The 288,358-nt window shown below is 42.8% G+C and overlaps 2 protein-coding genes and 1 long non-coding RNA gene across 3 annotated transcripts; 2 read left to right on the forward strand and 1 right to left on the reverse strand.

Annotated features, from left to right (window-relative positions):
• Nucleotides 1–7,182: 7,182 nt before the first annotated feature.
• Nucleotides 7,183–64,503, reverse strand: EXPH5 (exophilin 5). Its single transcript, XM_072134246.1, has 6 exons — nucleotides 64,109–64,503; nucleotides 30,266–30,423; nucleotides 24,518–24,668; nucleotides 16,432–16,489; nucleotides 15,392–15,518; nucleotides 7,183–14,235 (listed from the first exon to the last, which is right to left on the reverse strand). Exons 1-6 carry the CDS (start codon nucleotides 64,228–64,230, stop codon nucleotides 9,437–9,439), a joined length of 5,415 nt encoding a protein of 1,804 aa, XP_071990347.1. The 5' UTR covers nucleotides 64,231–64,503; the 3' UTR covers nucleotides 7,183–9,436.
• Nucleotides 64,504–77,566: 13,063 nt separating this feature from the next.
• On the forward strand, nucleotides 77,567–84,001 carry LOC140116453 (uncharacterized). Its single transcript, XR_011852763.1, has 3 exons — nucleotides 77,567–77,690; nucleotides 82,884–82,937; nucleotides 83,234–84,001. It is a non-coding gene; the product is annotated as an uncharacterized lncRNA (long non-coding RNA).
• A 7,631-nt stretch (nucleotides 84,002–91,632) lies between these two features.
• Nucleotides 91,633–214,971, forward strand: DDX10 (DEAD-box helicase 10). The gene is made up of 18 exons (XM_072134247.1): nucleotides 91,633–91,939; nucleotides 93,570–93,630; nucleotides 94,251–94,381; nucleotides 95,883–96,041; nucleotides 97,568–97,688; nucleotides 98,948–99,137; nucleotides 105,211–105,337; nucleotides 105,567–105,729; nucleotides 106,631–106,715; nucleotides 118,186–118,287; nucleotides 120,646–120,733; nucleotides 121,795–121,883; nucleotides 123,964–124,345; nucleotides 156,023–156,148; nucleotides 160,939–161,100; nucleotides 168,174–168,230; nucleotides 195,884–196,044; nucleotides 214,277–214,971. Exons 1-18 carry the CDS (start codon nucleotides 91,739–91,741, stop codon nucleotides 214,455–214,457), a joined length of 2,586 nt encoding a protein of 861 aa, XP_071990348.1. The 5' UTR covers nucleotides 91,633–91,738; the 3' UTR covers nucleotides 214,458–214,971.
• Nucleotides 214,972–288,358: the final 73,387 nt, after the last annotated feature.

Here is a 288,358-nt window from a genome sequence, read left to right on the forward strand (position 1 = left end):
CTGCAGACCCCCGTGCATATAACGAGGTACTGACACTATAGTGCGATGCTCTGCACACTCCTCCTTGTGTATATGGATGTATGCTGACACTATAGTGCGATGCTCTGCACTCTCCTCCCTGCGTATATGGATGTATACTGACACTGTAGTGCGATGCTCTGCACAATCCTCCCTGTGTATATGGATGTATGCTGACACTATAGTGCGATGCTCTGCACTCTCCTCCCTGCGTATATGGGTGTATACTGACACTATAGTGCGATGCTCTGCACACTCCTCCCTGTGTATATGGGTGTATACTGACGCTACAGTGCGATATTCTGCACACTCCTCCGTGTGTGTATGAATGTATACTGACACTATAGTGCGATGCTCTGCACACTCCTCCCTGTGTATATGGGTGTATACTGACGCTACAGTGCGATATTCTGCACACTCATCCCTGTGTATATGGATGTATACTGACACTGTAGTGCGATGCTCTGCACTCTCCTCCCTGCATATATGGATGTATTCTGACACTATAGTGCGATGCTCTGCACACTCCTCCTGTATACTGACACTATAGTGCGATGTTCTGCACACTCCTCCCTGTGTATATGGATGTACACTGACACTATAGTGCGATGCTCTGCACTCTCCTCCCTGCGTATATATGGATGTATTCTGACACTATAGTGCGATGCTCTGCACACTCCTCCTGTATACTGACACTATAGTGCGATGTTCTGCACACTCCTCCCTGTGTATATGGATGTACACTGACACTATAGTGCGATGCTCTGCACACTCCTGTATACTGATACTATAGTGCGATGCTCTGCACTCTCCTCCCTGCTTATATGGATGTACATTGACACTATAGTGCGATGCTCTGCACACTCCTCCCTGTATATATGGATGTACACTGACACTATAGTGCGATGCTCTGCACTCTCCTTCTGTATACCGACACTATAGTGCGATGCTCTGCACACTCCTCCCTGTATATATGGATGTACACTGATGCTATAGTGCGATGCTCTGCACACTCCTCCCTGTGTATATGGATGTACACTGACACTATAGTGCAATGCTCTGCACACTCCTCCCTGTGTATATGGGTGTATACTGACGCTACAGTGCGATATTCTGCACACTCCTCCCTGTGTGTATGTATGTATACTGACACTATAGTGCGATGCTCTGCACACTCCTCCTGTATACTGACACTATAGTGCGATGCTCTGCACACTCCTCCTGTATACTGACACTATAGTGCGATGCTCTGCACACTCCTCCTGTATACTGACACTATAGTGCGATGCTCTGCACTCTCCTCCCTTGCGTATATGGATGTACACTGATACTATAGTGCGATGCTCTGCACACTCCTCCTGTATACTGACACTATAGTGCGATGTTCTGCACACTCCTCCCTGTGTATATGGATGTACACTGACACTATAGTGCGATGCTCTGCACACTCCTCCTTGTGTATATGGATGTACACTGACACTATAGTGCGATGCTCTGCACACTCCTCCTTGTGTATATGGATGTATACTGACACTATAGTGCGATGCTCTGCACACTCCTCCTGTATACTGACACTATAGTGCGATGCTCTGCACTCTCCTTCCTGCGTATATGGATGTACACTGACACTATAGTGCGATGCTCTGCACACTCCTCCTTGTGTATATGGATGTATTCTGACACTATAGTGCGATGCTCTGCACACTCCTCCTTGTGTATATGGATGTATTCTGACACTATAGTGCGATGCTCTGCACACTCCTCCCTGTGTATATAGATGTATGCTAACACTATAGTGCGATGCTCTGCACAATCCTCCCTGTGTATATGGATGTATACTGACACTATAGTGCGATGCTCTGCACACTCCTCCCTGTGTATATGGATGTACACTGACACTATAGTGCGATGCTCTGCACACTCCTCCCTGTGTATATGGATGTACACTGACACTATAGTGTGATGCTCTGCACACTCCTCCTGTATACTGACACTATAGTGCGATGCTCTGCACACTCCTCCCTGTGTATATGGATGTACACTGACACTATAGTGCGATGCTCTGCACACTCCTCCCTGTGTATATGGATGTACACTGACACTATAGTGCGATGTTCTGCACACTCCTTCCTGCGTATATGGATGTATGCTGACACTATAGTGCGATACTCTGCCCACTCCTCCTGTATACTGACACTATAGTGCGATGCTCTGCCCACTCCTCCTGTATACTGACACTATAGTGCGATGCTCTGCACACTGCTCCTGTATACTGACACTATAGTGCGATGTTCTGCACACTCCTCCCTGTGTATATGGATGTACACTGACACTATAGTGCGATGCTCTGCCCACTCCTCCCTGTGTATATGGATGTACACTGACACTATAGTGCGATGTTCTGCACACTCCTTCCTGCGTATATGGATGTATACTGACACTATAGTGCGATGTTCTGCACACTCCTCCCTGTGTATATGGATGTACACTGACACTATAGTGCGATGCTCTGCCCACTCCTCCTGTATACTGACACTATAGTGCGATGCTCTGCACACTCCTCCCTGTGTATATGGATGTACACTGATACTATAGTGTGATGCTCTGCACACTCCTCCTGTATACTGACACTATAGTGCGATGCTCTGCCCACTCCTCCTGTATACTGACACTATAGTGCGATGCTCTGCACACTCCTCCTGTATACTGACACTATAGTGCGATATTCTGCACACTCCTCCCTGTGTATATGGATGTACACTGACACTATAGTGCGATGCTCTGCCCACTCCTCCCTGTGTATATGGATGTACACTGACACTATAGTGCGATGTTCTGCACACTCCTTCCTGCGTATATGGATGTACACTGACACTATAGTGCGATGCTCTGCCCACTCCTCCTGTATACTGACACTATAGTGCGATGCTCTGCACACTCCTCCTGTATACTGACACTATAGTGCGATGTTCTGCACACTCCTCCCTGTGTATATGGATGTACACTGACACTATAGTGCGATGCTCTGCACACTCCTCCCTGTGTATATGGATGTACACTGACACTATAGTGCGATGCTCTGCCCACTCCTCCTGTATACTGACACTATAGTGCGATGCTCTGCACACTCCTCCTGTATACTGACACTATAGTGCGATGTTCTGCACACTCCTCCCTGTGTATATGGATGTACACTGACACTATAGTGCGATGCTCTGCACACTCCTCCCTGTGTATATGGATGTACACTGATACTATAGTGTGATGCTCTGCCCACTCCTCCCTCTGTATATGGATGTACACTGACACTATAGTGCGATGCTCTGCACACTCCTCCCTGTGTATATGGATGTACACTGACACTATAGTGCGATGTTCTGCACACTCCTCCTGTATACTGACACTATAGTGCGATGTTCTGCACTCTCCTCCCTGTGTATATGGATGTACAGATACTATAGTGTGAGGCTCTGCACAATCCTCCCTGTGTATATGGATGTATGCTGACACAATAGTGCGATGCTCTGCACACTCCTCCCTGTGTATATGGATGTATGCTGAGACTATAGTGCGATGTTCTGCACACTCCTCCCTGTGTATATGGATGTACACTGATACTATAGTGTGATGCTCTGCACACTCCTCCTGTATACTGACACTATAGTGCGATGCTCTGCACTCTCCTTCCTGGGTATATGGATGTACACTGACACTATAGTGCGATGTTCTGCACACTCCTCCCTGTGTATATGGATGTACACTGATACTATAGTGTGATGCTCTGCCCACTCCTCCCTCTGTATATGGATGTACACTGACACTATAGTGCGATGTTCTGCACACTCCTGTATACTGACACTATAGTGCGATGTTCTGCACACTCCTCCCTGTGTATATGGATGTACAGATACTATAGTGTGATGCTCTGCACACTCCTCCCTGTGTATATGGATGTACACTGACACTATAGTGCGATGTTCTGCACACTCCTCCTGTATACTGACACTATAGTGCGATGCTCTGCACACTCCTCCCTGTGTATATGGATGTACAGATACTATAGCGCGATGCTCTGCCCACTCCTCCCTCTGTATATGGATGTACACTGACACTATAGTGCGATGTTCTGCACACTCCTCCCTGTGTATATGGATGTACACTGATACTATAGTGCGATGCTCTGCCCACTCCTCCTGTATACTGACACTATAGCGCGATGCTCTGCACACTTCTCCTTGTGTATATGGATGTATGCTGACACTATAGTGCGATGCTCTGCACACTCCTCCTTGTGTATATGGATGTATGCTGACACTATAGTGCGATGCTCTGCACACTCCTCCCTGTGTATATGGATGTATGCTGACACTATAGTGCGATGCTCTGCACACTCCTCCCTGTGTATATGGATGTATGCTGACACTATAGTGCGATGCTCTGCACACTCCTCCCTGTGTATATGGATGTATGCTGACACTATAGTGCGATGCTCTGCACACTCCTCCCTGTGTATATGGATGTATGCTGACACTATAGTGCGATGCTCTGCACACTCCTCCCTGTGTATAGAGATACTGTAGCACATATACACATTATCATGAACAACCTGAGGACATTGTATCACTGAAATTGTGACCATTCCACACTGAGAGGCGTCATATCCCCTACATGAGGTCAGTGGGGGAGAACCTTTTGGAGACTGAGTGCCCAAATCACAAAGTGCTGAAACAGCAATTTAATCAGCATCTTATTTCTATGCTCCGCCACAGCTTTCAATCGTATTGGCCCCCTGAGGACACCAGTACGTTGATAGAAGGGGAACTTTTCAGCACCCCCAAGGACATCCTAGGGGACACCACCGGTCTGGCAAACGTTGTGCTGGGGTGATGACCTGGTTGCCCATAGTGACGACCCCGAGTGCCATAGGTTCGGCACCACTGATCTAGGTGATGGTATGGACACAGCAGGGTCATTTATTGGTCCCCTCATATGTCCGGAGTAATTCCATTGGCTGCTTTTGTGTCCTTAGAACAGGATAGGACAACTTCACCCCCAAAAAGAATTAACTAAAAATTTGTGTCATGGTTGGCATCGCCCGAAGCATCAGCCCCGCAAGGATATCGCTCTCACATAAATGTCATCATCCGGATATGTTAACTGGTTTCTTAAAGGACATCTACTACCAGGATGAAGGACTGTATGCAAATGAGCCTCAGTGGCTCCATAGCTGTTAATAGAGCCGGGAGCCCCTCAGGCTCATTTGCATACAGTCCTTCATCCCAGTGGTAGATGTCCTTTAAATTAGAATTAACCATAAAAATCCATCCTGATAAACCAGGGACATTACTCATTGATCCAGGCAGTGTCACTGTGGTAATCATCTTGTATGTGTTACCCACGGCCTCCTTCCTTCTAAAACCAACTTTTACAATTATGGTAATGAGCCTGAAGGGCTATGGGAGGGGGGAGGCGTTACCAAAGCCCTTTCACAGTACAGGAGCACTTCCCCCTCCCACTGTATGAGATTACAGCAGGCAATGCCATGATGCCTCAGCACATCAGATATGGGTGCACTGTGAATAACCCTCAGTATACAGTCAGTGAGGGATGGGCTGTGCACCTGACTAATAGCCGGCTCACAGGAACCCGTCTTCTTTTAGTAACTGTCCGAGACTAGATTTTTGATCATCCATCCTAAAAACTGGTCATCAAAATCAGAATGGGGTCCGCGTCTGTAACCGATCAGAAACCAATGTGGGACCCCTCCAATAGGCCATTAATGCCCATAGATTGTAAGCTCTTGTGAGCAGGGCCCTCGCTCCTATATGTTTCATATTACTATGTTATTACTCTTATGTCTAATTATGTTTGTAAATCCCCCCTGCCATTAGAGAGCATTGCCTCTATCCCTTCATTGTCCCTAAGCAATGAGGTCCTAAAGCTGTATGCAAATGACCTGTGAAATGTCCAATGAAGCATTAGCATATTCAAGCTGTCCACCTTATTCATGAGTGGGAGGCACAGCCACACCCCCAGTGCATGACTGACAGCCTGTATAATGGTGTGAGGCTGTATAATGATCTGCTTCCTGGTGCTGGCGCCTCCTGCAGCGTGTGTGTGCGTGCGTGCGTATAGGAGAGATACAACAGCTCCAGGCAGCCATGTTACAGCAGAACATGTCAGGTACTTGTGTAGCTGATGTCTGTGTCTCACATGTATGGGAGGATGCAGCATGTCAGCAGAAGCAGCCCACACACTAGCAATGCTTTACTATACATTACACACAGACATGAGCAGGGGGAGGAGAGGGGAGGGGTAACAGGGGTGACATCACTGCCCCTGACCATGTGACCAGCCTCATTTACATAATAAAGAAAAGATGATTTTACAATGAATAATGTATGAAATAACTAGATAAAGGCTGGGATGGGATCCTTGTGAGCTGCTCCAACAGGTAGAGGTGACAGGACAAGTGACACAGACCTGATGACAGGTGTCCTTTAAAGTGCAGAATATGATGTCGCTATATAAATACAGATGTATAATATTATATCTAGTAATGGACAATCCCTTTAAATTTAGCCATGTTATTCATCCAGCTCTGCAAATGTATATCGAATGAAGTACAAGGTTCATCTCTAGTCATCGGTTTTACTTTTGTCATTTTTGCAGCTTATTGAAAGGATCTCCCTGGGTAACATCTTAAAAATAATGTGGAGACATTTAACTCTTTCCCCGCCAGAGTTACAGCACGGCATTAATTATTAAACATAAAATACATGATACGGTACAAAAATACAAAATCCTTTTTATTATATATTACACTTATTTACAGCGTGAGCAAGGAAAATAAATATCTGAGAAAGTGCAGTCAGGTATGTAGGACACGTACAGTATGTACAGGACATGTATAATACTCTTCTCTGTACAGGTATATACAGGACCAATGGAAATAAATAGCTACCATCCAACAAACAAGAATCATCACAAATACTATACAAATGCAGCAGCAAAGGGAACCTCCACCTTTATACATTTGTTTTAGGGTCCCACTGTCATTGTTTAAAGGGCATCTACCACCAGAATGAAGGACTGTATGCAAATGAGCCTGTTGGGCTCCTGGCTCCACTAATGCCTAGTGGAGCCTGGAGCCCCTCAGGCTCATTTGCATACTTTACTTCATTCTGGTGGTAGATGCCCTTTAAGATATATTTATAGTGGTTAAAGTTCCACTTTTAATACTGAGCTCCAAATTCTCTCTATAGACATAGGTCAGGGGGGTCAGACTGATAATTAAAGTGATGGAAATGAAAACCTGTTACATCACTGTCTGTGCTTTACCTCTGCAATGTCCCGCTGCCTGGCAGTGCCATGGCCCTTGTAGCAGGACACTGGACGGTTATACAATATTATGGGATATAAGTCGGTGCAATAAATGTTAGTTTTCAATGCATCAGACTTTGTAATGTTTGGTCCCCGAATTCCAGGTAGTTTATTGGGCATATTGCCCGGACCAAACAGTACCTTGGGACCCAGACTCTCAGGACTCCTACCATTATCATATAGATTCGGTTCGGGCGGTAGACTGGGGCCCAAGCCTTCTGGGCCCCAAACCACCTGCAAAATTTTATACTGAGAAGGACCTTCACCCATGAAATTCTTGAACATCTGTTCCTGCTCTCAATACACATGTACACAAGAGTCATTGCAGGACCCGATTCTAGTACCATTATAGGGAATATAATATTCCTACAGCCCAAGGCTCATGAAAGTAACTCCTTCTGTTCTGCAGTGAAAACATATTTGTCCCACAGGGAGAGAGGGTCTCCATGGGCAGGGATGTCAAACTCATTTTAACTGGGGGCCACATCAGCCATGTGGTTGCCTTAAAAGGTTAAAAGCCATTATAGCCAATAGTTGCATGGCCCCAATCTGTAGCCCCCCTAGTGTATGAGAACCCCTCCATTCAAATCACCACCTGCCCTCTCTCCTTTGGGGTGGGGTGGGGGGGGGGGGGACATATACTCACCTTTCCCCATAAACCGCGTTCTCTCCTGTGTGGCGCGGTACACGGCTCGGAATCCGGCAGAAGTAATTATTTCATCAGATCGCGTCTGCAGAAACACATACTAAGAATACTGCTGTTTTGGGGGGAGCAGGGAACAGTGTTTATCAGGGTATCGGTTACAGACAATAACACAAGGCTGTGGGGGGTGTTTGACACCCGTGTCCGAGGGAGTCTGGCCCCCCCCCCCCTTGTTCTGTCTAACAAACATGGCCGACATATGGTCTATTTTTAAAGGACCAAGCACAGCCGTATAAATGTGGCCCTAAAACAACGTGTTGTCTGGTCAGACAACAACCTATTAATGATAAAACCGAGTTTCCTTCTTAAAACTCTAAGCGGAGCATTTGGAGCTCTGTATTAGGAAAAATAAATAAAGGGCCTACCCAAAGAAAGTAAAGAACTTGGAACTTTATAAAATGTGGTTGCAGAGGAGTCTGTGCCCGCAGAGTGGTCTATTTTTCTTCTCCATTCACTATAATGGATCCATGTTGCAGTAGATGTGGTGCCATTCAGGGGCCTCTTACGTTGAATTGTCCCTGTATACGAGCCATTAGCCTTTGTAGACCAAAATTCTGGTTCTGTAGACTGTTTTCAATCTACAGGGGCCCAAACCTCTCAAGGGGAACCTGTCCCATCAAACATGCAGCCGTCTTCCCTACGTGCCAAAATGTGCGCTTGGAAAAAAAAAGTAGGGAAAGTTTGTTTCTTTTTCTTTTCTAAGTAAATATTAGATATTTACCAATCAACCAGGGCACTGAACACCCGCACATCACTCCTCCCCTTGGAGCTTTCCAATGAATGAGGTGCACATCCAGGGTATTAGTGCTTAGAGCAGCTAATGTATGAGAGTACTGGGTGATGTACCCCCGACAGTCTGATATTGTTAACCTATCCATAGGATAAGTCATCAATTTTTTAGCCTGAAAACCTGACATCGGGTTAATGGGCAGCATAAAAGCCAACAGGGTTTGTTTTTTTTAAAACTTTAAAATATTTTTAAAATGATAGGTGGCCACAAAGAGACGAGTCTGCTGTGTGGCTTTATCTCTTGTTACTTGGCTTCTATGACGAGTCTCTCCCTATCCACAAACAGGGAGAGGCTTGTCAATCATGCCCAGCAGAGTGGATAGAAGCCACACACCCGACATCTCCTCATGGGCCCAGCTTATTGATACAAAACAGATTTCAGAGGACTACATACCTATGTCATGAGGAAACCCGTTAGATTGCACGCTGCCCATGGATCCTGCCCATAGATACCAGGTCGACTTTAAATAAACAAAGACTGGACATCAAAACTATCAAAACGGTGAGCCATCAATACTGTCTTGGTTACTATTTTGGAAGAGCTCACAGTTCTGACTCCTTGTAATAGTCGTCTAAGTAATATTCGTCATCTGTGGTGGTGTCAGTATCTGTATCTGAAGAATCAACAGGTTCATCCACATCAATAGTAAGAGATTCTTTCACGTTCAGTCCAGGTGGTGGGGAATCATCAGGAGTCCGACCGACTGGATTTATTTCCTGAGAAGAACAATGTTCTTCAGTTCTTAGGAAGCCCGGATTTTTCAAAAAGCTTGGGCTCCATAACCTGCCCTCGGTGAGTGACCGCTTGACATTGTTCAGAATAGCCTCTTGTTGTTCCTTCCCAAAAATCCCATAGTCAAGAGACTTGGATGTACAAACAGGTTTCCGTTCACAGGACTCTTTAGAAATCGGCCAATTATCGTTTTCATCCAAAATTTCAGCTGAACCCCTCCTGTTCCAGGCGTCTCCGGAAGGGCTTTTGCTCCTCAATGTACCGCCGTAGCTTTTCGAAGAAAAACTCCCGTCACTTTTTCTTTTGTAGTCCATGAATTTCTCTTGTCCTGCTGTGTTTAAGAACTTCATGCTCTTTGAACGATACAAGTTGGAGTACGGGTCGTTTTGACAAGCCTTGGGCATTTCCTGGCCACAGTGTTTGTTGACATAAGAAGGATAATGGTCATTTGGAGAGTAGAATACAGGTGGTGAATCCGTATCGGATAACCGAATGCTATCACCATAGGAGCTGGTATGTCTCGGGCTGACCTTATCCTTACTTGTATGATCAGAGGAGAAGCTGAATTTTTTTGCATTTATTGGTTTCATTTTCTTTTGGACAAACTCTGAACAATACGAAGGACGCCGTTGACTCGTGACGTCATTGGTTTTACCGAAATTTGGATAGTGAGAATCAGTTGGTAGACTGGTGTTATATTCCTGGTGAGGGGAGATGTCTTCTGTGTTATATGACCTGCGTTGACTTAAATCTTTGAAACTTTTGGATTTGTAGATTGAAGGCAAGTCTTCTCGTATAGACAGATCTTCTTCCAAGGAGTTTTTCTTGTACACGCCACCTTCTCTTGCAAAATTGTTATTAATGTTATAGTCTTGTTTGTTAGATTCCTGAAAATGCATAAAATCATAGCTGGGGGAATACTTGAGGTTATCATACGAGAACGCTGGTGATGCAAAAACATCTTGGGGATCTGGAGGAGACGGCTCCATGTTTCTGCTACTTGTATATACGTTGAACCTGTCCCGCACCATGGCAATGTCTCTCTCGAGAACATTTCTCTCCAGGTCATGGAAACTGGACTTCCTACTTGGTAATGTATAATAAATGTTATTTGGAGAGGATTTAGGGGAAGATCTTAAAGGACTGTAGTCATTTTTATTTTTTGGGTCTTCCTTTGATGTGTAGTCGTTTTCATTTTCATAAATGTGCAAGGAGCTAAACTTGTTCACCAAATCACCCCTTTCCTCTTCAGAATTTGGTGTGCCACCCAGATTTGTTTGTAAAGGGATGATGTGGAAATTTAAAAGATGCCTTTTGCATGGATCATCATTATCGATGGAATGTATATTTTCATTGTGAGGAGTTTGGGTCATAAAGCTGGCCGTATTTTCAAGGTTTTGTTGATTGTAATCTGGTGCTCCTTCGTGACACCTACTTATCCTATCCAGAAATGCGCTGGGTGCCTTATTTTGCTCAAGAGTCTTATCAATGTTTTTTAAATTGTGTTTCGATAGGTCAGAGATCCTCCTTGAGAATTTTCGAGGGAGGCTATAATAAATCGAGACAACCTTACGGTATTCTATTTTATCTATTTCAGGGTGTGATGCATCTGTAAGGGTTTCATAGATTTCTGTATTTTCGATGATTTGTTGAAAGGGATATGCTTTAGGGAGCTGTAAACCTTCTTGAGATACTTTATTTTCAGATTCCAGATTGTTCATCTTCTCACTTTTTTCAGGAGAGGCTGGGGCCCGGCCATCTTCAAAACTGGTAGAATTTTTCCACTCTGACTCGGGGATGACACTTACACGGACATTTCCTTTATAGGGTGCTGGTGTCATAAGTACATGCCGTCTTAGAAGGTTTGTTGACCTGTTCTCCATGGTAGGAAGGAATGTATCTTTGCTAAGGTTCCCTTCTGAAGTTTTCATGGTGGTTTGGCTGACGGGAAACCTTGGCGAGTCTCTGACTATCGGTGGCTCTTTGTATTCTTTGAGTTTGGGGTTTACTTTGTTATCTATCGGATCAATCAAACTTTGGTTTAAGTTTCTTTTCCTTTCACTTTTCTGTTCATCTTCTTCCATGTCTTGGCCAGTTGACGATAGAACATTCTGTCGGGAAAAGACTGACAATTTAGGTCTGGAAATTGTGACACGTTTGGAGTCTTTCACCTGTTCTTTTTCGAGATGATCCCGTTTATGATGAATATATCCACTTCCATTACCTAAACCATCATCTTTATTATACAGGTCATAAGTCTCTGTCTCCTTTAGTAGTGGCGTGTTGTTATTAGAGTCAGATCCACTCTGCTCATTGTATTGACCTCTGTTGAAGTTAACAGACTTAAACTCTGCCCGTACGCGAGAAAATGGAGTAGTCTCTGTTAAGTTTAACCAGTTCTTCACTTTATTATTTACATTAATTGCTTCTTCCTCGGCTATCAGTTGCTCAGCTGTTAACGCTGACCTATCAGATACTGAACCATAGTGAAGCGTAGATAGTGTTTGGAGCGACCTCCAAGTGCTTAAATTTGATCTTGTAAGTGGTTTAATGCTACCACCTTGTACACACCACTGTCCATATCTCATACTGCTCCACATTTCTTTACTTACATCTGGAATACTTGAAAAGTTACTTTCTAGCACAGAGGACATATGGTTATTCTGATCATGTTTATAACTATTTTTGGGTGACATAGTTTCAGGATCATGGTCAAAAATGTCACTTTCCTGTTCAAGTAAATCTGGTAGAGAGGATGCATTCCTTTTCTTATGCTTCAGAGTATCTACTGTGAAACTTTCTGGCTCTTTTGTCACTCTTTCTGTCCGATATGGTGCAGCTGGGCAAGTCGACTTTTGGTCTAGGTTTTGCAATGTTCCACCTATGACTGAACCATAGGACGTATAAGGGTTTTGCTGGTATTCACAAGTCCTGAAGTCGTAATATTTTGGCCGATGGATCATATTTTGAATGCAAGTTTTGTCTACAATCTCCGCAGATGGTAAAGTTTCAGGAGCAGGGGTAGCATCATGTTCAATAAAATTTTCACAACTCTTTTTGAGTGACGTAACATTAGCATCATTTGCCAAACTTTCAGTATCCTGGTCAATTACATCTGGGAGAGAGGAGGCATATCTTTTCTGAGACTTCCATGTATCAGAAGGAAACCCCCTTGAGCGATTGTCACTGGATACTCTACTCATATTCATCCAAGCAAATTTTCCCCCAATATCTGAGGTGTTGCTGTACAAATTAGGTGGCTTGTTAGCAGCTGTGTTTTCTCCATCACTTATTTTTGAAGATTTAACATCTGTAGGAGAGGGAATTTCGATTTCATATGATATTTTGGGTTCAAATGAACTGAACTTTTTGCTGCCATCAAATGTCTGATGATAACTTGTGAGTGTCATCTCAGGTCTCAACATTTGTGGTGGGGACTGGTCTTTTTGAGTAGATGAACTAGTATTTGTGGAGTGTAGGACGATATATGGAGCATCAATATCCATTGTATCTGGCTCTGGTATGTGACGAGATGATGTTGTGAGTGTATTAGGATCACAGAGAGTCTTTGTGTGTAATCTTGATGTACAGTCTACTTCATAATGGATATTACATTCTGCATTTTTGCCCCGTTCATGGTCTGGTGTGTTTTGACATTCATTAATAATTAAGTCTGATTTTCTAGAAAGTTCCTCAGTCTGCAGATTGAAGTTGTCTTGATCACTAGACACTTCTGTTTTGCACTTTATAGCGGTTTCCATACTATTTGCATTCAGTTGCATGGGCAAATCACCGTCCACTTCCATTGGTTCAGTTTCCTTATCACTGGCAATACTTAGATTCTCATCAGGAGTTTTATTCATCTCATTGTCATTGAAAGAACTCACTTTATAGTCCTCTTCCCAATACCTATCAGATGGTGTAGGACGTTTGACTTCATGACTGCAACCAGGAGAGTCTTTTATGTCATATCCAGTCGGTCTGTTGTCCAAAATATTCTGTGCATTGTTGATTTCACTTGTAATGGGTGATGGTACATTTTTGTAAAGGTCAATTACTCTGCTCTGACCAGCAGAGTTACCGATATTTATGAGATCCAAAGTGGATTCTGCCCTAAAGGGTCTAGAAGTCTCCTCTGGATGCCCAGAAGTAAATGCATTATTCCACTTGATGGAGGTGATCGGTGTCCTCCTTGACTTGTGCGGTCTTGTCCTTTCTAGGTTTATGTTTGGAGAGGACAATTGCTGCAAACTACTAGATGAAAAAGAGCCACAACCAGGAGGAGGACTTGGAGATGTGCTGCTTACAGATGAAAAGTGTGAAGTACTCTCTTTGTGGGAAACCTCTGGTTTGGAAACCGGGCGTTGTCTGTTTGAGTACATCTCATAAAACTTTCTTGGCTGGTATGTTGCATACGTTGTATGCGTCTCTGACACTGTTTGTCTTCCATCATGAGAAGGTAAACTGCTGTACGTTTTTGCAGGCTCTGATGTATTATGGGGCGAGCCATCTTTGCTGTATTGCCTTCCATAGCTTCCAAGTCTACTAGTCGGGGGTGTTTGCTTATGGCTTTGTTCTTGGGTAAGTTTTTGATCCAGGTCACCTAAAACTAAAACATAGAAGAGTTCCAATCAGATCACAGTTACTAAAAATGTCAACTTTATGCAAAAATAAATGAATAAATAAAAATAATGGAGGAAAAGGCCTTATAGAAAGGACCAAAAAAAAATCCTGCACTTTATTTATTACTTTCTGGACTGCCTCTTGGCTAGTGCTCTAAGGCAGGGCAATCCTTATTGAAATTATCTACACAAAAAGGAATGTGTGAGTCACGGCCATATAATTGCTGTTGTCCAAGTGTTTGCCAACACAAACAGATAGCTGAGCGTGCACAGATACATTGCGTGCAATATCTTGTAATGTACAGATGTTGAGCCTTGGCTTGACCGCTGCGCCACATCAAATAACATCTTATGAAAGGCTAACACCAAGTATCTTATCATTAGTATTTGTGGTGATGCGTATACAGGAAATTTACAAAGTCCACATGCGGGCCCTAATTACTAAACAAATTATCCAAGTAGTTTGATTTCTGCCAAAGGCCCCAATTCCCCCATAGAAAGTCTAGGGAATTGATCAAAACCAACATTATTGTCGGTATTTCCCAGTCCACCACTGGGACTGATGGAAACCTGGAAAATACGGCCTCATAATTTTGTCAGAAAAGATGAGCAAATTTGTCAAAAACTTGATTCAGGTTTTAATTCAATGAGTCCGAAGCCTTGACTGAACTCCTGCTTTGTGACTTGGTTGGGCACCTTAGCCCAGCAGCAAATCTGCAAAGACTAGGGGGCTCTCAAAGATTAACCACCCTTGTGCAGCTCTGAATCTGACTGGGAAAACGGTGTCCTCCTAGAACCAGAACCGATGCATACACCAGTTGACACCCTATCTGGGATAGTGGAGAGCAGCTACTTTTTGAGAGCCAACTTTGTACAGAAATTCTGCCACGAACAGGGTGCCAGGCCACGCCAAAAAAGGGCTCCAGGTGGTCAGATAGAGCTTCCACAATGCCCTGGTTACTGGACTTTGTTACCAGGAATTGCCTGGTAGTTATGACAAAGTGTTAAGAGTAATCAGTTGTCTCCGGGTCCTTCCATTATTTAACATACATCTACAACACTGCCAAATCCTGATGATGACAAATGTCCACGAGTCAAGGATTCAAATAATATTGTAAAGAGTCTTTACTTAAGTACACTAACCTTGAAACACCTCCTTCTCTAGTTGGGTGGTGGACTTTGTGGTGGCATTTTCTCTTAGTCGATTATGTTGCGCCTCGAAAAAACTGGCAATCTGCTTTACACTCCGTGCGGAATTGTAAATTTCAAACTGTGGATACAAACGAAAAGTCAACATGTATGGCAACAAAAAAAAGATTTTTTTAAATAAAAAAAAAACAAACTGAAAAAAAATAAGCTTAGTTATTATTAAAATTGTAAATATTACAGTCTAAACTATTAAAAGAAATACAGGTAATCAATTTATTTTTTTTTACATCAACAGGACTTGTTTTTTTTTGTGTGATGGGTTGTATGTTTGGCACAAGTTACCGTTACATTTTAGGCATTGGGAAACTGTACTAAACATTATTTGATAAGTGCCATGGGGCAAGAAAGTCAAACATATAGTAAGTGATGTCAACTTCACCCATTTGTTTCACTACTTTCAAAGAATGACCGTAAAATCATTTTTATGGAACTATGATTTGTTTTGCCCTTTTTAAACAATTGTCATCGTCCACTAGTTTTAGTTAAGCGTTATACAAAAGAAAAAAAAAAACAACAACATTTTGTTGCATTTTGGGAAGCACATTGTCACTTCAGTTTCACTTTGTTTCCACAGGCTGCATAAAACAATCTAAAGGAGTAAAAAAGTTGTCCAAGATTTCTTATAAAGTGCCAGCAGGTACATTTTGTGTAAAGAATAACAAACTATGGCCCCCTATCCATAGCCCCTCAGGTTCCATTGCAGGTGCTCTGGCACCAAGGGCTTTTTTTTAGCCAGCGAACACGGTTGGATTTCAGCGATTAGTTCAGCAATGAACATGATGTCAGTGTTGCAGATCAGAGCACAGGTGCTGGAACCGTGGGGCCGATGGACACAAGAAAACCTATGACATTTTATACATACAATTTGTAATGAAGCAAGAAAAAGGAAGGGGAGAACAAAAAAGGGATAAAGAAAAATTAAGGCGGTGAGAGTGGATTGAAGGTCACAAGTGAAACAAAACCATTTCTATTACCTTTTTCTTCACCTCAGTGTTTGGAGATATCTGCCCACTGACAGAAAAGATGCTCTGTCTGAAGAGAAGAGGAAAAGCAAAATTATAAAAATCCTAAGAAAAAGAAAAGTAAATGCTGCTAAAAATTCTAAGTACAGTATTTTTCGGACTATAAGGCGCTCCGGATTATAAGGCGCACCATCAATAAAAGCCTGCTAAAATGTCTAAATTCATGTATAATGCCCACCGGATTATAAGGCGTACCTGATTATAAGGATGAATGACCAGCAGGTGGCAGACCTGTGCACAGTACAAGGCAGCTGTTGTCTGTAAGTATGGTCCATATATAAGGCGCACTGGATTATAAAGTGCACCTGATTATAAGGATGAATGACCAGCAGGTGGCAGACCTGTGCACAGTACAAGGCAGCTGTTGTCTGTAAGTACGGTTCATATATAAGGCGCACTGGACTATAAGGCGCACCATTGATTTCTGAGAAAATCAAAGGATTTTTTGTGCGCCTAAGAGTCCGAAAAATACGGTAGTTAAAGAGGCAGAAACTTTAAAATATTGGCACCTTCTATGTAGCTGGTTCACTGGGTTTTGTGTGTTGCTAGGTTGAAGATATCAATAAAGGAGGGCAAGTCTTCTGTAAATCCACAAACTATTCCAAATTACTGTCATGTAATTACCAAAAGAAGACGAGGCCAAATCTCAGACATAGTATCAAAGTGCCTCGTGATGGGCGACCTACCCTGCCTTCCAGCACTCCAGAACTTTTTTTTTTATTTTCTTCAATAATTTAGAAGGTCTTGAGGGAAAGGCAGGGATGCATACAGGCTGTCACTCATCTGAGTGATCAGGTTCTTACACGCTCGAGTAGGAATTGATCGCCATGTGTGGAAATGTCAGGCACAGAATCATGGAAAGGTAATTTATTGTCACCAGGCAACGCCGTCACCCATAACAAAACAATCATTAGATCCCGGGCGAGACCTGTGTGCATGATTGTGATGGCTGATGGCCTACTTATACCCGTCATCTAGTCAGTAGGCTCCAAAGTGATCCCTGCTGCCGTTGTATTGTCTACCCATAGTACTGGCGGCCAATGTTGGTGGAGGTCCACAATTTGGAAGTCCCTGCCTGATGGTGCCCACTGTGGTCTCTTTGGGTAAGCTGCTGCTATTGTCTCTTTTTCTTTTTAGAAAAGGGGTATAAAACTTTACAAAATATAGGACTAAAACAATATATTGGTTGTAAGCCACTGAAATACAAGTACATGCAAACAATGTACAATATACAATCACACAGGGTCAGGTCACCTCCCGTGTACAGTAACGGCAGAGCAGGTTTATTATCCACCAGTAAAACCAATCTCACCAGTACAGACCTTATAGTTTCCTCTGCTCTACATTTCTAACCATTAAATGGGGTTTTCTGTAGTCAATGGCTCCAGCGGTCACAGGAGAAGCAGCAGTGGAGGTTCAGCCGTGGTCCTGCTGCGGTCCTGCTGCTGGGACCGATGAAGTCATCGACTGGGTGCAGCAGTCACGTGACCATGCTCCAATTGAAAATTAATTATGTTTTGTGTTACTCAATGAAGTAAATTAACATATTTTCAGGGGAAAACCCAGGGAGTTGACAATCTTTTTCCTATCTTTGATGTCATAATAAATTAACTATGTATTAGGTGCCTTATTCAAGAATCAGTATAGTCTCGGGGAGAATTAGTGCCGACTATCGATAAAAAAATTAAATTAAATTAAATTTAAAAAATAGGGGCTTAATATTACAATTAATTGCTACAGCTGAAATACCCGTGTGAAAACCTACTCGTCGAGGAGCGTAATGGGCAATTAAAAAGATGGTAAGGAAAGGGCAGATGGAGGCTTGGCAGGGCATGAACTATACCGTTCCTCAGCTCTTCGTGAAAAGGTCAAAACTAATTGACATCCTTATACACTAATAAGCTTGACACCCATTGATATGAAGGATTACAGGAAGCCGACCCCTTTCCCCTGGCCAGGCTGAATGCAGAGTTTGCCGATCATAAATGGTCACTGTCTATATACGGTAGAAACATTACTATCCGTGTGTACACACACTGCACCATTTCCGCCCCCCAGTGACCTAAATGGTGTGTATGTGCGGAAAACTCTCAGTTCGGCCCAGCTGTGGGAAGGGGTTCTGTGGACCCCTGTTCTTACGACAAAGGCAGGTCCATAGGTGGGTCCCACTTCTTAAATGTATTTACGACCTATCCCTAGGATATAACCTGTGAATGCCCCTATAATTCTGCAGTCAATTATTCCTCCTCTCTCTTCATTCCTCTCTCCTCTGCCGGTCCCTTTTCCGGTTACCAATATTTCACCGGGTTTTTTAAAGTATTAACCCATTACCTACAAGTCAGTCTGACCCACCATATATGTATGCCCTTCATCACGTAATAATTTCCTGCATCCTGCAAATCTCAGGTCCTGCCAGTTTCTGGCTAGAAATCACTAGTCTTTTCCTGCAGCAAATTCATCAACGTGATGATAAATTCTGGTGCAGCATAAGACTGTTGGTTCCTACTTTAGACAAAGTTTTAGTTTTTCCAAACAATTGACCAGAAATTTTGGCTGAAAGACTATTTACTGCTGGTAACGCCCCCTTTGTGTGAGGCCACACCCATTTCCAAAGGCCATACCCTCCAAGTCAGACAAGTCAGGAAAGTGCCAAAAAAAGGGAAAAGATTTAAAAGCCTTAATAAATGTGGTGGAGGGCATTTTAGAAAGTATTTTTTGGCACAAATCCACCAAAAATGTCTCACAAGAGTGTTAATCAGTTCCTCCCATAGTCTCAAAAGACTTCCTACTTCACTATTATCTTCTCACAATGGTTCGGAAGACCTTTCCGCATACTAGTACATGGAACTCCCTTCCCCAACATATGAGACTGTCCCCAAGATCGAAATCGTAACCTGAAGACCCACCTCTTCACAATCACTTACACATGGTAACTCATGTGCCGCTACATCTACAGTATGATTAACATTACCCCTCGATGTATTATCTCCACCTCTACCTTACTCATAGATTGTAAGTCCATTGTGGGCAATGTCTTTTTATAATCCCTTTAATTCAAAGACAACATCAGGGTCCAGAATCCAGCATGCACAATCCAGTACTGTATACTTGGATATTACATTCCTGTTGTGGATTATAGCCTGTCTCTAGATAGCGAGTGTGTCCATAAAACTTAATTTATGAGTTGTAGTCGTACTTTTTTCTTAGTCACACGTAGTAATAATTATAATTGCTTCCCTTTTATGAGTTACTTTGACCTGCATTTCAAACTTACGCCCTAAAAGAATTAAACAAGTATGAAGAATTGGATGGTGGTCTATGGCGCTCCCAATGTCCCAGCATTTTTATTACCTGGCTCATGTTTTGTGTTTCATCATCTGTATATATCCTGTCGGTTTACATTATCGTCCCACCAAACCAGTGATGGGCAACCTTTTGAGCTAGGTGTGTCAAAATTCGCCAAAAAAACGAGCATAACTCGGGTGGTGTGTCACCTTTAGGAAAAACCTAATTTTGTAATAACATGTCCAGCAGCGGCCTCCCCTTATTAATAACATGTCCAGCAGCGGCCTCCCTTTACTATTAAAATACCCCTAGCTGCCTCCCTTTACTACTAAAATACCCCTAGCGGCCTCCCTTTACTACTAAAATACCCCTAGCGGCCTCCCTTTACTACTAAAATACCCCTAGCGGCCTCCCTTTACTACTAAAATACCCCTAGCGGCCTCCCTTTACTACTAAAATACCCCTAGCGGCCTCCCTTTACTACTAAAATACCCCTAGCGCCCTCCCTTTAAATATAATATAATAATAAACTTATATACTTACCCAGTGATGTCTTCTTCTCTGCAGCTTTACTGCAGGTCTGACGATAATGGCGGCTCGGCTCCTCCAGGTTGCACCGCGCGCCTCGGGTCACGTGACTGACGTGACCTGACGTCAGGTCGCCTCAGTCACGTGACGAGCAGCGCGCATTGCAGCCTGGAGGAGCCGGAGGAGTTGCAGAAGGTGGGCGGACCAACGCGGCGCCGGACAGGTAAGCAGGGGGCAGAAACACAGGGACGGGGGCGGGACATTAACACAGGGGCAGCACATTACACAGGGGCAGAAACACAGGGACGGGGGCGGGACATTAACACAGGGGGAGCACATTACACTGGGGCAGCACATTACACAGGGAGGGGGGCGGACAGCGGGCGCTGGGCGGCCACGTGTCAGCAAAAATGACTACGCGTGTCAGTGCTGACACGCGTGTCATAGGTTCGCCATCACTGCACCAAACTAATAATGTCCTGGAAAAACCAGACACGTGGACTGCAGTGCCGCTACATTGCTTGATTTTACCGTATAGTTGTACTGAAATCACATCCATAGCTCTAGTATATAACAATACGTATAAGTGATTTAATACGTAACGATAAGTAATAAATGTGCCGTTAGATTGTAAGGAGCTGCTTAATTAATTAGTAGCTTAAACCTATATGGCTATATATGTCCTATTTGCACACGTTCCATGCATAAAGGATGTAAATACAAGTCATGACAACTTTAAATCTCCAGAACCTTGCCACCCAATAACACAGTTCTGGTGTCCTTTTAAAGGGGAGAATCTAATTTCCCCCTGTAATATAATATTAGGATTGTGGTTCTAGGTGACACAGAACTGGAGATAAACAGTGTTAAAGTTTCAGTATAAAATGTGATTTTTAGATCTGTTTTGCCTAAAAACACAATATTAATAAATACTATATTAATATTAAATTACACATATTATATTTAAGGACACCCAGACACCCACTGAATAAGAATAGTGGGTAGCAATACATTTTTTTTAACAGGATAGTCAATTACTGTTCTTAACGTCTATGTTGAAAGCTTATATATTACATTCAAGCTAAATGTATGCAAAAAACAGAGATGGGAATGGGCCCCAATTCTGCCCTAAACTGAGAGCGATCCAGATGTATTTGGTCTAGACAAATCTCTGCTAGTTTGCATCCATCTGGAGTCCAGACTCAAAAACCTGACCTACTTCTGTCCAAATCTGTATTTGTTCACATGTTGCATTTAAAATTGGGTTTACATTACATTAAAGGGGTATTACCACTTTGGCAAATTAATGTTATTGTTTGCATGATGAAAAATAATACAATTTTCCAATATACTTTTTGAATCAATACCTCACAGTTTTCTAGATCTCCGCTTGCTGTCATTCTATAGAAAGTTTCTATGTTTAAGGAAACCTACCACTAAGGATCTACCCATCAATGTAGATGTGGTGGCAGGTTCCTCTAACCCAGTGATGGCGAGCCTATGGCACGGGTGCCAGAGGCGGCACTCAGAGCCCTTTCTGTGGGCACCCAGGCCATCACCCAGCACACCAGACAGAACTCAAAGAATCTTCCTGCAGTTCCAAGCAACTTAAAAGAGGCTGCTTTCAGTCATATTTTGATATTTACTTTGCTACCTGGGACTGTAGGAAGAGGCAGAATGAGTAGACAGGGCCAAATTATCTATGGAGGCCCTCCTGGTGGACCACAATTTTCTCTGTACAGAGGGACACTGGAAAGAAGCAAAAATGATGAAACTTTTCCATCTTTCTATTGTGTTGCTGTCCTCAGGAGGCCAATATGATTGAAAGTTGTTGAAGAGGGAGCAATAAGTTACTGCTTTAATTTTTGGTTGGCACCTCGCGATACATAAGGGAGGTTTTGGGTTGCAGTTTGGGCACTCGGCCGCTAAAAGGTTCGCCATCACTGCTCTAACCTGTAGCAGGATTGCCCTTTTTAGGGATAATCGTTTAGTCCCCACAATCTTATTGGCCTTGATACGCCAATCTTCTAAAGAGGCTACAAAGAGGACGTGGAGTAGCCGGAGCTGAGGCTAAATGGGGCAGCGCCGGTAGCTTCTTTGAACCCTTTACCCAGACATCTTCAGCACGCAGCTAAACATACGCAGACTGCAGGGCGGCGGCTGAGGCTGCGAAGTCAGAGCTACTGCACATGAGCAGAACTTGGCTTTGAGGACAAGTGCGCACAGCTCCTCATAGCTGCGAGCTGAAGATGTCTGGGTAGGTGAATCAAAGAGGCTACTGGGGTGTGGAGTAGCCGCGCCGTGTAGCCTCAGCTCTGGCTACACCACATCCCATTAGCCTCTTTAGAAAAAATTTGCATTACAATTTCTTAAAGATTGTGGGGACTAAAGGAATAGCCCTAAAAAGGGCAATCCTGCTACAGGTTAGAGGAACCTGCCACTGGATCTACCTTAACCCCTTAACGCTCTGCGCCGTAGCTCTACGGCGCAGAGGTATAAGGGATGTATGAAGAGGGCTCACGGGCTGAGTCCTCTTCATACAAAGGTGGGGGTTTTTGCATATTGCACAAAACCCCCACCGCTAATAACCGCGGTCGGTGCTTGCACCGATCGCGGCTATTAACCCCTTCAACGCCGCCGGCAAAGTCGCCGGCGGCGTTTAAAAGACGGCGGCGCGCGGGCGCCGCCATCTTTTTTCTGATCGCCACGCCCCCGAACGTCATCGGGGGGCGGCGATCGGTTGCCATGGTAGCCTCGTGTCTTCTTTTGACACGAGGCTATCTGGCAGCTGCAGATTCGTTACAATGAGCCAGTGGCTCATTGTAATGAATGTGCTGCAAAAATGCCATATATTGCAATACAGAAGTATTGCAGTATATGGTAGGAGCGATCTGACCATCTAGGGTTAATGTACCCTAGATGGTCTAAAAGATAGTGAAAAAAAAAATTTAAAAAAAAGTTTAAAAAATAAAAAAAATTAATAAAAATATTAAAAGTTCAAATCACCCCCCTTTCCCTAGAACGGATATAAAACATAATAAACAGTAAAAATCACAAACATATTAGGTATCACCGCGTCCCAAAATGCCCGATCTATCAAAATATAAAAACGGTTACAGGCGGCAGTGACCTCCGAGGCGGGAAATGGCGCCCAAATGTCCGAAATGCGACTTTTACACCTTTTTACATAACATAAAAAATGAAATAAAAAATGATCAAAATGTCGCACAGACCTCAAAATGGTAGCAATGAAAACGTCGCCTCATTTCGCAAAAAATGACCCCTCACACATCTCTGTGCGCCAAAGTATGAAAAAGTTATTAGCGTCAGAAGATAGCAAAAAAATGTTTTTCTTTTTTGTACACATTCGTTTAATTTTTGAAAATGTATTAAAACACAATAAAACCTATATAAATTTGGTATCACCGCGATCGCACCGAACCAAAGAATAAAGTAGGCGTGTCATTTGGAGCGAAGAGTGAAAGTCGTAAAAACTGAGCCCACAAGAACGTGACGCACGTGCGTTTTTTTTTCAATTTTTCCACATTTGGAATTTTTTTTCAGCTTCGCAGTACATGGCATGTTAAAATAAATAACATTATGGGAAAGTAAAATTTGTTACGCACAAAATAAGCCCTCACACACGTCTGTACACGGAAAAATGAAAAAGTTATGGATTTTTGAAGTTGGAGAGCGAGAAATGAGCCGGAAAACCCTCCGTCCTTAAGGGGTTAATAGGTAGATCCGTGGTGGTAGGTTTCCTTTACTATCAGTGGACAGAAATCTGACCATGGTCACACAGGTGCATGGCTCATTATATCATAGAGTAATCAGAGCTATGTGATATAACGAGCCGTGCACCTGTGTGACCATGGTTAGATTTCTGTCCTCTGCAAGTAAACACAGAAGCTTTCCATAGAATGGCAGCAAGCAGAGATCTAGAAAACTGAGGAATTGATACAGAAAGTATATTGGAAATGTGAATAACTTTTCATTAAACAAACAATAACAATTACTTGTTGAAATGGGACAACCCCTTTAATGTTGCGGTAACATTGTTTACATTGCATCTATGTTAACGTGAAGTAGACACAATGTAAACACAACACAGGAACGCAGCCCTAGGTTTACAGCCTTTGCTTGCTATTCAGGTTAGTAATCACTACCATATGGACAGAATATGAGAGGACAGATTACACTCCTATATAATGATGCAAGTTGTTACCTTTCCTGCGGAGGAGGTTTTAGTATTTGCTTTGCAGATTTCCTGAAGGAGAACAACGAAGATAAAGGAGAACGAAGTCCGAGAAAAGACGATGCCGAGTTCTTTTGGGGCTGATAGTTTCGAGATGTTGTCATCCTAGAGGATTCGGTTTCTGGAAGTGGAGAAGACATGTTTACCATTTTTTTGGAGGAAGAGGCATAACGATCAGGCGCAGCTTAGGTCGGACTAGGCAGCCACTCCCGGTAATAGGGTCAAACAGATAACACCACAAGGTGATCATCCGCCGTCTCCCTAAAGACACGAAGCTCCACTTTTTTTCTTGATGAAAGGATGTTATCATAAAGTGCTATCCCGCCCCATCTCCTGTTTAATCCACCGACACATAGTGCACAACATGCACCGCAGCGCCTGGCACGTCAAATCATGATTCACAAGTTCAAAGGGCAAAGTATCTGCCTATTGTTAGCACAAACACTGCCGCTTAGATACACTGCAGTAACCAGAACACATGATGAGAAAGCGGTGTCTGGGGAATGGGGTGTGATGGTACAGATTCCTCTCTAATATTATCACGGACACCAGACCGAGTGCTAGAGTTATAGATTTACCCTAACAGGCAAGGAATAGACTATGGAATTATCACATATATGAGGCAGGAAACAGGAATATAACTGAGATCCCCTGTGAGGAGAGTTAAAGGGGTAGTCCACTTTCAGAAAATAATTGATATTGTTTGTGTAATGAAAAGTTATAGAATTTTCCAATATATTTTCTGTATCAATTCCTCAATTTTCTAGGTCTCTACTTGATGTCATTCTATGGAAAGCTTCTATGTTTACTTCCCGTGGATAAACACTGGTCCCTGGTCATGTGATGTCACACAGGTGCACGTCTCGTTATATCCCTGGTCATGGGAGGTCACACAGGTGCACGGCTTGTTATATCCTTTCTCATGTGATGTCACACAGCTGCATGGCTCGTCATATCGGTGGTCATGTGATGTCACACAGGTGCACAGCTCGTTATATCATACAACTTTGATTACTCTGACATAACGAGCTGTGCAGCTGTGAGACATCACATGACCAGGGAAAGAACGAGCCGTGCACCTGTGTGACATCACACGACCTGGGACATAATGAGCCATGCACCTGTGTGCCATCACATGACCAGGGACAAAAAGAGACGTGCACCTGTGTGACATCACATGACCAGGGACAAAAAGAGACGTGCACCTGTGTGACATCACATGACCAGGGACACAATGTGCTGCGCATCTGTGTGACATCACATGACCAGGGACACAATGAGCCGCGCACCTGTGTGACATCACATGACCAGGGGCACAATGAGCCATGCACCTGCGTGCCATCACATGACCAGGGACAAAAAGAGACGTGCAACTGTGTGACATCACATGACCAGGGACAAAAAGAGACGTGCACCTGTGTGACATCACATGACCAGGGACACAATGTGCTGCGCACCTGTGTGACATCACATGACCAGGGACACAATGAGCCGCGCACCTGTGTGACATCACATGACCAGGGGCACAATGAGCCGCGCACCTGTGTGACATCACATGACCAGGGACACAATGAGCCGCGCACCTGCGTGCCATCACATGACCGGGGATAGATTTTTATCCACTAGAAGTAAACAATGAAGCTTCCTATAGAATGAGAATGAGAAGCAGAGATCTAGAAAACACTGAGGAATTGAAACAGAAAATATATTGGAAATTGTCTATCTTTTCTTGCACAAACAATATCAATTATTTACTGAAAGTCAAGAACCTGTTTAAACACTATTTCACTAGTATATTCAACAGATTTCATAAGCATGCGGGATACTCAGATACTCATAACGTACCTCTTGGTTAGCAGAACATGACCTTTGCTATATCTTGGCCTGAGGCCCTGGTTATTATCGGTAGTAGACATGCCCAGCAGGTTCATGCCCCGGGTACTGTACTGTAGTATGTCATAATTAAAGGTTATAAAGGGGGCAAAATATACCATCATAAAATCGCCTTACATCTCTAATTAGTGCTGCTCCATCAGTTTTTTTTGGGAGAGCTCACCTAGGAAAATTCCAGATGGGACGGTATATGTGAAAGAGTGCAGCATCAACTATCAAAAAAATCATGATAAACCAGGGACATTGCTCATAGATCCAGGCACCGGGACTTATCATATATCTCTTACATCTTCTTATATTTTTCATCAATGGCCTCCTTCCTTCTAAAATAAACTTTAAAAATTATGCTAATGAGGCAAAATAATTTTATTTTTTTTTACCTTTACCAGAGCCCATCCATGCTGTAGCTCCACAGGCTATTACACTGTGCAGTAGCATCCCCCCTTCTATCTGTCTGTTATCTCAGAGGGACTCATTAGCATAATTGTAAAAGTTGAAAAATCTTCTGCTGATCCATACTGATCCATCACACAACCGTTGTTGATCCATGAAAAACGGACATGCCTGATGTCTGGATTTTACAGACCGACCACAGTGCAGAGTATGGGACTGCGTGCATCATACGATTCAAGGAATCCCTTCTATATAGAACTATTATGCAAAGAGTCCCAACCACAGTTGTGAGCTCCTGGCATAATCCTGCCCGAATCTTTCATGAACATGCATGCTCAGCTTGGATACACATGATATAAGTGACTGCCAAAGACTTCTGTCACTGCTCATCTCCAGTGGATTAAGTTGTGGTGCATTCTGTCACTTGTAGTTCTCCAGAACAATCACAACTTGTTCTGAGCAATTAAGACGATTTCTCAACGCTTGATGATTTATCTGGCTGCGTGTGCGGCATGTGGCTTTCTACACTGAACAAGTGGCCTTTATCACAGCGTCCATGACATGGTGTAAGTATTACTACTATATTTATCTGCTCCAGTCATAGCATTTTTTTTTTATTTTACCCCTGATGATCTAAGACAAATGCAGCCTTTACTAATTAGTAAAATTACTAAGGACGGGGACACAAACAAAGTTTTTGTTGCACTTATGCAGATTTTGAGATACGGCCTGACTTGGACTTAAAAAAAAAAAAAAGAAAAAGAAAAGAGGCAAAATCTTCACTTTTCCTATATAAGTGAAACCACTTTAATACAACCACCCAAAATAGCATCTCGTTTGCAGAGGTTTTAACTGTAAATTGTAAGTTAATTTCCTCATTGTTTTCACCATCTCTGCTTGCTGACATCTACACGATTTACCTCCTATAGATAACAATGTTTCCTGAATTTAAGCAGCAATAACATTGTCATGTTCTCGTCAGTGTTGTGCGAGCAGAAGACATCACTACAAGGTGAATGCATTCAAGCCACTGACTCCCTGCTTCACCATTGTGCTGGACTCTATACGTGTCCAGAGAAAACCTATAGAGATGAGCTCAGGACATAAACACCTATCATTGCGGGTAGGTGGACAGCACCTGAAATCTGGGACGGTCCCGCTAAATCCGAGCTAACTCGGAGGGTTCTAATTCCATACAATTTTAGAAAGAATGCTCAGTGGACTTCCATAGAATGTGAGACACATACAAATATTGACTTGTGCAATGGAGTGAGGAGTGGAGAAGGAAAAAGCGGTAATAAGACACTTCTCCCTTGGGTCTCCACCTTCCTTGGACAGCCGTAGACCCGGTTTTGCTCCCGCGATTAGCAGGAAAACTGCAGCAACGTCAAAAGACATCACTGCAGACTCGGGACCCGCATCCGCTGATGTCTTTTGTCAGTGGGTGGATGGGGACAAGTCAAAATCTAAAGCGCAACCCGATTTCTTTGCTCTAGGATTCAATTCCATGCTGACAAAAACCACCCCCTTACAGCTCCGGTGACATGAATGAGAGAATGAGAGAAGGAATTAGAGAATGCTCTAGCTGACTGCTACAACACACCACGATACCACTCCCTGCAACCTACAGCTGTATGCAAACGTGCAGATGATATATCGTCTCTAAATCAATGCAAAATAATTAACAATAATAATCTCAAACACAAAGACATGGTGCGCCAGGATGTGCCGATTTGTACTACACAATATGTAAGTGCCCCAGGGAAAAGAATTCACTGTACATTGAGCGACAATTACAAGACCATTGAACACCGAGTACATAAGAAACTGTATCAACAGCTGTTGAATAATACACCTGAGAGTGAAAGGGGTGACTGGCAAATCACCAAGTGCCAGTCTATAAGTCTATAACAAGGGGGGGCATTTATTATTCTTGTGTCCTGTTCTAGACCTCTCATTTTCCTAGTCATAGCTGCGAAGCTCATTAAATTGGGGGAGGGGGTACACAGCCATCTTCTTCCCCTTCAGTTTAGTCACTAGTAATGTCAGGATCTTCTAAAGGAATTCTGTACAATAGTATTCAGGGTACATCTATCCTCATGGATGGCCATGTGGTAGACAAGTAATACCCAACATCATAGTTGTCCATTCTACTAGTACCCAACATCATAGTTGTCCATTCTACTAGTACCCAACATCATAGTTGTCCATTCTACTAGTACCCAACATCATAGTTGTCCATTCTACTAGTACCCAACATCATAGTTGTCCATTCTACTAGTACCCAACATCATAGTTGTCCATTCTACTACAACCCAACATCATAGATGTCCGTTCTGCTACTACCCAACATCATAGATGTCCGTTCTGCTAGTACCAAACATCATAGTTGTCCATTCTACTAGTACCCAACATCATAGATGTCCATTCTACTAGTACCCAACATCATAGTTGTCCATTCTACTAGTACCCAACATCATAGTTGTCCATTCTACTACAACCAAACATCATAGATGTCTGTTCTGCTACTACCCAACATCATAGTTGTCCATTCTACTACTACCCAAAATCATAGATGTCTGTTCTGCTACTACCCAAAATCATAGGATGTCCATTCTGCTACTACCCAAAATCATAGGATGTCCATTCTGCTACTACCCAACATCATAGATGTCCATTCTACGACTACCCAACATCATAGTTGCCCATTCTACTAGTTTCAAACATCTTGGTTATCCACATCACAGTTGTCCATTCTACCACTACCAAACATCATAGTTGTCCATTCTACTAGTACCCAAAATCCACCATCCTAAAGTTTTCTCACTGCCAATACCGAGGATCCATAAGGTGTTCCTAATTCCAAGGAAATATCAATCTCCTAAAAATGTTGGGTTCAGGTAAAATATTGAAAAGACGAGTTTCTTTAGACGGGACTGGGTTTGAGTACAACTACAAACCCCTTCTTTTCTCCATCTCTTTATAGGCACTTTCACAGTAAGACGCCTTTAGTAAAATACTCTCATTACTACATTACTTTCATACTACTTAACCAAAGTGAAAATATTTGCAAATAGAGTTAACGATTTGAAGCCGTACAGAAGCGGTTGACAAAGCACCAGCAACATCAAATATAGACTTGCCGTGGGGCGCATGTCAGGTCCTCCAAATACAAGCCTCGCATATGACTACAGTTCAAGTTTGTTATTGATGCAGGTCTGAGACAAGCGCATAGCCTGAGGATTAGTATAGTCAATGGCTTTCACTCCATACAGTCACTTTTTGGTCAGATCAGAGGATTTCTTTCACTTTGGTGTCAGTCACTACCCAAGTGCCATGTAATTTACTGCTCTCTAAATAAGTGAAACTCATTTTGTACATTGTTGCTGACAGACATCCCACCACCTCCTGCTTTACGGTTTAGTGACTCACCGCCTTTAGGGGTTTTCTTCTTCAGACGATGGGTCAGAGGTGGCTTCACTAGGCTCCTCACATCTGTATCCTTAAACTTCTTCTTCTGGATCTCCTCGAACCACTCTCCGGACACGGCGTGAAGCCATTTCACGTCTCTTTTCCAACTCTTGAGTTTGCTGAAACACAACACCAAGAGAATGTTTCTCAATCGACCGTACACTGAGAAAATCTACCTCCCAGTGCTGCATGTGTATTAGCATAATGACACCGTCTCTAGACGCCAGAGCGAGAAACCTGTCTAACCAGATGTTTGGCGACGTCACAGGTGCAGCTCGGAGGAGACACTCCTGCTGCAGATGTGAAGTTCGCCTTTAAGGAGAGCGTAAGATGACATATCCGAGGTCATGCCGAGGAAGGGATCCAAAGGGAAACATGTACACAACTAGGATCCGGTCTGGTCTAGTACAATAATAGCGCTCCAGGTAGTGATAGCTCACCACTCTATAGGATATTCTCTGCATAAAGGCTCCTTTAGATGGCCGTGTGCTCGCCTGGGGTACGAGCACAGGACCGGGAGGAGGCGATGTGACCGCTCTTCACCCCTCCTCCATCCATAGGAAGAGGAGCAGCCCGAAGAACCAACTTGGTCATTATGTGGTGACACACTGAGTGCTCACTGCATCGTGACCGCAAATCAGACGACTAGATCACTGCACCCATAGCGGTCGTGTGAATGAGCCCTTAAACCCATTACAGTATATGTGTTAAACAAAACTACAAAAATAGACATTTGTTTCATAGAAGCTTTCTGTTCCTCAGTGGCAGCAAGAGTAATAGTGAACGGATACCTAAAGACGCTATGAAGGTGGCCAGGTCACACCGTGTAGAGGCCCCATTACACAGGAAGATTATTGGGATCAAGCAGAAAAGCTCATTGTGAGGGTGACAACACATAAAAACATCCACACGTGGCCAAAACCTGCAGTGGCCTAATAGCTTCATATAGTTTAGGGTAAAAGAGGCATCACCTGGATCATTATCTTCTGCGTCATCCAGTTACTACACACTGGCATCTTGTATCACCCAATAAGTCTCATGCACAGGACCGTTATGTGGCCACACCATAGAAGTCCTTGGCAATGGGTCATAGGGCGTTGAGCACTTTGTGCCTGGCCGTGTAAGTGATGGGACATGTCCTAAATTTTGTGGTGGCGGCTGCTTGGATTTTAATTGAGAGAAACGGGTGAGTGGTGCTCACCTCTCCACTCTCCTGCACCTGGCGGTTTTTAATGAAGTAAAAACTGCAATTTTTTTGTCATCTAAAAACATTCTCGTTGACTTTAATGGGAAATACATCTATTTATCCAATCACTGTATTTCTCACCGCACCACAACATAAAAAAAAAAAAAAATCACATATCCTATTTTTGATGTTTTTGCAGTACAGTCTATGGGAGTGTGGCCCATTTTTGTGGTGGGTTATCCAGGAGACCTGGTCACATTCGTACCTGTCCACCTGTTTTTTTTTTTTTTTTTTAACAAACCGCTTACGGTGATATATAGGTTACATATGCATGAGGCTTATAAATAAGACTATTGCAAATTGGCACATTTCATCCATTATGCAGTATAACTCTTAGGCATTACATCAGGACCTTGGGAAAGCTGGATGCAGGCTGGCTGCCGTTCATAAACACATGATTTCTACACACACATAGCTGCCAGCACTGTCCAGGCAGGACTAATAAACCTGAGCTAGATTACTCATACACAGCAGCTGGGGGACAGTGTAGCGATTGATTACTTCTGTCTGTCAGGGACATCACAGTGATGATGCATTCTATGCTTATGCTGGGCAGGACAAGGCTTGAGCAGTGCTTAATTAAGGTAAGAGGAGAAGTGCCAGGGCAGTAACAGGAGCGTCAGAGCCTCATTATCATAGTTTTATAATTGTTTTTTCCGCAAAAACACTCAATTCAGGGATTAAACAAGATATGTTTCTGCATCAGTGTCGCTAGAGCATTTTCAAGGTACGTTTGGTTCGCAATGCATAAAAACAAATGATAGATTTCCTTTAACACAGTTATATGAAAAAGTGACACTCCCAATACCCTTTGCTACTTTGTATGTATTTTGCAAAGATAAAGAAATGCACCAAAAAGTGCCTAAATCCACACCAGTGGGCACTGAATATAGACTCGGGAAGCTTCATTTGGAAAAAGGGAAGACTTGAGCCATAAAAATTTGCACTAAAGCTTCAGCAACAAATAAAAACAAAAATAGTTTTAACCCAATGTATACTTCAGATGTACCTGGGCACATTTGACAACCATAACACACCACAACAAGTCCTGCTCCCTCAAGTGAAGATAAAGATATTAGAACCAACGAGAATAAATTTTTTTGCGCAAAATAAATTTAACAAAAAAATCCTTATTATCTGTGTTTTTCAGGAAGAGCCGTGTTCAAAGCAAGCATTTACTCAGTGCAATGACTTTAGCCATAAAAGCTTCCAGCAGTGACGAATGGCTTTGTTTTGCAGTTGTTTGCGGTAGTAAATGAGGATAATAGATTGTTTACACCGCGCTCCACAGCCCCACTATCTTGCGATTTCATTTCCAGGATTAATATTTCCAAATAAAATCCTCATTGTGTCTTATACTCAATGGTCTGTGACAGTCCTAGCCAGTGTGGTATATATCTAGCTTCTGGCACTGAAGGGTTAACAAGCACCACAGCAGCCTCCTGGGTAATAGTACAGGAGGAGGCAAAGTCTGGCACCTTTGCTTGCATTCCAGTTGTAGGGCAGGAAGCTGGCAAGCGTCTCTAATTTTTCCTACTAGCTGTGGCAGAGCCTGGGACGTGACATCATTGGTTCTAGGGGAGAATATTTATCATTCATGGTTTTGAGTATGAAATAGCAGCAAATAATACTAATACTGCCATATATCGACTTGCACATGCCCCATCTGCATAGGATTCACGTTACAGGCGGAGGCGTCTAAGGAATCAACGTTACAGACTGAGGCGTCTAAGGAATCAACGTTACAGACTGAGGCGTCTAAGGAATCAACGTTACAGGCAGAGGCGTCTAAGGAATCAACGTTACAGGCAGAGGCGTCTAAGGAATCAACGTTACAGGCGGAGGCGTCTAAGGAATCAACGTTACAGACTGAGGCGTCTAAGGAATCAACGTTACAGACTGAGGCGTCTAAGGAATCAACGTTACAGGCAGAGGCGTCTAAGGAATCAACGTTACAGGCGGAGGCGTCTAAGGAATCAACGTTACAGACTGAGGCGTCTAAGGAATCAACGTTACAGACTGAGGCGTCTAAGGAATCAACGTTACAGGCAGAGGCGTCTAAGGAATCAACGTTACAGGCAGAGGCGTCTAAGGAATCAACGTTACAGACTGAGGCGTCTAAGGATGGACGTTACAGGCGGAGGCGTCGTAGGATGGACGTTACAGGCGGAGGCGTCGTAGGATGGACGTTACAGGCGGAGGCGTCGTAGGATGGACGTTACAGGCGGAGGCGTCGTAGGATGGACGTTACAGGCGGAGGCGTCGTAGGATGGACGTTACAGGCGGAGGCGTCGTAGGATGGACGTTACAGGCGGAGGCGTCGTAGGATGGACGTTACAGGCGGAGGCGTCGTAGGATGGACGTTACAGGCGGAGGCGTCGTAGGATGGACGTTACAGGCGGAGGCGTCGTAGGATGGACGTTACAGGCGGAGGCGTCGTAGGATGGACATTACAGGCGGAGGCGTCTAAGGATGGACGTTACAGGCGGAGGCGTCGTAGGATGGACGTTACAGGCGGAGGCGTCGTAGGATGGACGTTACAGGCGGAGGCGTCGTAGGATGGACGTTACAGGCGAAGGCGTCGTAGGATGGACGTTACAGGCGGAGGCGTCGTAGGATGGACGTTACAGGCGGAGGCGTCGTAGGATGGACGTTACAGGCGGAGGCGTCGTAGGATGGACGTTATAGTGTAGGCGTCGTAGGATGCATAGGATCATAGAATGCCTACACTATAACATGCATCCAACACCGCCTACATGCCGCGGGTGTGCGTCTGTATACATGCCACTGGCGCGCCATTCTGTATAAATAGTACACACAGTGTGATAAAGTCGCTGCAATTGGCTGAGCATATTATACACATTTCTTACTAGGTTAATGTACATTTACCCCAATATTTTTTCTCTCCAAACTTTACTAACCATATTTACTAGTATCCAATACTACTGCAAAGGATTGAGCTCTGCCTGGATATGTCTTTGCAGTAAAAATACAGACCCACTTCCTCTGATGATTGCGACGAGTTCTGGGGACAGGACAAATAAAATCAATTTTGGGCCAGTCAAAACTCCTTCTAGAAAAAAGCAATGTGGCCTTGGGTAAAACATTTCATATGAGCAGTGCTCCAAAACGAATATTTGTTAGGACAAAAAGTTGATACAAAGATTTACGTGAGAACAAACTCTCCTGCAGGGCACTGACTGTAGAAGAAGATGACATGTTAGCTGAGCAGTGAACCTACTTCATAAGTGAACAACATCTTGTAAAAGTATTCACCTCTCTGAAGAGTCAGCATTCTCATGCCCAACTATTATCAAAGCGATGCAAGATGCCCCAATGTCTTCCATGTACCATGTGTCCTGTAATTAACCTAGTAGGAGAAGATAAGTGTCTGACGCTGGGGGTCCCGATGATAAGCGGAACAGGGGTCCAGTTTCTTCTCCTTGAGGGTGCGTTCACATGTTGCAGTTCAACTGCCTCGCAATCAATTTTGAGGTGGTTTTAGGTGCAGTCTCTTAACACCATCGAAATCAAATTCACAAAAGTGCACCTCAGGGCGCGTTCACACGAGGTAGTAACACAAAAATTATAATAAAAAACCTAAAATTTCAAATCACCCCCCTTTCCCTAGAACTGACATAAATATAAATAAACAGTAAAAATCATAAACACATCAGGTATTGACGCGTCCGAAAATGCCCGATCTATCAAAATATGATAACGGTTTTTCAATGCGTTTAACCACGTAACGGAAAATAGCGCCCAAAGTCGAAAATGGCACTTTTTTGCCATTTTGAAAAATATAAAAAGAATCTATAAAAAGTTTTCAAAAAGGTCGTACAGTCCTAAAAATGATATCATTGAAAATATTATCAAATTTCGCAAAAAAAATGACACCACCCACAGCTCCGTACACCAAAGTATAAAAAAGTTATTAGCGCCAGAAGTTGGCAAAATCAAAAAAATAATTTTTGTACAGGAGGTTTTCATTTTTGTAAATGTATGAAAACATTATAAAACCTTTATAAATTTGGTATCCCCTTAATCGTACCGACCCAAAGAATAAAGTAGACATGTCATTTGGGGCGCTCAGTGAAATCCGTAATATCCAAGCCCACAAGAAAATGGCGGAAATGCGTTTTTTCACCATTTTCATTGCATTTGGAATTTTTTTCCCGCTTCTGAGTACATGGCATGGAATATTTAATAAAATAAAAATGTAAGGTACAGTATGGTAACATTTACAGTAAAATGGATGATGGTAATGTTGTTGTTGTATGCCTTATGTTTATGAGCGACAGTTTTTCTGCTATATACCTGCATGTCATAAGAATTTAAATGAAAAAAAGGACCATGTTAAATTCAAATCTGTTTTTTTAAAATTTTTACCGGTGTTTTGTATGCGTTGGAAAAGGGGTAGTCTTATACGGCGAATATATCTTAAACTCTATATTTTAAACAGGAAAGTAGGGGGGGGGGGGGTCGTCTTATACACCAGGTCGTCTTATACGCCGGAATATACGGTACATATATCACATATAATAATAAATATTAGCTATAGCTCCCAGGATAGTAAATTACTGCTCTTAGCTACAACAAAATAGAATGGGTTAACAAAAATATTTTATATATATCTATAGAATGTCGCGGTCCCTTTCAGCGGCTGTCTGCCCGTCGTTGGCGGTCCCTTTCAGCGGCTGTCTGCCCGTCGTTGGCGGTCCCTTTCAGCGGCTGTCTGCCCGTCGTTGGCGGTCCCTTTCAGCGGCTGTCTGCCTGTCGTTGGCGGTCTCTTTCAGCGGATGTCTGCCTGTCGTTGGCGGTCTCTTTTAGCTCTCTCTCCCTCTCTGAGCTAGTTTCATTTTTGCACAGCTCTTTATAAAATTACAACTGTTCTCTGATTGGTTTCCATGGGCAACTGGAACAGTTTTACCAGACATTTCTGATAAATCTATATTTGATGGTGAGCTTTTGACAATACTAGTTCTCTTCGCCAGACATGATGTTATGCATGAAACAGAAAATTCACAGCATTTTATACACACTAAACAGTGATCATCAAAGGATATTAAAAAAACCTCTAAAACAACAGATTGATAAAAACAGGGACATCTTATTTACAACAGGATAACATCATGTCTGACGAAGAGAACTAGTATTCTTGAAAGCTCACCTTCAAATCGCCTGATTTCTTCACTCTTCTTCTGCTCTCCATGGCTAACACGGTACAAATCTACACTACTATCCAGCTTACCACACACATAAGCATCTTGTATGCATTGCCTATTGTAACCAATCACAGCTCAGAGCTCATATTAATAACCTGTGGCAAAACAGAAACCAATCATCGCTCAGCTTCCAACTGCCACAGCAGCAGCAGATAATGGCTTCTGTATATGGTGGGTAATAAGTGGATTCTGGAAAGCATGGGGTGAAAATTTCAGCTAAAAACCTGGTCCAAATTACAGGCAACAACTGTGCAAAATTTGGCGATTATAAACGGACCGTACAGATTCCCTTAAAAACACACACATCCAGCTATAATATAAAAAAAAAAAAAAAAAAATATATATATATATATATATATATATATATATATATATATATACACACACTATTTAAAGTATTCTGGCCAAATTAATTACATTAATCAGCAATTCCATGATCCAATCAGAAACGGGCAACTTCAGTGAGAATCTATCCCATAAAGTTTTGGGGAAAAACATTTTGGTCACGTAAAGCAGGATGACTCAAATGTCACCTTAGTGACACAAGATAATATCCAAAATAAATGAAAATTATCCTAGGGGGTCTGAAAAATTGTAAAAAGTAAAAAATAAAAGAAAATAAATGTAAAAAAAGTTAAAAATAAAATTTAAAAACACCATGCAGAGAATCTGCAGAGACACCATCCTGTATAAAGCACTCACATAAACATAATAATAAACATGTACAATAGACTATTACTTACTACAATATAATGGTTGGATCCACCTTTTAGAGATAATGATTTTCCATCAAAAAAGTCACCTACATGTTCCCGTGATCAAAGTATGAAGCGTTAATCATTGTTTGTCGTCTGTTCAGTCTTAAAATGCAGAAAATAATTAAAGTACAAGGCAAACACCCAGATGATCTCTCCGCCTCAGCTTAGAACAATGAAAGCCACGTCTTGTAAAATCAGCAATTTGTAAAAACTTGTCAGATGTAAACACATTACTTGTTTCATCTTTGTTAGACCCTCTCTTTTATAAACGGTGATACATCACGGCATGGATCAGAAGAAATCTATAAGGTGTGTTTGATCCATCATGGATCATGGGGAGGGGGGCAAAAATACAAGCATAAAACATATTTCAGTAAATTCTTCCTAGAGGTTAAAGCTGCCTCCTTGTAACCCTAGAGCCATATTTAATTACAGGATAGGACACAACTACATGGAGAACTGTGTGTAGACTCAATGAGAGTCATAAAAACATACAAAAGGTCATCTAGGGCTTCCTCTTACATGAGATCTTCCCTGCAACCATGGATGCAAAGCCCGCAAAGCGGGAGAGCGCACAGACCGCAAGGCGGGAGGGCGCACACCAAGCTCCAGTGTGCCCTGCACACCAAGCCCCAGCGTGCCCTGCACACCAAGCCCCAGCGTACCAAGCCCCAGCGTACCAAGCACCAGTATGCCCTGTATACCAAGCCCCGATATGCCCTGTATACCAAGCCCTGATATGCCCTGTATACCAAGCCCCGATATGCCCTGTATACCAAGCCCCGATATGCCCTGTATACCAAGCCCCGATATGCCCTGCACACCAAGCCCCGATATGCCCTGCACACCAAGCCCCAGCGTACCAAGCCCCAGCGTACCAAGCACCAGTATGCCCTGTATACCAAGCCCCGATATGCCCTGTATACCAAGCCCTGATATGCCCTGTATACCAAGCACCAGTATGCCCTGTATACCAAGCCCCGATATGCCCTGTATACCAAGCACCAGTATGCCCTGTATACCAAGCCCCGATATGCCCTGTGTACCAAGCCCCGATATGCCCTGTATACCAAGCCCCGATATGCCCTGTATACCAAGCCCCGATATGCCCTGTATACCAAGCCCCAGCGTACCAAGCACCAGCGTACCAAGCCCCAGCGTACCATGTATACCAAGCTTGTTGTCGAGAATGCATTTGTGCCCTAAACAATTGTGAACATGGATCAATGCTCTGACATTACATGGAGGTATGTAAACCACATCTAATAATTCCCATTGTGCTGCTGTCACATGTGACTATACGTTTTACATGAGAACATCTAATTGGTAAAACTGGTTAAAGTTGCAACACATCACACCTGGAGCCGACACCCAAATTATTACTTTGTTCATACAGTAAAATCCCATTGAAAATAATGGAGATCAATAGGTGATACTACAATGCAGTCCATCATCTGCTTGAGACTGGGATTTCTATATACACCTCGTCAGAAGATATCCAATCGGTGTGTAATAGAGGAGAGAAGAAAAAGAGAAAGCGCAACCTCGTGAAGACAGTAATGCACAAGGGGAAGGATGGATGGGTAAATTGGTCACTCACCTATTTACATAGGCATAATGCATATGTAAAGTGTAATACCAGCAGCCGGTGGTCTCCTGTAGATCAGCAGCACTCGGACCAGGCTCCGAGGCAGAAGAGGATCATTGAAGAAAAACCCGAATGGAGGCAGGAGTGTTGGCGCTTAGAAAATCCTCGATAGGTAAGTATAAATGGCTCAAAAAGAGTACTTTTTTATTTTACAAAATAAAAGATATTTCTTTTAAAAGATTGTTAAAACAATAAAATAAAAATGCTACGCGTTTCTGCTCCGTACCGGAGCCTTCGTCAGTCCATCATCTGGTCACAATGGGCATGGTTCTCAAAGCATTTTCTTTGATATCGTTCCTACAGCCTCATATAAAATGATACTAAAGTTGCCCATCCTTTTTATTAGGCATAAATAGTTTTGTAATTTGTCCTGCCCATTACAATATTTTAGGTTTTAGGGCCATAATAGTATGAAATCCAGTCATGGATCCCATTCAGTTTTATAGGAAGTTTTTGTCCAAAAACGTCCTTTGTCTTTATTTACTTGTAACTGAACAAAGAATTGGGCCACGTTGTTAGAACAGACTTGTGTTTTTTTGTATTAGAATAGTCATTAGGATTGGAACAAGGGCAAACATAGAAGTGAAGGAGTTCAGACCCTACTAATCACACTTTGATGCGTCTCAATGCAGAGGAAAGGAACACATTTAGAGTTCTAGAACCTCTTTCTCTCTACTCGCCCGGGACCAGATGTTATGTGTATGGTATAGTAGATCCACAATAGTTCTTACAGAATTATAAAACGCCTAACTTGCTCTGGCCAACCGTGGTCAAACAGAGTTTCCTGGGCCCAAATTTCAAGTCAGGAGCAATAATTAGAAACTTGTGTTACTATATGGCAAAACTTTCAAAGAGGAAATATAAGACTTCCGAATGTATTGTTGCCTCTACAACAGTTTAGGAAAATCCCATTTTGCCTCGGAGCAATCTGTCCTCCTTATGAATCACGTGACTCTTCAGACGCTTAGAAATCATTAACTGTGAATCACGACCCGATTCTCGTTTTTCTCCTATTCATTTTGCTTCTATTATTTCCGAATAGAAAACCTGACACACAAGTTTATATTATCACGTGGAAAGGACAAAAAGGGAAATGTGATGAATGATCCTGACTTTTCATTGCACCCAAGTAAATAGAAAAAGAATACAATAAGTTAAACTTAATTTTTTTTTCCACTTGCACAAATAAAAACTTTGTTTAAAAATGTAACCTCTTGCCACAGATTTTTTGCTCCCCTATTCTTCTGCTTACACAGCCTGCATAACAATGTCTGCTTCCTAGTGCCGTCATTTCTTATTCCGTGAAGTGTATCGGGAAAGATTTTATATGCAGTAAAATGGTGACATTTTTTAAGGGCTTTGTTTATAAGGTTTTAATGTGCGTCCAAACTACACCTAATAGTTATTCCTCGTGTTGGTACAATCAGGTAGATACCAGATTTATCATGTTTCATTTTAGTACATCTAAAAAACGTAAATCTTTCGTACAAGAAATGTAAATGTGCTTAGAATATCAGGTTACAGGTTTATCTACACTTTCATTTAGCTTCTGAACATTCTACTAGTATATGACACATAGAAAGAGACAGATCGGAGATAAGATCCATGAGATGAATGTTTAACACAATGACACTATTAGCTCTGCTAACTCACCTAAAACACACCCAGTCAGCTCTGCTATAAAGAGCTTCTTCTGCTGTTTGCTGGCAGGAAGTGCCTGTGTCTGAGTTGGTGTTGTAATGCAGTGGAGGGGTCAGGATGCAGAGAACACTGCAGTGTGCAGACAAGAGAAGCTATTCATGAGAAGAATCCGACCATAGTCACATGATTTATGGTCGTATCCAGGGGCAACCAAAATTGTAAGCACCAGTTGATAGAGACTGGTTGGGACTATATCTGTGAAATGTTGTATTTTTGTTAATAAAAGTGAATTAAAGAATGTGTTATTTTGTTATCCTAAGTATATTTAAGAATCTTGTCTTTTTGGGAATACTCCTTTAATACTTTTTGGGGTATTGTAAAATACCATTTTGGGGATTATAAGACCTTTTGATCACTTGAAATTCCAATTTTTTTTTCCATGAAACAAATGGCAGCATGCACGATTTTTGTTTTCAACATACGCATTACAAGATACCAAGGAAAATCCAATGAATTCTGTATAGAAAAGAATAGGGTCATCTATAGCAGCCGTGATCGTATAACATTTATAGAGGCGAGACATTCCCCTGCCTGTACTGACCAGGTAGATAAGTAGAGAAGTTGCTGGGCAAGACAAGTGATGATTACAATACAAAATGTCATATTTACTATTCTGGAATGGAAGCTATTTCATTTTGCAACAAAAACCACAAAATACTGTGGACAAAAATGAATGAGAAACAATCACAAGGGCACGACGGATCGTACTGGGTGAGAGAACATATCATAGAAAGCTGCTGCTTCTCCTCTTTTTTTATACACCGCTCCTGGTTTTGGACTGCATGTGTGGAAGCAGCCTAACAGTCGAAACTTTTGTGCTCTATTCCCACTTTATAGTCCGCACAAGTCTGTGCATTTCTTAGGAGAAGTTAACACCGAATGCTTTCCATGCTATTATTTTTCTCACTGATTGTATGAATAAGATCCCAGCCCATAAAACCACATTTTTAGTTCGGCATCACAATGTAATTTTCCATAAAATATTTCTAGGAATTGCCACTCCATAAGGAAGAAAAGCCAAAAAGTGTTAACACAGATACTCTTTTTATGATGCTGGTACACTTTTTATACTCCACTGAATCACAGGCTTCATATGTTGGTCCTTGTTCTGGAGATGGTGGAAGCAAGGGACATCAAAGATAGACTCTTACTGTCACCACACAATGTATAGCCGCACATGGACGGCTATATAGTAGAGGGGGGGGGGGGATTTTGACCATGGAAGGCTGCAGACAGCGTTGAGGCTTATTCAAATGGATGTTTTTGACGTCAGCATGCAACTTAATTTTTGGAGAAAAAAATACAGACCCATTGACTTCTATGGTTCTATTCATATGTCCGTTTATTTCACGGATGTGCAGACCGCGAAAAATGAATGGCAGCATGCACGATTTGTTTCTCACATCCGGACCACTAACCCCCATAGAAGTCAATGGATCCACACAAAAAAGAAAAAAAAAAAAAAAAAACAGACGGCACACGTATAATATCTGTATGTGGTCAATTTTTTCTCAAATATTGGTAGGTAACCCACTTGGCTTGGCAGGAACTAGATCAGAAACCCCACCCCTTTTTTTTTTTTGGAGGCAAGGAAGTAAAAAAAAAAAAAAAAATGACGTAAAGCCATTAAAAAAAACGGATACTGATACAATACTGACTGCACAAGAACATAACACATCCGTCTGAATGAGCCCTTAGGTAGAATGGGGACCTTTATATTTGTTGTTAGTAGCAGTAGGACTGAGAAAAATACATTTGGATTCCAGGATTGTAGTTTGACTTTGGAGAGTGTCCTCACACTGCTGTGTTCTTACCTCTGCATTCACAGCGCCTCCCCTTTGCACGACTGCGGTTATTTGCAACCAATAGCCTCCAACAGCAGGGTTGAGGTGAGCACAGCAGTGTGAGGACACCACCAATACACACCGAGAAGCCACAATTCTAGAACTTAAATCCATTTTTACAGTCCTGCTGCTACTAACAACATACACAAAGGTATGGTTACACGTCTTTCCAGGGACAATACCGAACACTGGATGCAGTCTTGCTGATAGATTCCCTTTTAAATCCATATTACATCCTGGTTCCGACTGCAGATATAATGACCAAAGTTATAGCGTCATACAATACAGACCAAAAGTTTGGACACACCTTCTCATTCAAAGAGGTTTCTGTACTTTCATGACTATAAAAATTGTAGATTTACGCTGAAGGCATCAAAATTATGAATTAACACATTTGGCATTGTATACTTCACAAAAAAGTGTGAAACAACTGAAAATAAGTCTTATATTCTAGGTAAGTAGCCACCTTTTACTTTGATTACTGCTTTGCACACTGTTGCCTTTCTCTTGATGAGCTTTAAGAGGTAGTCACCTGAAATGGTCTTCCAACAGTCTTGAATGAGTTAATTCCTAGTTTTGATGCTTTCACTGTGAATCTACAATTTTTATGAAAATACAGAAAACTCTTTGAATGTGAAGGTGTGTCCAAACTTTTGCTCTGTACTGTATATCCCCATGATTTTACATAAAGCTAAGTCTCTTCCAGCAAGGCAAAATCAGGAAGTTATATATTTAAATTCAAATTTTATTTGGCATGTTGTAAACATGTAGACTTATAGTCACGTATAAGTGTCGCACACACCCAATTCCACTGGATGGTGACGCAACCATCACTACTGTCTGAGCAAGTTTATCCAGTTCTCAATAGCTGTATAATCAAAAATGAAAAAGCAATAAAAGGAAAAAAAACTTCGGAGACTTAGAGGCCTCACAAACAAACATACACCTACATAAAACCGAGGCTACTCTATAACCTACTGCACACAAGCAAAAGTGATCATGTAACATGTGCAGTGATGGCAATGATGATGCAATTTTACACGCAGGCCCCACTAGGGGGAGCTCCTGCACACAAAATAAAAGTTTAAAAACATCTGTATAAATCCACATGCAGCTCTCCCTCTAGTGGTGACTGCAAGCAAGCAAAATATTACCTTTGTGATCTGCTTATGTGGAGGGAAGAAGTGATGACGCCATATAGAGAACTAAAATTAGAGAACAACACGAATTTCCTAAATGCCAAGGTCATTGTGTAGTCCTGTGTGAATATATCCTAACATGAGTAAAATATCAGTGTTTTAAGCTTATTTCATAAACTTTTTATATTCTAAAGTGCAGAATAGGGTTAGAGGGGCTATTTCTAATCAATCCATAAGGGGTGAGGCTTTATATAAAATAACAATGCAGGGGCTGTTTGGGATGATAAACTAGGGTATATTTAAGGGAACAGGAAACTGTTTTAGTTTGTGAATTTTTAATGCCGCCCCGTGAGTTCACTGCAAAGAGGCCTACCGAGGCTCTGTTGCCCAGGGGCCTACTGCAACCTGGAGCCGACCCTGTGCGAACTGTAAGCTAAATCTTTCCTGCAGCTCCTTCTACAATCTGCCTTCAGCTGACAGGCCGGAGGGGGTGAACATTTCAAATTCCTATATATCCTGAACCTTGGTACCTAGAAACACAATTATGGTGCCATATTAAACAGAGAATCTCCCCTTTACTAGAATACATGGATTGTGTACAGATGCTTCACATAACCACAGATATCCACTATTAAAAATGCAATCAGAAATAAAAAAGTTATCCAAAAAAAAAGTAAACAAAAATAAATACATTTTTTCACTACAACTTTAAGAGTGGATATATCTGGTTCTGTGAAGAATCCGAAGACAATTCATAAAAAGGGGATATTCTCTGTTTAATATGACAACAGAATTGTGTTTCTAGGTGCCAGGGTTCAGGAGATAGTGGCCACTGTCATGGCGTTTATTAACATCCTTTTTGTACGGGGCATTTACAAAATGGGACATATATAGCCGTATGGCAGCCTAACTTTACAGTTTTCACTGACTTTCATCAACAATCCAGACACATTTAATGACTTTTTTTTAGCTTATGTGAATAGGGGGCTGAGAAACTTGGACACTGAAGTGTTGAGCAGTTTGATCCATAGAAGCACATGTCGTCACTGTCGGATAGGGCATGCATGTCTAACACCAGTGCTCGGGGACTGAATCCATGCATTCTTACTACATGGATCACATGGAGGAAGATAACAATTACTAGGACAATGTAATGTTACATACACCCCAGCAGGGATCATCATTACTCAATGGATGGTAGATCTACAAGATCTGAATTGTGTTTAGTGGTGGCAACTATTAAGATTATACAAATGATTTCCCTGTGACTTGTAGATTCAGCTACATGGGACAATTATTCAGCCTCATAGACAATCTTAGCAGCTCAGTAACAGAATTGCTCTGACGCGACAATTGGCCTAAAAATTATGCAAATCAGTAACCAGTTGCAATGGCTTAATGTTCACATGACTAAAAGACGTCTGCACAGGCTTCTTAAGGATAAGCCAGGACTATTAATTTTGCAGAAAATCACTTTAACCTCTTCATTAAATACAGCTATATATGGCCTAACTGTGTGTTTTACCTGTGTCATGGTAGGGGCATATATTATACGGCTATATCTTCTGAACCACACCACCTATTATCATATTAAAGAGGAGAATCTCACCTTTAATATCACACTAGGATTGCGTTTCTAGGTGCCACAGGACCAGGGATATCCAATGTTAAATTAAAAAATAAGATTTTTATATACAGTTCTCCAATCCTGCCTGTAATTTCAAAAGTGAATCTCTGGTTCTGTGGCACCTAGAAGGACAATCCTGGTGTAATATTAAAGGGGAGCTTCTCCTCTTTAATATGACACTAGCACTTATCGGGTCACATTTACTAAGAATGCCCGTGAATAAAGCAATGAGTGCAAAAGATGCATTAAGAACATGCGCTTCCTTGCATTGGCCCAACAGAGTTCAACAACCTTTTTGTGGTGCACCTTTAACATAGGGCGTGCAACACACTTTGCATGTTAAATCAGACGCACGGTCGGTCTTAATAAAAACTGCATATCAGGTTAAAATCTCTCATGTCATTAAAAAGAAACTACCGTATATACTGGAGTATAACCGACCCGAGTATAAGCGAGGTACTTAATTTTAACACAAAAAACTGGGAAAACCTATTGACTCGAGTATAAGCCAAGGGTCGGGAAAAGCATTGGTCACTGCCTACAGCCAGTATATAGCCTGCCCGCCCATTCCCATAATTATATAGCCGGCTAGCCCCTGCCCCCAAGTATATAGCCGGCTAGCCCCTGCCCCCAAGTATATAGCCAGCTAGCCCCTGCCCCCAAGTATATAGCCAGCTAGCCCCTGCCCCCAAGTATATAGCCAGCTAGCCCCTGCCCCCAAGTATATAGCCAGCTAGCCCCTACCCCCAAGTATATAGCCAGCTAGCCCCTGCCCCCAAGTATATAGCCAGCTAGCCCCTGCCCCCAAGTATATAGCCAGCTAGCCCCTGCCCCCAAGTATATAGCCAGCTAGCCCCTGCCCCCAAGTATATAGCCAGCTAGCCCCTGCCCCCAAGTATATAGCCAGCTAGCCCCTACCCCCAGTATATAGACAGCTAGCATCTGCCCCCAGTATATAGACAGCTAGCACCTGCCCCCAGTATATAGTCATCTAGCCCCTGCCCCCAAGTATATAGCCAGCTAGCCCCTGCCCCCAAGTATATAGCCAGCTAGCCCCTGCCCCCAGTATATAGCAGCTAGCCCCTTCCCCCAGTATATAGACAGCTAGCCTCTGCCCCCAGTATATAGACAGCTAGCCCCTGCCCCCAGTATTTAGCCATCTAGCCCCTGCCCCAGTTTATAGACAGCTAGCCTATGCCCCCAGTATATAGACAGCTAGCCTCTGCCCCCAGTATATAGCCAGCTAGCCCCTGCCCCCAGTATATAGCCAGCTAGCCCAACCTAAAAAAAAAAAAAATAATAATAATTCTTCTTTCTTCCGGTTCTCCGGCTCCTTCTTCAGGCCCCCTGCGCCATTCAGGTACCAATGGCCCTTTGTGATACATAGGGGTTAATGCATCTAAAATAATAAGAGAAACAAGTCGCAAGTATAAGCTGACCCAAGTATAAGCCGAGGCCCCTAATTTTACCACAAAAACCTGGTAAAATCTATATTCTTATTACTCGAGTATAAGCCGAGTTTGGGGTTTCAGCACATTTTTTTGTGCTGAAAAACTAGGCTTATACTCGAGTATATATGGTATTTCTTACACAGTGCATTAATAACAGCATATTAGTTTTTGTTGTATGGGTTTCCAGGACCTGTAACACTACCCCATTGTGCAGGAATTTCTCACCTACGCCAACAATTGATACCCTCCTGTCAGGTACATAACTTCCTTATGCTGCGGCTATAGTGCAAAGATGAAATATATCCATCATGTGATGTCTTATCGGTTACAGAAGATACAGGTAATGACTATTACATAATCAGCATACACAGACTGATCCCTATCCAGCCAATAACCACCAGCTGAACACGGACAACTGGGAGGAACCAAATGATGGGTAATGACTTATACAGTTGCCATTACGTGACCATCACTCAGCTTTCCCTGATTCCTGAATAGTGATATGAAAAAGTAGCATAACAAGGCAGATTTTGCAAAAGAAAACACAATTATGCAGGGAATAAAACACAGCAAAACGTCCTGACTCGAGTCACAGAAGAAAGTAGTGAGCGATCCACAGCTTTTAGGAGGACAAACCCTCTGCATAAATAAAGGGTCACTTCTCCTTCCCCATTACTAAGAGCGGCTCATGGCCCATCCATGTATTAGATGGTTGTAATATAATATAACATCTACCATAATCCCCAGGTAATATCAAGAAAGCCAATCCCTCTGAAAGTAGATCAGCTAGGCTAGGAGGCATTTAATTCCTTATTTAATGAATTCCAGTTTAGTGGGGGCCACTTATGACTACGGCAATACAAAGGGTAAAAGCTGCAGCTCCAAAAAATTTTTGGAAGTTTTTTTTGCATACCAGTTCTTATTAATGTAATAGAAACCTTGCTTGCAGTGAGTTTCCATGTCCGTCCTCTTCCCAGCAAAATGGCAGGCATTGCAATCACAAGGCAATCAGATTTAGTCTATACTACAGGGAAACGTGGGGAAGGGGTCCACAAGATAGAGGCTAACTTGCTGTTTGGTGGGGGGTGGGGTCCTCAATTGTGGGATCCCCACACTGATCACAAGAACAGGAGTCCAATGCGCCCCAAAAGAACGGAGCAACCTCTCCATTCAGTCTATGGGACTGACAAACAGGGCACAAGTGCAACTTGCTGCTCTGTTCATCTGGGGTACAACGGCTCTGCGGGGACCCCCATCACTGTTGTGACTGGATAACTCCTTTAAAGTAAAAATTCAATAGGTTAACATGCTGAGGACCTGGGTTCAAGTCCCAGAGTCAACATCTGCAAAGAGTTTGTATGTTCTCTCCGTGTTTGCGTGGGTTTCCCCGGGGTCCTCTGGTTTCCTCCCACACTCCAAAACATACTCATAGGTTGATTATATTGTGAGCCCCATTGGGGATAGGGAACGATTTGGCAAACTCTGTGCAGCGCTTCATAATCTGTGAGTGCTATATAAATAATAATTATTATTATGCGTAAATGCAATCCAATTAAAAAAGTAATTAGTACTTGTACTCTGTCAGTAGAGGGCGCCTGCAGATTGCCTTGTACTCAGCGTTTCTATGCCTGGATGATTCAGAAGACAGAATCTATCTGAAGTTTTATACCCATGTATGAAATACGGCTTTCTAAACAGGGGTGTGACTCCGGCCGTGCAGTAAAGTAAATATAGAGACTGACATTCCACGCCGTCTGTGAATACATGGGAAACACATCAAAGTCAGAATTACAACAACCCCAATGAGTAGAGAACCAGAAAATTATACAACGTGCAGGTACTTGATGCAGTCCCTATAACCATGACATAGACGCATGTGGACATAGGCATAAAGGACATGGATGGAACTGAGAATGTTTGATAGAGCAATAGTTCTTGGTTCAGGGATCTTTCATACAATCGTGGTCGGTCTGTGAAAATCAAACCTATAGTGACAGGATTTCATGGTCTGATTACTGTGCTGAGGACAGGACTCCAGGCATCAAATTGATATAAGATGCAAGGAGTCCCAGAACTATAATCATGATTACAGAAGGGAAGCAGCACCACATATCACTGTGGTTACTGGAATGAAGCAGAGGATCTTTCCTGCTGCTCCATTATAGTATTGGAAATTGTCAAGCACAGGGATAAATCGAGCATTCCCATTTACTGTCTAGAATAGAGACAGAGATATCCTAGTCCTGCACTTGACAATTTTCGGTGTTCCCATAGTTTTGAATGGAACAGCAGCCTACATTCTCCACCTGCTGCTTCATTCCAATGGGGCGTGTGAACTGCAGGGGGGTCCATTCTCATGATTCATGGGGGGGTCTCAGCAACCGGATCTCCACAGATCAAATTGTTCTCTCTTATCCTATATGGATAATACTTGGTAGTAGGAAAGGCAGGGCCCCAACGCAGGCTTCTGCATGGGGCCCCCCTTCTCACTTAAAAAATTATACATATTTGTTTACTCATACATGCAATTTACAATAACACATTTATACACTCATATACACACATATATAGTGCCATATACAAACCTGCAGCATATATAAGCGCAAACAGTATATACACACACAAACCATACATCACATATATGTTATATACGTATTATGATATACAATGTACATAATGCTGCACATCCTCTACTCTGTAGTGCGTTCGGTAAGATAATGGGGCCCCCTGACACTGTGGGCCCCACGGCAGCTACTATGGCTGCTACCACTTTCTGCTACCTCTTTCAAGGGAATGTGTCAGTGCAATCTGCCAATCCACAAATTATTTAAAAAGTGTTCATCAGTGAGGGATCCCAGCAGTCGGACCCCCCATCGATTAGATTGTTATTCCTTTTCCCGTGGATATGGGATAACAATAATACTTGGTAAAACCCCATTAATGCACCTTGAAATGGCTATAGAAACAGAAATATACTTATAAATCCAGACACACTCATTTCCCATCTGTGTTCTGGCAGCTGTGCTCAGTGTTTGCAGTGAATGCACAGCGGTGGCTGGATATCCACTTACTAAACAATGTTTACCAAGAATCCATGTAAATAGCACTTGAAGAATTTCCACCGTCGGAAAACTACATTACAACGTCCCAGCCCTGGGATGATAAATGACAAAATAAATTGTGCGTGTCTAAGCGAATGGCAGTGAATGTATAACTGCGGCCTCCCTAGGCAGGACATACATGGTATTGCTCTCTGTAATCCAGGGCCGATTCCTTCTGCAGCTCTTAAAGGTCACACATTACGATTACAATGGCGACTGACACAATCCTCAGAGATTAATGTCTCGGCACAGACACAACTTTCTGCTGTGTATAACTCGCAGCGACATTTACAATACAAATCAGATTTGCAGCCACTTTTAATAGTCAGATCTCATTCGATGTCTCCTGCTGATCAGAGACAGGGGACAGAGCCCTGAGAATAATATACAGGCAGTCCCCGGGTTACATACAAGATAGGGACTGTAGGTTTGTTCTTAAGTTGAATTTGTATGTAAGTCGAAACTGTATATTTTATCATTGTAGTTCCCGACAATTTTTTTTTTTGCCCCAGTGACAATTGGAGTTTCAAATTTTTTTGCTGTAATAGGACCAAGAATTATCAATAAAGCTTCATTGCAGACAATTTTAAGCTGATTATTGCAGTCTGGGACTATTTTAAAGCATCCAGAGAGCTTCACCAGAGGTCACAGTGGGCAGAGGGGTCTGTCTGTAACTATGGGTTGTCTGTAAGTCGGGTGTCCTTAAGTAGGGGACCGCCTGTACTGATACTTTGTCACAAAATATAGTCGATTTCTGTGTTTAATAATCTCTTATAAACCATTATAAACAGTGGCAGCTTGTGCTTGAGGTACCCGGTGCAAAAGTTGTTTCACATGAATGAGATTGTACATGAGTCTATATACTTTTATATAGTCAGATAGCTCCATCTAGAGTTATTCATACCTTGCACAAGTCATGATGTAACTTCTGCTATCACACAGGTAAGTGCTCTTTAACCTTGAACCCAGAGCAGCCGATATATCGGTTTTAAAAAATACTTAATTTAATAAGGAACACAAACATTTACAAGTTTAATTTTTCTCTCCTTTCCACTTGATAGGTGGTTAACACTCTGATAGGAGGGGGCTGACTGCTGGGACCACCCACTTTTCACGAGAATGGGGGTCCAGTTCCTTCAGGTTGAAGATCCAGCACTCGTACAAAAAAAAACAGGTCAATTGTCCGAAACACGTAGGTTAACTTAGCTTTTTTATAACATACAAGCTTGTCATTTTTGTTTCTCTATATGAAATAAAGGACTATGTTTTCTTATTCTACAACTGCGGGATCATCCACCTATTTTTTCCATACTGCTATACGGGACACAGTCTCACAATCCTGGGCACTGTTCACATTATTCTAAAACAGGACATTTAGGATAGGCAGAGTTGCTGCCATTTAATTATTTTCTAGTCTCATAAGCAGCAGGATAATCTTGTGTCCTGCCGCTCCATTCATTAACTAATGGATGTGACAAAAATTGTCCACTGTAATACCGTATTTTTCACACTAGAAGGCGCACAAAAAAATCCTTTGATTTTCTCAGAAATCTAAGGTACGCCGTATCGTCCAGTGCGCCGTATTATGAATTGTACTTACAGCTGCCTTGAACTGTGCACAGGTCTGCCACCTGCTGGTCATTCATCCTTATAATCAGGTGCGCTTTATATATGAACCTAGACGTTTTAGCAGGCATTTATTGATGGTGCGCCTTAAAACCCGGTGCGCCTTACAGTCCAAAAAATACGGTAGTAGATAATAGAGAGTGTCGGGGTTTGTCAAATACTGCACTTGACTATTGACAGCACTCACATCGACATGGATTAGCAGTAATCCCCATCAATAAGAGGGAACAAGGACAACATGTACTTGTGATCTTCTGTTATTGCTACTAGAAATCTCCAAACAAATTTGACAATGACAACGTCAGTATTTGGAGAGACAACACAATACCCAGTGGCTTTGGGTGTTGGTATCTTTCACTCTAGAGGTCTTCAGGTAACAACATTAGAGAACCCTAATACCTCCATTCAGCTTGCCACAAACAGCTTTTTCTTATCTTGTCTAAAATGTATACACTGTATATTGGATATACAAGTGGCAGACCCCTCTTTGAGAGTGAACTGGCCAGTCCCGGGTACATCCAAACTATGAACGCAGGCTTCCTCATTCACCAGACTTTGCATACGCACTTTGTTTGCCTTTATCACAGCACAAACATTGTATGAACCTACAGGTTATTATCCCGTTCAGTACAACCAGGGCCCTGTCTATACAAGCATTGTATTATCTTACAGTGTACATGGTATTTAAAGAAAGAAAAATCACGTAGGCAGCTGTATATACTGTATACGATATAATGCAGTCAGACGTTATGTATGGAACCTGCACGCGTCTTCCATCTAGAGACTAAAGCGTTAGAGACTGTGATGTTATACAGGAAGAAGCAGGCAGGGACTGCTGGATGCAGAAGGTCCCATAAGGTCCTCAAATGGGTTTTAAAGATTGTGGGGATTATTTATCATTGGTTATCCTGGCCTTTTTTTCGGCATTAAAAAAAAAAAAAAAAAGTCACATTTTATGTGAATTTTCACAGCTAAAAAGACTTCCAGGACTATTTACATACTCTGGCGAAAATATAGAAGTACCACTAGTGCAACACAGGCAAAGCCAGATTCATGACTTGGGACATTAGCGAAAAGTCTGTGCTGTGCTGGGACTTTTTATGCATTATGCATAAGCAGGAAAATATAACACCACATTTTGCCAAGGGCTTCAACTGAGAAGCAAAAGGAAAAATGTCAAATATGAAAGGCCGACTTGTCGTGGAGAATTTTATGCAGTAAACAAGAAAAAAAAAAAATGTAAGACCCCACAATATTCTTCAAACAAAGAACAAGACATGAGGTCTAATTGGTTAAAATGACTGGTGGCAATTATTAGTCAAGACTGTCACATACCAAATCATCCCCAGGAACATCTATTTCATTGTGACCTAATCAGTAGTGTAGGGGAAGGTGAAGATGACGAAGGAGAGGAAGGAAGGAAGGGGTGCACAAGAGGATTCCTCAGCATTTAAAATTCCCAACAACTCCTGCAACAACTGCAATCTACAACCCCTACCCTGCCGGGGTGGATAGGTCAACTAAAGGCATTACTTAACATAGATAGAACTGAAAGTGCAAGACACAAGGAGAGTGGGGCGAAGGTTTTTTTTCTGCAAATGGAAAGGGTTTATTGAGACTCATTTAAACAAGCTAGAAGTCATAAGTTTGGTAATACCCTTATCATATACTCAGTGGTAGTGTCAGAAGAACCACAGAGATAGATTGGAGGGTCTTAAAATTTAGCCCAACAGTTAGGATGCGTCCAGTAGAGGCAGGGGGAGGGTGACTGTGTGTGTGTGTGTGTGTGGGGGGGGGGGGGGGGGGGTGTTGGAGACGACACACAGGTGTGAGAGGGGAGGTTTATTTGGTTTATGTTAATTATGTTTATTGCCTAAAACTGTGACATAGGAAAAACTATAAGGTTTTAGCACTTATTCATGCACACTTCACATGTTCAGATGGAAATGGGACTGGCTGCTTCCTTTTGGGGAGAGGCCGCTATCCCAAGCGAGATACAACACGAGTCCTGATGTTCTCCAAGCCGCAGTTGGGCATAAGGTACTGGATTTGTTAAAGGGGTGTTCCCATTTTAGCATATTAATGTTATCATTTGTATCAAGAAAAATTATATTACTTTCGAACATACTTTCTGCATGGTTTTCTAGATCTCTGCTTGCTGTCATTCTATTAAAAGCATCCCTTTTTACTTCCAGTGGAAAGAAATCTGTCCGTGGTCACACAGGTGCACGGCTCGTTAGTATCAGACAGTAATCAGAGCTGTGTGATATAACGAGCCGTGCACCTGTGTGACCATTGTCAGATTTCTGTCCACTGGAAATAAATAAAAAGCTTTACTGGCGGTTTCTCTTGTATTGATGGCCTATGCTCAGGTGCCCCTCGGAGATAAGAAATTACTTATATTTGAGATATTTATGGCATAAAGTTTCTTTTGGTTGTAAATATTTGCACCCAACCAAAAGTTTGCACCCCTAGGGACCACTGTTATTAGCTTCCATCACTAAAACAATAGTAACAGGAGTCCAATGGATCCTCTAGAATGTGTATTGATATCAATGGACTTTTAATGGCTTCTGTTAGCATTGGTTGCATCACTTCCCTTTTTTGTTATTTGATTGGATGGAGCTTAACGGAAGTGTTGTTCAAGCTGCACAAACTGCAACTAACTCACAGCCCCATTACCCTCTATTGGGCACCCTGTGAACGTCAGACAGGCGGCAAGCAGCGGCACACAGACTGTTGATTGTGACACACATTGGAGTGAATGAGGCCTTCAGGCCGCAGATTTTTTGGTATATCTGCACGCAATGGGGCAGATTTACTTACCCGGCCCATTCGCGATCCAGCGCCGCGTTCTCTGCTCTGGATTCGGGTCCGGCCGGGATTTATGATGGTAGTTCCTCTGCCGTCCACCAGGTGGCGCTGCTGCGCTGAAGTCCGCTGGAATGCCTCGAAATACACCGGCCTATCCTGGATGAAGGTGAGTGAAATTTTCGCGACACAATTTTTTTAAAAAATGCGGCGGTTTTTCCGAATCCGTCGGGTTTTCGCTCGGCCACGCCAGGTACAATCGGCGCAAATCGGAAATATTTGGGTAACACGTCGGGAAAACGTGAATCGGGCCCTTAGTAAATGACCCCCAATATGTTTCACCATCAAGTTGATTTATTGATCATGGATCATTAGATATTGTGGAACCACAATGGCTCAATCAATTTAATTCTTGAAAAGTTATTTTATAACTCGGTATAATGCACTAGGGCCATCAGGTGGCCCAATGAAGAGAAAGTCTTGTTTCACATCTGCGACAGATCTATCACATGACAGACATGTGCAGAGCCCTATGGCCCCACAATGTAGTCCGTCCACCTCCATCACAGATGTAAACAAATCTATACATACCTAGTTTATTGCTTACTCTATTATTCCACGTGTGCCATTGATAAACTTGTGATTCCAATGAGAACATATTATTATGACGTCACACTAAACATACAGAAAATCAGGATTGTGTTTAGCTTTGGTACTTGGATATCTGGAACATATTTATATTTGTCACCAATGGCAAATTCTTTCAGTGCTTCAAATACCTTTCATGTAGAGGCAGCAAGGTGCGATGCTGTGATGAAGAAAAAGTAGAGTCTCAGAGGGGTCGTCAGGGGCATAAAAAGTTATTTGGATGTTTTGCAAAGAGAAATGAACACATTAACTTCAATTATAAATAAGTCCTGATTTCATACAGCCTCTTCCGGTCCATGATCTTCAACTTCTTAATAGGCACCAGAGTTATGATGCCAATAAGTGGTGGTAGAGTATGAAGACCACTTAAAGCGATATTCCAATTTCTTTTCAAACTGGTCCTCTGTCCTTAGGACAGATACATTTTAGGAATGACCCAGCCTGGGATCTGGTAGCACCACTGTGTAAAGAGACCACAGAATTTGGAGAGGAAATTTGGCTTCATCCCAGTCTACAGAGAACGTCAACACACATTAAATGTTGCTTGGCATTGCAGCTCATCCCCCTTCACTTAAGGCGATGTGACTTCAGATGAGACATTAGATCAGCAGGGGTGCGGAGATTCTGATCCAACTGATCACCTATCCTAAAGATATAGATAATCAGCAATAAAGTCCTGGAATACCCCTTTAAACTAATGTCTCAAATGAAACAGCAACAAAGAACAGGGAAGGAATTTGTTTCGGAAGTTGAGTTTCTGGGAAAGGAAGACGAGGTGTGATTAGGACATCAGTGCAAATTTGAAGAACTCGTGTTACCTGAATATTTCCGATTTGCGCCGATTTCCCCTGAATTGCCCCGGGATTTTGGCGCACTCGATCGGATTGTGGCGCATCGGCGCTGGCATGCATGCGACGGAAATCGGGGGGCGTGGCCGAACTAAAACCCGACGGATTCAGAAAAACCGCCGCATTTAAAACAAAAAATCTGTAGCAGAGCTTGCACTTAGCCCGGCCCGGTGAACTCTAGCGCGTTCCGATGCTTTTCAGCGCAGCAACGCCACCTGGTGGACGGCAGAGGAACTACTTTAATGAATCCCGGCCGAACCCGAATCCAGCGCAGAGAACGCGCCGCTGGATCGCGAATGGACCGGGTAAGTAAATCTGCCCCAATGTGTCACTAGAAAAAATCATCCGGATACGTCAAAGCATTCCGAAGTTATAACTAATTATTGTGTCAAGGGCTTTGATAAAAAATAAAAGCAGTAGATCGACAAGTCATTGTTATGTCTACTTTACGCTCATACACAATGGAGTTTTGTCACAGAGCATGGCTATGTATATGAGTTTTCGTCACAACCAACCAAATTCCTCCAGTGACTGCTATTTGTTCTTCATCCATGTGCACAGAGCCAGCATCCTGCAGAGACAAAGAGAGATAATACTATGCTTTGCTGCAAGGACCATTCATGTTATCCATAGAGAGTAACCAAAAATACCACAGATTGTGTGGGGATTACCGATTACTCAGCCCATTCCAGCAGTATGGCACCCATTCTATTTCCTCACTACTATGTCAGACTGGAAATGCAGTAGAGTTGGCTCCATCCCAGACAGATACATCTCTGCTCTCGCATATGTGACTTCTGAGAAGAGGGACTGTTCAGAGAGGCGACAGGAGCTATACTACTTCTAGTCTGGGTGGGACCAAAAGTGGAGGGAAAGGTCTGTGCCACTCAAAGCATCTAAGATAGAAGAGGATGCCTTCCTTTTTCATTATAATTCTCTCCTAGCCATAAGTGGGTTGTCCTGGTTAGCTGGGAAAAAAACCCTTAAAAGGAGGTTGCCCCTCGAAAAGTTAGAGATAGTCGGGGGTCCCCAATGGACTGTATGTTAAGTCCCTCTGTAAATTGGGCACACGCCTTACCAGTTACTCCCATCGGGGCACACGCCTTACCAGTTACTCCCATCGGGGCACACGCATTACCCGTAACTCCCATCGGGGCACACGCATTACCCGTAACTCCCATCGGGGCACACGCATTACCCGTAACTCCCATCGGGGCACACGCATTACCCGTAACTCCCATCGGGGCACACGTACTACCAGTAACTCCCATCGGGGCACACGCACTACCCGTAACTCCTATCGAGGCACACGCACTACCCGTAACTCCTATCGAGGCACACGTACTACCCGTAACTCCTATCGAGGCACACGTACTACCAGTGACTATTATTGGGACATGTTTTACCATTTATGATAACGCAAAATCGTGTCTACCCAGTGGCTATGCCCCCTGCGACCCCTTTAAAAGGAAACCAGTACCATTTCCTGTAAACTGAACTAAAACCGACCTACAGGGTACTGGAGGATTACAAGAGTCTGGTTTCTAGGATTTGTATAGACGGGGAATAGTGACACACGAGTGCTCCGTTTTATATTCCCTCCCATAATACTAGAAAATCACAGCTCTGGTTCTTCTGTTACTCCCCGCAGTTTCCTCTGTAATTACTTCCATAAATGCCTCCAGTTAAGGACCTGGTTATGTCTCATAAATGTAACTATAAAATTACAGAAATTCAGACCTTCTGTAACTAGAAATTAAAAGATTAATCGGTCTTTACACAAACAGGAAACTGAATGCATCACATTTTATAAAGCTCCTGTAGAAACAAGTTCATCTAATTGACCTGCAATGCAAGAACCTAATAATTACCAATGTGATACAGTGTGTCACTAGAACAACACCAGTCACAACCTAAACATACGGATCAAGGACCAAAATGCAGCGACATCCACCAGTTTCCAAAGCTGTTATTGTTTCTATGCAGTCAAAAAAGTTACATTTAAATCTTCTTCCATTGTTTCAGTCTATAGCTGATATATAGGGTGAAGGCTACACATAATGTGGAAACCCTTTGTAGTTTTCTCCTGCAGAGTATTATTCCATCTGTAGGTCGCTCCTCCACTATAGGAGACAACAAGAAGAGGAAACAAATGGATGGAGTGAGGTGACTGCAATTAGGTACATGGTATGGATGTTACCTCCTATCAATGGGATATATGGGAGAACTGAGGACCTGATCAGTGGAGATCAGCCTTATGTGCCCCCCACCTTACGAGAATGGGGGTCCTGCTCTAATTGATGGAGTGTTGTGTTGAACATGCATTCTGCCACCCACTTGAATAGTATAAAGTCAACCATTGCCTAGCACAGCTCAACTATCTTCGACATTTTTCTAGACTGTGAATGGGAGTGCAGGAGATAGACGAGAGCTGTGCTTCACAATTCCCGACACACTCTTCTAGTATTAAATATAGAAATAGTGGAGATATACCACACGAATAGGCTTAATACTGTGATGAGCCTCCACACAAATTACATGACATGAAGATATACAAGAGCAAGCCAGTGTGTATAGGCTAAAAATATATACATTTTATTTCACAAAAAGACAAAAATGATGACTTACATCAAATATAATAAAACCCAATTAAAACGTGCTAAAAGCACATCCAAAAATCACATGGACCAGTGAAGATAACAAAGGTCCATAAACAACCACTGGTGGGGAAGAAAATAGCTGCCCCCCCCCACACACTAAGAAATCTCTAGTACAATATGCTGGTATGATAAATGCAATGCAACAGGTCACATGCTCAACTAAAAACCTCAATGGCGTCTCCCTAAAAAGGATAACTATAGGTAAAAATGGAGATAAATGCATACGTCTATCCTAGGAAACACCAAGTGATGCAGTATAATGATTGAGAGGCATAACGCAAGATCCCATAATACAAATGCCCGCTGACCATGGGGTCCAATGCAAAAGTATGTGGTGGGGAAGACAGTATCCCACACTCGTGGTAGAAGGCACCCCACGTGTTACGTCGCAGCCATGTGACTTCCTCAGAGGTAAGTGCCTCTTCTAGTATTGAACAGAGCTGCAGTACGTATTCTCAACCTGCCGCTCCCCTCCTGTTAGGTCCAGGCCACATGACTGTTCTTATATTTATTATCCATTGCCCCCTCCTTTCTAAGATTATCCTGGTAAAATCATGCTAATTGCACAGAAGGGCTCTGGGAGGGGGGACATTTCCGGAGCCCCTCCGTGCTGAGAGAAACAGCCTGTGAAGCTGCAGCATGGAGTGGCTCTGGTAACACCTCCAGGAGCCCTTCACCATAATTTTAAGGGTGAAGACACACATGGCGTTTTTGGGCCGTTTTTACTAAGTGCGTTTTCAGATCGTAAAAAACGCATGCGTTAAAAAACGCATCAGTTTTTTTGAAAACGCATGCGTTTTTGTCAGTTTTTCAGAAACTGCGCAATGAAAACCGGACAAAAACACATGCGTTTTCAAAAAACGGATGCGTTTTTAAAAAAACGGATGCGTTTTTAACGATCTGAAAACGCACTTAGTAAAAACGGCCCCAAAACGGCCCAAAACGCCATGTGTGTCTTCACCCTAAAAGTTGAAGGAAGAGCTTCAAGGGCTGTAAATCCCCCCCCCCCTCCATCATCTTGTGTGGAAACTTCTTCTACTGCAATGCGATTACATTATGCAAGTGGAGGGGGGAATTGCAGAAGAACAGAAGAGGAGAGTGAGAAGCTGCCGCACGGAGTGGCTCTGGTAACACCTCCAGGAGCCCTTCAGCATAATTTTAAAAGTTGAAGGAAAGAAGCCATGGATGACAAATATGAAAAAGTTAACACAATCACGGTGCCTGGATCTATGAGTAATTGTCCTAATCTAATCATGATGGTAGATTTCCTATAAATGTATCCGCCTATATGCAAATAGAATGAAAGTAAAGAGGAGATGCCCGGTAGGCACCAGTCTTCAGCCAATTCTTTTTACAGCTATAAGGGCTTAAGTACTAATCCCATGTCATAGTTTAACATTGCAAATTACACAAGCAGTCAGGATGCTCCGTATTTATCATGTATCAGTCTGTAGATCGGATCCATTTGTGTGGATTCATCTTGGCCACTACACAGGGAACTGAGCCGCCTGCGAATTTGTAGGGGTAATGGGTGTTAGACCCCTAGCAATATGATATTGAGGATTTATCATTAGGATATGTGATCAATATTTTTAACCCTTTAGCTGTAGCTTAGAGCTAACCCTTTGCTCTAGAAACAACGTGCTAAATGACATGTCCCAAGATCTGTGCTGTCATTTTATTGCAAATCTGGATGTCTGCTAGAGGTCCCTTCCTCTGATAAACTTTTCAGAAATAGCAAGACACTTTTGAAGTCCTAAATAGTAATGCAAAACTTTTAGATAAAATACAGCAGACTTTTCATGAGGACTGATAAGATCTGCCCGTTTCTCTTCTTCCCAGACTCCAGTCACTGTAATACAGGCGGTCCCCTACTTAAGAACACCTGACTTACAGACGACTCCTAGTTACAAACGGACCTCTGGATGTTGGTAATTTACTGTACTTTAGCCCAGGGTTACATTGATCAGCCATAACAGTTATCACATGTGTCTGTAATGAAGCTTTATTGTTAATCCTTGTTTTTATGACAATCCAACATTTTTAAAATCCAATTGTCACATAGAACAAAAAAATTTTGTCTGGAGCTACAATTATAAAATATACAGTTCCGACTTACATACAAATTCAACTTAAGAACAAACCTACAGAACCTATCTTGTATGTAACCCTGGGACTGCCTGTATTGGGTGAGAAGCTGTTTGCAGCAGGTGAGTAATTAGGATTTGGGTCTATGATTGTACTGTAAGCCTTTAATGACCTGTCTAGGTGTTTAATAATCCCATTTCATGTGTAATATGTCAGTTATCACCTTATCATCCTCAGGGTTATGTGACATTCATTAACGCTTCCCATACTAAAGTAATAATTAAGATGGATGGAGATAGAACCCATCTGATTTTTGGATGAGATATATTACCCGTGGTATCCAGAATATCTCACAAGCTTCACCCTTGGCCTGGTTACCATTGTGGATCTCCCTATATACTGTACATTTGTCCATTGTATACACACATACACAGGACCTCATGCACAAAAGCTGTGGCTTCTGCATGGATTTTGGGAGACAGAAGCACAAAGGATGCTTAAATGGGTTGTCTGGCCACGTTTGAAAACAATGAGCTATTCCCAAAAGAGGTCAACAATATCATATGGAGTGGTGTTTTTGGAAATGGGCCTATTTTCCAAATTTCTAAGTGACCCCAAATTTTTGAGCAGTAGTGTATAACCAGACCATTTCATCTGCAAATAAATTGGCCAATTCATGGATTCAGCTGCAGGTTACCTGAAAAATCCAAAGAAGCTTTCCCAATGGAATGGTGATTACTTTATCCCTGTGATATCAACTAATGAAGGGAACCACCATCTTGACTTTAACCTTCAAGGAAATCTGCCATCAAAATCACAGCTTCACAGGATGTTACACTGTCTCCCCCTCCCCTGTACCTGATGTAAACTCTCAAAGTGGGAATGAGGGGAGTGCACCTGCACAGTGTAACATCCTGTGAAGCTACAGAACTGAAGTGATCTGTAAACAACCCATAGATCCTGTTTGGCCCATAAGCATCATTTAAAAAATTGTTTTTAGAAGGAAGGAGGCCATGGATAACAAATATAATAATATTACCACAGTCACTGTGCCGGGGTCCATGAGTAAGTGCACCTGGTTTATCGCGCTTGAATTTGATGGTAGATCGGGTTGTACCAGGTTATCAAGTTATTCCCAGCTAACAGGACAGGGGATAGCAAGATGATCGGTGACATAGTGGCTGCTGTAACCCAAAGAAATCCGGAGCATCAGGTTGAGCAATACTACCTTCCATTTCATGGGAGTGTTAGAAATTGCATAGCACAGGGCTCAGTTATCTCCAGAACTTCCATTCACTGTCTATAGGAGTGCCACAGATTGGATATTGCTGAGCACAGCGCACAGCTATCTGTGCAACTTCTATAGACAGTGAATGGAAGTTCTGGAGATAACTGAGCTCTGTGCTCAGCAATTTCCAACAGTCCCTTAATATTGAATGGAAGACAGGACGCATATTTGACTTCTTGCTCCATCCATTAGTGACAGCAGGATCACCAGATTGCATGGGGCCCAGTCCTTGTGACCGGTGGGGGGGCCTTCCCTGATTATCTTGTAATCCAATTTCCTGCGGATAGGAGAGAACTTGTTACAAGCCCTTTACTGCATCTCAGCAAGGCAACATTAGTAACCGGTTACCATCATAGATGATGATATAAACACAACTCACCCCCTCTACTCACAGGATGGTAGAAAAAGGTCAAATTTGTGGAGGTTCAAATATCGGGACTCCCACTGGCTCATAATGTGAGCCCTAATCTGTGCATTTGCTTCCAACTCTAAGGGACTGCTGGAAATAGGGTCCAATGTAGAAAATAAATAAGTAAAAAAATAAAATAAAAAAACACACACTAAAACATTTTAAAGGGAATCTACCACCAGGATGAAGGATTGTAACCCAAGTACATTGATATACTAGTGTTTGGCCCCTCAGGCAGGATCCTTTCTCCTTTTAACAAAAAAATGGTTTTAAAAATTATGTTAATAGGTTTGAAGGGCTCTGAACTCAATTAACAGATATACAAGGGTATAAAGAGCTAAAATAAGAGGGGGCACACCAGTATGTCAGTGTGCTTGGTTTTACGATCCTTCATCCTGGTGGTAGATTTCCTTTAAATATTTGTTTGCCCCTCTATAATCACTCTTGTATTGTTAGACAATACAGTTACGAGTTGTACAAGGGCTTGAATCTTGTGGGACAAAATGTACTTTAAAATGGGACCATGTCACATGGATTGTACACAGGGGCAGTACTTTGCCCCATTTGATTAAGTGCATCTAGCAGGTTTAGGGTATCTGCATAGATAACATATTACATAAGGATTACAGTGCATTTTCCCACTATAAATCTATTGTAGTGTACAGGACGTGTTATATTACATACACACATTGCGGAAACAACAGATTATTGATCCGCAGCAAATAATATCATCTGATTAATCGTTCCGGACTGTGTATTACATATGCAAACGCATGGGGTCGATTTTACCACCAGCCATTACACTACTTGTGCAGTGACCCTTACTGACAATAAGCTGCTTTCTCAATGCCAAAAGGGTCTTACACTACTTAAAGGGGCTGTCCGGTCACAACAAGTTTTTCATAATCACTGGTTAGGTCATAACTTGCTGATTGCTGGGGGTCCCGGCAGTGGAGGACGTGGGTCCCTACACCCCAAATGAATGGAGCAACAGGTTGATCATGTGGAGTGCTGCTCTATTCACTGTGGAAGTAGCCGAGTACTGCACTCCACCATCTCTATCTGTGCCACACAGATGAGTACATTAGTAGGACACAGCTTTAGGGTGCTGCTCAATTCATTTGGGGTAGACAAAGTATCCCTGCTCTAGTGATCCGTGGCGTCCCACCGATCAGCGAGTAATTACATATCATCAAAAACTTGTTGTGAGCGGCCAATCCCTTTAAGAATGGGGCAACCAAGTAATTTTGGTGAAGATCACATTGTATCTAATAATTTTCAATGTGCTACTGTTCCAGGAAATGACAATTATCACCGAATTTTTTTTTAAAAATGACAGCTTTTGGGTTGTCCTGTAAGTAAGTTGCGCCTTTGATTACTTTGCAAGTAAATGACGGCGTAGGCGGGGGAGACTGGAGGCTTTGGCCCAATTTCGTGGGGTACAGCCGTCTTGATAGCCAGTATGTATAGTCAGTGTCTCTTGGCATTATTATTATAATTATTATATTATATATAATTATTATTATATGAGTGATTATCCACCAAAATGTAACTTTAAGATACATATTTGGTTGTAAACTTGTCTAAAAGTCGCCATATACCTCTAATATAAGGATAAAAGTGTCCACAGACGCCATAACACCCACTCCTTACTCAGCACCCACATCTGTCACCCATATCTCCTACCTGAGCCGGTCTCTCTCCGTCCTCCTCAGCTGCTCGTCCCTCTCCAGCACCTCCAGGATCCGGGTGGCTTCTTCTTCCTCCAGAAAGCTGAGATCCAGCCTGTCCCCTCCGGGGTTACTCATATTTTAGGTTTGGGACACCGTAACCCCTAACTACTAGTCAGCTTGTGGTGCCACCATGATGCCAGGGCACAATCCCCCCCACACCCGCGCGCGGGTCTGAGGCTACACACTGACACCTGCAGCCGGGACGCTTCTGGTGACAGACAGGCGGAAGAGCCAATCCTGGGACAGGATGGAGGAGCTGAGGTGAGATGGCGACCAATTGGCGTCGAGGAATTGGTGGCCGCTGCGGGACGATGACTTGTAGTGTGTAACCAGGCACCTGCCTGACACAGGAGGATTAGAAAGTCAAGTGTGACTGGGGCTCACCCTGATACCTGGCCGTGTCAGGAACCTGCCCACACCCCTCACATGCTAATAAAGATCTACACATAAATATAAGCTGCCCTATGACGTACACAGCAAATGCTGCAAGGAAAATAAATATATATATATATACTTTTATATAATGTAAATCAAAGTCTTTCTAGTAAATTATACGTGGTAATTGTTGTTAAAATAAATGAAAAAATGTATCTGAAAAACCATGCGGTCGCCCACTACATGTTAGAGGTTAAGGACTTGTACGCATCATACGTAAATAAAGCCCTGTTCACACCATGTTTAATGGCCATTTCACACAAGTATTAGAGACCTTGTCAGAATTTCATCAGAGTTTTACCAGAAAGGGTGATGCCACACATGGCGTTTTAGTGCGATTGGGCAGTTTTTATGCAGTCCGTCCAAAAACGCATGCATTTTTTGAAAACGCATCCGTTTTTGACAGGTTTTCCAATTATCCTAATTAAAATGGGTCAAAAACGGATGCGTTTTCAAAAAATGCATGCGTTTTTGGACGGACTGCTTAAAAACAGACCAAAAAACTCCATGTGTGGCATCACCCGGTGATGCCACACGTCCCGTTCAAGAACGGGACGTGTGGTAGTACCCTAAAAGGCTACAGGCGCACAAACATATGGCTAGCATACAGCCCCTTATATTTCATTGGGCTCATATACACAGCTGTGGTCCGCTCACATGCCAATAACAGTGGAACACTACTGCATGTTGTGATTTTCATATAGCTATGCGAGGTGATTTGCCTATTTAAATAACTGTTTACATTTGGTAATGCTATGTTAACAAATGTGTTAACAAAACACACAATTCGGTTCCTACACATAAAGAGGTCACGTTTTGCCCAATCTAACAAATAAGAGTTTCTATACTACTAAAATCCCCAGATAACCTGATGGGACTATAGTCTTTCAGCAGCCATGTTTATTGAAAGACGCAAAAAGCATCAAGCAGCATATAGCAAATCCTACACAAGGTAAACATTTGTTTTTGAATATAGAAAAAATTATGTGTATATATATATATATATATTCAGTAGAAATTTGTTAGTTGCACCAGCTGTCAATTCTACTTCTATACAAAATCTGAAGAATAACATCTTTCCACGTGCTGCATGGAGGTGTTTTCACATAGTAACAGTTTATCCGCTTTATATGTGTGTATAAAGTTTCATTATAATTTACAGTTCCTGGGACAATCACCGGACTGAGGTGACATGGAAGCCTTTCTCATCACTATAAGAAGTTTACAGCTGACACATGCTTACTATTAAAAATGCACTACTACAATTTTTAGTGCAATGAGCACCATTCCCTACACCATATTTGTTAACACCTTGTGTGGAGGTGGCTCTCAATGGAAGAGGGGTGGGACTTATGATGCAAAAAAAAAAATGAATACAATTTTATTGCATTTTTTTGTTAAGTATTGTTAAGATGATACAAATGACTACAAAATTTCTAAATTCCAAGGGCTCATTCACACGGCTGTGTGCTCACCGGACCAGATCCAGTGCAGGCACAAGGTTGGGAGGAACCCGGGGTGGGAAGTGGGGGGAGTGCTCGTTAGCCCTCCTCCCTCCATATGCAGATGAGCGGTGACGACTTGGTGGCCATCATGTGACTAAATCACGACCCCCATAACAGCCATGTGAATGTACCCTAAGCATGTACAAGGTTAATCATCCAGAATAATCTACTGTAATAAATCTGCTGGATTTTAAGACTGTCTAGGGCTCTAGGCTAAATTGCAAAAGGAATTATAAAGTTGTGGACTGACTTTAAAGGTGTCTCACCACACCGGCCCACCACAAGTTATAGAGCATTTCCTATTCCTGTCCATATGGGGGAGCACTGTGACTTGTTACGGGGGTGGGACACTGTGACTTGTTACGGGGGTGGGACACTGTGACTTGGCTACTGGGGAGCACTGTGACTTGGCTACTGGGTTAGCTCTGTGATTTGGCTACTGGCATAGCTCTGTGATTTGGCTACTGGGGGAGCACTGTGACTTGGCTACTGGGTTAGCTCTGTGATTTGGCTACTGGGGGAGCACTGTGATTTGGCTACTGGGGAAGCAGTGTGACTTGGCTACTGGGGGAGCACTGTGATTTGGATACTGGGGGAGCACTGTGACTTGGCTACTGGGGAAGCACTGTGACTTGGCTACTGGGGGAGCACTGTGACTTGGCTACTGGGGGAGCACTGTGACTTGGCTACTGGGGGAGCACTGTGACTTGGCTACTGGGGGGGCACTGTGACTTGGCTACTTGGGGAGCACTGTGACTTGGCTACTGGGGGAGCACTGTGACTTGGCTACTGGGGGAGCACTGTGACTTGGCTACCGGGGGAGCACTGTGACTTGGCTACCGGGGGAGCACTGTGACTTGGCCACCGGGGAGCACTGTGACTTGACTACTGGGGGAGCACTGTGACTTGGCTACTGGGGGAGCACTGTGACTTGGCTACTGGGGGAGCGCTGTGACTTGGCTACTGGGGGAGCACTGTGACTTGGCTACTGGGGGAGCACTGTGACTTGGCTACTGGGGGAGCACTGTGACTTGGCTACTGGGGGAGCACTGTGACTTGGCTACCGGGGGAGCACTGTGACTTGGCTACCGGGGGAGCACTGTGACTTGGCTACCGGGGGAGCACTGTGACTTGGCTACCGGGGGAGCACTGTGACTTGGCCACCGGGGAGCACTGTGACTTGACTACTGGGGGAGCACTGTGACTTGGCTACTGGGGGAGCGCTGTGACTTGGCTACTGGGGGAGCGCTGTGACTTGGCTACTGGGGGAGCGCTGTGACTTGGCTACTGGGGGAGCACTGTGACTTGGCTACTGGGGGAGCGCTGTGACTTGGCTACTGGGGGAGCGCTGTGACTTGGCTACTGGGCGAGCGCTGTGACTTGGCTACTGGGGGAGCACTGTGACTTGGCTACTGGGGGAGCACTGTGACTTGGCTACTGGGGGAGCACTGTGACTTGGCTACTAGGGGAGCACTGTGACTTGGCTACTAGGGGAGCGCTGTGACTTGGCTACTGGGGGAGCGCTGTGACTTGGCTACTGGGCGAGCGCTGTGACTTGGCTACTGGGGGAGCACTGTGACTTGGCTACTGGGGGAGCACTGTGACTTGGCTACTGGGGGAGCACTGTGACTTGGCTACTAGGGGAGCACTGTGACTTGGCTACTAGGGGAGCACTGTGACTTGGCTACTGGGGGAGCACTGTGACTTGGCTACTGGGGGAGCGCTGTGACTTGGCTACTGGGCGAGCACTGTGACTTGACTACTGGGGGAGCACTGTGACTTGGCTACTGGGGGAGCACTGTGACTTGGCTACTGGGGGAGCGCTGTGACTTGACTACTGGGGGAGTGCTGTGACTTGACTACTGGGGGAGCACTGTGACTTGGCTACTGGGGGAGCACTGTGACTTGGCTACTGGGGGAGCGCTGTGACTTGGCTACTGGGGGAGCGCTGTGACTTGGCTACTGGGGGAGCGCTGTGACTTGGCTACTGGGCGAGCGCTGTGACTTGGCTACTGGGGGAGCACTGTGACTTGGCTACTGGGGGAGCACTGTGACTTGGCTACTGGGGGAGCACTGTGACTTGGCTACTAGGGGAGCACTGTGACTTGGCTACTGGGGGAGCACTGTGACTTGGCTACTGGGGGAGCACTGTGACTTGGCTACTGGGGGAGCGCTGTGACTTGGCTACTGGGCGAGCACTGTGACTTGACTACTGGGGGAGCACTGTGACTTGGCTACTGGGGGAGCGCTGTGACTTGACTACTGGGGGAGTGCTGTGACTTGACTACTGGGGGAGCGCTGTGACTTGGCTACTGGGGGAGCGCTGTGACTTGGCTACTGGGCGAGCGCTGTGACTTGGCTACTGGGCGAGCACTGTGACTTGGCTACTGGGGGAGCACTGTGACTTGGCTACTGGGCGAGCACTGTGACTTGGCTACTGGGGGAGCGCTGTGACTTGACTACTGGGGGAGCGCTGTGACTTGGCTACTGGGGGAGCGCTGTGACTTGGCTACTGGGCGAGCACTGTGACTTGGCTACTGAGGAGCGCTGTGACTTGGCTACTGGGCGAGCACTGTGACTTGGCTACTGGGCGAGCACTGTGACTTGACTACTGGGGGAGCACTGTGACTTGGCTACTGGGGGAGCGCTGTGACTTGGCTACTGGGGGAGCACTGTGACTTGACTACTGGGGGAGTGCTGTGACTTGGCTACTGGGGGAGCGCTGTGACTTGGCTACTGGGCGAGCACTGTGACTTGGCTACTGGGCGAGCACTGTGACTTGGCTACTGGGGGAGCGCTGTGACTTGGCTACTGGGCGAGCACTGTGACTTGGCTACTGGGGGAGCACTGTGACTTGGCTACTGGGGAGCACTGTGACTTGGCTACTGGGGGAGCACTGTGACTTGGCTACTGGGGAGCAGGGGCTGTGACTTGAGATTTCTGGTTACTCTAAAATTGCTGATTATAATGGCAATAATGTAACTACTACAGCTTGCTTAACTGCTAAGGTGTAGCTACATTTATACAGCAATAAAATTAAGCTCTGCCCTTTTAAGACAACGACACGGCTAATGTGCCCCCCTTAAAAATGAGTTTGACACTCCAGATCTATAGCATCTAAATATTGTATTATCTAAATATAATAAAATATTAAGGATTATATGAGCTGCACTAAGGAAAGAATCAATAAAACATACATTTAGTATGAGTAATAATACTGCCATATACCATCATTTTTTATTCTTCATGGGACTGGGAGTGAAATTATTAGCATGAGTCAGCTCAAATGACATGTGAAATATTTCAGGTCACAAGAAAGTGTCTAAATAGAAAAATATATTGTATAGTCCATAACTATCATGGCTGTGGAAGTAGTGCACATATAGTAGAGTATGTGTGGAGACAGTTATGAGGACCAAAATACAGCATAATTTTAGCTAGTACAAAGGGGAGCTGCGATGTAACTTGAGGGGGTACAAAGGGTGCCAGGCCAAGTAGGCTTAACATCTCTTTGGCAGGGTCAATTTAAGACTGTCTGGGCTGTATGAATATTGTATCCCCTACTGGTCCAGTGATCACTTCTTACATGTGGTACTAGAATCAGCTCCATAGGTAATGGAGGATGTGCCCTTCTACCTTCTTTCAATCTGGTTGGATTACCTTCAAAGGTCCTGAAAGGGCTCTTGTATACATATGTATTGAGAACATGAACAGATGTATGAGGATTTCATAGGTGAAAATCCTTCTTAGTATCAAATGTGGTAGGCAGTCTTGGTGGCCATGGGCTTACTAGACTTCTTGGGCCTTGGGTGACTGCCAAAACAGACTATATTACAATTCGCTACTGCTTTTTGGGATGGGGCTTTGTAAACCTCACCCTATTTTCAGACCACCACATGACCAAATTTACAGAGAGAGTCCCTGGCAAATTTTGGAACAGTTGGCAAAAATGCAAGTATTATATCCAGGGGTAAATATCTTTGTACATGCAGAACATGTGGCAGTGTATGGCAACTACTTAGTGCTTATGTGCATTACTGTATAAGCTCTATTCAAAGGTCCTCTGACTTTTTAGAAAAGTTCACATAAGATCTTTTCTTGAATAAAGTTTAAGTGGTTAAGTTAATTAATTGTTACACTGGTTACATGACAGTTTGCCACGTCATTGAAACTCTTGCCACGCAGTTGGGGGAAATAGAGTCCAGGTCCTTACGCCAGGAGTGCAGCTAGAGCAGTAATATCTGTAATATTTTAAAGCTCTGGGCTCCCTTTGCCAACCACTGATTCACAACTCCGCCATTGGCTGATGGAGGAGAGGTAAGTATCTTTTGCAGCAGAAAGAGAAGGGCCGAAGAAGTACTAGAATACCAAAATATCATTACACAAAAGTGACAAAGTCAATATGACACTATTTTATGCGTCCAAAGAGCATTCTAACCATTCTTTAGGGGGGACCTTCCTGGGACCCCCATAGATATGAGTGACTAGAACACTGGCAGAGTGTTTCTTTGTCTGCCTCTGGCAAAGTGGACTTCATATAGAAGTAGAATATGGAATAGCACATCAAACCTCCAAAAGGACCCATGTTTTCAGATAGACAGATCATCCAGTCATCCCTATAGCAGCCACCTATGGGGTGATAAATGAAGTTTGTGCTCAGGGGCTTAACTAGGAGAAGCAGGGTCCCATTGCAGACTACTGAGTGTGGCTCCCCTTCTCCTTATATTATACACATCTTGCCCTTATATACATATTTGTACTCTCACACATGTTTTGCAATCACTCATATTTATACACTCATACATTTATATACACACACAGAGATCTATGCTCATACACACATTTTTATAAATTCTTATACACATTTATACACTCATGCTCACACATTTATGCACTCATATAAACATTCATACATACAGTATATTGACATCTTATATACACCTACAGTAAATATACATCAAATTATTACACATACAGTATATACACACCATATATACACATGTATACAGTATTAACACACCATATTATGCTGTACAATGTGTAGCTAACACTGCGGGCCACATAGCCAATGCTATGGCTGCTACCCCTCTAATTAAGTGACACACTAACATTTTTCTTATTTTGATCAGAAACGAATAGTGTCACCTGCGACTCATGTCTCGGGTCGCAGGCGCACCCGTGTGCCCCCGTGTGCCCTTTTGTCTCACTTATCTCGCTGGGTTCCAGAGATAGGTCCCCATCCCCTAGGGCACTCGCCGGCTCTGTAAAATATGAAGGACCGTGCACCGATAATTGGTGCTGGCCAGCTGCTAATTCTGTTAAATAGCCAGCCTATTCCTGTGTCCCCTGACGGATCTTTGTGCCTTTGGGAAAGCTTTGTTCCTGATGCCCTCTGCCTGTGTTCTAAATTCTCGTAGTGACCCTGATTCTGTTCCTGACGACGCTCCTTTGCTGCCTGCCCTGACCTACTGCTACATCCTCGACTCTGATCCTGTGCTGCCAGTCTTAACCTCCTGCCTGTTCCCGACTACGAGTTTGCCCTACGATTCTGTACTTCTCCTTGGCTGCCACCATGGACAAAGTCACACCTGTGGAATGACCTGGTGGTACCACGCCAAACCAAGTCCAACCCTGCCACAAACTTTGTGGCAGGCTCTGGTGAAAACAGGGTGCCACTTAGACTCCGCTCCCAGATGTTGGCTGACATCACCTACTAAAGGCTGAGATTTTATCTTTCATCTTTGCAAACAAACACAGTTTATTGAGCCTGTAATGGTTGAAAAAAAATAAACCAGTTTGTAAGACCTGTAATGAAAGACCTGTAGACATTAAGTATTATGCAATACAAGCAAAAATATTTTTGTAAAAAAAACACTTAAAACTGTAATGGTTTTAGCCTGGTTATTACTTCCACTTTCTTGCTTGTGTTGTTTTCTCCTTCAATAGGTAATTTTAGTAAGAAGAATTTTTAGAATAGTTAAGCTGCTTATAATTGAAGCCTTTTGTCAGCACCTGGAATGTGTACCATCTACATTTAGTGTTTTTGAATCACTTGTGGTCACTGTCTGACATTTTTTTTCTAGACACCCTCAGGCTAGAACTATATAGTTCAACGCTGGATTCTGCTGAGTAAGACAACTGCGATGTAAAATAAGAAACATGTAAAATAAACAGGTGACTAGAATTGCCTTAAGAAAACCCGATGCATTATGAGGCAAACATACCTTGAGCATGCTGTAGCTGCACTGATGCAGGATCATATCTTGGTTAATCCCTGAGATAAGTGGATTTGCTGATAAGACAGATATAAAATTATGATAATGAAGCTCTGTCACTTCTTTGGCTCCGTGCTTCTGCTAGCACGTGAGTTATTCACTGCGGGAGAGGATGATGTGATCCCTGGGTTGTGCATGAAGGCAGAATAATCATTTGCTGCACCATCCCCCAGCTGATGAGTGTATGAGTGATCCAGGTCCTGAATGTGATAATTGTTTTTTCAGCAAAACCACTCAGCTCAGGGATTAACCAAGATATGATCTTGCATCATTGTAGCTACAGCATTCTCAAGATATGTTTATAATGCATCAAATCAAATGGGAGGTTTCCTTTAAAAAGGTTACAACCTATGTGGCTAATGTGAGCTAATCCAGAAATAAACTTTCCAGGGGAGAAGATTTTATGGTTGTTAGGGATTTTACAGTGCCATACATTATCAGGCCATAAACGCACAGCAAGGTATAATGCTCAAAGCTATAATGTGAAACAGAGAGAATTCCATAAAACGGAATTAAAAAAATCGTAAAACAATCCTATGTAAAGTGTAACTCCAATGTTTTAATACTTTTTACCAAATTGCCAAATGTGATTCCCCCTTTAAAAAATAAACAGAACAATGCCCATACAGTGCTGCATGTTCCTTTTCTTCTCATTGTTGTGGCATTTTTTGGTCTTAAGCTGAGTCAAATTGAGATTGCCAAGTCATTAAGCAATTTAGCAGTAAAATCAGTGAGATTCCTAATCTGAACACTGCATAGTGGACATACCGGATGCATAAAGTGACTAGTCTGGCTGCAGTCCTCACATGGATAAGCATGGAATAAGTAGTAGAAACCAGCAGTGAAACAGTTGCATGAAGTTTCAAATATGTGCCCTGGGGACAATAAGAGTTAACAGATGGCTACAGATGAATGTATGACACAGCAGTAGGTGCATACAGAGAAAGTTTCAGCAAAATCATAGACTAGGATGGATGGTACTAATTCTGTGTAGGAGACTTTTGCACTCAACAGCAGGCATTCAGCTACACATAGAGAGCACTAACACATGGCCTCCCATCCTCCCTAAAGAGTGAGCAGGGGGAAGCAGCCTTTCCCCTCAGTGAAACCCTATCTCTGAACAACTCTATGGAATCACAAGAGAAATAAGCACAGCCGGGAGACACAGTTAATGCAGAGTTGTGCTTTCAGGTTTTAAAATGAAGCGACAAGCAAAAATAAAAAACAGAACTACAAAAATAAAATGAAGTGACACAAAAACAATTTTTTGTGCAAAATATTTAAAAAATGATTGTCAAAGGCAGTTAAAAATACAATCACAAAACAATAAACTAACAACAGTTTTTCAATATTTTGGGGAATTTAGCAACTTTTGGGAAAAAAACATTTTTTTTCTCTTACAAGATACATTACATCACATTATTGATTTATGAAATGTCCGTAGAAATAGTTTATAGAAAAAAAATGTGAACAAAGCTAGTGTAGATACCATAAAAACTTGGTACCAGATGGTGTTGGTACCTTTAGCCCCACCTGCTAAAATCTTTCTTCCATTACACTGTACATCAACTCCTAACTAATACACTATTGTCACCTTAAAGGGGTTGGCCACTTTACCTCAATTTTTGTAATGTGTGTGTAAGTGTGGGAGCAGAACATTAAGCAATTTACTAATATACATCTATTAATAGTTCTGCTCTGCTTCCTTGATATGTAAAGTGAAGTCTGTGATGCAATCGCCCTGCCAGAACCTATATTCATGATAACTATCATAAGTTCCTGGCAGGGTGATTGTTCATGAACAGATCACATGACCCTCCATCTGCGGCCGTTAATGGACAGTAATGTCTGGCTGATGAGGTAAAAGACAGGAGGCTTCACTTTACATATGAAGAAGCCGAGCAGCTACTTTAATAGATGTACAGTATATTGGTAAATTACCCTGCCCCCCCCCCCCACACACACACATATCACAAAAAAGAGGTACAGAGGCCAACCCCTTCAGTCTGTGTTGTCTTCTGCTGGACATCTAGAGTTCAATACTGGATTAGAGTCCTGGTAAACTGGAGAAACATATGCAACTTAAGTGAGACAGTCCAACACTCATCCAAGCTGTCTTATTAGGGTCATTTATTTCTGACTATATTAAATTAAAAAAATTTAGATCACCAATTTTAGAAGGAAGGATCATCAAATGACAACGTAAATTCATGGATTAGTATTAGTTCTCACTTCAGGTCTGGGAGGAAGCAGAGAATATATTAGACAAACATTAATATTTGCACAAACACCTTCACTCTTTGCTAATACAGTTTCCCAGAACTGACCAAACTTTCTCTGGGTCACTTGATTTTGCACACAATGAATTACATCAGCACTACAACTTTTCACAGTGAAAAGTACATAGAAATCATGATGGGATGAAGAAGCCTGGAAAATTTACATCTAAATAATGGGGACACCTCCACTAATATAATGGAGTATAAACCAAGTTTTTTAGCACAAAAAAATGTGCTGAAAAACCCTAACTCGGCTTAAAATTGAGTCAAGAAAAAAAAACAAAAAGTGTACTCACCTTCGGCGCCCCCGGCAGATCCTCTTCTATCCATCGTGGGCCTGGCATTGGCTCTGTGCCAACACAGGCATCATGGTGTTAGATGCAGCTGACATTCTTATGTGTGTATTTTGGCATCGGTGTCTGCGACTGACAGTGCGGGGACACGGAACAGATGCCAGAGCATCGATGGATAAAAGACGACCTACCGGGGCATTGGAAGGTGAGTACACTTTTTGTTTTTTTCCTACAGGCATTATATTAGGCTATATACCACAAGGGTCTGGAAGGCTATATACTACAGGGGCTGGCAGGCTATATACTGGGGGAGCTGTGACCAATACATTTCCCCCCCTTGGATTATACTCGAGTCAATAGGTTTTTCCAGTTTTTTGTGTTAAATTTAGGGGTCTTGGCTTATACTCGGCTCGGCTTATACTCGAGTACATAAGGTAACAATAACCTAGTTGACTATAATTATAATTAACTATAACTAACTAATGGAAAATTTTATAAAATATTATTATGATGATAATAATAATATGATTATCTGTGCCCGATTAGGCCTCAGCCCCCTCCTCAGTTTGTAAAGTATGGCTGAGGATGGGCTGATGAGTGTGTTTTCTTCTTAGGTTACGTGTCTGTCCTTGCTAGTCAGAACACTGTTTTACTCCTTTCCTAGCCTGCTTAATTGAATTCCACCACACCCGAATGTCTGTGGATTTTCTCTGGATTGAATATGGTTAGGTTAACTAGAATAGACAGAATCTTCCTCCATTTACACTTCTCCTCTGCTGAAATTCCTTGTCTGGATGTGAGGTAACTGATCCAATCATATTATGGACCGGGACTCCAACATCTCTCATAAGTTTTGCCACTATTTTATTTGTGCTTTCTAAAAACCTTATTTAGAACTCTCTGGCAATTATCTTGACTTCTGTATCTTGGATTCCTTGACCCTTTGCCTGTTTACTGACCATGTGTTTTGCCTATCGATTCTGTATTGCATTGTCCTCTTGGTTGTGACTCATATTTATCTATCACTCTTCTGTTTGTATTGTCCAGTCTTTGTCTCTGTGTTTGCACTTTGGTGCACAAAGTGAACGTCAACCAGTTGTCACCTACCACATAGGGTAGGCTGGGCCATTAGGTAGGGACAGCTTGGAAGCTTAGAGCTCAAAATTCTTGTCTGACGTTCCAGTCCATCCATTCCCTAACTGCATTACAATTATTAAAATGTAAAAACTGAAAATATGGGCGATTTTCTGGTGACTACTCTCCTTTCAGACCTTTCATTTAATTATAGGCAAACTCTTGCTATGTGATATATATATAAATATATATAACATTCAGTGTTGTCCTTTCTCTGTCACACAAGACATCTAGTTATGACAAGACTATGCTTATTTCCTGAACATGAAACAAGTGGATTCAGAACAAGAAGAATAGTAGTGATGAAAAATGGACTGACAATAGTTACTGGAGCTGACAATTACAGAGAACGTCAAGAAGATTACAATCTGGTTGTGACAAGTGACAGCAAATCATCAGTTTTTCAGCACAAAGGACAATAACATGAATGACCACCTACTGCAAGCTCCCTGAGATATGAGGATGCTGCAGGGATAAGATGTGACTAGTATGCATCGCCTCATGTCTCTCTAGATGATATGTTTGGAAAGAGAGGCCACCAGTCAGTAAGCTGACATAAGTAGCAAAACATACCAAAGGCACTTTCTCCCCGCAGGCATGTTATGAATAGCTGGAATATTTTCAGATTCAGGTGTCCAGACAACAGTGTTTCACGTGGTTTAATTATATAAATATATATTGGCATGGTCAGGCCCTGCCCACCCTTGGCTATACTTTACCCTCCATAGTGTGCAAACAGCTACAGTGTTGACCTAGTGGTTATTAAAGCTGCAGTGCAGCTCTGGAACCCTTTGTTCAAATATGTCCAAAGGAATCAATGGGTTTAGTTTTCCCCTTTGCCCTGATCCTAGTAAGACTATCAGATGGGCGGTCCTTGGCTGGATTAGACAACCTGGCACCACCCACTTGACAGTTGAGAGCCTTTTAGAGTATTGCAGGTTGTAAATAACCAAAAATGCTCTGGAACAGTTGGGGCATCTCTGATAGAAATAGTGGAGTGGCATCTACCATACAAGGCAAAGCGTTTGAGTCGATAAAGATGGTGGAAGGGAAATCAGTCAATATACTGTACACATTACATAATATATACAACATATGATGTTCTCATGTGTTCCTGCTACTTCTCCTTTAATACAAGATAATGCACCTAATGGGAGGGTGAGTGTGTGTATTGCAGGTGTGGTTTATAGCGTCTTATGAAGCTCCTACCTCACTGATATCCGTGATCTCCACCTAACAAGCAAACAGCAAGTTTTATTACATGTTAGGTAAATAGGGAAAATAACTTCTTGTTTGCACCTGCTTGGACGTTACACATCATCACGCTGTTACAAAAGTCACGCTGCTTCCTATCTCGGCAGGTTGAAACTGGGATTTTTATCAGACTTTACCTACGATTATAGGGTGATAGGTTTTGTCTGTTATTTTCGTTCGATTTTCGTTCCATTTATATGATGATGTGTAACTACAGATAGTATAGATTCTTGCCCATTACCATTATCATTAATTTAGCATTTTATGGATATAAAGGTAGTTCCTGACTTATTGCCGACTCCTAATAACAAACCGACCTCTCTGCTCACTGTGACCTCTAGTGAAGATCTCTGGGTGCTGGTAATTTCTTATCCTCTATCTTTAACCCCACTCCGCAATTATCATCCATAAAAGTTATGAAAGGTGTCTGCAATGAACCTTAATAGTTTATCCTTATACCTATGACTAGCCAAAATTCCACATGTAACACATATACCTTTTCCCTACCTGTTTATATATACCAGTTCCGACTTAGATACAAATTCAAACTGGGAACCTATAGAGCCTATCCTCTATGAAATCCAGGTACTGCCTGTATATAGAGAGATATGGATCTACTACGATGTTATGGATGTATATATATTTATGCTTTTTTATGTGTATGTGTCTAGTAAATGTAAAGTTCATTTGCTGCACAATTGTGAGTATTTATGGATATGTACCATCTATTCTGAAACTATATAACCCAGTTAGTGTCATATTATTTCTAAATAATAATTGTCTTTTATTAATGACCGCACAGCAAATTGTCCACATGTCATATGAATTTGACTTCACATCACACTGACATCACGGTCTTCCCTCATAATAATCGGTGACTAGTAACTAAGGGGGGTACCTTCTACACACGCGGCTTCCCCCTGTTCTTGCATCTGACCTTTTGGCTCAGATGGGAGGATGGTAAAAGGTGAAGGTTACACCCGGACAGAGGAACTTTCATCCCCCTGTCAAGGTCCCAAGCAAAGAACGGGCTCTCACAATGTTGACCGTAAATTGTCTTGTAGTATTGCAAACAGCAACATAATTTATTTTGCTTGAAGGACAACTTATGCAGGAATATTAGGAACATAAGTAGAAATGTCCAGATCTTAGCCAGCAAAGAGATAAATGCGCTTAGACAAGTGTCGCGGTCTATTAACCTTCTATCAGGTACAAGACTGTACATTACAGTGGCTTTGCTGGATATGACAGCGTAACGCCATTGCCTTATATTAATGATTGAACAACAAATTGTCAGGTGACTTTTTGGACAGTCTACAATAAGTAAATCAGATGGTTATCTAAACATGTAATAACCATCCTTTCAAAAAAGAAGAATCCACATGTCATTACACTGATAATACTGTCATGGGAGTGTCAAATCCCAAATTTTGGTAGATGATGCATTTGCTACTTTATTTTTACCTGTACGTTAATGAGTTCAGGATTTACACCAACCATCTGGAGTCATGTACTTAAATAGTGACCCCTAGTGGTCAAGTTGCATCATGGGGCTTTTTTCCCTTTAAATTATTACTCTAGTCACAATGGGGCACATTTACTTACTCGGTCACCGGAGTTCACAGAAAGTGCATTGTCTGTATATAATACACTGTGCCACGATTCACTAAGATCGTGCACCCGAAATCAAGAATGTGTCGCTCAGGTCTGACATAGTTTACCATCTTTTTAGTGGTGCATTCAAGGGCTTGGGGTTGTGACACAATTTGAAAGTTAAATCCCGCAGTCAGTCCAAATCAGTCAAATCGTTCAACGACCTCCCCCCCCCCCCATTTCTGTCACATGGAAGCCAGCGCAGCTGCACCAAAAAGAGGGACGCGGGTGCAACAATCTCAGCGCAGACACTACTTAAATACCTGTGCAAGCCTTTTTCCATTAAAGATAGGGCACAGTCCGAAAAAAGTGTGTCGCAAAGCCTAAGGCCGGCGGCACACGAGGTGTTTTGAAACCGTTTTTAAGCAGTCCCATTTACTAAGGGTCCGTCGGATGTATTTCCGTCGGGTTTCCCGAATATTTCCGCCCAGAATATTTGCCCTGAATTGCACAGGAGTTTTTGGCGCACGTGATCGGATTTTGGCGCATTGTCGCCAGCTTGCATGCGACACAAATCGGGGGCGTGGCCGTCGGACAACCCGACTGATTCGGACAAACTGCAGAATTTACAATTCAAATTGTGTCGCAAGATCAGCACTCAATTGCACTGGGAAGAAGAGGGTGAATTCCGGCGGACCTCAGCGGGGAAGCGACACATTCAAGAAATCGGGCGCACAATCTTAGTGAATCGCAGCAGCTCCGAATCCTCGTCGGACATTCCGGATCGGCGGCATCAACGGGACGGGTAAGTAAATGTGCTCCATAGAGTGCATAATGATAATTATACAGCCAATGCAAATGAATGATAGCAAAGTGAAATAAATGTAACCTTAGTGGGCCAACGAATTGCCTAGATAAACCAAACATAGACAAATGGGGACAACAGGACTAAGTTGGGGTCAAGGCAAAGGGATGAGAAGGGGGGAAGGAAAGGCAGAGGGGGGAATCGGACACCTTAAGCCGCGCCGACATGGTTGGAATTGGCGCCGGCATGCACGCAATGGAAATCTGGGGGCGTGGCCGTCAGAAAACCCGACAGATTCGGAAAAACCGCGGAATTCACAAAAAAAAAATGTGTCGCTTGACACGCACTTACCTACACCCAGGATAGCTTGGTGAACTTCAGCGCAGCAGCGACACCTGTGGACATCGGGCGCACTACCTTAGTGAATCACCGGAAGACCCGAATCAGCGTCGGAGAACCCGCCGCTGGATCGCTAATGTACCGGGTAAGTAAATCTGCCCCTCTGAGCCTGATCAACTCAAGGAGTCCTGAAGTGTCTATTAATGATAATGCAGCTGCTTATTATCAATCAAATGCATAGCTCCCAACCGTCCCGGTTTTGCCCGGACAGCCCCGTTTTTCTTACCTCTGCCCCGCGTCACAGGCAGCTGTCAGATTGTCATGGATTTTCCCTCCAGGTCCCGCATGTCCCGGCTCTGTGTCCTGCATAGTAAATACTTTCAAAGCCTGAACTCATAGTACTGAATGGCTTCTACAGACATCGGGCAGGGAATCCTTTTGAGAGATGTGTCGGGTTAGCGGAGAGCAGGGACCACATCATCAGGTTCAGATCTCTAGAGGGGGGAATCAGACACCTTAAGCCACACCAACATGGTTGGAATTGGTGCCCCCAGCTCTGGAGAGGGTTTTATCCCCAGGGGACTTAAATCACAGTAGAGCTAGAACTGCCCCACTTTGTCCCACCTCCTGGATCAGCAGCCTGTCAAAGCAGTGTGTTGCAAAACTAAACTTCCCATACATTTAATAGGACTCTCTGAGCCTGATCAACTCAGGGAGACGTCAAGTGTCTATAAATGGTAATGCAACTGCTTATTATCTGCCTGAGAGTGATGTTTATTATTGTGATCAAATGCATAGCTCCCAACCGTCCCAGTTTTGCCAGGACAGTCCCGTTTTTCTTACCTCTGCCCCGCGTCATGGGCAGCTGTCAGATTGTCATGGATTTTCCCTCCAGGTCCCGCATGTCCCAGCACTGTGTCCCGCATAGTAAATACTTTCAAAGCCAGAACCGGCAATACTGAATGGCTTCTACAGACATCAGGCAGGGAATCCTTTTAAGAGAAGTTTTGGGATAGCGGAGAGCACATCATCAGGTTCAGATCTCTATCCATATATGGTGACATCTCCTAGGGTTCTCCAGAGGAGACATCAGGCAGGGAATCCTTTTGAGAGATGTGTCGGGTTAGCAGTGAGCACATCATCAGGTTTAGATCAGCATCTGTCCATATATGGTGTCCTAGGGCTTCCCCACACACAAGCTATTTATTTAAGTAAATTAAATACATTTTTGCCCAGTCTGGGATTCGAACCCCAAACCCTCTGCATTAGAGATAGGAGCCTCTTTAAGCAGTCCGTCCAAAAATGCATTTTTGGTAACTAAGAACTGTTATCTGTTACTGTTACACTGTGACACAGACTTAATGCCCTGATATATAGAGAAGGATCTTCTCAGAGATTATTATTGTAATTATTGAGACAATTATTATTATATTTTTTATTATTATTAATAATAGTAAAAATAATAATCATCATCTCCATTATAATAATAATAATTGTCTCAATAATTACAATAATAATCTCTGAGAAGATTCCTCTCTATATACCAAATCTGTGTCACGGTGTAACAGTCGCAGTTACCAGCTCTTAGTTACCAAAAATCCTCAGCTAGATAATCACTGGGCTCTATGCTCAGAGGATAGAGGTGCTGTGTCATCATGGCACATGAACTCTGCAGGTTCTAGGTTCATATCCCTATCTGGTTAAAAAAAAATTATTATTGAGAAGATGATTTTTATTATAATAATATGGGTAAAATTTTGGGCGTGGCCAGGGAGTGATCGGGGTGTGGCTTAGGGGGATCGCCGCGGCAACCTACGTGTGCCGCCATTTTGTCTCTCTTTCCCTTTCACAAATGTTGGGAGGTATGGATAGGGGTAGAAGTACAGATAGCATTATGTGTAAGATAAATAAAAATGGAAAACCAAATGTAAAGGGAAAATAAAATTAAAGAGGAGTTTTATATGTTTTAGATTTGCATTATGGGATATTATGTGGGTCCATAGGGGGGATGGCCACAGGAAGGGGCATTATACTATGTTTGGGGGTGAGGCAAGGGGTGGACCATTGGGCGTTGTTTAGAAAAAACGTGAGGGACTTTTTGACCCTCTTTCTCCAGCCCAATAGTTGGGAGGTGTATAACTGGTGATGAGAGCCAGACTGATGCCAGGGATATAGCAAATGTCTCTATTAATCACACGCCATATACATGTAAGAAGAGACTGGCAGGACTGGCTGCTGCAGCACTGAGAATACTAATATCTAGAGAAAGCTAAACTTCTCCCAGCAGATGCTTTATATATCCCATAATGTTTCATATAATATAAAAGGAAAGATCCATTAATATTACTACTGAGAAGTGTCATATCCCTTTGAATATTCTGCTGCATCTGTCACCATAGCAACAATATGAACGAGCAGCCAATAGGATTGCGTTGTTTAGTTTTGAACCAGGATAAAAAATCAGTTATCTTTAGTCTGTTACAGGTCAGTGGAGGATGGGTAATGTATTATAGGTGGGGAGTAATAGGGGGCCCCATTTTATCCTTAGACCCCAAAATACTCCTGTATAGTTCAGGGTTCCGGGCCTACTGGGAACCCCAACACCTGTATATAGTATAATCTCCAAAATGACAGGGACAGTAGACCAGACCCGTCCATCAGCGCCCCTGCTGTTATGTCAGTTTGTGTTGTGTTATGATAGATGAGTCTGGTCCTCTGCCCTAATATCAGCCGCAGGGGTCACTACACAAGACAAAGGCAAACGTCTCACATTCACTGAACCCAATATTAACAGGAGTTTTATTTTATTTTTGGAGACAAAGAGAGAAGAAAGGAAATGGACACTGGATGTTATCCCGACTATGGATCCTGTAAGTAGTCCGGCAGTTGCTTTGCTAGGATCATGATATCAGGTTGTTGAGCAGTGAACACCGAGCTCCACCAAAGATCCGCTGATAAACACAAAGCAGACAGCGCCATTCTCTGTGTAGTGGCTGAACTGAGTCACTGCGCACTACATAGAGAACGGCGCTGTCTGTTCCCTCCTCTGTATATCAGCTGATCTGTGGGGGTGCTGGGTGTAAGACCCCAACAGTCTAATATTGAAGACCTTGTCTATGGAGATGTTATCAGAATAATAACTGATATTGTTTTTCTTCCTCTTCAGTCTACGCCAGCATCCCAACGGAAGAGCTTCTGAGACGGCTGGCCTTCTGCGCTGGACTCCTTCCATCTCCGCTGTTCAAAATGGAGCGCCTGATGCGGACCAACGCTGCAGCCCAACAGCAATTCCTCCGAAAAGAAGAGGAGTAAGAACCTCCTAGAGCAAGAGCCATGGACAGTTACCTAGAGCGGCCATGGTCAGAGAGCTCTGTGCTGACTCCGATGAGGAAGAAGAGGGGCCATCCTTCATCAAACCACAGATGAAGAAGAGGAAAAGGGAGGAAGACTCTGAAGAGGAAGCAGAGCCCCCAAGAAGACGCAGGATGAGGCAACACAACACCTGCCGATTTCCACTTAGCCACCAGAGAAGATCCTGGCTGAAGATCCTGCTCCCAGGCAGCCACTACTTCATCAGAGCAAGACGGCTGCTGTAGGATGATTGGTAACTATATAATGATGAAGTAATAAAAAAGTATTGATGATATAGCCATAATAATAGTAATAATATAGTTAAAGAATAGTATACTAGTAATGTTATAGTAATGATAGTAGTAGTAGTAATAATATAGTTAAAGAATAGTATACTAGTAATGTTATAGTAATGATAGAAGTAGTAATAATATAGTATAAAAAAGTATATTCTGTTAGTAGTAATAATAATAGTAGTAATATAGTTTAAAAAAAACTGTACTAGTAATCTTATGGCAATAATAATGTAGTCAAGACATAGTAAAGAAAATAGTCATAATAATAGTAAAATAGCAAAAAAGGAAAAAAAATATAAAAAATATAGTAAGAAAAACCCCTTTGTAATAATATAGCAATATTTTTTATTGAATACAGTAATAATATGTAGTCATACATATGTCATACATGTAATATTGTAGTCATAATAATAGTGATAATATGGTAACAAAAAATGAAAAAAAAAATAGGGTCATAATAATAGTAATAATGTAGTAAAATAATATATTCTAGTAATGTTCTAGTAATAATAATAGTAGTAATATAGTTAAAATACATAGTAGTAATGTTATAGTATTAATAATGTAGTCATAGTAATAAGAAAGTTTTTTAAAAAGTGTAGGCAGCACTCTAAAAATACAAAATTCCAAAGGGTGAGGTTAATTGAAACAGTGGTGACGTTTCGGTGTGATGAAGCTTGATGAAGGTGGTGTTTCAATAAACCTCACCCTTTGGAATTTTGTATTTTTGGAGTGCTGCCTACACTTTTTTTAACTTTACTACTGAAGGATCTTTCCAGGATCCATGAAGGCTCTGCACCCCCTCTATTAAGGTTTTTCTCCACTGTGCGGACTTGGTTTTCTTTTTTGCATAGTAATAAGAAAATAGTCATAATCATAGCAAAAAGGGAAAAAATATGTTAAGAATAAATAGTAATATTATAGTAGTGATAAAAAAAAGAAAAAATATAGTAATAAAAGACACCTTAGTAACAATATAGCAATCTTTTTAATAGAATACAGTAGTCATAATACTGTAGTCATAATAATAATAGTAATAATATAGCAACAAAAAAAGAAAAAAAAAAACAAAACAAAAAATATAGTAATAATAATAGTAATACTGTAGTAATAATATATTAGTAGAAAAATAGTCATAATAATAGTAATAATATATATTATAGAAAACATAGTTATCATAAAATAGTAATATTGTAGTAGAAAATATATATAGTAAGAACTATAGTAATAATATAGTGATAACAGTCATTATTTATTAATGATAATACATTGATCCAGGGCTTCAGAACCGATCGCCTTTTCCAGGGGTCAAGAAGGAATTTTTCCCTGCGTCACATGATTGTGTCCAGATTTTTTGCCTTCTTCTGGATCAGAATGTTTAGGTTTAGGGATTTATTTTAAATTTATAACATAAATCTAGAACAATATGGAGCAGTAATAATAATTGTGTTATAGTTGTAGTAATTTTATAGTAATTATAATTGCTGTATTATAGTCGTGATCCAGGGCTTCAGAACCGATCGCCTTTTCCAGGGGTCAAGAAGGAATTTTTGCCTGAGACTGAAAATTCTGTCCAGGTTTTTTGCCTTCTTCTGGATCAATGACTTTAAAAATAGGGAACAATAAAAATGATATTAGAAATCTCACTGTGTGTCCTCTTCATTTCTTGTTTTAGTATAAGAGAAAATAGTTTCAAGGGTCTTCCCGCAGTTCTGACCATATGACGCTACAGTCAGCGTTAGACCCAGTTCACATCTCTGTGGGGTCATCAGTTATTTGGATCCAAAACCAGAAGTGGAAGAACACACAGAACTTCTGTGCATGTGACCGCTCCTGTTATCGGCTCAATAACTGATGCAAATAACTAGATCAGTGGGTTCTATCGACCCCTAGGGGTTTGGTGAGTCAGTCTCAGGGGTTGGGTGGAGCTTACGCCATGGAGGTCAGGACACACACATATTTGATAAAACACTAAAGAAGGGTTCGGTGAAGGGTTCGGTACCTCAAACAAGGTTAAGAACCACTGAACTAGAGATTGGAGCAAATAATAAAACTGGGCCTAAGGTATTATCCCTGGAGAGTGGTGTAGCCATATCCTGGTGTTTGTTGCTAGTAACAACGGGACTGCAATACATTGATTTATATTCCAGGATTGTAGCTGGACTAGGAGCACTGGAGTGCACTGGGGTGTGAGATCTCTTCACTGAACATATCACATATCACATCTGCCCTGAGTAAGAGTAGAAGTGGGATTCTGGTCAGATATTACAGCACAGGGGGCAGGCCTGGGAGCAGTCTGAATGCAGATATAACACAGCAATGTGAGGACACTCCCCTAGAGCTCCAAGTCCAGCTATAATGCAGGACTACTAATGCTTTTTTCACAGTCCTGCTGCTACTAACAAACCTATATTATCATTGTGGTGTAAAACTCACTACAATATGTATCAATACAATTGCCATGGTGACATTCACATGGACGTGTGCCCGCTCTACTGTAGCACGGCGGGCATACGTCGGCACCAGGGAGAGGAGGGGGAGTTAGCACCGCTCACCCCCGCCCCTCTCCATAGCGATATATGACGCTCGTAGCCGTGTGCCGATAAAAGACAGGACATGTCCTGTCTTTTTACAGCCATGGGACGTATTCCGTACAGCGCTGCATGCCCATTGCCGGCCTATGGGGGACGTGTATGCGACGCATATATGTCGCTGTATATATTTCTCCCATACGGCCGTGTGAATGAGGCCTTACCTGAATTTCGGCACAGCAAATCTGCAGTGTATTCCAGTAACTTTGTAGTATATAGGACTGATGATAATCCTGTACACGCAATGCCGAAAATTCCCAGCGGTTTTGTTTTTTATTTCTCACTTATTACTACAAATCCTTGTGTGGAAATCATGCTGCAGGGCAAAGGTTGGGTTCTCACCCCTCACTGATAGGGCACAGCTTGCTGCTTAAAGGGAACCTACCACCACAGATCTACCTATAAAGGTAGATCGGGTAGTAGGTGGATCTATAGGAAGTGAGGATAGCCCTTTTAAGGGCTATTCATCATGTTCCTGCAATTTTTTGATAACTTTTATTTGTCTAATATGTAAATGGAGGCTAAAGAGGCTACTGGGGCGTGGAGTAGCCGGAGCTGAGGCTACCTGGCACTGCTACTTTACGCCCCAGTAGCCTCTTTGACCCTTCTACCAGATGTCTTTGTCCACGAAACCTGCCGTCTGTGCATGCGCAGAACAGTAGGCCTGTGGCTGTGCAGCTCCAGCTTCAGAGCAGTGACCGCACATCGCGGGCCTACTGTTCTGCACATGCACAGACAGCAGGTTTCGTAGACGAGGGGCACGCAGCTACGAGGAGCTGTACGCCGAAGATTTCTGGTAGGAGGATTGAAGAGGCTACTGGAGTGTGAAGTAGGCGCGTCGTGTAGCCTCAGCTCCGGCTACTCCACGCCCCAGTAGCCTGGAGGACATGAGACCACATGAGAAAGCTGGAGAACAGGAGGCCACAGAAGGAGGATAGAGGATAGTAGGCCACAGAATGAGGCTGGAGGACAGGAGGAGGATGGAGGACAGGAGGCTACAGGAGAAGGATGGAGGACAGGGGGCTACAGGAGGAGGCTAGAGGACAGGAGGCTACAGGAGGAGGCTGGAGGACAGGAGGCTACAGGAGGAGGCTAGAGGACAGGGGGCTACAGGAGGAGGATGGAGGACAGGATGATGCTGGAGGAGGCTGGGGGACAGGAGGACGAGGCTGGGGACAGGAGGCCACAGAATGAGGCTGGAGGACAGGAGGAGGATGGAGAACTGGAGGCTACAGGAGGAGGATGGAGGACAGGAGGGGGATGGAGGAGGCTGGAGGACAGGGGGCTACAGGAGGAGGCTGGAGGACAGGGGGCTACAGGAGGAGGCTAGAGGACAGGGGGCTAAAGGAAGAGGGTGGAGGACAGGAGGCTACAGGAGGAGGCTGGAGGACAGGAGGAGGCTGGAGGACAGGAGGAGGATGGAGGACAGGAGGCTAAAGGAGGAGGATGGAGGACAGGAGGAGACTGCAGGACAGGAGGCTACAGGATTAGGCTGGAGGAAAGGAGGCTACATGAGGAGGCTGGAGGACAGGGGGCTACAGGAGGAGGCTAGAGGATAGGGGGCTAAAGGAAGAGGGTGGAGGACTGGAGGCTACAGGAGGAGACTGGAGGACACAGGGCTAGAGGAGGAGGCTAGAGGAGAGGAGGCTACAGGAGGATACAGGAGGAGGCTAGAGGACAGGGGGCTACAGGAGGAGGATGGAGGACAGGATGATGCTGGAGGAGGCTGGGGGACAGGAGGACGAGACTGGGGACAGGAGGCCACAGAATGAGGCTGGAGGACAGGAGGAGGATGGAGAGCTGGAGGCTACAGGAGGAGGATGGAGGACAGGAGGGGGATGGAGGAGGCTGGAGGACAGGGGGCTACAGGAGGAGGCTGGAGGACAGGGGGCTACAGGAGGAGGCTAGAGGACAGGGGGCTAAAGGAAGAGGGTGGAGGACAGGAGGGACAACAATATGAGGAGGGAGGACAGGCACCACAATATGAGGAATGTGGAGGACAGGATGCCACAATATGAGGAGGATGCAGGATAGGAGGCCACAATATGAGGGGGATAGAAGACAAAGGTCACAGTATGACAAGGAAGTATTCCATGTATGAGCAAGAAGGGTAGGAGGCAACAATATGCAGAAGGACTAAGGATAGAGTCGTCAACATGAGACAGATGGAGGAAAAGGGCCACAATATGAGCAGAATGGAGGGCTGTGACTCAATTCCCCCCCCCCCCCACCATTTTCCATCGATTTCTATTTTAGGGAACTTCTGTCCATCTTTTCAGCAAGACAGAATTCTGCAGCGATTTCAGAAAGAAAGTTCATTTCTTAGGAAGGGGCATAAAAATGATATATATATATGATAAAATATGTAGTCACTTGTTCTATTGATTTTGTATACATTTTTTATAAAAAGTTATTGACCAATTATTATTTGTTTCTTCTGAAATAATTTCTGTTGCCCTGCATGTAAGAGATGAGTGGATCATCAGAGATTCGATTTGTACAAACTTTGCTGTATTTTACAAATTGGGACAGAATCTATTCTATCCTAACTGATGGAAAATGGCTAAAACAGAGCTCCAATAAATAATGTAATTGTATCTCCTATTTATTAATAAGCGCACTTGGATGTAATAGTTTGTCCCTGCGGGAAGATACATTCTATTAAGATACATTTTATTATAAACGGAGCCGGGACCAGAAGCAGTGGCTGTATATTACAGCTGACACTGCAATCTAACACTTGCAATCGGAGCCAGCTCAAGCATGACCGCGGCGTGTAAGGGTCTTCCCCCTGTGGATCAAATCCCCGGTGCCACTTACCAGGGAATCCGATCCTCTTGGCCAATCCCGAGGTCTTCGGCAGTCAGATCCCTTCCAGGTCTGACTGTAAACTGTCTGCGCATGCATGAATATGCCAAACAGTTTACACTCCTCTACAATGAATTATCATTGTAGAGCAGTGTATTGGGCTTGAACAAAAAGTACGGAATAATTTCAGCTCATATTCTCATTCAATGGGGGTCATTCACTAAGGGCCCGATTCGCGTTTTCCCGACGTGTTACTCGAATATTTCCGATTTGCGCCGATTTTCCCTAATTTGCGACCGGGATTTTGGCGCACACGATCGGATTTTGGTGCATCGGCGCTGGCATGCACGCGAGGGAAATCGGGGGGCATGGCCGAACGAAAACCCGACAGATTCGGAAAAACCGCCGCATTTAAAACAAAAAATGTGTCGCGAAAATTACACTTACCTTCACTAGGTATTGGCCGGTGAATTTCAGGGCATTCCAGCGCGCCTCCGGGGAACTTCAACGCAGCAGCGCCACCTGGTGGACGGCGGAGGAACTACCTTAGTGAATCCCGGCCGGACCCGAATCCACCGCAGAGATTGCGCCGCTGGATCGCGAACGGACCGGGTAAGTAAATCTGCCCCAATGTGCTGACAGGTGTGAAAGGAAACGGCACGGTCCACCACACTGCTCAGGCACAAAGTACTTCACGGAAAAAGGTCAGGGTCCAGCCTTAGAATCCAATTTCACCATCTTTATTTAGCAGTACACCATCAGACAATTCAAAAGTGTTTACGCGTTTCAGGCGGAGCGTCCTCCCTTAATCATGACAAACATAGAGCATCGCTGGTTCAAGTTCAAGTTGGTATAAGTAAAAAAAAAGTTACAAAAAGGAAAGTTTAAAACATTAAAATAAATAAAAAATTTCGCTCGCCCACATAAACACTTACTAAAGTATTAAAAACACAAATACACAAAAAAGTCCACATATTTGGTATTGTCGTGTCCGTAACAATCTGTATAATAAAATAGAATTGTTTCAGGAAACCGCATGGTAAAAAGCCTGACCCCCCCCCAAAAAAAGCGTTCAGAAAATAGATAATTTTTAATTAATACCCATTAAAAATGTTCTAAAAAGCGATTTATAAAAGAACAAAGCTTCTTGCAGAAAATAAGTCCTTAAGCAGATTTGTCAGCCGAAAAATAAAAAAGTTATTCATCTAAAAAGACGGTGATGCTAAATCTAACATTTTCTCCAAATTACTTTTTATTCAGTAAAATTGGGAAAAAAATAAAAAAATCTATATAAATGCGGTATTTTCATAATCGTGGCGACCCATGGAATAAAAATAATATACTTTTTTTATGGTATGGTCAAAGGGCAAAAAAAAAAATATTTAGTCCTCTCCCAGTCAAGTGAAGTTTGTGCAGGTCCATCTAAAATACGGGTTTTGGTGATTTTCCCAAAAATTTAAAAAATGGCACCAAAATTCTAAGGGTCATAACATTTTAGTAAAATACATGAAATCCTAAAAAACTACGCCAACATAAAGCAGACATTTGGGAAATGTAAGTTATTTATTGGGGAGCTATGACTTTCTACTACGACTATCTGCTTCAAAAGGAGAGAATTTAGAACTCTGACAATAAAGAATTTTCCCAAATTGCTTACCAAATTTCAGTTTTTTTCCTAACTAAACACAAAAGATATCATCCAAATTTTTAAACTAATTTGAAGTACAAAGGGGTACATTTACTAAGGGTCCACGGACGGCATTTTCGTCGGGTTTCCGTTTTGCAGCACATTTAGCAGGGGTTTTTGGCGCAATTGCGCTGACTTTCATGCGACACAAATCAGGGGGCGTGGCTGTCGGACAACCCAACTGATCTGGACTAAGCGCGGGATTTAAAATTCAAATTGTGTCGTAAGACAATGCACTCACATACACCGGGAAGAAGAAGGTAAACTCCGGCGGACCTGAGCGGGGAAGCGACACATGCAGGATATCTGGCGCACGATCTTAGTGAATCGCGGCAGACTTCATCCTCGTCGGACAATGCACGGCGGGGATCGCGATGGGACCGGGTAAGTAAATGTGCCCCACTGTGTCACGAGAAAACAATCTCAAAATCCCCTGGGTATAGTACAGCGTTCCAAAGCTATAACCACTTATAGTGACACAGGGCAGATTTGAAAAACGGGGCCGCGTACTAAAGGCCAAAATAGGCTGAAGGGGTTAATGTATTATTTACGATTCTTTTTTTCCCTCCCTCCCTAAGTTCTAGGTTGAATGGCAAAAAAAGATTCAGATTTAGTGCCTGAAAAATGCAAGATTCATACCGAATCTAGGAACCAACAAGTCCATTCGCTCAGTTCTACAGATAATCATATACAATTGTCCCAGTTTTATAGACTTGGTTCTGTTCTGATTATTTCTAGCAATACATTTGGTTTTCCGCTGTAATAGCAGCACTAATGATCTCATATGTGTTAGGAAATCCTTTCTTTCTGACAGAAAGGCGATTGAGCTGTCACTGTGTTTCCGTGTAGTAAAGTTTGTTGAATGACGTCATCAATGAGCGCGCACACACGTGTGTTCCGTGTGTCTCCAGGAAGGAAGGCCGTTCTGTGTAGTAATCATGGGGGAACCAAGTGACGGAAAGAAGAGTTACAAGCCTCTCATCGACAGAGAAACTGACCCGGTGAAGAACTTCGAGCGCTGGAAGAAGAAATACAATCAGACAAAGGAGAAGTGCAAGTTACAGAGGAAGGAGGCCCATAAGCCGCTGTGGCAGATAGAGAAGGAGAGCATCAGCCGCCTGGAGCAGCGCTATAGCGAGGTAACATGAACACTGCTACACCAGCACAGCTGAGACATGTCCTCAGTCACTGCTCGTCATTGCAACTCTTTGATGCGTTTTTGACTCGTATCTGCAACGACAAGTCTATGTGTTGAATTTTTATAGAGACCTATTATAGGTCAGTGGTGGTCTGACTGGTTGGATCCCACATATAAGATCCAGGGTTCTCATGTTCATGTGTAAATTATGTTGCAGGTAACTTTTCCTACATCTGCTCCGTTTGTCTATTAGAGTCTGGGCCTGAAATTACAGGAACTTGACATTTAGCTGTGATGTCAACGTTCCAACTGCAGCCATTTGACAACAACACAAGTGAACTGGAAAAAAAAATGAACTGGATTTAGTTTTTATCGGACTGAGAGGCCAGAGCAGCATAAGTTGCTTTTCTTACACCCCTGCAACTTGCCCTGATTATCTGGAAACTCTGTGAAGGGAAGCAGTCCGGGTGATTTGGGACACTAAACCACCCACACATTCTTATAGACCAGTGATGTAGTGTCCCAAATCGCTCAAATAGGTTGCATGTTGTGCTTGTTGCTCCTGCGTGGTGGCGTCATAGATATGGTGCATGTGCAGTGAAGCTGAGATTTTATCCTACCTTCACTTGCTGCAAGGGGAACCACAGATGGGCGCCCGATTTGCCTTATCGGGCTCACATCTAGGTAAGTGTTTTAAGCTTGTAAGTTTTTTTTTTTTTTAATTGATGCCAAAAAAAAAAAAATATATACAGGTCGGTTTCTGAATCTGTCACAGGTCAATAAGGATCTTTAGTTGGTTTAGTGTCCCAAATCAACCTGACATCTTCTTTACCTTCGTATAATATTTATAATCACAATATTCAATAAATGAAAGGTTCATCAAATTTCTAATATACTTTTTATTGCGGTCTTTTTATAATTTTTGGTATTCTAATTTCTTGGTATTTTTCATACCAGAGCTGCTTTATTCATAAGTATAGAATTCTGCTCTCAGCTGAGATCTCATTACAATTGTGCCTCATCTAGATTTGTTCTATGTGCTAAATGTCCTGAGTCCTTTTACGTTCTAGCAAACAACCATAGATTTTTCTGTAGCTGCAGTTGATCACACACAAGAATCCTCTGCAGATTTTGTTACATTTTACATGTTGTGGATTGTAAAATCTGCATAGTGTGTCAGTTGCTGCACGGTTAAAGTCAACACCTTATGAATGAGGTGTCAAATACTGCATTCAATGCAGCACTACTGTATTAATTAATAATAATCTTTATATAGCGCCATCATGTTCTGTAGTGCTTTAAAGATCATAGTGGACATATACAAATATACTACATTATAGTACAAATGGTAATATGAAACAATAGGAGTGAAAACGGAGTTTCTTGGAGTTGTGAACTATATAGAAAAATCAGCTGGTTTGGCAAATCACGAGCATTAATTTTTTTTTGCAGGCTATATTCAGATGACAGCTCTTTTTCTGGACAACTCAATAGTTTCTGTTGAAATAGCATGTTCTTCATCCACATGTAGATTGGATTTAATCGCTAAGTCTAATCCTTGTTAGTTTTTTTTTTTTTTTTTATATATTTATTTTAATTGAATCTTAATTATGTATAATTTCTTTTTTCAGATAAACATCAGTGAAATAGTTAAATTTTCAGACTTCCCTTTGTCGAAAAATACTGTGAGAGGTTAGTACCTTGCTACATGTTTAACAATAGTAACTTGTGAATAGAAGTGCTGTCATTTTATGATTTTAACATATAGAATATATATTACAATACACAATGTATATTTATTTTAGATATAACTTTCAAAGCTTTAATTTATGATCACCAAGCAAACATTAAGGATTATCTGGGTTGGTAGGTTGCGACTGCTGTGACAGTGGCTGGTGAAAGATGACATTGGAGAGTGGAGGACCACAGTCCCATAGCCACTGCCGCTTTGATCTAGTGATGTAAATAGGTCATTATGGATTTAACCCAATAATCAGACATCAGCAACACAGTTTATCAATCTTCCGCCAGTATCTGTCCTTATAAGATTGTGTTCACATCTGCAAGATTGGCGATCACTTCTGGTGTAGGAACTTTGAAACTGAAATAACGTCATTGCTCTGGAGCACCTGATCATTTACTGTAATTGGGGTCTGTTGGGGTTCCGTCAGTTTCCCATTTCTTTAGATGGAAACGGATAGAGACTCTAAAGCAGATGTTAACATTGGCTATAGTGTGTTCATTTGTTGAATGATCTGGAAACGCTGGAATTGTTTGGGTATTTATTTATTTCTCTCTGTGTCTGGATGCAGGTTTGATAGACGCCCAGTACCGGTTACCCACCGAGATACAGAAGCAGACCATAGGCTTAGCTTTACAAGGGAAAGATGTTCTGGGAGCTGCGAAAACTGGATCAGGAAAGACCCTGGCATTTGTTATTCCTGTAAGTCACTGCTTTGAGATTTATTTATTTTTTTTACATTCATTTTTGCTTGTTTTATATTGTTATATAAATACTACTATTGGTTTAAAGGCAACTAGTCATTAGTTTGTACTACCAGTCGTTTGGGTATGGAATGTCCTTTCTCAAACTTTTATATTATAACTATTTATTATATGAAATTTCACATATTTACCTTTAAGAAAATCTCCTCCAAAGTCGTGTGAAAATGAGCAGAATAGAGTCATATTAGCCATTATGAGACGGGAGCTACAGAGCCAGAGATATAGGCAGTTAACGACATAGTTGGGAATGTGAACTGCAGGTAAAGATCCAATTCCTCCATCTCCAGTTCTGTAGCACAAGCCTAATGCTATCTGAAAAATTAGCTTCAGATTTTTACAATAATACCCTGTTTCGAAGTACAGGCGGTCCCCTACTTAAGAACACTCGACTTACATACGACCGCTAGTTACAAACGGACCTCTGGATATTGTTAATTTATTGTACTTTAATCCTAGGCTACAATGATCAGCTGTAACAGTTATCACAGGTGTTTGTAATGAAGCTTTATTGTTAATCCTGGTTCTTATGGCAACCCAACATTTTTATAATCCAATTGTCACAGAGACCAAAAAAAAATTTGTCTGGGATTACAATGATAAAATATACAGTTCCGACTTGCATACAAATTCAAAACAAACCTACAGAACCTATCTTGTATGTAACCCTGGGACTGCCTGTACTCTACTGTCAGAAGTCTTGCCTACCCTGCACCCTGCCTGTAAGCATGACTTGGCTTAGGTAAAATATGACTCATCCCTTTTGCATATTACTTTTAAGGGTGAGATTTCACATAAAAGAGAGAATTTTACAAAGGACATTTTATTCCCCTGTCTCTGCCACTTCCGATAGACTTCCATTATTTGAGTGGAAAATTGTATGGAAGCTACAGCGTTATTTTTTCCCATCTGAAATAACAGAAGCCTAAAAAAAGTCACCTGAATTGGATGGACATTTTAACGGAACCGTTAGACTTCCATCAATATCGTTGTGCTGACAAAAGCATGGCGCCATATTCCGGGGAAAGATAGGACATGGTACGGAACGGTACGGAGCTGCAAGTGTACTGCAATGTAACGCTCCCATATGGAGCTGTGCTCCCATTGCCATCTATGGGGTACATATATACGACATATATACGTCCCTCATACCGCAGAGTGAATGTTCCCAAAACTATTAATGACATATCTTCAGGGCAGACGGTTGGGGGTGTAGACATTGTCCCTGACGAAAGATGCTGGTCCCATGGTTGAGTACAGAATAAATGCTCTGTCTTTAGTGTAAAACTTAACCAGTTGATAGTTTTGAGGATGGGGAAAACCCTCTTAATTCTTGTATATCATCACATATACTGTTTATGGCAAGTCAGTGGCTATCCTTATCACTTTTTTTCTGGTCATATATGGACATGCTCCATAAATCGCTGTCCCCCATCTTGCAGGCTCTGGAGTGCTTGTATCGGCAGCAGTGGATGGCAGTTGATGGACTTGGAGTTCTTGTCATTTCTCCTACGAGAGAGCTGGCATATCAAACCTTCGAAGTCCTCCGGAAGGTGGGCCGCTACCACGAATTCTCTGCAGGACTTGTCATTGGAGGAAAGGTGTGTTCAGTTATGTTTATTTTATCATTTACCCCTTAGTCACCAGGCTATTTTAGGCTTAATTGCCCATACACTTATTTATGGTCTAGTTTTTTTTTTTTTTTGGAGTTATTGGTGAGAACTGGTAAGATGAGTTCTCATTCAGTGTCAATCAGATCTGGAGATATCGGAGAGCTGTGCATGGAAATTTCTGACACAATTCTACTGACACTTTACGCCCCCCATAAAAACATGTAGTGAGACGGTTATCAATTTTCATGCAGGGTCTGTGTTTTTGGCACACAGATCATGATAAAATTTTCACTGGGGTGTAAGATTGTGGTGTAAGGGGTTAATGAACCAGTGTAGAACCGAAAAGGTTTTTTTCACAAAGGTGAAATAGAACTTAGAGCTGCAAAAATCTTGTGTACTAAGTGGGCGGGAAAAATTGCACCAAAAACAATTTATAAAAAGTGTCCTAAGGTTAGACAGTGCAGAGTTAGACTGGTCCGTCTTATTCTGGACCAGATTTATGTGTCTGGTGCTGGGTGATAAATCTGTCCTAGTATAAGACTGTCTAGTCATACTATGCACCTCCTAATAGTTGGCTTACTTTACAACACAATTCTGTCAGGTCAGCAGTATTTTTGGTGCATCGACCTTGCCCCTTTTGTCGAGCTAGTCGTAGTAGAGTCAAAAAGCAGTCTAAAAAACCTTTATAAATGTGGCGCAGACAGTTTTTTTTTTTTTTTGTGCAAACTACGACAGAATTCTGTTGTGGACAGATTAAAAAATTTCCCCCAATGTCAGGAAAATAGATGTGCAGCAAAAAGTGTCCAATTCCCAAGCGGTGCCCAAATTGTGCACCCAAAAGAGTATCCAAAAATCACCAGTATTGTAGTGCTGATATAAATAAGTCGCAACAGGTGCAACAAGGGAAAAAAAAATCATGAATCATGTGTTTGGTGCCATGCCCTAGTGCCCGACCCTCATGGATCTGCAGATAATTACCGTATATACTCGTGTATAAGCTGAGTTTTTCAGCACAAAAAATGTGCTGAAAAACGTCCCCTCGGCTTATACACGAGTCAATATAAAGTAAAAAATACTTAAAAAATAATAAACTTATATACTCACCCTCCGGTGGCCTCGATGTGCAGCACTGCTCCCCCGATGTCCGCGAGGCTCGTCTTCAGGCTTCCGCACCGTCTTCTTTCTTCTGCTGGGCGCCGCCATTGATCTTTTTGTTTTAATGCTGGGCTGGCCTGTATTCTACTGGGGGCAGGCTGGGCTGGTTGGCTATATACTGGGGGGGGTCTGTGACCAATGCATTTCCCACCCTTGGCTTATACTCGAGTCAATAGGTTTTCCCAGTTTCTGGTGGTAAAATTAGGGGTCTCGGCTTATACTCGGGTCGGCTTATACTTGAGTATATACGGTAACTATCCTAGTGGAGAAGTGCTACTTGAAATTGACAGAAAGCTGAGTTTTGTAGTCTTGTAGATTAACCTTCATCTATTTCTTTTTATATCATTATTATTTTATAGGACTTGAAGCATGAGTCTGCATGTATCCATCGCACAAATATCCTCATCTGCACCCCTGGACGTCTACTGCAGCATATGGATCAGACGTCCCTTTTTGACACTTGTAACCTAAAGATGTTGAGTGAGTATTGCTGTGCCCCTTTATGTATATTGCATACAGTATGCAAAAAGCCACTACCTGCAGTTTATCTGGAAGGATTTAAATAATTTTAACATTGTTTGTGGTAAAACTTAAGAGTTTAAGATTAAAGGGGTTGTCCCATTTCAACAAGTAATTGCTATTGTTTGAATAATGAAAACTTATACAAATTTCCAATATACTTTCTGTATCAATTCCTCAGTTTTCTAGATCTCTGCTTGCTGTCATTCTATAAGAAGCTTCTATGTTTGCTTCCAGTGTTTAGAAATCTGTCCATGGTCACACAGGTGCACGGCTCGTTATTATCACAGAGAGTAATCAGAGATGTGTGATATAATGAGCTGTGCACCTGTGTGACCATGGTCAGATTTCTAAACACTGGAAGCAAACATATAAGGACAGCAAGCAGAGATCTAGAAAACTGTGTGGAATTGATACAGAAAGTATATTGGAAATTTGTATAACTTTTCATTATTTAAACAATAGCAATAACTGGTTGAGATGGGAATGCCTCTTTAATAAGAAAGTTTGCCAGTGTGAATTCAATACGCTAATAGGCCAACCCATATTGTACTTTGCCATGTGACTTGTATGTTGGTGTAGGAAATTGCCAAGCACTGTGGTCATGTATATCCGTCACTTTTCTGGTCGGAGAGGGTACCAGCAGTAAAACTCTCACTTTGTTACCCCTAATTCTGTGGGGGTATCTTAAAGCGGGGATGTACCAACTATTTAAAGGAAATCTACCACCAAAATAAAGTATGGTAAACCAGGGACTCTTACTCATAGAGGGTAATCTTATATTTGTTATGAATGACCTCCTTATGAGCCTGAAGTGCTTTGGGGGTTGTTACCGGAGCCTCTCCGTGCTGAAGCTTCGCAGGCTTTTGCATTGTCTGCCCCTACTACCACTCCATCAGCACTTCGCCTTCTTCTACCTGATATAATTTTAGAGCATCGGAGGAAGTTTCAGCACACAGTGGGAGGAGGTTGGGTAAGATATTGTAACAGCCTGTCAAGCTTCAGCACAGAGGGGCTCTGGTAACAGCTCTCCACCCCCCCTCAGTTAGTGTCCTTGGTTTATCTTGCTTGATTTTCAGGTGGCAAACACAGATGTAGACAGTAAGGGTCTTAACCCTTCTTTTGGACTGTTATGATTGTATCTTTTACATGACAGACCGGGACGGTTTGGCTATACTAGACAATCCCTTTTGTAATGTTGTTCTCGCCTCTTGTTTCAGTCCTAGATGAAGCTGACCGAATCCTGGACATGGGTTTTTCCGAAACAATGAATGCAATTCTAGAAAATCTTCCAGTGCAGCGACAAACCCTGCTCTTTTCTGCAACGCAGACCAAATCTGTAAAAGATCTTGCCCGACTGAGCCTCAAAGACCCTCAGTATGTGTGGGTGCATGATAAGGCAATGTATAGGTAGGTCACTTCAGATCTGTCATGTCATTAATATTCAGTAGTCGTCCTCTCAGGCTTTATTTGGTCCACAAGTGCATGATTGGTGGGCCCCCTAGCCTGAGCGTGTTATTCTGTATCCTGTGAAAAGGAAATAACAATTCTTGGGACAATTCCTTTATAGCCATTTACAACTTGTGATGTATTAGTACTAGTCGTATGTTGGCTGCATATTGTATTAAAAACCCACTCTCCACCTTTGTTGCTGGCGGTGGCACGTTTACAGTTCTATTGTAAATTCTCCATACACTGCAGTAAATTAGTATTGCAGTATATGGTAGGAGCATAAGTCAATCCAAGCAAAACAGATCAAAATATAAATGGTTATTCCTGACGTTGAAGATAGAAACGCAATAACATAATAAGGGCCAAGTTGTTAAGGGGTTAAGACTAGATTCAGAGTTTTTAAGGTTTGTTATACACTCATCATGAAGGCTTTTCTTTATCCAAGTTATTGTTCTTTATTACCAGCCTAAGTACAGGCAGTCCCCGGGTCACGTACAAGATAGGTTCTGTAGGTTTGTTCTTAAGTTGAATTTGTTAAGTACTTAAGTCGGAACTGTATATTTTATAATCGTAACACCAGCCAAGTTTTTTTGGTCTGTGTAAGCATTGGATTTTTTTGTTGTCGTAAGAGCCAGGTTTAACGATAAATCTTAGTTGCAGATGCATTTAGTAACCGTTACAGCTGATCATAGTTGCCTGGGACTAAAGTACAGTACAATACCAACAAACCAGAGGTCCGTTTGTAACTAGGGGTCGGGTGTTCTTAAGTCGAGGACCACCTGTACAGTTTCTGAATTTGGAAATAGAATGGGATCAATATAGAAGAGAATTCCAAAATGTTGAATTCTAGTGGCTGGTTCGGTTTACCCTGACGGGCACGTGTGTGCGCACAGCTGAACGGAGTGTTCATGTGTTTGGGGGATTTGGGGACGATTCAGGTCCACAATGGTTCACATACAGTACCTTCATGCTTAATCTGCACTCTTGAATGATTGTCATACAGAAAAAACTGCATCTAAATCTGCATAAAATGTGTTTTTGTGTCATATTTCATGCTGATTTGTGTTGCGTGTAGTGCATTTTTGAAGCGGTTGTACATGTGCTGGAAAAGAGCTGCATTATGTACATAACTTTTTTTTTTCCAAGTCACATTAACTTTAAAACTACTGTAAAATGCTGAATAACTCACATGGAAAAAAACCACCTAATACGATACACGTGCAGTCATCCTTAGGTGCTCCATATACTTTCCTTAGCAATTGGCCTCTTACCATCTATGAAGTAGGGGTCAGACCATGTATGGCATGGTTGTGACAGTGTCTGGGTTAATGGACTTTTACAAGATTTTAAAGTATCCTCTTTCCTGTAAATAGCGGATAACAAGAGGATTGTGGATCAGGGATCGAGCAAGCCAGGGATAAGGGGGTTAAATTCTCATAAATGGGTGGAGCGGCAGGACGAGTATATCTCCGGTCACTCCATTCAATGTAGGCAGAGGTCGCACTAACATTTTTCCAGAAGGGTAATAATACTCCTCTAACCATTTTTGAGGAGTATTTTTAGCCGAGGAAGAGTATGGAACTTTCAGTAATACAAATATATAACTCCTAGTCGTATACATTGTTAATAGCCAGCCCCAAACCCCCTACCTCCCCACGCTGAGCAGGCTGAGGCTGCCGCCACTAAATTTATTTAATATTCATTTTTGGGGTGTTGAGTTTATTTTTTACTAAAGTGTATTGGGCGATAGTCCTTCCCAAAAACATAAGCCTTCTGAACAATGCACTTGCGTTCAATAACTAGCAAGATGTATTTGGCCGCGATAAAGTTGCTACTTAGTAAGCACAAGTGTTTTGGTTCGGGGAGGATTTTGTTCAATAAAATGAGTTTCAATACAATGTGAACACAGCCTTAGGGTCTTTGGGGGTATTTATTTTTTTTTATACCTTACTTGAAATGCCTGGATCATTGTACAAGCCTCCTGTGTCCTCTCCTCCTCCTCATAGATTGTAAGCTCCTGTGATCATTGTACAAGTGCTGTCATCTCCTGTGTCCCCTCCTCCTTCTCATAGACTGTAAGCTCCTGTGATCATTGTACAAGTGCTGTCATCTCCTGTGTCCCCTCCTCCTTCTCATAGATTGTAAGCTCCTGTGATCATTGTACAAGTGCTGTCATCTCCTGTGTCCCCTCCTCCTTCTCATATGCTGTAAGCTCTTGTGACCATTGTACAAGCACCATCACCTCCTGTGTCCTCCTCCTCCTCATAGACTGTAAGCTCTTGTGACCATTGTACAAGGACTGTCATCTCCTGTGTCCACTCCTCCTTCTCATAGATTGTAAGCTCCTGTGACCATTGTACAAGGACTGTCATCTCCTGTGTCCACTCCTCCTTCTCATAGATTGTAAGCTCTTGTGACCATTGTACAAGCACTGTCATCTCCTGTGTCCTCCTCCTTCTCATATGCTGTAAGCTCTTGTGACCATTGTACAAGTGCTGTCATCTCCTGTGGGCCCTCCTCCTCATAGATTGTAAGCTCTTGTGACCATTGTACAAGCACTGTCATCTCCTGTGTCCTCCTCCTTCTCATATGCTGTAAGCTCTTGTGACCATTGAACAAGCACTGTCACCTCCTGTGTCCTCCTCCTTCTCATAGATTGTAAGCTCCTGTGACCATTGTGCAAGCACTGTCATCTCCTGTGTCCACTCCTCCTTCTCATAGATTGTAAGCTCTTGTGACCATTGTACAAGCACTGTCATCTCCTGTGTCCACTCCTCCTCATAGATTGTAAGCTCTTGTGACCATTGTACAAGCACCATCACCTCCTGTGTCGTCCTCCTCCTCATAGACTGTAAGCTCTTGTGACCATTGTACAAGTGCTGTCATCTCCTGTGTCCCATGCAGTCCACCCATGCATAGAACCTCAATCATAACTATTTTGTACTTTATTGAATACATGTTATGTCAGGCTCAGGTAACCACTATTAATTAATTGAACTCCCTGGGAATAGGTCAGTCACACAAACCTGTGGGACCCCCACAGCAGGCACAGGACCCCCACAGCAGGCACGGGACCCCCACAGCAGGCACAGGACCCCCACAGATGACAACAAACGCCTTTGGAATCAAGCGCTCCTCCACTCTCCTTATTTCTCGCTCTGCTAAGTCTGCTAGTGTGCATGTGCAGCTGTATCTATTAGAACTAGAGAGACGGGTCAGGGGGGGAGGAGGAGCAGAGACCCCCAGTAATGGTCACATGTCCTGTCCTCCTGCCTGTGCCTTGCCCTCAGTGTAATGTGATTCCCCTACTGCTCCCTATGTGCTAGTGACACTGGACACGGCAGCTGGGAGAAGACAGTGACTGCTCCGTGCTGAGGGGGCGTGGCCTGAGCTCGGAGCAGATACAACTCTGCAGTGTAGTGGGGCAGTGTGCAGGGCACGTGACTGCTCTGTGTCTGAGCTCCGCTGCCCGCTCTGTCCTTACACACTAGCAGGCGGCAGCTGCACATCACTACTGCTGACAGCCAGACAGCGACTACACAATTTCATAACCAAGCATATTTATACGCTTGGTGGTTTTTTTGGAGAGTAAATGCGCCTCTGCATGCGTCATAGACGCTTGTAGAGGCGTTATTGCGATCTCTGAATGTAGGAGTGTTGAAAATTAATGAATGCAGCGCTTGGATATCTCCAAAATTCACATTAATGTGAGTGACAGAGATACCTGAACGCTGTATTCAGGAATATACAACACTCCTATACTATTGAATGGTGCGACAGGATGCATGCTTTACCAATTAGTAATTTTTGTACCCCCCCCCATTGCTGGAAGTCCCGTTCTCGTGATCAGTGGGGTCCCAGCAGTCAGACCCCCAACCATCGGTTTGTTATCCCCTATTTTGAAGATGGGGATAATTTAGGGCAACCCTAAGCGTTCTCAGTCTGGTCTTTCTGGCATCCAATGATGTGCATCTGGAAAATGGCCACAGATGAAAGGTTACAAGATTATTCATATTGTGTGTGGCTTTAGATTATGTCCTAAAGGCCTCTGTGTGCCCTTGTAATGTACGCTATTTAATCAGTCTTGCAACTTGCATGCATCGTATCGATAGTCGCTCTCCTTTGTATGCTAAGTTCCGTCTGCTGAGCTCCAACCCATAGACAGCGGTCAGCATAGTTATTTCAGTAAATCTTATAGCTTTGCATGCTGGGAAATGTAGTTTCAGAGTATTGATAAAACACAATCATGTATGGAACTGAAGTATAACCTACATAAGTCCATGTATAAGTGTTTAGACTGGTGGAATCGCATTGTCCTGGGTTCTGTAGCTTCTCCTCTCTGGGCTGGATCCAGCAGCTGGAATGATTTATGGCCCTTGTATGATGTGGCTTTTTCATTAATGCGCTCATCTTTTAGCTTTTATGGAATGGCGCAGCTGTCAAGCGTCTCTCCTCTGCCGCTCTTATCTTGTCGTACACAGCTCGAGATGAAGCTCTCTGCACTGGGACTTCATTGACAGCCTAATCTGGAGTGTTATGCAGGGGCTTCTAATAAATTAACTACTGTGGTGATTAATTAAAATGAGCAATTATACCCTCCGACTAGCAATTACCAGGCATCGGCCTGAAACCACTATGTCCATCAGGCTGCATATAGATCCCTGCTGGAAACTGAGGAATATTGGGTGCGCGACCTAGAGGAACTATCCCTGGCCTTATGGAACTAGAAAGCTCTGTAATCCATGTCCATCCCTGACGGCAATAACAACCGTAGTTACTAAACAGTTGTTAGCACCTCAAAAGAGTAATACTATTTTGAAGATTTATGGTATATTAATATGGTCTTACCTTTTTATGCCCTCTTCATGGTGATGCAAGTGGTGGGACACCCTCCAATCATGGGAAATTGGCCACATGTTCTTACAAAAGGTTGGCTGATTGAGTATACCTACAGCCACTCTAGTGGATACTATGAGACTATTCACCATTTTTGTGAGTGCCAAAGATACTCGAGATTTTTGCTTTGCAAATTCTTATGCTCCCATAATATTGAATAGAGTGGCAGTATGTAACTTGACCTGTTTTAGTGAAACGTTCCCGGCAATCAGCCCCACCCCGATCAGATTGTTATCCAATATTTACAGGAATAATTACACTTTGTGCATGCCTTTTTGTTGTATTATATTCAGGGTTGGATTATAGGGAGGGATCAGGACCACCAGATTTTGCTCCCAGGGTCCTCCACCTACTTTAATCTGCCCTGATTTATATTATTGTATTATTGTTTATTACATGGTGTAATAAAATTGCATTTAAAAAGAGTCAATCTTGAAATCTATCTTAAAGGGAACCTGTCACCAGCTTTTACAACACTAAAGCACTAGTCCCTCGGATAGGATGTGGCATTTTCATTGTAGAATTCCCTCTTTTATGTGAAGTCTCCCACAAAGTAAGGCAAGTATGACTTGGAAAGTGTCAGTTCAGATCACTTATCATTGGTTCTATAATACCTAGAAACATGCTTTGTGTGTCATATTAAAGATAAGGATCTCCCCATTCATTACATTAGGCTTGTTGGTCTGTGAGATACAGAAATGGACATCCAGGCAGTTAAAAAAATAGAAACTGAATCTTTGTCCGCAGCTTGTATTTCCAACTATCGATTTAGCTGCCTATATCTCTGGTTCTGTAGCTCACAAAGCAATATGACCTTAAAAAATGAGATCCTTAACTTTCCTAGGTACTATAGAACAAAAGACGGGGGCTTCTGAATTGACACTGCAACCACTAAACTGAAAATGGGATGAGAAGAGTCAAATTTGCCTGACTTTGGAGTAGATTTATTTATAGGTAAAAGGGTGTGATTTCACATACAACTCAGGAAAGGATATTTCCTACTTTACCTGATGGCACTAGTAGTTTAGTGGGGTAAAACATGTTGACAGATCATCTTTAAGGGTTCTCAATTAATTTGACAGGCTGCCGTATGATATATCCATAGTTAAGTTTCTATGCTCTGCTTCTTTTTCAGCACCCCTGCAACTTTGGAGCAGAATTATGTAGTGTGTGATCTTACCCAGAAGATCAATCTCTTGTTCTCGTTCCTAAAGAACCATCTGAAGAAGAAGAGCATTGTCTTCTTTTCTAGTTGTAAAGAGGTAAGGCTGTTCAGAGGGGCCTGGTGTATTTTGGAGATACTTTCCCCGAAACTTACACAACCAATTCTATAGCATTACACACTGTAAACTTTTGGCACAATTTTCACTTTCTGGTCCTAAGACCAAGTTTTGTTGACATCCGTATTCATCTATGAATCCCTGTGTTCAGGTCATTAGACCTGTGGTTACTCTGAGATTTGGACTTGCTGTCATTTCTTTTCTCTATTAGGTGCAGTACATCTACAGAGTTTTCTGTAGGTTGCGTCCCGGTATCCAGGTATTGGCCCTGTATGGCAAACAGCAACAGATGAAAAGAATGGACGTGTATAATGAGTTTGTGAGGAAGAAGTTTGCGGTGCTTTTTGCCACAGACATCGCAGCGCGTGGGTTAGGTAGGTATTTTCATGACAACACTTGTATGAAATGTCAATTGTTTCCAATCTGTTGCAAAACTACAATTCCCAGCATGCCCTGACAGAGCTCTGGACAGTTATGATGTTCTGGGATTCGTAGTTTTACAGCTTTGGATAAGCCACTTACTGGAGATCATTGTCCTATCACCATACTGACAGTAACGTTATATAGAGCATCTGTTGCTTTCCTGTTCAGCATTACACTTCCATGGATATTGGGAACATTCAGGGTGTGTTCACACATGGTGTATGGGATGTGGCTTTAAACACATTTCCTTTGGAGCGGTAAGAGGCCCCATATAGGCCTGCAGTGAAAGATGGGATGAATTTACCGTATGTTAAGATTTGCTGTATCTTTTTACAGGTTTCACTGTTCAAAGATCTATTTCTGTGTAATGCTGAATCTCCTCAGATATAGGACATATTTTTGATCCTGTCCCTGTCCTGGATAACAAATTGGTGTCTGCTTTTGGGCCCCATCTCATGACAAGTGTAAAAATACAATGGGGCAGAGGTTTTATGCCTGTCCTGTGTATGGGCCTATCGGGAAATTATCTGCAGTTTGTGAGCAGCGCAGTAAAGGTTGGCAGAGCCTGCGTGTAATGATTGTATTATAGCTGAAACATGCACTATGGTGTCTCTTGTGTGCACACAATGCTGGATGCTTTGTTGTATAAAATGTAACAAGGATATCCTGAATATTGCGCTCAATATTATGTACTACCTGTATATTACTACCCTCTAATGGGTTTAAAGCTTACCCTGTCCTATAAACCTTGCGTTCATATAGGTCTGGATGACGGAATCGCTGCCTGTGCGATATCCATGGTATTATCCAGACATTGTATGTTGATATGATTTTTTTTTTTTGTCTCACTAGATTTCCCTGCTGTTAACTGGGTGCTGCAGCTGGACTGCCCTGAGGATGCCAACACCTATATACACAGAGTGGGCAGAACCGCCAGGTAGGTCTTTGCTTATTACAATATGTTAAGATGTTTGTATCACAAAACTTTACCAGTGGGAAGACCATATAGTACTTATCCTGGCAAACTTTCTGTAAAGCCGTCGGGTTCCTGTGACATCTCGTGTCCTGCTGGCTTGTGGCAGATGCAGGGCACTTGTCCTGCCGGTGGTGGTCACCTAATATCTGAATAGCTTCACAGCTGAAATCTCCCAGCAATCCTTGCCATCCCAGTGCCTGCTCTTTTTTTTTTCCCAACTAGGAAACTTAGTTTTTCTACCAAGCTTTGCATTGCCTTGTCGGATCTAACCTTAGTTTCAGCTTTTTGAAGAAGTGTAAGAATTATGATTGCATATCTGGTGTATAAAATTGATGGCAATTTATAAAAAGTTAATTGTTTAGATGATGGAATTAATTGTTTCTTTCTTTTCCTTTCTTTTCCTTTCTTTTCCTTTCTTTTCCTTTCTTTTCCTTTCTTTTCCTTTCTTTTCCTTTCTTTTCCTTTCTTTTCCTTTCTTTTCCTTTCTTTTCCTTTCTTTTCCTTTCTTTTCCTTTCTTTTCCTTTCTTTTCCTTTCTTTTCCTTTCTTTTCCTTTCTTTTCCTTTCTTTTCCTTTCTTTTCCTTTCTTTTCCTTTCTTTTCCTTTCTTTTCCTTTCTTTTCCTTTCTTTTCCTTTCTTTTCCTTTCTTTTCCTTTCTTTTCCTTTCTTTTCCTTTCTTTTCCTTTCTTTTCCTTTCTTTTCCTTTCTTTTCCTTTCTTTTCCTTTCTTTTCCTTTCTTTTCCTTTCTTTTCCTTTCTTTTCCTTTCTTTTCCTTTCTTTTCCTTTCTTTTCCTTTCTTTTCCTTTCTTTTCCTTTCTTTTCCTTTCTTTTCCTTTCCTTTCTTTTCTTTCTTTCTTTTTTCCATTAATTAAATAAAGATATTGACTTGGGTTTGGGTACATAGGGCAGCTATGGGTTTGTCTTGTATATAAGTAACAAAAGGCCTGCAACATGGCCAAAACTTGATGTAAGCCAGCAAAGTCATGTACATTCAGTCAGGTTTACACCTGGATTCTGCAGGTTTAGTTCCCTCTACCGTGATTAAAGGGGTATTCCCACAAAGACCAGATTCTTAAATATACTCAGGATAACAAAATAACACATTATCTAATTCATTGTTATTAATAAAAATACAGCATTTCACAGATATAATTCAAACTGTCTCTATCAGTCCTGATGTACACAATTTCTTTGCCTTGGGATCTGTCTGTAAATCTTCTGACTGGCAGATTCTTTTCATGAACACCTGCTCCTGACTGCAGGATTCAGTGTGCTGTGTGCATCCAGCCCCTCTCACCTGCATTGCAAGACAAGCTCACCCACTGACACTTCCTGCCGGCAAGCAACGTGCAGAGTTTACTCTACAAGCTACAGATAAGGTCTTTATCCAGGGGAGGGAGGCATGTTTTATAGCTGAGATGTAGCAGAACTGATCGTCTGTTTTTCTATGTGTCAGAAAGTAGTAGAATGTTCAGAAGGTAAATAAAAGTGTAGATAAACCCTGTACCTTGATAATCTAAGCACATTGTTAGCACACAGCATCTCGTAGCATAGAGGAGGGATCATGAAGTGTCTGCTTACATAGTCTCTGCCCATACTCTGGAATATTACACTGACCATCACTGGAGTGATAGAAGTTAAACAGCAATAAAAACTAAAATTGTAAAGTAAGGGGTTAAAAATTATATTTATTGTATAATCCTCACTAGGATTAAAATTTGAGAACTTTATTTAATGGGCAAACCCCATTAATGCGGTAAAATCTGGTGTCGGGTTTCCTGCCCTGTTGTTTTCTGGGTGGAGGGTGACTTTATGGTGTATAAATATATAATAATACATATATAATATATATAAATATATAATAATATATAAACAATTATTGTAACTCGTTGGCTCCTGAGCCACGGACCGCAGCCTCCATACTGTCGGCCATCACAGGGTAATTGAGGAGAACCCCATTTTGATTAGCGCACCTCTCCCCTCTTGCGATGTTGCTGCCGTGTCCCCATTGAAGCATATTGTATGTGAGCTGGATTACAATTTAATGGCTGCGGCTAATGGAGCTTGCTGAGACTTCAATGAAAGTTTCATGGACCACAAGAGTATTTAATTGTCCCACATAAAACCTTAATTAATGATGAGGGCTAATTAGGAACCTACATTATCTGCTTGTCATTAGAAGCGCCGGCTCCCTGGTGGAATACCGCTGGGTCTGATCGCCCGGCTGCTCCGGAATAGACGTATCAATATCCCGCAATCCGGACTGCTTGGCTTTCCCGCCAAATTTCGTGTACTGCGGATGTTTTTTACTTTGGAGCTCGTAGAATTGCATTTTGAAGAAACATTGCCCCTCTAACAGGGCTGGCAAGGGACTGGTCACAGGGAATCAGGTCTCATAAATTCATTTAATGGTGAATGTCCAGGGAAGCCGAGGATTTTTTTTTTAAACCTTTTTGTGACCGAAGGTCATTGGTGGCTGAATGTCCTGTTCAGTTTTTGCTGTTCTGTTCTTTAACGGCGCAGTGATGCGGCCTAAAAAGGCTTTAATAAGCGGGTCATTTTTAGCGAATATTCGTTCCTGGCAGTTTAAGGGCCATAACTTCTCTTTTTGTGTGCTACCTTAAAAAATTTTTGCAGCATTTTTTAAATGCTTGTTAAACTTTAATTACGGTTTAAAGTCCCCCCCCCCCCCCCCCCCCCATTTTATTTATTTTGTAATTTTTATAGTGCATATTCTTTTGTTTGTTTTCAAGTTAACTCTAAATGAACATTATTAATGAATTCATTATTTTGTGTTGGTTGTTTTGATATATAATGGGTATAGTCTTGGGCAAATGGGGCAATTGTGCTGATATTTTTCTGTAGTGTTTTGTTTTTATTACTGTACAGCATATACTGGTTTCTAGATAAGGTCCCTAGACGTGCTAATAGTAATCTATTCTTTTTACGTAGGCTAAGGGCATTTGACATCCCAAGGACTATGATGGTCGGTTTCTATAATACGGTTATGGTGAGCGCATTTGCATTTGCCCTAGTGGCTTGGGGCAACTGTATCTCTAGTAGGGATTGTCAAAAGATGGATAAAATAATTAAGAAAGCCTCCTCGATAGTGGGTTTGCAATTTGATAGATGGGAGGAACTTGTACAGTGCGGGATAATAAGGAAATTGGCAAAAATTAGAAATAATAGTGACCACCCAATGCATGGCGTAGTGGTTTTAGCTCCCGTTTTATTCTCTTGCGCTGCAGGTCGGACAGATTTAAAAAGACGTTTATACCGGCCGCTCTCGAGCTATCAAATACCGCAATTAGGGGTAAAATAAGAATGTTATAGGAAGTGAGACTATTGGAAAAATGGGTACCATTTTATTACTTTTATAATCTATTTAAGTAATTATTTATTGAATATCGGGTGAAATTTATATCTATGTGTATTGGTGTTTTTACTCTGTTTTATGGTATATGTGTTCTTTTATGTGAGTATATATGTGATGTCTTGTCAATTTGATGTACTGCGGAGGTGACACTTTAAGTTCCCGTTTGGGATAATAAAGGATTATTATTATTATTATTATTATTATTATACTAGAGTAGAAGTAACCCGAGTAACTCTCTAAAATGACATGTTATATTCTCAATATTTGATAAGTGGAGACTGATTCACAGTATCTCTTGCAGTTGGGCCTTACAGTTTTTGATTATGCCTGGTAGCTCCTCATGGAGACATAGTTAAGTAGAGCTGTAGTACCAGGGATAACCACTTGAAAATGTTGGGTGTTGTGTCTGGTAGGCAGTCAGATGCTCTGCCCCTCCAGTCCTCCAATTGATGGGGACGCAGCGAGTTGTACCCATATTGTTCTGATATTTATGACCTACACTAAGTATCAGACAACCAGCAAAAAACTATAAATCCTGGTGGTAAGAGCTTGGTTTTTGTTCTTCCAGGTTGTAAAAGTACCTGAACGAAATCTCAGATAAGAACATACTACCCGGTGTCCAGAATATCGAAGGAGATTACCGATTGAGGTTACGCAGGGCCGCCACTAGGAATTTAAGGGCCTCTGACTGGAAAAATTTAGCATATTATTTTCCAATATTATACGACTACACCATGTCCCAATCATGGATATACAGGCGGTCCCCTAATTAAGGACACCCGACTTACAGACGACCCATAGTTACAGACAGACCCCTCTGACCTCTGGTGAAGCTCTCTGGATGCTTTACTATAGTCCCAGACTGTAATGATCAGCTGTAAGGTGTCTGTAATAAAGCTTTATTGATAATCCTTGGTCCCATTACAGCAAAAAATGTTTAAACTCCAATTGTCACTGGGGCCAAATTTTTTTTTGTTTGGATCTACAATTATAAAATATACAGTTTCGACTTACATACAAATTCAACTTAAGAACAAACCTCCGGACCCTATCTTGTACGTAACCCGGGGACTGCCTGTAGATATCTTTATATAAATGGTGGGGCCCCTGACGAGAGTCACAGTAAACCCCCCCCCCTGATGGCGGCCCTGGGTAATATCATTGGACCATCACCTGTGACTATGTTATGTCACCAGAACTATGGCTCTGAATAAGCAAGGTGTGTTGTACCAAGCTTTCCTGTAGTCCTGAGCAGCAATTCTGCATCGTTGTATAGTAACACAGTGGTGGGTGTATATATCTATACAAGGCAGTCCCCGGGTTACGTACAAGGTAGGTTCTGCAGGTTTGTTCTTAAGTTGAATTTGTATGTAAGTTGGAACCGTATACTTTATTATTGTAAAATTATTGTAAATTTTTTTGGTCTCTGTGACAATTGGATTTTAAAAACGTTAGATTCTCATAAGAACCGGGATTAACAATGAAGCTTAATTACAGACACCTGTGATAACTGTTATAGCTGATCATTGTAGCCTAGGACTAAAGTACAGTAAATTACCAAAATCCAGAGGTCCGTTTGTAACTAGGGGTTGTATGTAAGTCAGGTGTTCTTAAGTAGGGGACTACCTGTATATACTTTTATATTTTGCTCCAGTGCATATTATTTATACATGATGAGTAGAGGATCTGGGTTTACTCGATGTGCTGTTATTACAGATCAGGTGTCTATCATCTCAGCCGTCATGTCGCTAGGGGGCAGTAAGAGCTAAACTTATAGGACGGTTCTTGTCATCTCATTGCAGTTGTGTGCAGGTTTCTGGTTGTAAAGTGCTGGCGTCATCACACAGTAATATCTGCGGATCTGACTGTTACCATTGTAGTGCAAGGTCCTTCCATTGTATAATATGATACAACCATTCAGACCAGAGCATGGGATTTGTAATTGGTTAGTAAAAAGAAGCTTATGCAAAGTTGTTCAGCGTTTTATTTAGACAAAAGGCTATGACTATCATTCTGAGGCTAGTCATACACATGAGAGAAATGGCTATACATTACACCTGACCCATCCATACACTTGCATTCCTGGCTTTGTAACATTTTCCCTTGACCAATCCATACACTTGCAGGCTTGGCTTTGTGCCATTCCTCTTGACCCATCCGTACACTTGCATGCTTGGCTTTGTGCCATTCCTCTTGACCCATTCATAATACACTTGCAGGCTTGGCTTTGTGCCACTCCTCTTGACCCATTCATAATACACTTGCAGGCTTGGCTTTGTGCCATTCCTCTTGACCCATTCATAATACACTTGCAGGCTTGGCTTTGTGCCATTCCTCTTGACCCATTCATAATACACTTGCATGCTTGGCTTTGTGCCATTCCTCTTGACCCATTCATAATACACTTGCATGCTTGGCTTTGTGCCATTCCTCTTGATTTATCCATACACTGTTGGGTGCTCCATATACGTTATACTGATGATCAATGTCATTAATATCGGTATGTTCCTGTTTTCGATGTGAATGTCCAGCTTTACACATCTTTAAAAGGGTTGTCCCAAAAACCCATATAATGTATTTAAAAAATCGGGCACAACATGCACATTATTGGTGGTCCAAATTCTGAAAGTCCTACCTAGAACCGGGTCCGGTTGCCCTTAATGAATGGAGTGACAGGCTGAGCATGCACCCTGCTGTCTCTGGGTCTGCTCAATGTAGTACTTGGAAAATTAAAGGGGTTGTCCGGAGGCATTCTTCCCAAAACGACTCCTCTCCTGACCACAGGAAGTGTGTGGTAATGCAACAAAGCTCTACTCCTCTCTATAGAGCCGAGCAGCAACATTGGCACAAACCATGGTCAAGGGTGGAGCTGTTTTTAGAAAGTAGCTATGTTTTTCAAGGTCTGGACAATCCCTTTAATGTAGTGGCAGGGTCATAACTGCCCCACATAAAGCTCTGTAAACCCTGCACAGAGGATTTAAATGGACCGTCTTATTCTGTAACTTTTTATAATGAGATGATGGGAGCTCCGTGTTGGTGCATGTTACTTGTCACCGCTCTCCGGCTTCATTCTGTGTGATTTATCCTCTATCGCTTCTTCTTGCCTCCGGGCTTAGCATGTTGTGTCTTGTCACACGGAGACAAGTAAATGATACTTGGGGATACTTGCAGGGAGCCTGTCATTCATCTACACACGGCGGCCGTGGTCAAGTTCCTCATTAAGCAGAGCTTGGGATCAGGTTGTCACTTCTGGGGAACGGGAAAGATAAGGAAAGCTTGGTCATACACATGATCCCGCTCGGTGGAGTAAAACTTTTCTGCTGATATAGAATATTTTTAACTTTTTTTTTAAAATTCTTATTCTTCAATTTTGATGATTGTTCGATGAGCAGAAAAAATAACTTTAAGTTTAATTGGCAATGTGTGTGATCCCCACCACTCGGAGATGTGGTCGGTGAGCTTTATGCTTCTATACCACTGAAGTACTAGCCCCCCTCAAGTAGGGTATCAAATATCCTCTCTGGAATTCCTTCTTTTATTTCCCTATATAAAAATCTCCAAATTCAAATTAATTGCAAAGAGTCACTTTTAGGGGCCTGAGGAGGGAAGAAGCTCCTGTCTTGGGCTCTATAGCTACTAGAGTCATTTTTGGTGTCAATTTAAAGAAGATTATCTCATCTTTCAAAAGGCAATCCATAATTGTTGTTTTTAGAACAATAGAACTGGGTTAAAAGTATAGATGGGAAATCCAGCTCACATTCCCAAGTATATCTTTAACCCCTTAACGCACAGTGACGATGGGGAACGTCATGGTCAGCTGATCGCAGGGGCTCAGAAGAAGAGCATGTGGGATCTGTACAGGAGACCAGCTGTATGTCAATCTAATACAGGTGGCCAGATATAGAAGGTCCATAGTACCAGGGATAGTACCTATTAGGAACTTGCGCCATGATGGTTTAGCGCCCTAATGAGGCGCCGTGGTATTATGCGAAAACATCATGGTGCTAGCTACTATCCCTGAATGGACCTGTATTAGTTTGTACATTGTCACCTGTCTCCTGTTATTGATATACATTGCCACTAGCCCGGAAGCAATTTTGACATTTTATGGTCAAAATAAAAAAAATTTCAACTCGAACCCCCATGTTGCTTTAATTTTTGTGTGATGCTTAAAGGGTTAATAAGCTTACCAAATGCTGTTTTGTGTCAGGACTGTGTTAGGGGTGCAGTCTTAAAAATGGGTCAATTTGGGGGGGGGGGTCTAATAAATTGGAATTATTGAATGATTAGCATAACATTTAGAAATCTGAAAATTACTTGTTACTAAATTATTTGTTTTCACCGAATTTCCTTTTTTTTTGTAAATAAGTGAAAAAATGTCAGCTAAAATATAGCATTAACGTGAAGTACAAAATGTCATGTAAAAACAGTCTGAAAATTAAACTCCAAAAGATAAGGCGTTCCAAAGTTATAACTGCATATCGTGACACAGGGCAGATTTGAAAAATCTCTGGTTGTCTCTGGTTTATAGCACACGCTATCATGTGTTTTCAAATAACAATCTTATCTTAACAATGGCACCTGAACCATGGTTTTAGATGTTATTGAGCCCAATTTATGGGTGTCTAAATTGAAGCTCTCCTCTAAAAGTGATTCATCAGTCACAAAATAGTGACTCTATCCAGCTTTTTTTCACATGACTTTGGAGGATATTTTTATAGGTAAACTGATATAGGTTTAACATAAGGGAGGGAATTTTAGAAGGGACATTTCCTCTCCTACCTGAGAAGGCTGGTAGTTGAATGTGGTGACGGCTTCTCTTTAAAGTGAACCTGAAATATAATTTTAAGCTGTTGACAGGTCCCAGTAGCCTATTCAATGCTGATTTTTTAAAAAAAAGCCTTTGTCAGCATTCTGAATACTGCCGATACTTTATAAAAGTTTAATTCACATTACCTGATTCCCTGCCAGCAGCATGTGGCGAGTCTGGGTTTGGGGGCAGCTGCAGCAGCCTGTGTGCCTTTGTCTCAATCCTCTCTCTCCTTCACACTCATCCTGCTTCCACCCCTCCTTTCTTCCCATCATGTGCATTGAGCGATGGTATGGAGGAGAGGAAGAATGCATGAGAAAACTGAGATACAGGCATACAGTCTACTTCAGGGAGCCTGGTAATGTGAAATAAAGTTTTATAAAGTAGTGGCAGTATTCAGAATACTGACAAAGGATTTTTTTAAAAATCTGCATAGCATCGGCTATTGGAACCTGTCACCTGCTAAAAACAACATTCCTGGTGCCAGTTTCGGTTTAAGGCTTTGATACAATGCTAAAAAAAATAGAACTGGTTTCTAAATGTTTATGATCTCTATGATTCTTTTCTTCGTTCATCGCTCCATTGTAACCTCCATGCTCCCTCACAATAAAAATTAAGTCTGTCAATAGCGAATGTGTTGGCCTGTATCCGCTGATTTTACATTTGCTGTAATGTTCTTTTTATGTAAATGTCAATAATGACCGCAGAGGATAGTTATAAAGATCAATCCACCATCGCTAAAGAGGAAAGGGAAATCTGAATGTCATCTGTAAATGATGTGCATTCTGTGTAATATATATCTTACATCTTGTCTGGCCTATCAGCAGACATTGTAGGAATCTGTAGTCTAGTGTAATCTTCATTTCCATCCTCTTTGTGCTGATGAGTAGAGACCTAGCTGCTGGGGGAGAATTTTGATGGAGTTGGAAACTTGATAAAATGGACTGACTCCAGCCACACAAACAAATTTGGATTTAGGCCAGGGGTGAGCAATATTTGTCTACATGCCATATGGCCATACTGCTTAAATGTAAAGGGCCACATCGGTAACCAACAAAATGCACCAACAACCACAGTACAGCACAAAATGCCACCCAGAATTATAATTATCACATTACAGCAATAAATGCCACCCCAGAGACCAAATACTGCACAACACAATATAACTCCAATTGACAATGCATTTCATAAGCAATTAGCAAGACGCACTCAATAAAGGAGTGGTTCTGCAGGTGGGGACCACAGACTACTTCTCAGTATCTATGCTTTCTCGTTGATGTTTTGGTCAAGTTTGAATGATGGGGGTGCTTTTACACTTGTGGTTGTATGAGACGGACTGTACAACCCACACAAGTGGTTCTGTTCTTCTAGGAAGAGAGAGAGATGGAGAACAGGAAGTGACATCTACTCCTGAGCCCTCCCTTCTCACATTTCCTCACTACACCACCTACTCTGTTCTTTTAAAGTGGATCACTATCTTGCATCAGCACCTAAAATTCAGGAGTTATAGGTCCCCCTTTACACGGCCTAGAGGCTGGAGGCACTACCAGGAGACAGGCCAGTACACCAGGAGACTTAGAGGGTGCTTTAGGAGGGCAGCACCCCATTAGCAGGACCGCTACCACCGCCTTTGTGTAAGGAGGAACAGTAGCAGCACTGCCAGAACCCTGGAAAGGGACCTCCACAAATGTGCATGTGTCTGCACCAACAGTTATAGATGGACTCTGTGAGGATGGTTTAAGGGCCCAACATCCACAGATGGGGGTTGTGCTCACAGCCCAACACCATGCAGGATGCTTGGCATATGCCAGAGTACACAGAATTGGCAAATGAGCACATGTGACGTGCCAGAGGCTGTAGACATGTTGGAGAGCCATCTGATGCCTGCAACATCCTTCATCATGACCTGTTTGTCAGTGAGTAAGTAATAATGTGGGGTGGTATTTCTTGGAGGGTCGCACAGCTCCCCATGTGTACGCCAGATATAGCCTGACTGCCATTAGGTATCGGGGACTAGGTATCCTCAGACCCCTTGTGAGACCATATGTTGCTGCGGTTGGCCCTGGGTTCTTCCTAATGTGGGACAATGCTAGACCTCATGTGGCTGGAGTGTGTCAGCAGTTCCTGCAAGACACTCCTTCCCAAGACATGAATCCGATGAAGCACATCTAGGATATAATGTCTTGCTCAATCCACTAACGTCACGTTGCACCACAGACTGTCCGGGAGTTGGATGTTTTTGTCCAGGTCTGGGAGAAGATCTCTCAGGATATCAACCGCAACCTCATCAGGAACATGCTGAGGCATGGTAGGGAGGTCATAGAGGCACTATAGGCCACACTGTATACTGAGCCTCAGTAGGAGCGTACAGGCACGTGGAGGCCACAAATAATACTAAGCCTCATCAGGAGCATGCCGAGGGTTGTAGGTAGATCATACAGGCACGTGGAGGCAACAAATAATACTAAGCCTCATCAGGAGCATGCCGAGGGTTGTAGGTAGATCATACAGGCACGTGGAGGCCGCACACAATACTGAGCCTCATCAGGAGCATGCTGAGGCATTGTAGGGAGGTCATACAGGCACAAGAGAAAACACACAACGCTGAGCCTCATTTTGTCGTGTTTTACAGAGACTACATCAAAGTTGGATAAGCCTGTAGTGTTTTTTTCCACTTTAATTTTGTGGGTGACTCCAAATCCAGGCCTCCATTGGTTAATAAATTTGATTTCCATTTGATATTTTTTTTTTTTGTGATTTTGTTGTCGGCATATTCATGTTTGTACATTTGTACAAGTATTCAATGAGAATATTTGATTCATTCCGATTTTTTTTGAGAATATCAAATTCTGTAACCCCTTTTTTTTTTTTTTTTTTTTTCATTTGGTTCCTCTCTTATCCCTCTGGGAAATTTGAAAGAGATATTGTGAACTTAGTGGGACATGCAACTTAGTCGGAACTGCCGACGTTAGATAATAAAGAGGTACATATTATCCTTATGAGATGGTATATTCATTCATGCGTTTCCAATAAGAATAATAGAGTGTCTCTAACTATATAAAATAAGCTGTAACATTGATATCTGATGGGTAATACTCATATTTCCTGAGATGTCAGCACAGCTCTTATGAATACAGAATCATTTTGAGGTTACATGTGCAGGCTCTCTCGCAGCATGACTCCGTTTAATGTGTTTTGTCTTCTTCTCTTGTTACGAAGTGTCCTCACTGTGTTTTTTGTTCTCAGGTACAAGGAAGGAGGGGAAGCTTTGCTGGTGCTGCTGCCATCTGAAGAGAAAGGGATGTTACAACAGCTGCAGGAGAAAAAAGTACCCATTAACAAAATCAAGTATGTACTCCTCTCTGCTGAGATCAATGAGAAGCTTCATTTTTATGCTTAAAGGGGAACCCGTCAGCAGATTTACACTGCCTGGTACAGACCTGCTCCTCCACAATAAAAGACCGATTTCTGAGACTGTCTTTGTTGCCCTTAGCATCCAAACACAAGTTCTATTGAATTTTGACAACTTAAGGGAGAAAAGCCTAACACTTAGGAATGTTTTTACTATAATTAAGGTTGTTTATAAGCTGACACTAACTTTTCGGCAACAAAAAGCCATAAATCGGTCAATATAATATATAATATAATACAAATTGTGTTGTCTCCTAAGAGGAAAATGCTTCTTTCTCCAATTACCTTGCCTCTTATCATACTCCATTTTTATTACCTCATGATAAAGACTTTAAAATCTCCCTGAAATGTCTACTGAATTCCTCATTGTAGGGTTAGATGACATAGAAGTCTATGGAGAGGGGAGGGGGCTAGGCTAGCTCCAGGATGATTGAAAAAAACATTCAGACTGCAGGGCTAAGAGCTGCTAGGAAATGAAAGTTATAAGTCACATAATGACCAGAAAAAGTGTATAACTGGAAGAGAAGAAGCAGGCATCTGCGTCCTCTGACGTAATACCAGGGATAACGACAACATGGGAACCACATGCAAAGGCTATAGATAAGGATTGGTGTGGCACTCCAACAAATGTCCAGTGAGTGTATACAACTCCAAAGAAGAAACGGTCCCTCGTTTCTTCTTTGGATTTCGTATATACTCACCAGAAAGGGCGTTTTTCACACACTAAACTGCTTAAAATGTATTAAAAGCGAAGATACTTATTATAGGTTATAAAGTTTTTATTGGAATTCTAAAATAATTTTTCATTCCCCTGCTTATTCACCATTTCTTACCCTGGAACATTTCTTTTTCCGTATTATTCATTCCTCCTCCTGGTGCTGCAGGCTGCAGTTCATTCTGTTCTTATAGGTAAGGGAGTCTTATTCAGAGCCATACTTCCTTTTCCCTCACTTCCCACAAGGCATTGCAGCACAACACTAATGTTCACTGCAGTGTGACTTCCCCATTGTTTTTTTAGATCCATATTGTGATCACATGTATAGCTGCATCTCTGTAAATGATAGTGAGCCAGTCATAGGTGTGAGCAGGAGAAGATTCCTTAACTGTGTTCCTACAGTACAAATTGCCTCCTATGTCAACACCACTGTAGAATTAGAAAAAGAATTAGCCTAGGGAGTAGTCAAAGCGTAACTCCTCTGGAGGGATGGCGAGGTCAAATGATGTTTCCTTGTGTGTAGCTAGCAGGAGAGCTGTTTCTGTGCAGATCTGTCCAGGCAGAAGTCTCTGGCAAATAGTGGAGTATAAGGGCTCACCTGTTTCCCATCAGTCCCTTCATCTCCCTGTGATTCTGCAGAACTTTCTCTGTGTCTCTCTGTACGTAAAGCTGTATCATAGACTCCTCTGAGGCAACCCTCCCCAGCCTCTTCTCTTTGGACACTATCTACACAGCAGGTAATTGCATACATCAATTTTGTAAAAATCATTATGAAATTGGAGTTTCACTTCATTTTGCCTTTGATTGAGCAGAAGAACCAGTCAACATCTACCCCCCCCCCCTTAATAAAAAAAATCAAGCACAAACTGTCTCAAAGTTGGTGACTATTCAAGGCCCTATACATCCATGAGCTGTGATAGGGGCTTTTTGAGGCAAAATTATGGAAACGATTGTGGAACAACCCTGGTCTATCTGTAGTTATCTGAAACGCCTATCATAATAATGGAAATATTTTAAAATTACAATCTCTTCATATAGATTGTGTAGGACGACAATATTAGGATCCGGGTTATGGTCCCCATCATTCATTATTTCAGTGATTTTCAAACTTTTTTGAGCCGCAGCACACTTTTTATACTTAGAAAATCCTGGGGCACACCACCAACCAAAATAGCACAAAATGACACTCAAACAGTCATACACTCAAAACACAGGGGGCACCATAGTTTGTGGAACTTTCCCCGCGGCACACCTGACCATGTGTCGCGGCACACTAGTGTGCCACGGCACAGTGGTTGAAAATCACTACATTATTTCACCTACTCAGTAACAGATTAAAATGGTAATTTTCCATAATGATTGCCTGAAAATTCATCATTATTAAAGCCTAATTTTTTTCCTTCAATTATTAAAATTAAAACCCTGTAATAAGCTAAAAGCTGATTACATTAATAGATACTAATTGAAAAACAAATTAAAAGGAAATTAAATTGAACAGCTGAATCGCAGCATTATTGATGCCGGCTACGAGTCCTATTTATTAAAGTATTTCTTTGTTCATCATCTTTCCCCACCCTTAGGATTAACCCCAGTAAGCTTCAAGATGTTCGAGGGCAACTAGAGTCATTTTTGGCCCAGGAGCAAGAGATGAAAGAGCGAGCGCAGAGGGTAAGTGGAGAGATTTAACTGTAAAAAAAATTGTAAAATTTGAGTATTTCAGCAATTTTTTTCATTGCATCTATAGTTAAAATATTATTTCCATAATATAATTTTATTAAACTGTTCCCTAGTTCGGTTTCTGTCCATGACTCAAAATGCATCTCTTATTAGTGTTCCACTAAGTGGTTAGAAACGCTCATTTAAGCTGAATTGTTCTCAGACTTGCTGTAGATTGTGGTTAGTCTGTGAAATCCTGTCCACTACACTGTCTGATTCATGGACCGACGAACAGACCTGACGTTCTGGATGATCCAAGCATATTACAGGATTTGCCGAACCTGACATTGGGTCCACTCATCTCTAATTGTGAGGTGGCTGGATGCCCCATCCCTAGCGCTTGACTACTAATCTATCCTAAGATTGAATTTTACGGGTCAACTAAAAATGTATAAAAAAAATAAGAATGCTGTGATTCCTGTGAAGCATGTGCATAGGCCATTTATAACAGGCCAGTAATGATATCCAAACTGAGGCCTGGACACTTACAGGACATCAACCACCAGGATGAAGGATTGTAAACCAAGCACACTGACATACTGGTGCTTGCCCTCTCTGGTAGGATCCGCTCTTATTTTAGCTTCTTGTGCCCTGGGTTTTAAAAAAATAGGGCGGTTTCTTTCAAAATTATTTAAATGAGCCTCATGGACATATTTGGAGCCTGGAGCTCCTCCTCAGGCTCATTTACATAATTTTCAACGGCTTTTTTTTTTCTTGGGCATAGAAAGTTTAGAAGAGCAGATCCTGCCAGAGGGGGCACACACCAGTATGTCAGTGTGCTTGGTTTACAATCCTTCATCCTGGTGGTAGATGTCCTTTAAACTAGGGGTGTGGCACTGGTCATAATTAAAGGGTTAGTCCATTTTGAAATTACCGGTCACTACCCCATCTTCACTTAATAACCCACATTTTTCTTACCTGATTGGTGCACTTTTTTTATTTTTTATTTATTTTTTTAACAATCAATTTTTACCTTTTTTTTTTTTTTTATTTTTTTTTTAAAATTTTGTTAGTGCTTTGTTTCCTATTTGCGATCCGTCTACCTAATGAAGAACAAGGAGGTGTTTGACGTCTTCAAGATCCCACTTGTAGAATACGCTCAGTAAGTAATCATATTCTAGTATCTATTCCTAATATGTGCACTTTTCAGCTTTTTTCCTGGAAGTTTTCAGTAGAAATCGAAAAGATGATCTTAAATTTTAGCTTTTATGACTGTTGGTTTGACTTAAACAGGGGGTATGAGGAGTCTGCTTTAAGTTCTCACTTTATCCGAGACGAGGGTAAACGGTGTGACAATTTTGTCCAGGATTAGAAAGATTTGGCTCTATGAACAGTGCCACATCTGCCCATAGGTCATGTGTGGTACCACAACTTGGTTCCATTTACTGTAATAAAGCTGAGCTGTAATACTAGACATGACCCACAGACAGAGGTGGCGCTGTTTTTGGAATACATTTGGTATTTTTGTTGCTGTGTTCCTTTTCCAATAGTTTTGTTCACGTAAAAGGACCCTCTTTAATCCTATTAGAGGTTTTTCTTTCTTTCTTTTTTGGATACACTAGCAGCGCTGTAGGAGATTAAATATTCCTTCTGTGCTCTGCCGTGTGACTCATCGGGATGTTCTGTGGCCTGGATGTTACACGGGAGTGAGTGGCACGCAGAGGCCATCTGGCTAGGGAGACGAAATGTAACTTTTTGATGAGAACAATTTATTCTTTAATTACGCAGTGAGAGGGGGGTAACCTCTCTGCACCAGGGGGATGCCCTCCAGCAGGCACACTGTGACACTATGTGTTGCCAGCTTTATGTCTCCTTCTATTTATCAAAGCTGTACTTATAGTTAGGAAATGTAGTGCTAGAAGTCTTCATGTGATTATTATATTTTTAAGAGAGGTCCTCGAGGGATTGGATGGGATCACATATCGGGCATGGTCTTCATTCATTTTCATTACAATATTAAGGACAACCTGGTACCTGCCCTGACTCCTCTTTTAGTAATTACTTACCGTAAATGTTCTTGAGTATAAGATGAACAGAATTTAAGCTGAGTTAAAATAAAAAAAAGGTGAATAACATTAATTGGAAATATAATAAAACAAAAAACTGTATCAAATCCAATTAATAGTCCAATTTTTCAAATAGGGACAAAATATAAAGATGCACCCTAAACGCAGGAAGCTAAGATATACAGGCACAGAAATGCATGGGTGGAGTTGGTCAATTAGATGGAGACTTTAGTATGAGGTCATACAGGGTAGCCTGGAATTTTACCACAAATAAAGCTAAAAAAATATGCTAAAACTCCTGTATAAGCCATTTTTGTAAGCTCATTTTTTAACCTGCAAAATTTCAGTATGTGCTTTGGTAGTGGCACTGGAGAGTTGGGTAATCTTACCTTGTGTAGTAGCTGTAAAGCTTGTGTTGTATACCAGGATTGTAGCTTCTTCAAGTGGCATGTTCTCACACTGCTGATCTCTTAGCTCTCTGCATTGAGCTACTCTTTAGCCCTTCCCCTCTGGCTGATTGATTGCTATTGTATTCAATCAGCAACCTGCTAGGCCTGTAATCAGAGCTCAAGGACACGGGTTGAAACAACGAAGGGCACAGCAGTGTGAGGATGTGCCTCAATGCACTTGGAAATGCTACAACCCTGGAATATGAATGCATTTATCACAGTCCTGCTGCTACTAACACACGCTCATTTCTTGAGAGCTAATACCTAACACTGGCCGTATTCCCTTTAAGTAGAATGCAGTTAAGAAATAGGGTCCCTACTTCTTCATCCTTGTCTGGACGCTCTTTCTAAAGATACATTGTACCGTTGGAAATGATCAAGTGCTTATTTTTGGGAGGCGTCTAAATGTTCAGTTAATAAACTCCCTTTAAAGGGTTTGAAAACATGGCCACGTTTTATGAAAACGGCTCCTCTTCTGACCATGGGTAGTGCGTGGTATTACAACTAAGCTCCAGTCATCACTAAACAGCTAAGTAGCAATACCGGCCCAAACCATGGTCAGTATAGGAGTCTTTTTTTCTATAAAGCGGCCATGATTTTCAACCACCCACATTCCCTTTAACTGGCTGTTATATTTTTTGTTCTTAACATTGAAGTTGCTGAATCTTCCTATAGATATTTCAGTATTTGTATCACCCCCTACATTAAGTTTTTGCTTTTGGTGCAGGTCTTTGGGTCTTGCGGTTCCCCCACGGGTGCGATTCCTTCAGAATGTGAAGGCTTCTGAAAATAAACCAACGGAAGTCCTGGAGCCCGGCAACGCCAGCGATGAAGAGATTGAGAACTTCAAAGCTCAACTTTCAGGGAAGAATCTGAGTAAGATGGATAAAAGGAATATAAAGAGTGATGAACAGTCAAGTGGAGATGAGGAGGAGGAGGAGGAGGAGGAAGATTCTGAGGAGGAGAAGCTCCAGACGAATAACAAACCATCCGGGTTCCAGCTCCTAGATGGAGATGATGACGATGAAGACGAGGGTAGAGACGAGGAGATTTTTACCGTTAAGCGAAGAGATATTTTTGGTATTAATGAAGACAAAAAAGAAGTGGTGGTGAGTATTATCTGCATGAACATATTATTATGTATTACGTGAACAACCATACCTTAAGTGTTTTGTAGTTTTGCATTGTCCTTTAGGAGGACCTTTCATTATGAATCCATTGGTTAAGGTTCGGCACTTAAATTCGATCCCGGGGCACAGGTTGCTTCCAATGTTTCATTCTTCTTTAATGTTTTTTTATGGCATTGAGATGTAGGCAGACTGCAAAAGTTGGCAACTTTTATGGCTACTACCACCAAAAAAATCATCCACTCGGTGTTCTGGGAATCCTGGTCTAAGGCAGTGGTAGGGAACCTATGGCACAAGTGCAAGAGATGGCACTCTGAGCTCTCTCTGTGTTGCCCCTGACCAAATACTTGGGCAGCTCAAGATGTGCATTGGAGCTCATTCTCTGGGTCCGTAATTTCTTTTCAAGGGGACCCTCGAGAATCTACAGTGATAATCCAAAATTCTCTTTCTTTCGGCGCCAATACAATTTCAAGATGTGGCCGAGCACTTGGCAACAAGTTCTAGGTGTTCTGGCACTTTGGGATAAATAAGTTGGTTTAATTGTAGTTTAGGCATCAGGCCATGGATGGTGAACTTTTTAGAGACTAAGGTATGGTTCCAGACCCACTCTATAATTGGGGAACTGAATTGAATTAATGTTATTATGGATGGTAAAGCTGTATTCAGACTGGAACCCAAGGCATCACAGATCACTATAATACAGCAAGCCCAGGACAGCCAATGCACAGTCAGTATTGGAAAATGTAGCAGTCACGTGTTTCCTGGACTTCCTTAAAAGGGGTTGTACCACGAAACAAGTTGGGCTCTATCCAGAGGATAGGTCCTAAATTGCTGATCAGTGGGGGTATCAGTGATGAGACCCCCACAGATCACAAGAACGAGGGGTCTGATGGGGCTCAGGTAACTCCATTGGACCCCCCATCGCTCCCTGAGATTAATGGAGCAGACGGCCGCGCATGACCGTTCTACTCCATTCACTCCACGCCCCAGTAGCCTCTTTAGGGAATTAGTATGTTAGGGAAATAAGTTATAAAAACATACAGGGGACAATAGAGGCTCCTACCACCCGATCTACCTTAATAGGTAGGTCCGTGATGGTAGGTTTCCTATAAAAATGCAGTAAAACCTTTTTTAGCCAACTATTTGAGAATGGCACCTTGCACTATATATACAATGACCTCGCTTTTACTTAAAAGGCATTGGTGCAGGTTTTTAGTTGGCAGGGCACAGACCCGTGGGGAGAACCTATGGAGATACCCTGCTATCTGAGCCATAGTCCTGCTTGGTAGATTTGCATTAACACATGTATTACCTGATATCGGTGTTGTCTTGGAGGTGAACAGTTATTGCAGTCGGGGTGCGCAGCGCAGTTGTATCGGCAGAAAATATTTTTCCCGTCTTGATGAGAACCTTCTCTTTTCATTCTCCTGGAACTGATAGATTTCTCCGTTTTTATCCGCCTTTAATTGGCTATGCACTCAATTAAAGTGCGTCCTCCCAGTCGTCTCGTAAACGCTTTGTGTGTGTGTTTTTGTTTTCCTTTTTAGAATCGCATTGATCCAGTCATAAACTTAGTAGGGAAAATATACAGGCTTCTGTGCAGGGTTTAGTACCGCTTCATCTTGGTATGGGGAGATCTTATGGGCATTGTTATTCTGCGGAGAAGAGCACGCCCTGGTGTAATAAAAGATAGAAGACCAGCGCTGTGTCATGTTGTCCCAGAAAAACCCGGGGCTTACAGGATTGGGTTGGTTGTTAGAACTTTTTAGTTAATGGGAACCTGTCAGGGTGATATTTGAAGCTAAGCCACCCATAGGACTGGTAGTTTTCAACAGTGTTAAAGGGGTTGTACAAAGTTCTCAAGAAGCTGAATGTTAAAGGGAACTACCACCACGATTCTACCTATAAAGGTAGAACGGGTGGTAGGTGGATGTATGGGACGTGAGGATAGCCCTTTTTAGAGCTAATCCTCACGTACCCGCTATCTTTTTGATAGCTAAACGTTATTGCCCTAATATGTAAACTTTGTAAAGCGGCTACTAGGGCATGGAGTAGCCAGACATGAGGCTACATGTAGTTGCTACTTCACGCCCCTCGTAGCTGCGCACCGAAGTTCTCAGGGTAGGAGGAGCAAAGAGGCTACTGGGGCTCTGGTAACACCCCCAATAGCACTCATGGCTCATTAACATAATTGTAAAAGTTAGTTTTGGAAGGAAGACTGCTGTGGATAACACATATAAGAAGATTACCACAGTCATGGTGCCTGGATCTGTGAATAATTGTCCCTGGTTTATCATGATGGATTTTGATGGTAAGTTTCCTTAAATGCTGTAACAAACTATTACAGCAGTGGGGGGTGGGTTATGTATAGTGTTTTCTTAAATTTCCTCCAGATTGCATTTCCTCCAAGGGATTTCCGCAAAAGCGAAAAATATTTTTAATGATAAGCATCTCAACCCCTTAAGAATGTGCAGAACTTCTAGAATTGATTTCCAGTGGACGCTCCCCGATGTCCCACAATGACCTGGAAATAAGCTGGTGAAATTCCGGAGCCGCGGACCATTCGCAGCTACCAGTTTAATATTTATGTGTTGCTACACTCTAAAGTTTTAACCTTTTTCTCTTGTCTTACAATGTTCTTCTAGAAAGTTCTTTGAGCAGTAGAGGAACTTAAGCCCTGAGTAAATGATAAGTATCTCTAGACTGTGGCGGAGCATGTTCTGGTGCGGTCCTGGGAATAAGCAGGAAAAGGTCATTTTGTTTCTTGAGACCCAGACTTGCATAAATATCATGTCACGTAGTTTCAGATAATGCCTGTGCAGCTCTGAGCAGCAACATTGGGTAAACACTGGCGGATCGAGCGGATCTTGATGTATTCAGAATTTATTTTATTAAAGGGGAATTATGGCTTACAATGTTACATCACAACAATTTTCGGCGGCTCTTCTGTCTGCAGATCTTCTTACAGTTGACAGCTTCCTCATGCCATCACTAAGTTCTCTCTAGAAGGCATCTACGCAAGTGGCATGTCAGATTTGTATAGGTTCTGGGGGGGTTTCAAGATTCCTGGAAACCCCTTTAAAGCGAACCTGTCATCAGGAGTGTCATTTTTAGCTTGTGACAGGTTCCTAAAGCTTTTGTTATTCTGATATTAAAAATGCCTTTTTCAGCATCCTGGGTCATTTCAATAGTTTATATAAGTTTATTTCACATTACTTGGCTCCCTGCCAGCAAAGTGTGGTGAGTTCCAGAGGGAGGGTGCAGGTGCAGCCTGTGTTTGCCTGTGTCTCCTCATGCATTCTTCCTCTACTCCTCACAATTCCCCTTCCTCCACTGCCTTTGCAATGCACATTACAGGAAGTGGGAAGGAGGAGGGAGCGGAATGAGTGTGCAGGAAAGGAGACTGACACAGGTTGCAGCTGCCCTCTTCCCTGGGGCTCGCCACACACTGCTGGCAGGGAGCCAGCAAATGTGAATTAAACTTTTATAAAGTATTGAAATGATTCAGAATGCTGTCAAAGGCCATTGGAGGCTATCACCAGCTAATAATGACATTCCTTGTGACAGGTTCTCTGGAACGGCCACTTTTACCATCACTTATTCCACCCATTCTAACTAATTCTTAATCAAATACGTGATATTTTTTAAACATTTAAACATATTTCACAAATTATCTTAACCATCAATTAAAGACCAGCACCAGTTGACAAACGTGCCCTCCAAATCAATAATGGGGGACGGCTAATCCCAGGAGTATACATAGGAGGATAGGATTGTTTTTAGGCCTGTACCATGGCAATGAGCATTGGCGGCCATAGTGGATCTCAGAAAATATTGTAAAAGTGTGAAAAATCAATCTATACGTCATTTTTCTTTTGGTTGAACATTATGGGTTTAACACCCTAACAATGAACTTGATATTAGTACACGGCAACTTCCCTGGTCGCTTTTCCAAATTATTATTATTATTATTATTATTATTATTATTATTATTTTATTTTTTTTTTACTACTTTTACACTTTTGTAAGACCTGACTCCAGGTGATGGGTCTGCAGCGCACAGTACAGGCAGATGCAGCCTTCAATCATATCTTCCTGCTATCAAGGGTAGAGTGAAGGTCATATACGTCTTGAGACCTTCCACAGCTCGCGGCTACTTTAGGCTCCATCTTGACGTCTTGTTTAAGCCTTGGGGAAAGCATTTCTGTCATGTCTGAACTGGAAATCTGCACGTCCATTTTTTTTAAAATTTTATTTTCATTTTAAGTATTGCTTTTTTTAAAAAATTCCTCTAGCCTCTGTTATGTCCTTTGCTAATATTTGCTGTCTTAAGGAAAAGATAAACCTTGGACCTTGTAAAAGTGCTTCATAGAAAACAAAACCACTTACATTTCCCTGGAGTCTCTTAGACCTAGAAATGCCTAATAAAGCCTTGATCATTGGGAGAGGCATTTTTATTATCACTCTATCAGTAAATTTCTCCTCATCCTTAAAGGGAACCTGTCATCAGGAGCCTTTTTTTTGGCTCTTCAGTGTCCAGTGTTTTTAGAATACTGATAAAATGCTAAAACTTTTGTCTAACTTTCTCTCTGCACAGCAGTGTCCCATGGGAGTGGCCTCGTGGGAAACTGCTCCGTAACAGCCACTCCCATGGGACACTATACACCTAACTTTGCACTTGTAACCACTTAGATGCTGTGACCATTTTTAATCAAGGCATCTAAGTGGCTGGAAGTTTGCAATGTGAGTCAGGGTCAAATAGCAGCTTATAGGCTGCCTATTATACTTACACTATATTGTTCTAGTCCTTTCATTAAAACGTCCTCTGAGTCGCACATCTTTAAATATGTTTGATTAACATAAGAAGAAAAAACTAAAAACCAATTTCCTATAAATATATTTAAAAAGCATTATATTATGAGACCTAAGTTTTTTTTTTTCTTTTATAGAAACAATTTAAAAAAAATGCTTAGGTCCCATAATATAATGCTTTTTAAATATATTTATAGGAAATTGGTTTTTAAATTGTTTCTATAAAAGAAAACAAAAGTTGTGATTGGGTTGCCATCACAATCCAGGCTCTATAACTGGCTCATTAGCATAATTATAAAAGTTGATTTTTTTTTCTTTAAGGAAAGAGGCTATGGATAACAAATATAAGATTTGTCTCTGTGCCTGGGCCTATAAGTAAGTGCCCCTGGTTTATCATTATGGATTTTGATGGTAGACATAAAAAGAATTTCAATGTTTAGTTAACTAACAATTAGACAAATTCCTGTGAGTAACGAAAACAAACCCCTCACTCCCCAATTAAAGGGTTTTAAAGCGTAGCAAACCTTTCAACAATGTAGACATGGTCATTATGTAATCATTTGTTAGCAGCTCTTGTATCGGAAGCTTGGAGGAGAATTTAGAGCTGTGATTCACTCCTCCCCCCTCCCTTCTTTGTACGTCATCTATGTAATGTGCCGCCACATTAAAGGGGTTGTCAGATTATGTTAAAAAGGATTCAGTGGGGGTGAGCTGTATAAACTTTTTCCTAATGCAGTCCCTCAGTGCTATGTCGGGCTGGCACACCCTCCTGTCTCTGATCAGTGCCTGATACAGCATTAGTTTCAATGTGTATCAAGTGCTGCGACAGGGGTCCAGTTGGCGTGCCAGGCAGGTGGAGGTTGGGGCCTAGCATGCCTGCTCCTGCAAACCAACAGGGGCACGGCATCTGCCTTCTGGTCACCTGTATATTTTTAATATACTTCGACAATCCCTTCAAACTTCTGTCTTGTTGTGAGCAAAGCAGAATTTAGCTGAGTAGGAAGAAGAGAGCAAAGCAAGAGGAGAAGGAAGCACTTTCCTCTGATTAGAAAGTTTCTTGTAGTCACTTGTACTGTTGATTTGTGCAATGTTTTCTAAAAAATGAGTGACCATTTTGCTAAATTCTTGGATAGATGGGCGGCACCCAATTTATATTTTACACTCGCCTGACAAACATAAGCGTAACTGAAGTTTGCAATGGCTAAATAAACAAAAACTCCGCCGTTTCTTATATGTAGTGGTGAATTATTGATGGAGGGTTTCTTTAGACTCTTTTTTTTTTTTTTTTTTTTTTTTTTCTTTTATAGGTTTTTATGCAGAGTCTGTTCAGTGCTCTAGTTAGGTTTTACGTGCTGTTGTATCGGGGCCTCGGTGAGATGAATCTCGTGAAGACGGGAAAGCATTTAAATCCCAATCTTGTCATTTGACAAAGGGCAACCTTCCCGTTGTGTTGTGTAAAATAATAGTTATGCTGTATTCATGTGAGAATTATCTTTTTTATGATGAAGAAGCCGGGATGATTATCTGGTCCCCGGCGTCGGTTGCCTCTGTGTTTATTGTGAATAACAGGGGACTATATTTATTGGATTGTCATGAATACAAAGTCTGTGCTTAGCTGCCCTTTAATATAAGAGGCGATTACCACCGAGTCCTTGGCGGAGCTCCCTGAGAATGAGATCTGAATATCTAATGCTCAGATCTGTTGACATTAATGCAGTAAAACAAGGTACAGTGTGTTTGGTAAAGCGTAAAAAAATCCCCCCCGGCATTGCGGCTATAATCCCGCACCAGCCTTCACTTTGGACAAAGATATATTTGAAGCGAAACGTCTAGTGTGGATCAAGCTGAGCGCGGCATCTGTGGGTCTTCACGCTTCCATCAGGAGTGCGAGTGACTAAGCATATCCCCTTGTGCTACTTTTAGGTTCTACCTAAACCTACCTGAAATGTTCATAACCCAGCTAAAGATAAAAAAAAAAAACACTTTGTTGTATATTTTTTTCACTTTTCCTTTGCTGTAGTTGTCTACACCCCCCCCCCCCGTAGACCTCACTTCATAGACTTGTGATATCCATTTTCTAATTAATTTACAGAGAGACGAGAAGAAAGTACTATCTGTGCTTCCATCGTGTACATAGAGAGCTGGGGAGGCAGCACTATCTGTGCTTTCATTTGTTCTAGAATACTGATAGACAGGACTATCATATTTGTGCTCACATTGTTTACATGACGCAGTACATCAGTGCATAGTTTGGTTTTAGGGAGATGTGCTTTGCGTGTTTATTCCATTGGTCGGGAGAGTAGGTAAGACAATCCTAATTTTGCTGGAAGAGGTTAGTCACTCTTTTACAGTTGCCCATGTTCATCGATAATGGTTTTCATTGTCTTTAGAGTGAGACGGCACTATCTGTGCTTGTAACATTCACTGTGACAAGGAGACAGTACTATCTGTGTAAATCTCATTGTAAAAAAGATCAATCAAAGCAGACACAGGAGAGGAACTAATACATGGGAATACATATATTACCTCGCATCAGAAGGTGTTCCGTTTGGCGGGCCCTTCCCATTTACTGCTCCTCATGCCTTATGACTCCTTACTATTCAGCAGTTCATGTCATGTGACCAGGGGGGATGTCATTTTAGGTTCTATAAACTTTTCACTTGGAAAATGGACCTCATGTTTGTATCTGATCACATGAAATCACAACATGCCTCCATGGACTTCTACTCCTCCTCATCCTCAACTTGGAGACAAGTTGTGATTTAATATGGTTAGATACATACATGGGGTACATTTAGCAAGTGTAAAGTTTATAGGACTTTAGATGACATTGTCCTCGCCACATGACACGAATGAAACACAAGGCACTGTGTAAAATAAATAAATAAATTGACATGGATTAGAAGACGGTCCCTGAGTACTAGGAGGCGGAGCAGGGATTTGAAGAGACAGGGCTGTCAGTCAAAATAAGGAAGAGCGGGTGGGGTTCAATTGTGTTAGAGTACCTCGCTGGCAGCTAATTCTTAGTTAATATGGGGAGGACTACTTTAACCTTTCTCCAATTTCAGGCTGTCCCCGGCTTAAGCACACCTGACTTACAGACGACCCCTAGTTACAAACGGAACTCTGGATTTTGTTAATTTACTGTACAATGATCAGCTGCAACAAAGCTTTATTGTTAATCCTGGTTCTTATGACAACCCAACATTTTTAAAACCCAATTATCAAAGAGACCAAAAACATTTTGACCTAGGTTACAATAATAAAGTATACAGTTCCGACTTGCATACAAATTCAACTTCAGAACAAACCTACAGAACCTGTCTTGTACGTAACCTGGGGACTGCCTGTATGAGAACCTGATTCACTATGAGGGTCATTATTTATTCCAGTATATTGCTGGTACATCGTGTCCGTTCACTGATTTGGCAGCTCCCCCTCCCCATTTTGTTGCCTCCTTTGTGATGAAAGCGGCTTGAAGTATACAATGTTTGCTGAACTCACTAAACCTAGAAATCTTTTTTTGAATTAACAAGAATATGAATGTTTTTGTCGGAGCCGTCGCGTGACAGCCATGTCACATTAGTCTTGCGCCTGCTGATGCTCGTGGATCTTGTTTTGGTGGAAAAGCGTAAAATGTATTAGAACAACGGAGGTGTGACATGATGTCAGAGGAAATTTGCTAACGTTGCGGGTCTCGGGTAGTTTTCTGCAGAATTTTTTTTTGTTAAGTCTCCATTTTTGCTGACTTTTACGTTTGCCCACAGTTATAAATGGTAAGATGACAATTACTTGTCGCTTTGCGACTTGTACAGGTGACACAAGGCAATTCCTCCACAATAGTCAAAATAATATCCTTCAACATCTTTCTCTTTATCCTGGTGTTAGGGCAAGACCAGCAAGTCTGCTCCCTAGTTGTTGGATATACATTCAGTGGGGGGAGATTTATCAGAAGTGTCTGAAAGCAGAACTGTTCTAGTTGCTCAGAGCAACCAATCCGAGCTGTCATTTTTCCACTACATTTTTCCACTACTGTCTATAAAATGAAAGCTAAGCTCTGATTGGTTGCCTTGTGCAGTTTTACCTCAGATACTTCTCATAAATCTCCTCCTCGTTTATACTGAATACAATGGGACAATTTTATTTTTGTACAGCAGTATCTGCGTCAGATTTAGTGGTGGGCTCCCGCGTCAAAATCCACTACTATTTTAGTAATTATAGTAAATAAGCAACAAGATAATAGAATCTTATTTAGGCCCAGTTCACACTTGCATCTTGGCTGTCCTTTACACTTTGTTTTAGTAGATGATGAATGGTAGGTCTTCTGTTTACCTTCTGTGAACCAATAGACCTTCCATTACTTTCCATTAATGATCCATTTAATAATAGCAGAAAAAAATAGCGCAAATTTTTCTAGAATAACCACAAACAGCGAAACTAAACCTGACGAACACAGGCGTGGACTTGGCATTAGTTTGGCCTTTGCCATAGCCAAGAGCCATTTTTTTTTCTTTCTGTATTAGGTTTAAAGGGCTTCTTCTGATACCAGGTCGGACATAAGGAGAAAGAAAAATAGTGCACTTGCACTACTCCAGGTCCCAGTTTAACATTCACTACCGACACCTGCGCACAGACACTCCTGGACCCTCTTCAACCACTTTTTTTTTTTTGGGTGGAGGCTAAAATAAAGCGACAATAGACCCTACTTGGTGCTCCTGGTCTCACCTGAGGGCTGAGTGGGGTGAGAGTAAGTTGCACCCTTCTCCTCCTCTCTCCTTCTCCGATATGTAAATTTGGGAGCCTGGATGACGCACTTTACATGCTGCTGCCTGCGAGGCCGGATAAATGAATCCAAGCTTATCTACATTTCATATATTCTGCATAAGCTTTTCTTCCAAGCGCTCTGGGTACACCGCTGATAATCCTGGTGTGCCCGCACTGGCATACCGCTGTTTGTGTTTATACTCTGTATACGGATGTAAAGTGCTTCTTAAGAAGAAATGGCATTTTCATTGTGATACCATTTACTGCTCATCGCTGATGCCTGGAGGCCCAAATACTGCTGTCACCTCCTTTGTCTCTGCCGCTGATGTTATGAGTAGATGCCATGGTCTGCATTACATTTACAGAAGCCCTTGGGGGGATTTAAATGTGTCTTAAAGGGGCACAAACCTTCCATTTTCATAAGTCTCAGCCCTAATAAGTGAATATAACAATCAAAGCGTCACATTTGGAAATTTCTTCATACATTGTTCCCCATACTGCTCAAGTGACTATGGATGTGACAGCAAAGAGCCCCCTATGCACAGGCACGCTTCCATACAATTATGGCTGTCACCGCTCCCTGCGGGATGCCTACTCCAGGACTGTCACAAGTTAATCCAGAAACCCAATAACATAAGTATGGTTCAAGTTCATCAGGGCGCACACGGTTTAGTGAACCATAAAAGAAAAAAAGATAACACAAAGTAGAACAGACCTCTTACTAATGAGATTGTCAAAGAAATTCCTCGGAGGAGATCCGATGAAATCCTGGATCAGCTCTGCAAATTGGATGCCTCTTTTGAGTTTGTCTCTGTCCCCTTTATTATGTGAGAGGGTGTGGCCACACCTGTACCAAGCTTTGAGGTTGGGGGACCTATTTCATAAATATGTCCAATCCTTTCATGGGTCTCCTAAGGCTACATGCACACTAACATTTTTTTTGGAGGGATTGAGCTGACTGCTCATACTGTCCCCAAAGACTTGTATTGTACATGGGAATGGTGCCAAACCGCTGTGCCGTAAATTAGAGCTGGTTCGATTCTCTCCACACAGCTGATCCTTCCTTTGAGTTAGTGGGGTGCTCACTGCTCCCATCTACACCCCACCAAAACGGGCCACAAACTGTGGCTAGGTCATGGCGTCCATATGAGATAAAACACGTGAGAGAATACAGAGGAGGACGCAAAATCTACATAAATTCACACTTGTCATTCATGGGGAAGAGGAAGAAATTTGACTTGGTTACCATGTGTGGATTAGTTTACCCATTGCATTTAGCTTGCACAACATTATTGTAAACCCAGGTTCATATTTTTGTGGGTTGTCAATGTTTTTTTGGTTTCACTCATATCTTCGAAGAACAAAAAGGTGTCAATACTTAAGAACTTTTATCCAACAACCACGTTCCACGGACTTAATTAATATGCAGTGTTTGCTATGTAGAAGGTTGGAGGTAGCGCGGACTTCATGCTGTGTCTGTATTATTTGTACTTGTGCTCTCGGTACAGCTGGATATCGTAGCGTCTCTGATGTATATTTACTTTAGACTTTTAGTGTTAATCCTCTTTTATTAAACATAAAACCCTCCGCTGTGCGTGCTCCTTCCACCAACATTTATCTTGTGTAAATGTCTTCTTTTATTATACAGATAATAGGTGGGAGGGTTTCATACCTGCAAATGTGCTGTAGCCAACAACACTCATGGCCTCCATAGACCTCCATTTATCTATGTGGTGCTGTTTGTGTGGATCATATAGAACTTCAGATATGAGGACATGTCTTCTTCTCCACGTTAGAGGTTGGGGGTAAATGAGAACATAGGTGGTGACACTTGCTATTGCCTGTGTAGAATTTTACACCAGTGCAATCGGACCCCAGAAACATCGGGCGGTTTTATCATAATATAATAAATGTCCTTCCATGGAGTCTTAAGCTTAGCAAGTGTGGAGTTGAGTATCTGTTGTAGTGGCAGAGAGCGGACAGTTGTGTTTCCAATGGAGGACTTCCTTTAAGGAGGTATTCAAGAAAACTTCCTCTGTGATGGTGACCAAAGAAAACTGAAAGTGTACTTGCCCATCTCCGCCTACAGGTTCAAGCATCACAATGGCCTTCCAGTCTTAATCACTGACGGCTTAACAATGGGATGTCACTACCTCTACATCACAAGTGACATCCCCGTGCCACCACCTGTGCCGAAGACCACCACAACCATTTTGAAGACTAAGGAAATTTTATATATTTTTTTTGAACATCCCACTCCCCCAGTAGGAGGGGTTATAAAGAATTCCTGGAAACCTCCTACATAGATACTGTGACCCATTTTGGTCATGCATGTGCCTGCAAATGTATATAAAGTAATCATAAATTATATTCCACTTATGACATCTTTAGAGATTTATTTTTCTAATCCTTTTTCAAAATTACATTTTGGTAAATTCATTGTCAGATTGGAGCAATCATTTCCCTCACGTATTTAATAATGGGCAATATCAATATCCTGGGATTGTGGGGCCTGTTTGCAGGATGGATTCAATACTTTGTTGGCCTTATTGACATAGCTGCTGGCTTGGAAGCTCCTCGTTCATATAGAGGACTGTGCTGAAATGGAAACTTTGCTTGTATTTTTTTTCCCGACATTACGCTCCAGTAAATAAAAGTGTAATTACTTGGTTTTTGCTCAATAAAGCGGGAGAAGAACTTGCGTTTGTTTATGCCGGGGCCCCATGGGTACGTTTCCATAGGGCCTGTGTGGGTTCTCTGCGGTGTAGCCGGACGGCTCCTTTGAAGTTATTGCGGGCAATGGCGGGTTGTTCGGTAAACTGCAGTATTCCCAAGACCCCACCAAATGTGAATGCAATTAACAGTGCATCCAATTACAGCAGCAATTACACTACAAGGACATAAGGGAACGGCTTCTTCTGCGTCGACCTGTTCATGTGCTGGAATCTGTTTAGCTTCTCAGCCGGGGGACGCACAAAGCTGTTTGAGCAGTCTGGGACGTAGAGATTGTGTACCGACTTCTGTTTGCCGCTTGTTGATATGATAACATTTGTAGAGATGATATTCTTTCAAGGCATATTTGCACAAGTGAGCAATGCTCAAACATTCAGTTCCTTGATCGGAGTTAAAGGGCATCTCCACCTGAATATAAACAGTTCCAGGATGTGTTTTGTGCTTTTCCTAAGTATAGAATTATGTCATGGTTGTGTAAGACTAGAAAAGACTTCCCACAGCCTAAGATTGATCTAGGTTATCGTGGATGCTCCCGAAATCGGTACAGCGGTTTGTTTATAGATTCCAAGAATATACAGTTGGGCTTCGTTTGCACTTGTTCACCATGTCTGGCACAAGCCTACTGAAGTAAATGATTTTTTTATTTTTTTTTACGCTTTGCTTATCAATGCCTTGGACTGAGCGGGTATAGCAGTGATGGCGAACCTTTTAGAGACTGAGTGCCAAACTACAACCAAGTCCCACTTATTTGTCACAAAGTGATTTATACTTCCTGCTCTGTCACAGCTTTCATTCATATCAGCACCCTGAGGACACCAATTAAGCAGAAGCTAGAAGAAATTTGGATGATCATTGTAGCTTCCCTCTAGGGTCTCATAAACGGGAAGAATCCAGATCTGTCCACACCTTCCCACTCCTCTGCTAGTCCCAGGTAGTCCTTTCACAGCAAGTCCTGGGCTGTTTGGGACTGTAGGAAGATACCTGGAGTCCTCTCTGGTGATGGCCTGGGTGCCCACAAAAAGGGCTCTGAGTGCCACCTCTGGCACCCGTGCCATAGGTTCGCCACCACTGGGGTATAGGGTTATTTGAGACACAAAGTTATTTGTCAGTTCCATGAGAAAGGTTTCCATTTATTGTCCACATATTGTTTCGAAAACATTGGTTAAGCATCCCATCAAAGTTACTGGAAGCATAGCAGGTTCCTTTGTTGATAAAATCTGATTGGGAAATGGAGAGCTTGCCATACACTAAAGGGCGTTATGGTCATCCATTGTAATATAGCATGTGATCAATGAGGCCTCAGGTTGCAGCAGCTTCCATCCAGATGGAGCACCAGAGCTTTGTACCTGGGTCAGGAGGTTTAAAAGTTGTAGGCAACGCTGGTGGTCCTTATTACTGCTTCTCTTATCCCTGACCTCTTGACATTTTTGATATTCATACTCTAAACTGACCTGTTAATCTACCATCTTGACTTATTTTTGACAATGAACTTCTGCAGTCCACCATTAGCATGATCCGTGACTGGACTTGGAACTTCTGCTTAGAACTTACACTTGGCTACTCTTTGTCTGACCCTCTACTATACTTCACCCACGACTTTTAGCCTTAGACTGACCCTCAACTACACTGGGGCTATTGAAAAATAAATATTTAGGGACCTCTGCCGCAAAGTCCAAAGAAGTTGACGTCATTTTCGAGACTTGTACAATGTAGCTTCACAACTACTGTCATTATTTTATTTTTTATTTTTTTTTCTTCTGCAACTTGAGTTTTTGGGAGGCTAAAATGGAGAACATTACAAATGAGTTTGAATAAACACCAGTGGTAGAGATCCCTCAAATAGGTAACACATTAAACTTTCTCCAAATACCATCTAAACGGAAGACTCTCTGACTAGGAGAAGACGTTTGCTGGCAGGAGAAGAAAATCCTTTAATCTTGGATTGGATCAAAAAGTTTTTTCTACTGTTTTTGCTGAATTACCAAGAATATTTCATAGGTACCTTATTGATAATTATGTTGGCACCCATTTACGGCGTTGACATTGTACCTGTGAAGCAGCAGTATTTCAGCTTTGATGATGTCTTCTTCGTGTGTTGATGTTGGTGCAGATGGTAATTTCTGATTTCTCGTTGTCCCTTGATTTTCTGGTTGCTTCGGTTACCTTACTTTGATGACTCTGCTGCTTTTTGCTGATTACAGACTGGCGCGGGGATTGGGCATGTCATGTGTCAAGCGAAGCAATTAGCAGCCTTTGATTTGCTTGGCACAGAACAGTCGTGGGCTTGAAGTCTGTGCAGTCACGTGGAAAGGACACGACCTGCCATAGATATAAAATTATCAAAGTTTGTGACCTCTATGTCGAGTGAATGCACTGTTAATATGTTCATGAATATTCATTGCAGTGTAAGTAGCAGTCATTGTTCTAGTGGTGGGGGTTGGGAGCTCCGGTGAGTGGGCTGGTGAAGGTTAATTCCCTCTCCGCTACTTAGTACACGGGGCGCCAGATTAAGAGGTCTTCATGTTTGATTGAAGCTTTACACACTTGTGGAGCCACACTTTTTTACAGTTTTACCTTATATAACCTGAAGATTAAGTGGGTGCTGAGCAGCGGATAATTCATGCAAAAATTCTCAGTGGAAATGCGAAATCTTAATAGTTTTTATAAAATTGAGATCCTGTTTTAATAAATTGTCAGCAACACCTAAAGCTTTAAACATCCCTTTATTGATCATCCTTGGTCCCATTACTGCAAAAAAGTTTAAAAATCGAATGGTTAGTGGGAAAAAAAAAAAAAAAGCAAAAAAGCGGTCTGTAGTTAGTTCTAAAATATACAGTTCCAACTTGCATACAAATTCAACTTAAGAACAAACTGAAAGAACCTATCTTGTACATAACCTGGGGACTGCCTGTAACTCCATTGTGAAGGCATTTGGGGCATAAGTTCATTACATAACTTGTGTTAATTGTATAGTAATAAAATGGGAAAAGGTTTTTGGAATGGTTTTGGTGGTGATCTTGGTGTCGCCACCACCCCCAGTGCTGTCCTCATCTAGCGGCTGTTCTGTCTTCTGCTCCAGTCCTGTGTGATTTGTATTTTGCCTGTGTAAAAATTCCACTCTCGTCCCCGTTGCTTGTCCTGCTGCTCACGTCTGAAGTTAAGGAGTACGATGGAGAGCGGCACAGATGTGCACATCTTGCATTAAACCCATGTGGTGCGAGGCGGCTGCGGATCTCTCCCTCCGCTCAATGCTCGCTGGCTAATGCCTCCGCTTCATTCAAACAGTTTACTATTGATTAGGAATTTGAGACGGGCTAATAGCTGATTAGAGCGCTGCTGTCTGACGTGAGGGTCACCGAGAGGAGACCGCTCCCCACTTATACCGTAGAAGAAAAGGCCTTCCCGGAATATGATTGATTGATATGCATGACTCGGAAATCAATCCGTAAATTGGATGGATACATAAATGTCAGATTGGACATGTTAACTGATACGTGGATCAGTCAGAAGGGGCTGGTAAAGGTGTCGCTGTCCATTTCGGTAATGTTTTATGTGATGGCCGTGACGCCTATTGCAGCGTTTATGCACTGTTAAAGGGATTAGTTCCAGTCAGAAATTAGAGCTACGTGTCATATGATTGGCGTTACTTCTAAATGTCCGGGCATACAGGTAAATGGGATCCTACTGCCCGCCATCACACACTGCTTTTGCATTGTGTCAGCTGCACACATAGATGATGGGTAACGCCAACTACCTGCCCACACACACAGGCAGTGGGGGGGAGTATTTAGACAGCCACCAATTGTGCAAGTTCTCCCACTTAAAAAGATAGGAGGCGCCTGTAATTCACATCATAGGTAGAACCTATGAAAGATACAATGTGAAAACAAATCACAATGTCAGATTTTATTTTTTTTGGAAGAATTAATTGCAAAATTATGGTAAAAAATAAATATTTGGTCACCTACAAACCAGCAAGATTGGTCTCTCACAGTTCTGTAACTTGTTCTAGAAGATGCTCCTCTGTCCTCCTCTCATTACCTGTAGTAATGGCTCCTCTGTCCTCCTCTCATTACCTGTAGTAATGGCTCCTGTGTCCTCCTCTCATTACATGTAGTAATGGCACCTCTGTCCTCCTCTCATTACCTGTAGTAATGGCTCTTGTGTCCTCCTCTCATTACCTGTAGTAATGGCTCCTCTGTCCTCCTCTCATTACCTGTAGTAATGGCTCCTCTGTCCTCCTCTCATTACCTGTAGTAATGGCTCCTCTGTCCTCCTCTCATTACCTGTAGTAATGGCTCCTCTGTCCTCCTCTCATTACCTGTAGTAATGGCTCTTGTGTCCTCCTCTCATTACCTGTAGTAATGGCTCCTCTGTCCTCCTCTCATTACCTGTAGTAATGGCTCCTGTGTCCTCCCCTCATTACCTGTAGTAATGGCTCCTCTGTCCTCCCCTCATTACCTGTAGTAATGGCTCCTCTGTCCTCCTCTCATTACCTGTAGTAATGGCTCCTCTGTCCTCCTCTCATTACCTGTAGTAATGGCTCCTGTGTCCTCCTCTCATTACCTGTAGTAATGGCTCCTCTGTCCTCCTCTCATTACCTGTAGTAATGGCTCCTCTGTCCTCCCCTCATTACCTGTAGTAATGGCTCCTCTGTCCTCCTCTCATTACCTGTAGTAATGGCTCCTCTGTCCTCCTCTCATTACCTGTAGTAATGGCTCCTGTGTCCTCCCCTCATTACCTGTAGTAATGGCTCCTGTGTCCTCCTCTCATTACCTGTAGTAATGGCTCCTCTGTCCTCCTCTCATTACCTGTAGTAATGGCTCCTGTGTCCTCCCCTCATTACCTGTAGTAATGGCTCCTCTGTCCTCATCTCATTACCTGTAGTAATGGCTCCTCTGTCCTCCCCTCATTACCTGTAGTAATGGCTCCTGTGTCCTCCTCTCATTACCTGTAGTAATGGCTCCTCTGTCCTCCTCTCATTACCTGTAGTAATGGCTCCTGTGTCCTCCCCTCATTACCTGTAGTAATGGCTCCTCTGTCCTCCTCTCATTACCTGTAGTAATGGCTCCTGTGTCCTCCCCTCATTACCTGTAGTAATGGCTCCTCTGTCCTCCTCTCATTACCTGTAGTAATGGCTCCTGTGTCCTCCTCTCATTACCTGTAGTAATGGCTCCTGTGTCCTCCCCTCATTACCTGTAGTAATGGCTCCTCTGTCCTCCCCTCATTACCTGTAGTAATGGCTCCTGTGTCCTCCCCTCATTACCTGTAGTAATGGCTCCTCTGTCCTCCTCTCATTACCTGTAGTAATGGCTCCTGTGTCCTCCCCTCATTACCTGTAGTAATGGCTCCTCTGTCCTCCTCTCATTACCTGTAGTAATGGCTCCTGTGTCCTCCCCTCATTACCTGTAGTAATGGCTCCTGTGTCCTCCTCTCATTACCTGTAGTAATGGCTCCTCTGTCCTCCTCTCATTACCTGTAGTAATGGCTCCTCTGTCCTCCTCTCATTACCTGTAGTAATGGCTCCTGTGTCCTCCTCTCATTACCTGTAGTAATGGCTCCTGTGTCCTCCCCTCATTACCTGTAGTAATGGCTCCTCTGTCCTCCTCTCGTTACCTGTAGTAATGGCTCCTCTGTCCTCCTCTCGTTACCTGTAGTAATGGCTCCTCTGTCCTCCTCTCGTTACCTGTAGTAATGGCTCCTCTGTCCTCCTCTCATTACCTGTAGTAATGGCTCCTCTGTCCTCCTCTCATTACCTGTAGTAATGGCTCCTCTGTCCTCCTCTCATTAACAGATGTGTCTCCCTGCTTTAGCATACATTTCTAGCCCATCTGATGTTTGCTCGAGAGCATTTGGATGGTCCTGAAGAGTATTTGGAGAATGTCATACGGTCAGATGAAACCAAAGTAGAAGTATTTAGTAGAAACAACTCGTTATGTGAGTGAATGCTGAGTCGCATGTGTGGTGATATTTTGAGTGCAAACCTCCTTACGTAAGCAAGGGTATTGAAGATGAAACGTGGCTGGGTCTTTCAGCATGACAATGACCCCAAGCACACCACCAGGGCAATGAAGCATTTCAAGGACCTGGAGTGGCCTAGCTTGTCTCCAGATCTCAACCCCGTAGAAAACCTTTGGAGGGAGTTGAAAGTACTTGTTGCCCAGTGACAGCCCCAAAACATCACTGCTCTAGAGGAGATCTGCTCGGAGGAATGGGCCAACATACCAGCAGCAGTGTGTACCTACCTTGTGAAGACTTACAGAAAAGTTTGACCTCTGTCATTGCCAACAAAAAAAATTGAGATTTTGTGATTGACCAAATACTTATTTTTCTCCATAATTTTCAAATAAATTCTTTAAAAATCGGACAATGTGATTTTCTGGATTTGTTTGCTCATTTTTGCCTTTTGTCGTAGTTGAGCTTCTACCTACGTAGTGGTAGTAGGTAGCAGTCAGCCCTCCTATTGTGTGCTGGAGCTTCCTCTGCTGCAGTACGATTACATCAGGCAGAGGGAGGGGGAAGAGCTGAGGGATCAGGGGGAGCGGCCTCTGTTAACACCCTCAGAGCACTTCAGACTCATTAGCATATTTTTAAAAGTTGATTTTAGAAGGAAATAGACGCTGGATAACAAGTATAAGATTATTACCATAGTCAAGGTGTCTGGATCTATGAGTAAGTGTTCCTGGTTTATCGTGATGGTAGATTTCCTTCAAGCTGAATTACACAGACCATGTGGTAGCAAGACACAAGAGACCAGATATTCATCAGTAGGGTTATATGTGGGGTTTTCATTTTTTGTGTGAGGATTAGTTGCCGTAGAGATGCTATGCAGACCTGCAGATTGGGTTTATATAGGGATTGCCTGGTTCCTGTTCTGCAGCGCTGTAAGCTTTTATCAAACAGTACAATGCAATGGGGTTAATTGAGAAAATCTTCACTGTCAGCAGGTTTCTGGCAGGCGAGGCTATTACAATCCATGTTTCCTGTAATAGCACGCTGCCAGGCTAATATTAGCTCGTATTGTGGAGCATTAAGTGTGATCTGTATTTGCGTGAATCACCTGCTGCCGTGCATTATGTGACTTACGTATGGCATATGCAATGCCTTGTGATTCGCGAATCCTAAAGTCATGCGGAAAGTGAATATAACGTAAGATGTGTGACTTTTTATTTTGTGCCTTCATTCTTCACCAGTGAGTATTGTCTTCCGTGGAACTTAAAGGGGTTGTCCACTTTCAGCATATTATTGATATTGTTTGTCTAATGAAAAGTTAGACAATTCTCCAATATACTTTCTGTATCAATCCCTTGCGTTTTTCTCGATCTCTGCTTGTTGTCCTTCTATAGAAAGCTTCTATGTTTACTTGTGGATAAAGACTTGTCCATGGTCACACAGGTGCACGAGCCGTTATTATCACAGAGCGTAGTCGCAGCCATGCACCTGCGTTTTCATTGTGGACAGATTTCTATCCACAGGAAGTAAAACCTGGAAGCTTTCTATAGCAGGACAGCAAGCAGAGATATAGAAAACCACAGGGCATTGATACAGTTCATCAGTTTTCTTAGTTTTCAAAGATTTGTCTCCTCCTATTTAAAGGCATTGGGACGCATTTAGGACCATACAAATTCCCTTTTAAAGGGGATGTCCACTTTCAGCAAACAATTTTACAAAATACTTCATCAATCCCCCACGGTTTTATAGAGCTCTGCTTGCTGTCATTTAATGATAATCTTCATGATTTTCTTTTTGTTAATATAGTCCAGTCCCTGCTCATGTGATGACACACAGGTGCACGGCTCGTTATATCTTTGATCATGTGATGTCACACATGTGCAGGGCTCATTATATCCCTGGTCATGTCATGTCACACAGGTGCATGACTTGTTATATCCCTGGTCATGTCATGTCACACAGGTGCGCTGCTCGTTATATCCCTGGTCATGTAATGTCACACATGTGCAGGGCTCATTATATCCCTGGTCATGTGATGTCACACAGGTGCACTACTCGTTATATCTTTGCTCATGTGATGTCACACAGGTGCACCACTTGTTATATCTTTGCTCATGTGATGTCACACAGGCTTCAAAAGCTACAATTTTCTAGAATACACTTTAAATGTTCTAACATTAGTTGGGGTTCTCGTCAGTTGAGGGATATCGGACAATTGCTCATAAAATTTGCCGGTTAAGAAGGCTCTATTTGCTGTGCTTTGCTCGGTAGATTACCGATCCTGAAATGTCTAAATACATTTTATGTTCATTGTAAACTTCGGCATCCTGTGGATAAGGGACGAGTATTTATAGTGGGTTGGGAAGGGATTGTTCATTGCGACCCCCACAAAGATAAGGACGATGGTCCCTATTTCTGCCCTACTTAACACTTGTATTCCCCTGAGAGTATATTTTGTTATAGCATTTTGTCATTGTTCCTGTTGGACATATAGGAATGAATTTACAATTGTGTGTTACGGTTTCCATTGTCCAATCAGTGTTGACAGTGCAAGGACACTCTGTGTGAAAACAAACCCTGTTCTTCTTAATATCTGGTTGCTCCAAAAAAAACATAAGGACATGGGTGCTTTCTTCATGAGAGCGCCCCTTTGTTATTGCAGGGATGAGTGTACTGTAGTGAAATGATGTTCTGCAGCAGTTGAGATGTCCTCCTTTTTCATCGGATCTTATAATTCTTATGATATCCAAAACCTTGAGGCATTTGATATGGAAACGCGATATGTGCAGCCATCAATCAGCATCCAGTCCTCCACGAGTCACATTTGTACAACGAAGAGCCGTACACCTCGAAATCTATTTGGGGCGGCGAGAGCGGAGATGTGTTTCTCTCTGCATAATTTATTTGAACTGACATTTCTAAATCGGCAGCGCGGATGGCGGCCCCGGCGCCGGATTTAGGCTTTGCCTAATTGCGACCCATTTTTCCCCTCCAATCAGAGAGGCGAAGCATTTGCATAGTATTTGTTGTGTAATATCTCCAGCATGATGGTAACATATGACTTCCTTCCCAGGTAGCATTTCACTTGGTAATTCTGTACAGCTGCCTCATTAATCTCCCCTCAGCGATTCTTGTCTTAACAAGGCGCGCATAAAAAGCCAAGCGGTAATGGCGTACAAGCAGATATGTAGGGGGGAGGGGGGGGGCACATAAATTAACAGAGTTTAGTATAATTCCTGGGACTGCTAAATGGTGAAATGTCTAACTTAGTTTCACTTGGCGGAGTGTTAAAGGAAATGTATCATGAAAAATCAAGCTTACTCATACATCCAGGCACTGTTGGCAACTCTGTCCTTTTAAAATCAACTTTTAAAATGATGCTAATGATCCTGGTGGGTGTTACCAGCAGCTCCTCCGTGCTGTAGTTTCTCAGGCTTTTTACACTGTTCCGGAACACTTTCTTTTGTCACTGGTATTTCCTTTCTGATGTGAGATTACATCAGGCAGAGGGAGAGGGGAAGTGCTGAGGAAGCAGGGGGGAAGCAAATGGTGTAACAATGAGCAAGCAATGTATGAAAGTATTCAGAATGTTAAAATATTAGATTTCTGCACCAGGACGCCTAAATAAATTGTGAATGGTTGGTGATATCCACTTCCTGTTTGTGGCACATTAGTATATGGGAGGGGGGGACATTTCAAGATGGGTGTTGACCTTGGCGGCCATTTTGAACTCTACAATCCGACTTCCCCCTCCCCATGGGAAGAGGGTCATGTAATATATGACATCTGAAACAAAGGATACAGGAAGCCTGTGCCAGTATTTCTTCTGTGGTGTTGCTATCAGTGTGTCATGAGTGTTACATGACCCTCTTCCCATTGGGGAAAAAAAAAAGGTTGATCCAAATGGCCGACTTCAAAATGGCCACCATGGTCAACACCCATCTTGAAAGGTTTTCGCCTTCCTATGTACTAATGTGCCACAAACAGGAAGTTGATATTGACGAACATTCCCATTTTATTAAGGTATATCCATATAAATGGCCCACCCCTTAATTTTTAAAGGGATTTTCCATGTTTTAAAAATTGATTTCGGATTAGTGATGGTCCAACACTCCCCACCCCCCATCGTTTTTTTTTTTCTGACTGTTAGGTAAACTGTCTGTGGATAGGACTGAGCTGCAATGCCAAGCCCAACCACTGCACTTTCTATGGCAGTATGCTTGTACAAAAAAATAACCCAACTTCCCGGACCCGAATAGGTAGACTTTATCCTTACTACTTGTTTTGGACTCTTATTTGCCTCCTCTCTTGTAATGATCTTATAATGTTGCCCTTAGACCTTGTGTAGTGTTGCTCATTGCTTCTACTGTACAATAAATAAGAAAGCAAGTTCTGCCTTACGAGCAAAAACAAAGGTCAGGACGTCCTGTCCGTCTTCTGCTGAGATTGATTGCCCGCGGATGACTATTGACTGCTGACGTCGGCTCCCGGTGGAGCGCCCTTTACTGCGGCGTGTTGTTCCCATATATATATTATAGTCATCACATCTATTCTATGCCAGTGAATGGGTTGAGGTAACATTTTATCCTCCCCTGCGTGTGTTTTTTTTAATTCAATATTAACAAGGGTACAATAGATTTTTTAAAAAATATTTTCCTTGAAATTTTGTGACATTGCTAAAAAGCTTTTGTACATCTTTGTGACTGGTAACTCCTTCATATTAAGTATATTCAGATGTCCTGTCAAGTCCCAGGTTCACATTGCTATTTCTCACATCTGTTGTGTCAACGTAGCCTAAGGGTGCTGTCACACGTTGCGGTTTCATTGTGTTTTGAAACGCGTTTCAACAGCTAAGGAGAGGTGATTTTCCCAATTACATTACGGTTTACATTTGTTAACACAATGTTAACACACGCATTAACCAAAATGCAACATGTGAACGCAGCCTAAAAGTTCCCATTGACCATAATGAGCCCAGCCATTCAGGTGTCCACTATTTTACCTGACGAAAAAGTCCTATGAGTGCAGTTTTGTCTTCCTGACCTGCTCTATAGTGGGGACTGAGTCCACAGAGGGGAAAACTGATGATGAATAAGGAAGACCTCCTCTAAAATGGCTAGAAGTAGTACAAGGCTCTTTACTTAAGCGAACAGTTCCTGTTGAAAATAGTGGGACGCTTACAGACCAGTTACACTGAATGCAGCCGTATCCTATTTTTGTTTGTAAGGAATAATAAATTTTTTTTTTTTTTTTAAATTTAATAATTTCATTTTTTAATCATCAGAGGTGACAGGAGTTTTTTTTACTATGAGAACGGTCAATCTGTGGAATAGCCGAGCTCAGGCGCTGGTCACAGCAGGGACAGCAGGGAGCTTCAAGAAGGGTCTGCATGTGAAATCGATGGTGGATTTGTGGGGCAACTTGGAGGAGGAGGGTCTTAGAAGGAAAAGAGGGTGGTGACATAGAAGGGAACATAGAGCTTGGGGCAACAAAATAAGAAAAACATAGAAAAAACCTTTAGTGGAAAATGGAATGGAAAATCAATTTTTTGGGGGGTGGGGGGTAATTAGCTTTTTCAAATTTACTGTGGTAGTAATTGAGAAATAACGTGACTGTGTCCTTGGAAATTTAGGTGGACAGCAACCAAAACATGTTGGTTGTGGAGAAGGATGAGGACGTGAAGACCAAAATAAAACTGATTTCTCACAAGCACAACCACCAGTATAATTTTATTAGTACAATGTATGTTATACATTATTATAATGGCTCAACTATTAACGTTTCCCACCAGTGTTTCCCTTTAAAGAAAATCTACCATCAAAATTCATGATGATAAACCGGGGTTGGAGGGGCACTTACTTATAGATCCAGATACCATTCTTATATTTGTGGTCCGTGCGTTTCCCTTGTAAAAGCAACTTTTAAAATTATGCTAATTAGCCTGGAGGGCTCTTGGGGTGTTACCAGATTCCCTCAATACTGCAGTTTAATAGGCTGTTACAATGAGCAGAACATGGCTCTTCCTCCTCCCTTTAGATGCAGTAGGAAGTATAGGGGTAGGGGAGACCTATTCTTCTCATTGTAGCAACCTTTGAAGCTGAAGCTACTGCTACTTTTAAACTTATGCAAATGATCCTGAAGGGCTCTGTTTTTTCCCCAGAGTCCTTCAGGATTACTTGCATAATTTTAAAAGTAGCTTTAACAGGAAGTTGGCCATGGATAACAAATATAAGAAGATACCACAGTCATGTTCCCTGTATCTAATGAGCAAGAGTCCCTGGTTTATCATGATGGATTTTGATGGTAGATCCCTCCAGCTTTACAATACAGCGTATATACCTCCCCCATAGATGGCAATGGGCGCACTGCGCCGTACAGGAGCGGTACGGTGCAGCACACATGTGACGTTCCTATCTGGAGAAAGATAGGTCATGTCCTATTGTTTCCCGTAATTCGGTGCCGTGCACCATACATCGCTATGGAGAGGGGCTTGGGTGAGCGGTGCTCAACCCCTTCTTCTCTCCCGGGTGCTGATTTGTGCCTGTCGTGCTACAGTATGGCAGCCACATGTTCATGTGAATGTAGCCTTAGGAGATCTGTCCAATCAGAACTTTGTGTGTGGTAGTAGTAGCATTGCAAAAATAAGAAAATGCATTAATATTTCAGGATTGTAGCTGGATTTGGTGCATTGCTATGTGAGACATCTCTATTGAACACAGCAGATCCCTTCTTGTAGTAGTCAAATAAAAGGTGACAACAGCATTGAGCAGATGGGACTGTGCTGTGTACAGTTAAGAGATCTCACACATCATTGAAGCAGAATGTTCCAAGTCCAGCTACAATCCAGGATAACAAATGCCTTTTGACAGTCCTGTTGCTACAAAATGGTTACATAGATCTCGAGGAATGATACCTGACACTGTCTGCAGCTTTGTATGGTCAGAACTTCTGGATTGGGAAGAGTAAATGTTCTTGGAACAATTCTGTGATCTGTTTTGTAGTGTGTTCCCTCGACAATACGGGTTTGGGTTGCATTGTGGCTGTGATCTGTAACGTAATCCATGCTTGGCTTTCTAAATAATATGTCTAATAATCATTCCTGATACAGCAGAAGTCATGCTCTCCTGGTTTTTAATCAGATCCCGCCGTTCCCAGTCATGAATACACAAGTAAGCGAGTGGCCTCTTTACATTGTAAATTAGGGTTGGCAAAGTTTACTCCGATAAATGAATTCTGCCATTGTGACGGAGAAGGCCTTCGTTCTCATTCTGCGCTCGTGATGTGTGGCCTGCACTAGCGGAGGACCCCCTTGTTTTATTACATGGGAGCCAGGCAGCGGCTCATAATATAATTAACTTTGATGTACATTGTACGGTTTTATGGGTCTGCTCATCATCCCCTTCCAGAAGTCTCCTGGCTAATCTTCTCTCAAAAGGCCAAAATTCTAATAGATTATATGAGTTCTAAAACTGTCTATGGTCTTGGGCCGTGTCCATCTTCCAAGTTTTTTTCGTTTTTCGTAGTACTTTTGATGGACTTGGACATTGCTTGAAATTGTGCCATATAGAGCTTCATCTGGGTTCTTGTTCCTAATTTAAAGTGACGTTCCAATATATGTATTTGATTGACTATGCTTAGAATAAGTTGCGATTATTAGATGGTTAGACAGCTAAACCCCATATCATTTGGCTAGTTAATGGGGGTTCAGGTAGGAACTGGAGACGGACTCTCCTTGGCAGGGAATGCTTGGGAATACTAAATAAAGGAATATAGGAGTTTTCCATGAATCCTGGAAAAACTGGGTTTTGAGCAGGGTTCTTCCCCACAAAAAAATTACTACACCTCATTCAATCTCCGATCCCCCCCAACTTCTCTGTTTTTAAAGTCTTTGGTACAGTTGACTTGGCCAGGAGTTCTGGAGATCTCCTGGAACCCAATCAGTGATCTCCAGGTCCATCTGGCTACGTCAGTATCCGGAGCAGGGTATGTTTTGGTGGGGGTTTTTTCTGGCACCACTGCTAGACCCCCTCTGGATTCCTGTAGAACCATTTGGGGTTGTCCCAAATTTCCTTTGTTATCTTGTAACTATCTGATCTGTGGTGGTTGAGCTGCTTGGATCTCCAATGATCTCAAGTATGAGGTGTCTGGTTCTCTCTAAGAGATGGAGTACAGGTTGGGCATGCGTCCTGCCAATCCATTCAGAGTCTATCCACGTGTCTGTTCTCGTGACCGGTGGGTGGTCCCAGCAGTCAGATTATCTCTTAACTGGTAGATGGTGGAGAACAATGAAACTGGGGACAACCCGTTCGGGTATATTTTTTTATACTGTGTATATACAGTATATATTGCCTTTCCCCTTCCTTTTGCCTGAATCCACTCTTAGAAGCCAGACAGCGCTGCAAGAGTCAAAAAAATAAATCCTATATACGTTATAAGTGCAGCATTTAGGAATATGTGTAACACTCTCAGATTTAAAACCACAAAGTGATCCCACGAAATGCTGAAGTGTAAATATCATGTAATATTCATTGACTCCCTTCAGGGACCACTTAGAGCCTGTAACCGATGAAAGAGCAGATTCTATAGTTCTCCGTGGACGATTCTGTAACATCTGGAATGTTAAAAAGTCGGACGTTAATTAATGTTAAAATGTTTTATTTAACTCCCCTATTGTTGTGTCTCACCACTGGGGACGCTTAACCTCACCTAACACAAACCAGGGGCCCAAAGTGTCGTATATAGAGAACACGTAAATCTGGAATCTATCAATCCTATCCGAAAAACATGGCTGCATTCTTTCAGAAACGCCTCCCTGGCCCATTGGTTAGGTCGAATTGTAGCGCATCCGTATTAGTTTGAATAACGCAGAGTTGCAATACCAGACATTGCCTATGGTCTAGAGTGGCGCTGTGTAAGCAAAAATCTAAAATATCTTTACTAGCTGTTACATTGTCCGGAGGGGTCAGTGTTAAAATTTCTTCTATTTCCCCCCAAATGTTGCCCTTTCAGTGGGTTTTTCGCAAAAGCCAAAATCCCCTTCCTGCTATATTTTGTCCTTGTTAAGCGGATTATCAGGGAATCTGATGGCATCAGCTTATTGTTGACAAGAAATGTTATTGTGCTTTACTGATGCCCGGCCTGTGAAGACGACTCTAACTCAAATTTCATATGGTAATGGCCCGGAGCTGTTTCTTCAATCAACTTATGTAGAAAATGTTGCGGTCTCCCGTGTCCAGCTTTTATCAAAGGAAGGAACAATGCAGTGACCTATCCTTTCACAAGTGCCTGCGGCTAAGACCGTCTCTATTATAAAGTGACAGCCGAGAGATTTTACAAGTGTTACCGAACAAAAAATGCCTTTTCTCTGATGGGAACAGCTAAGTCTAGGCTGTTTATTGGAGTAAATATTTGTGGAGGTCTGTTTTCTGGCTCTAACCTATTATAAAAGCAGCACTTTACCACCCTTACTGACGTAATGCCGGTAAATGGTTATTACAGGGTCTTTTGTCCCTATAAACTCCAGGGACTTGATGTAACCCTTGAAGTAACAAGTATCTTGTTTCCCTGCAATGCCTCCGCAGGAGAAAGGAAGTATTACATGTTGTCCAACGAAGTCACTGAGCTATTTGTGCAGTGCACAAACATGCCAAGCGCTGCCAGGATAAGCTACTTTGTAGACTACTTTGTGTGAGTGCAAGGTCGGACTCTGGAGATTAGGGTCCACCAGGGAAATTGATTTTGGGGGCCCACCTAATGCGACATGGAAATATTCTTAGGTGCATTTACAGAATGCGCTTTCATTGCATCTGAAAGACTCAACAAATGCATCGGCCAAAACGCATCCCAAACAGCATTATGGATAGTAAAAACACGGTTGTATTTTGAGGTGCGATTTCCCCCCCCCCCCCATGTGTTTGCAATGTATTTGCAATGTATTTGCAATGTATTTGCAATGTGTTTTAAAACACAATGCAAAAACATAATTTGAACCCAACCTAAGACCTTGTGCGCAAGATGCAATTGAATTGTGTTCTAAAATGCATTTTAGGCGCATCTGGAGAATCTTTCTGGAACTCAGATGTGTCTAGACCTCTCATATTGTGGACCCTCTCTTAGCCCCCCACCCCTAAAAGAAATATATATTCTGGTCACCCTCTCTCATACCCACCCATATTGTGCACCCCTCTACTTGACCTCTTTTCCTTGTTTAAAATTAATTAAAAAAATAAACTCACATACTCACCTGTCCCCATCCCCCAGCAGCTCTCCTCTTCTCATTTTCCTCTGTGGCTGCGATGCCAGCAGGTGATGATATCATCATTCCCCACCTGACGGCATTGCAGCCTCGGCAAGGGAAGGATGATGATGCAGAGAGCTAACTGTTATTCAGCTCTATCTGTGTCCTCTCCGGATACACAGTTGAAGTCCCAACATGGATTTCGGTGGTGGAGTCAGCATCGTGGGGTGGCAGGGGTTAGCAACTGGCTGGGGTGAAGTTGGTTGCAGGGCGGAACTAAAAGACGTGGGGCCTCGTAAAAAATTGCTTAAGCAAGAAATACTGCCTCCCTGTTCCTGCGCAGGTGGCCTGGTGCTGGCTTCAGAGCCTCCTGTTTGCCATGTGTGGCAGATCATTTTTGCAACCACTTACTAGCTGTAGTGGTGACTGCTATACAAATGGTACTTCATTGACCAACCTTTGCAGTGACTTAGTGTTTTGGGGGGAAAAAATGGCATCAATTGGGAGTCCCAGGAGCAGGCACCAGGCTGCCTGTGCTGGCATTGAGGGGCTAGTTTTAAAATATTTAGAGGGTGTAATAAATAGGTGGGGCGGTGGAATATTTAGCAAAATAAACATTGAGTCCAAAAACTAAAAATATAGATGTCAAATCTTTTTGGAAAATATATCCAAAAATACCCCTGCCTCCCACACGCCCAATTTTGTTACATTTTGATGGCGCTGTAATCGCCAAAAGTTGAAATGTGAGCAAAAACGTTGAAAAAGTGGATATTTCGATAAACATCAGATCCAAATCTGAAAATGGACACATGCAATATTTTTGTAATGGCTACCAAATGTTCCCAAACTCAAACACTTAATGTAGAGCATTCGATATTTTAAAACTCGAATGACTCGAATCATAGTTTGAGTCAATGTAATTTTTCATGGAGAATCCGAATCTGCAATTAAAAATGGGGCTTCCCTAATAAGATTTCAAAGTTGCCCTCCGCCCCATGGAGTTTGGAATCATTGAATAGAATTTTGAAAAATATTTGGCACATTATATAATTTTAGTTTTTTGAAGCGATGCGAATTGTGCAAGATATTTCTCAGTCCTGACCTTTTTGTTACACCCTGTATATATTATTACAGTTAAGCCGCTTTGTGTGTAAAATGTACAACCCCAGGAATTCCTCCAGGTGCAATTTTTGAAAGTGCTTAGGAGATGGCCTTTTTATGAATATAAAGGGTTTTTCCCTTATAAATCTCTTTGGAATACATTTCATTTGATTTATTTTAACCCCCCCCTTCCTTTTTGTTTCTTTTGGATTGTTTTTGAAAATGCATGTATGGAAATAATCTGCCTGAGGCGAGGTGCGCACCAGCGCTGATAACCACTGTTCTGCCGTCATTCTGCCTTTGACAGAGGAGCAAGAGAGAGCTGGAATCGCTCTCCGAAATCTTTGATCTGCATCCAGAGAGGCGGGTGTGATGTATGCGGCTCTCATGGCATGGAGGATGCTGGAAACGGAACAGAGAGAAATGTAAAATATGCTTTGCCTCCTTCCAACATCCACAGCGGGAAGACTGCTATGTGTTCTTCCGTCGCCACCGGACTATAAACTGTTTTGATGACTGATCATATGCTGGTTGGAAAGAGAAATTTTTAAGCTTGTTTTCCAAGAAGAGTCTTGCTCCTTCTTCCTCTTAAGGCCACCAGGGTTCTCTGTCTTCCAATGCCTAGTGTACACTACATGGCACTCCTAAAAAGCTCAGTGCCATAATGCGTTCCCAGCCAAATTCTCAGTGATCACCAGATATAAAACCCTTTACCTCCCTGGAAGATGCATGAGCAAATTAGGTTGACAACCTGGTGCGGTTTCTGCAAAGTTTTAACTCTGGCTTTTCCAAAAAGTCCAGCGCTAGTACAAGACAATAAGGCACATTTACTTACCCGGTCTGGAGGAGATCCCGAAAGTGCATTGTCTGACGACAATCCACTATGCCGCGATTCAAGAAGATTGTGCGCCCAATATCCTGCATGTATCGCTTCCCCGTTCAGGTCCGTCGGAGTTCACCATCTTCCTCCTCCTTCCTTGTGCTTGCGACACAATTTTTTAAGTTAAATCCCGCGCTCTGTCCAAATCCATCGGATCTTTGGACGCTAATCGCGTGCAACACAATCATCCCCTCCCTAAATCCCTGTCCCAGCGGCGCGATCCCCGAAAACATCGGAAAACCGATGGAAATGTGGCTGCGGGACCCTTAGTAAATAAGCCCCAATGTGTCTCCAACCCATCATAAGTGACCACCGGTGATATAATGCACTTTGCCTCACAGGAAGGTGCATGAGCTAATAAGGTTAACCACCTAGTGTGGTTAGGCTCCCTTCTATGGAATGTATGCTCCCTGGCACGCCCAAAAAGTCCAGAACTGTTGCAAGAAAATGTGTCCCCAACCAATGCTCGGTGACCACTGGTGATACAAGATACTTGGCTTTCATGGAAGGTGCCTGAGATAATTAGGTTAAACACTAGTTGTGGTTTCTTTGCCCGTTTTGTAAATGCAACCGTTTGCTGCCTGTCCGGAACACTTTTACCTGGATCTCTGATATTAGGCAAATTCCTTCTACCCCTGACTTTGGCCTGTGCTTGGTGCACCCTTGTTATATTCCTTGTTGCTATGCACTTCTGCCTCTCGACCCGTCCTGGTGAGAATTTGTCTTTCGCCCTCTGTCCTATGTAACTTTATATATAGTGTCTTGTTCACCCTTGAGCCTCTGTACATCAGAAGTTGGTCTTGAAGGGAAGTGCCACAGTGGAATGGAGTAGGGATTAAAGGTATCTATTATTTTGTTGTCTGCTCCGTTGTGTCTAAGTCTGAGGATAGTCGTCAGATGCAGGAGGATGGTCTTGGGTTCTATTCATGCGCTGCGTACTCCATCATTTGCTGTATGGTGTCATGGAGTTCACCATAGTTGAGCATGAAATATTGTGTTTATTGGGCCACCATACAATTTGACTATTAGTTTTTGGCTTAAGGATATTGACATTTTGAAATTTCTTGAATTCAAGGAATATTATGTTTAGATGACAATGATTACATCAACATTTTATCCATTGATCAAATGTGATATTTTATTGAATGCAATGTGACTTGTTTGTGTTTTGTCCTTGTAGAAGGAAGAAATCACCAAGACTAAGCTTAAGAAAATGGAAAAAGTATCCAAAGTGAAAGAAGCCAAAAAAGTTTTAAAGAAGAAGTTTCAGGTCAACACAAAGATAGTATTTGAGGATGACGGAAAGGTGAGTGTTTCTTTAACCTACTTTCATAAGATTAAATTTTGAATGTACCATAATTCAATATGTCTCCATGGTAACAGACTACAAAAAAAGGCCTGCGCAGTCATACTGTATTCCATATGGACCCTAATTCATTCTTTCATATATTTGGTAGCTTAGTAAGAATCCGAGAGGAACAGACTATTCGGGGTTTATAGTCTGTTACCATGGAGAGGTACTGATGGAAAACAATAGATTTTTAATAGCGAATATTTGCATCCGAACCATATAGAATCAGACAGTACACACCCTATTGACAAAGATCTTGCTAGAGGTTACAGTACCACCAAATCGCCCTCCGAAGTGAGGAAGATGTAGAAATCTGAAGCCATTGAACTAGACAGATGCTGAAGTGTGCGGACATGTCACCTGACAGCGCTGTATGTAGTAATCCTGCAGTGTCATTTTTCTGGCAACTTAGTTGGCCTGGATTTACATTTTAGGTAACATGAACATGATTTTGCTGACAACATCAAGATAGAGAAGCGCATGAAGGGGAGCACAGCAATCATCCTCACATCATCCTAACCAGGCAGGCCAGGGGAAGGCATTGTGTAATATAGATATGAGGGGGAGCCAGGCACAGGATACCGGGGGGAGACATATTAATAACACGCTCCTGCGGATTAACCCAAGCTGTGGAAAAACCTTCCTTCATGTCTGGCTCTACTAATCCTGACTACTGCTGGCTTGAAGGGGTTCTCCGGTGACGACAAATTAGTCCCTCTCTATGGAATATGGGCTAATTTGCTGATTGGTGGGGGTCTCGGTGATGTGACCTCCATGAATCCAGAAGAACGGGGGTCCACCTTTGTTGTACCCCATGCATTGCCTGCACTGTCTATGTCTATGACATTAGCTGAGATAGCCGTGCACTGTTCTTCAATGATGGCAAATGGAGCAGCCGGCACATGCATGACCAGCTGCTCTGTTTAGTGGGGGTACAACGCACCCGCGTTCTCGAGTTGTCAATGGAGAACCTCTTGAACTTTCCACCATCTATGGTGCACTATGTTATTACTAGCATCATCCCCGTCCTCAGCCAGTGCTCACCATGGTTTACTCTTATTTTGTAACTCCCCTAACTTCTCTGACCCTAATCCTAACTGTTTCACTATTTTTCATTATTTGTGCTTGCTATAAGGAACTCTTTTTGTGGTCTTATGCATGTGTATGTGTAGATAGAAGCAAAACGACCATAAAAAGAAAAAGAATTCTCAGCTTTATTAATTTTTTTAAAAACTTTTTGTAACATTTCATAATTCCCATCAGTGCTAACCCTACAATTCTAAGCACTGCTTCGCTTGTTTTATTACATTTTTAGTATTTTTCCCAAATTAAACACCAGATGGGCTGAGAAAATCAATATTTTAGAATAGCATTAGTTTCCAGTAATCATTGTTGGGCAGTTAGTGTTACTGTTCTCAGACGGATGCCACTGTATGGCGTCCATACCCAGCTTCCGCTGAATGTAGTCAGCAAAATGAAATGGCATTTTCTACTCATCTATTCTATCATGTCTTGCTGTATTCAACTTATACTGACCAGGCAAAGGCCAAAAGGGTGCTCTTATGGCCTCCGTCTGAATTTAGCGTGTATGTAGAGTACATTTTTCTGGCTTGTCCAAAAGATGACTTGTGATTCTGCATATACAGTCATTCCCATATGTTGTAGTCAAAGGGATTTACCATAATCTGAATTTTTTTTTATAACTCTGCAGCGTCTTCACCTCCTACCAAGCACACTGCTATATGTAGTGGAGCGTGCTATTACAGCTTAATCATATGCCCTTAAATCAGACTTGACTTGGCTACACCTTTTCCTGCTATCCCACGACCACTTTAGTGGCGGATTAATGGGGATGCCAGTTGTCGGACTCCCGACTATCCTAAATGAAATTTAAAAAAACAACTCAAAAGTGTATCCCCCTTTAAGCATTGTCCAGGATTAGAATAAAAATGGTCATGAGGAGTGCGGGGTTTTTTTGTTTCCCTGTCTCTTAGATATTTGACTACTAGAGTTTTTGTTCTCTTATAACATTTTTTTTTTATATTGAATGTAAAGGATTAATATTTTAGCGCACTAGCGAGTCACGCTCTACTGTAACGTGCCCTGGGCCGCACTCCTGCGAGCCAGGAGAGATAAAAACCTAATAGACTTGGCCCACACCAGCAGCGCTTTATTACTCTGTACAAAGGCAGATGGGTCTGGTAATCCAACCAAGTCTGCAGAAAGGTAATGGCTTTTCCACAGGGAATAATATTGTTTCCTCACTTTTACACCACTTCATAAAATTTGTTAAAAAACACACAGATGCCAGATTTCCTAATTATGATATTGCGCAGAGGGGACGTGGTACTAGAGATGGATCGGAGCGGTGCTCGTCTCTTATTTGTAATGCCACATGGGCTTTGCTCTTACCGCTCTGCAAGGATTTAGAATGCAGGTTTCAGCAATTCCATACATCCTCGGATTGCGCTGAGCTATTCCGTATCCTCCGGGGGAGAGGTTTTTGTGTGCTCCACAGAATGTCTCTTTTATAGGTTACATACACAAAAAAAAATATGCTCTATTAACGATTGATGATTTTTTTTACTTTGCCCAACATGTACTGCTCTATTTTGTACATCAGAAAATAGTGTACTAGGTGAGTTGGGACTCGGGACACTCTTTTATTTTAGAACCAATAGGGGAAATGACATATCTGATAACCTAAAACACTGCCCCCTGAACCATAAAATTATAGTTTATGTCCAGTACATGGCAACCCTATACACCGTATTTTTTTTAGATGTTGTTATACATGTTTACCGAAGGGTTTTATCTATTTCATCCAATCTTCTTAAAGAGACTTGTATTCATGCCTTTTGTTATGGTGGCGGGTGAGCTCCAGCATATAATCAAGCTATACTGCCTCATGACACTAATAACTTGTCCCACCTCAGGAATGAGGGAGTTAAGAGAGAAGTTATATGTTTGTGACTCACTGAAGAGAATTCCTGAGGGAGGGGGTAATGAGGGAGTTGAGAGAGACACTTGCTTTGTGTAACTCACTGAAGTGAAATCATCTCCCCCTTCATTTATGAATTCTATTCTATTCAGAGAGTCACACACAGACAACATCTTTCCATTCCCTCCTTACCCTCTTCCTGACAGGACGAAGGAGGGTCGGAGTAGCCTCAAGGGTGTAACTTGAGGGTGTGCAGAGGGTGCCCATACAGAGGTTTAGGGGGTCCTTACGGTGTCAATTTCCCATATGAGAAGACTATTACTATAAACCATAGATTATAGTCGGGGGGCCTGGCACAGACTTTGCACTGGGGCCCATCAGCTTCTAGTTACACCACTGGTTAGCTTGTTGGTATGACAAGATCATAAGTAAGAGTTCATCAGTAATGGTCTTTTTAGAAGAATAGTGGCTCTAATCCCACGGATAGAGCCATTAATAAAACCTTTCTAAAGACATTTAAAAGGTACTGTGTGGTGTTTGTGGACGTGAGGGAGCTGGGTACAATATCTACACAACAAGCACCAACAACAACAACCTGGAACATTCCCTGTGATGCACAGCTATGTGATGTGTTGTCCATTTTTGTGGATCACAGCGCTGGATCCAGTCTTTGAACCCACTTGAGAATCTCTGTGTTGAAAACTTTTGAACCACAAGAGAGATTACAAATCTATTTATAGAGACTATTCTGCTCCTTGATTTCCTACTTGACCTATTTAGTATTGGAAGAACTTGGTGGTTTTCATGATAGCAGACATGTTCCGGACTTAGCCTAAGGCTACATTCACACTGCCGCATGGGGGATGTATATACGGCGGATATAAGTTCACAGCGCCCTACGGGAGCGGTACGGTGCCTCACACGTGCGGCATCGTACCACTCCGTACACAGTGAACAGACTGGATATGTCCTATCTTTTCACGGCATACGGCGCCGTGCACCATATATCCCTATTCAAGGGGGGGGGGGGGTGAACGGCGCTCACCTCCTCCTCCTCTGCCCAAGCTCTGCCGTGTGCCGTGCTACTTAGGCTGCTTCACCTGTTACTTTAATGTGTACCAGGTATGTAATTTCTCCTTTCTTTTCGGAAATAAAATGATGTCCCAGCACTTGTAACTTGACTGGTATATCTTCAAATGGTTTCCATTTATTCAGCCAGTCAATAGGACGGAACTAGAAAGCAGCAATCGCCCTTCCAGGACCCTGATCCTCTATTACGCAAAAGAAGGTTAAGGTCCTGGCAGGGCAACTGCTCACTGACAGTTGGAGATCACATGACCTTCCATCTGCAGCCATTTTATGGACAGGAATGTCTGGCTGATGAGGTAAAAGACAGGAGGCTTCACTTTACATACCAAGAGCGCGAAGCAGAACTATTCATAGATGTATATTGGTAAATTACCTAATATCCTGCCCCCTACACTTACACACACATTAGAAAAAACATGAGGTAAAGTGGCCAATCCCTTTAATCATCTTCTGTACAAATAATAGTATCTGCGCTTGTGACTGGGCAGTCGCTTTTAATGAGCTTGTTCTTCTGCAAATATACGTATAATGGAGGCTATTATTGAGATTTTTGTGTGCTCTATTAGATAGATATTAGATAGTGTTTGCCATATAAGCTGCACCTGATCCCTCGGCCTTTCAAGGTCCATGAAGAACCTTTGCGAGGCCTGTGATGTTACCAGAACCTTGGGCTATAACTCTTTGAATGACTGAGTTTTTTTATTTCTGTTTGCAGGCAGTACAGCAGTGGCCCCCCGCACAAAAGACCATGGTGGATGCCGGTGATGATGACGTAGATCAAAATGGCATCGATCTGGCGAAAGCAAAACAACTGCTGACTAAGGAGGACCAATTTGATAAAGAAGCATACAGGAAAAGAATCAAGGAAAAACACAGGGTAAGAAACTTTTTAGTTGATAGACTGCGCCACACTTGACCACAGGTTGTGCCTGGTATTTCAGCTCAGTGAATTTTGAAGGACACCTTGGGGGAGATTTATCAGAAGTGTCTGGGAGCACAACTGTTCTAGTTGCCCATGACAACCAATGAGAGCTCAGCTTACTTTTTCTCACAGCTTTTTATAACATCAAAGCTGAGCTCTGATTGGTTGCCATGGGCAACTTGACCAGTTTTACCTCAAATACTTCTGCAATCTAGTACAGTCTTTGTGATCTGCCTTCCATGAGGACTTGGTTCTTTCTCCCGTTCTCCTGTAGCCTCTTCCCTCCTTTCTGAGTTTAGTGTTAATGGAGGAGAACAGAGAGTGCTCTTTCAATAAGAAGCAGCAAGACAGCCAGTTATGTGAAGGAATTGCGCACACTCTACAACAACAGAAAAGTAGGATGTTTTTGGTGAAGACTTTTTCTGAAAGTTGCTTCATTGGAGATGGTGGAAAGATTTCTTTAGCCTTTAAGATTTTTTTCTCTCTTGCTACATTTCGCTCTTCCGGGCCACATGACTTTGTCATTGTAACAGATGTTCAGACACCAATTATCAATTTATACATGCAACCAACATTTGGTCTCCAATTATGATAACTGTGTTAATTTGTGCCCTAAATATAGTCACAAATCGCGTAGGCTTACTGTCTAATTGCCTCACATTTATAATACATTCTTTTACGCTTTCATTAAATTTCTAATTAAAGCTTCTCTCTCTTAGCACATACACCTTAATGAGTTATATTTTTAGGTCTTTTGTGGAGAGGTGTTACATTTATTCTGGGTATTTTGAAGCCGGCTACGTTATGGCTTCTCATTAATGAATGTGAATTGCCGTTTCAGCATAATCTTTTGTGTTTTAATTACTTGTTTGCTTTTATATTTCACCTTGTATCAGAATGTAGTGTAAACACTTTAGAAATATCGCTCTTCAGTGGTCCTGTGGGGATGTTACGCAGCCACCGCTGTTCACAAAGTCCTTCATCAGAGAGCCAGATCTGGGTATATAGCTGAAAGTGAACCCGTCAGCTAATTTCTGATGATAGAGGGAGAGAAGCTGAGCTCAGATGTGTATTGGATAGCATATGATCAGAGTACAATTTGTAGGTTAAACCAGAGGAAATCCTGCCAAGTTTCGTATGCAGATCCAATGAGAATGCATAGAACATTGCTCACATGAGAATTTTAAAAACACTTCCCATTCATCAAGATTTCATAAGACTCCACCCATACACACAGGGTTGGCTCCAGGTTTCAATAGGCCCCTGGGTGACAGAGCCTCAGTGGGTCCTTTTGCAGTGAACTCAAATAGGGGTATTAAAAATTCAGAAACTAAAACAGTCTCCTGTCCTAAAATATTCCCTAGTTTATCATATCAAACAGCCCCTTATGGTTATTTTATATAAAGCCCCCTCATCCCATGTATAGCTTTATGTGGGCCCCCTCCCCAGGAGCACTGGGCCCCGACACTTGCCCAAGTATGCCCGTAGCTAGCGCTGGCCCTGCATACACAATGGGAATTGGGGCTCTTTTATATTGGCGTTGTTTTTCACGTCCGTGGTTCAGTGATTTCCACGGATGCCTCACAAATCCATTGATTTCTATGGTTGTTTTCACATTGGCTTGTGATTTCATTGATCCGTTGTCTGTGGAATAAAGTCTGAAACGTCCTATTTTTTTCACTGATGCGGATCAGGGAAGGCGATAGAAATGTATGGGTTTGCCTTTTTTCACCTCTGAGGCTGAAAAACCAGGTGTGATGTGTTCAAAGCAATGTTAAACCCTCGGTATTTATTTTGCGTACACGTGCACAAAACGGATGCGTCATGGAGACCAAACAGAACGGATGCGCAACTGGAGCTGAACATCAACGCCAATGTGAAACAGAATTACACATACATTTATTGGCCAATTTTATAAAGAAATAGTTAATAAAACAATCCTATAAAGTTAGTCTCACGTCATGAAAAACAAAGGAAAAAATGTTTTTATATGTACGGCTTTTCCAGAGATATTGTTGTTTAACGACTCACATAAGTGCCAAAGTGGGTCTGGACATTAATGACCCACGGTCACAAAGTAATATTGACCCTATGTAGACGGCCATGTATGGTCCATAACTTTATGTATGGTAAATACTTTACAGGGAGCCGTGTCCCAGCATTGGTTATTTATGATACCAGAAGCCCCTGTCTTACTGCCCTCTACTAGAAATGGGATTTTTATAGTAGTCCCACCGGTTGGAAGAGACCCAGGACCTTAGAAGTATTTCAATTACTTGAGAATATAAAACAGATTTTGCCAGGGATTTTCCTTCCAAATGGATTTTTTTTCCAATGGCCATGTTAAAGGAAATTTACCAGCCAAATCCAACTTCATAAACCAGAGACACTTCGATCCAGGCACCGTGACTGTAGTAATCATCATCATCATATATTTGTTATCCACGGCCTCCTTCATTCTAAAGTCAACTTTTACAATTTTGCTTATGAGCCAGACGAGGGTGTTACCATAACCCCTCTGAGATGTAGCTTCATAGGCTGTTAATGAGCACATCCCCCTCCCACTGTGTGCTGAAACTTCCTGTACTACAGTGAGATTACTTTGTGCTGAGGAGGACTGTGGCTCCGAGTAACAGCCTGTAAAGCTACAGCACTGAGGGGCTCTGGGAACCCCCTCCATAGCCCCTCTGGCTCATTAGAATAACTATAAGTTGGTTATAGAAGGACGGAAGCCATGGATAACAAATATAAGAAGATTACCACAGTCACTGTGCCTGGATCTATGGGTCAGTGTCCCTGAGTTATGAATGATGGATTTTGATGGTTAATTTTTCTTTAAAGCGATGAAACTCCTGCACAGAGAATCCTCCCAAACTTGTGTTTGATGCAAAGATCCGCATCCATAAGCAATCTATCTCGCCGTACTATTTAAATGTTCTAGAGATTCTGTGGATTTTTTCTAGACTTTAATTTTTTAAATTTTTATCTATATCATGCTAATTATCCGCTGGGGATTATATCCACATTTTCTTTTAACATATCTGCCTCGGTTACTGAACCTGAAAATCTGCAATAATTCTGTTCAGAAAATCCACTTATGCAGCACGGTTTTGTGTGATGGAACTCTAAGGCTGTGGTCACACGTTTTCATCCCGTTTTTGGGCCGTTTTTAAGCAGTCCGTTAAACACATGTGGTTTTTGAAAACGCATCCGTTTGTGACCAGTTTTCCCAAGTATCTTAATTAAAACTGGTCAAAAACGGATGCGTTTTGAATAATCGCATGCTTTTTTAAAAAGCGCATGCTGTTTTTAACCGAGTGCTTAAAAATGGTCCAAAAACGGATTCAAAACGCCAGGTGTGACCGCAGACTAAGGTAGTTGGCAGAATGTTAAAGGAACGCATACTTTTTTACCGTTTACCATGCGTTTAGCTGCTTTTAACCTGTTTATCTATTACGATAAACAGGTTTAAAGCAGCCAAAGCCATGGTAAACAGTTTAAAAAAAAAAAAACATATCTGCATATATTTTTAAACGGACTGAATACGCATGCTTTAAAACGTTTCAAAAACGGGACATAAGGCATCACCCAACTATCTGTTTGGTAAATGCACTTTTTATTTCCCATTACCAATGTGCCACAAGACAAAAACTGCTTGCGTGCAATTTGCCCGCATTACTCCACCTGGTTATCTTTAAGGAGCTCTCATAAATGCAAAAATAAAGCAGAGTAAAAAATGACGGCTCCTGAAGATGATGTCAGCAGGAGATGTTTGCACTTTACATCATTACCTTCTGGATAGGGATATTAACTGGAAAGCATGAGAGTTCCCTTGGGAGGGTATAGCTTAAAATGCTGATCTGGTCTCTGACTACTGAGCGGAGCCAATATCTAGAGATTTTCCCTAAACATAAAAAAAGGACGTAATGTGCTCGAAATTGAATGATTCAGACCTCGGAGACCATCACTTTTATCGTTACTTCCGAGGTGGAACCAAGATGCTTGGTCATTTAGATGTCGTCAGCTTAACTATTGGGAGTAGATGAGGTGTTCACATCTATGGAGCAATGTATTATAGATCTCCCTTAATGCATAAAGCCACCTGGGGAGTCAACTACCGACTGAGAGAGAAATGACTGGAAATGTACCTTCGTCTAGACTAGTATTTTTGCAATTTGGACAATATAAAAATTGAGAAATTGGCGTCCAAATGGCCACTTTTTCGTCCGTTCACTAGACACATAATAGTGAATAAAAAGTGGTAAAAATGTTGTAGAAAGTAAAAATAGTGCAAATGTTGTTTAAATTTTAGCGCATTCGATTTTTTTTTTTACCAGATTCCTAGCACATGACATGGGTTATTTAATACGGTCACTATAAAGTACAATGGGCCGGGGGTTTCTAATACCATCGTTCACTGTCCCTAAGGCGGAGTACTGCTTTTTTGTCCGTTTTTAAGCAGGTTTTTGACAGGTTTTACCAATTATCTTAATTAAAACTGGTCAAAAACGGATGTGTTTTTTTAACGCATGCATTTTTGGACGGACCGCTTAAAAACGGACTTAAAATGGGTTTAAAACGCCATGTCTGGCATCACCCTTAGAGCATGCTCTGGCCTCCTAGTAAATCTGATTTCCACCAGGTTTGATTGGTTTAGACCACGAACTAAATTTAGCCTCTATCCACGGGAAAGAGTCTAACCTGCTGTTAAGTGGGGGTCTCCATGCTGAGACCCCCCACAGATTGCGAAAACAAGGTGACCCGTCGGACCCCTTGTTGCTCAGTTGGACTAATTGAGCAGACGGCCGTTTGTAACTGTTCTGCTATTAATCTCTATGGAGCTGACGGAGTGACGAGGGGTCCGACGGATGTACGTAGGATCCCATCTGACCACTTGTTTTCGAGTTGGGGTCTCAGCACGGAAACCCCCACTGATCAGCAAGTTGGGCTCTATCCCGTGAATGGTGCTTAAAGGGGTTATCCGAGTTTTAAAAATTACCTAGGGCCGGGCTGGGGAGGGCTAGTTAAACATAATAAACATGTACTTACCTCGTCCGGCGCCGCTGATGTGCCGTGCCGCGGTCCCTTCGATCCGTGCCCCTGTTTGTTTACAGGGGCACGGAAGCCGCGCACAGTGAGCTTCCGGTCCGCGATGTGGCCGGCTCCTTCCATCCGTCCCTCTCTCTCAGCGTTGTAAGCGCTGGGAGATGGTGTCGCATGGGAGCATCCGGCCGGCCGGAAGCTCCCTGTGCGCACTTGTAATGAAAACGGCGCACAGAGAAAACCGGCCGCGGCGCGGGACATCTGCAGCACCGGAGGAGGTAAGTACATGTTTATTGTGTTTAAATAGCCCTCCCCAGCCCGGCCATAAGAAATTTTTTAAACCCGAATAACCCCTTTAACTTGAGTTCGTGGGAAAACCCCTTTAAGGAGAAGTCTCTCTGCTTTTAGTAAACTTACCGAGCCCCTCCCTCTACCCACTGTTCACTTTTGTTGCTAGTGTGTGCGGGCTACAAATAGGCTAAAAATCAGCAGAACTGCAGATTTTATCTAGTACCTAGTAGCCTCATTCATGTCTGTAATTGGATAGGAGTAAAAAAAACCCCTGAAACACAAAAAACAAAAAGGGCATAAAAAGCAAGGGGTTGATTATGTTTCTGAACTCCATCCAATCGTAAAGATTTTAGGCAGTTGTGAGCTCAGATTGGGGCCTGTTCTTTGTGTCTGTGAAGGATTGTGTCTTGCACTTGGGCTTCCCATCCTCGCCGACATAGGAACAGATCTCTGCCAGGGAATAGATTTGCATTTGTGAAGTTCAGACGGAGCTGCAAAAAAAATGTAGAGACAGTTTTGTCTCTCATACTTACTGCAAATTGAAGAAATAAATCATGGGATATCTCATTATATTTCTCGCTGCATACTGCCGCTGAATTTAAATTGCCTTTTGTTGCAGTAGCACCAAGCCATTCTTCCTTATCATCCCGGGCGCAGATGGCTCAAAAAACGGGAGAAGGTGATGGGGCCGCTCACTGCACTTTATAGAATGTTATGTTTTTTTGTGTCTAAACCCCCTAACCCCCTTCCATCCTCTCCTGTTGTACATACCACGTTACTTGACCAATCCTGTTTGGATGTAGAATTTTGTTATCCTCCCTAGTTGTCTACATGGGTAAATTGGGTTGCTCCAGGCCACGTTCTACTATTTGTAATTTTTTTGTCACCACAACCCCCCATGCACATGTTGCAAAAGCCCATAACATGACAAATGCATAGTTATTTTTGTCATATTTGTCAGTAGTAAAGGTTCCCTATTATCATAGTGCATTTTACCCGGCTCCCTGCCAAGCTCCCACACTGAGTCTCGGCGGGGGGGGGGGGGGATTCAAAATCAGAGAACTGCTCCTGAATCTTTTCACATGGGCGGCAGCTAGGAAGCAGGCGTCCCTCCCCGGTTTTCAAGCTGCTGCCCATCCATGATGTCGGAGGGAGGGACTGGAGTTGATCCAGGAGCAGACTTCCATTTTAATTTTGAATTCCTGCCCCCGGGACTTAGCGTGGGAGCTTGGCAGGGAGCTGGGTAAAATACACTATATGATTATAGTGAACCTATACTACTCCACAAACCTGACAAAAGCATCTATGCAGATTTCATGTTATGGGCTTTTGGAACAAGCGCATGGTGAAAAATGGGGGTTGTGGTGACAGTTTCCCTGTAAATTATATGGAGAGGGAAACATAGGTTTGGCATAGATGATAACGTTCTTGGTGTCCAACTGGCCCACCAGAGCATCAGAGGATCCCCTGGTGGACCCAGGTCCTAATCATATACTCAACCCCATAGATACAACAGAAAACGACCAAATTTGCAGTCTGGTAGGATATGTTTCTTGGGATATGGTAAAGGTTAGACACACATATGTTGGATTGGGGGTCATTAGGGACCAGCAGATAAAATTAATATAATATCTGTCTAATGTTAGGTGTAGAGTTGTGGTTTATAACACTACTCACATATCTGTATTTTACAGGAAAAAAGATTAAAGGAAAAAGCCGAAAGAAGGGGAACCAGGAGTGGACAAGAGGAGGTAAGACTTTAAATGGAGAGAAGAATTTACTGAAGATATGTGTATGTGCATTATATATGTGGAAATGCTCATCTGGAGAAGTGAGCCCCTTTGTGCCTCCATATAGAATAGGACTGCAACTAAATGAAGAGCATCTGATCTGCCTTAATCAGGTCTGACCAATACACACACAACGGAGCTCTCTGCTCAAACTGATATCGAGGACTTTTTTCTATGGATGTATTATCGGTCTTTACACCTTTAACACTTAAAACCCCTCTTAAGATCAGAAACGGCACTAGATCTTTCGATGTGTGCCCAGTTTGGCAGCCCAGCTATATTTAAAAGAAATCTACCGTCAAAATCAACCATTATAAACCAGGGACATTTCTGTGGTGATCTTCTTATAGAAGGTAGTTACCAGAGCCCCTCTGTACTCTGTCTTCACAGGCTGTTACACTGTGCAGGAGCATTTATCCCTCCCTCTGTGTGAGATTACAGCAGCCAAAGGGAGGCACTGAGACACTGTGTAACAGCCTGTGAATCTGCAGCACAGAGGGGCTCTGATAATGTCCCCCACAGCCCTTATGGCTCATTATCATTTTAAAAGTTTATTTTTAGAAGGGAGGAGGCCATAGATAACAAATATAAGAAGATTACAAGAGTCACCGTGCCTGTGTAAGTGTCCCTAGTTTATCATGATGGATTTTGATGTTGGATGACCTGCAGTACCAAATGCAGCCTGTGAATGGCTGTCGTGCCGTTTTTGGAAGAAAATATCCATTTTATTTAACCTCCTTAACAATAAAATTGTTCTCCTAATGAGGGAGAAGGTGTTATGAGAAGCCGTCATTATTGTATACATCCATGGCCGCTTGTTATGTCACGGATATCATGTCTAGGGATGACACGCGTTCATAGTACGCCCCTTGTCGCTGCCCATCATGGCATGAACAATACCCGGATAATTATCTCTACAACATTACTGAAGGGGGGAATAATTATTCTGTCATGAGAGATAATGTCTTGTTCCACTCACTATTAACAAGCACTTTGTCTTCTAACAAAGCGCTAAATGTAGAGCTGTTACAGAGCTGGCACCGCCAGGATTTATATCATCTTCCATAGTGGCAAAAGAATGAAGATTTCCCATTTTGTCTGAAAATTTAGAAAATGTGATAACGAAGAAAAACCTGTTTAACCCCTTCCCGACATTTGATGTAATAGTACTGCATGGGCGGCAGAGACTTGCGGACCTTTGCCGAACTATTACAGCCTACTTCTGATACCGGCTCCTTTCAGGGACAGGTATATCACAGCCGACACCCACCTGTAATTTGCGATTGTGGGTATTAACCCCTTACACCAGCCTGTGGGTATTACGTGCATGACTTCAGCGTGTAAGGGGCTCCGAACAAGATTCGTGCCCCCCCCCACCCCATGCTTACCAGAGGGGGTGGGGGTAAAAGAAATAAAAAGAAATAAATAGATAAATTTACTAAAAATGTCAGTCTTTCTTAAAATCACTTAGCAAAAAGAGTTCAGAATAAGTTATGTGCGGCAAAATGGTAACTCCTCACGTAAAAAATAAGCCCTCGGTCCGCTCTGTCAGCGGAAAAATACAAAAGTTGTGTCTCTGAAAAGATGGTGATGGTAAAACAAATATGATGTTTTCTATATTCATTTTTCTTCTATAAAATTGTAAAAAAAACACACCCAAAAACAATTTAAATCGGGTGTCGCCATAATCAGAGTGATTCATAGACTAAAGATAACGTATTATTTTTATGGTTTGGTGAACTGCCGGTAAAAAAAATATAAAAAAATATCCAAAACCAGATTTGATGAATTAAATTCCCTCCATATGTTCAAGAGTTAAAGGTAGAATATTATAAAGTCTCATCAATAAGCTAAAGACCCACTAAAATGAAGTACTTGTCAAGTGTATCTATTAAGCCCTTATATGTCCACATTGCCAAAAAAAAAAAAAAAAAAGATTATATAGCCCTTAAAAAGTGACGATGCAAATCTTCTCTGAATGGCGCGCCTTCAATGCCCTGGTGAGTGCCCAAACATCAGTTTACAACCACATATGGGGTATTGTTATACACAGGAGAAATTGGGTTACAAACTTTGTCAAGCATTTTGGTATTTTATCCATTGTGAATGTGTAAATTTTTAAAAAAATTAGATTAATTTAGTCAAAATAATGTCAAATTTCAGAATTGCACAAAATTTTGTTTTAACCCATGTAAAACAATTTAAAGGGTTAACAAACTTCACGCGTTGAGTAGTGTCATTTCTATAATGGGATCATTTATGGGGTTTCACTCTTCTTTAGGCCCCTCTAAGTGACTTGCATGCTGAACAGGTGCATCAAAAGTATGATTTAGCAATTTTAAACAAAAATGTGAAAAATGGAGAGCAGCTCAGTGGTTAGCATTACATCCTTGCAGCGCTGGGGTCCTGGGTTTATGTCCCAGGGTCAACATCCTGCAAAGAGTTTGTATGTTCTCTCTGTCTTTGCGTGGGTTTCCTCAGGGTCCTCCGGTTTCCTCCCACACTCCAAAACATACTGGTAGGTTGATAAGATTGTGAGCCCCATGGGGACTGGGACCGATTTGGTAATCTTTGTGCAGCGCTGCGCAATCTGTGTGCAATATATAAATAAAGAAAATATTATAAATTATTAATAAATAAAATTGCACGTAAAGTTCTAACATTCTACAAAAATGAGAGGACGCATAAAAAGACAATGTCACCATAAAGCAGACATTCAGTAAATTTTAGTTATCATGTTGTTTTGGTGTTATGACTGTGTGGAAAAAGTAGAACATTTCTAAAATCGCCAAATATGTGAGGGTTTTTTTCCATTTAATAAATGCAAAACATATCACTTAAATTTTTCAACATGAAGCAAACTATGTCACCTGGTGGTGATAAAGCGTTCTTACCACTTATAATGACACGGGGCAGATTTGAAAAAATGGGCCGTGTCAGGAAGGTATAAAATGGCCTGGTCGTTAAGGGGTTACAGAGCTACTTATCTTATAGATTAATGTCCCATCATTGTTAACCAGATCTATCTCTAAGGGTGATGCCACACATGGCTTTTTAAACCGTTTTTTTTTCCATTTTTTAAGCAGTTTGTGAAAAATGCATGCGTTTTTGGAAAACGCATCTGTTTTTGACAGGTTTGACCTATTATCTTAATTGAAACATGAAGCATGTCAAAAAACACGTGCTTAAAAACTGACCAAAAACGGGTTCAAAACGCCACGTGTGCTATCACCCTTATACTGACAGCCTCCACCCTGCCTTATAATGTGGCTGCACATTCACTCCAATGGGAGAGTCACCTTCCCATAAGAGTGAATGATCTCTTATTTGTAGCCACTACACGGAGATTAGGGACAGCAGTTTGGTGGAGGCCCTGAACATCTACTACTGATCTGATATTGATGATCTAACATAAACATCTGAAAAAAAAAAAACACTTCGTACTAAGCACTGCACCATTTATTGTATAGTGGCTGTGCTTGGTAATGCAGCTAAGCCCTATTCTCTTAAATTGGACTGTGCTGCACTCAGTCCATGTGATAAGTGAACATGGCACGTGAAAATGTGACGTTCACAGAGCGCAGCAAACACTTTCAAGAAACTAATTGATCTGGACCAGGATCGTGTTGATCAAAACTTGATCCTTCACTCTAGAGATGATCAATTTTTAGAAAGCCCCTTTAAGGCTTTGTATGCCGTCCCCTGGTCTCTGCTTGTATATCTTGCCAAAGACAGTCACTTGTGTTAAGCTGCCAGATTTTACACCCCCCCCCCCCCCCCTACATGGCCATGGTAGTTTTTAAAAACTTATTTTTAGAATGTTCTATATATTTTTTATCTTCTTTATCTTTATATTTTATCTTCTTCAGATTACATTTAATTAATGATGCTAAAGTTTAATTGGAGTTGTCCCCTTTAAGAGCAGAGTCTCGTCTGGTTATAAGGGGGACGCTACATGAGTCTTCACCCCTGGATTATGATTCATTATAATGGACTTCTCGCTAGTCATTAGCGTCAGCTTTTGCAGGTGAAGGAGAGATTTTCTGGATGAACAGATGTTGTTCTGCTTCAGAATATCCTTCAAAGACGGCAGTAAATGTTATTACACAGATGTCAGACCCGTGTCAGATCAGGTACCTGAAACCTGCCGTAGGATCACAAAATCCTGGGCTAATATCACAGCGTGACATAGATTTCTCATCTCCTCTTCTGGTGAATACCAATGAGTAGGGAATAATGGCTCCATCTGTATTTCTGAAATATTCTTTACAATTTATAGAAGACCTTTTACCATTTACCATCACATCTTCCAATCTGGTACTAATACTCAACCTAAATACAGGCAATCAAGTAAAAAAAAATAACTTTGTTACACCCTTAGAATGCAGGGGTGTGTCCCTTAGAATGCAGGGGTGTGTCCCTTAGAATGCAGGGGTGTGTCCCTTAGAATGCAGGGGTGTGCCCCTTAGAATGCAGGGGTGTGCCCCTTAGAATGCAGGGGTGTGCCCCTTAGAATGCAGGGGTGTGCCCCTTAGAATGCAGGGGTGTGCCCCTTAGAATGCAGGGGTGTGCCCCTTAGAATGCAGGGGTGTGCCCCTTAGAATGCAGGGGTGTGCCCCTTAGAATGCAGGGGTGTGCCCCTTAGAATGCAGGGGTGTGCCCCTTAGAATGCAGGGGTGTGCCCCTTAGAATGCAGGGGTGTGCCCCGAGTAGGAAAGCTCTGATCTTTCTCCTCACTATGAGGTACATGGCAAAACCTAACTGTTTTGGAATAGTATAGCATATTGTCTTCTGGTATTACAGAACGGCGTAGCAAGAGCAGGAGGGTAGGTCGCCTGCTTCTACCTCAGTGGTGACCTACACAATGAGAAGGTCACGGCCCATGAGGATCCTTTTGTGCAGCGGTCACCTCGAAGGCCTGTGATTGGTGGTAGCAGATGACTATCCCTCAGAACGCATGTCATTGGGCAACCACCTCCTAAGTCATAAGTTTCTTTTAAGTCTCCCCGTTTGACAATGTAATCCAAATTAAGTTACTGTAGAAAATAACTCCCAACCTTTCAGTCCTTGGGTAAAGTCATTTGAGGCGGACGATGTTTCGTCCTATTGATTTTTAGCACTTTTGTAGATAGTTTATATAGTTCAGCAGGGCAGGATGGGGGTGCTGACACTGACGCTATTAAGCATCTTCTCACAGTCCACAGTGTCCCCATGATGGAACCAATTTGTCATCTGAGTGTCACTCCGTGAAATAAACAGTTGATGAACTTCTCACAGACCTGACTTGTTTTCCTTGAGTCGCTGAACAGTCACCAATTTATTTTGTAATGACAGGTAGCGCAGCGATGCGTCTTATCCCTTAATGTCTTACAGAATTATCCGAAAGAATTTAATCAACTTAGTGTCTTCGTTAAACGAGACGGCAGACTTGTAGATCTGCGACTTTCTGTCCTTTACCCACACAGTGCTATGTAACAGGATGCCCCCATCAATGACCGACGAGACACCAACCATTTTGTTAAATTGTTAGTCGTTAACGGCAACTTTTTTTTTTGTGGTGGTTATGTTACCGTTTATGGGTTCCGTATCAAAGTAGGAGGAGGATACAATCTCTTGTATTATAATTTGTGTAGGCACAGAAGGAACTGTCTCCTTGTCCTTTACTGATGGCAGGTGATATGTGTGGGAATCTGACTCTCTTCTGTCCCATGAATAATACTTTTCTACTATAAATGATGAAGCTACAGTACTAACCTTCAGGCACGGAATAATCTGCCTCCTCCCATTATATAGATGCAGATAGTTGCGTATATTGGTCTCCCTTTAAATAATGTGGGCACAGTTAATACAGTTGTCTTGTATCTGGCACAGGTAGGGTTTTATCCTGGTTTCTTCCTGTGAATGATGACCACTGTGCCGCCTCCTTCCGCCTCCATAGGGGTTAATGGTAACACATTTGCATGCCGTGTTTCATCCTGATGCTAGATGCCCTTTAATAGGTAAACATTTGAGATTTCACATGAAATAGGGAATTTAGAAAGAACATTTCAAACTCTACCTGAGGGGATGAATAGTTTAGTGGGGTAATGCCTGGTGACAGGTTAAACAATATTGGCACAGATAGTACTGGTTAACTCTTCATGAGCAATTACTGCCTTTTACAGATATCACAGTATCCTTGTTTCTTATTGCAAATGATGAAGATGCAATTTTTTCGATCTTTTCCTATAAGGCTGTAGGCACAGATAACACTGCATTCTTGATTCTTTCTGAAAATTATGTAGGCTCAAGTACTTTATCTTAAACTTTCCCTGTAAATACTGGCAGTCCCTGGGTTACATACAAGATAGGTTCCGTCGGTTTGTTCTTAAGTTTAATTTGTATGCAAGTCGAAACTGTATATTTTATAATGGTAGATCCAGACAAAAATTGTGCCATGTAGTGGCATACCGTGACATAGATTTTGGCCATGCAGGCAGATAACCACAGGAGGCAGCCGGGGCATTAATTCTTTAGCAATGGGTGATTTTTCAGACTCTTTTGCTGCTTTTTTTTTTTACCTGTTGCTATATTTATTTTTATAAACTTTCCCTGTCACTATTATTGGAGATCACACATCTTTAAGTAGATCCTTTTTTTTAATGTAATAAGAGTCACTCCATGTTACCCAGGTTGTGGTAATATAAATTGCTCTCTTGAACGTGTTTTTTTTTTTTGTCTGCTGTACCCGCCACCTCCTGACACAGGTGAGAACCATTTTTTCCCTTTCAGCTGCATAAATAGCAAGCACAGTGCCAGCAAAACAAATCCCATGCCAAAAGCAATATGCTTTTATCAAGCCGCTAACAATGGCCTCCCATTCACTCCTCGGCTCTATGGTAACGGGTTTAGCGTGCTCTGGAGATGTCAGAACAGATGCGGACACTGGTGGGGTTGCCCACCTACTAAGATGTTAAAAATTTTCAATTGTAGCCCAGGCAACCTGAAAATGCCACATGTAAAAAGTGCAAATTGGACTCCGCGGGATAATAATCTTCCATTTTTTTTACTTTTTTTTTCCCTCTTGGCTTGGAAACGGTGACTAATTTTCATTACGTCAAGACCTGTTTGAAGTGTATAACCTCAGGAGGCTGTATACCTAAGTAGATGATGTGGCCGTGCGTTGTCATGGGACCTTGCGCTCTTGGCAGCTTCCCGTTGATTAGCTTGGGGACATTCGGGAAAGGTCAAGTTACCCTGTGTTTACCTGAGCCAACGTAGGTGGTAGCATGTGTCGGGAAGTGGCTGTGATAGCATGGTACATTTTTGTTTTTTGGATTTGTGTTCCTAGCTACATTCTGTTCATATATACTGAATTTGAAGCCTTTCAGTTTCCAATCTGCACGGTCATGGCATGTATTTTACAGACAACGTACCTATGAATGTCGGCTGAGCCAATTGATTTTAGCTGAATCAGTCAATCATCCAAATGTGGCCAATGTTGATGGAACAAAGTCGGTTGTCGGTTTTTAACAAGCTGGTGACAGATTCCAATAGCCTATGCTATGCCGATATTCGGGGGGGCCAGCTGCAGCCTGTGTGTGCCTTTGTCTCCTCATTTATTCCTTATATGCACCACACCACTCCCCTGCCTGCTCAACCCACATGACAGGGAGTGGGGGGGGGGGAGCTGCATGAGTGTGGAGGAGAGGAGACTAATACAGGCGCAGACAGGCGGAAGTTGCCCTTCCCTTGGGACTCACTGTATGACGCTGGCAGGGAGCCAGGACGTTATGTGAATTAAACTTGTATAAACTATTCTGAAATTATTCAGAATTCTGACAAAGGCATTTTTAAAATCTGCATAGCATAGGCTATCAGAACCTGTCACCAGCTAAACATTACTTACCTGGTGACAGGTTTGCTTTAATTGGCTGGATAGCCTTTTATGGTTGCTAGATGCTATTAAGGAAAGCAATTAAAACCAGGTCTAAATAAGATGCCCAATACTGTGGTTTTAGGGGCAGATTCATTGGTTGGGTTTTAGATACAAGATTGGTGGTGGTCCATCTCTTAGCACCCATACTAATTAGCTGTTTTGTGAGTTTCAGCAAGTGTCAAAATCTTTAAAGAGAACTTGTGTACCAGTTTTTATTCTACTAAACTAGCAGCCCCCGCATGAAGGGTGTGATATGTTCTTTCTGGAAAATTTGCCCGTTTACCCATAATAATATCTCCCCCAGAGTCATGTGAAAAGTATCAGAAAAAGAAGATATGGCTCTGTGTAGTGGCTATAAAGCTCAACTCCCAGCTCACATCACTTTAGAGGGAGTCAGGCTGCAGTAACTTTTGATGTCCATTGCATGGCGCTATCTGCTTCTTCAGACCTGAACAGCCGATCCGTGCAGGGCCTGGGTGTCATGTCCCACCTTTCAAAAATTGATGGCTTTTCCTTAAGGGTATGCCATAAATACTAAAAGAAAAAAAATTATAGACACCTACTTTGAGGATACCTCATAAATTCCAAAAACAGTCTTTCAGAATAAAACCAGATTAATATCAGTGAGCGATGCTGCATCTGTGTCTGACTCCGGGGCCCTGCAGAGATGCTCTTTGATATTTATATTTTCGTGCTGTTTGTTTCCTACAATTACCTGGAGTAGAACATCTTGTTATGTTTGTTACTTTGTTTGATATTAGACTTCATTGTTCTAATTCTCTCTCCCGTACGGAGACTTCACATGATTTTCCTCGGACTACACAAATTATGCTGCAGAATTTATTTATGGGACGATAAAAGAGCGGCATTTGGCTCTGCCGAGAGACGCTATCAGCCAAACGCACATTTCTATCAGCTGTGGATATTCTGCAGCGATTAAGGAATTACATTGTAGCCAGCAGGCTTTGGCCAACACAACGAAACCTTTTTGTGTTCCTTGTCGCTCCTTTATACCAAGGCACCTTAATTGAATAAAGTGGATTGCAGAATAGGTAGAACGACACCTGAGCTGAAGAAGTTCTGACCACTGAAACAGTTAACTAATAAATGAGAATTGTACATTTTTAAAATGGCTAGATTAAGAATTTTACGTATGTCTTGGTGGCAAAGGGAGAGCATAAACTGGCTTGTACAGGTTCATTTTACAAAGTATAGATTTGAAATTTGGAATATTGGATTCCATCAGGGAAGAACAAACCATGTCCATAGTAGTTACAGCCATGAATGTGGTGGTGAGAGTGGCAGCTGCAGCCTGTCTGTGTCTGTCTCCTCATCCCCTTCCCTCCCCACTTGATCAATGCATATGACAGGAAGTGGAGAGGGAGCTGGAGGAGAGGAGACTGATACAGGCACACACAAGCTGCAGCTGACTCCTCCCCAGGAACCTGCCACACGCTGCTGGCAGGGAGCCAGGTAACGTAAAATAAACTGATATAAACTACTGAAATGATTCAGAAACCTGTCACCAGCTAAAAATGTTACTTCTGGCAATAGGTTCACTGATATACAGCAAAAGACAAATCCTTTTAGAAGATAATGGGGCTCTTTTTATAGGTTCATTTTTAAATATTATGGATTATTATTAACTTATTGATGATAAATGCTGCATGACATATTTATGGAATGATGGGTCTCTAACCAGAGATGGTGGTCTTGAGGGCCTTTATTCCAAAAGTCCAAAACACAAGTCTAAAATGTAAGCAGGGTCGTGCGTTGTCTGTAAAGAAGGCGGACAGCTCTCATCCATGACCAGTGGACATGTGATTAGGGGCCCTAAGTGGTTTTGTGGGAACTTAAAGGGTCAATTTTTCTGTTATCATGGAGAAATTTATGGGAGAAAATTTTACCCTATGCCACTTCAAAATTATGGCAAAGAAATGTATCAGAAACCAGATGATTTTATCTGTTTTTTGGATGCTTGCGGAATTACAATGTACATTCCGCAGCGAATGTGCCGACTCATTGGAGGTGCAATGCTCCAGATTAGGCAGTGAAATGGTGACGTGCCATAAATTTGTGTAACCTGCATGTGCTGCACTGCAGTTCTCCATCATTCAAGCGAGCAGAGTCCGGACCTCCAACAGTCTGTGTTCTATGGACCCCTTTAATGATACCACCCAGAATATTGGTATGTTGTGTCTCTTCACATAAGGCATTCCCTTACCGGTCAGTCATTGTGGATGTTGTCTGGCCTCTAAGTAAGTAAATAAGTAAATTTTAGCATTTAAGAAATTGTCCTTCCTGGAAAATATCGTCTTGTCTTCCAAGAAAATTACTGGTGACAATTACTGTTCTCCCGGATCCATTGGATGAATAAGATTCCCAGCATATCGCGAGGTATGACAGATGATTTTCTCCCTGACGGATGAATTCCCCGCAGGCTCTTCCAGCTGTCACATAGCGAGCCTGGATATTGACCATCAGCGTTCATGTGGCTGTCATATCGGAGACACAACTGTCATCTCTAAGTGTGTGTATACCCAGAGATCACATCCAACATGTCGCCTTTTTCTTTTGCACTTTTTCAGTCGCTCACTGCTGGAAATAGCAATGAAAATGCCAGAAAAGCTTCAGTGTTTATTACCTTGCAGATTTTGATTTGGGGTTTGATGGGTTTAAAAGGGGAGCTAATGGAGAAACTGCATACATTTATTCTGCCACGGGATTGGAAAACTTGGGATAAATCTCATGGTTACCACTGAAGACTTTTTTTAAACAAATGAAAAACTATTTCACTAAAAATTGTTACATGTAAAATTGTTCAAGACTTGAGAATACAAAATGATCAGGTAACGAGTTTGGAAATGTGACTGTGGCATAGTTACAGGGGTGGGCAAACTATTATAGGTTCAGTATAGGCCCCCCATAGGGTCGCCCATATTACACTTGAAGTTTCCTGTTTGCTTCGTAGAGATGGTGGTCACGCAACCCCGGGGGCAGAGGGACTCAGGACTTCCCATATCTACTGGTTTCCACCAGTTGGAGTGCGCTGTGCAGTCTCCTCTGCGTCACAACTACTCTCATTCAGTGGTTGGAGGGGTAAGGCAAAGACTGTATTGTGATGGAGAGGGTACAGTGTAATCTATGCACAGCCCCCTACGGTGTCAATCAGGAAAATTTATCAGGCAAAATCTAGCATGGGTGACCGCATTAAGGTCTTATTCCTACCCTGTTAAACTCTTCTATAAGTGGCCAACCCCTTCTAAGCGGGTTGTTGAGAGTTTTATCTATTGACCTCAATCTTTAGCAACGCTACAATATTTCCCCCACTTCGGCTCATACGTGGGAGACGCCTCCTTAGACCAGGGGACAACACAGAAAGTGATATCTCCTGGTGAAAGAAAGTGATGCTACTTATTAGCTGAAGTGGATCCCGTTAACTTTGGGAGGGTCTGAATCTGGAATTGCTTGAGTGGGGTAAGTATGAAGTGTTTTTTTTTGTTTGGTTCTTCTTTCTTGCCCTGAACCCCTGTGGGGTTTCATGGAAAATGTGTAGGCTAATTCTCCCAATATACTGTAACAAGGGTCAAAAGAGAGGTAGGAGACTGTTGACCATACTTAGTTCAGATCCTCTTTGGTTAGGTTTTAAGTATCCTTATTGAACATCCTAAACCTCCATCATCCATGGGTGGGCGACTTGAGGGTTTTGTGCTTGTGTATTGGCTATAACCTACAATCTCTGAGCAGAGGAACAGTGTTATTCCCCTTCTCTGCCTTGTTGAGTTTTCGACAAGTGTAATTAAATGGTCACACAGAGATCACTGAACTTCACAGAGATACAAAGTGCTTGTGTAGTAAGGCAGTGGCAGGCTCCATGGAGTAGAGCGTTGATGAATTCAAGTCTAGTTTGCCTAAAGGACTTATCCCTGTATACCGGTCAGTGATCTCTGTGCAGTGATCCTCCATTAAAAAATTAGTTCCGAGATATAGCTGAAATATTAACATTGTACTGATCACTGACTTGGGTTCAGGAAGGGATATGATGGGTCACACTATTACAGCTCTCTTTACCCCAAAAACCTAAGTAGTTATAGCTGCCACCACTAGTCATATATCAGGCAGATGAGACACCTTGCAATTGCCCTAATACAATTACATTCACTAATTAAGCATCAGTTTAGGTTACGTCTCTTCTGAGATAATGGAATAGGTAGAACACAAGAAGGCTCTTATTAAATTGAAGTTTTAATATGATAAAGGACAGTGCTTACAAACAAGGGGCTTATTTAAGGAAACTTAAAGGGGTTTGACCAAAAGTTCCAGCTTACCCCTTATACTCCTGTGGCTGATAACGTCAAGCACAGATCCCCTTACTGCAAGGTGTAGTCCAATGAGAAAATATTCTAGTCCAGCTTTCAGATGAATAAAATCAGCCTTTATTATTTATTCAGTGTGGCTTTTAAAAGCAGGATATCCCAATACAATGCGTTTTTTGCACTTTTATTCACGACTGCCCTAGTGTAGTTTGTGTGATTTATTCTCACCGGGTGACCATGACCACATACACTGACGTCACTTGATATACAACTTACTAATGTTCTTATATTTAAAGGGGTATTCCCATCTGGCCATTCACATTTAATTAAATTCATTTACCATATGTAAACATTTCTTCAATTGGATGTTATTAAAAAAAAATGTTCCTGTATGAAGATAATTTCTCATAAATGTAGCCATGTTTACCCTTCGAATCGAGATGGCTTCTTCGGATACGGCCACCTCCCGTTTTGGCCACGGTGGCCAGACAATGGGCTATTGAGCCCAGCCTGACCGCTTGGCTTCAGCAATCATTACCATAGGACGGCTGCGGGACAGGTAGTAATTCCTGGACATATACAAAAACTTTTAGTTTCTTTGTGCAATCGCTCCAGCAGAGGTGGGAGTATCCAAGGACACAGTCTTGATGCTAAGGGACCATATGACTACATTTATGAGAAATTATCTTCACACAGGAACGTTTTTTTTAATAACATCTAATTGAATAAATGTGTCTGTGTGTGTACATACATACATACATACATACATACATACACACACTGCTCGGACAGTGGATGGGTGGTGCGCCTGGCAGCCCGTAAGCTGTCTGAGTGGACAGAAAACATGGGCACGGCACGGAGGGGCCCAACGTAGCACATTGACGGGGGGGGGATTTTGAAATGCAGCCGCCCTCCCCCACAAGTCCTCCATTAACGTTTTTATTAATATCATGTTATGACAAGTTTTACAACACTTTTATGCTTCAAAATCTTTAAATGATGAGGTCATGCATCCTAGATGACCACAATGGGGGGTTTTGATGCCCTCTGATTTCTTCTCTTGCCTCTTGTGATCTGTGCCCATACAAATGATTTACCTTCGGTTCCAGCATTCGTCATTTTCCCTTGTTCTTTTCTTGGCAAATATTTGATGGTGATTTGAGCATCAGCACAGAAAGGTTAGAGCTCTACAAGTGCCGTGGCTCCGTGCCAGGCTGTACATTTAGTGAGAACACAGTCAGAGCAATGTAAACCAGTTATATGTGTGCTGGTTACTGGTAAAGAATGATACCCTACAGCAGAATCTTGTTATTGGGCAAAGCTAAGGTTCCACAGTAGGGTTCCTCGTAAAATCTTTGCTTCTATGGAGCCCTTAGGTCTCTTAAGGCCCCAATTCTTGTGATCGGTGTGGGTTCAAGCCCATTATACCATACGTCAAACACGTGGTCGGTGGCGGCAAAGATTTATCAGTTGACATGGGAGATGCTGCATGGTAAAGGGGTTGCCCTGCATCATAATTTTTGTTCTAATTTGCCCCAGGAAGTGTAAAAATAAAAAGGAAGTTGTGCTTACCTAGGTCGTTACCTCTGGTCCTGCCCATTGGTACACAAAGGGACAGCATGGAGGTCAGTGTGCAGCCTCCACAGTCAGTGGGTATGTTTGTTTTTGCATTGGATTGTTGCTGTGACCGGCGGTAAGGGCCAAGGAAAGGACATGTTTCTTATTACACTAATTGAGGTCAATTATGAAATTAGAGCCTTATATAAATTTTAGACTTTTATTTACTGAGTTTTACACTACATAACATGCACAGGACCATACTGAACCAGGTGCTGGTGGTCGCACATGCTCAGTGAAGTCTTCCCAGTATTTCATGTGACCATGATGGCCAATAGAAATGACTGTGAGGATCAGCGCATTTACTGTAAATTCCAGTATAGGAGAGAGGAGAGACTACTTTTTAAGAAGTATTGTTAGCTGCCAGAAGAGGAAGGAGATGTCCGTTTTAGCATAAAATTATGAAATGGGCCTTTAACATTTTTTCTTAATCAATGCAAATTACCTAGTAAGCTTTGATCAAGTTTTTAGTGTGTTTGTTTGCTATGAAGTAGATAAACATTTTTTGAAAACCACTGAAATAGTATTGCAGAGTTTTTGAAAATAAAGTGACTCATCAACTAACACTGTTCAGTGACCTTCGATTTGACACATAAAATTCCACATGTGGCCTATTGTAAATTGTGGTTGCCATATCTAGACGTAGCTTTAACTAAATCCATCATGATAAACAATGGACACTTACTCACAGATCCGGGCACCGTGACTGTGGTAATCTTTTATATTTGTCATCCATGGCCTGCTGTCTTCTAAGATCAACTTTTAAAATTATGTTAATGAGCCAGAAGGGTGAATGAGTAACTGCATGTTTACAGGCTATTAAAGTCTGATGTAACTTCCTCTGCTGCAGTGAGATTACACAAGGCAGAGGGAGGGGAGGCTGAGGCTGTGTAACAGGCGATGAAGCTAGAACACGGAGGGGCTCCGGTAATGCCCAAAGAAGCTTATTAGAATAATTTTAATTGTTTGATGTTAAATAGAAGGAGGCAATGGATAAAAAAATATAAGAAGATTACCACAGTGGCAGTGCCTGGAACTAGGAAGTGCTCCTGGTTTATCATAATTTTAGATTTCCTTTTTAAAGGAATACTAAATCCTAAATTACATACCTCATGTTCCTTTGATCACTTTGAAATAGTTTCTTTTCAAATCCATCTGTTGAAAGGATACAGCCCCTCCCATTCTTTTTATGCAAATAAGTGGCTACCAGTCAAATGGGCGGCAACCTTTTATTGTTTGAGTAATGTAAGAAAATAAATGTTTACTTCCCCATTGGTTAGTAGGATTAATTCTGATCTAAAGTTCCATATCTATTGATGTAGCGGCACAATCAGGACTTTAAAGTTGCTTATACGCCACGTTTTATCTGTAAACGATGAGCTTTTCCTTCCTGTCTTTCTGATGAAGCATTCGGCTTGTATAAATGCTGCCTGTTTAATAGACTTGGTGTCAGGGGACCCACATGTAACACAAATGTATGAAGCGCTTGTTCTGTTTTATGTTATTTTTATCTTTTTGTTCATAATTAACTTAATTGGATTATTCACTGCCAGAGGGATTGGATCTGTACCCGGTTTCATCTCTTTGGAACAAAGTGCAGACTGCTAATTTCATGTTGCTAATATTTACTCTTAGGACGGAAACGCAAGTGAAATTCTGTCAATTATTGCCTGCCATTCCAGCCATCTTCTAAGTGTAATATTATTCTCTCATCTCTCATCATATTTATTTTTTTGCCAACAAAAACTATGCTCCGCTCCACCTTCTCTATAACATGCTGTCTACAGATAATTAGCCAAGCTCCCGCAGCTCTATAACCTGCTCATGGGAAGCAATGTACAATCTGCTTGGCTTCTTCTGCTCTATAATGTGCTGCTGGCAGTTAGGACACTTTGTAGGATATGCTCAGCTCCTCCTTCTCTATAACATGCTTTCTACATAAAGGAAACATTAAAAAAATATGCGCAGCTCCTGGTTCTCTATTACAGGACACTGTGTACAATCAGCTCAGCTCCTCCTGCTCTATAATATGCTGACTGCAGATAGGACACTATGTCCAATCTGCTCCGCTCTTCCTGCTCTATAACATGCTTCCAGAAGATAGCACACTATGTACAATCTGCTCAGCTCCACCTGCTCTATAACATGCTGCCTGCAGATACGACACTGTGTACAATCTGTTCAGCTCCTACTGCTCTATAACATGCTGCCTGCAGATAGGACACAATGTGCAATCTGCTCAGCTCCTGCTGCTCTATTACATACTGTCTGCAGATAGGATACTATGTACAATCTGCTCAGCTCCTCCTGCTCTATAACATGCTGCCTGCACATTCCCTGTGTTTCTAGGTTTTCATAGTATCTGAGGGCTCCTTAGAGGCTCTCCATACTTTCAGATTAAATCTTTTTTGAGCATTTGTATCGTGTTCTTACAGGCTATAAGGCTGAGCCGCTGTGTCTTGGCGTTTCTGCATTGGCCAGTGCTCATTAATGAACATTTTTGCTTTACTTCAGACTTTATATAAGGGGACAAGTAATTGCTTTCATAGCTAATTGAGTTTTTCAGTCTCCCAAGTCCTGTCTTTTCCTGCCAGCACGTAATTACTGGTCCTGGTACCTCTCTCCGATTCACAAGATGCTACAAAGTTATAATTAGACAGACGCATTATAAGCGTTTTGCCCATCTTATGATGTAGAGGTCTTGATACAATGGTAAATTAGCTTTTAAAGCAATTAGTTTTAAGTTGAGCAGAAAACACAATTCTCCCTTGGGTAACTAGAAACGATAAACTTTTTTTTTTTTTAAAGGGACTGAAACAAAGGAAAGCGAGTTTCTTTTGTGAATTACTTAAATAGTCATTGATTGCGTTGCTTTTATTTTTCTTTAAACGGCCACTAGATGTCACTATAACAAGTTACAAAAATATCTTATTTTACTGCTTGCAGTAAAACCAAAGGTGATGATTATTAGTAATTATAACCCAGTATTCAGCGGATTGATCCGGTCAAGATTACTGTACGAGTTTTTGAGCCACTCTAGGGATGTATTTGTCTGTCTATAGCGCCTGTAGTTCACTTCCTTGTTCTCCGTGCTGTGTCGTGGAGATAATACTAACTACCCAATTATTAAATAGAACAAAAACAAATCCATGCCCTAGACTTTCTAATGACTCGATTGTATATTGGATTCCAGATTCATATATTTTTTTTTTCCGTAAAATATAAACTTGTTCTCACTCTATTCCTTACCTCCGGCCCAATGCACCTCTTCCCGTCATCATTGTTATATAGAGGCTCAATGGTGGTTCTTTAACATCCTTCCCCCGCTGTGGCCTCCATCTGCGGCCTATATTGTGCTATAGCAGAGGCGCGGTGTCCACATACTGTCAGCAGTGATGGGAGGAGCCAAGTTCCTATTTTTACACCACTTGGGGCCAGTAGTAAAAAAAAAAATTAAATAAAAAATTAAATAAAATTTTGACCCTTAACAAACCCTTTAATGGAAATCTACCGTCAAACTCAAGCATGATAAACCAGGGGACACTTACTCATAGATCACAGGCTTGAGACAGCGCAAAATGTCCCATTGTTGTGTCTGTGTACGAAACCTCTTGTTAAACCTGTCTTGGCCTTAATAAAGAAGTGCTGTTTTATCGGTAAGTGCCTGTTTTTCTTCTTCTTATGGACTTAACACTTACTCATAGATCCAGACACCTTGACTGTGGTAATCTTCTTATATTTGTTATCCATGGCCTCCTTCCTTCCAAAAGCAGCTTTTAAAATTATACTAATGAGCCTGAAAGGCTCCAGGATTTTTTTTTTTTTTTTACCAGAACCCCATGTTTCTGTAACAGGCTTTTACGCTCTTACCCTCCCCCCTGCTCCTACAGCACTCAACCCCCTCTCCTCTACCTGCTGTAATCTCACACAGTGTAAATGGAGGAAATGCTTATGCACAGTGTAACAGCCTGTGAAGTTACAGCACAGAGGGGCTTTGCTATTGCCCCACGGAGTCCTTCTGGGTTATTAAGATAACTTTAGAAGGAAGGAGGCCATGGATAACAAATATAAGCAGATTACACAGTCACGGTGCCTGGCTCTGTTAGTAAGTGTTCCTGGTTTATTACGATGGATTTGGATGGTAGATTTTCTTTAATAAATACCGGGATCATCATGGAATTGATGGACTTGATTAAAAATGTACCCCAGCTCTGCAACTTCCTCCATAATAGAACAACTACTGCTCTGTCTGGGCCAATGAGCCTAAACATTACATGGTCATCCATGAATATCCATTGGAGACCCTTACGGCTATGTCCATTTTCTTTAAGGGGCTTCTGTAGTCCTGCTCCGAGACAGCACAATGAAATATAGTGGATGCCCCAAATACCGATAGTGGCCAGCACCATAATATTGGGTCATTTCTGCCTTGCATTACAAAGTTTTAACATTTTTCCTGGCAAAAAGTCTTTCTTGGTAAGGGGGGGGGGATATTCTGATAATACAATGGGGTAGAATTGAGGTTCTATAGCAGTGATGGCTAACCTATGGCACTGGTGCCAGAGGTGGCACTCAGAGCCCTTTCTGTGGGCACCCAGGCCATCACCAGAGATGACTCCAGGTATCTTCCTGCAGTCCCAGACAGCCCAGGACTTGCTGTGCACAGAGCTATTTTAAAGTGACAGCTGTACCTGGGACTATTTTCTGCTTTATTGGTGTCCTCAGGTGCTGGTATCAATGAAAACTGTGACAGAGAAGGGAGTATAAATCACAAATTAAATTTCTGTGTTGGCACTTTGCGATAAATAAGCGGGTCTTTGTTGTAGTTTGGGCACTCGGTCTCTAAAAGGTTTGCCATCACTGTTCTATAGGAACCGAGCTTAGATATGGGGAGAAGGTTCCAAGTGACTTCTAAATTTCATTGTAGTTTTTCAACATCTTTGGAAGCGATCACAGTATAGGTGGGTTTGAGTTATATTTCTCTGCTTCCTGCAGCACAGCTGAGATCCTCGGACGGCTGCTGGGCAACCGTCTGGCCCTGCTGTCAAGTTAGGGAAAAATTACAATAATTCTGAACTAAGCAAAAAAAATTGCACCTTTTTAATGGCAAATTTAGCTCTTTGTTTGGCGTGAAGGGTTAAAACTTGCACAGGAACTGAGCATTGGGAATAGGGGACGTCTTACTCCAATGTAAAGCACATAAATCTGCACTGAATGGCGGAGTCTATTGTTCTGTGAGAGGCACAGTGTGAATAGGACCATGGGCCCGCTCTGTATAATGGCATTGTGTAGCACAATGGCGTTCTGGAGGGGACCGCGGCACATCCCATTGGCATGCTGTATTGTATAACCAGTCACACACAGGGCTCCAGGCAGGGGGGGCGCTAGTGTGCCACCAATTTTTCAATGCAATCACAGTAATGGGATGATAACTGTACTTTATAAATCCTATTTCTCTATGTATTACTAAGTTTATGCTTTTTTTCCCTAGCAGCTGGCAAACTCTTATTATCCTAAATGTGATTGTGATGTCTCTACTTGTTTGTAGCCAGTTAATATTATATAACAGCATAAAATTGCTTGAAAGAATTTTTACATTATAATCAATGACAACTTTTTAATGTGTTTTTTCTTATTTAGTTTTTTTTTAATTTTCTATCTTTTATAGTAGACCTGAGTAGTACTGTACAAAGATTGTGGCTTCCAGCTTCAGTCCTTGCCTAGACATTGGGGCAGATTTACTTAACCCGGTCCTGTCGCGATCCCGCGGTGCGTTGTCCGTCGAGGATTCGGGTCTGCTGCGATTCACTAAGATCGTGCGCATCTGTCGCTTCTGCATCTGTCGCTTCTGCGCCGAGGTCCGCCGGAGTTCACCTTCTTCTTCCTGGTGTATGTAAGATTTAACATTTAATTCTAAATGTTAAATCCCGCGCATCCATACCCCCCAAATTTCTGTCGCGTGCAAGCCAAAATCCGATCGCATGCGCCAAAATCCTGGTGCAATTCGGCACAAAACGGAAATCGTCGGGAAACCCAACGAAAGTGCGCTCTACAGACCCTTAGTAAATGAGCCCCGTTTCATCCCAATACATGATATGGCATTCATTGAAGTTTCATATTGGTGATTTATAGCCGTTTTTCAACCCACCCCCCATACCATGGATAATAAATATAAGAAGATTACAGCAGTCACGGTCCCTGGATCTATGAGTAAGTGTCCCTGGTTTATCATGGATTTTTATGGTAGATTTCCTTTACAATATCCCTACAATCTTTTTCTAACTCCTACTGGTCTGATATTGATCTCCTATGCTATGCATAGATTAACAATAAGCCAGAAAACCCTTCCCCTAGTTGGAATAGAGGGGATTTAGGAGAAGATGGATCTCCGTTTAGTCAATTTTCTCGAAGACTCTGCAAACAATCTTGCCGGCTGACAAATGTTTGCTTTCTGCTTCATATGCCCTGGTACATTGTGCAGTTACTGTTACCCTTGCACTGCATGCTACATTACTAGTGATCTGCAAACAGCTCTGGTTATTTATTCTGCACCCATTGTCTGCGCGGATCTCCGCATGATACCGCCATCCGATAATATATAGCCGATTAGTCCGTATTACAAGCCGCTGTTCAAGCCGGCAGCCGTCCTGGGCTCATAAGCCATTATTTAGTTTGCCTTTTTGTTCGATAAATATGAGCTCATTTGGATGCCTTTTTTTCCTTTACAAATATTAATATCACCCCCTCCCACCCAAAAAAATAGGTCCTGGCCGTGATGGGGTAGTGCTTCAATTGCTTTCAGTAGGGAGAGATGGCCATACATCAAAAACCTATTTCTTGTCTGTCCAATTCTGTATAGCCGCTTTGGGTACAGCAAGAAATTGGGAATTGAATCCAATATCCCGGCTTGTTAAGCTGCACTGACATGGCCTCATACGGAGGAGGTGGAGGGTTCAGCCGCAGCGAGCGCGCCCTCTGCTTAATGTACTTTCTGCCGGCTCTGTAGATTCTCTGATTTGATTTTCAGAAATAATGGTGGTTTTGTTATGTACCGGCTTCTCCTTTTATAAGCTAAGTGACTTCTCGTGGCGGCTGCTGAGAAGGGGAGACTAACCAAAAGTTTTTCCCCTGCCACCCATTATTTTGCACCTTTCTGACGTAAACCATACACGGACAGCCTTTGATCCTAAACATACACAGGGCTATATTGTAAAGGGGTTGTTTGAGACTTCTTAAAAAAAACAAAAGGTGGCCGGGAGGGGGCTGCTTAAAAAAATTAAAGATGTACTTGCCTCCCAGCGCCCTCCAGTGTCCCGCACTGCTGTCGCTCCGGTCCGTGTGCCATGTAAACAAACATGGCCGTGGGAGCAGTGCTGGATTCGGCTTCTGGGCGGACCAGACTACCATCCGTCCCACATGTACAATGCTGTGAATATGTTGGTTTGACCAAACAACCGGATTCCCTCAAAGACATGGATGATGGCTAAAGGTGAACCGCCTGTATATGCTACATATGGGGATAATGAAGGGATCTGTATTCCTATTCCCAGTGCAGTAACTTATAAACCTATGAAGCATTCTTATTTACAATTATTTAAATACTCCTTTTATCCAGTTTACCATTGGATTTATCTGATAGAAAATAAGCACTAGGAAAACATCTGAGATAAAGATGTGGAGGATCTTAGATGTCAGTTCCCCCATCCTTCAGGCACAGAGATAAATTCTTCAAGCAAAAATAGATCATTATTTCTCTCCTATTGTTGCTTTACTGGAATATTCTATCTGGTTTGGAATAAGAATATTATATTTTCCTTAAAGGGAACCTTTCACCACATCAGCAATAATGTCATGTGACCAGGGGCACATCATCTTAGGTCCTTTTGCTGCCTAACATTAACAAACTGCACCCCATGCATATATCTGCATGGAATTCTACTCCTCCCTATCCTCTGTGGAGGCAGCTGTGATTTCATGTGATCGTGTATATGCATGGGGTACAGTTTGCGAATGTTAGGAGGCTTAAGAACCTTAGATGATGTCACCCTGATCACATGACATTATTTGCTGAATGCTGAGAAGGCAGGAGGAGCTGCTGCCATGGCTCCCTGACTTGCTCTTGATGTGGGTTTATGCACGGCTATATTCAACGCAAGCTGCCTCTAGCTGTAAAGATATGGTGACGGGTTCCCTCTAAAGTCCTTTTCTGAAATTATGACGAATGCTTATCTAGAAAGTATAAAGTAAGATAACAAGCAATATTGATTGTCTCTGAGTACAGCTATATTCTGTGGTCAATGGTTATGATGATTCAGTCCATGCATGGGACCACCATAGAAAATCACTGGACTCAATCGACAATGGACCGCTGAGTCCATTGTGAACCATGTAAACAAAAACCAGAGCGGAGCACCAGGGGTAAATCATCTATTTTTACTTTGTGCTATTTTCTTGCTTTATTTAATATATGACCATCTTAAAACACGTGCAAGTAAGAACCACAGCTCCATAAATAGCTCAATAAATACACGGCATAAAATAGTACAGAATAAGCATTGGCTTCATTATAAAATGGGCAACCTCCAGTGATGAAATACCGAAACTGAATACAAATTTACCGTAAGACGTGATGTATAGAAGTCTAAAAATAACAATTTACAGATAGAGCAATGTGAATCTGCTCACATGAAAAGAACGTAATGTAGGTCAACCCCTTTACATAAAATTATTATTAGAAGTGGCAAATTGGCGCCGCCGTGGATAATAAAGCGCTTTCTGTTCAGTACTGGGCACAATGTGCAGTCTTTTGTAATGTGTGTTCATTATTTTACGTTTTCACCTGTGTGCAAAGAGATCAGTTGGCACGCAGAAAGCGTCAGCAAGCAGGCTGGTGGCTTCAAAGCCCATAACCCATTCACAGTTGTAAACCTTTAGGCTCTCTACATCGGCCATGTTTGGAATCTATATGGAATCCATATATTTGGCATCTATTTCAGAGTATATTGTATAATCATTGAGATTTTTTAAATCTTTTTTGTAATATAATTGAAGTGTGCTTTAAAATATTGCAACATCCTCCATTGTGTATAGTAAAAGGGATGGATTTACCTAAAAAGCCACCCATGCTATTGCTTGAGATTAGGGGCCTCCACTCAGACATCCCCAATACAGTTTAAGTTCCAGAGCAAGGAGCATTGCATTTGGGGGCCCCCCATAACTTTGCTTGGAGCCCCAGTAATCGTACATAAGACTAGGTGAACTAAAGCATAATTTGTAGGTATAATGCAGTCATCATATGGTACCTGTAATATGGGCGCAGAGAGATGCACACTAGGCCTTTAGGCAAAGTCTATAATTTTGTACCTTAATTTAATTAGGATCCTTATCCGGTTCTAACCAAGGCTCCATGCATAGGAACGTTGTCTTTGTCCAATATGCTATCCATTAATATAACGGATAGCACATGGAGAAGTTTATTTCTATGGGCCTCTAAAACTCGGAGCTCGTCCAATTCATGTCCATTTTTGTGGCACTGATTTTTTTTTAAATTTTATGTTTTTTAATCGGAGGTGGGGTTATTGTTCAAAAAGTGGATGTCACACAACAGACCACTGATCCATTGTTTATCGTCCGAGAATGGCGCACTTTTCTGTGTAAATATCCTAAAAGATAATTGATCATAACTGTGAGCCTTCACTTTTACAAATCATTAGACTGAAACGGACAGATCCGTTACCTGCATCCTAGTCATGGTTTTTAGACTCGGCAATTGGAAATTTCCAATATGGCCAATAAGTTTGTCGGCGCCTATACGACTGCCAAACATTTTAGCTATACATGATCAGAATCCATTGATTTTTGAGGTGTTCGGTCAACCAGATAATGTGGATAGGGTCTCTTGATTCTTCAATGTGACAGATATTGGTGAAGATGAGGATCATGAACGTTCAAATTTGTTGATTTTATGCTGTTCGCTTCACCAGATAATGAGTATTCTGTCTCTCGATTGATCAATGGTGACAGGCATTGGTGGAGATGAGGATCATGAACGTCCAAATTTGTTGATTTTGAGCTGTTTGAAGAATCAGGAGAAATTAAACACATTTTCTGGTTCACCCAACAGCTCAAAATCAACAAATTTGGACGTTCATCATCCTCATCTCCATCAATATCTGTCACCATTGAAGAATCAGGAGAAATTAAACACATTTTCTGGTTCACCCGTGGTGACAGATATTGATGGAGATGAGGATCATGAACATCCGAATTTGCAGATTTAATGCTGTTCGCGCAATCAGATAATGTGTATAATGTCTCCAGATTGATCATCGGTGGCAGGCTTTAGAAAAGTTGAGGGTTCCGAAAGTCCAAAGTTGCCTAGGGAGATAGAGCCACCACCCAGGGAGTCCGTTCACATTTCTTTCCGTTCATTAGGAGTTGTTTTCTTAATTGAGTCAAAACAGTCTGAAGACTAACGGTGCGGACACACGTTTTAATGCAGGAGAGAACACTGTTGGATGAAACCCAATTTGGTCAGTGGCTACTTAATGTGTAGGAGGTCTTTTACACAAACTTTTTAAAAAAATGTTCTCATGTCACACAAATGTTTACAAATTTGCCACATTCAAATTTGGCCTAAACCATTTTTTGTATACCTAATGGGCCGGAGTCACACAAGCCGCTACATAACACTACTGCACAGGGGCAGTAGCAAATCCGCCCAATCACAAATGCATTTCGATTGCTTCCCCTTCCCCTGCGCTGACCTTGCTTTATGAAAGTTGATGATACTTCTAGTTACTTCTGGATCCAGTTCAGACTTTTATTATTGTTTAAAAAATAAAAAAAAATTATCACCAAAAAAACGGTATCGGTATCCGGTATCTCCATTTTTTTTAAACAAACTTTCAAAATATGGCTATGGCTTTGTTTTTTTGTTGTAGCCGTGAACCAGTTGTTTGCAGTTTTACTTTGCACTGTAAAATATTCCGTATTTCCGTGGATTTATTTTCTCCCGTTTTAATATAGCCGTCTATTTCGAAGCTCCACTTCTGCCTTCAGCTCTCCTTGGCGATTTTATTTTTTTTTCTACTAAATAGTTTGCATTGTAATTGCAAACATTTTTTTTTTTTTTTTTGACTGAACAAAGTTACTGCCATAGTTTATAAAAAGCCAAGAACAGAAAATCCCAATGCCGGTTATATCTCCCTGGGGATCTGCCGGAGAATTGTGGAGATCAGCGCAGCGGAGCGCTCGCACACAAGAGTCTGCATTGATATCACTTTCCTGAGCAATACTCTGACAGCTGTGACCTCAAGAATATAGAAAGAGCCCGGAATATGAGGGATTTTGGTTGTCATTTCTCCCCTACTCACATCCAGCAAAAAAAGAGATGGAAGAAAAAATCACCTGAAGGCACAGCTATTGCTTTTCAGCAAATTCTAGCAGAAAAAACGGAGCAATAGTCAAAGCTGTCAGCTCTCTGCTGACATTATACAAGCCGTCTAGACAGTCCAGACCAAGCTCTCCGGGACTCGGCTGGAACACTCGATATCTATTGGATTAATTAGATAGAAATATAAGGGTAAAACTGTAATTTTCTTCTCCCCCCCCCCCCCAACACCCCCCACCCCCTCCTCTGTCAGTCAATCCTGACACCAATGCTACATAGAATTCCAGTACTATATTATTATGTATAGAATTTATAGTTATCGGAGTATCGCTGTTGCCTGGGGTTAATGGACCTAATAGATTAGACAGTAGACACTCTCCTAGGCACATGATATAGCGCTGCTTTTCTGGGAAACATCAATATACTTAAGGCCAACTACTCCCTAGGCATTTGAACCATTATTATGTCGGTGCTATATATAGTATTTATTGCACACTATACAAACAAATAGAACATTAGTGACCTCTCCTGACATGACAGTTTAAGTACGGTAAATGCTTGTATTCCCCATACAATAACAAATTTTATGTGAATTCTACCGATTTTTCTTGTAAAGCGATCTAGAAATTATGAGCAGCAAGCCAATTGGGTGTTACAAGTGTGTGTGTGGGGGGGGGGGGGGGAGTTTTATAATCCATGCTGATTGGAAGTATCCTCCCAACTGGTAACACCTACTAGGCTAAAGCCAATAGCCTGGCACTGCCCTCCTGGCAAAGTCCCTAGTTAAAACTGACCTCACTGATTGGTGGGGCTAAAAAAAAAAACTTAAAATTGTTGGTTTCAGTGGAAAACCATGTATAACTGTTGAATAGGAAAGGTCTTTAGTAGGTGATCCAGTCGGGAGTTATACTTTACTGCCGAAGCAACATTGCGATGTTAGGAGCAAGTATGTTGCATGTTGGTGGAGGCGGTGCTATGTCCTTTTTAATGTAAATGTATCCCTATAAAGGGTTACCAGATCTTGTACCCCCACGACCCAACTACTAACGACGTGGAAGAGTTGGTGGAGATGTATCCCTAATTCCGGCCAGCTGCTTTATAGAAATATAATGATAATATACCACTCCTAGCTAGATACTTACATAAAAAGTAGCAACCGGAGGACAATGTATTTGGAGCAGAGGATACGGTAGCTATCACACCAGCTTCTTCTGACATCATGTGAAGTCGTGTTAATGTCTACTGAGGCCGACACAGCTCACAAGGGTCAGAGAACCTGCAATGCTTGAATAGCCCTGATACGCGCTCCACTCAGACATGGTGCTTATTGACTGAGAAGGAACGGCGTTGTGACCCGTGAATTTACTAAAATGCCAGCAATATGTTTTGCTGGGCGTCTCTGCTCGAGTCCACAGTCTTTCATGTGTTTTTTTTTTTTCCCTTGATAATTTTGCATGGATGTGGATTCTTGACAAGTCTTTTATACATTGCTTCCTGAGTAAAAAAAAAATGTATTAAATACGGGCAGCCCGCTACCTGACTATACCTGTTACTATAGTCCCAGACTGTAATAATCAGCTGTGAGGTGTCTGTAATGAAGCTTTATTGATAATCATTGGTTCCATTACAGCAAAAAATTTTGAAACTCCAATTGTCACTGGGGCAAAAAATGTTTTTGCCTGTAACTACAAGTATAAAATATACAGTTTCAACTTACATACAAATTCAACTTAAGAACAAACCTATGGAACCTATGTTGGATGTAAACCGGAGACTGCCTGTATATAAAATATTACCTATAAGTGGTTACACTGTGAACCAACCACAATGACAAGTCCATTCGCAAGTTAAGGCTTTACATAATGCTGCCTGTATTGCTACATTTCCATGATTTTCTTATAAAAATGTTGACCATGCCAACAAACTTGGAGTTTCTTTGTTAGAAACTCAAGGCCTAGAACTGGTGATGTCACCAGGACCCGCTGAGATCACTGATTGGGGGTCACAGGAACCTGGCTAGAGGGTTCAATGACTTCTGCAACCATGGTTATTTTTGTAGGTCCTCAATATTGGAATAGTTGGGTCCAAGATGACTTTTCCGTGAACACCACCACTGGATCTTAAGTAGAGGTTGGCATAAGTGATCCAGTAAGCAACTGATCATTGGGGGTTCCGGATGTTGTGGGTTTTGAAATCTCATTAATCTGAAAATGATGACCTCAAAGAAAATGTTCCGGTTTATTTTTCTATTCTAAACTTTACTTTATAATGATCTTCAATATTATTTACAGTGTTTCTCGGAAGGAACTGCACACAAAATGTTGGAGACTTTGATGGATTATAAGCTTTTAACATTTGGAATTTCTTGTAGGATATGGAGGAATCTGGTGCTTACCTTGACCAAGTTGATGGGGATGAAATCGACCTCAGCTACCTTCCTGACCCTGATAAGTACAGAGAAGATGATGGTGAGGAGGGTAATGATGATGAAGATAAAGACCAGGAGGAGGACTCTGGAGAAGAGAGTGACAGGTACGCTTTTACTTTGATTACTTTATCTCCAGGAGTCAATGGGTTTGTTCGGAGAACTTTGTAAGAACTTTTCCAAGTAATAGTCTCTCGGCTTTATCACAGCTGTCCACTTCGAGTGAATATTTAATGTTAAATTCTTCTTTTCACTTTCTTAAACTAACACTGCCAGGAGCCCATTGGACAGCTGCCGCAACCATCTGGCTAGGGCTGTCAGAACTTGTTGTTTCAGGACATTATAATTTAAGAGTCTCCCGAGACTCTATTGCAGGTCTCCGAGACACAGATCTATAAGATTAGGGGCAAAGGACAGAGAATATTAAGTAATTGGTACCAGTCTTCTTGGAAGATATTTTGTATGGAGCCAATTCAAGCTGTGTCCTACCTTGGATCCTGAGCTTATAGGGATGGGATATGTATGGACATATGGTAGAGTTATGGACCTGCTGTGCTTGTTGACTTTAGTTCATGCAGGGCATCTAAAGGCTGTTCTATCAAACGGATGGACTAGGAGAATAAATGTTTTCAATTTTTTTTTTTTTTTGTTAAATCAATGTTAAAATAAGTGATAAGCATTTAACACACTATTCTGTTGCTGACTCTCTCCCTATTAGTCTCTTATTTGCTAGTCCCATCTCAACATGCTTTAAATTTGGGCACCCAGTTTGGATCGACGCAGAGTTTCTCAGCTGGTACTTTCCAGCAGCGTCTTCTACCATAGTTTAGCAGCCATGTAGCCTGTTTCTTGCGCAGTAATTGTGATATACCCATGTTCTATCTCTTATTGAAAGTTGTATTATCTTGCCTCCAGCAGCAGACATATCTGATGTGTGATAAATTCTGTTTATTCTTAGGGAAAATTGCAGTAAATTTATATGCAAAGTAGAAACCAAAAACAGCAAAAAATGTCAAATGAATTCCCTATAACATCTCCTAAAGGCAATACAACTTTCACTTAATACACATCTACAGTATATACTTCCAGTGTCTTATATGTACATGGCAGTAGCTGGAGAAAGTTGAGAATCTCTTGAGGATGTACCTAACTTGCTGATTGGTGGGGGTCTCAACGTACTCCCATCCCAATGGGGGTCCAATGTACCACCATCCCAGCCCAAGATTACCAGAGCAGCCAGTTGGCTGCAAGGGCTACCCCATACATGTCTCTGGAGCTGACTGATCTTGCCGAGTACAGCTATGGGGTGGAGTTATCAAGTGTCTAAAAGGAAGGCGCCAGCACTGTTACACTCCACACATGGGACCATATACAGGGACTGCATAATCCCTAAGAGTTTGCCTAGTTTACATTCCAGAGCATAATTTTGGGTGCGTGTTCCTTTTCCTAAGTGAAGGGGGGGGGGGGGTCAACTTCTTTTTCTGTTCCCATGTCCCTTAGTTGTAAGAACCTTAAATATATATGTTAGAAAATGTACAGAAACGTATTGTTTCCCCTGCCAGTCTCTGCTTTGTACTTCACCGGGAATCTCTGGGCCTGTGTCTAGTACTAGGAGTGTCGGAATGGGCGCATGCGATTGTTACTTATATTGGCGTTTGGTAAATAAGCTATTTGTCCCCTGATGTAATCACTTCTTGTATGTCTTTCCTCTGCATGTGACTGCTACAACTTTTTTTTTTTTTTTTAACCAGTGAGGTAGATCTTAATAAAACTATGGTACTAGACAGTGAGCCCTGATGAAATGAACCAGAAATTTCATCTCTGCCTAATAAGTCATGAAATATATTTTCCTATTAGCGAGTGCCATCTCATGACTTGAAGGAACCCGAAATGTGCAATCTGGAAATGATAACAAATGTTAATGTAATAGGAAAATACAGCCGATCCATCATCTGTACTCCGCTGCGCCATGTGACGGCGGACACGACCGCCAACGTGGGCAAGGGAGGAGGGGTTTAGTAAGAAATAGACCTTAACTTTCACACTTAAAATTAGGAAAGATGCAGAACTGCAATCAGTGTTGTGTTTAATCATACCTGCTGCCAACTTCTGATAAAGATTCCAGTCCTTCAAGTTCATTGAGGGCATGTCCTCACCCTGCTGTGATCTTAGCTCTCCGCATTAAACTGCACCGCAGCCCTTCCCCTTTGCTTTAAGTGACTACTGTAGTATTCATCAGCCACTTGGGCATGGGAGGGGGTGGGCACAGCAGTGTAAAGACGCGCCCCCAGTAAATTATTATTATTATTATTTTTTTTTATTTTTTTTAGAGTCCTGTAATACAAATACTGATATGAAAAGCTAAATGTAATCAGTGGTGGTGCTACCGATCACTTGTGTTAGAAGACCTATATACTTGAGTAGCACAAAAAATTAGCTGGAAAAAAAAATATCAAACTCTGCTTTGATTTCCAGCAGCCCTCCCCCCCCCATAGGTCCCTAGGTCTTCTCTTCGCCCATCAAAGTCGGAGCTTGGGGATGGTAGGCTATTTCCTGGGGAGCTTGGGGCTAGCTGGCTATATACTAGGGGCTTGTTGGTTGAGGGAATGGCCTGCCTATATACTGGGGGCATGGGCTGGCACCAATCCATTTCCAATCCTAGGCTTATACTCAAGTGAATAGGTTTTCCCAGTTTTTTAATGGTAAAATTAGGTACTTTGGCTTATATTTGGGGTGGCTTATACTCAAGGATATACAGTATTTCCATGGAACTAATCTGAAAAAAGGCCATGTGGCCATGGAAGAGACCATGCAGGCTTTTGGATAGGAGGACCACTGCTTCTCTGTTGTGTTTTTGGCCTATTAACCTGATATTGCAGAAATCACTAATCCATTGTATGGACATAAAAAGTAACACTGTTTTTGGAGTTACAGTATGTGACGTGTAATCTTCATTTGCTAAAATCTTCCCCTTCTATACTCTGCAGTTCTCTCTGAGCTACTGGGGAGAGACTTCTGCTCCCCACTCCATAATCTTTTTTTGAGATTCTGACACCTTTTGTGTACTTTTGTCACTCCTGCTAGCAAGATGGTAATTAGCAGAGATTTCAGAGAGTAAAGTATGTTAGGAGAGATGATAATAAGAGCCAAAGTAAGTGGAGAAAGAAGTGGAGGAGCTTAGTTGATAATTTTAGATAATATCCGAACTGTAAAGCCTCGACATCTGGCACTCAGTGGATACAACCGAGAACATCATAGACCATAAAGAGACCACTTCAAAGAGCTGACTATATTGAAACCCCATTGATCTAATATTGATTTCACAAACTTGGGAGATTTCATCCACTTTGTGGTCTTTGAAGACCTATGTAGTGAGTCCTTGCATATAAGTTACAAGGTTTCCGTAAACTTAACAGGTTAAATGTCCTCCAGACTTTATATTTGTCTTTTATATGGAACAAACGAGATTGTAATTACATATGAGGTCATTCTTTTCCTTAATTCCGTATTTTGGTACAACCTGCAAACCTTTTAAGAAAACTGTTCTCCCCGATCAATTACTTTGCGTTGCCCTTACTGTGTAGTATATTGATGAAATTCCTCCTTGGTAATGATTTGGGACAACATATAGGACTGGGGGGCAAGCTGTAGGAGTTAACTGGAGTTGGAGATGATCTTTATTTCAGGTACAATCCTATTTTCTTGCCGTATATCTCTCCCCTTCACTTGTGATTATCGCCAGCGAGTTTCCAGCAGCCCAGGAGCCGTTATTAATGCTTTTTTGCAGAGTATCTTCCAAGTCCTATAAAACTAAAGGTCATTTATAAGCTCTTGTGGAAAGCATATTAGTGACAAGCGGAGGGGCTGGGGAGCAGTTTATCTCCAGCTCTTTTTCCCCCTCTTAAAATCAAATTTATTGTTCTTGGCCTGAAGCTTTAAGAGCCGCACAATCTGAGGACGAGCTGCAGCTACTCCCGTGTCCATGAGAAATGGATATTCCTTGTTGAAGGGTAATGGCTTTAAAGCACTTTTACTTTTGGGGTATTTAGCCCTAATGTGAATATTCTCCGACAGTGCAGTGATTTGATTATTCTCTGTGGACCCATGTTAGTGTTTTTCACTGATATAAGCTGGTATAAGCTGTATAAAACTCAGCTCATGCTCATATTTGAACCCTTCAATAAGTGGTTTAAGGAAACCCAAAAACAGCGGATGACGCAGTGTCTGTAGGGTTTTGCGCCCGGCAGTGTCTGTAGGGTTTTGCGCCCGGCAGTGTCTGTAGGGTTTTGCGCCCGGCAGTGTCTGTAGGGTTTTGCGCCCGGCAGTGTCTGTAGGGTTTTGCGCCCGGCAGTGTCTGTAGGGTTTTGCGCCCGGCAGTGTCTGTAGGGTTTTGCGCCCGGCAGTGTCTGTAGGGTTTTGCGCCCGGCAGTGTCTGTAGGTTTGAAGACTATGTAGAGTCAGAACTTTGTATTCAATGTCAATCTTTCAGCTCCGAGTCATTGGTGAAGGATTGATCAGTGTGGTAGATAACTTTACCAATCAACATCCTTTGTTACCTGGGAAGTTCCCCAAGAAGGTGAGTTCTAAAAAGTAAAAGACTTCTTTACAAATAATTTAGCGTTATGATCTAAATCCAATTGATAGAGAAATTTATCATAACTTAAAAGTATTGCTGAGCAGACATGTGTCCTCCATTACCCTTCCTCTTACAGAAGTTGGGGTTTTGCGTTTGGCTCAACACTTCCCACCCCAATCATGGTTCTTACCAGTGGGGGTAAACGTTTGGGTTCAGTACCCGGACCAAGCTTTTTGGTTCACCTGAACCCTACTTGAAAGCCATATAAAAAAAATTTGCGCCACAAAAGGAAGAGTTAGTAGAAGATAAGTGAGACACGAGACAGAGACTGCTTGACCTACTTTGTAAGTTTGTCTCGCCACAAGTGCGTTATCCACATAAGTACTGGTCAGTACTCTTCTATCATGTCTTATATGTTCCTTCAGAAGCTCATCTAGAGATTTATGGAGCAGATTCTCCTCTCCTTTCCTCTGTGCAGTTTTTGGTAGACATCTCAGTAGCTTGTCTCCACCCTCCAGCTTGGAGACAACTGTGAATTAGAGCAAATATTTGGGCTACAAGTCATACACTGGCCATAAATGGTCTTAGTCCTCTCGTGTGTCTTTATGTAGACCCACTAGAGAGATCTTTTGACTTCTCTCTGCCTGTAAGCTTAGTACCCCTTTAAATTATAGCCATAAATGGTCCATCGTGGTCCATCTCAGTTGAATGTGTTTTTACTTGTTCCTTTTTTCCCCTCTTATTCCCCTCCGTTTGTATTTATTTCCATGCACTTATTCTTACCGAACTCTACGTACAATCTGGACTGACTTACATCCGCTCACTTAATTGTCAATGGGCATATTCAATAATAAAGCACATAATGAAGCATAAATTATAACAATAAACTATAATTGTGTGTAGCAGAGTATTATATTCTACTATTCACAAACCTTGCCCATCATCGTAACATGATTATCTTATTACCCATAAATCCTTCATAGCAGATTTGCTGAATGTGTAGATGTTTGTTTTCCTATTATTCCTAGTTATTTATATTCATGCACCACTGCGTGAGGCTCATTCACATACTGCTGTCGTGAAGCAGAGACCTCCGTAAAGTTTTACTTACAGGAATGAACTGAATTGGTTACATTTTTGAGACCCCTTATGGAAAGTCATTACAGACAGTCCCTGGGTTATGTACAAGAGCTTACAGTCTATGGGGATGAGGAGGTGACACAAGACTGTAATCTTTTGTGTCACCCCTTCATCCTCTTTGACTATAATCACTTGTGTCACCTGCTTCATCCTCATAGATTGTAAGCTCTTGTGTCACCCCCTCATCCCCATAGACTGTAAGCTCTTGTGTCACCCCCTCATCCCCATAGACTGTAAGCTCTTGTGTCACCCCTCATCCTCATAGACTATAAGCTCTTGTGTCACCCCCTCATCCTCATAGACTGTAAGCTCTTGTGTCACCCCCTCATCCTCATAGACTGTAAGCTCTTGTGTCACCCCCCCATCCTCATAGACTGTAAGCTCTTGTGTCACCCCCCCATCCTCATAGACTGTAAGCTCTTGTGTCACCCCCCCATCCTCATAGACTGTAAGCTCTTGTGTCACTCCCCAATCCTCATAGACTGTAAGCTCTTGTGTCACCCCCCCATCCTCATAGACTGTAAGCTCTTGTGTCACCCCCTCATCCTCATAGACTGTAAGCTCTTGTGTCACCCCCTCATCCTCATAGACTGTAAGCTCTTGTGTCACCCCCCCATCCTCATAGACTGTAAGCTCTTGTGTCACCCCCCCATCCTCAGTCTGTATGTCACTCCTATTGTTCCATATGACTGTTTGTTCTGTGTAATGTAATATTATATTTGTACATGTCCCCTGTGATTTGTAAAGCTACAGAATACGATGGCGCTATATAAATAAAGATTATTATCAACAGGATCATTGTAGGACATGATAGAGAATTGATGACTAGGGCTGATTGGGTTGTGATAAAAAGAACCTTTCGTTCCGTTCCTTTGCCCCCTCCATTCTCTGTAGACTATGTCAGCTGACATGGAGTTGAGTAAATCCTCCTCTAGTAGAGGGATTCAAGACAACGTGGGGTTGGACAATAGTTAGGAAGACAGAAGCCTTTTCTCCGGTGAGTTTCTCACTCGCGTCATTCGTGCTATTGTCACTTACGTAAGTGATGATTTTTAGAAACCTGTTACAATGTCTTATCTCATTAACAGGGGCATAGATTTTTTTTTTTTTTTACGAAAAATATTGTAATTTGCTAAATATTCCAAATCGATTCTCCTACTTGTGGCAAAAAAAATATTGTTCCTTTCGGGTCATTAGCATATCATTTAGAATCGGCAAGCCATTTATCAGACGTCCACTTATATGAAGCTATGGAACGGATAAGATTTACGACCTAGGGGAAATTCTGGAAAATTTCCAGATGTCAATGTATGAACAATAACTTTCCGAGTAACGAGAATCTTTAAATATCTTTTCCATTGTTCCCTTTAAATCGGGGGCCTAAATTGTTGGCTCATTAGACTATGAATCGTTGTCCGGTGTCAATATGACCTTTAATAACTAGTCCAGAGAGAGGCAGAACTGGAGGTATTCCCGGGTATTTTATCTTCACTCCATTGACCGCTCCGGTTAATTATAAGACGTCCAACGCAACGCTTTATTATTTTTTAGTATTAATTGAGAGGCATATGGGAGGTTAAGATTGTGATTAATAACAATGGCTGCAGCATTGACGTGAAACCTTCGTTTATTAATGGGATGACCATGGGAAGAAGACCTTGTATCTGGATAGGCATTATTAACATATTTATGCAAATTTTGGATCTGAAATGGACCAGTCCCGGAATGGAAATTGGTGTACTGGAGAGTTGTTAGAGATTTGTGATTATTGAGACTAAATAAGTATATACTCGAGTATATAACTCGGCTTATACGCCCGCGGCTGGCTATATACTGGGGCAAGGGGCTGGCTATATACTGGGGCAAGGGGCTGGCTATATACTGGGGCAAGGGGCTGGCTATATACTGGGGCAAGGGGCTGGCTATATACTGGGGCAAGGGGCTGGCTATATACTGGGGCAAGGGGCTGGCTATATACTGGGGCAGGGGGCTGGCTATATACTGGGGCAGGGGGCTGGCTATATACTGGGGCAGGGGGCTGGCTATATACTGGGGCAGGGGGCTGGCTATATACTGGGGCAGGGGGCTGGCTATATACTGGGGCAGGGGGCTGGCTATATACTGGGGCAGGGGGCTGGCTATATACTGGGGCAGGGGGCTGGGTATATACTGGGGCAGGGGGCTGGCTATATACTGGGGCAGGGGGCTGGCTATATACTGGGGCAGGGGGCTGGCTATATACTGGGGCAGGGGGCTGGCTATATACTGGGGCAGGGGGCTGGCTAATATACTGGGGCAGGGGGCTGGCTATATACTGAGGGGCAGGTGCTTACTATATACTATAGGACAGGGTCCGGCAGGCTATATACTGGGGAGGCTGTGACCAATGCATTTTCCACCCTCGCCTTATACTTGACTCAATAGGTTCCCAGGTTTTTGTGGTAAAATGAGCGGCCTCGGCTTATACTTGGGTCGGCTTATACTCGAGTATATACGGTATATATTTTTAGATAAATATAGTGTTGGTTTGCCATTAGATCTAGTTTTGGAACAGTTTGAAGGAACACTCCACCCAAAACTAAAGGTTCACTTAGTCGGCATAAAGGTATTGTGTGTGTCAGTCTCCCGCCTCTTTTCTCGGTCCCATATATTGGGATAGCTGCTTATCAGTACTGTGCATCTTCATTTATGATGGGCTGTATCACACAGGCTCTCCACAGGTAGAAGAAATATCTATCACAGTTAATAACATTTAGACCGGTTTATGTCTCACAGCCTCCCTGACTATATACCTATGCTGTAAATAATACATATAAAAGTCACAGCATACTCCCAACTAACATAGATTAGAGTCTCTTAATGGTTATGGGATTGACTGCTGAGGCATCATGAGATTGGTAGCATACTATAGAAGAGATATAAAAGACAGTAGAGGACATCTTAAAGTTAAGGTATTTTTTTTTAATCTGGAAAGAGTTTATACTATATAAGAGTGCATAAAAGAAAGGGGGCAGAGAGAGGGAAAGTTTTCCCTGGAGGTCTAAATTTAATTAAAAGTATTAGGAAAAAAAAAATCAATTTTTTTCCAGTTTCCTATCCCATTAGTAGCTTTCTATTGATTATTTAGTCCTGGGGTCATGATAAGGGACTTTGTAGGATTAGAAAAAATAGCTATTCCTTCTTAAGACCAATATGGAAGATAGCAGCATGTTTTTCTTTACCTGAACTTCCCTTTAAATGACAACTTTTGGATTAACATTTGATGACACTTTCCCAAGGCTAATAATCCATCCGTGTTTGGCTTCAAAATGTAATTTCTCTATGGGGCATACATATTTAGGGTCGTGGACATATTATTTAAGGGAAAACCTTAAGACTGGGTGACGCAGAATGAAGACCTAATTTGCTTCAAATTTTGAAGGTTTCTGAACCTCTAATTATATTGTAGAAGACTTCAGACTCTATTTAAATCAGTGAAAAATCTGAGAAACTTATATCAGTGGCTTCGAGAAGTGGGAACTCCACCAATGACTTGAACATGGAGAACCAGTAATCATTATGGGGTGGGATTATTTGGCCTTAAACAAGCTCAAGTTGTTCTGGTTTGTCGTGGCTTGGTCAGACGTGAAATTGGTAAGTTTCCATCCTTCACTAGCGGTGTTCCAATTCTGTTATCTGAGTGTGTTACACGCCTGATACACATTGAAAATAATGCTTACACATGAAACAAACGCTGTATCAGGCGCTGGGACAGGGGACAGAAGGGTGTGCCAGGCGGTCGGATGTTGTCGGAGCAGAACATGTCCGGCACTGACCAACAGCGTCGGAGAAAACGAGAGTCCCGGAAAAGGTTAATATTTTGTGGGGATTTTTGCTTGGACAACCCCTTTAAGAATAGCTACACTTTCTCTATCATGATTTGATAGTAGCCTCAATTTTTTGACCACCCTGAAATATAAAGGTGCCCTTTATCAACTTTTATATGAGGGGTTTTAATGCCCAAATCATCAAAACCAATCAATATCAATGTGCAACCTCATTGGCGTTTAGAGTCCTAGGGGTGTGTCCTAGGGGGTGTGTTTATTTAAATAATTATATATTGTATTGAAATGGTGTCTTAATTCAAGCTAATTTTAAGGGTGGACACTTGTATATAGAAAGTGTTCGACAGACCCCAGAGATCTGTTTGAGCACATATAGCGAACCCCTTTTAAAAACAGAATTTTTTATATGGTACAAAAGTAGGCACTGGTTCCTGTTCTATTAACTTGTTGTAATTTATTTTGTGAACATGTGTTAATTTTTATTTATTTTTTTTACTTCTAATACTATCATTTTTTATTTCGGGCCAAATTTTTAGCACCGTTCGTTCAAAATTTTTTTTTTTGGTCATTTTGTGCGGTCAAACAATGGCCAGAGCGAAGCCTTTCACAACACAATATATTTTCATTAGTGTTTTGACAGTAACTTAGGAAGAAGCTGCACTGAGCGTTATGAAAGACACCGCAGTAATTAATCTTCATTAGGATTGTTGCCTCGGCCTTGTAAATTAAAATTTATTATCTGAAAATAAGATTGTGGCACAGTGTGTTTGATTATCCAAATGCCAATATTTTGGAGTTGACTCTCTCTCTTTTTTAGACTCAAAAATCTGTTGGGCAGATGTTTTAATACAAGCCGACTAATTATTCATCCCGGTTTATAGGGAAGGCGGCACCCAGCGCACCTTATAATGACCGGAGTATCTGCGAAGAGTAAAATATCACATCTAACTTCCAAAATATACTAAATCTACTAAATATACTAGTTCATTTTAAAGGGGTTAGGGCCTAACTTGCTGATCGGTGAGAACGAGGGGGCCCAATGGAGTCCCAGATATTAATGGAACGGACGAGTCACTGAGATCAACAGCAACAGAGGAGACGGCCACATCCTGAATTATTATGAATTTGACCAAACTGTCTTAAAGGAAACCTACCACGAGGAATCTATTATCTGAAGTAGATCTGATGGTAGATTCCTCCTGCCTTCGTCTGCCCTAATCTGTAATTTAATAATCCTGGAATCTAACTTGTTAAAAACTTTATTTTAGCAATATGTAAATTAACTGCAGAGGCTCCAGGGGCGTGTACTAGCCTGGCCGGGCACTGGGAGCTAAGGCTACTCCACGCCCCTGTAGCCTCTGCAGTTAATTTACATATTACTTCAAATCATTTTTTTTTTAACAAGTTAGGTTCCGGGATTATTAAATTACAGATTAGGGCAGGAGTAATCTATTGCCAGATCTACCTAGATTCCTCATGGTAGGTTTCTCTTAAAGGAATTGTAGCAAGTTTGCAAGTTATCCTTTATGCACAGCAAGCTGATTGGTTAGCGTCTAACTCCTTGGACCCCCAGCTATCATGAGCACGGGACCCTCAACTATATGGATAACAGAAGTCTGTTCTCATTTATTGAGCATGTGTCCTGCTGCTCCATTCAATACTATGGGATTGTAGGAAATTGCTGAGCACTGTGCTCAAGATGCTATTCAGTTGTTATTGGATTGGTGGAGGTCCAAACAGTTGGATTCACTTGCTACCCCTTATCCTGTGCATAGGGGACAAATATCAACTTGGTAAAACCAAGAGTTTGAGAGCATTTAGAACACTGTTGCCATGTCTCCTTAGGTTGTGTATTGTACTATCATTCACTACAGTTTAGTAAAGCCCACAGACAGGGGGTGCTGTTTTTGGAATTGAACCGCCATATTTTTATTTTGTACATCTCTTAGACCCCCCCAACCACAACTTTAAATTAAATTGATGGTTGATGTGTCCTAATGAGAAGTTTCTGAGGAACTTTTTTTTATTATAACTCTATACTGCAATTGCAGAAATATAGTTATAAAAATTATGCTAATTACCCTGGGACGCTCGTATCCCGAGACTACATCACCCGAGTGCCTAAGGGAGCCTCTGATTTTCAGTCATGCACTCCCCACTCCCCCTGCTGTGCTAGAAGCAGATGACCGGCAGGACCAGGCGGGACCGCTAGCGCTATGGGGTGGGGTGCATAAATTAAAATAGGCTCCCTAAAACGCTTTGGTGACCCAGGGTAATTAGCATAATTTTATGGCATATAGAGATTTAATAAAAGAAGTTCTGAAGAACATTGTTATATTTATAATCACTTCGAATTCGTCTTATGTAGTTTACACGTAATTTGGACGGTGTTGCTGCTTTTGGCCATAAACACCAGTTTGTCCCCTATTCGATGTTTGCCATATGCATGTCATCAATCAGAAGCATTTGGTGTCTCGTGTACTTCGAAGTCAAGGATGTAACTTGATCGTCCCCTCCTTTTAAGGGCCTGATCATGTGTGCAAGGGGCCCCATTCTTGCGATTGGTAGCGGTCCCAATAGTTTCTTCCCCAATGATCAGACCCTTACTCCATCTTTGCCAGGGGGACATTTCAAGATGAGCAAATGTGCCCTCTTAAGAGAAATGGCTGTCCAGCATAGAGCCGCTTTAAAAAATACATGGTGTTTTTCACACGCTACAGCACATTCGGGATGAAAGATTTCATGCTCAACTTTCTTTTTATTGCCTGGGAGCCGCAGAGTTATAATAGGACAAAAGAAATTAAGGAATCAAAAAATTGGTTTAGAAATAAAACCGGAGGCGATGATAATAAAGAGAGAGTACAACGGCAAAAGTTTATGTACAGTGTAGAGAAAAATGCTGTTGTCGGACAATAAGGGGCATTGAGGTCACAGTTTTGCGGTAAATATACGGTTCTCTTCTTTGTATTATGTGAGACCTCTTCTCTACAATCCTGGGAATTTGTCTAACTTTGTTGACCCAAACAATTCCAAACAATTTTTTAGAAAAACAGCTGCCTGTTCCTCAAATTAAGCCACCAAAGTTTGCTTGTTGACGTGTGGACCCCCATGATCCTCAGAGTATGAATTAGACCAAGTTACAGTACCCTGCATGGCCACATAATCAGACACAAGCACGTTCGTTCTGACTTACCTGCCTTATGTAACTCTGGGATTTTTTTGTCCCAAATTAGAAATAATGAACTGAACTCCCCGTGTCAGTGCAATTCAGCGGTTCCACATTTGGACTATTAAGTCCCACAGACATTCGAAGTAGTTGTGTTAGAACAAACTCTTTGCTTTATGGCAGCTGCAATGAACAGTAGTTTTTGGTTGGAAAAGTGTCCCTGGACTAATAGTCGTCAGAAAGGGACAACGTTTTGACTCTTCCGAGAGATGAGTCGGGAGTAGAACTTAATAGTATCATTGGCCTGCCTTATCTTGACTTCCAAGATGACGGATGTTAAAGGGGTTGGCTAACACCAAAGAAGTTAGCAATTATGGCTGAACCCCTATAAATCTCTATAGGTCGTGCTAATAATGTGATGAGACTGCTTACCCAGTGCTTGTCTACACAACAAATTTAAGTAAACCACAGAAATTGAAATGTATCTTTCTATGGATGGTCAGCGTTGGTGTTCCCGCTCAGCAGTATATTGGTAAGTGGAGCTTTATTACACTACCCATGGTCAGACAAGGAGCTTTTTGTAAGAAAGGAGCCATGTATTTCAACCTCTGGACAACCCCTTCAATTTCAACACAAGTCGAAACCATTCGTGTCCTCACTGGGGACTTCTTGTTTGATATCTTAACACCATTTTTGACAGTTTCAGAAAGTTACGCAGTAGAAGAATCGGGAGGGCATTGTTTTCTGGCCTTTACCTCCTGCTCGCTGCCCTCTGTTGGCATCCTTACTCGCTCTACTTGACACCTTAACGCTTTATTAGTTATAATTCATTAAAGTAAAATGACGCAGCTTGGGATGAGGAGACATCTGGAGCAATGGAATAAAATAAGATTTTAACACTTCTTAATTAAAACCCCAGCTTGTCAAAGTGAAAGGAGCGGGTAAAAATAGAACTTTCTTGGAGTATAACACAATTAGATATACAATGATGAGTGGTGGAACTGATCTGCAGATTAGATTTCCCGGATGCTGCACAGCTGCTCACTTCCCAGTTACAAAGGTGAGAGAGTCATTGTGACCACCGGTCTAAAGTCGTGTTAGAACTTGAGTAAATCAAGTATTTTATCTCCAAGAATTGGCCTTTCTCTTTCCATCTAGGATGATGTGTGAAGTGACCACATTCTTCTGTCTAACTTTATGTACATTTCTTTTTTTTTATTTTAAAACAGTTTTTCCAATTTCCCCCTATTTTTCCTAATCGGTCCCTGTCCACAGGGGCCAATGTGCACCTATAATGGTAACCTGAAAATAACTGTGTACAGACCTTGTGTCATGGGTGCTCCTCAGTGTGCCCCCGGCCCCGTCGCGGCTCTCACCTCTCCTGGATCCAGCACTGGCACCGACAGGCCAGCAAGCTCGTCCCCCGCCTCCTAGAGCGCGCGCAGAATTCCGGAGATCGCACCTATAATTGGCGCTGGCTGGCTTCCAATAAAGTCTCAGCCTTTTCCTGTCTTCCCTGCCGAATCTTTGTGCCTCATAGCCTTAGAGAAAGCTTTACTGATGCCCTGTGCAATTATCCTTATTTCCCATTGTGACCTCAATTCCGTTCCTGTATTCGCTCCTGTGCTGCCCTTCCTGACCTTCTGCTACGTCCCCCGACTCGGATCCTGTGCTGCCTGTCTTGACCTCTTACATGTCCACGACCACGGGTTTGCCTTACGACTTTGTACTTCACCTTGGCCGCCACCGCGGACAACGTTGCGCCTGTGGAACAACCTGGTGGTACCACACCACAGCAAATCCAACCCGTTTTGCAGCGGGCTCTGGTGACACCAGGTGCCACTTAGACTCCAGTCCTAGGTGTCGGCTTATGTCATCATCCGCGGTGGTCCAGAGGATTCACTACGATTGATCCTGACACCTTGATAAATACCATCCCCCACCCTCCATTGTCGTTGGGAGTTTGGAAAATTTTCCATTAAAACAGGGCAGTCATAATTATTTCTTGGCAATATGACGTTTCTTCTCTTACATAGGACAATAGACTTTCACAAATCTATTTTAACTATTCATCGGTTCTGTCATCGTGCTTGAGGCTTAATAGATAACACCCCCTTCCAATTTTCGCTTTCCTTGGCTTCAATCCTCTTCGCTTTTTCTTATGGTGCATTTTATGTGTTGATCTTGTTAAAGGAGTTTTCCCATCTAGATTGACAATATTTTTGAGTCCTACCCCCAGGACCTGCACCTTGGGCTCGGGAATCGGGTTCAGCTCACCCCTTCGCCCCCATTCACAGCTGGACTGAATGGAGAGTGTGCCATGCACAGCAAGCTTCTTTCCATATAGTTCTATGGAAGTGCAGTAGATATTTTTGGATGCAGTTTAATGGAGGCTGGCCGCGCTTGTGTGGCTCACTCTCCATTCAGCCCGGCAGCGGGAACATGGTCAGCGGAGGTAGGTGCGGGTTCCAGAGGTAGAATCCATATTAATCATTTACAGTATTTATGAAACTTCTTGTTTTTATAGTAGATAAATGTTATTTTCATCCATAGGAAGTCTGTCTAATCTGTGGATTTGACCCCAAATTTTTTTTTCTGACTGTGAAATCGATACAAATTCCACATGGATAATGTGATCCGACTTACGCTTTTTTTTTTTTTGCATGTTTTTTACCAGTTTTTTTGTGTTTAAAAATCTGGATAGTTCAGTCTTCTGCATATCGTCAACCAAAACCAAAATAATGGGTAGTTAGTTAGTAGAGACGAGAGGACTGTAACTTTAGGTTCTGCAGCTCCGCCTTACTCTGTTGCTTGACGGTCGGGAAGCTTTACGACGGTTCACCAAGTGTTCTCCTGGCCAATCACATCCATACCTAGTTGTTAGGGACATAAAGCTGCTTGATGGGACCCTCTGCAGACCATCAAGCAACATATCTGGGTTAGACGGAGCTGCCAAATGGAGGAGGACTAACCTAAAGTTGTGGTCCATTCATCTCTTCTGGTCAGTTATATAGAGGTCTTGTCATGAGTTAGGATTTTAATATTACCAGTGTATCAATAAACCACCAAACTATTAACTCTATCCGTTACTAGTGACAGTCTCATTACGCGAAGATCTGAAGCCTTTCCTCTTCCCCCTCTTACTGTAAAGGTGAAGGGAGCCAAATAGATCACTCAAAGTAATTGTCTGCGTGCGCATTAGCACAGATTGCTTCATGATGATCATTCGGGGAATTGAACCTCTAGCGATTCCCTGACTTATTTATCTATGACTCCACATGTAGCCACTTAATAGATAATCATTCATTAGAGGACATTTCAGCCTAATTGACATCTGCAAAGTGTTGAGAGTCATTTATAAGCTACAGATCTGATTAGCCAGAGACTGATACATCCGCCATGTAAATCCAGGTACTTCTCGTCATCCCTGCTTGTATAAGTTCTCCTGGAGAGATCCGGTATGAAGCGACGGCGTAGGTGGTTGTTGTAGCTGCGTTCATAATTGGAAGACTTTGCCGGTGTTAAATTGATGATGTTTATGTTGTGGCCGGTGAACCATGTTATATAAAAGGCCCTGGCGGCGCGCGCTCGTAGACGCACAATTTATATTTCATGTGTCACTAACTTTCAAAGGCGACAAGTTCACACAAAATAAAATGTGTAATTATTCCCAAGTTTTCTCATTTCTTCTGAATCATTTAACTGTATAGAAATATGGAATACATTAAACATAGATGTACAAACGTCGCACACACGCTGGGGCAATTTTTCAAACTTCACCAGTTCTCTACAAAGAAAAGTGTTTTTTTCCACTCCCGGTTTGTGATGGATTTTTACAGAATTTCGAAACCACAGATTAGGCGCACAAGTTTTTTGTATAGGGAGACACCATTTTTAACGTAAAATGTGACGCAGTTAGAACAAGGATAACACCGATTGTGGTGGGATGTGTGTGAGGTGCAGGGTGTGACTCTTCTCTTCCCCACTGACTTCATAGCTTATTTCTATACAAAGTTCCAAATTTTAGAAAATTAAAGGATGTCCTTGTGATTCCATCACTATCCTGACTAACTGGATGGTGTAGACCAGTGATGGTGAACCTTTTAGAGATCGAGTGCGCAAAATAAGACCCAAAACACACTAGCTATTCCCAAAGTGCCGACACAGCAATTTAAGCGGTAACAAACTTATTGCTACCAGAATCTTTGAGCTCCTATCCAACCCTATCCACACCTTCACACTCTTCGGACAGGACCAAGCAGCACAGGAGGGGTGACCTTAAAATAGCAGGGCACTACCTGGACTGCCTGAGACTGCTGGTGCCATGGCAAACTCTGTGCCTGGTAGACTGCCAGCGTGCCAACAGAAAGGTCCCTGAGTGCCATCTCTGGCACCAGTGCCATAGGTTCGCCACCACTGGTGTAGACTTTTGGACCTAAATCTTCACAACAGGAGCCCCCTAGGCTCACACAGTGTAAATGTTTGATCTCACTCTTTGCATGATGCATACATGAAGTAGCAAATGCATTCATTTTAAAATCGTTAACAATACAAAAGAAATTGGTATGGTTACGTCTTTGTTTGCTACATTTTTTTTTTGTAAGGTACAGCTGAGTCTAAGTCTCAGTTTGATTCTGGGTCTTGCTAGTCTGAATACTGGTGTTTTTCCTTTTCTGTCCGCCTTTATGTGTACAACACCCATCTGTCTCCTGCATACTCTCTGCTCACTACTAGTTTGCTCCCATTACCTACCTTTATGATGATGGAGTACCGATCCAATCACCTTCTGGACCAGAGCTATGATTTCTCATATAAGGTCTTGTGGTTCTGTATCTTAGCTTGCTATTGTCTTGTACTTGGCTAGCTGTTTTAATCTGTCCTTCTATATTTTGGTGTGTTTACCCTTTGCTTATATTCTTGACTATCTGTTTTGCCTAGTGATTTTGTACTGCATTTTCCTCTTGGTTATGACCTGTATTTCACAACTATCCCTTTCTGTTCCTATTGTCTTGCTCTCAGTGTTTATATTGTATCATAGTCGGGAAATGTTGACTCGTTGTATACCTACCACCTAAAGCAGGCTGGCAATGTAGGCAGGGACAGCTGGGAAGGAGGTTTAGTTTCAGGGCCCACTGTCTGTCTGTGCCTCTAGTCCCTTCCCTGATCCTGCATTACATATTGAACATGCAGGATAAAAAAATTATTTTACCATCTTTTTGATGAGTTTGTGCTGTCCCAGCCACCCCACATAAGAGAACATAAGATTGACACAATTTTTTGATAATAAGGAAAGTTACACATTATTAATACACATTTTTTTTAAACACAGAATGTAGCCTTTTATTCTTCCATGCAAAATCTATGTAAATATTGGTCATGCTGACGAATGTGAGCTGTATGTCGATACGTTGATGCAGATTCTAATATGAGTACATATAGCGTATTATCTTAAGAGCAAAGGATCAATTTATGCTGCTCACAGTAAATATCAGGATAAGAACATCTGATATATTCCAGCTGGATGCCTTTCTAAAAAAAAATGCCATCAAAATGACCTTCAATTGAAGACATCTTTAGTTCATTTAAGACAAAAATTTTTTTATTTATTTAATCAATTTATTTCTTTTTTCTAGTGATGATGAGGAGATGCCATCAGGAAAGAGAACCCTCACCAGCAAATCCAAGAACTCGGAAGGAAATATAATGGCTGCCAAAAAGAGAAAGACTGAGGAACCACCAGAGCCGCTAGACACAGGACTATCCCTCAGAGAGGATGAAGAACTCGTGTTGCATCTACTTGGCAATATAAGCTAAAGTCTTCATGGACCATTCTTGTTTTTTTCTAATATCAGTACAGTTTTTTAAGACCATGGATTACGTTAGAACCTCCAGTGTATGTCTTGTGCATTAAAAATGATAAGTCACTCTAAATAATAGTACGAGATCATCAAGGAACGTTATATATGGTATAAAACTAGGTAATGCATGATGGATGCTTAAAGGACATCTACCACCAAGATGAGGATTGTAAACCAAGCTCAAACTTTTTAAGGACTCAAAATCTGAAGTATGACTAAAATTGTCCATATATATATATCTCTAGGGCAGATATCTGCAATGTGAATATCCATAACTTCTTTCTGTGTGAATCCCTTGTATTTAGGGTCATTTATCCTTCTCTTGATGTATTAACCTATCACAGTCTATTGGAGGATGCAGAGTTTGATGCCTTTGGTGTTAAACTTTGGTGTGATCAGGAACGTTTTTTGTTTTTTTCATCTTCGGTTCTCTTTCACTGCCTGAAAATATATATTTAACAGAATAAAGTGGACTGATTCTTAAAAACAAAATTGCATAATTTTCTCTGTTAAATTTTTTGAACAGGAGAACCTCACATAGTATGAGATTCCCACAATAGTATCTTCAATGGTGCTATTTATATGGAGGTCATTGTACAGGGAGGGGGAGGGGATAAGCCGTGACATCATCTATTGTCAGTAGTGATGTAATGATGGGTCAGTGTTATCTATATAGAGGACATTGTACAGGAAGGGGGAGGAGATAAGCTGTGACATCATCTATTGTCAGTAGTGATGTAATGATGGGTCAGTGTTATCAATATAGAGGTCATTGTACAGGGAGGAGGAGGAGATAAGCTGTGACATCATCTATGGTCAGTAGTGATGTAATGATGGGTCAGTGTTATCTATATAGAGGTCATTGTACAGGGAGGAGGAGGAGATAAGCTGTGACATCATCTATTGTCAGTAGTGATGTAATGATGGGTCAGTGTTATCTATATAGAGGTCATTGTACAGGAAGGGGGAGGAGATAAGCTGTGACATCATCTATTGTCAGTGATGTAATGATGGGTCAGTGTTATCTATATAGAGGTCATTGTACAGGGAGGGGGAGGGGATAAGCTGTGACATCTATTGTCAGTGGTGATGTAATGATGGGTCAGTATTATCTATATAGAGGCCATTGTACAGGGAGGGGGAGGAGATAAGCTGTGACATCATCTATTGTCTGTAGTGATGTAATGATGGGTCAGTGTTATCTATATAGAGGTCATTGTACAGGGAGGGGAGGGGATAAGCTGTGACATCATCTATTGTCAGTAGTGATGTAATGATGGGTCAGTGTTATCTGTATAGAGGTCATTGTACAGGGAGGGGGAGGAGATAAGCTGTGACATCATCTATTGTCAGTAGTGATGTAATGATGGGTCAGTGTTATATATATAGAGGTCATTGTACATGAAGGGGGGTTAAGCTGTGACATAATCTATTGTCAGTAATGATGTAATGATGGGTCAGTGTTATCTATATAGAGGTCATTGTACAGGGAAGTGGAGGAGATCAGCTGTGACATCATCTATTGTCAGTAGTGATGTAATGATGGGTCAGTGTTATCTATATAGAGGTCATTGTACAGTGGGAGGAGATAAGCTGTGACATCATCTATTGTCAGTAGTGATGTAATGATGGGTCAGTGTTATATATATAGAGGTCATTGTACATGAAGGGGGGTTAAGCTGTGACATAATCTATTGTCAGTAATGATGTAATGATGGGTCAGTGTTATCTATATAGAGGTCATTGTACAGGGAAGTGGAGGAGATCAGCTGTGACATCATATATTGTCAGTAGTGATGTAATGATGGGTCAGTGTTATCTATATAGAGGTCATTGTACAGTGGGAGGAGATAAGCTGTGACATCATCTATTGTCAGTAGTGATGTAATGATGGGTCAGTGTTATCTATATAGAGGACATTGTACAGGAAGGGGGAGGAGATAAGCTGTGACATCATCTATTGTCAGTAGTGATGTAATGATGGGTCAGTGTTATCAATATAGAGGTCATTGTACAGGGAGGAGGAGGAGATAAGCTGTGACATCATCTATGGTCAGTAGTGATGTAATGATGGGTCAGTGTTATCTATATAGAGGTCATTGTACAGGGAGGAGGAGGAGATAAGCTGTGACATCATCTATTGTCAGTAGTGATGTAATGATGGGTCAGTGTTATATATATAGAGGTCATTGTACAGGGAAGTGGAGGAGATCAGCTGTGACATCATCTATTGTCAGTAGTGATGTAATGATGGGTCAGTGTTATCTATATAGAGGTCATTGTACAGAGAGGAGAAGATCAGCTGTGACATCATCTATTGTCAGTAGTGATGTAATGATGGGTCAGTGTTATCTATATAGAGGTCATTGTACAGAGAGGAGAAGATCAGCTGTGACATCATCTATTGTCAGTAGTGATGTAATGATTATGTATTATTTAAATGCGTTATTTTCTATTTTAATTTGGTTAGTAATGTAAATGAACTAATGTTGCAAAAACACCTTTAACAGAAGACCATCACTTCCTAATTCTATAAAGGACACCTACCACAAGGATGAAGGATTGTAAACCCAGCATACAGACTTACTGGTGTGTACCCCCTCTACCAGGATCTGCTCCTCTCTAAGCTTCCTATGCCCTTATTTTTAAGAAAAAAAGGCTTTAGAAATTATGCAGGCTCCATAGCTGTTTTTAGAGCTTGGAGCTCCTCAGACTCATTTGCATAATTTTAAAAGCCTTTAAAAAAAATCAGGACATTATAAGTGAAAAACAGATCAGATCCTGTCAGAGGGGGCACACACCAGTATGTCAGTGTGCTTGGTTTACAATCCTTCCTTCTGTTGGTAGATGTCCTTTAAGCCATGTGGCCAGAATGAAAGTTGCAGGATAGTATACTTTTTATTTAATATTAATAGTGACGTGGAAAATTGTGTTGAAAAATTATTAAAAAAATTCCTTTTATATATGTTTAATATATAAACTTGGATACAAAACGTAGTCTGTTTTCTGGTGGCACCTTCGAATCCCTCTCCATACAGTCCAGGTGTCTGCTGTATTATGATGCACGACCTGGTCATCACTGCTGTGATCAGGGCCCTATAATACATTTTGCAAAGTTCTCCTTTTCTTTTTTTTTTTTTTTTTTTTTTTTTTTTTTTAAAGGTATTAAGACTTATTAAAATGATCAATTAACTTATGAAGCTTAGCTGTTAGGTCAATTTCTGAAAACATTTTTTCATTATACAGTTGAGATCAAAAGGCAGTTTTCGGAGAAAAGGGCATTGGCCTAACCCAGGAACCAAAAATTTCGGCCGTTAACTAGACCATCTAATATTTGGTCTAAAGTACAGCTCCAGAGTTCTAACCTATTCCAGATACATCATGCAGTATGATATATCTGGAGGAGAAAATGCGGAGTCTAAATCTGCATTTATACATCTCTTCACTGATCAAACTTGGAGAACACTTTCAAGTTATTGGCGTTTCCTTAATTATGACAAACCAAATTTACTGGCAGCGTAACTTTACAAATTTTCACTGACTTTACTTGAACTGGGGTTCCATCTAAAGTGACTGAAACCCTCTGACAGCAGGTTGTTCAGATTAAGGCTATATGGGGGCCCTATCAGCCATAGCAAGAGAAGTTGGACGCTCCAAGTCTGTGATTTCTAGAATAATGCTTCTTTACAACATTACAATTTCATACAAGACCCCTTAGAAGGTTGGTCACTCTCGAAAGACAAATACAAGAGAGGACAGAATAATGTGTTTACTCTCCATGAGTACTTGTTTCAACAATGCAGCCGGAATTGATCGCTACTTCCGCACTGAACAGGGTAAGGATTTCTCTTTTCAATGCTTAACAGTATTTTTTCTGAAAGCCCACTTTGTGGAGACCAAAACTCTCATTGGCAGGAGGAATTAAAAGGTTAGAATCCTCTTTGCTGAGGAGCATGTCTTGCGGACGGGAGAAATGGCCCATAGTTCATTTTGGTGATGAAAACAAGTTTAATTTATTTGGATGTGATGGACAACATTGTTTGCCGAAACACTTAACTCAAAGTGTGTGAAGAAGTCAGTGAATGGGGGTGGAGGAAGTGTCATGGTTTGGGGTATGTTTTATTCAGCAGGAGTTGGACCTCTCATACAGCTATAGGGAAGAGGAAATGCAAGTGTGTACAGAATCTTTTTCAACAAAACGTGATTACTTCCTTGAGTTCTCCACTCAATCAGCCGCTACTTTTCATGCAGGACAATGACCCCTGTGAAATAGCAAAACGGGTAAAGTTCTTCCTTGAAACTGAAAACATTGAATTACTGAAATGCCCACAAATGGTGACAAAGTTATGGCCAAGAAACCCACAATAGTGACAAACCTGTGGAAGAGACTGGAAGAAGAGTGAACCAAAATCCCACCAGAGCTGTTGTTTTTTGGCAAAATGAGGTGTTATGCAGAAGTAAAACACTCTTCTAATGGCAAGTCAGAAGCTGAGATGCATGTCAGCTCTGTCCTCCCTTCAGTCTGCCTATAATGTTCCCACACAGTGCACCTCCTCCCCTGCAGCTGCCCAATTTAATAATGAATTTGGTACCATCCACAAGCCTTCTCTGCACAACGTCTCTCTAGGCTTTGACAAGGCTACAGTCGGGTCAGTGAGAAGAAGGGGGAGGTTCAGCACAACAGTATGATAGCAGGAAGAAGACTATTAACTTCTGTGTGTGCTGTGTTTCCCTCCTCCTCCTGCATGTAAGCAGCTGCTTTCTTATCGTTCTCTGTATTCCCCATCCTCCACTGTCCTGGGTAGTGTGTATAGTAGTCATAAGGCTGCATTAGATTATAGATCTATCTGTATAACAGTGCATATGTGTATTTTTGTATAGGTAAGGCCTCTTACAGACAAATTTGTGCTTTTCTGGAAGAGCATACAGCGAACACGTTGGAGAGAGGAGCAGTGATAGCTGCTGGGCTGCTAGTTCATGTGAAAGCACTCTGCATAATGGGAAGTGAGGGAAGCTGCTCTGGCCTGTTCCCTTAGCTGAGGTCACAACCAGGAAGTACCTGCCCACTTCAGGAGCAGCTGAAGATAATTTTATTAGTAGGGTTGATAGATATACCAGGCTGGATCTCAGGCTATGAAGAAACCAGGAGTATGATTTAAGTATTGTTAGAATTGTTGTCAAAGGCTCCCTCCAGCTGTGCTAAAACTATTTTTTGCCAGGTAATTTCGGAGTGACGCTTTAAGGGAATGTGTTGGTAGGCAACAAAGTGAAATAAAGTCTGTGGTACTAAAAGGGTTAAACATCATGTGCATAGGATTGGAAACCGAAAGACAAAGTGGTTGGTAGAATCCCATAAATCTGTAAATGTGTTCCTCGTCATTGAGATATCGTGTCCAGCTTGAGCACATTTTCGTCAGAAAGAGTTGGCCAACAAAAGACCGTTATGTCCCATTTATGTTCTGAACTGTCTTCTGGAATACAAGTTAGGCTGCTTGAAAACGCAAACGCAGACAAAGCCTCGCCTACCGATCGCATCGGCGTTTCTACGGGAACGGGCCGCTGGTGTTTTGCGTTAATTTAATGCAAAACACCGACGGCTTGTTCCCGATCGCAGGCGTTTCCATAGAAACGCCGATGCGACCAGGCCGTGGCCCGCCCCTGTAGGCGAGGCTTTGTCTGCGTTTGCGTTGGCACCAGCCGAAGCGGCAAAATACAGAACAAATGAGTGCTGAAAGCGGCTATCTATAATAAATGAAGGCCTTGCTGTGAGAGAACTTTAAGCTATTAGATTTACTGTACTGCAATGACACCCATCCAAAATATTTCCATTGTCCTTCTCCGTTTTAGGACCACAACAGCAAACATATATGAAAGGCAGTGTCCTCTGTGGATCCTATTGACTTTAAAAGGGTCTATTGGGCTTTTTTTAGGGATTCCAACATTTTATTGGACAAAATAACACATGGTGGCTCAGTGGTTAGAACTACAGCCTTGCAGTGCTGGGGTCCTGGGTTTAAGTCCCATCCAGGTCAACATCTGCAGAGAGTTTGTATGTTCTCTCCATGTTAGGCCTGGGTTTCCTCCGGGTCCTCCGGTTCCCCCCACACTCCAAAACAAACAGGCAATTTGATTAGATTGTGAGCCCCATGGGGACAGGGACTGATTTGGCAAGCTCTGTGCAGCGCTGCGTAACCTGTGTGCGCTATATAAATAAAGGATTTATTATTATAACGCAGCTTGTCTCATATATCTATCATTGATCTATAGATCTGCTGTATATCTCTGTACATGAACACAAATCTAGCTGATCCCGGGTATTAGGAACCTGATTATTCTTTTATCTGATTTCTCTTTTTCTGAAAAGGTTACATTTTTACAGGGAAACTGATGTTAATCTATAAGTCTGTTTTATTTAACGTGAAATGTCATATCCTGCCCTGAGCATTTCAGGATTTAAGCAAGTGACAAGACGTTAAACCCTACAAAGCGCTTCGAAAATTTAGTACGATGTGAATACTGCTCAAGCAGGACGACTTTTGCTATAGTTTGTGAAATGTTGTGATGTATAGGAATGCATTGAGCCTGGTGTGCATGGAGACGCGGCACAAGCCTGCTAGCCTCTCTCTATATATCTATAGGCACCTATAGGGATTTTATCCTGCAATATGGTAGCCCTGCCCCCCTGCATGTGCCAGATATATCTAGAGGCTATAGCTAGTGTACAGGCAGGGTGCAGTAACCTTCTTTTGCAAACTAAAAGGATATCCTGAGACATTTTACTCACCTTGTGCCATTACGGGCTCATGAAATGCAAAAACTGTGATCCATATTGGGGCTCATTTACTAAGGGTCCGCGGAGCGCATTTTCTTTGGGTTTCCCGTCTATTTCCGTTTTGCGGTGCATCGCGCCGGGAATTGTGTGGCACGCAATCGGATTTTACCGCAACGCCACCGGCTTGCACGCGACACAGAGCGGGGGGCAGGCCATCGGACAACTCGACGGATTCGGACTACGCACGGGATTTAACATTTAGAATTGTGTCGCAACACGCACTTACAAGCACCGGGAAGAAGAAGGTGAACTCTGGCGAACCTTGGGAGGGAAGCGATGGATACAGGAACTCGGGCTCATCTTCGTCGGACTGTCCGAATCGGGGATCCCGACAGGACCAGGTAAGTAAATTTGCCCCATTGTCTACACAGACTTACATTTAAAAAAAAAAAATCACATTCTGGTTCCCTCCAGCCACCTGTTAAGTATCAGTATACAATATGCTCTAAAGCTCCCTCTAGTGGCAGCTGCTGGTAGCCAGTATTTTATTCCCATGTAGATGAATGGATCTCTACAGCAGCACAAAAAAAACCTTAGATCTTTATAATTATATAACAAGAAATTAATGAGAACAGAAATTCCAAGTAAAACAAGATTAAAGGTGTAGCTTCAATTTAATTTCCATCCCTGGAGAAATCGGCCAGGAAGCAAAGCTTTGTATTTAATAAGAACTTGGAGAATCTAATTCTTCTCTGACTTCATTTATGTAACTGGGGAACTAATATGTGCCAGGAAGTGTTACCAGCAGCCGAATCTCCGGTAACAGTATCTCGCATATATCGAGCAAGGCTCTCGTCCTATTTAACCCCTGCAGAATGACTAATCGCAGCTTAAAAACCCTCATTAAACGCGTTTCACTTTGACCCCACGCCTCATTTTCAGAAAATTGTATTTTACTGCAATTAACTCCTTCTGCCACTAATGTCTTTTACATTTTAGAGGTTCCAATTACGCTTGTTGTCTTTGTTACTTTGCATCCATTGCTGCTCACTGCTCCTGTCGGCCAGCTACTGACATTGGGCTTAATTGACGGCAACGAAAGTGAAATTTGACTGTCAGCCAGGACATTTCAGGGCTATAGGAACAGGATGTCGGATTAGGATCCATTCTTTTCTTCTTTATGGGAAATAGGAGGCAATGTCTATGCATCAATCAATCAAAGGCAGAAATTAAAAAAAAATTTAATTTAAAAAAATTTAACAAAATTGGTAAAAACGTCTTGTGGTCACAGTAAATCACCTCCCCAGGTTAATATCTATTAATCGAGCATATTAATTAGTACACTTAACCCACAGGGGAGTGTACAGTTATGGTAATGAGTCCATCACTTCTGCTTAATTAAAGCTACATGGAGACTTCTGTGCGGATCTGCTCTGACCAAACCTCACAAGTAGATATATTCCCCGGTCCTGCAGAGAGAAGCCTCCCAACGGAGTATTACAACTAGCTATAAATAAGTGCTGCTGAATTATTTATTTCATGCATGTTTTATTCTGGAAAAATAAGAAATATATCAATGTGTGAGCCATGGACGCCATATTTTTGACAACTCGGTGCCAATATTTATCGCGCTTGTGGATGTCTTTTTATGAAAAAAAATCTGACATGTTATGTCTTAGCAGGATGCAGGTCTGATGAGAGTGAGAGATTTAGGCTGGTGCTTTGCCCATTTAAAGGAAATCTACCACCAGGATGAAGGATTGTAAACCAAGCACACTGACATACTGGTGTGTGCCCCCTCTGGCAGGATCCACTCTTCTTTTAGCTTCTTATTCCCTGGTTTTTACAAGACAATGCTTTTAAAATTATGCAAATGAGTCTTGGGGCACCAGGCTCCATAGGTGTTAGGCTCATTTCAATAATTTTCAAAAGCCTTTTTTTCCTAAAAACAAGAGCATATGAAGCTTAAAGAAGAGTGGATCCTGCCAGAGGGGGCACAGGCCAGTATGTCAGTGTGCTTGGTTTACAATCCTTCATCCTGGTGGTAAAGACACACAAACCCTGGTTAATGACAAAATATTTTTGACAAGAAACATTTTCTACTATGGAGATTTCTTAAAGAGGACCTTTCACCTGTTCCATCAACTCCAATGATTCTGGCATGGTTAGAATTTGTTCTCTGGCCACCACCATTCCCAATTAGTTAATTCCATAATTTTGGGATCCTCCTTCAATTGGAGCCAGGATGTCTACTTCAGCGCTGGATCAAAGGGAACAAAATGTACACATTGGGTAATGAAACTATTAGCCTTTTTACTTTCAAATGGGAGGTCCTGGGCTGGGAGATACAGCTTGGCCCCACCCATCTGACAGTAAAGCACTAAAAAATAATTACATTGATTACCTGGGAATGGTGGGAACTAGACAGAAAACTCAAACTGCACTAGACTGCTGTATGGGAGCATCGAAAGAGGTCAGTATCACCACCTAGGTTATATAGAAAAAATAATATTTAGTCCTGGTTGACCCCTTAGGGCAGTGAAGGCTAACCTTTTAGAGCTTGAGTGCCCAAACTTCAACTAAAAGCCACTTAATTATTGCAAAGTGCCAGCACAGCAATTTAAGCAGTAATTTATTTCTCCTTTTTCTTTTACAAGGAGGGCAAATTCCCCTATCATTGTAGGAAGATTCTCCAGGAACATTCTTTGAGTCCTGTCTGGTGAACTTCATGCTGGGGTGTGGCCTGAGTGCCCACAGAGAGGGCTCCGAGTGCCGCCTCTGGCACCTGTGCCATAGGTTCGCCACCACTGCCTTAGGGCTTTGTAAAATGTAATCTGTAATGCCAACAACAAATGTAACGCTGGATGAAGACAAAAGATACATTGCTAAAGACCTTGCTATACAGAACACTGATCAAGAGTTAGACAATTGTCTACAAATGGAGAAACTTCAAATCTGTTGGATGTCCTCCAAGATCAGGTCATGTCCGTTATCTAGCTTGGCAAACCTGGAAGAGTTGTAAAGAACTCTAGACGTTCCGATTTATTGTATGGACCAATAAGTTCAAGCGGAAGTGGAATGTATCAGAACAAATGTAAAATGCTTGGAGAGAAAAGACTGTTGTGTCTTAACACCAAAACCTCCACTCGGATGTGACACCTGGGGCCACCACAAGTTGCGGAAACAGTTGATGCCAGGTTGTTTGTCGCTTAGTCCAATGTAACTGAAATACCAAGCACAGCCACTATATGGTCTAAATCCAGGGGCGTAACTTGAGGGGGTGCAGAGGTTGCGGTCGCACCAGGGCCCAAGAGGCTTAGGGGGCCCATAAGGTGTCACTTTCCCATATGAGAAGACTAGTACTATAAACCATACTTTATAGTCGGGGACCTGGCACAGACTTTGCACTAGGGCCCATCAGCTTCTAGTTACCCCACTGTCTAAAGTGCTGCACTCTTCTGAACACTTGAGTGTGTTACAGATGATTGCTTAATGTGCCGATTGTTAGATTCCTACTAAGTTTAATTACCGGTAGTCACTTATCCTAGCAAAAAAATCCAGTAATAACACTACAACTCTCTACAGATACTGTAGAAAGTCTCTAGACCTGAAGAAAGTGCTACACACCTTTAGATCCCGAGTATGAAAAATTCCTGAACCATCACTACAGCTCTATGGAGTTCCTGCAGTGGACCTGAAGAAGGCGCAGCACACCTGTCATCTCAGAAATACTGAAGAACTGAAACCTGCTTTCTTATTCCTTGCAACTACATGAAACATTGGTTGAGGGGATTGCTGATAAAAAGGGGGTTCACTTACTTATTCTGCTTGTGTGTGTGCCATTGTCTAAAATCTTCAGAGATTTCCGTGACTTGTAGGGTGCCAAGTGCCTGGCGCAAGGTGGTGCCAATATTTGAAAAGGCTCTAGAACTTCCCCAGGCAATTACAGGCCTGTAAGCTTAACTTCCATTGTGGGGAAAATATTGGAAGGATTAGTAAAAGACTATATACTGGAGTATGTGACATCAGGCAATCTTGAGATAGTGGAGGCTTTGTTGGAGATGCACACGTGTTGCTGGCTTGGTTATCCAAAGTAATTCGAAGAAAGGAGGTTCGTGGCACTTCCTATAAAAATTCAGAAAGACTTTATTTTTCTTCCAATAAAAATATACAAACCGTGTGTCATGTAGGTAGAAGAAAATATCCCAGCACTCACGTCTTGCTTCGAGCAGTTGACAAAGGCTTTGTAAGCCGAAACGCCTTCTACTATTTGTATATATGACTTATGATTAATAAACCTATCGCAACGAAGCAAGACGTGAGGGCTGGGATATTTTCTTCTATGTACGTTTGGCGTGTATTCGCCGGTCCTTGTGCACCACAACTATGCGGAGTGCCGTCCCTACCTGTGATTCCTGGATTTTGTCATGTAGGTAAGCCACCTACGCGTTTCGGCTTGCACTCAAGCCTTACTTATGGTGAATAAAGCCAACAAGATCTTGTCACGGATCAAAAGTGGTCAGGACTCTTGTGATAGGGATGTAATATTACCACTGTACAAGGCATTGGAATATGCTGTCCAGTTCTGGGCACCGGTCCATAAAAAGGATGCCCTGGAGCTGGAGAGGGTTCAACGTAGAGCCACAAAAGTGATAAGGGGAATGGAGTGTCTTAGTTATGAGAAAGGATTAAAACAACTAGATTTATTTAGTCTGGAAAAGAGATGACTACGAGGGGACATGATTAATTTATATAAACATATGAATGGTCCATACAAAAAGTATTGTGCAGGGCACTGTCTCCATCTGGAGAAAACAACTTTTATTCACCAGAGGTAACAGGGCTTCTTTACTACAAGAACTGTCAATCTGTGGAATAGCCGAGCTCAGGCGCTGGTCACAGCAGGGACAGCAGAGAGCTTCATGAAGGGTCTAGATGCCTTTTTACACCTAAATAACATTGATGGTTATGTTATATAGAATTGTTTCCCCTAAATAACTTCTTTTCACTGAGGGGGGAATGTAGGGAGTACAGTCTGGTTAAAACTTAACCTTTATTCAATAGGTAATATAAAAATTGTAATTCATGATAGGAAGATGGTGTAACCACAGTGTAAACCTAACACCATTGAGTGTATAAAGTAGGTGAAGTTAAAAAGCAGTGGACGACCCCAGACCGCAATAATGCGATCACTGAGTTAGTCTGGGATCCACAATATATACAGAGGTGGCTAAAAAATTGTGGATTAGCGGGTAGTCTAAGTGGAAAGCCTGTCTGTCCTAGGATATTTGCGTATCTGGACTCAGCGGCACAACTCTGATGTATAGACTATCCCCCACTAGCTCTCCTATTGCTGATTCATTTGATCCGACGCGTTTCCTGATTACATTCATCAGGGATCATGATGTATTACATTAATAGACTAGACTTAGATATTCATTTAGTCTGACTAAACACTGATACAGCGTCTCCCCGCATTGATGGTAGCGGCTGCCGCCCGCGGAGAGCGCCGGGTATTTAAAATTTACGCCACGCCCTCCAATGTCCTGACGGGGTAGCCCTTAGCCAATGGGAACGGGCCTGGGTGACATACCCCTCCGCACTGGGCCCGCCCCGTTCGCGTTGAGAGTTGGTATCCAATGAAACACCGGAGGCCGGAACAGACTTCCGGTCATGTGACCGTGCGTCATCGGGCCTCCGGTCATGTGACCACACGTCATCGGCACGCCCAAAGGACCGCCCAATTGTGACGCGGGTCACAGGCATGAGGTTCGGGCGAAAATAAACAATGGAATAGGCCACTCCTAGATATGTATAGGACACGGATTCATGAGGTAAGTATAATTAAAGAGGGAATAAAAGGATGCTTATCACTTAGCATCCCCTGTGGGGTATTGTATAGTTGCGATCTGAACTGTGAAGAAATAGACTATGTCCATACGACCTCATTAATAATGTAATGTAATGGGGTAGCAAAGCCCTATAGACGTAATAGGCTAGATAGGAGTCCCGATCTATGGAATGTACCTCAAACGAGTGGAAAGATTAGACCACCCAAACGGGGAGGCAATTGGGACAGGCTGATTTGTCAAAAGGAGACTCGATGGATTTACACCCTTAGGACCATTGAGCCAGACGGTCTCAATGAGAGCCTGTCCTTCACCAGCTTCCTATAACTCTTTGAGTTATCCTAGGCTGCCCTCGTTATGATGCATTCGGTAATTAGGTGAAAATTACGTTTAGCATCATAGGGCCTTTTTTACCTATCGAAGTCCAGCATCATATTCTGGCAAATGTTCCACACTGGATGGGCTTATTTTCACTTTACCGTAAGTCCTACCATCCCCACGGATCTTTCCACTCGTTTGAGGTACATTCCATAGATCGGGACTCCTATCTAGCCTATTACGTCTATAGGGCTTTGCTACCCCATTACATTACATTATTAATGAGGTCGTATGGACATAGTCTATTTCTTCACAGTTCAGATCGCAACTATACAATACCCCACAGGGGATGCTAAGTGATAAGCATCCTTTTATTCCCTCTTTAATTATACTTACCTCATGAATCCGTGTCCTATACATATCTAGGAGTGGCCTATTCCATTGTTTATTTTCGCCCGCACCTCATCCAATGCCTGTGACCCGCGTCACAATTGGGCGGTCCTTTGGGCGTGCCGATGACGTGTGGTCACATGACCGGAGGCCCGATGACGCACGGTCACATGACCGGAAGTCTGTTCCGGCCTCCGGTGTTTCATTGGATACCAACTCTCAACGCGAACGGGGCGGGCCCAGTGCGGAGGGGTATGTCACCCAGGCCCGTTCCCATTGGCTAAGGGCTACCCCGTCAGGACATTGGAGGGCGTGGCGTAAATTTTAAATACCCGGCGCTCTCCGCGGGCGGCAGTCGCTACCATCAATGCGGGGAGACGCTGTATCAGTGTTTAGTCAGACTAAATGAATATCTAAGTCTAGTCTATTAATGTAATACATCATGATCCCTGATGAATGTAATCAGGAAACGCGTCGGATCAAATGAATCAGCAATAGGAGAGTTAGTGGGGGATAGTCTATACATCAGAGTTGTGCCGCTGAGTCCAGATACGCAAATATCCTAGGACAGACAGGCTTTCCACTTAGACTACCCGATAATCCACAATTTTTTAGCCACCTCTGTATATATTGTGGATCCCAGACTAACTCAGTGATCGCATTATTGCGGTCTGGGGTCGTCCACTGCTTTTTAACTTCACCTACTTTATACACTCAATGGTGTTAGGTTTACACTGTGGTTACACCATCTTCCTATCATGAATTACAATTTTTATATTACCTATTGAATAAAGGTTAAGTTTTAACCAGACTGTACTCCCTACATTCCCCCCTCAGTGAAAAGTATTTTACAACAGGGAGGTTAACAATCATTTATCCAGAATCAGTGAAAACCCTAAATAACTTCCTCATCCAATCCCTTCCCTTCCTTGGTTGAACTTGATGGACATGTATCTTTTTTCACCTGCATAAGCTATGATACTATGTAACAACTGCTTGTGTGTTATTAGTTTCATAAAAACCTCAAAAAAGGAGGTTCTCCAGCGCTTCCATTCAAAAACCTTAAAGCTTTATTTCATGTTGATGAAAGGCAAAACCAAATAGTGTGCACAAGTGTGGTATTAGTTTAGTTATAGTTAATTATTAATACAATTAGTCATCAATGCAGACATTCTTCTCGTCCCAAGGGGTTCACTTACTTTTTCTATGTTATAGTGATTATATTTTTGCCACATAAAATCACAACATAAAAACATTGACTCTGTGGGATTTTCTGACATGTTGCAGCATTAGCCACAGTTCTTGTGTGATGTTGGCGGCCGCTTGTAGTTCTGGTGGAGCCTTATTATTAGCACAGTAAGGATTTGATGCCTTATTTATAAAGTATAAAGTAAAGTACTACTTTTGTGAGGGCAATTTAACCGACCCGTATAAAACAATTTTGACATTCTCTTGGACAAAATTCTGTTTCCAGAGGCGGCAATAAATATGTTTTATAATAGCGCAAGCGATCTTCAGCCTGAAGCCACCGCTGTTTGTTTTAGGATTTGTCTTATGTTCTTTTGACATTGTCAAGCAACGACTTTTTCTCCTGCGCAGTGGATTATACAACTTTGTGCAAGGAGATGGTAAATAAAGCTACAACCATAGTCCTAAAAGAGGACCTGTCACCCACAATTTGTTCCTCTCTTTGGCCTGACTCATCCAGGTGAGGGGAGAGTGATCAGTCACCAGTGTAAACTGTCGCCCTACCAAGTAATACCTCAGGGATTCCAGGGCCCATTTTATCGCCAAGCACTCCCTCTCAACTATACTATAGTTCTTCTCAGGAGGTGTGAGCTTGCGACTCAGGAATGTCACGGGATGTTCCTCACCCTCCACTACTTGGGACAGGACAGCCCCTAAGCCCACGTCAGAAGCGTCAGTCTGCACAACAAAGGTCTTGGTGAAGTTAGGGGTGATCAGTATCGGTCCCTCACACAAAATCGTCTTAAGTCGCTGAAACGCCCCCTCAGCCTCTTCACTCCACTTTACCATCACCGCCCTGCTACCCTTGGTCAGGTCAGTCAGGGGTGCCGCTATGGTAGCAAAATCGGGGATAAATCGGCGATAATAGCCCACTATGCCCAGGAAGGCCCTCACTTGCTTCTTGCTCAAAGGTCGCGGCCACTGCTGGATCGCCTCTACTTTATTTACTTGGGGTTTGATGACCCCTCGCCCAATACGGTACCCCAGGTAACGGGCCTCTTCCAGACCCAGTGCACATTTTTGGGGGTTCGCTGTCAGCCCTGCTGCCCTCAGGGAGTCTACCACTGCTTGTACTTTGGCTAGATGACTCTCCCAATCGTTACTGTAGACTATGATGTCATCCAAGTAGGCCGAGGCATAACTCCGGTGAGGTTTTAGCACGAGATCCATTAACCTCTGGAATGTGGCGGGAGCCCCATGTAGCCCAAAGGGGAGTACCACGTACTGGAAAAGCCCATCAGGGGTAACAAAAGCGGTCTTCTCTTTAGCCCTGTCAGTAAGGGGTACCTGCCAATACCCTTTTGTCAGGTCAAGGGTGGAGAAGAACCTAGCCTGTCCAAGTCGTTCTATCAACTCGTCAACCCTGGGCATGGGATAAGAATCAAATTTGGACACCTCGTTCAACTTCCTAAAATCATTGCAGAACCGTAGGGAACCATCAGGTTTGGGAATCAACACAATAGGACTCGACCAGTCACTTTTAGACTCCTCGATAACCCCCAGGTCTAACATCTGCCTGACTTCTTCGGATATGGCAAGCCGGCGCGCTTCAGGGACCCGGTAGGGTTTTTGGTGTACCCGGATGTGGGGTTCGGTTATGATGTCATGCTTGATGACTGAAGTACGTCCCAGTAATTTAGAGAACACATCCACATTTCGGAGCACAAACTCCTTTGCTTCCTGAATCTGGGCCCTGGAGAGGGACTCCGAGGTCCGTACTTCAGGCACCTTGGCATCGTGTACACCTACCTCCAGTGTCCCCTTCTTGGGGACAGGCGCCTTTTCTACTCCCACGGCCATCAGGGACTCTCTTTCCCTCCATGGCTTTAGGAGGTTCACGTGGTATATCTGTTCGGGTTTCCTCCTCCCCGGTTGAGATACCTTGTAGGTTACCTCCCCCATTTTCTCCATGACCTCATATGGTCCTTGCCATTTTGCCAAGAACTTGCTCTCAACGGTGGGCACCAGAACTAGCACTTTGTCGCCTGGGTTAAAGGTCCTGAGTCTGGCTGATCTATTGTAGACCCTAGACTGGGCCTCTTGTGCCCTTGTCATGTGCTCCTTTACAAGGGGCATTACCGCCGCTATGCGGTCCTGCATAAGGGAGACCTGTTCTATCACACTACGGTGGGGGGTCCTCTCCTGTTCCCAGGTCTCCTTGGCTACATCCAACAGCCCACGTGGGGAACGGCCATATAACAGCTCAAAGGGTGAGAAACCCGTAGAGGACTGGGGAACTTCACGTATGGCAAACATCAAATAGGGCAACAAACAATCCCAGTCCTTCCCATCTTTGCTGACCACCCTCTTTAGCATCCCCTTCAAGGTCTTGTTAAACCTCTCGACCAGGCCATCTGTCTGAGGATGATACACAGAGGTGCGGAGCTGTTTAACCTGCAGTAACTTACACATCTCCTTCATAACCCTAGACATGAATTGGGTACCCTGGTCAGTCAAGATTTCCTTGGGGAGGCCGGTGCGTGAGAATACCTGGAACAGCTCCCTAGCAATATTTTTGGAGGAGGTGTTCCTTAATGGAATCGCCTCGGGATACCACGTAGCGTAGTCTAGGATAACCAGGATGTATTGGTGCCCCCTTGAGGATTTGACTATGGGGCCAACCAGATCCATTGCAATCCGTTCAAATGGCACCTCTATGATTGGTAGTGGGACCAAAGGACTCCTGAAGTGGGACACCGGGGCAGTAAGTTGACACTCAGGGCAGGAGCTACAATACCGGTTTACCTCCTCCCACACCCCGGGCCAGAAAAATCTCTGCAGGATCCTCTCTCGGGTCTTCTCTGCACCTAAGTGCCCTCCCAGCACATGTTTGTGTGCCAACTCTAGCACCAGCCTACGGTGAGATTGGGGTACTACAAGTTGCTCAACCTCCTCACCCCGTATCTGGTCGACCCTGTACAACAGTTCCCCAATAATCACCATTCGGGGGTATATTTTATCAGCCCCTGGTATTTGGAGTACCCCATTTATCACCTTAACATTCTCCCGTGCTTTAACCAAGGTAGGGTCCTGTAGCTGTGCAGCCCCAAAATTTTCACGGGAAATCTCAAGGTCCGGCATGTCGGCCACTTCCTCGTGGCCCTCGACCTCACCAGCTAGGACCTCTAGGGGAGAGAATTCATCACATGGGGTCACCCCTACTGCTGGTGTGGGTACATTGGCCTCAAAGGGTTCAGGGGCCAAGGCCGGACACACGTGACGTCCATTATCTGCAACAGCACCTGAGGTGGCTCTTCGTCTCCAGAGGTCCCAAAACACCGGTAAGTCTCTGCCGATAATAGCCTCATGAAACAGGGTCCCTACCACCCCCACTTCATGGGTGACAGTACCACAAGGTGTATGTAGGTTGATGACGGCAGTGGGATATTCGCGAGTGTCCCCATGTATACATAGCACTCCCACTTTCCGCCCACTGTACAGTCCAGGATCAACCAAAGTTCCCCGCACCAGGGTGACCAGACTCCCTGAGTCTAGCAAGGCTTCCACCGTGTGACCACCGATTGTGACCATACACACTTGGGGTTCTGCATCCGTGACTGACTCGGCTGCCAGAACCGGCCGGGCAAACAGTGACACTCGCCGGGTCTGGTTGCAGTCCATTGGCTCCACTGACAGGGGACAGTTGGCAGCAATATGGCCCATTTCATGGCATCGCCAGCACTGGGTACGGCTATGACCTCGGTCACGAGCCTCACTGGGTTTCTGGGTATCCACGCCCCCCAATGAACCCCCTCCCAACCTGACATGTCTTCCCTTTTCCGCAGTAGTAGTCTTACCAGACGGTTTGGTGACCCTGTCACTGGCACTGCTTCGTGTGGGAGAGGTAAGTAGAAAGTCCTCCGTAGCCCGATATCTCTCTACTAGGGACACGAGTTCCTCAGCTTTTGTGGGACCGGCCTGTCCAACCCACCGCTGGAGCCGAGAGGGCAGAGAACGGGTGAATTTGTCGAGAACTACTCTCTCCACCATCTGTGCTGGGGTGCAGTCCTCTGGTTGTAGCCACTTCCGGACAAGATGGATCAGGTCATGCATTTGGGAGCGTGGGGGTAGTTTTTCTGAGTAAGCCCACTGGTGGACCCGGCTGGAACGAACTTGAACGGTGACCCCAAGACGAGCCAGAATCTCCGCCTTTAGCTGGGGGTACTCACGGGCCTCCGTTTCACTCAGGTCGTAGTAAGCCTTCTGCGACTCGCCTGTCAGGAACGGTGCCAGGGCATCTGCCCACTGCTCGGCTGGTAACGCCTCTCGCTCAGCTACTCGCTCGAACACAGTGAGATACGCCTCCACATCGTCGGTCGCCGTCATCTTTTGTAAAGCCTTCTGCACTGCAGCCCGTACGGAGTGCTGGACAACCGGGTACCCTTGCAAACCAGTATGGGACCCCTCAGAAGTCGTCGCTTGCGGTGCTGCCATAACGCCAGAAAACTTTTCCATCATCAGCTGCAACATGGCTCGGGTCTCTTCCCGCTGTTGCTGGAGCATGGCTTGCTGCAGCTGCCGATCAGCCCGGGACTCTTCCTGCTGCTGGCGGGACCTCTCCTCCTGCTGCTGGAACATGGCTTGCTGCTGGCGGGACCTCTCCTCCTGCTGCTGGAGCATGGCTTGCTGCTGGCGGGACCTCTCCTCCTGCTGCTGGAGCATGGCTTGCTGCAGCTGCCTATTAGCCTGGGACTCTTCCTGCTGCTGCTGCCGATTAGCTCTGGCCTCCTCATGCAGGTATTTAATAACGTCCTCCATCTTGGCTTTATCCTGCAATTTGCCTGCTGCTTTCACCCAGGCCATGCAATGTTGCAGGATGTAGCGAGCCTTTCAGGTGTGTGTCTTTGAACTGCCCGCAATCCGAAGCACCATATGTGGGGATTTGGCCCAGTAGAGACCGTGGTAACGGGGTGCTGTGATGCAGTTCAAGACAGTGACACCAAGGTACAGTCCAAAACAGGTCTCGCCTGCGTTTATTGCAGCAAAAGTAAAATAAAACAGCCTTCAGATTCAGGCATCCAAACAAAATAATATCCTACCCGTCAGGGTGCAAACTAAACATTGGTCCTCTGACTCACCGCTAACAAAACACTTTTGTTGCTCCAGGCCCAGAGAACAAGGCTGCGTGCTCCCCAGCCTCCTTCCAGAGAGAGACAACACACTCAACTCTGCTGAGTGACTTTATCCAGGCTCATTAGTCTGCACCCATCATCTGTGTCCAAGGTGCTGGACAAACCCACCTCAGCACTAAGGCCTTGCATAGAAGCAAAACCTAGGGGAAACATACCGCCCATCCACAGTTAACCCCTTCAGTGTCTCACAATATGTATGTATGTGTATACAGTAAGTGTCTGTATTTGCTGTATGTGTATGTACTGTATGTCTAAGTATGTGATGTAAAATTAATGTGTGTATATGTGTGTATATCATATGTATATATAAGATGTATGTGAGTGTATAAATGTGTGTATGAGTGAATACATATATATATATATATATATATATATATATATATAAACACTCACCGGCCACTTTATTAGGTACACCTGTCCAACTGCTCGTTATCACTTAATTTCTAATCAGCCAATCACATGGCGGCAACTCAGTGCATTTAGGCATGTAGACATGGTCAAGACAATCTCCTGCAGTTCAAACCGAGCATCAGTATGGGGAAGAAAGGTGATTTGAGTGCCTTTGAACGTGGCATGGTTGTTGGTGCCAGAAGGGCTGGTCTGAGTATTTCAGAAACTACTGATCTATTGGGATTTTCACGCAAAACCATCTCTAGGGTTTACAGAGAATGGTCCGAAAAAGAAAAAACATCCAGTGAGCGGCAGTTCTGTGGGTGGAAATGCCTTGTTGATGCCAGAGGTCAGAGGAGAATGGGCAGACTGGTTCGAGCTGATAGAAAGGGAAAAGTGACTCAAATCGCCACCCGTTACAACCAAGGTAAACAGAAGAGCATCTCTGAACGCACAGTACGTAGAACTTTGAGGCAGATGGGCTACAGCAGCAGAAGACCACACCGGGTGCCACTCCTTTCAGCTAAGAACAGGAAACTTCGGCTACAATTTGCACAAGCTCATCGAAAATGGACAGTAGAAGATTGGAAAAACGTTGCCTGGTCTGATGAGTCTCGATTTCTGCTGCGACATTCGGATGGTAGGGTCAGAATTTGGCATCAACAACATGAAAGCATGGATCCATCCTGCCATGTATCAACGGTTCAGGCTGGTGGTGGTGGTGTCATGGTGTGGGGAATATTTTCTTGGCACTCTTTGGGCCCCTTGGTACCAATTGAGCATCGTTGCAACGCCACAGCCTACCTGAGTATTGTTGCTGACCATGTCCATCCCTTTATGACCACAATGTACCCAACATCTGATGGCTACTTTCAGGAGGATAATGCGCCATGTCATAAAGCCGGAATCATCTCAGACTGGTTTCTTGAACATGACAATGAGGTCACTGTACTCAAATGGCCTCCACAGTCACCAGATCTCAATCCAATAGTGCATCTTTGGGATGTGGTGGAACGGGAGATTCGCATCATGGATGTGCAGCCGACAAATCTGCGGCAACTGTGTGATGCCATCATGTCAATATGGACCAAAATCTCTGAGGAATGCTTCCAGCACCTTGTTGGATCTATGCCACGAAGAATTGAGGCAGTTCTGGAGGCAAAATGGGGTCCAACCCGTTACCAGCATGGTGTACCTAATAAAGTGGCCGGTGAGTGTGTATATATATATATATATATATATATATATATGTATAAATGTGTGTGTATTAACATGTGTGGGTAGCAGCATCTCCTAGTTGTGCCCCTGGTGCCATCCCTAACCCATCCTGTTGCATTCATGTGCTTAGACGTGGATAAGAATTAGCTTAAAGCAGTGACCTCAGGCAGGAAATCTACCTTTTGTCTTCAAGCATTGTGAAGCAAACATACATTGAAAATGCTGTAGCCACATTGATTCAGAAACATTACTTGTTTCTTCCCTGATCCAAGTGGTTTTGCTCTAAAAACAATTATAAAATTCAGGACCTTGGGAAAGCTGGGTGCTCTGGCTGCCGTTCATAAACACATTAAACGGAGCTTCCTGAACTGTCCAGACAGGACTAATCAACCTGGACTGGATGACTCATACACAGCAGCTGGGGGATGGTGCAGCGATTGATTACTTTTGCCTGTCAGTGACAACACAGTGATGACCTCATTCTCTGGAGCAGTGCATAATTAGGGTTAGAGTAGAAGCGCCGGGACAGCCACAGGAGTGACAGAACCTCATTATCCCAAATTTTTCATTGTTTTTTCAGCAAATCCACTCAGTTCAGGGATTAAACAAGATATGTTTCTGCATCAGTGTAGCTGCAGCATTCTCAAGGTATGTTTGCTTCATCATGCAGCAAATCAAATGGTAGATTTCCTTAAAATTCACCATCACATTGAAGGCTACAAGGGTTTGGTTCCCTAGGACAGATATGATGTTGGTGGGAATTCATGTGAATGTTGCAGGCAGGTACAGGGTGGCAGATAATCCTCATGTACTCAGACATCTCTTTACATTAATTTATTATAGCACTAACTAGGCACCACGGAGTTTCTGCGAGCCTCATATACAATAAGATGAAAGGACATTGTGATCCTGAAAAGCGAGTTATTAAATAGTCGTCAGAACTGATGTCCTATAACAACAAAGCTGGAAAACCGAGTTAATAGAAAAGAGACCTTGAAGGAAAGATCTATGTCTCTAGGCCTCCTCCCTGCCTGCACACAGCAGTCACTGCTGCCTCAGACCTTCTCCATAGGCTCACAGCACAACTCCAGTAATTATAAAGACCACTCATTGTAAGATTAGGTAGATTAGATAGAAGCATTAACCTATAGCACCAGCAGAAAGGAATCTTATCTGTCCTTGAGCAATGAGTAGCACAGGAGGAGCTGAGCAGATTGCACATAGTGTCCTATCTGCAGGCATCGTGCTATAGAGCAGGATGAGCTGAGCAGGTTGTACATTATGTCCTATCTGCAGGTAGCATGTTATAGAGAAGGAGGAGCTGAGCAGATTGTACATAGTGTCCTATCTGCAGGCATCGTGCTATAGAGCAGGAGGAGCTGAGCAGGTTGTACATTATGTCCTATCTGCAGGTAGCATGTTATAGAGAAGGAGGAGCTGAGCAGATTGTACATAGTGTCCTATCTGCAGGCATCGTGCTATAGAGCAGGAGGAGCTGAGCAGGTTGTACATTATGTCCTATCTGCAGGTAGCATGTTATAGAGAAGGAGGAGCTGAGCAGATTGTACATAGTGTCCTATCTGCAGGCATCATGCTATAGAGCAGGAGGAGCTGAGCAGGTTGCACATAGTGTCCTATCTGCAGGCATCATGTTATAGAGAAGGAGGAGCTGAGAAGATTGTATATAGTGTCCTATCTGCAGGCAGTATGTTATACAGCAGGAGGAGCTGAGCAGTTTGTACATAGTGTCCTATCTATTAGCTCCTATAGGAGAACACTGAGGTTGTACACATTTGAAAAGGGTCAGACTGGCTGATACTAGGGAACCACCGGAGCTAAGGGGCTATTATAATATTGGGTCCTTAAGGCCTTAGAGATGAGTTTTGAGCTGATCACTTGTCATTTGAGTCTATTTGTAATTGGGTGGCTTATAAATACAATACTCAACCTATATGTACAATTATAACTAGGAATGTTACAATGGGATTGTAAGTGGAGGTGCACAATGCTCTCGCCCGCTTGCTCTGGGATTGCATATACTTTATAATCCAGTGTCAGCACCAATTCCTCACCAAACTAAATGACAGGAACGTTCTGAATAAGGATTCTCCTACTTTTCCATCGGTAAGCGTTGAAAAGAAAGAAAACACTATAGAAATGTGGTTTGTAAAGACGGGACACAACACAAAAAAATATAATCTCCCCGTACATGTCTTGGGGACTAACTTTTGAAAGTCATGAAACAAAAGCGGTCTAAAATCCTTAGATGTCTCAATACTGTAATTGTCATGAAATCCTGAAGGTGTTGGTCCTACAGGCCTGATCACCTATCCAATTACCTCCAAGACCAAGATCCTAAATTTTCCCACATTTTACTATAAACCAAAAAGTCAGGGGATTGTAATGTAGAGGAGCCGTGAATTATGGAGCGTTGATGCTAATGATAGTTTACTGGTAAAAGGAAAATCTCCGAAGAAGCCTAATACATAAAGAAGATTTATACCGCACCTCAGAAGTTAATAATGATACAATATCTGCAGTCCATAATGCTACACTAATAAGCAGATGAGTGATGAAAGGCCAAAATCCGTAGGATGAATGTAGAGGGGTAGGATTTATTACATGAAAAATATGCAGGAAAGAGGTAGATATAAAAAAAGCACTAAGGTGGAAGAATGGGCCTGATGACCTCATAACTAGGATTGTAGCTACTCAAGGCTGGTGCCAATGTCACAGCCTCAAAACTGTTGAGTGCCCCCTATATTCTCAGGATTGGGAAGGATCTGGAGGTTGGGACCCAAATCCTGAAAATAAACTATTGATTTTTATTTTATATCTACACTTATGTATATATTTAATGGGTCTTTGGTTTTCTTCTCCTATGGCTAAGAAAAGATATCAGGCTATGAGGATTCAAGAGTGAATTACCCTCCTATAATTTCACATAGACACTGGGGGTAATTCATCATAAGACTGGATGACAGTGACAGCTCTATGTCTGTCTATGGAGTTCTGCAGCAGTCAGATTCATGAAAGTGGCTTTGGCCCTGGACTGGTGTTAGCATTTGGTATACTTGGGCAAGTGCCAGGACCCAGAGCTGCTGGGGGGGCCCACATAAGGCTGTACATAAGGAATCCATAGGGGTGAGGGGGGGCTATATCTAATGAATCCATAAGGGGTGAGGGGGCTTTATATAAAATAACCATGAGGGGCTGTTTAGTATGATAAACTAGGGAACATTTTAGGAACATTTTAGTTTCTGAATTTTTAATGCCTCCATATAATTTCACTGCAAAGAGACCACTGTGGCTCTGTCGCCCAGGGGCCTACTGAAACCTACAGCCGACCCTGCTTTGGCTGTTATGCTCAGTGGATTGTTTGCATGAAAAGTTGCAAAAAAACCCCATGCAAAATCGCAACATAAACCAGGCAAAAATTTTCACCAAAATTTGCGGCAAATTGAAAAATCATGAATTTAGTTATATTGGGGAAACTAGTCTATGCAAATAATGAATTTGGTGCAAAGTCAAAGTGACGTTGCACTGTCCTATGTTCATTTGTTGCAAAGTTGCAGAAAAGCATTTGTACAACAACTCCACCAAAACAACACCATAGACAAAAAAACCCAATGATAAATTCCCCCATTGACTATTCCCATTCTGCAGGGATGTAACTAGTAGAAACTGTAGACTTCTGTTTGGGGTCCCACTCACACGTTTATAGAATCACACACATTTATACACTCATATATATATATACAGATATTTATATAATTATGTACACACACAAGTTCTACACGCTGTGAGAAAGTAAGAGGTATTGTGTGGGAAAACCGCTATCTGTCCTATAGGCAGATGAAATGCTGGTGGTAAAAGCCCTGGGTTTGTCTGCAGTAACCCAAGGGTTAATGCAGACATGATAATCAGGAATAGTCTGTTTTGTCTGTGTTGGCCTAGCTAACACAGACACATTGGTAATGTCCGTACTGGGCCTGCTTATTATGGAGTAGGGGTAGGCTGGTAGTGGGACTCCTACTCCACCCGTCTTCGGTCCTGGGTTTGTGAATTGCCCACAGGTGCGGGTCACAAGCCTCGTTAGAGCCTGATTTAGTCTGCAGGCCAGAAGCAGTAGGGGAGGCCCTACCTGGAGAGCTGAAAGCGAGATTGCATTCTCACAGCAAAGGTAACTGAGGGTCTCCTGTCTTACTGCTGGCCAAGAGCGGGTGCCAGGCAGCCTAGTACCCGGATAGCTAGGGTCCTCCAAATGTATTAGACAGCGCCTACCCGGGCAGGAATTACTTTTGTAATGTTTTTTTGCATGTGCCTAAGCCAAGGCTGAATTTGTGTTCTGTTTTGCAAGTGTGTCCAACTTAATAAACACTTAAGTTGGACTTTAAACCTGCGTGTGTCACTGCTACCTGCACTGCTACCAGTCAACTACCAGAGCAATTCACCACAACGCATACACACATTTATACACCCTGACACACATACACATGTATATACTCACGAGCAGTCATTTATGCACTCATATATACATTTATACACTCATGCATACAGTATACAAACTCATACGGTATATATGGACACAGTTTGTACATATCCATACATTTATACACACATTCAGTATGTACACATCAAATTGCACACATACTGTATACTACATTTACTGTGTAAAGTAATTACTACTGAGGTTGATAGGATAGCATTACAGAGGGATTTGTGGAAACTGGAGGAATGGGCAGAAAAATGGTTGATGAGGTCTAATGTAGATAAATGTAAAGTTATGCACTTGGGTGCACATAGCAGAAGTGGAACAGGTGCAGAGGAGAGTACTGAGATTGTTTGGGGAATGGGGGGACTAGAATACAAGGACAGATTACAAAATTTGGGATTATTCAGTTTGGAAAAAAGACAACTGAGGGGAGACCTCATTACAATGTACAAATACCTGAACGGACAGTACAACGAGCTCTCCAAAGATCTTTTTATACCTAGGCCTTTGACCAGGACAAGTTGATTTGCACAACGTTTGCCTCCCTCTGATCCCTGGATACGGCTGTTACCACCACGGGCTCCCCATCCATCACCCAGGGGCATACCTTACAGACATTCAGGGGTTGCCCCAGGGAGAACCAGTACATCAGCCTCTCCCTCCTTATATCTTGCACACACCACCTGCTGGAGACCTGCCAGGCTGTAGGACAGCCCTCCAGTCTCCATACCAAGCACTGTGTCCACTGCGCGCATTAGGCCTCTACTCCGGTATTCTGGGCCCCGGCTGCCTCCAGGCCCCAAGAAAAGGCTAGGCCCCGGTGGGCATTTTGCACATACATATATACACACATACAGCATAAACAGACAAATACAGCACATATGCAGTATATATACACACATACAGACAGTATATACACACCATACATCATATACATCACAAACACACATACAACATATACACACACACATACATTTATTTACTCATACACACATGTATATACTCACTCCTAGTAGCTGCTGACTTCATGGAGGTGAGAAGTAGAGGTGAGAGCTCATTGTTGTTGTTTCTGCCTCTGTAGGTCCCTGTAGGGAGAAGTTTCCCTAATTACTAATATATTAGATATATATTAGTACTATCTCACTAGGGTGCTCGGGGTGCCCTACTTAATGAAATTTGCTTACCAAAATCTACTTAGTAATTGCCGTAGACATTGGCAGTGGGGTCCATCTTCCCTCCTAGTGGACTCCATCATGTATTCGGCTTCTTTCTGAGAGCCAGGTGTCCCATGCAGCTCCAGTATCTAAATATATCAACATTTCAAGACTGAACAGACAACCCAAATATCCATCAGCTAAAAGTAATTGAAAGAAATGATCATCCAGGAGAGGAGCGAGGAGAATCTATTCAGCGTTGTCAGCCTGACAGCAGGATAATGGTGAAAGTGTTTCTATCAGCTCCAGTGGTCAGAGTCATTGTCTGGGGAGCGCTAAAGTAGGTTACAATGACACGGCTGTAGACATTGTACTGTGTTATATTCATAGAGCACAGACGCATCACATCTGCTGACGCTCAAATACACTCCAGCCAAAAGTGATCCGGAAATACGGATGATAATTCCCATGATCCCGGGCTATCGGAAGCAGACATTCTATTATGTAACATATCGAAAAGTTTCCTGCATTATAGATTTATAGTAGACAATAATTTACAGGTGGTCCCCAACTTAAGAACGCCAGACAGATGACCCCTAGTTACAAACGGACCTCTGGATGTTAGTAATTTATTGTACTTTAGTCCCAGGCTACAATGATCAGCTGTAACAGTTATCAAAGGTGTCTGCAACTAAGTTTTATTATTAATCCTGATTCTTATGACACCTTAAAATTTTTAAAAATCCAAAAGAAAATTTGGCTAGGGTTTACAATTATAAATTATACAGTTCCAACTTGTATACAAATTCAACTTAAGGACAAACCAACAGAATTTATCTTGTATGCACCTGCCTATACTATTATTTGTTCATGTTGCGCTGATCTATTCCTCTATGCAGTACATAGACTGTAGACATGTTGGGGCAGATTTACTAAGGGTCCGCACGGTGCATTTTCGTTGGGTTTCCTGACTATTTCCGATTTGCGCCGCATTTAAGTGGGGTTTTTGGCGCATGCGATTGGATTTTGGTGCAATCGTGCTGACTTGCATGCGACACAAATGGGGGGCCGGGGGTGGCCGATGGACAACCCGACTGATTTGGACTAAGCGCGGGATTTAAAATTCTAATTGTGTCGTAAGACAATGCACTCACATACACCAGGAAGAAGAAGGTGAACTCCGGCGGACCTCGGGGGGGGAAGCCAAAGATGCAGGAAAATGGACGCATAATCTTGAAGAATCGCGCCGTCTTCATCCTCGTCGGAGAACACACCTTGGGTGATCGCGACAGGACTGGGTAAGTAAATCTGCCCCATTGAGATATCTTGAATTAAGTCCTCCTATAGATTCCACACTCCTGACCCATAACTTTACAAAGTGGCCCACTTTTGGGTGCAGTATCGTAGGCACTGTCCCATTTTTAGACAAGGATATTACCAACTTTGTCAATATCTCTTTATATGGACTCTGTCGCCAGTTTTACCCCAATGAACTACCAGGCTTGGTATGAAATGTCCATTTTAGAATTCACTCTTTTAAGTGAACTATCATCTATGAAACATCTCCTGCAAAGTCATGTGAGAATAAGCAGAGGAGAGTCATTTTATCAACATAGATGAGTAACATTTAGGGCTGGAGGGGGTTGGGAGATAAGTGTCGCTTTAGATGCTCCGATCATTGGTTCTACGATTGTTAGAAACAGGCTTTGGAATCTCATCTTTTAGATGGTACCAGGTTTGTGATTCTGTGATCTACAGAACAGGAGATACAGGCAGCTTAGGACATGGGCAGCAGGGTAGCTTAGTGGGTAGCATTACAGCCTTGCAGCGCTAGGGACCTGAGTTCCAGTCCCAGGGTCAACATCTGCAAAGAGTTTGTATGTTCACTCTGTTTTTGCGTGGGGGTCCTCCAGTTTCCTCCCACACTCCAAAACATACTGGTAGGTTGATTAGATTTTGAGCCCCATTGGGGACAGAGACCGATTTGGAAAACTCTGTGCACTGCCGCAGAATCTGTGTGCGCTATATAAATAAAGAATTATTATAGTTAGATATGTGACCTACCAATAAATTTTCATTTCATGAACTGCCTCCACCTCTGGTTCTGTAGCTAAAAGATTAGGACTGCTCAAATAATAAACACGTACTAACCCGGAGCCGGACTGGCCCCTTTAATACCGCATACCCCAAATATAAATAACCACACAGAAACCATTGCTTAACCATTCTCAATTGTGGGTTGACTCGGGGTCGGCCACAGCTTTATTGAAATCATTGATAATTTAACCATTTCTTTGTTTGAATATATACACACTTTTAACCATTCCACTTTACATAACACCAGATAACACCCTGTATGCCTGCCATATGTAAGGGCATGTAGGGCAGTGTTACCCCTAAAAAACCGCCCGCTGTGACAAAAAATACACGAAAACGATATAAAAAGGGAGGGAGGGAGGGAAAACCGATGAAAAAGAGGCTGAGTCTCTGCTACTCAGAGTATTTGAGCATGTGCCCACCTCCTGTACCGCCCACGTTACTAGCCATGCCCCCAGCACATCCCTCTGATGAATAAAGATGAGAGAGGGTAGAGCAACCTCCAATTAAAGGGGCCACACATCTTTTATTGTGTTCAGACTGCTAGCCACCTTTGAGCAGTCATTAGCCCAACGGCTATGCGCCTAGGGGCTATCAAGACTGCTCAAATAATAAACACGTACTAACCCGGAGCCGGACTGGCCCCTTTAATACCGCATACCCCAAATATAAATAACCACACAGAAACCATTGCTTAACCATTCTCAATAGTGGGTTGACTCGGGGTCGGCCACAGCTTTATTGAAATCATTGATAATTTAACCATTTCTTTGTTTGAATATATACACACTTTTAACCATTCCACTTTACATAACACCAGATAACACCCTGTATGCCTGCCATATGTAAGGGCATGTAGGGCAGTGTTACCCCTAAAAAACCGCCACGGAGGAGGTCATGTATCCATAACTACATGACCCTCCGACCCCCAGCCAACCAAAAACCACACCATATCCATATCCGTCCAAAGATGGACGCCAACAGGTAACAGCAAACCATCACTGGTGCCCACCAGCTGATGTGATACACCACTTTTCCTCTGGCGCAAACAAATTGCGACACCGAGGTATTGTCACATCCACTATTGCTGCATCGCTAGCCTCGTACCATACTGCCCTTATGATTATGTCCTACCACGCCAACTCGGGGTAGCAGAAGAAAGACGGAAAACGCTCCAGGTCGGACTGGATTAGTGTAATCTGTCACCTAAGGTGAATGTAGCAGATGACGACGCCCCTTAAATGACGACTACTGAATAATGGCCGATTATCGTAAGCTCAAGCTGTTTTTTGCAAGCAGTGCAGGACCCGGAGACCTCACCCACAGATGTTGGTACCATAAAAGCCCAAAGTTCCACCACCCAGACGGATATTCACGCGCTGATCTGCCCAATAGACACACAAGTGTCCTAGCAATCACATGCTGGAGTGAAAACCTGAAAAAGATAATGCATTAGCAAAGAAGCAAAATTAAAGTATAACCTGCAAAACAATTAGAATGCCAGCACCTTATCCATCCCACCTCTGAAACTAAAAAGACCTTACACACTAGCTGTAAGTGCAGCGCCAATTTTAAGAGAGTGAACTATATTCCTTAGAAGGAGTCCAAATTCACTAAAACCCTTCATAAAACAGCAGCAAATTGTAAACAACTCGCAGGAAACTGATTTGCAGGAGCAAAACCCACGCACACAAACTTTGAAATACAAGGAAACCTCAATTACATGACAAGTCTCACCCCAAAAAATGCCATAATGCCAGCCCAATACCCTTATTAAGTTATTTGACACAATGACATCTACATAAAGCCAGGGCCAGGAACAGGCATCAGCCCCTACAACACATCTGTCGGCTATGATCAACAAAAACAGCTCTAAAAACCTCAATGGCGCTAATGATCCAAACCCTTTGATACAGGGAGATTGCACCCATTGTGGACATGGAGCCCCTACTAGCAAAAAACCCACCCATCGTCATAACCTGACATACTGAAACCAGAAGGCCCAGGACTGACCACGCTGCTAAAGCGACTCGCACAACCAGGACAACAAGACAGCGCAAGGCATTGTAACGACTTACCCCTCTCTTAGGCAAAATACCGTCCCCAAAATAAATTTTCAATACGACTAAAATAGGATTCAGCTGAAGAGGGGACAACCTAAAGACAGTGAAGGAAAGGAAAGAAAATAAGCAGGTAACTTCAATGAGGAGAGTCACAAGGACCAACAGAAAATTATGAGAGTAACCAGTAACCAGAGAAGAGGACCCCTATCCCACCAGATCCACACCAAAGATATACTAAAACCACTTAACAATGAAATGAAGCCGCCCACCGGTAAACACGATCTAATAAGACATCATCCAGCTGGCGACCCAATTATTGGACACTTCAGGAACAGATAATAAGTATAAGACAGAATCAGCATCCGATTTGCCATAAGGGCCCCAGACTCGCCTTGTAAACCCCCTCAACACTCTAACAAGGGAGACATAAGACACCGATACCAGATCCTTCATAATGCTTTTAGGACCCGCACCGGTGAGGGTTTGTGGCTCAACCTGAACTGCTCTACAAATCCTGAGAGCAACCTTCAGAAATTATGAAAAAAACTGAGAAATACACAAGGAACAAATGAGTCTAAGAGAAACCTGCCCTATGTATGAATTACTCTGCTTTTTTGGGTAACCCACTCTGAGGGCAGGAAGGGGCAGCCACAGGACAAGGACACTGGATGGTGCAATTATTGCCCCAACAGTTGGACTATACACGCCAGACTTACAGGCACCATAAATTAGACAGTGGCCGCTGTACAGCATGGAGCAGACCTCCGCACTGCCACCTGAGAAACCCCAAGGTGGAAAAGCAAAAGGAAGATGCCCCAACTAAGGGCATAGTGGTAATCGTGGCACAAAGCCACACATTAGTAACCTCATAATACAGAATAATTTACTTCAATTATGTGATCTCATTAATGAATGGCTGGTCCATTGTACCAGTGCTGCCACCTCCTGTGTCCTACTCCTCATGGATTGTAAGCTCTTGTGACTATTGTACCAGCCCCATCATGAACTGCATCACCCCTTCTCCTCATAGACTAAGTTCTTGGGGGGGGGCAAGCCCTCACTCATTGTATTACGTGGCTACGATATGTCACTGTTATGTCTTATTTTATTTGTAAGGCTGCTAAATGAAGGGTAGAAAATACAATTTATGAAGTGTATTAGAAAGACTGTAAGCTCTTGTGCGCAGGGTCCTTATTCCTATTGGTCCTTCTGACCCTGCAACGTGTTATTTTGTCCGCATAGGTAGGTAACGATCTGTAAGACGCTGTGGAATATGACAATGCGCTCTATAAATACGTATTATTAAGAACTTGTATATAGGCGCCATGAGTTATACAGCGCTATGGAATATGATGGAACATATAAATACAGATTTATTATTAGTACTATTGTCCCAACCAACACCAGGACTTTCACCTCCTCCTAAATCACATCTCAGCCAGTCACATCCCCGTGGGAAGGGGAGAAACTGATCAGGACATTTTCTGTGTAATATCGCAACCAAAATCTGGTAAAACTTGAATATAATTATGGCCATAATTTTGAGTGTTTTGATTTAATTAATGACACTGCACTCAGAATGGCGCCGCTTGTAAGCAATCACCAAATCCACAGACAACAAGGACCAAATGTCCAAGTGCTGGTTCTGTAGGATCTAGACCTGGTGTCATCAGGCAGGTGAGCGCTGAGAGGAGAAACATCACAGAAATAAGTATCACTAACGCTAGGACTGCTAGGGGTGATAATAGATGTGACCATAATATATGTGACGCTTCAGCAAACTACCTCTCTTTTGAAAGCGTTCGCCCAAATGCCATCCCCAAAGGTGAACTACAAGACACAAAATTGCAGATTAAGACAAAGACCCCCAATCCTGCAGCAGAGGAACTCACCCACAGGTGCAGGAGCTACTGGTGCTCTGATCACAGCCGTGTGGACTACGACAGGCGCTGGAGGTATCGGAACGCCGCATGACGACTTAGAGGAGCCGCTGCGAGATCGGCGGCTATGGAGGCTGAGGGAATGACAGCGGGACGGAGCACTGCCATCGGATTTTAAAGACCTAGATATGGAAGAGCTGCGCCAATCCCCAGACTGGCATCGCCAGTAGGAGTGGGTTGCAGTGCACTTCCAGGAAAACGCGGGAGGATATAATCGAGTCCCAGGTCATGGGATTGTAAAGACCTGGCGACCTGGATGTGGAAGAGCTGCGCCAATCCCCAGACTGGCATAGCCAGTAGGAGTGGGTTGCAGTACACATCCTAAAATCGTATATAACAGTGCCCCACATCACCAGTTAGCATGGTGCACCCTGGGATGGAGGAAGTTGGGGAGCATAAGCTGCCCATAGAAAGGGGGGGGGAGCAGGTCTTCATCAGGGACCTCAAATTCTATAGGGTATGATGGGGGGTGGGGTGTTACTCATAGCTGGGGCAGGGGGCTATAGACTCACAGCAGCAGAAGCCCCTGCCCTGGGGCACCACATGTGAGGGAAGGATCCAGCAGCCAGAATAAGGAGCTGGTAATACATGACTGCAGCTGAGCCTCTATCCTGCAGCACTGCAAGGGTTAAATATGCTGCTAGAAGCAGAGGGCAGTGAGGGTGGGGGAGGGACAGTGTGCTGCTCAGGGCACTGGAAGTGAAGGTGCCAGGGCAGGAGATTTACTATAGATAAGCCCTGGCAGGACTATGGGGACCATGTGGTGTGTGCATGTACAGTAGTACAAGCAGCTGCTGGGGATGCACTAGAGCTACTCCCTGCCTGGCAGCACTATAGGGACCATGTGGTGGGTGCATGTACAGGAGTACAAGCAGCTCCTGGGGCAGGGGACAGGCTCATTACAGCTACTGCCAGACGGCCCTGATGATAGGGGAGAGGTGGCAGGAGACAGCCATACCTGGAGTGACTGAGCTGGCCAAGGCTTGTCTCTGCAGGGGAGGTGGTGGGACAGAGGTGCAGGGGGGCCAGGCAGGAGCAGGGCTGGGGGTGCAGAGCCCGTGTGCTCTGCCAGGAGAGAGGACTCGGCGGTGACTTCCTACCAGAGCCTGGAGCAGGGTTGTAGGAGCCAGTACAGCAGGGGGAAGCAGCCATGGTGGTTTCCATCAGGAGTGACGCAGCCATGCTGAACCCTCGGCCTGCAGACGACGGCGCATCCTCAGACAGCACAGAACACGCGGGAAAACCGATGAAAAAGAGGCTGAGTCTCTGCTACTCAGAGTATTTGAGCATGTGCCCACCTCCTGTACCGCCCACGTTACTAGCCATGCCCCCAGCACATCCCTCTGATGAATAAAGATGAGAGAGGGTAGAGCAACCTCCAATTAAAGGGGCCACACATCTTTTATTGTGTTCAGACTGCTAGCCACCTTTGAGCAGTCATTAGCCCAACGGCTATGCGCCTAGGGGCTATCAAATTCTTTTGTTTAAAATGATACCAAAATATACACTCACCGGCCACTTTATTAGGTACACCTGTCCAACTGCTCGTTAACACTTAATTTCTAATCATCCAATCACATGGTGGCAACTCAGTGCATTTAGGCATGTAGACATGGTCAAGACAATCTCCTGCAGTTCAAACCGAGCATCAGTACAGGGAAGAAAGGTGATTTGAGGCCTTTGAACGTGGCATGGTTGTTGGTGCCAGACGGGCTGGTCTGAGTATTTCAGAAACTGCTGATCTACTTGGATTTTCACGCACAACCATCTATAGCAGTGGTGGCGAACCTATGGCACGGGTGCCAGAGGTGGCACTCAGAGCCCTTTCTGTGGGCACCCAGGCCTTCATCCCAATTTGCCAGGCTTTCTCCTGTGATCCAATACAGCCCAGGATGTGCCAAGCTCAGTGCTATTTTCAAGCAACATCCTTGGCTGCCAGGACTACTGGAGGAGCAAGAAGGTGTGGATAGAGATGGATTATCATTGGAGCTCCTACTCTGGGTTACCTGATTCTTCCTCTTCAGGGGACCCTTTAGGGAAGCTACAGTCCAAATTTCTCCATCAACTTTCAATTGTATTGGTGAACTCAGGACGCCAATACGATTAAAACCTGTGATACAGCAGGGATCAATAAGTTACTGCTTAAATTGTCATGTTGGCACTTCGCGACATATAAGTGGGTTTTGGTTGTAGCTTGGGCACTCTGTCTCCAAAAGGTTCGCCATCACTGATCTATAGGGTTTACAGAGAATGGTCCGAAAAAGAAAAAACATCCAATGAGCGGCAGTTCTGTGGGTGGAAATGCCTTGTTGATGCCAGAGGTCAGAGGAGAATGGGCAGACTGGTTCGAGCTGATAGAAAGGCAACAGTGACTCAAATCACCAGCCGTTACAACCAAGGTAGGCAGAAGAGTATCTCTGAATGCACAGCACGTCGAACTTTGAGGCAGATGGGCTACAGCAGCAGAAGACCAAACCGGGTGCCACTCCTTTCAGCTAAGAACAGGAAACTGAGGCTACAATTTGCACATCGAAATTGGACAGTAGAAGATTGGAAAAACGTTGCCTGGTCTGATGAGTCTCGATTTCTGCTGCGACATTCGGATGGTAGGGTCAGAATTTGGCGTCAACAACATGAAAGCATGAATCCATCCTGTCTTGTATCAACGGTTCAGGCTGGTGGTGGTGGTGTCATGGTGTGGGGAATATTTTCTTGGCACTCTTTGGGCCCCTTGGTACCAATTGAGCATCGTTGCAACGGCACAGCCTACCTGAGTATTGTTGCTGACCATGTCCATCCCTTTATGGCCACAATGTACCCAACATCTGATGGCTACTTTCAGCAGGATAATGCGCCATGTCATAAAGCTGGAATCATCTCAGACTGGTTTCTTGAACATGACAATGAGGTCACTGTACTCAAATGGCCTCCACAGTCACCAGATCTCAATCCAATAGTGCATCTTTGGGATGTGGTGGAACGGGAGATTCGCATCATGGATGTGCAGCCGACAAATCTGCGGCAACTGTGTGATGCCATCATGTCAATATGGACCAAAATCTCTGAGGAATGCTTCCAGCACCTTGTTGTATCTATGCCACGAAGAATTGAGGCAGTTCTGAAGGCAAAAAGGGGTCCAACCCGTTACTAGCATGGTGTACCTAATAACGTGGCCGGTGAGTGTATATTTCCAGGTGCTAAAGGCCCGAAGGTACTAAAGTCCGAATTGGCGCTCATCCTTTAGACTCTAAAAGTGATTCTTCTGATCTCATTTGCATATAATTTTGGAGGTGATACTTTTTCATAGGTAAACAGTTGAGATTTTACATAAAGAAGGCAACACTAGAAAGGACATTTCATTGCCTACCTGAGGGGGCTGCCAGTTTAATAAGGTAAAAGCTGGTGTCAAGGGTCCCTTTAAGGTGTTAATTCATATTTGTTATGGGTACATTTCTGCCCTCATACACATTATTATATCATCTTGAAAAGTCAAAGACTTGTAATTGTTTTCTGCTGTCGGCGCAGGTTCTGCTGAGCGCATCCGCCGGATCCTCCGCTGCTGGAGTTTTAATTTTCAGAACATTTTTCCGCTTTTTCATATTTCAGCAATTTCATGAGCCCAATACACATTGTATAATTTCAGCAGTAAACTGATTCAGGTCAGACAAGGTAAACCTTTAAAGCAATTTTAACTAAATAGCTGTAAGGCAATCTATACTTTCCAATGAAGTCGTGTGACCTTTATGCTGCGCAGTGAAGAAAAGCAAAGTACGAGGAACTCCAAGACTCTCCCCAATGACTTAAAGGGAATCCGTCAACCATACAGACTGCAAACAGGGGTATATATTGGCTCCGGAGAGATATTTAGTCATAGTATCAGCAGGACTGTGAAAATGGATTTATAGTCAGGAGTATTGTATGCATGTCCTAACACTGCTGCGCTCTTATCTCTCTGCATAGACCTGCATCATTGCCCCCTCCCCTCCGCTCTTAGTTTTCTGTCTTCTGGTTAAAAAATACTGCACGCAAATGGACAGAAGAGGTGCTGTGCAATGCAAGGAACTAAGAGCACAGCAGTGTGAGACTACTCCCCTTAGAACACCAAGTCCAGCTACAGACCTGGAATATAAATCCTGCTACTAATAACACATAGGTATAAACAGCTTTGTAACTCTGTAAAAATATGCGTCAGAGCCCCCGTGTTTTCCTCGACCATGGTGGATCAGTTGTTGTAAGATCACAATCAAATATTGAGGGCCTATCAGCAATAGACCTTTAATGGTGATCATAGTTTATAATTATTTATAATTAGTAGATTTGGTCCAAACTATAAATCATATATCATACATTGTTGATCCAGAGTAAGGCCGCATTCACACGACCGTATGATGGTCGTACATACGTCCCCCACCAATGGCAATGGACGCACAGAAATGTACAGTGCAACAGACGTGCAGCACCATACCGCTCCGTACACGGGAAAAGATAGGACATGTCCCAAACTCTGTGTATTTATATAGAGAGGGGAGGGGTCATCCCTCATTCTCTCCATAGCCGCAGACGTATGCCCAATCGGCTAAGGTCCGGCAGCATACGTTCGTGTAAATTTAGCCTAAGGCAAAAAACAGCCTATAAGGTTTACTTTAATTGGCTCATGATAGGGAAACAATTCCTTCCTGGCTGCAAAAAACTTCCTGGGTTAACATGTAATTGTCTATGGTGATGAAAGAACCGCCTCTCCCCTAGGTGTAGAGGATGCCCCCTGTCTATGGTGATGGTAGAACCTCCTCTCCTCCAGGTGTAGAGGTTGCCTCCTGTCTTTGGTGATGGTAGAACCTCCTCTCTTCTAGGTGTAGAGGATGCCCCCTGTCTATGGTGATGGTAGAACCTCCTCTCCTCCAGGTGTAGAGGTTGCCTCCTGTCTATGGTGATGGTAGATATGCCTCCCCTCCAGGGGTGGAGGATGCCCCCTGTCTATGGTGATGGTAGAACCGCCTCTCCTCTAGGTGTAGAGGATGCCCCCTGTTTATGGAGATGGTAGAACCACCTCTCCTCTAGGTGTAGAGGATGCCCCCTGTCTATGGTGATTGTAGAACCTAATCTCCTCTAGGTGTAGAGGATGCCCCCTGTCTATGGTGATGGTAGAACCACCTCTCCTCTAGGTGTAGAGGATGCCCCCTGTCTATGGTGATGGTAGAACCTCCTCTCCTCTAGGTGTATAGGATGCCCCCTGTCTATGGTGATGGTAGAATCTCCTCTCCTCTAGGTGTAGAGGATGCCCCCTGTCTATGGTGATGGTAGAACCACCTCTCCTCTAGGTGTAGAGGATCCTCCTGTCTATGGTGATGGTAAAACCTCCTCTCCTCTAGGTGTAGAGGATGTCCCCTGTCTATGGTGATGGTAGAACCACCACTCCTCTAGGTATAGAGGATTCCCCCTGTCTATGGTGATGGTAGAACCACCTCTCCTCTAGGTGTAGAGGATGCCCCCTGTCTATGGTGATGGTAAAACCTCCTCTCCTCTAGGTGTAGAGGATGCCCCTGTCTATGGTGAGGGAAGAACCTCCTCTCCTCTAGGTGTAGAGGATGCCCCCTGTCTATGGTGATGGTAGAATCTCCTCTCCTCTAGGTGTAGAGGATGCCCCCTGTCTATGGTGATGGTAGAACCACCTCTCCTCTAGGTGTAGAGGATGCCCCCTGTCTATGGTGATGGTAGAACCTCCTCTCCTCTAGGTGTAGAGGATGTCCCCTGTCTATGGTGATGGTAGAACCACCACTCCTCTAGGTGTAGAGGATGTCCCCTGTCTATGGTGATGGTAGAACCTCCTCTCCTCTAGGGGTAGAGGTTCGCCCTGTCTATGGTGATGGTAGAACCGCCTCTCCTCTAGGTGTAGAGGATGCCCCTGTCTATGGTGATGGTAGAACCTCCTCTCCTCTAGGTGTAGGGGATGCCCCCTGTCTATGGTGATGGTAGAACCGCCTCTCCTCTAGGTGTAGAGGATGCCCCCTGTCTATGGTGATGGTAGAACCGCCTCTCCTCTAGGTGTAGAGGATGCCCCTGTCTATGGTGATGGTAGAACCTCCTCTCCTCTAGGTGTAGAGGATGCCCCCTGTCTATGGTGATGGTAGAACCACCTCTCCTCTAAGTGTAGAGGACGTCCCCTGTCTATGGTGATGGTAGAAGTGCCTCTCCTCTAGGTGTAGAGGATGCCCCTGTCTATGGTGATGGTAGAACCTCCTCTCCTCTAGGTGTAGAGGATGCCCCTGTCTATGGTGATGGTAGAACCACCTCTCCTCTCGGTACAGATCAGATGCTTGTAAATTAGACTAAGAAATAAACAAGACTGAGTCATATATTAACTTTTGGCTGCAAACACCTCAAAAGAACATCAGTTCTATTAAGCCCATTACTCATAGAAATACTGTGTAATATCTGCCTGGGAACTGCCTTCAACCTGGATACAAATATACATCATGGAACTTGTCTATGTGTCTGGTGACCGCTCACAATACATCTGCTGGTGATGATAAGTAGTATAATACACAGCGCTGTCACCAAATTTACTGTACAAAACTAATTAACTGAGAAGCTAAATGTTTCACCACGAAGAAGAGCGGACATAACCGATTGTACGTTGTATTTGTATTCATGGAGAAGATTTCTGTCATCTGTGGATCATTCACCTGTATAGAATCTGATTCCACCAGGATGTCCCCACTGTACATACATGTGTGTATGAGTGTATATGCTGTATGTGTGTATAGGAAGTATATTTGTTTATGGTCTGTATGTGTATACTATGTATATATTGCATGTGTGAATATGCTGTATCTGTGTGTTTATGTTTTATGTGTGTATATATGCTGTATATACTGAATGTATGTCCGTATATACTGTGTGTATATGATGTCTGATTTATATACTGTATGTATTTGTATGTGGTGTCTGTATGTGTATATGCTGTGTATATATGTTATGTGTCTGTATATGTTGTGTGTCTTTGAATGTATGCTTTATGTATGATTATGCCGTATGTGTGCATATATGCTGTATATGTGTGTATATGCTGTATATTCCGAGTGTATGTGTGTGTATGATGTATGGTTTATATACTGTATGTATGTTTATATGATGTCTGTATATTGTCTGTGTGTATATGCTTTGTATATGTTTAATGTGCCTGTATATGAGTATGCACTGTGTATGCTGTATATACTGAATGTATGTGTGTATATGATGTATGGTTTATATACTGTATGTAAGTGTTTATGATGTTTGTATACTGTCTGTGTGCATATGCTTTATGTGTTTGTATATGCTGTATAAGTGAATATGCTGTGTGTGTATGATGTGTGTATATATGCTGTATATGTGTGTATATGTTGTATGTCTCTATATATGCTGTATGTGTCTGTATATGGTGTATGTATGAATATACTGTGTGTGTATGCTGTGTGCGTATATATGCTGTATATGTATGTACATCTTGTATGTAGGTGTATTTGCTGTATATACTGTATGTATGTGCGTATATGCTGTAGATGCTTGTATATACTGTACATACTGTTTATATGTGCGGTATGTGTGTGTATATGATGTATGTGTGCATAATGTGTATATACAGTATGTATGTGTGTATATTCTATATGTATGTATATGCAGTATGTGTAACTACTGTATGTTTTAGTGTAAGTATATATGAAGTATATATACTATATGTGTGTACATTGATGTGTATATATACTGTATGTGTATATGATATAAGTGTATATGAGTGTATAAATGTGTGTAGAACGTTATGTGTGTATATAAGTATATAAATATGTATATACACTGGCATGTGGAGGCCACACACAATACTGAGCCTCATTTAGTCTTGTTTTATGGACATTACATCAATGTTGGATCAGCCTGAAGGGTGTTTTTCCACTTTAATTTTGTGGGTGACTCTAAATCCAGGCCTCCATTGGTTAATACATTTGATTTCCATTGATGATTATTTTGTGATTCAGCGCATTAAACTTTGTACAGAACAAAGTATTCATTAAGAATATCTCATTCATTCAGATCTAAGATGTGTTATTTTAGTGTTCCCTTTATTTTTTTTGAGCAGTGTATTTTCTTATAGGGAAGGGGGTCCCAGAGGTCTGCTTCAGCATCCAGAGGCGTAACTAGAAGCTGATGGGCCCCAGTGCAAAATCTGTGCCAGGCCCCCAACTATAATGCATGGTTTATAGTAATAGTCTTCTCATATGGGAAAGTTACACCATAAGGGCCCCCTAAACCTCTTGGGCCCAGGTGCGACCGCAACCTCTGCATCCCCTCAAGTTACGTCCCTGCCAGCATCCATGGTTCGATTCCAGTAACATTGCACGCTCCCATCATCTGTAGCTGTTGGCTTTCCCGTATAACAATATGTGTGATTTGTGGCCATCAGCAAAGTAATTAAATGTGAATAAATCTCTAATTAATTCTGCGGCACTTGTAGAGATGGCACGAGGCCGCCCGGCACAGGAGGCTGGGTTACCCGTGTCTGGCAGCAGACATTTTTCTTCGGGTTTTCATCATTTAACTTTGCTAAGTTAAATTGAAGCCGTGGATCTGCTAATGAAAAATAAATGAGTATTGCAGTATTAATGCACAATAATGACACTGGTAAATTATTTGGAGACTTAAACTTTCTTCCGTAACTTTAGCTGAAGATTTGTGCTTAGTATAAGATGAAGTCGAAATTTCAGTGTTTGTAGCCGTATAACATCACTGACACTTCAAGAACATTTCCCCTTAAAATGAAAGCACAATAAAACACCAGAACCTCATCTCCGGTAGCTCCAGCCATGATTTCCATACTGCCGCTATACAATTGTGACCATGCTGAAAGAAATGTTATGTTTTTTTTTTAATGTGTTTTATTGTAGGAAAGGCCGAGAAGATTGTACATAATGTCCTATCTACAGGGAGCATGTTATAGAGCAGGAGAAGCTGAGCAGATTGTACATAGTGTCCTATCTGCAGGCAGCATGTTATAGAGCAGGAGAAGCTGAGCAGATTGTACATAGTGTCCTATCTGCAGGCAGCATGTTATAGAGCAGGAGAAGCTGGGAAGATTGTACATAGTATCACATTCCTAGGCAGCATGTTATATAGCAGGTGGAGTTGAGTAGATTATACATATTGGGGCACATTTACTTACCCGGCCCATTCGCGATCCAGCGGCGCATTCTCTGCACAGGATTCGGTTCCTCCACCGTCCACCAGGTGGCGCTGCTGAAAATCATCTCAACACGCCGGAATGCACTACCTCGGACCAGGTGAAGGTAAGCGCTTCCCAAGCGACACTTTTTCGGTTTTTAAATGCGGCGGTTTTTCCGAATACGTCGGGTTTTCGTTCGGCCACGCCCCCCCGATTTCCGTCGCGCGCGTGCCGGCGCCGATGCGCCACAATCCGATCGTGTGCGCCAAAATCCCGGGGCAATTCAGGTACAATCGGCGCAAATCGGAAATATTCGGGTAACACGTCGGGAAAACGCGAATCGGGCCCTTAGTAAATGACCCCCATTGGGGCTCGTTTACTAAGGGATTCTGTCGGGTTTCCTGAATATTTCCGTTTTGAGCCAAATTGCCCCGGGTTTTTGGCGCTCGCGAGCGGATTGTGGCGCATCGGCTTGCATGCGACAGAAATCGGGTGGGGTGTGCCGTTGGACAACCCTTCGGATTCGGACAAACCGAGGAATTTAAAAACTACATTGGTCGGATTTTGGCGCAGCTGCGCTGGCTTACATGCGACAGGAATCGGGGGTCGGGTAGTCGGATGATCCGACAGATTCAGCCTGAGCGCGGAATTTAACTTTCAAATTGTGTTGCAAGACAATGCACTTTCATGCACCAGGAAGAAGATGGTGAACTCCGGCGGACCTGAGCGAGGAAGCAACACATGCAGGAAATTGGACGCACGATCTTAGCGAATCGCCGCAGACCTGATTCCTCGTCGGACAACGCACCGCGGAATCGTGACAGGACCGGGTAAGTAAATCTGCCCCATTGTCTGATATGCAAGCAGAATGTTATAGAGCAGGAGATTCTGAGTAGCCTAAACATATTGTCCTATCTACAGACAGCATGTAATAGAGCAGGAGGCGCTGACCAGATTGTACAGAGTGTCCTGTCTACAAGCAACACGTCCGGAGAACATATACCTGAGTGGCTGGCTGAGTAATGGCCTAGCGTTGGTCTGCGGTTATGGACCTGGCTACCAGGGAACAAAGGCCTCCTCCACAGCCTGTCAGGTCTCTAGCAGGTGGAAGTGCAAGAAATGGAGGGAGAGGATGAAGTTGTAAAAGTTTCTTCCTGCGGCAACCCAGATGTAGAGGTGGCTATTCCTGGTGATAGTGATTGGGGCGCCCTTGGTGGTAACAGCCCTACACGGGGATCACTCGCAGGCAGAGAATATAACTTACAGTTTGTTTATTTGGAACTCGGCAACATCCACAACAGCAGTAACATCAACTGGGTCGAGATGGCTGGTTGGATATAGTTCCACAGGAGGTGCTCACAGCCTGGTAAAGGTAGCTTTAGGCTGGAGAGGATAGTTGGCTGCTTCAGCATCTAGATGATGCAGACTTCTGAAGGTGGATGTCTGCATGGCACCCTGCAATGCATATGGGTGTATGGCTGCAGATTTGGCTTTGGGATAAAACCAGAATTGGGTCTGAAATATTCACTGGTATTTATTCTGAGCCTCTATGCAGAGATGAGGCAATGGCAGGTGATATCTGAATGCAGCACAGTGTTAGAGGGCAGATTTTGTAGTCAGAAAATGCAGAGGGCATGGATGCTACAGACCAGCTAGAATGAGAACGGTTAGAAGTACATGGATAATCCAGGGATTATTCTGATTTCCACATTCAGATTGTTGAAGTTTTTTTTTACCCCTATATGGAATAATTGTTGCCTGTATTATAAATGTTTTTGCCCTTTTCAACAGTCTAGAATTATGTGAGTCGTAGTCACATGTAGTCTAAGGAAGGGGGTAAAAAAAAAGTAATTGACAGGACCTAGTGGTGGCAAGACAAAATTGTTTAATATAGCAGACAGTCACACAGCCACTTATTAACTCTTTCTTGCATGGGTGCACAGGGTGAACACTACCCCAGCACTGATGCATTCCATTTGCCTTCAGAAGAGAAAGCTGGCAACAAAGACTCTCAGAAACCTTAAGAATCTCTGTGTTTTCCATTTGCAGATGAATATTTTTTTATTGCTGAACTTGTCGGATTAACTTTTAACAGTACAAGTATCAGGCAGTCATCCTTCCATACTTTACTGGAGTACAGAGTGAGCATCCCACAGCGTGCCAGCTCAGTGACTGCAGAATGGGAGTGCTGGGCAAGCTCAGGGATTACTTACCCGGTCCTACGGAGTCCACGAAAGTGTACTGTATTGTTCGACGATCATGCACTCTGCCGCGATTTACTAAGATTCACTAAGATTGTGCGCCCGATATCCTGCATGTGTCACTTCCCCGCTCAGGTCCGCCGGGGTTCACCTTCTTCTTCCTGGTGCATGTAAGTGCAATGTCTTGCAAAACAATTTGAAAGTTAAATCCCGCGCTCAGACCATATCAGTCGGATCGCCTGACGCCACGCCCCCTAGTCGGTGCAGCTGCTCCACAATCCGATCGCATGCGACACAATCCCAGCGCAGACACCTGTTAAATACCTGTTGCAGCCGTGCAAAACCTGTATGTCAGAAAGTCCAACAAAAGTGCGATCCGCAACCCTTAGTAAATAAGCCCCAACATCTTCAACTCCTATGAAGACCATTGTCTTCCATGGTAGCTTATATCCAAAGTAATCCTATTGAGCCTTATCTTCCTCGTACCCTATTAACCTGTAGCTTACATTTGGGTGAGTAGCCCAAAACTTTGTTATGCATTATTGTGTGGGTGTGGGGGGCAATTGGGTGTTCTCTCACTGCTGAATCCACATCTACAGTCTGGAAATTTTTTTTAACAGATCTTTTGAAACCTCTTTACACTTTATTTGAGAGAATCCCACTCAAAATCCTTGGAGCACCCAACAATTGTATGTTCTAAAGAAGATTAACCCCAAGATGAGTTGCCTGTAAATCTACAACAGTGGTCCCCAACCTTGTTCACACCAGGGACCAGCTTGGAAGTTTTTTTTCAGGGACTGGAAAGTGTGGGAGGCAGGCTTGTGGTGGGCATCATTGGGTCAGAATGATCAGTTATTATTAAGCAGTATGTGCAAGACTATGCCTGAAAACTGGCGCAGTCAGTTTTATAAATCTAGCCCACTGTGTTTGTATATAATGTATGTATGAGTGTGTAAATGTATGTGTGTGTTTATGAGTTTATACATGTATGTATCAGGAAGACTTTATTAATGTGTGTACGAGTGTAGAACTTTGTGTGTGTATACAGGTATATAAATGTGTGATTTTACAAATATGTATATTTTTTAAGGGAAGGGGGGCCTCATTCAGAAATCCGCTATGGGGCTCAGACTCTCCTAGTTACACCCCTGCTAGTAGCATCTGACCCATGGCTAGTTGTTAGGCTGTGGCCCAGTGGTTGGGGACCATCATCCCCCAAGAGGGCATTAAACCCAATGGGGCAGATTTATCAAGCTCTTAGACAACTCTTAAGACAACTTGATAAATCTCACCCAATGTCTTTTTTATACCAAAAAAATTTTCAATAGTTCCGTCAGGAAATTTTCTTATACACGAGATACGACCTGTAGGCTGACATTGAGTCTGGAGCTCGGAATCATTGACTCGGCAGTTCATTGTAACATCACTCCAAGGATATTTCCCCGCATGTTCCATCTGCTTAAGGTGAAGTGCAAGATCCCGGTAAGGTTAACCTAATTCTGGGTCATGAGGGACAGATTTAGATGCTCAAATAGATTGTCCAATCCCAGTCGGCAAATATTGTCACTCAGTGTCAGGATACAAAATGATCACGGCTGACTTTCCCCATGTGGACTCCCTATTTATTTTACAGATTACATTTCATGGAGACGGCGTCACCTAATTGACATTGAGTGCACACTGGTCTGGGGACTGCAGAAAGCTGCACCTGACTGACTGTGAGACAAATGCCCTTGTGGTCTTCTCTATTGCTACTGTACTTTATTCTGCTGCTATTACTAAAACTAATGAGACTCATGTATTAGGGAGAGAGCAAAAAATAGTCTATTGTTTAATATGCAACAAATTAACAACGTATGGCCCATAAACCATCAGATAAAGTATTTTCTGAAATAAAGCATAAAACTCATTTTTTGATTCAAATTACAAAAGGAATCAGTAAATTGTGGTTATACCTGTCATCAAATTCAAAGTAATCATATAGAAATAGTGGTGTCACATCGTAACGAGGTGTAATGTGGGTCCTACTCCACCAACGCCAACTTTAGTAGTCACTGCACCACTGATTCCAGCGCAGTTGGGACATTTTCTGTAGCCCTCACCATCCTTAAGTAATCAGTGTCTGCAGCAGATAGCCTGACACCACCCGTTTGACATTAGAGAACCTAACTGGCATATTGGGTGCCAAACCAAATACATGGATTGCGGACAGGGCCGCCACTAGGAAGTTTGGGACCCCTGATTGGTAAATTTTGTGGGTCCCCCACAGAGTGATAATCCAGTCCTGTGCACAGTGAGTTCCCTGCACCTGGGAAAGGTTTTCTGTGACTTGGGGCCCCTTCTTCTCGGGGCCCCTGAACACAGTCACACTAAACCTCCCCTGATGCCGGCTCTGATTGCGCAGGTATGGTGGGGGCTAGAGAAAAATTTACACTTGGCCCAAACTGGGAACAAGAGAAAAATTCCAGCTGCCGCATGCTGGGAGCATGGGAGAGGGGTGTGCCAGGGCGTGCATAATTATCAGCCCGTAGCGCCGGACATGTTGTCCCTGTGCTCTGTACTGTTAATTATACGTCTTTTTTTCTAGGTGATCCCGGTATGTCAACATTAAAGAAGACCAATGCCGGGATTGCAATGAAGTGGGGCGAGGGTGAGTATCTGTAGTTAGTTTTTTCCTAATCAAAGTGGTTGTTTTCCTTTAAATTTGAAGAACTAAAATGAACATTATAGAACGTTAATGTGAAATCTTTGATGGTATGGAAGCTCCATGATCAGTTGTCTTGACATATTCATTGTTTATCAATGCACAGTGCCACACATGTTCCTGTGGCTGTTACTAGTACTGCAGCTCGGCCTCTTCATGTTTATTAGTGGAGGTGGATCACAGGGGTCAAATCCTCTCTGATCATACAATAATGGCCCAAACCCAAATAGAAACATGTAGAACCTTACAATCTTTTCAGTTGTGACAGATTCAGGGCATCCGTTCCTGTTCTTTATATCATTTTTGTAGGTGAAAATCTAAGGTCACGGCAGCGCTTAGTGCCCTATAATCTAACAAGCCTAATAAGCAGCAGCCGCGTCTAGAGAAAATCGCTCCGGAGAATCAGGCAGAATGCGGGCAAAGCAAATATATTATTTTAAAGCTTTCTCCTCAGATATTTCCCAGATGACTTCTTAACAAAGAGCAATAGGAAATATTGGTAACACAAGTACATGCCTTGTTCCCTCACAAATAATCGTGCTGCTCGGGATTCTGGGAAAAAAGACTCAAATATTAAAATGCTAAATCTGGTGTTTATTTACATGGTCTGTGACTCTTATCTTTCCTTATTAGACCCTCTTGTATCTTTAGACTTCTCTTGTGCTGCATCTATTTTGTGGCAAACATTTTTGATTTTATACTCCCAATAAAAACGACATTTGTCAAGTAGACCTATATCACAATACTTACCTAAGGTGACCTGGTCAGTGATGTCTCCTCCACCCTGCTCTTCTTGTCCCATAACTCTGCACTTAAAGTACATCTACCACCAGGATGAAGGATTGTAAACCAAACACACTGACATACTGGTGTGTAACCCCACTGGTGTGGCAGGATCTGCTCTTCTTTACGCTTCTTATTCCCTGGTTTTTAAGAAAAAAAAGGCTTTAAAATTTATGCATATGAGCCTGAGGGGCTTCAAGCTCCATTATCACATAATTTTAAAAGTTTTTTTTCTGTTAAAACCAGGGAATAAGAAGCTAAAGAAAAAGGGGATCCTGCCAGAGGGGGCACACACCAGTATGTCAGGGTGCTTGGTTTCCAATCCTTTATCCTGGTGGTAGATGTCCTTTAAAGCATATTTATGTTGGCTACGGTGATGGATTTATCAGGTTTTACTCCCTTTGCAAACAAAAGTGACCTGGAAAACAATCATCATATACCATGCTTTCTGATACATTAGACCAGTGGTGGCGAACCTATGGCACGGGTGCCAAAGGTGGCACTCAGAGCCCTTTCTTTGGGAACCCGGGCCATCGCCCCAGAACACCAGTCAGGACTCAAAGAATCTTCCTGCAGTTCCAAGCAACTTAGAAAATGCTGCTTTCAGTCATATTTTGATACTTACTTCGCTACTTGGGACTGTAGGAAGAGGGAGAATGAATAGATAGGGCCGAATTATCTTTGAAGGACCTTCTGCTGGCCCCTACAGGTCTACAGAGGGGCACTGGAAAGAATCTAAAATTATGCAAATTTTCCATATTTCTACTGTGTTGCTGTCCTCAGGAGGCCAATATGATTGTTGAAGAACAGAGAGCAGTAAGTTACTGCTTTAATTTTTTGTTGGCACCTCGCAATAAATAAGAGGGGGGCACTCAGCCGCTAAAAGGTTCGCCATCACTGCATTAGACTGTAAGCTTTTATTTTATTGCTATTATGGGCAGGGTAGAGTGTGAGCTCTTATGGCAGGGACCTCTCTCCTGTAGAGTGTAATCTCTTATGAGCAGTAACCCTTTCTCCTGTAGAGTGTAAGCTCTTATGGTCAGGGTCCTCTCTCCTGTAGAGTGTAAGTTCTTATGGGCAGGGTCCTCTCTCCTATAGAGTATAAGCTCTTATGGGCAGTGTCCTCTCTCCTGTAGAGTATAAGCTCTTATGGGCAGTGTCCTCTCACCTGTAGAGTATAAGCTCTTATGGGCAGTGTCCATAAGAGCTTACACTTTACAGGAGAGAGGACCCTCTCTCCTGTAAAGTGTAAGCTCTTATGGGCCGGGTCCTCTCTCCTGTACAGTATAAGCTCTTATAGACAGGGTCCTCTCTCCTTTAGAGTGTAAGCTCTTATGGGCAGGGTCCTCTCTCCTGTAGAGCGTGAGCTCTTATGGGCAGGGTCCTCTCTCCTGTAGAGTGTAAGCTCTTATGGGCAGGGTCCTCTCTCCTGTAGAGTGTAAGCTCTTATGGGCAGGGTCCTCTCTCCTGTAGAGTGTGAGCTCTTATGGGCAGGGTCCTCTCTCCTGTACAGTATAAGCTCTTATGGACAGGGTCCTCTCTCCTTTAGAGTGTAAGCTCTTATGGGCAGGGTCCTCTCTCCTGTAGAGTGTGAGCTCTTATGGGCAGGGTCCTCTCTCCTGTAGAGTGTAAGCTCTTATGGGCAGGGTCCTCTCTCCTGTAGAGTGTGAGCTCTTATGGGCAGGATCCTCTCTCCTGTACAGTATAAGCTCTTATGGACAGGGTCCTCTCTCCTGTAGAGTGTAAGCTCTTATGGTCAGGGTCCTCTCTCCTGTAGAGTGTAAGCTCTTATGGTCAGGGTCCTCTCTCCTGTAGAGTGTAAGCTCTTATGGACAGGTTATTTAAGTTAGTTGGTAAGTAATATGCACCATAATATATTATTACAATAACTATGACACATCATTAGTATTGGATGAAGTTTTATTACTGATCTCACTCTACGGTTTTGGTTCCATCCATCTGATAGAAGCTAATAATAACCTGTGTATTCTCATGCTGCAACAGTGTATTAAAGGGAGTGACATCCTGTGATTTCTACCACTGGGGATTATTTGAAGAGAAGAATAAAGCCAGCTTCTCTCAATAGCCGTGTTACTGCTGCAGCAGACGTGATAGTCACTAAATTTACTGTGGCGAATCAATCAATGTGGATATTTGGCAGGAAAAAGATTTTGCTTGTGTTTGATATGTGACAAGTGCCTTTGTAGCGCCTCCCTGTACTGTACATCACTTCATTATAGTCCCTTTTATTTGCCGCCTGATTATCATAGTAATTCAGCTAAAAGTTACTAAGCAAATCCAGGAAACACACAAAGCAAACACTCACAAATCTCCAATAAACCCTGATTAAACATCAATATAAAGTAATGGGGGAGGACGGTGCATACAATACAATGAGATGGGTGCCGGTACCAGCCAGCGGAGTCACTGGGTTCTCACAAAGCTACATATGGTCCTCAGAGGATCGAGATGTGACTATGCTCTGACAATAACAAAGGACGCTCTCCTCCAACCCCAACTTTTTGCATCCAGCTCCACTGATTCCAGAACAGAACCTCTAGCCCAGGCCATTCCTGTCCATCAGTCAGTGCTGTTAGTTTTGGAACATAACATACTAGACTGTTCAGAGTCAATGAAGGTAAGAGTAAAAAGCCCAACCATGCCATAATCAGTGGAACTGCAAAACTTAAAAGATGCTAAGAGTGGAGGTTGGTGGAGTTGGTGAAAGGGCCTCTTTACAAGGAAGAATTAAAGGGTTTGCCAGGTGGCCAAGTCAGTTTGGAGACTTTGTCCGACGGGATGTTTCGGGGGTTCATCCAATGAGTGGCCTCCTCAGACCAGCGGACAAAGTGAAGTTCATTCGAAAAATGGAGGGGATCTCCTGTGTTGGAGTAGGCTGCTCATTGGCTGAAGGAGGTCCTGTGACTGCCGAAACCTCTGTTTGAGTACAGTCCTGTAACCAGAAGTACTGATACAATGTCGCAACCAGAAGCTGGATCAGGGTAAGTATGCATTCTATATTTTGTAGCCCCATTTTTGTTTTTAAAAACCCCTTTAAAACGTATTTTTATATGTGGCCATTTCTTGCTGTCAAAAATAAAGATGAAGAAAATGTGCAAACTGGATAAGCCTTTCTTAAAGGCACTTAGCCTCTCTGATGCTGATGAGGTAACAAGGAGGGATGCAGTTGCAACACTCCTGCCGATGCAAAGGGTTAGGTAGCTGTTCCGAAACTCATCCCTCTCCATGTCAGGAGCTGCCTGGTGAGCCTGATCACCTCAACAGGGGGTCTCCAGGCAAGGGTTAATTTCATTGTCCAATTGTATGCTTTATGTTACTGTGATGGTAGGAGCAAGCTGGTGGGACAAGGGAACTGCCAGCACAAACTCAAAATAAAGCCCCTTGTGGCTGGAAAGTTCCAGGTCTGTTCTGAAAAGATCAATTCCAGGTGTCAGTCAGCCCAGGAAACAGAGGTGTCTGGGGCAAGTTGGCCTACAAGAGACCAGATGTGGAGCAGAGCTTCACCACAAGGACTTTGCCCCAACCATCCTATCCAACCTGAAGCTATTTACCAGGCTGCTTGTGCACCTTCCTGAGGCCATGAGATCCAACCAGCTACCTCCATCCAGCTGAAGTTTTGCTACTGTTATGCCCGTTGCCTGTTGCCAATAAAGAACAGTTATGTTTCCCCAACGTCCCTCTGAGTGATCCCTGGATTAGGCTGTATATCATCACGGGCTCCCCATCCTTCATCCCCAGGGATCCCTATCTACACACCAGGGTTGCCCCAGGGCAAAAAACCTACAAAATCTCAAGACTCAAAACTTAAAATTGATGTTTTATTGATATTATATTATATGATATTATAACAAATCATTGAGCTCCTGATTATGGTGACTATATCTTTGGGGAATTTGGTGGAGGGACTCCTTCCTTACTGTAATTTCTCTGGTGCCTCTACACTTGCTCCTCCAGCTGCTCTACACCAGACATGATCCTTGTTTGCTCATAGACAAGTATGAGACAACTGTAACCACCAGGGATCAGCTGTTGTCTGTTAATATCAATAGAGTTAGGGCAGAACGGTGGCTGAGTGAGTAGTACTTCTGCCTTGCAGTGCTGGGGCCCTGGGTTCGAATCCCACCCAGGTCAACATCTGCAAAGAGTTTGTATATTCTCTGCATGTTTGCATGGGTTTCCTCTGGGTACTCTGGTTTCCTCCCACACTTCAAAGCATACTGGTAGATTGATTAGATTGTGAGCCCCATGGGGACAGAGACCAATTTGACAAACTTTGTGCAGCGCTGCATAATCTGTAGGCGCTATATAAATAAAGAATTATTATTAATAGAATTGGGTGCCAGTAGCAGATTGCTCCATTCATGATGTAGTGGCTGAGATGAGTAACTGCAGATGTACCGGGTGGAATCTGATTATAAATCATGTACTGTTACACTTAAATGTTCATATTGATTCATTATTGGAAGACATCAGGGTGACAAATATTAATAACAATTCAATTTTACCACCTTCATGACAACAAATAAACTTCTCTGCATGTATGTGTCTCCCTGCAGGGAATCAGCATAAGGCCGGGAAGCGTTGGGATGGGAGATCTATTTAAAGGATGTCGGTGTTGGTTATCTGGTCACCCGATGAGAAGCGGCGCTGTCCAGAACATTGCTTTCCTCCGTGCTGGTTCTCCGCACCTTCAATAATGACTGCTCCCTAAAATGTATTTTCTCCAGGCTCAGAAACTCCGTGATAAACACTTATCTTCACTTCTCTCTTTGTGACTGGATTTTATTGAAAATCGTTAGGAAAATTCAAAGTAAACAAATAACCGTTAAGCCCCCGGAAAGTTTTGTTATTTCGGGCTCAAATAATTGTTTTGTATTTGCCTTTATCACGTCATATTTACTACTTTTTGGCAAATGTATTCATCATTGTGTTATAAAGTTATTTTTATGATACAATTTTCCAATATACTTTCTGTATCAATTACTCATGGTTTTCTAGATCTCTGCTTGCTGTCATTCTATGAAAAGCTTCTATGTTTACTACTAGTGGATAGAAATCTGACCATGGTCATGTGATGTCACACAGGTGCACGGCTGGTTAATATCACAGACAGTAATCCGAGCTGTGTGATATATAACGAGCCGTGCACCTGTGTGACATCACATGACCATGGTCAGATTTCTATCCACTAGTAGTAAACATAGAAGCTTTTCATAGAATGACAGCAAGCAAAGGTCTAGAAAACCATGAGGCCATCAATTTCTATGTGTGGGCGGATGCAGCAGTACTATAGCAGGATATAGCAGGATATAGGGGCACATTTACTTACCTGGTCCCTGTGCGATCCCTGATCTGGACTGTCCCACGAGGATGAACTCTGCCGCGATTCGTGAAGATCGGGCGCCCGATTTCCTGCATGTGTCATTTCCCTGCTCAGGTCCACCTGAGTTCACCATCTTCTTCCCGGTGCATGTAAATGTTTGGCTCGCGACATAATTTTTAAGTTGAATCCCGCAGTTTCTCCGAATCTGTCGGATTGTCTGACGGCCCGCCCCCCGATTTGTGTCACACGAAAGCTGGCGCATGCGCCAAAAACAGGAATAAGCATCCTAAAGGAAATCTACAATCAAAATCCATTGTGATAAACCAGGGACACTTACTCATAGATCCAGGCACTGTGACTCTGGTAATCTTCTTATATTTGTTATCCATGGCCTCCCGTATTCTAAAATCGACTTTTAAAATGATGTTTTAGAGCCCCTCAGAGTTGCAGATTCACAGGCTGTTACAATGAGCAGAGCAGGTTTTCCACTGCTGCTAAATTACACAAGCAGAGGGAGGAAGGAGAGAGCAGCAGGTTGGACATGTTCTGCTCAATGTAACAGCCTGTGAATCTATAGCACTGAGAGGCTCTGGTAATGGCCACGGGGCTGTCAGGATTGTAAGCATAATTATAAAAGTCGATTTTAGAAGGAAGGAGGCCATGGATTACCACAATCACGTTGCCTGGATCTATGAGTAAGCTGGATTCTGAAGTTAGAATGTTCATCCCAATTTCTAATATCTCATCACTCTGTGTAACACAGGTAAGAGGGGTGTATGTACGAATTTATATACTTAGTCCCTTAATTATAACACATGCCCTAATCCTGTTATTACATTCAAATTTGTTAATTATATTTATTCAATAGAAAATATAGGTTTGACTGAAGGCTACTGATCTCCATCCCAGCCAGAGCGACGACATAATGACCGATGCTTTATGGAAAAATCCCTGTAATTACCAGTGATCAGTGGGAGGCAGCGGCCAGGACTGAAATGAATCTGAATAATAGGCCAATTAAAGGTACAGCAAGTGCTAACTGTGAGGAGCAAAATGGATTGTAACAGATATAGAGATTTACAGGAGAGAATATAGCTGTCTATACATCTGCATGAAAATTAAAAACTCAAGAACGGTCAAGGGTTGCTCAACCTTAAAGGGAATCTACCATCATAATCAGACATGATAAACTGTGAACACTTACCCATAGATCCAGTCACAGTGACAGTGGAAATATCTGCATAATTGTTATCTATGGCCTCCTTCCTTCTAAAATCAACTTTAAAAAATGTGATACCAAACAGCTTCAGAGGCTGTTACACTGTACAGGAGCACTTCCCCCTTTTCAAAGTTGAATTAAGAAGGACAGATAACAAATATACCGTATATACTCATGTATAAGCCAAGTTTTTCTGCACAAAAAATGTGCTGAAAAACGTCCCCTCGGCTTATACACGAGTCTATAACAAAAAAATTACCCACTTAAAAAAAAAATAAACTTAAATACTCACCCTCCGATGTCAGCGCGGCTCCCTGATGTCGGCGCGGCTTACCGATGTCAGCGCGCCCCGTCTTCTTTCTTCTCCGCGGCTCCTCTTCTTTCTTCCGGCATGGACGCGGCCATGTTTTCTTCATGGCCGCGCATACTATGACGTCAGCAGCGGCCGCGTCATAGTATGCGCCTCCTAGAAGAAGAGATGGCCGCGTCCATGCCGGAAGAATGAAGAGGAGCCGCGGAGAAGAAAGAAGGCGGGGCGCGCTGACATCGGGAACATCGGTAAGTCGCGCCGACATCGGTGAGCCTTGCTGACATCGGAGGGTGAGTATATAAGTTTATTTTTTTAAGGGCCGTGGGGGTAGGCTGGCTGTATACTACTAGGAGCTTGCTGTATATTACTAGGGGCTGCTGTATACTACTAGGGGCTTGCTGTATACTACTAGGGGCTGCTGTATACTACTAGGAGCTTGCTGTATACTACTAGGGGCTTGCTGTATACTACTAGGGGCTTGCTGTATACTACTAGGGGCTTGCTGTATACTACTAGGGGCTTGCTGTATACTATTAGGGGCTTGCTGTATACTACTAGGGGCTTGCTGTATACTACTAGGGGCTGCTGTATACTACTAGGGGCTGGCTGTATACTATTAGGGGCTTGCTGTATACTACTAGGGGCTTGCTGTATACTACTAGGGGGCTGCTGTATACTACTGGGGGCTGGCAGGCTGTATACTACTGGGGGCTGGCAGGCTGTATACTACTGGGGGCTGGCAGGCTGTATACTACTGGGGGGGTTTGACCAATGCATTTCCCACCCTCGGCTTATACTCGAGTCAGTAGTTTTCCCCAGTTTTTGGTGGTAAAATTAGGGGTCTCGGCTTATACTCGGGTCGGCTTATACTCGAGTATATACGGTAACTGGATTACCACAGTCACGGTGCCTGGATCTATGAGTAAGTGTCCCTGGCTTGTCATGATGGATTTTGATGATAAATTTATTCAAGAAATTGAAGAAGCTTCTAACCTTAAGAATCTCACCTTACCGATCTCTCGCCACTTCCTTTTCAAATCTTCCTGGGCTACCCCAGGTCAACCATTTTTAAAAAGTTAGTACTCCCTCAAAAAACCTTCTGAAAAACCTGTACATTGTCAGTGGTAAAATAGGAAACATTGGTATGCTTACTATATGAGCCATGATATTGGCCCTTAATGCATCTTACACAACTCTGGTGAGCCCCAAAGATCCAGCGGGTTCTGAAGAATCATTGGAAGGAGCCAGTACTTTTGGATTGTTCATTATTCATGTCAATTTAACTGCTTATTGTATCAGCATCCTCTGGACATAAATACAATTTAAAAGAAACCTACCATGAGGAATTTACCATCAGAAATAGATCTGATAGGAAATGCAGAGGAGTGTGCCGTGACGGTGCTAAGACTACTGGGACATGGAGTGACCTAAGCTCCCGGTGCCCGGCCAAGAATAATTTAGATATTACTAAGATAACGTTTTTTTTAACAGGTTAGCTTCCAGGATTAAATTACACATTAGGGCAGAGGCAGGATGGAAGAATCTACCATCAGATCTACGACTGGATGGCATGATATTGCAGTAAAACATAAATAACAAACATGGGCCCTTTAATGCTAACCGAACCCCTTATACACAACATAACCATAAATAAGGCAGACCACATCCTTCGCTGGGTGAAAAAATGGTCACAGATTTATTTTTCCATTTAACAATTCAAAACACTTAAGGCACTTCATTGAACCGGATCATCTTGTTCGGCCACTGTATGCCAGCTGAACTCCCATCTGGCAAGTCGGCCAGCCGAGCGTTCTCTTTCCCATCTCAACTTTCCACAAGCTGTGACTTGCATGTAAGAAACGACTGCTGTATTATAAGTTATAGGTATTAGGTATGGCTGTATGAAGGGGATTACTGCCTGAGTCCTCTCCGTACAGGGCAGGTGACTGCTGTATTATAAGTTATAGGTATTAGGTATGGCTGTATGAAGGGGATTACTGGCTGAGTCCTCTCCATACAGGGCAGGTGACTGTTGTATTATAAGTTATAATACAACAGTCACCTGCCCTGTATGGAGAGGACTCAGCCAGTAATCCCCTTCATACAGCCATACCTAATACCTATAACTTATAATACAGCAGTCCTCCGCCCTGTATGGAGAGGACTCAGCAAGTGAACCCTCTTCATACAGTCATAATTATACCTATAACTTATAATACAGCAGTCACCCGCCCTGTATGGAGAGAACACAGCCAGTAAGCCCCTTCATACAGCCATACCTAATACCTATAACTTATAATTTATAAGTTATAGGTATTAGGTATGGCTGTATGAAGGGGCTTACTGGCTGTGTTCTCTCCATACAGGGCGGGTGACTGCTGTATTATAAGGTATAGGTATAATTATGGCTGAATGAAGAGGGTTCACTTGCTGAGTCCTCTACGTACAGGGCGGGGGACTGCTGTATTATTAGTTATAGGTATAAGGTATGGCTCTGTGAAGAAGGCTTTCTGGCTGAGTCATCTCTGTGCAGGGCAGGTGACTGCTGTATTATAAGCAGTGTCGGACTGGAGTACCTTGGGCCCACCAGAGAAAATTTCTTTGGGGCCCACCTTTCATGTAAATAGAAAGAATACTACAGAACCCAAGACACGTTGGGGCAGATTTATCAGAAGCATTCAACATTAGACAGCGTAAATGGAGACGGAACCAGGTATCATCCAGCCTCGCGATGTATGAATCTGGGTGACAAATATGTTGTAGTAATAATAAATAATTCTTTAAATAGTGCACACAGATTAAGCAGCGCTGCACAGAACTAGTCACATCAGCCCCTGTCCCCAATGGGGCTCACAAACGAATCAACCTACCAGTATGTTTTGGAGTGTGGGAGGAAACCGGAGGACCCAGAGGAAACCCACACAAACATGGAGAGAACATACAAACTCTTAGCAGATGTTGACCTGGGTGGGACTAGAACCCAGGACTCCAGTGCTGCAAGGCAGAAGTGCTACTCACTCAGCCACCATATAAATCTTTTTAGTATAAATTTTAACCTTCTATTAGTTGGTTTAGATTACATCAAACAATAAGCCTGATTTTTGGGCACTTTGGAAACTAGTACTGAGACACAGCCCCTTTAGTCATTTTAGTTGCAAAACTGCCTAAAAACTGCACTGCAAAGCTCAGTACACAAATACAGTACCAGAACCATATAAAATACAACATTTGTACATTGCCAATGACAACCTTGGTCATAACAACACAGGTGACATTACTGTACTGCAAGCTCCAGGCAGGGAAGATATGGTTAGCGTATCCACCAACCTTTAGATGAGAGTGCTAAAAAAATGTCTATTGTGACCTATGCTCAATAGTAAGTTTTCCCGCAGATGTTAAAACTTTACAATGCCCCCAAAGTAGCCAAGATAGCCACCGGATCCCCTTAGTAATAAATATATGACAGAGCCCCTCACAGCAACCATTACAGGCCCCCCCCCCTTCCCCCACAGCATCTATTCCAAAGCCCCCCACAGCATCTATTACAGGGCTCCCTCCCCTTCACGCAAACATCATCCATTAAAAGGCCCTCTCTTCCCCCACAGCATCCAATACAGGGCCCCTCGTCCCCCATCCCACCCACAGCATCCAATACAGGGACCCCCCCATCCCCCTCCCCCCACAGCATCCATTACAGGGCCCCTCATCCCCTTCCCCCCACAGCATCCATTACAGGGCCCCTCATCCCCATCCCACCCACAGCATCCATTACAGGGCCCCTCATCCCCCATCCCACCCACAGCATCCAATACAGGGCCCCTCATCCCCCATCCCACCCACAGCATCCATTACAGGGCCCCTCATCCCCATCCCACCCATAGCATCCAATACAGGGCCCCTCATCCCCCATCCCACCCACAGCATCCATTACAGGGCCCCTCATCCCCCATCCCACCCACAGCATCCATTACAGGGCCCCTCATCCCCCATCCCACCCACAGCATCCATTACAGGGCCCCTCATCCCCCATCCCACCCATAGCATCCATTACAGGGCCCCTCATCCCCCATCCCACCCATAGCATCCATTACAGGGCCCCCCATCCCCTTCCCCCCACAGCATCCATTACAGGGACCCCCATCCCCATCCCACCCGTAGTATCCATAACAGGGCCCCCCATCCCCTTCCCCCCACAGCATCTATTACAGGGCCCCTCACAGCATCCATTACAGGGCCCCCTTCCCCCCATAGCATCCAATACTGGGCCTCCTTCCCCCCATAGCATCTTATACAGGGCCTCCCTCCCCCATAAGATCCAATACAGGGCCTCCCTCCCCCCATAAGATCCAATACAGGGCCTCCCTCCCCCCATAAGATCCAATACAGGGCCTCCCTCCCCCCATAAGATCCAATACAGGGCCTCCCTCCCCCCATAAGATCCAATACAGGGCCTCCCTCCCCCCATAAGATCCAATACAGGGCCTCCCTCCCCCCATAAGATCCAATACAGGGACTCCCTCCCCCCATAAGATCCAATACAGGGCCTCCCTCCCCCCATAAGATCCAATACAGGGCCTCCCTCCCCCCATAAGCTCTTATACAGGCCTCCCTCCCCCCATAAGATCCAATACAGGGCCTCCCTCCCCCCATAAGATCCAATACAGGGACTCCCTCCCCCCATAAGATCCAATACAGGGATTCCCTCCCCCATAAGATCCAATACAGGGCCTCCCTCCCCCCATAAGATCCAATACAGGGCCTCCCTCCCCCCATAAGATCCAATACAGGGCCTCCCTCCCCCCATAAGATCCAATACAGGGCCTCCCTCCCCCCATAAGCTCTTATACAGGCCTCCCTCCCCCCATAAGATCCAATACAGGGCCTCCCTCCCCCCATAAGATCCAATACAGGGCCTCCCTCCCCCCATAAGATCCAATACAGGGCCTCCCTCCCCCCATAGCATCTTATACAGGGCCTCCCTCCCCCATAAGATCTTATACAGGGCCTCCCTCCCCCCATAAGATCCAATACAGGACCTCCCTCCCCCCATAGCATCTTATACAGGGCCTCCCTCCCCCCATAAGATCCAATACAGGGCCTCCCTCCCACCATAGCATCTTATACAGGGCCTCCCTCCCCCATAAGATCCAATACAGGGCCTCCCTCCCCCCATAAGATCCAATACAGGGCCTCCCTCCCCCCATAAGATCCAATACAGGGCCTCCCTCCCCCCATAAGATCCAATACAGGGACTCCCTCCCCCCATAAGATCCAATACAGGGACTCCCTCCCCCCATAAGATCCAATACAGGGACTCCCTCCCCCCATAAGATCCAATACAGGGACTCCCTCCCCCCATAAGATCCAATACAGGGTCTCCCTCCCCCCATAAGATCCAATACAGGGACTTCCTCCCCCCATAAGATCCAATACAGGGATTCCCTCCCCCATAAGATCCAATACAGGGACTCCCTCCCCCCATAAGATCCAATACAGGGACTCCCTCCCCCCATAAGATCCAATACAGGGACTCCCTCCCCCCATAAGATCCAATACAGGGCATCCCTCCCCCCATAAGATCCAATACAGGGACTCCCTCCCCCCATAAGATCCAATACAGGGATTCCCTCCCCCATAAGATCCAATACAGGGATTCCCTCCCCCATAAGATCCAATACAGGGCCTCCCTCCCCCCATAAGCTCTTATACAGGGCCTCCCTCCCCCCATAAGATCCAATACAGGGCCTCCCTCCCCCCATAAGATCCAATACAGGGCCTCCCTCCCCCCATAAGATCCAATACAGGGCCTCCCTCCCCCCATAAGATCCAATACAGGGCCTCCCTCCCCCCATAAGCTCTTATACAGGGCCTCCCTCCCCCCATAAGATCCAATACAGGGCCTCCCTCCCCCCATAAGATCCAATACAGGGCCTCCCTCCCCCCATAAGATCCAATACAGGGCCTCCCTCCCCCCATAAGATCCAATACAGGGCCTCCCTCCCCCATAGCATCTTATACAGGGCCTCCCTCCCCCATAAGATCTTATACAGGGCCTCCCTCCCCCCATAAGATCCAATACAGGGCCTCCCTCCCCCCATAGCATCTTATACAGGGCCTCCCTCCCCCCATAAGATCCAATACAGGGCCTCCCTCCCACCATAGCATCTTATACAGGGCCTCCCTCCCCCATAAGATCCAATACAGGGCCTCCCTCCCCCCATAAGATCCAATACAGGGCCTCCCTCCCCCCATAAGATCCAATACAGGGACTCCCTCCCCCCATAAGATCCAATACAGGGACTCCCTCCCCCCATAAGATCCAATACAGGGACTCCCTCCCCCCATAAGATCCAATACAGGGCCTCCCTCCCCCCATAAGATCCAATACAGGGACTCCCTCCCCCCATAAGATCCAATACAGGGACTTCCTCCCCCCATAAGATCCAATACAGGGACTCCCTCCCCCCATAAGATCCAATACAGGGCCTCCCTCCCCCCATAAGATCCAATACAGGGACTCCCTCCCCCCATAAGATCCAATACAGGGATTCCCTCCCCCATAAGATCCAATACAGGGCCTCCCTCCCCCCATAGCATCTTATACAGGGCCTCCCTCCCCCCATAGCATCTTATACAGGGCCTCCCTCCCCCCATAGCATCTTATACTGGGCCTCCTTCCCCCATAGCATCTTATACAGGGCCTCCCTCCCCCAATAAGATCCAATACAGGGCCTCCCTCCCCCCATAGCATCTTATACAGGGCCTCCCTCCCACCATAGCATCTTATACAGGGCCTCCCACCCCGGCAGCTTACATTATAGGGCTTCTTACGCTTACCTCCAGCCTGCGAGGTCCACACTGACGCGCCGCCACGCGCACGCTGATGACGTGCACGCTAATACCGGCGGTGCGCACACACTGATGCCGACGCCGCAGACGACCGCGGAGTACACTGCAGCCTGCCTTCCTAGGAGCTTCCCAGCAGCCGTGCAGCGGCAGCAGCAGCAGCAGCCTGCACACTGATGCTGCCGCCGCAGACGACCGCGTCGTCAGTACACTGCGATCAGGTGCTGGCGGAACCAGCGTCCGCCAGTGCTTGATCACAGATACTGTTTTACTGTGCAAGTGTCAGGACTCGGGGCCCACCGGAGGTTTCTCCGGTACTCCGCTGGGCCAGTCCGTTATAGGTATAAGTTATAGGTATAAGATAGGTATAAGTTATAGGTATAAGATATGGCTATATGACGGGGCTTACTGGCTGAGTCCTCTTGGTACAAGGTGGGTGATTGCTGTATTATAAGTTATAGGTATAAGATATGGCTATATGAAGCGGGTAACTGCTGTGTTATATGTTATACGTATAGCTGCTAGTCTGCTAGTTTTTGTTGCCCTTTTATCAAGGCCACTTTCCTTTTTGTTTTACCAGTCTCAACAGTGTCTAAAAATGTCTAGGGAAAAAAGTAAGAGTTCTGCTAACAGATACAAATTAATGGGGGTCATTTACTAAGGGCCCGATTCGCGTTTTCCCGACGTGTTACCCGAATATTTCCGATTTGCGGCGATTTCCCCTTAATTGCCTCGGGATTTTGGCGCACGCGATCGGATTGTGGCGCATCGGCGCTGGCATGCACGCGACGGAAATTGGGGGGCGTGGCCGAACGAAAACCCGACGGATTCAGAAAAACCGCTGCATTTAAAACAAAAAATCTGTCGCGAAGCTTGCACTTACATTCACTCAGCCCAAGCCACTGAACTCCAGCGCATTCCGATGCTTTTCAGCGCAGCAGCGCCACCTGGTGGACGGCGGAGGAACTACCTTAATAAATCCCGGCCGGAGAACGCGCCGCTGGATCACGAATGGACCGGGTAAGTAAATCTGCCCCAATGTCTTTGACGTTAAGGGGGCTGCCTAACAAGGTAGCTAAGAGGCAATGGGGCAGATTTACTTACCCGGTCCTGTCGCAATCCGGCGGTGCGTTGTCCGACGAGGATTCGGGTCTGCCACAATTCACTAAACTCGTGCGCCCGAGTTCCTGCAGCCGTCGCTTCTGCGCCAAGGTCCGCCGGAGTTCACCTTCTTCTTCCCGGTGCTTGTAAGTGTAGAATTGCGACACAATTCTAAATGTTAAATCCTGCGCGTTGTCCGAATCTGTCGGGTTGTCCGATGGCCCACCCCCCCATTTCTGCCGCGTGCAAGCCAAAATCCGATCACGTGCGCCAAAATCCCGGGGAAATACAGAAATCATCGGGAAACCCGACGAAAATGCCTCCGAAGGACCCTTAACCCCTAGGCGCACCAGGACGTTATAGTACGTCCCCGGGGCTAGATGCTTAGCGCACGGGGACGTTCTATAACGTCCTGCTTCTGGCACCGGCTCACGAACGGAGCCGGTACCAGAAGCAGCGGCTGTCAGCTGTCTAGTACAGCTGACAGCCTGCGCTAACACCCGCGATCGGAGCCGGCTCCGATCGCGGGTGTTAACCCCTTACACGCCGCGGTCAAACATGACCGCGGCGTGTAAGGGTGTAAGCGCTGTGGATCGGATCCCCCGTGCCGCTTACCGGGGGATCCGATCCTCTGCCGGGCAGCTCCGAGGACTGGCATGTGCCCCGGAGCTGCCCGGTCTCCATGGCAGCCAGACCCCTTCCGGGTCTGGCTGTAAACTGTCTGAGCATGCGCAAGCTTGCTCAGACAGTTTACACTGCTCTACAATAAAATAGTATTGTAGAGCAGTGTATTGAACTTAAACCAGTGATCAGAGCATCACTGGTTTAAGTTCAAGTATGTATAAGTAAAAATATGCAAAAACAGTTAACACTACACATTATAATAAATAAAAAATTAATACATAAAAATATAAGCCCCTAAAATGTCACTTTCCCATAAAAAAACTTAATAAAGTATAAAAAACATAAAAACACAAAAAAACCCCGCATATTTGGTATTGCCGCGTCCGTAACAATCTGCATAATAAAACAGAATTGTTACTGGACCCGCACGGTAAACGCCGGAGGAAAAAAACGCAAAAAACGTTCCGAAAAAAGATAATTTTTAATTAATACCCTATAAAAAATGCTCTAAAAAGTGATTTAAAAAATGTTATGCACTCCAAAATAAGCCCACTAAAAAGAACAACTGTTCTCGCAAAAAATAAGCCCCTAACAAGATTTATCTGCCAAAAAATAAAAAAGTTATGCATATAAAAAGATGGTGATGCTAAAATGAATAAGATTTTCTCCAAATTAGTTTTTATTCAGTACAATTGAATAAAATACACAAAACCCCCACATATTTGGTATCCCTGCGTCCGTAACAATCTGTATAATAAAACAGAATCGTTATTAGATCCGCAAAGTGAACCCCGTAAAAAACAACCTAAAAAAACTCTCTCTGATAAAGATGATTTTTTATTAATGCCCTTTAAAAATGCTCTAAAAAAGTGATTTTAAAAAGTTACGCAATCTAAAATAAGACCACTAAAAAGAGCTATCATTCTTGCAAAAAATAAGCCCTTAAACAGATTTTTGAGGTGAAAAATAAAAAAGTTATGCATATGTAAGTCGGTGATGCTAAAATTAACAACAATTTTGCCAAATTACTTTTTATTCAGTAAAAATGGGAAAAAATAAAAAAATATATATAAATGAAGTATTTTCATAAACGTGGCGACCCAAAGAATAAAAATAATATACTATTTTCATGGTATGGTTAACGGCCAAAAAAAAAAACACATAAAAATTTTCCTAAAAATTGATGATTTTCATTTCCTCCACCAACAAAGAGTTAATTAAATCTCACCAATTAGCTATAGATGCCCCAAAATTATGTATTAGAAAAGTGCATCTCATGTGGCAAAAGAAATAAGCCCCTATAGGTCCTCATTAAAAAAAAGAAAAAAATTATAGCCTGTACAATGTGACAGCAAATCTGCTCCGGATGGCGCCTCCTTCCCTTCTATGCCCGGCCGTGCGCCCATACAGCAGGTTACCACCACATGTAGGGTATCGGTGTACTCGGGAGAAATTGCGTATCAAACTTTGTGGAGCCTTTTTTCATTTTATCCATTACAAATGTTTAATTTTCCACCCAAAATGAGTGTATTGTGAAAAAATATTACAATTTGCAGACTCCACCTCCATTTTGTTTTAACCCCTATAAAACACGTAAAGGGTTAACAAACTTCTTAAAAGTGGTTTTTCATACGTTGAGGGGTGTAGTTTCCACAATGGGGTAATTTACGAGTCTCGCTATTATTTAGGCCTCTCAGTGTCAATTAGAAACTGTGCAGGTCCATCTAAATACAGGTTTTGGCGATTTTACAAAAAATGTGAAAAATGGCACCCAAATTCTGAGCTTCATAACATTCTAGTAAAATATGTGGAATCTGAAAAAACCATGCCAACATAAAGCAGACATTTGGGAAATGTAAGTTATGAATTTATTTGGGTGCTATGACTTTCTGAATCAAAAGTAGAGAATTTAGAACGTTGAAAATAAAGAATTTTTCAACATTTTTGCCAAATTTTGTTTTTTTTCATAACTAAACGCAAAAGATTTCATCCAAATTTTTAAACTAATTTGAAGTACAATGTGTCACGAGAAAACAATCTCAAAATCCCCTGGATATCTCACAGCGTTCCAAAGCTATAACCACTTATAGTGACACAGGCCAGATTTGAAAAATGGGGCCGCGTCCTTTAGGCCAAAAGATGCTGTGTCCCGTAGGGGTTAATAAATGAGCCCCAATGTCTTCCTTAGCCCATCCTGAAAAATCTCTTGATAAATGGGGCACAAGTTTATGCAGTGAACTTGTAATGGAAAAAAATGCCCAGATCGCAATTTTTTTTTTCCCATTTTGCCTTCCATAAAGGCAAAGATCAATTACAATTTCAGCTGGTGTCGCAAAAAAAAACAAAACAACACCTTTTTATACCAAAGTATATAAAGTAATGGGTGATACAATGAAAAAAAAAATTAACAGTATATCATTGACATGGCGATAAGTTAATTGCTTGTTGAATTTTATTATACACAAAAAATAAAAACGACATTTCTTCATGTAGGGACTCAACATTTTAGGACAACCGCTGCTCTGCGAGTATGGAGGAAACAGATGGTGGAGCCCCAGCTGTAGAAATGTGTCTAAAGCGAGATGTCAAATGATTTCATCTTTGCAGGAACCGTTCACTGAAAAATAGACGATATTAGAAATAAAGTGGTACATTTTACAAAAAAAAATAAAAAATAGAAAAATGCAAGGACTGGAGCGGGGGTGGGGGGCTATGTGGTGATGGGATGCTGGTGGAATGTAGGACAATCATCTCATGGGTGAGGTGAAGTGCTCATGTAGTTTGGTAATATGGGACCAGTATTGTAGAGATGGAAGGTAATTACTATATGATATAGGAATATTACAAGTTCTTCTATTTCCACGTCCTTGGGTAAAGCTATTACTATGGCAAATCGGCTTCGTTCTGTACAAGCTCTTTGTAACATAATTGCAGAATATTCGATGAAATCGACGCAGACGTATAGTTGAAGAGGTTCATTCATAGATGAGGAATTTATATAACTCCACGACTCGAATGTTTCTGTTCCCTCCATAGGGGACATTTAAAACCATTGCTAAGTGCTAGACGTTATTCGTAGTAAGGCTAATGGAATAAACTCATTTTGTCACGCTACCAGATTGTAGAGTTTTCACAATTTTGTGGGTAAAGTTCAGGTAGCCCTCCATTGGGGCTCCTTTACTAAGGGTCCTTCGGACGCACTTTCGTCGGGTTTCCCAATGTTTTCTGTTTTGCGCCAAATTGCCCCGGGATTTTGGCACATGCAATTGGATTTTGGCGCATCGGTGCCGGCTTGCATGCGAGAGAAATCGGGGGGCGGGCCGCCGGAAAACCCGATGGATTTGGACAAACCGCGGAATTATAAAACCCAATTGTGTCGCTAGATCAAGCACTCACATGCACCAGGAAGAAGCAGGTGAACTCCGGCGGACCTCAGTGCAGAAGCGACGGATGCAGGATCTTCATGAATTGCGCCAAACCCGAATCCTCGTCGGCCAACGTGCCGCGGGATTACGACAGGACCTGGTCCGTTCGCGATCCAGCGACGCGTTCTCTGCGGTGGATTCGGGTCCGGCCGGGATTCATTAAGGTAGTTCCTCAGACGTCCACTAGGTGGCGCTGCTGCGCTAAAGAGCATTGGAACACACTCAAATACACCGGCCTATCCTGGATGAAGGTAAGTGCAAGCTCCGCGACACTTTCGTTTTTTTAAATGCGTCGGTTTTTCCGAATTCGTCGGGTTTTCGTTCGGCCACGCCCCCCGATTTCCGTCGCGTGCATGCCAGTGCCGATGCGCCAAAATCCGATCGCGTGCGCCAAAAACCCGGGGCAATACAGGGAAAATTGCCGCAAATCGGAAATATTCGGGTAACACGTCGGGAAAAACACGAATCGGGCCCTTAGTAAATGACCAGTAAAATACTGTGTCCAGTATTTAAAAGGCCTACACCTCAAGAATGGTGATCCTACCGCTGCGACAGAGAAGCCACAAAACAAGAGACTGAGCTTATCTCCGAATAGTTATATTTTGATCAAAATGCATAATAAATAAATGGATACATTTTCTGAAATCAGCAGGTTTGTCCCCTTTTATATCTATGCATATGGACCTTCTACAAGTATTGATGCATCACATTCTGCTGTGAATTACTGCTGTGATAAAGGAAGGAAGAGCTGCTTCATTCAAAAACTTTGTAAATCCGGGAGTAGGCTGCTATGGAGAACAATCTATTAAAATACTGCTAGATTAGTCAGGTAGTAGAAGATTATTTAGAACATATGGACCTCGTTCTATTTATCTTGGCCAGCGATGTTACATTTATAACCCTTTAAAGAACTTCAGACCTGGTCCAGTTATTAGCAGAGCCAACAGACTCTCATGAGACCATTGCTGCTCGATTCTCCTTGCTGTGAAGATGAATGAAACGATCGACGTTGAGAAAAAGGTCAATTACTTGTTCTCATTCTATTACAGATGTAGTGCATGCGCTCATGAAGAAATCTACCACGGGAGCAATTCAGTGTAACGGAAAGAAGTAATAAGATCAGGGATTAGCATGGGAGAGATATGGAAAGTATTTGCTATTGTATTATACCAAACTAATGCAGTCTAGACAATGCTCTGTGAGCTAAATACGTAGGCAGCAGCTTGCGCAAATCACTCATTACAAATCTTGCTACAACATGTCAGAATCCAGAGCTTTATAATGACTGGATTGGACTTCTGCTATGTTGCTTCACCCAATGTATAGGTTCCACACCTGAACCCCAGGAAGACCCCTACCGATCTGATGGTGATGACCAATTCTGCTGCATTGAGAGGGCTGGATTTTGAAAGCCGGCAATCATGGCTGGCGCCAGCACAGGGCATGCCTGGGCAAGTGCCAGGGCCCAGAGCTGCTGGGGGGCCCTAGTAATGCTGTACATAAGGAATCCATGTTGGTGATGGGGGCTGTATCCAATGAATCCATAGGGCCGGGAGGGGGACTTATATAATATTTATACACTCACCGGCCACTTTATTAGGTACACCATGCTAGTAACGGGTTGGACCCCCTTTTGCCTTCAGAACTGCCTCAATTCTTCGTGGCATAGATACAACAAGGTGCTGGAAGCATTCCTCAGGGATTTTGGTCCATATTGACATGATGGCATCACACAGTTGCCGCAGATTTGTCGGCTGCACATCCATGATGTGAATCTCCCGTTCCACCACATCCCAAAGATGCTCTATTGGATTGAGATCTGGTGACTGTGGAGGCCATTTGAGTACAGTGACCTCATTGTTATGTTCAAGAAACCAGTCTGAGATGATTCCAGCTTTATGACATGGCGCATTATCCTGCTGAAAGTAGCCATCAGATGTTGGGTACATTGTGGTCATAAAGGGATGGACATGGTCAGCAACAATACTCAGGTAGGCTGTGGCATTGCAACGATGCTCAATTGGTACCAAGGGGCCCAAAGAGTGCCAAGAAAATATTCCCCACACCATGACACCACCACCACCAGCCTGAACCGTTGATACAAGGCAGGATGGATCCATGCTTTCATGTTGTTGACGCCAAATTCTGACCCTACCATCCGAATGTCGCAGCAGAAATCGAGACTCATCAGACCAGGCAACGTTTTTCCAATCTTCTACTGTCCAATTTCGATGAGCTTTTGCAAATTGTAGCCTCAGTTTCCTGTTCTTAGCTGAAAGGAGTGGCACCCTGTGTGGTCTTCTGCTGCTGTAGCCCATCTGCCTCAAAGTTTGACGTACTGTGCGTTCAGAGATGCTCTTCTGCCTACCTTGGTTGTAACGGGTGGCGATTTGAGTCACTGTTGCCTTTCTATCAGCTCGAACCAGTCTGCCCATTCTCCTCTGACCTCTGGCATCAACAAGGTATTTCCGCCCACAGAACTGCCGCTCACTGGATGCTTTTTCTTTTTCGGACCATTCTCTGTAAACCCTAGAGATGGTTGTGCGTGAAAATCCCAGTAGATCAGCAGTTTCTGAAATATTCAGACCAGCCCTTCTGGCACCAACAACCATGCCACGTTCAAAGGCACTCAAATCACCTTTCTTCCCCATACTGATGCTCGGTTTGAACTGCAGGAGATTGTCTTGACCATGTCTACATGCCTAAATGCACTGAGTTGCCGCCGTGTGATTGGCTGATTAGAAATTAAGTGTTAACGAGCAGTTGGACAGGTGTACCTAATAAAGTGGCCGGTGAGTGTAATTTATATAACATAACCATAAAGGGGCTGTGTTTAAACTAACTAAGTAGAGGCTGTTTGGTGTGATAAACTAGGGAATATTTTAGGGAACAGGAGACTGTTTTAGTTTTCTAATTTTTAAAGTCGCCACATAAGTTCACTGCAAAGGGACCCACTGAGGTTCTGTCACCCAGGGGCGTACTGAAACTTGAAACTGACCCTACTGGCAATACACTTGGTAGGATGATAGCTATCTACTGCCAATCTCTTTTTCTGGGCATGGCCACGCATGCTTGTTTTCTAACTAGAAACAATAGTGGCAGGACACCTCTAGTAGTGGGTTTTCTTCAACGACAATGAAAGAAGCAGATGTAATGAAATCAATCTCAGGAACCCCCATTCACTCTAGATGGTCATTTAGTTTGGGAGATTGGTGGCTTTGGCTGGTATTCTGTATGTATGACCCACAAAAAAAAGTGTAATGAATAATATGTTCTGGGTACGTGTTAGAGGGTCCTATGTAACTAGTAGGATGTGTTGCCCTGCCTCGTCTGTGTTTGTCTCCATAAAAAAATGGCCAATTCTTAAAGGGTTTGAGTTTAGTTTAAAGGGGTATAATAGTAATTTTCTTTTATGAGGTGTATAGGAAATAACTGATTGGTGGAGGTCTGACAGCTCAGAACCTCAAAGACGACAATAGAGTTCCATCCATTCTCTATTCTCTATGGCACTCTATAGGTTGTAGGTCAGTAGAGGATACAGTCATTTTGGGCGGTAGCCCGGTGCCAAGGTCTTATAGGGGGCCTATGGCACCAAATTTTATACTGAGACCTGCACTCATGAAACCCTCGTACATCTATTCCTCCTCTCAATGCACATGTACACAAGAGCTATTTCAGGACCTTCCAAAGCCCTCCAAAGGTCGTGAAACCGAAGTTTAAAAGCAGGCAGGAACTACACATCCTCCATTCCCCAAAATCTGATTCTAGTACCATATGTAGGAATTGATTCCAGACTTGTAGGGGCTATAATATTCATACAGGCCAGGACCCATGGCCGTCTTAATCTGCCCCTGTGTATGGTACTCAGCTATCTCTGTCATTAATGGGGCTATCATGTATACATAACCGGTTGTTCTATTCATAGGCATAGTAGAAGGGACCCCTCTTCTTGTAATTGGGTTCCAGCAGGGACCTACCCTTTGTTAATTACCAAAATATTGTGAAAATTATCATTATTGGGTCACTTATCATAGTGCCATATATAGAACAAATAATTGTCCTTATGTCCCCATGTATTTCTGCAGATGGAGATAACCAGCCATCGGATAAGAATCCATAACATTTTTCAAGAATATAGGAAATAAAACGCTTCTTTCTGTTCTGTCTCAGTGGGGCGCACTTCTTGCAGAGATTTGGCTCTTAATAATCATTTGTTTTCCTACCTTCCAATTAAAGGGGATTAACCTGATTAAAGGGTTGGCTCACTCCGGTGGTTAATATCTATGGGGAAAGTCCGAGGAGCGCTACATGACAATCACACAAGACACTCTCATGGCACACAGGGCATAGATAGGGGGAAAAAAAGATGATGTGCCCATTATAAGAGCTAAGGAGATGCTGCCAGCTTGACGTTCAGCGAGCGCTGGCAGCGGGAGCCGACAGATGGAATGGAAATTGTAGACAGGCAGAGGATGTCAAAATGTGACTGCAGTGTGAGAGGGAGAGATGGTGTTTACTATAAATATGGACAAACACAGATAATCAGGAAAAGAAGGGATGTGATTAGGGAGCCGGTCATACAGCATATGAATACACTATATGTGCTACAATATACAATAAGGAGATGACTGTATTATTGGGTCCTGTAGCCAAATACAATACATGCCCCCTCCTGAATCCACAGTGTATACCGTTACCTATCACTGCCCAATACAAGGCATAATTGTTCATTTTTTAATTGATCATTATGTATAGGGATAATACACACAGTGATGTCACAGTACAGGCACAATGCACAAAATGATGTCACAGTACAGGGATAATACACACAGTGATGTCAGAGTACATGATAATACACACAGTGTTGTCACTGTAAAGGGATAATACACACAGTGATGTCACAGTACAGGGATAATACCACAGTACATGATAATGCACACAGTGATGTCACTGTAAAGGGATAATACACACAGTGATGTCAGAATACGGGGATAATACACACAGTGATGTCACAGTACATGAATAATACACACAGTGATGTCACAGTACAGGAATAATACACACAGTGATGTCACAGTACAGGGATAATACACGCAGTGATGTCACTGTAAAGGGATAATACACACAGTGATGTCCGACTATAGGAATAATACACACAGTTATGTCAGAATACGGGGATAATACACACAGTGATGTCACAGTACAGGAATAATACACACAGTGATGTCACAGTACAGGAATAATACACACAGTGATGTCACAGTACAGGGATAATACACAGTGATGTCACAGTACAGGAATAATACACACAGTGATGTCACAGTACAGGGATAATACACACAGTGATGTCACAGTACAGGAATAATACACACAGTGATGTCACAGTACAGGGATAATACACAGTGATGTCACAGTACAGAGATAATACACACAGTGATGTCACAGTACAGGAATAATACACACAGTGATGTCACAGTACAGGGTTAATACACACAGTGATGTCACAGTACAGGGATAATACACACAGTGATGTCACAGTACAGGAATAATACACACAGTGATGTCACAGTACAGGGATAATATACACAGTGATGTCACAGTACAGGAATAATACACACAGTGATGTCACAGTACAGAGATAATACACACAGTGATGTCACAGTACAGGGATAATACACACAGTGATGTCACAGTACAGGGATAATACACACAGTGATGTCACAGTACAGAGATAATACACAGTGATGTCACAGTACAGGGATACTACACACAGTGATGTCACAGTACAGGGATAATACACACAGTGATATCACAGTACAGGGATACTACACACAGTGATGTCACAGTACAGGTATAATACACACAGTGATGTCACAGTACAGGGATAATACACACAGCAATGTCACAGTACAGGGATCATACACACAGCGATGTCACAGTACAGGGATCATACACACAGTGATGTCACAGTACAGGGATCATACACACAGTGATGTCACAGTACAGGCGCAATGCACAAAATGATGTCACAGTACAGGGATAATACACACAGTGATGCCACAGTACAGGGATAATACACACAGTGATGTCACAGTACAGGCACAATGCACAAAATGATGTCACGGTACAGGGATAATACACACAGTGATGCCACAGTACAGGATAATCCCAAACAGTGATCTCACAGTACAGAGATCATACACACAGTGGTGTCACCAGGGGCATAACTACAGCGGTAGCAGCCATAGCAGCCGCTACGGGGCCCGCAGTGTCAGGGGGCCTTGTTATCCGACCTGACACAATAAAGAATGGAGGATGTGCACCATTATATCTATATTGTACTGCACATGTCCAGAATAATATGTATATAACATATACCGTGATGTATATATGCAGTATCTGTGATGTGTATATTGTGTCTGTATACACTGTATGTGAGTATGTTGCACATGGCACTATATGTATGTGTATATGCTGTGTGTATATGCACATGTGTATTTATGTGTGATTGTAACTCGCATGTGTTAGTATACTAATATGTATATTTTTTTAAGTGGGAAGGGGGGCCCCATGTAGTAGCCTGCTAGGGGGTCCTGTCTATCCTAGTTACGCCACTGGGTGTCACAGTACAGGGGTAATACACACAATGATGTCACAGTACAGGGGTAATACACACAGTGATGTCACAGTACAGGGGTAATACACACAGTGAAGTCATTTATACATAATACAGGGATAATACACACGGTAATGTCACAGTACATGTATAATACAAACATGTGACAGTAGTAAAATGGACATGTTAGAAGGATTAACAAATCCTTTTTAAGATTTTATATCCTGCAGTATGTTAGGGTATAAAGAATCTGTGTGTGCAGTTCCCACTGTATTATATATATATATGAGAACAAGGCCATACAGACTGTGGTCAGGGTAGCAATCTCTTCCTCCTGGTTATTCATCTCTTTAATTGGACTATTCTCCTGGCGACTTTCCAGTCCGAGCTGTTTGCAGTTCAAGGCTAGAGGTTGGCGACCTTCC

The sequence above is a fragment of the Engystomops pustulosus genome, chromosome 2 (genome assembly GCF_040894005.1).
Source record: "Engystomops pustulosus chromosome 2, aEngPut4.maternal, whole genome shotgun sequence".
NCBI classification, from domain to species: domain Eukaryota; kingdom Metazoa; phylum Chordata; class Amphibia; order Anura; family Leptodactylidae; genus Engystomops; species Engystomops pustulosus.

Bases quoted from the DNA above. Each gene is read 5' to 3' on its own strand.
- EXPH5 (XM_072134246.1), bottom strand. From the start codon at position 64,230: ATGAGTAACCCCGGAGGGGACAGGCTGGATCTCAGCTTTCTGGAGGAA. The intron at 24,669-30,265 runs GTGAGTCACTAA...CTCCACTTCCAG, and splicing joins GAAGAAAACCCCTAAAGGCG to AAACCGAATCCTCTAGGATG. The intron at 15,519-16,431 runs GTAATAGAAATG...TTGTATCCACAG, and splicing joins ACACTGAGGTGAAGAAAAAG to TTTGAAATTTACAATTCCGC.
- DDX10 (XM_072134247.1), top strand. From the start codon at position 91,739: ATGGGGGAACCAAGTGACGGAAAGAAGAGTTACAAGCCTCTCATCGAC. The intron at 96,042-97,567 runs GTGTGTTCAGTT...ATTATTTTATAG, and splicing joins GACTTGTCATTGGAGGAAAG to GACTTGAAGCATGAGTCTGC. The intron at 105,730-106,630 runs GTAGGTATTTTC...TTGTCTCACTAG, and splicing joins CATCGCAGCGCGTGGGTTAG to ATTTCCCTGCTGTTAACTGG.